A 279,685-nucleotide genomic window follows, 5' to 3' on the forward strand; every position below is an offset into this window, starting at 1 on the left:
TGGCCCTTCCCCTCAGGCTATGAACCTCTTGCCTTCAAGGACAACACAGAGATAAGGCAGCTATGCCCAAGAGAATAAATGACAGTTCTATGAGGGTCTCATTTCTTTTTATTTTTAATTTTAATTAATTAATTTATTTTTGAATTTTACAATTTTTCCCCCTAATCTCACTTCCCCCCCCAACCCCATAGAAGACAGTCTGATAGTCTTTATATTGTTTCCATGCTATACATTGATCTAAATTGAATGTGTTGAGAGAGAAATCATATCCTTAAGGAAAAAAATAAAGTATAAGAGATAGCAAAATTACATAATAAGATAACTTTTTTTAAAATTAGAGGCAATAGTCTTTGGTCTTTGTTCAAACTCCACAATTCTTTCTCTAGATACAGATGGTATTCTCCATGCAGATACCCCAAAATTGTTGCACTGATGGAATGAGCAAGTCCATTAAGATTGATCATCAGCCCCATGTTTCTGTAATGGTGTACAATGTTCTGGTTCTTCCCATCTCACTCAGCATCAGTTCATGTAAATCCTTCCAGGCTTCTCTGAATTTCCATCCCTCATGGTTTCTAATAGAACAATAGTGTTCCATCACATACATATACCACAATTTGTTCAGCCATTCCCCAACTGATGGACATTCATTCAATTTCCAATTCATGGCTACCACAAACAGGGCTGCTATGAATATTTTTGTATAAGTGATGTTTTTACCCTTTTTCATGATCTCTTCAGGGTATAGACCTGTAGCCACTGGCTACTTGAGTTCGGTTCTGCCTATGAGGAATCATTATTCAGACTCAGAAAAGCAAGGGTGAAAATAAAACAAAAATTTGTTAAAAATGTTACAAGACATAGGAAGGAAGGGCTATGGGGAGAGAGAGAGAGAGAGAGAGAGAGAGAGAGAGAGAGAGAGAGAGAGAGAGAACAGTCAAGCAGTGTTGACTGAGTCACATGTTGGTAGAGAAGACTGTGGCCCTGAGTTGGAGTCCAGCTCAGGTTTTTATGTCTTGCCTCTCATTCAGAGGGCAAAAGGTAAACTCCCTTTCTTTTATTAGACCAGGAATTGAGTAAAGCCTAAGGAGATCAGGCTATAAATTTTACATTAAACAATGAATCAATGATACATCAAGAATGGGGGGAGGCGTCTCCACCCAAGCAGCTTTTAAATTTACAATTATCTTTGTCATAATAATAATTCTCTACTTCTAGTCAATTTTCATCTCAAGAGTAAGGTCTTAAGTCAATTTACATCTCCACTCAGTTTTCTTTGTTACATTCACAATTCTCTTTGTTTCCCCTGAAACAGACCCAGTTGGTGGTATTGTTAGATCAAAGGGTAGGCACATTTTTATTGCCCTTTCTGCATGATTCCAAATTGCTCTGCAGAAAGGTTGGATGAGTTCACAGCTCCAGAGGGTCTCATTTCATCCCCCAAAATGAACGTGGATACTCGACTTTCTATACTATTGGATCTGAATGACCTTGAAAAATAGGGGAATGATAATGAGGTAGGTTATCCCAAAGTGGTTTCCTTCTTCTGAGAAATAATTCTATTCTCTCAAACTCTGTCATGGGAGAGTGGATAAGAGGATAAACAGCCTGTGGACATCCAGCAACTTGAATTTCGTATAAATAATGTTCAGTCTCTTGAAGTTATCAAAAGTTGCAAATTATAGCTGATGAATTTTCATAATTTTGTATCTGGGAGTAGCAAAGATCCCTGGGTTCACAAATTGTTAGACTGGGGTCTTCCAGCCTGGTCATTTAAGTCTCCTCAGTTTACTTTTGCACTAGATTGAATTTTGTTTTCTCTAGAAGAAAACCATCCCCAACTCTCATCCACCACACCTACTACCCCACCCTACATGCTAATTTTTGCTGGGCTCAGTTGGCTTAGTGTCAAAAATGATTAACAACTATAAAGGAAGAGCCTCATCAAAGCTTTAAACAAGTTATTTACTATATATCTTGGATACCTTCAGGTCCAGGTAATTTTAAAGGAAAAGCTTTTTGTTTTTCTAAAGCCTATGGCCAAAGTTGTGAGTGGGGAAAGTTTTGCTTATAAATGACTTTTTGGAAAAGTAAATAGAGTTAGAATAGAGTAAGGGTGGAACAGAGTTTCCTCTGTTCTTTTCCTAAAATTAAGATTTAGAAAAAATACTGCATAAAACTTTTGTTCCATCATAGACTCTTGTAGTTTTTGTTTTTTCTTCCTCCTTCCTGGTTTGAAGATCAGAATTTCCTGGGACTAAATTGTCTACTATTGTCAAACAGAGAATATTTGTATAAGACTATGGTTGAGTATAGTCCTAGTTTGAACTGGATCTCAAATATTGATTTTAGCACACACACACACACACACACACACACACACACATTTTGCAGGGGAACTGTTTGCAGGCTATTTTACAGAAGAATTATGGGTAGTGGCTTTGAATTGTTTATTTGAATACTGATCTGGTGGCAGGTTTAAGATCCATAGGGGGAGAAGTAGAAATTGTATGAATTGTGAATAATGATAATTGGAAGAGTCATTTCCCAAGGATATCAATTGTCTGTTTTTTTTTTTACTGAAGAAATCCAAGCTTCAACATATATGCATATATTAAGATGATGACAAAAAATTACTATGAATTGTAATATAATGTTATCTGTCACTCCCTCTTAATGATTCTAGTAATATCAGAATTCCGGTACTGTCCTTGACTTTCTACTACTCTCCATAAAGTTGAACTGAGCCGCATCCTTGCAAACAAAATTAGTTTGAATCAGATTAATTTCTAAGAAACCCTACTTCAGTTTGGGATTCTTGGCATGTAGAGCAAAAGAGTCAGAAGTGGTTTTCCTTGATGTGATTGCCCAGGGCAGCTGGCATCTCACGACCAGGCCTTGCTACCTAATGTGATTTCCCCTCCCTCTTTTCTCTTGAAAGGACATCTCCTAGAATGGCAGGTTTGCTCCTCTGTTATCTTAATTAAAGACACTTGTTCCGCACTTATGAGTTTATTTTAGGATTTGATTCTCTCTACATATTTTTGTAAACGTTTCTTTTTTGTGGTAACAAAGACCTGAAAACAAAGTGATATAGAAATAAATAAACAAACAAACAAATAAATAATAAAAAAGATGGGTTCAGATAAATCCTGAAAAATTTGTCTGAATTGATGTAGAGTGAAATGAGCAAAACCAAGAAAAATTAGGGACAGTTGCAAGGTGGTTGCAACTGGGCTGAATCAGCAATCAGTACAAAATAACGCCAGATTTATATAGGGAATCCTGGCAAGCATACATATTGGGAAAGGGAGATATTAAGGAGGTGGTAGGGAGAGACTGAGAGGGCCTTATTGGGGGGGGAGGGAGGCACCTTCTGAAGCTGTGGGAAAGATACACCAGATGGGCATTTCCAGTCCCCTCTGTAGTAACAATGGGATGGGAGTACAGGCTTCAAGTATCTGAAAGATAGCTTTGAGTTTTGATAGTTTTAAACAATGGGATAGGAGTGGGTCAGTATAGGTGGGTTTTGAGTAGTTTCCATAACTTAGATAGTTTAGATAATGGGATGGGGTTCAGTGTTAACATAAGGCCAGTACAAAAAGATTAATTATTTAACATAAACATAGAACAAGTTATTTATAATATTTGTCATTTTTCTCTGCTATATATTTCCTCTATATCAGGAGGAAAGATTTGGGTAAGGGAAATGCACAGAAGGGAACAGCAGGAAGATTTTAATGAAAAAGACAAGTTTTGAAAGCAACATGGATTTCATTATTTTTTTTTTCAAAAAAGCAAACTGCATGTAATAGAGGTTTGTGATTTTGTGGAAAATCTTTTTTGATTCTATTTTGTATAAAGAAATGTTCCCTTTTGGGAGGTATTTACTAATTGCAGAATTTAAATTTTAAAAAAAGGATGATTGATTCCATTTTCCTTACTTCTTTGCAAAGGGTGCCTTGACCAGGTCAATTGCATATCTATTTTGCATACCCCTTGGATTGTGTGAGTTTGTTGGTTATTGATTTGGCTATTTTGGATCCATACATAACAGAATTACAGGATATTAAGCTCAATATGATTAACTCTCTGTAGGTGTTGCCAGAAAATTGCATCAGCTGAAAAAGTGTAATAACAATAACAATAATTACTATAGGTTTTTATAACTATATTCCTGGTCAAAGGTTGATTTTTCTTAGCTATTAAGAGGAATGGAATGTGTCTTCCTTTAGACTTTGAAAGGAAGACTTGTCCTGCCCTCCTTAATTCAGGAAGGAATTGTGTCCTCCTTTAGACATGGAAAAGAACATTTGCCCTGCTCTCCTAGTACTTAAACATTAAAAAAAAATGTTGGTTCCCTCAGGCAAGATAGCATGGTAGAAGGATGGTTCTCTTTGAAATCAAATAAAAGAATAATCTCCAGGCAAATTTAAGGTTTTTGTCTACTCTTGTTATATATATTTTGTTTCCCTCTCTTTGCTTTTTTAAATTTTCTGATCCTCCTCAGCTTGAGAAGGTCATTACTAGAACAGCCTCTACCTATAAGCTAAAGGTAAATTCCAGAGAATAAAACTTCATGTCTAATCTATATTTTCTGTCATTTTTAAGATTTTTAGGATTTTGTTTTAAAATTAACACGGCTAAAGATTTCAAGGGTTTTGGGCCAAGTAGCTAGCACAGTAGATAGAGCACCTGCCCTGGAGTCAGAAGAACCTGAGTTCAAATTTGACACGTAATAATCACCTAGCTGTGTGACCTTGGGCAAGTCACTTAACACCATTGCCTTGTAAAAATAAAAGATTTCAAAGTTTGAGAAAACATGAAATTATGCACTTAAAAGATAGTCTCTGACCTACAAGAATTTAGGAGCAAAAAGTTTATTTAAGTGTTTATTAATTAAATATTAAGAGAAATTAAGTATTTCTCTTAGCAGAAGCAATGCACAGCAACAGCCTCCATGAGAAAATAAGCAGTAAGGGAAAGTATAATTACATGAGAGTGTTTATCTGAGAATCATGCTCCCCAAGAGCAGGCTAACTTCCCAAAGGAAGATGAGCAACTCAACTGAGGAATAAGCATTAAAAGGGGCAGGAAATTGTGGTAATTTAGATAGGGGCTGGAAAACAGAGATGAGGTCATTAGGAATATAAATAAGGAATCTTAGTTCAAAGACTTAATCCTTGCTGGTTAGGGCTAGGATCCATTGTTTTCTTGATAGGGGCTTTTTCTATGCCTGATTCAGGGATTTACTAAGTCCTTGCCAGTAAGGGGCAAGGTACTAAAAAGTTCTTTGATCTCATCTCAATAACTTGAACAACAGAATGGAATTGAGAGTCAATGTTAAAAGTATGTACATGGTCAATGCAGAGAAAAGATTAAATAAAGAATATATTTCTCTTAACATTTCCTCTACTTCATTCTGGAACCTGTAATAGCCTCCAAGGAAAAATAAACATGCAGTCTTCAGTTAAGGAATGTCTGGAGGTAGCCCCAACAGAAAAGGCAAACCAAGGCAGATATATTATGTGAGAGTAGCCCCATTTTGGGAATCAGTCTTAGTGATATCATTAAATGTAATTTTTTGACTGTCTCTACTAGTAAGAGAAACATTAATGAATGGTGGATAGAAGGGTAGCTCTCAAATGTTTATCCTCTATCCATTCCTTTCACAGTCTTAAGGGAAATTTCTGTTCAGTTATTTCAGTTGTGTCCAACTCTGCATGACCCCATTTGAGGTTTTCTTGGCAAAGATACTGGAGTGGTTTGCCTTCTCCCTTTCCAGCTCATTTTATAGATGAGGAAATTGAGGCAACTTGCTCAGGGTCCCACAGCTAGTAAGAGCCTGAGGCTCAATTTGAACTCAGAAAGATGAGGCTTCCTGACTTCAGGCCTAGTACTTTATTCATTGTTACACCTAGTTGCCCCCTTAATGGACGTGTAGTGATCCTTTCTGAACAGCAGGTATTAGGAGTTATATGCTCCGGAGATATGGAAAATCTGAATAAAAATTTTGACCCTCCCTTTGTATCAGAGAAGCCTGAATGTTATGGTATTAAGAAGATAAACTATGTGACATTATATGATAAAGGAAATATTGGACAGAGAAATATAGTCTATAATTAATCTGTTCCCTCTGCACTAATTATGTCAAATAATTATCCTGTGAGTGGTCTTACATTAACACTGACCCCTTTCCCATTGACTAAGCTATGGAGATGAGGTCAATGCACTTTTTAGTAAAGTATCTGCCCCAAGGCACAAGACAAGCCCCTATCAACAAAGCAAAGAATCCCTGCCCTAGCCTGAAAGGATTAAGTCTTTGAGCTACTTACTGCCCCTCATCTGCATGTCCATACTTACCTCATCTTTGCTCTTTGAGCTATACCCTCACCTAAACATCCTTCTTTACTCCATCTCTACTTTCTGAACTGTTACCCTCTCATCTAGGAATCCTTTATTACCTCATTTTCCTATCCCTTTAAAAGCTCACCCCTCCTCAGTTGAATTGCTTCTCTTTCTTTGGGAGATTGGCCTTTCTCAGGGAGCATGATCTCCTAGGTAACTGCTCCTGTTCCTATACCTTTCCTTACTGCTTATTCTCTCATGGAGGTTGCTGTTGCTAATGTTTCTTTCCCTTAACTTCTGCTAATTACAGGAATACATAATAAACTTTTTTTTTTGTTATCTCTACATTCTTCTAGGTCAGAATTGATCTTTTAAGTGAATTCTTTCTTGAACCCCTGAAACCATTAGCTGGCCATATTTTTCCAGCAACAAATACATAATAGTGTGTATATATATATATATATATATATATATATATATATATATATATATATGTATATATATATATATATATATTTATGTATTTCTGAATTTCAAAACAATTTCTGTCATCTGCAGGCCTTCTTGAATTGTCTGCAGCTTCTACAAAACTCCCCCAAAATTCTCATTTAATTTCTTATGCCAACCTGCCATCCATCTAAACCCTAATGGGATAAGTCATGATGTGGAATAAATAAACTTTATATGGTTTATAACCTCAGAAGCATACTTGAATTATGATTCTTTCACTGAAATTTGTTTTCTGAGCTAAGTATTTTTGAGTTTAAACTCTTGAGCCAGTTTTATACAGTTGGCCCTAATCCTATATTGTATATGTAATCATCAGTCTGTTGACATCTACTGGACTTGATGAATTTGGGATTGTTTAAAAATACCTAAAGTATTTGGATTTTTACATATGGCTTTGGTAACTGTCATAAAGTCTTTGTTTTGACTCTTTGGTTTAAGCACATGGGAAGTCAAATGAAGTCATGATTAGTCTTCCTCAATACCAAAAGATAACTTTCTGGAATGAACTTTATAAAGATTGGGTTTCCTTATACAAACTCCTGGCTGCATTGATGATTGAGCAACCTTATATTTTCCCCTCAAGTCTCTCTATGAGTACCCTTGAGGGCATGAGTGTTATCTTTGTCTAATGCCACCAGCTCAAATTCCCATTCCACTTTATTCTCCCAAAAGTTAGTGTCCCATATCATTTAAGTAATATCAATTAACTCTCAGGAATATTTACTGAGAAGATAGATATATTAATAACAACTATAGATCCCCCCCCATATTGATGAGCACAGTTTCCCTTACACAATTTAATCCCTGGGGACAGTGGGTCCAAAGTTAAAGCCATTTCTATATAATATTTACCCCACCAAGCAAAAATGACTTACTATTCATCTTTTGTGATCTTTTGTGTAACCACATTTTATGGGAAGGAGTTAAGCACACATAGGAGAAAAATACCATTTTGCTCTCTGGGAAGAAGCCCCTGAGAATCAAGGAGGAAGAGGAGAGAAGAACAATTAGCGAGAAGGTATAGAAAAGGAGTGATCCACAATGATTCAGTTTTAAACAACTGTAAATCTCTACCTATAAATTAAACCATTAGAGGGTCTGGCTTTGTGTGTATATATAATGATCAGTATGTTACCACTTGCAGACAAATTCTGAGTAAAGGTTTTTGTTGATTATCTGAGACCAAAATGAAAAGCCTAACCCTCTCAATTTTCTTTACATGTTTTGCCTTTTTTTTGTATCCTTGGTATTTAGTTTGATGCTTAATAAAAGTTTATTAATTGACTGATGGATGGATGGATAATATAAGGGAAAGAATATAAAAATGAAATCAGAAGAAATTTCATATTTCTGTTACTTTGTTGTCTGAAAGAAAGTACTGAGCTTTCAGGGACCTCCATTTTCTCATTTATAAAATGAAAGTAACAACACTTGTACTGGCAAATTACCAAGGATGTGAAAGCTTTGTAAACTTGTAATGCAACAATGAAAAAAATGTTATTATTTCTATTTTATTGATATTTGGTTGATTCTCAACAAATTTTTTCCTGCATCTACCAGTGTCATTTGGAAAGTATGATTCAATCAATAAGAATAAGATTAGTAATTGCTGATATTTATACAGGGCTTTAAAGTTTGCCTCTCTCCTCTATAAGTAGCTGGGGTCCAGAATTCTATCTATTCCTCTTTACTCTAAATCAGTCAAGTCCAATGATAACTTAGTCATCAGTCCTTTCTCCTTGGTGTCATCCCTTTCTATCTTCTTATTGTTTAGGGTGTGACAATCCACAGTCCTGTTTATTACCAGAAGTGTCCTAGAACCAACTCCAGCTGAAGCATGAAAGTTGTCCCAAAGTACAAGCCTTACCCTCAGTGAAGGGAGGGGTGGAATTGCTGAGGACAGAGTTTCAGTTGTCAGCTACTTTCCTTGGAGAGTCAACTTTGTAACAAACGCAAATGGTCAACGATGTAGTCTCTGTTTGAAGACCTGAATCACTTGTTGAGGAAGCGGGTACCATTTTTGTTACTGTTGTTCTGATGGTTTTTTCTTTTTTTTAAATTTATTTTTATTAAAGATATTATTTGAGTTTTATAATTTTCCCCCATCTTACTTCCCTCCCCCACCCCACCCACTGAAAGCAATCTGTCAGTCTTTACTTTGTTTCCATGTTGTACATTGATCCAAATTCCTTAAGGAAGATACAAAAAGGTCTAAGAAAAAACAAGATCCGACAATAAGATATCTGTTTTTTTCCCTAAATTAAAGGGAATAGTCCTTGAACTTTGTTCAAACTCCACAGCTCCTTATCTGGATACAGATGGCACTCTCCTTTGTAGACAGCCCAAAATTGTTCCCAATTGTGGCAATGATGGAATGAGCGAGTCCTTCAAGGTTGAACATCACTCCCATGTTGCTGTTAGGGTGTACTGTGTTTTTCTGGTTCTGCTCATCTCACTCAGCATTAGTTCATGCAAATCCCTCCAGGCTTCCCTGAATTCCCATCCCTCCTGGTTTCTAATGTTCCATGACATATATATACCACAGTTTGCTAAGCCATTCCCCAATTGAAGGACATTTACTTGATTTCCAATTCTTTGCCACCACAAACAGGACTGCTACAAATATTTTTGTACAAGTGGTGTTTTTAACCTTTTTTCATGATCTCTTCAGGGTATAGACCCATTAGTGGTATTGCTGGGTCAAAGGGTATGCTTATTTTTATTGCCCTTTGGGCATAGTTCCAAATTTCTCTCCATAAAGGTTGGATGAGTTAACAGCTCCACCAACAGTGCAATAATGTCCCAGATTTCTCACAACCCTTCCAACAATGATCGTTATCCTTTCTGGTCATATTGCCCAGTCTGAGGGGTGTGAGATGGTACCTCAGAGAAGCTTTAATTTGCATTTCTCTAATAATTGATGATTTAGAGCAATTTTTTATATATGGTTATGGATTCTTTTGATCTCCTCATCTGTAAATTGTCTTTGCATATCCTTTGACCATTTGTCAATTGGGGAATGGCTTTTTGTTTTAAAAATATGACTCAGTTCTCTGTATATTTTAGAAATGAGTCCTTTGTCAGAATCATTAGTTGTAAAGATTGTTTCCCAATTTACTACATTTCTTTTGATCTTGGTTACAGTGGTTTTATCTGTGCAAAACCTTTTTAATTTAAAGTAATCGAAATCATCTAGTTGGTTTTTGGTGATGTTCTACAACTCTTCCTTAGTCATAAACTGCTCCCCTTTCCATAGATCTGACAGGTAAACTAGTCCTTGATCTTCTAATTTGCTTATAGTATTGTTTTTTATGCCTAAATCCTGTAACCATTTGGATCTTATCTTGGTAAAGGGTGTTAGGTGTTGTTCTAAATCTAAGTTTCTTCCATACTAACTTCCAATTTTCCCAGCAGTTTTTATCAAAGAGAGAGTTTTTATCCCAATAGTTGGACTCTTTGGGTTTATCAAACAGCAGATTACTATAATTATCTCCTGCTTTTGCACCTAGTCTATTCCACTGGTCCACCACTCTGTTTCTTAGCCAATACCAAACAGTTATGATGACTGATGCTTTATAATATAATTTTAGATCAGGTAGGGCTAAGCCCCATTCTTTTGCACTTTTTTTCATTAAGTTCCTGCAAATCATTATTTTTTTTAGGATTTTGCAAGGCATATGGGGTTAAGTGGCTTGCCCAAGGCCACACAACTAGGTAATTAAGTGTCTGAGACCAGATTTAAACCCAGGTACTCCTGACTCCAGGGCTGATGCTTTATCCACTGCTCCACATAGCCACCCCTTGTTCCTGGAAATTCTTGACTTTTTATTTCTCCATATGAATTTACTTACAATTTTTTCTAACTCATTAAAGTAATTTTTTGGAATTTTGATTGGCAGGGCACTAAACAGGTAGTTTAGTTTTGGTAGAATTGTCATTTTTATTATATTAGCTCTACCTATCCATGAGCATTTGATATTTGCCCAGTTATTTAAATCTGATTTAATTTGTGTGAGAAGTGTTTTATAATTGTTTTCAAAAAAAGTTTCTGAGTCTGTCTTGGCAAATAGACTCCCAAGTATTTTATATTGTCTGAGGTTACTTTGAATGGGATTTCTCTTTCTAGCTCTTCCTGCTGTATCTTGCTAGACATATATAGAAAAGCTGAGGATTTATAAGGGTTTATTTTATAACCTTCAACTTTGCTAAAATTGCTAATTGTTTCCAGTAGTTTTTTTGGATGATTTCTTGGGATTCTCTAGGTAGACCATCATGTCATGCTCAGATGTTTCTTGGCAGAGATACTGGAGTGGTTTGCTATTTTCTTTTCCAGTTAATTTTGCAGATGAGGAAACTGAGGCAGACAGTTAAGTGACTTGCCCAGGGTCACAAAGCTGGTAAGTGTCTGAGGTCACATTTGAACTCAGGAAGATGAACCTTCTTGACTCCAGGTCCAGAATGCTATGCACTATGGAGCCACTTAGCATCCACATCACTCTTGGTCAGCTTTAATTGCTAGAAAGTTTTTTGAATTTCTAATCTATGTTAGTGCCATTAGTCGATAAGCATTTATTTATGTCCTAAGTGCTGGAAATACAAAAAAAGGCAAAAGACAGTCCCTGCTCTAAAGGGTTTCATAATTGAATTCCTCCTTTATCTAACTCAACCCTCTCCCTTTCCATTGAATTCCATTCTGTGATTTGGAACCCCCCATGTCCTTCATATTAGATTTGTGACCCTCTCCCCATTTCCTTTAAACATGTTTTGTAGGGACGGCTAGGTGGCATAGTGGATAAAGCACCGGCCTTGGAGTCAGGAGTACCTGGGTTCAAATCCAGTCTCAGACATTTAATAATTACCTAGCTGTGTGGCCTTGGGCAAGCCACTTAACCCTGTTTGCCTTGCAAAAACCTAAAAAAAAAAAAAACAAAAAAAATATGTTTTGTATTTAATTTTCTATTGACATATTGTCTTCTCATATTAAAATGTAAGCTCATTGAGGTCAGGAAATAATTTTTGTCTTTAATACAAACTAGCCCCAGCCCAGTACATGATGAATTGTAGAAACTTAGTAAATGTTTGTTAAATTAAATCCTTTAGAACCTCTGGCCCAAAGCACAATTCAAGAGAACAGTCCAGTAGGTATGAGGACAAATCCATTTACTAAAGTGTGGACTGACTGCCCTCTGGTGAGTGTTGGGAGATATTTAAGCCACTGGGAAAGCTGCTAAATTCCCCATTTCTAACCCTGTAGGTAGTAGATAGAGGAACTGGAAGACTTGAATTCAAATTCAGCTATAGACACTGGCTGTGGGGGGTGGTATTCAGAAACAAAGTACTGGGAAATATGGATAAGGGGGGAGAAAGGGGGAAAAATACAAATGGAGGGAAGATAGCACAGAGGGCAATAAAGAATTAGTAATCATAACTTTGAATGTAAATGGGATGAACTCTCCCTTAAAACGTAAGCAAATAGCAGAGTGGATTAAAAACCAGAATCCTACAATATGCTGCTTACAAGAAACTCATTTGAAGCAGAGAGATACATATAGAGTAAAGGTAAAAGGCTGGAGCAAAATATATTTTGCTTCAGCTGAAGTAAAAAAAGCAGAGGTAGCAATCCTTATTTCAGAAAAAAAGCAGCAGCAAAAATAGCGTTAAAAGAGATAAAGACAAGATGGCGACAAGAAGGGATAGAGTCTTAGGGGCTCCGATAAAACTTGAAACTAAGGACTCTAACTAAACTTTCAAGAGACAGAACCCACAAAGGGACCCAGTGAGGCAGTTCAACTACTCAGGGTAACCTGGAAAAGAGCAAAAAGGCTCTGCTCCCAGGGGTTGGAGGGGTGGCCCGCCAGAGGGGTGGCTTGCCAGAGCAAAAGAACTTCAGCCTCCCGGAGGCAGCCCCAGGGCGCTGGGAGCTGCAGCTCACAGCAGAGGGGGAGTCACCTGAGCTGCACCCCGGGGAGCACCAGGCACAAAGTGGGGGAACTGCGGGGACCTCTGCCAGAGCACGTGGAGCCCAGCCCTCAGGGCACACAGCAAGCAGCATCCTCTTTCCCCAGCCCTGATCCAGGAAACAGAAGCAGGAGGAGCTGGTAAGCAGGAGCCCCCAGGACATGAACCCATTGAGCTGAGGGAGGGGAGTGAAGAGAGACTGCAGAGCTCTGTCCTCTGCCCCTGGAACAGGACTCTGGGGCTCTGACCACATTCAGATCCTGATCGCAGTCTAGGCCCCACCATAGAACAGCAGGGCCCCCCCCCCACCTCAGCCCCATGGCAGAGGGGGGTGTATATGGTCATTCACAGACCAGGAGGGAGGACAGAGCCTCACACACTGAGACCCTTGTGGGAGTGTCCCAAAAGCTCAGCAAGCACCACCAAACCAGGCCCAGGCTGGGAAAATGAGCAAGCAGAAAAATAAGAGGAAGACCATTGAGAAATATTTTGCATATGAGCCTAAGAAGGATCAAAATACTCAGTCTGAAGATAAGGAAGCACAAGCTCCTGCATCTAAAGATTCCAAGAAAAACAGAAATTGGGCTCAGGCTATGACAGAGCTCAAAAAAGACTTTGAAAATTAAATGGGGGAGTTGGAAGAAAAACTGGGAAAAGAAAGGAGAGAGATGCAGTAAAAACATGAAAATGAAGTCAGCAGCTTAGTCAAGGAAATCCAAAAAAATGCTGAAGAAAATAGCATGCTAAAAACCAGCTTAGGTCAAATGTATAAAACAGTTCAAAAAGTTATTGAGGAGAAGAATGTCTTAAAAAGCAAAATTGGCCAGATGGAAAAAGAGATAAGAAAACTCTCTGAGGAGAACAAATCCTTCAGACAAAGAATAGAATTCAGGGAGATTGATGAATTTACCAGAAATCAGGAATCAATACTTCAAAACCAAAAAAAAAATGAAAAATTAGAAGAAAATGTGAAATATCTCATTGAAAAAAAAACAACTGATATGGAAAACAGACTTAGGAAAGATAATTTAAAAATTATTGGAATACCTGAAAGTCATGATCAGGAAAAGAGCCTTGACATCATTTTCAAAGAACTACTACAGGAAAATTGCCCTGATATTCTAGAAGCAGAGGGCAAAATAGAAATGGAGAGAATCCACCGATCCCCCATAGAAAGAGATACCAAAAAACCAACCCCTAGGAGTATTATAGCCAAGTTCCAGAACTCCCAAGTCAAAGAGAAAATATTACAAGCAGCCAGAAGGACACAGTTCAAATATCGTGGAACTGCAGTCAGGATCACACAGGACTTAGCAGCAACTACATTGGAAGCTCGTAGTCTTGGAATATAATATACAGGAAGGCAAAAGAGCTTAGAATGCAGCCAAGAGGGGTGGCTAGGTGGCGTAGTGGATAAAGCACTGGCCTTGGAGTCAGGAGTACCTGGTTTCAAATCAGGTCTCAGACACTTAATAATTATCTAGCTGTGTGGCCTTGGGCAAGCCACTTAACCCCATTTGCCTTGCAAAAAAACCTAAAAAAAAAAAGAATGAAGGTAGAATGCAGCCAAGAATGTACTACCCAGCATGTCTGAATGTCCTCTTCCAGGGAAAAAGATGGACTTTCAATGAACCAGGGGAATTTCAAATGTTCCTTTTGGAATGGCCAGAGCTGAACAGAAGGTTTGATCTTCAGATACAGGACTCAGGTGAAGGGGGAAAATATGAGGGACTTAATGATGATGAACTGCATGTATTCCTGCATAGAAAAATGACACTGATGATACTCATATGAACCTTCTCAGTTAATAGAGCAGGTAGAGGGAGCTTTTATAGTTGAAGCACAGGAGAAAGCTGAATTTGAAGATAAAATATGGTGTTAAAATGGAGTCAATAGAAAAAAAGGGAAATGTAATGGGAGAAAGAAAAAGGAGAGGGGGAATAGGCCAAGATATTTCATATAATAAGATTTTTTTTGTATTATAATGAGTTATTGCAATGATATGGAAGGGGGGAGGCAAGGGGGAATGAGGGAACCTTTGCTCTCATCAGAGGTGGCTAGGAGAGGAAGCAGCTTATATATTCAATGGGGTATAAGCCTCTGGAGTAAGAAGGAGGGGGGAGCAGGGGGAAGGGGTGGGGATGTGAATAAAGGAGGAGAGGATGGACCATGGGGGGAGAGTGGTCAGATATAACACATTTTCTTTTTTACTTCTTGCAAGGGGCTGGGATTGGAAGGCCTGTCCAGGACCATGGGGCCAGGTGGATTCTGGGCCTAAGGGGTGGTATGGGGGGTCAGGGCTTCTTGGCCCCAGGACCAAGGATCTGTCTGCTGCACCACTCAGCGACCCTACAGCAGAGTCAGAGTGAAAGGAGAGAGAAAATATAGTACATGGTAGTGGAGAAGTACGAAAGGAGGGAGTTACGATCAGCAATGGCAACGTTGGAAAAATATGGAAGTAACTTTTGCGATGGACTTACCATAAAGAATGCGATCCACCCATGGCAGAGTTGTTGGTGTTGGAACAAAGACTGAAGCACATTTTTTATTATTATTATTATTATTTGGGGGAGGGTGCAGGGCAAATGGGGCTGGGTGGCCTGCCTGGGGCCACATAGCAGGGTGATCTTTGGGTGTCTGAGGCCGGATTTGGACCCGGGTGCTCCTGGCTCAAGGGCCAATGCTCTGTCTGCCACCCAGCCACCCCTACTATGACTACTATTTTATTTTATTTTGGGTCTTATTTTTTCTTCTTTTTGGTTTTTGCAGGGCAGTGGGGAATGGGTGGCTTGCATGTCACACGGCTGGGTGATTGTTGGGTGTACGGGGCTGGATGTGGGCTCAGGTGCTCTTGGCTCCAGGGCTGGTGCTTCATCCATTGTGCCACCTGGCCATACCTACAATTATTACTATTATTTTTTTTAATTTTAATTTTTTTTCTCTCCCCTTTACTTTATTGGCCAAGCAAGTCTATATTCATGGTGAGGAGGGGTATTTTCTTTACTCTTAAACAAGAATATTTTATTAATGTAAAAAAACATTTGTACAAAATGAGAATAAAAAAATAAAATAAAGTAAAGATAAAAAAAGAGATATGGAAGGAAACTTTATCCTCCTAAAAGGTACCATAGACAATAAAGTTGTTTCAATATTGAATATATATGCACCCAGTGGGACAGCACCTAAATTCTTAGAGGAGAAGCTGAAAGAACTACAGGAAGACATAGACTGCAAAACTCTAGACACTGGCTGTGTGATCTTATGTAAATCATTTAAATTTTCTACCTCAGTTTCCTCAGCTGTAAAATGGGGGAAATATTAGCGAGATAAGGCTAAATCTCCTAATGATACTAATGGATAATTTCTATTTAGGAATATATATGCACCCAGTGGGACGGCACCCAAATTCTTAGAGGAGAAGCTGAAAGAACTACAGGAAGACATAGACAGCAAAACTCTACTAGTGGGAGACCTCAACCTCTTGCTATCAGATCTAGATAAATCAAATCATAAAATAAACAAGAAAGAAGTTAAGGAGGTAAATGGATTGTTAGAAAAATTAGATATGGTAGACTTATGGAGGAAACTGAACGGGGATAGAAAGGAATATACCTTTTTCTCTGCAGTACATGGGACTTATACAAAAATTGACCATGTACTAGGACATCAAAACCTAATGATCAGCTGCAGAAAGGCAGAAATAGTGAATACATCTTTCTCAGATCACAATGCAATAAAAGTCATATGTAATATTGGGCCAAGGAGATATAGACCCAGAACAATTGGAAACTGAATAACCTCATTTTAAAAAATGAGTGGACCAAAAAAGAAATTATAGAAAAATTAACCATTTTATCCTAGAAAATGATAATAATGAAACAACATACCAAAACCTATGGGATTCATTCAAAGCGACTCTCAGGGGATATATTATAGCTCTAAATGCTTACATGAATAAATTGGAGAAAGAGGAAATCAATGAACTAAACATACAACTAAAAAAATTAGAGAAAGAACAAATGAAAACTCCCCAATTAAATACCAAATTAGAAATTCTAAAAATTAAAGGAGAAATTAATACAATTGAAAGCAAAAAAAACTATTGAATTAATAAAGCCAAAAGTTGGTATTATGAAAAAAACCAATAAAATTGATAAACCTCTGGTCAATTTGATTAAACAAAAAGAAAGAAGAAAACCAAATTGCTAGTATCATAAATGAAAAAGGTGAACTCACCACCAATGAGGAGGAAATTAAAGTAATAATTCAAAATTATTTTGTCCAACTCTATGCCGATAATTTCTATTTAGGTTCAGAGTTGTTGGGAGGATCAAGTAAGATCTTGTATATAAAGCATGTAGAACAGTCTCTGAGACAGAGGAGGTACTGTACTATATAAATGCTAGCTGTGATTGTTATTATTATTATCTAGTTCTGGGATTTACTAGGAAACAGGAGCAATAGCCAGATATAGATGAATATTGCTAGCAATATGAAGGATTTTCCTAAAAACCCATACCACTGGGCACTGTAAATAATTCAACTAAATCAGGAATGATAGTCCTTCAGAAGTTGAGATTAGAGGGGTGACACGATTTGTGCCCAAATTATACTCAGGATCTGAACTAGACTCTCAGACTTCTATTCTACCACATACCCTGTTGGTTTGTTTAATTTAATTGAAGGAGATAGTGGCCAGAAGGCTGCCACCAGAGGAAATTGTTTTAGTCAAAGTACCAGGAAGTTTGCTTGATACATAAAAATAATGATTTTTAGTGGCCTATGATTTCACTGATATAGGGTAAGGAAACTCCATCAATAAAGATAGTTTTAGGGAGGTCACCTTAGGGAACAATTACAGAAGTTCAGACAGTCATGTCAGAGGCAAGTCTCAAAACAGTGTTCTTTTTTGTTTTGGCTTGTTTTGGTCTTTTACACTTTATTTTATTTTATATTTCAATTGTATGCAAAGGTATTTTTCAACATTTAACCAATTGCAAGTTTATGAGTTTTACGTTTTTCTTCCATTTTCCCTTCATCCCCTTTGTCTCCCTCCTCATGGCAGCAAACAATGGTATAAGTTGTACATGCATAATCCTGTCTAACATATTTCCATATTAGTCATGTTATGAAAGAGGAATTAGAACTAAGGGCAAGGGGCAGCTAGGTGGTGAAAGGATAGAACACCAGCCCTGGAGTCAGGAGTACCTGAGTTCAAATCCGGCCTCAGACACTTAATAATCACCTAGCTGTGTGGCCTCGGGCAAGCCACTTAACCCCATTTGCCTTGCAAAAAAAAAAAACCTAAAAAAAAAGAACTAAGGGCAGAAAAAAATAAGAGCTTTTAAAAATGAATGTATACTTTGCTCTGCATTCAGACTATAGTTTTGGTGGTTTTCTGGATGTGGATGTCATTTTCCATAACATGTCTCTCAGGATTGTCTGATAATATCTACTGAGAGGAACTATATATCATAATTGATCCTTTTCACAATTTATTTATTAATTTACAATTTTAATTCACAAATTTATTAATGAATAAACAATGTTCTCCTGATTCTGCTCACTTTACTCAACATCAGTTCATGCAAGTCTTTCCAGGCTTTTCTAAAATCAACCATTCATAATTTTTTACAGAACAATAGTACTCTATCACATTCATGTGCCATAGATTGTTCAGCCATTCCCAAATTGATGGGGATCCCCTCAATTTCCAGTTCTTTTCCACTACAAAAAGAGCTGCTATAAATATTTCTATCCATGTTTTCCCTTTTTTATGATCACTTTGGAATATAGATCTAGCAGTGGTATTGCTGGATCAAAGCATTCTATTCTTTAGTTCAATAGCAGACATTTATTTATATGGAACTTTCTGGTCAACAAGAAATTAAAGCCAGAATTTAAGCCTACTTCTTTTCCCTGGTTCTCTTCACCGTATCAAGCTTCTTTTGTTTTACTTTACCATATTTATGTATACATTTGCCTCAATTATATATACTGTGCCTTTCTTACTGTTTCCTTTCTTTTTTTGGGGGGGAGGTGGCAATGGGGTTAAGTGACTTACACAAGGTCACACAGCTAGGATCTGGAATCAGGTGGACCCTGGAGTCCAAATCTTATCTCAGACACTTACTGTGTGATTCTGGGCAAGTCCCCTCCTCAAAAGAATACCTTAAAGACTGTACAAACAGGAATTTTCATTGGTTTTTTTTTCCTGTAAGTATGAGGAGATTCTTGAGACCAGCTTTTTATGGGAAGTAGGAGGAAATGGAATGAAATAGATATTTATATAGCCATGAAATGTGTTTAAGTGCATCCTCACCTTGTGCATGGATGTATTATTATCTTTATTTTACATTTAGGAAATTGAGACAACCAGGTGACTTTCCCAGGATCACACAGCTCCTAAAGTATCTGAAGCTGAATTTGAACTCAGATCTTCCTGACTCTAGGAGCAACATTCTATGCACTGTCTGAAAATCCTGGATGGGCAAAGATGAGCCATGATGGCTTTTAATAAGCAAGTTTGGGGGTGGGGGAGGAGGTAGCTAGGTGGTGCAGTGGATAGAGCACTGGCCCTGGAGTCAAGAGGACCTGAGTTCAAATCTGACCTCAGACACATAATTACCTAGCTGTGTGACCTTGGCCAAGTCACTTAACCCCATTGCCTTGCAAAAACAGAAAAAGAAAAGAAGCAAGTCCAACTGTTCCAGAGACATTCAACTCTCGGGATGTGTCTATTGGCAGCAGAGGAGAGAACAAATTATGGAAGAACTATGCTATTGCTCTTTTCCTTTTTGCCTCTTATGGGGCACTTCAGTTCTACTTACCTACCCACTTATTGCTTTCTCCTCATTTATGTTCATTAGGTTAGGGAAACTCCCTGTATTGACCTTGGTTAACACCTCTTCTTTAATTTATGGTCTTCAAAGCTGCCTAGGAGTGTGTAAAAATACACACACACACACACACACACACAAACACGCAGTTAAGGGACAGCTAGGAATACTAGGCCTGGAATCAGGCCTCAGTCACATCAGATGTAAAATGAGCTGGAAAAGGAAATGGCAAAATACTTCAGTATCTTTGCCAACATCCTTATCCAACCTCATGATTTTAGATATGATTGGAAATGACTAACAGATTTCACATATTACACTACAAGAAAGGTATTGATCTTTTGTTTGTTTTTGTTGTTGTTGTAAGGTAAGGTCAAGTGACTTGCCTCAGATCAGTCAGTATCAAGTGTCGGAAACTGGATTTGAACTCACATTTTCCTGATTCCCGGGTTAGTGCTTTATCCACTATGCTATATAGCTGCCCCAGCATTTTGAAGTAGTTATAGATTTATTTAGGTAGACCAGGCTGGTGGTCTTCAACCATCTCAGACCAGGTGTCCTTCCAGATCTCACCCTTTTGACAAAAGTTCTTCAAAAAATTCTAAAGGACTTGTGATGGAAATGCCCTCCACATCCAGAGAAAAAACTATGGAGTCTGAATGCAGACCAAAGCATACTATTTTCACTTTCTCCAAACGTTTTTCTTTCTCATTTTCACTTTTTGACCTGTTTAATTTTTAATTGATATTTTATTTTTCCAATTACATGTTATGAAAGTTTTTCAACTTGGATGTTCATGTTACACCACCTTTTTTTTCCCCACCCCTTCCCCCCCCAGAGGCACAGTCTAGTAAAAGTTGTACATATTCATTTGTGTTTAACATGTTTATATATTGTCATTTGTGTATGAGAAATTAGAACAAAGAGAAACCATGGAATATGAAGGAAAAAAACACAAACTTTTAAAAAAGTGAAGTGTCCATTTAGAGGGTTTTTTTCTTGTTTAATTTTTTTTCCTTGTGAATGGTATGGCCCATTAACAGGTCTCCCAGGACTGTCCTAGATCTCTGAACTGGTGAGAGGAGTTGCATCCATCATAGTTGGTCAACTCACAATGTTGTTAATGTGTACAATGTTCTCATGGTTCTTCTCATTTCATTCTGCATCAGGTCAAGTAATTTTTTCCATTCTCCTCTAAAGTCTGACCACTCATGGTTTCCTTATATAGCAGTAGTACTCTAACATTTATATACCATAACTTGTTCAGCCATTTCCCAATTGATGGGAATTCCAATTCTTTGTCACTACAAAGAGTTGCTATAAATATTTTTGAACATGTGAAACTTTTCTATTTTTTTATTTCTTTTGAATAAAGGTTTAAATATTTGACCTGTTTCTTCTTTCACAATTTAACATGGAAATGTTCAACATGATTGTACATATATAACATCAGATTATTCACTGACATGGGAAAGGGGGAGAAAAATGTGGGACCTTACAATCTTACAAAAAATGATTAAAATTATCTTTATATGTAATTTTTTTTAGAAAGTGACTGTCCTTAAGGACAATGACTCAAGGAGTTACCCCAATCACATTTTTCCAAACGTTTTACATAATAGTTTTGTCCCAGATAGGCCAAGGCCACTCCTTATTCATTCCCCCACTCTAATAATACACTAATTTATATAGCATTTTACAGCTCACAAAGGCTTTTACATCCAAGATCTCATTTGATCTTCCCCAACAACTCTGAATCTAAATAGAAATTATTATCCACTAACATTATGAGATCTGGCATCTAGCATTATTTTGTTATTACTCAAGTGTTCTGGGCTGGCTGCTCTGGTATGACTCAGGCTAGTCCCTCAGTAATTTAGGTTCAACATTAGGACTAAAAAAGACTGTCATAGGTCAGTCATCAGTTAAGGTTAAGGACCCACTTCTGAAATTCCCAATCTAAGTCAAGAATGTTAGGAATTTGAAGGGGGGAACAAGAGTATAGAATTTAGAGATATCACCTAGAGGCAACATGCTAGAAAGTAGTGACTTTAGAGTCAAGAGGAGCTAGGTTCAAATGGGCAAGTCACAATTTCTCTGGGTCTCAGTCTCACCTTAAAATGGGGTGTAGGGAGGTAAGACTTAATGTCTTAAATTCCGTTCCAGATCTATGAGCATCTTATAGTAGCTCAATACCTTAATTTCATAAATGAGAAAATGGAGGCCCAAGGGCTGAGCCAACTTGCCCAAGGTTTTCTGATTTCTAGACCAATATTCAGATTCATATTCCAATGGGTCTTTCCTTTCCCAAGTCCTGGGACAAGCTCTACTTGATGATGTACATTTTGAGAAAATGGGACTGGAGGGTCTGCCATCTTCTTATTAGGACCAGTTTGATGTTTCATAAGTTCTACAGCATAAGAAATATTTCATGAGTCACCTTGGTTAAGTGGGACCTCTGAATGGAAATAACATATGTAAAGTCCAAGGAGAGTCACGGAATCTCTTAAGAGAGTTATCCTCCCTCCACACTACTCTCTGTTCACTAGACCAAAGTTTCTGGAAGAGGCCAAACAATTCAGGGTTTTTCACTGACTCTATAATTACCTAACTGTGTGGCCTTGGGCAATCCATTTAACCCCGTTTGCCTTACAAAAACCTAAAAATATATATATATATAGTGGCTTGGTTTTTATGCATGTTTTACGCAGTTTCCAAATATTCCACCAACCCTTACAGATTCTTCCCTTGTACAAAAAAAAAAATGTTAAGCAAAACCGATCATCACATAGATGTCATGTAAGCAACATCCCACACCTCTCAACTGATAAGAGGGAAACGTGTCATCATCTAACCTCAGGGAACAAGATCAGTTGTCATATTTAATCTCAGTTCAGCTGCTAGTGTTTTCACAAACATTATTGTATTCTCCAACTACTTACTGCCTTCCATGATACAAGTTGGAAGAGACCTTGGAGAGCTCCCTCTCCCCTATACCTCCCATACCCAGCCAGACAGCAGAGAATTCCAAAGGGTTTTCCCTGGGGTTAGAAAGACACCTTGTAAGGGGGCAGATGGCTCACTTGGGAACTTCTACCCAGAGATGAATGAGGACTGGGGAGAGGAAACCACAAAGGCAGACAAAATAGAGAATGCCTCCTCCCAACCAGGGCAAGGATGTATGAAGACAGACACACAGACTTAATGATAATAAACATTCTAGTCCTTTATTCCAAAAAGAACAGGCCACAGTGTTTAGACAAGGTTTGTTCTGTTTTAAAACAGTTACATGAAAAGAGTCTCTCCCTAGGGGGTTTAGGGGAAAAGACCCTATGCTCTCAGCCCTTAGGGGGTCCCAGCTCCCTCAGGAACTCAGTTGACAGTACGTTTCTAAAAAAATCTATATTCATTTAATGTGAAACCCTACAGGGTTTTTTTTTTTAAAGTACCAAATAAATCATTGGGTCAGTCCAGCAAAGAGGTAATAAGGTATTTATTAAAAACTTTTTCACCCAGAGGCATTTAAAATTTATAATTTAAAACTCATCCCACTACAAAAAGAGGGGGGGGAGAGGGAAGAGAATAAAAACTGTGCAAACATTGACAAAAGGGGAAAAAGACAGACAAGGAGCAGGGGAAGGGGTCTTCTTGTCCATTGAGGATGTCTCTGGATTCCAGCCATACCCCTTACCAAAGGGGGTGGGGGAGGGGTTAGGGGTTGTTGGAGAGGCTGGAGAAGCAGCAGAGGTGAAGGCCAGGTGGGGTTCTTCTATCCAACCCTGGATAGGCCCCACCCAGACCTCCAACAGGGTCAGCACCCTCCATGGTAGGACCTTCAGTAGTGTTGTGGCACTTAAGTCTGCAAGGCAGCCTCTGTATCTGCAACCATCACTCTACTGGAGAGAAAAAAAGAATGGTCAACATGGGCATCTCATAAGAGTAGTTCTCAAAGAGTGTCTAAGTCAAAGGCTTCCAGAGGGACTGAGGTGGTGGGGATGAGGTGGGAAGGAGAGAGATAGATAGAAAAACATCTAAGTGTTCACAGCTCCCCTCAGTGATGGGAGTTCATTTATTATAGAACAAGCCCTGAGCTCCAGGCATTTCTGAAAGCAGCCTTGGCATAAGAAAACAAGAGCTGTATGTGTGGGATGTATGTTTTCACCTGTCCCTCCTGGGGTTTTTATGGGTGGAGTTTTCCATGAGCAGAGCACAAAAGAAGATGGAACAGAGGAATCCCTGTTCTCTGGGGCCTTGGGAACTCCCCTCAATACCACCCAGGATGCCAATCTGGGGTGGGGTCCCTTATGATTACTCTTAGGGATTCCCAGAAAAAACCAGTAAATATGGATAGCCCATGTTGGGAGAGAGAGTGGAGGAACCCTGCCCAGGGCCTTCCAAAGTCACCTACCTCCACCATTATTGTGTCTACGTCCCACTGCAACATGCTGGGAATACCACTCCCCATAACTCCTGCAAAGAGAAAACTGTCACTGCCAAACCTAGTGAGGTTAAGTAGCAGTCCACTCAATTAAATAATTATCTGCACAGAGGAGGACTATATACTAGACACATGATATAAAAATGGCATCTTGTAGAATACTGAAAAAAATACCTAGGCTCACCAGGAGAATGTCTTCTCTGGCTTTAGGGGAGTCACTGCTGAGTGATTCCTGGTAATTTCTTTTTTTTTTTAAGGGGATAGAAGGAGGAACAAGGGAGCATACTCACCCTCTGTCACCTTCCAAAGTGCTCTGGATCTCCTTCAGGACTCCTACAAAGAGAATCAATTCACAAGCATTTATATATTCAGAGATACTATGCAGCTGTTGGGAACACAAAGATAAAGAATATAACTCCCTACCAAGTACTATCTGTATTATAGGTTTCAAGCTACTAAAGCTTAAATATAATAATATGCAACTATAAATTAAGTCTTTGTATCAGCATATAAAAAATAAATACAAAGCAATGAGTTACAAGACAGTTGGGAGGGAGGGCAGGACAGTTGTGTGGTGGTGGTGGCAGGAGGAAGAAAATCAGGAATAGAAAATGGGATGTGAGCTGTGTTATCAAAGAAAAGAGGGGTGCTTTGAGGAAGACACTCCCCCCACAACCTAGAGGTCAGAGAGGAGTTAAGATACCTGATATCCAAATATTTTACAAATGGTGATAGTCACACTTTATGTATATTGTGGGATGGGAATGGGTAGCTTCTCCTGCCAATGATCTCAGGATATTGCCCATAAGGTGAGTGGATTCCCAGAACAAGTCTTTTTTTAATGGCAGGGGAATCATTCCCTCAGTCTCATCTCTCATCTCTCTTCTCAGGTTTCTTGTTAGGATGAGGTGTAATACTCATCTCCATTTCTTGCCCAGTTCAGATCCTCTCAAATTTCCCACTTACTCTCATCACTGAGTAGGGCCCGTTCCATCAATGGTTCCTGACTCCTCCCTGCAAGGAAGAGGAGTCCACAGACCCACTGAATCTTGACCCTGGCACCTCTGGACCTTTTCCCCCATCTTATCCCAACCCGGGTACCAGGGGAGTAATCTAAGGCAAAGTGTGGTCTGGGGATTCTTGTAGGGTCCTCAAAGTCAAAACCCGCTTTTGTAATACACTAGGACATTTAAATTAAAAAGTACTTAGAAGAGCTTTGGGTCAGCTGGTATCACTCTCCAATCTGGCCAATTGGGAAGTATTTAACAAAATAAATAAATCCAATAGAAAACAGATGTTATAGTCAACATGCAGCCTAGAGGGTTCACTGCCTCCACCCCATTCTGATTCCTTTTCACTCCCAGCCCAGAGAGGCATGAAAGGCACCTCCTATCCCTTCATCCAAGACTCACTTGAAGCAACAAACATTTATAAAGGGAGCAAGTTTAGACTCCAGCTCTACTTGGACTCAAAATTTCCTCTTTATTCTAATTCCCATAAAGTCTCCTCCAACATACCCACAGTCTACATGTAGGTTTACTCACCGCCTCCATCTCCTAGGTTCTCCGAATTCCTGCAGGGAGTGGACAAGGTTTTTTTCTAAGAGCCAAGAAGTAACTTTTGCTTAAGTTGGTCAACCCAGCCCCCCAGCCTCCCAATTCTTGCTCCTTCCTGGCTACTGGGGTTGAGTCATTAAAAAAAGGGGGAATTCTTCCATCTGCTTGCAGACCCCCAGCTCCCCTCCTGAACCAGCTCTTCTTACGTACCTGCCTTTGCTTGGAACCCTCTTGACACCTGACCCATTGCGGTGGTTCTTGATGTCGACTGCATCCACTGAACACCGAGGCTCAACCAGCCATTTTGTGGAGAGAGAGAACCTCTCAAACTCGGAGGGTGAGATCAGGTAGAAGCCTGCAGTTAAGTGAAGGGGCAAAGAAACAAGGTGTGAATCTAATGTGAATTCAAGGAGCAAAGGGAGCAGCACCCTGAGCCCCCAGGTCTCAACCTCTATTTATTAGCCTTAGGTTTATAACCCTTGGATCAGCAATCAGTAGCCACAACAATGTTTTAGGAAAAATAGTCTTCTGCTCCCACCCCTACCCAAAGGACAAGACAGGTATAGGGTACAAGGGCATGGGAATGATAGGGAAAACCTGTGTGGTCTGGGAATGGGACCCTAAGGTCACTGTACCTTGACCATATTTGGTGAAGACACAGGAAGCAATACCACTGACGTCTTCCTTGCGGATGCAGCCGTATCGCACCTGGGGCTTGAGGAAGGGCAGGGAGACTACCTGGACATCACCCAGATTTGTGAGGACAGTTAGGTGGTGTTCTCCATAGTCCTCTGTCTTGCAGCTGCCAAAGTGGGCCACGTTGACCCGCCGTACCCTTGAGCCTTCCAATGCAGTGAGTTTTAGTTTCAGCTTTGCACTAACCTTGGGCAAAGTGAATACCTATGGGGGGCAGGGAGAGAAAATGGGGAAAACAACATTATTTATCACCTGAGTTGCCCTCTCTGAGAGCCTAGTCTCTCCAAGGTTATCACTCACAAATCTCTCAGTTGAGACTTTAGACAAACAGGAATTTTCATCTCTCCCTTATGTACAGGCTTGTACACATGCCAATCACATCTCTCAGAAGGATTTCTTCCTCATTCCTCTCTACTGAAGCCTATCACTTCCTTCATCTAGATTCTGCAGAGAAGTTAACTCCTTTAAGAAGCCTTTGTGATTTAACTGTCATCACTCTTCTATCCTAACACTCCTCACTATCATCTACTCTATCTTTCCTTGGGATCTTCCTTCTAGATACCCAGGATCGCGCCTACAGAGCCTACATGATGACCTACTGCTGACGGACTGCCATCCCATCCCCCGAAAGACTTGGGTCCATTTCCAAAGCCCCAGTCTGAGACTACCGTACATAGTAGGGGGCCTGGTCATCTTCTAGATTATGTTAATGGAAGTTGGTAGCAGCTTCTATGCCCAGAAACACTCAGTCCATAATTATTTATTAAGTACTTTTTATTTGCCAGGTCCTTTGCTAAGTGCTAGAGGTACAAAGACAGACACAAGAACTAGCAGAGAAGGCTTGTTTCCATTACTACCTTGAACTGCTCCTCAGACACAACAAGAAGCTGGTGGCTGCCCTGCATGTCCGGGCTCTTTGAGAGGTCATGGGCTGCCTCCAGGGGCTCAGGGAGGGGCATGCCTCGCCCATCTAGGACTAGGATGCTGATCACAGGGGCACGGTGCATCAGTTGGATCTCCTTGGCTATGAGAGAAAGTGAACACTAGTGAGGAGGGGATATACCCCCGATGGATTTCAAGGATTTCCTGTTGTATACAAGGGGAGAGGGTCTGGTCTCCCCCTCCCCTTTCCTCCAACCCCCCACCCCCACCAAGGTCAGGCCCTCCTATCCACCACTCACCCTGTTCAGCTCTGATAGGTTCCTCCATTCTCCTATCTGGAGGTGGTACACGCAAGGAAAAGGCGTAGACTGTGCCACCATTGGTGCCTACCCACAGGGAAGGGCAGTGGCAAGAATCTGTGAAGATACAAAGAGTCCTGAGCCACCCATCTCCCTGGAGGAGGGGTAGATTATTGCAGTACATCTACTTTATAGGTAGCCTAAAAGACAGAAGATTAACCTAGATAGAACAGCAAATCATTGTGGACACGAGATCAATTCTATGGGGTCGTTTCCCCTTTCCCCATCTCACATATACAAGGTTCACATTCTCTATCCTAGAAAGTTCACTGCCCACTATTTTCTTATACTTAATTATTATACTTAATAAGTAGAAAAATGCAGACTCAAAGCTAGTTCTCTGATTCTATGCATCCTGAACATGACAGGAGGCCAAGGGACAGTTCTGAATTCTCAATGGTTCTCTCTCTCTCTCTCTCCATATATTATATCTATCTATCTATCTATCTATCTATCTATCTATCTATCTATCTATCTATCTATCTATTGCCCATCAGAATAGAAATAATGTTAAGCCAGTCAGTGGTTATTCCCCCTTTGACCCACATTCCCCACTCCTTTCCCCAGCCCAAGTGGATCAAACAGAGGCTGCTCACTGTCCCGAATGTAGGTATCAGCAAAGTAGAGGGTCCGGACGAAGCCAGTGAATGAGTCCTCTGCTGACCTCGCCTCGATCTTCCTCTGCACTGGAGCCAGCTCCATATTTTGCAAACCTACTCTATCTACTCTGGCGTTCGATTCCTGCAACTAAGCCAGAGATGGGGTTAGAGAAGTGGCAGATGGGAGAGGAATAGAGTATGGTACTAGACCCAGAAAGGAAAGGGGTATGTAAAACCATAGCACTCCTGGGTTGATACCCTAAAAAGATCAAAGAGAGGAAAAGGATCCATGTGTGCAAAAATATTGATAGCAATTAGAAACTAAGGGAGTACCTACCTGTTGGGTTGGCAATGGTAAATGAATGTAATGCAAAATAATGTGCTCTAAGAAATGATAAAATGGATATATGCAGAGGAAATTTGAAAGAACTCTGAGGTTGGAGAAGGAAAATGAATAGAAAGTAAGAATACAATGTCAACAATGATACCAAGAAAAGCAACTATGAAAGATTTAAGAACTCCAATACAAATGATAAATCATGAGTGCAGAAGACTAGAGTGATAATCTGGGTGATGGGCTTAAAATACAGGAGGAGATATTTTTGGACATGGCCAACATGGGAGTTTGGTTTTCCTCATTATGTGTAGACATGCTATTTAGAGGTAGAGGAAGCAAGAGGGAGTGATGCATTTGCTCATTAGGGTCAAGGTGCCTGTTCATGGAAGGCAGATATCCTGCCTACCCTTTTGCGGATCCAAGAGCACTTCTCAGTGTGAGGTACCCCTCTCTCTGCCTAAGGCAGTCAAGGTACTGAGGGAGGGGAAAAGAAGCAGAGCCCAAAGGGAAAGGTTAAAGAATTAGCCTCTTCCCCTCTCTCTCCAGGCTTACCTCTCCTGAGTTGTTAGCCATGCGCCGCTTGCGACCAGATGCTCTACTTCGGCTCATTCTTCTGAATGATTGCCGCAAGGATTTCTTCAGAGACTTTACACGAGACAGGGGACCTTCCATAGCTAACTGATCACTGGGGTGCAGCGTACATCTAGGGATGGCCAGACAAAGGTCAGAGTCCCTTAAGTGGAGGACTGGATATCCATGTAGAAGATTGAAAGGGGGGCGGCTAGGTGGCGTAGTAGATAAAGCATCGGCCTTGGAGTCAGGAGTACCTGGGTTCAAATCTGGTCTCAGACACTTAATAATTACCCAGCCGTGTGGCCTTGGGCAAGCCACTTAACCCCATTTGCCTTGCAAGAACCTAAAAAAAAAGATTGAAAGGGAGGGAAGGAAACATATTCATCCTTCCTTCTCTTAAAGGAGGTGAGACAGAACTACTGAGGTGACAAGATATGGCCAAGAGACCTCACCACAAAATCTCTGACTTCCCTGTAAGACTCAGCTCAAATCCTACCTTCTTCAGGAAGTCTTTTCTATTCTCCTTACCTTCTAGTACCTTTTCTATGAGACTACCTTCCAATATAATTATATCTTGCATATATATATATATATATATTTACCCGTTGTCTTCTCCATTAGAATGTGTGTTCTTTGAAGGCAACAACTATTTTTTATAAAATATATTTTGTATTAATGAATCAAGACAACTCTGAAGTATTTATGATGAAAAATGCTACCCATTCCCAGAGAAAGAGCTGATAATACCTAAATCCAGACTGAAGCAAACTTTATTTTTTTTTTTTGCAAGGCAAATGGGGTTAAATGGCTTGCCCAAGGTCACACAACTAGGTAATTATTATGTGTCTGAGGCCAGATTTGAACTCAGGTACTCCTGACTCCAAGGCCAGTGCTCTAACCACTGCACCACTTAGCCGGCTCAAAACTTTATTTTTTGAAGGTTTTTTCACAACATGACTATTATGGAAATGTTTTGCATGATCACCTGTTGACCTATTTCTTTTTTTTTTTTGCAAGGTAAATGGGGTTAAGTGGCTTTCCCAAGGCCACACGGCTGGGTAATTATTAAGTGACTGAGACCGGATTTGAACCCAGGTACTCCTGACTCCAGGGCCGGTGCTTTATCCACTACGCCACCTAGCCGCCCCCAATTGATCTATTTCAAATTGTGTGATACCCAGATCCTTCCCTGACCCAATCTTTCTCCCCAAGAGAGGTGCCACTCACTTGACAAAAACCTGTCTCTTCTGCTGGTGATCAAAGAGTCCAAAGCCATGACTTGTGCCAAAGGCCACCAGTTTCCACTCCGAGTGCAAGGCCAGTGAGGTGACAACTGCTGGAGGCTGACACTGTACCAGGATGAAAGGCTGAAATCCTGGCTCAAAGCAGATGGGCCCTGGTCGAGCTCGAAGCCTCTCATGCCCCTTCCACCGATAGCCTTCCTGGTCCTGCAACAAGTTAGCTTCCACGTGGGTCACCACCTGCTCTGCCTCTTCATCGTTCAACTCTAACACAAGCACCTAGGGGGAGAGGAACTGAGAGGTCAGCTGCCTGAAAGCAGAAGGGCCCAAACCTTGGCACCTACCACATGAGCTGCAGCCCACAGACAAGAGATTGGAGGCACTGATTAATGGGAGGTAGGAGGGGCAGGGGCGCAGAACCCCCACTCTTTCCCTCATTCTTACCTGCCCTGCAGTCCCTGCCACTGCCAAGTAACCACTATATTTGCAAAGGAAGATCTTCTGAATGCCCAATCGAGGGTCATCACTGTAGGGGTCGAAGGAGCCAACCTGACGAAATTGGAAGGAAGACATGAGACCTTCCAATTCAGCCCTGAAAACACAAGTTTCCCCAATGCCCACAACCCTGCCCATTCCTAAGGGAGTACCTGCTTGGCCTTACCTTCCTCAGGGGGGGCCACTCATCCTCCCCTAGTGCGTTGAGGTTGTCATTGGGGTCAGTGTCAGTGAGGAACACACGAACTGTGCTTAGTTTATAGAGCAGGCGTAGGCAGACACCTGAGGCATCCCAGAACCTCACTGTGCCATCTTCATGCCTATGGGCAGAGTAAGCATTGATGGAGGAGAAAAGAAGGGGTGAGCTTAGGTAGGGAGACAGAGATGATGCAGTAGAGTGGGGACACACTCTGGGGAAATAAGAGAGGAGTGACCCAACACACCTGCCCTGTGTGAGATGCACTATCACAATCACTTACCCAGTGAGCAGCAGGTCCCTCTGAGGAGGATCTGGGGCCAGACTGGTGCCCCCATCGATGGGCCACACCTGAAAAATGAGACCAGACCTCAAACACTGAGCAAATAAAGACTGGAAATGCTAGAGGGGAAGGCCAGTTTTTTAAAAAAATTTATTTATTTTGAATTTTACAAATTTTCCCCTAATTTTGCTTCCCTATCCCCAATCCTCTACAGAAGGCAGTCTGTTATAATCTTTACATTGTTTCCATGGTATACACTAATGTGAGTTGAATGTGATGAGAGAAATTATATCCTTAAGTAAAAAAAAAATACAGTATAAGAGATAGCAAAATTACATAATAAGATGTTTTTTTTTTAATTAAAAGAAACAGTCTTTTGTCTCTGTTCAAACAACACAATTCTTTCTCTGGATACAGATGGTATTCTCCATTACAGATACCCTAAAATTGCATCTGATTGTTGCACTCATAGAATGAGCAAGTTCATTAAGATTCATCATCACCCCCATGTTGTATACAATGTTCTTCTGAATTTTTGTACAACTGATGTTTTTACCCATTTTTATGGTTTCTTCAGGGTATAGACCCAGTAGTGGTTTTGTTGGATCAAAGGATTTGCACATTTTTGTTGCCCTTTGGGCCAGTTTTAACATGGGTATAATCTCCCTGATATAACTATCTCGCAATTTAACTTTTAGAAAAATGTGTGAGGAAGAAGGGAGGGCCATGGGATGCAAGGACCTTCAGGCTGTAAACATACCATGGTGGAGTAGTGAGAATTCTGTTTGTTTCCAGCTGCAATGATCCTCTCCCACAATTTCAGGGAGATGCTAGAAACATGGTGGGAGCAGGTAATGGCAGAACAGTGAAGGGATGCCAGGTATGGGGCTTGGATGGCTGGCCAGCCTGGTGTCTTCAAGTCAATCACTACCAACTCCTCTTCGGCCAACACCACCATAGCATAAGGCTCATCAAAGTCTGGGGAGAAAGGATAAGATCAGATTCAGCAGTTTTAGGCTCTCTGGTAAAGCAAGAAAAAAAACACAATTTGTCCTAGCCCACCAGGAGGCAGTCTCATCTCCCCAAATCTAGGCTACCATTCCATAATCCAAATCTGAAGCCTAGCAACATTCCCTAGAAAGCTGTACACATATATGGTGGTTACCCACAACCAAAATTCCTCCACCGACAGATACTGTTGACCATGATAGGTAACCCAGGGCCTGCTGCAGCAAAGCAAGGACTCTTATGTTGGCTAAGTTCTAAAAGCAGGAAAATCAGATCACAGAAATGCCCTCTACCCATTCTTACATTAGGCTCTCTCTGGGGGCAGAACCATATTAGTCCCCACCCCTGGCTCCCTGTAACCTACTGAAAGTAACTAATTTCCATCTAGTTTTATTAAAATAATATTTTTGTCATTTCCGTAGGAGTCCCCAGCCTTGGCTTTGCTGACTATATCCACACTTACTGATCCCTCCTATTCAAACTCGGATTTGGGAATCTTTCCCGGAAGATACACCCTTACTCCCACATATCAGGTCACTTGACTGAGTGTGTGTGTGTGTAGGAAGTAGGGATAAGCTCCCAGGACAGGTGACAGGAAAGGAACAGGCCCACCTTCAAAAACCCCACTGGTTATAAATAGCTCGTTGGGTTCAATCAGTGCCTTGCACACCCTTTAGGACAAGATTGTTACAAGGTTGAACTCATTTCAGAGACAGAACTCTGTGATCCTTCCCAGGGGAATCCCAACAGAATGAAAGTCTTGTCTTTTCTTATCCACTTAACCTACCACACTAGAAAACGAAAAGACTATTGACCTCCCAGTCCTTCAGCCCCCCAGTTTCACCTCCTAATTTTGGCAATCCTAGTCCCCAGTCCCTGAAGCTCCCAATCTTTTTATAAAACTTCTGTATTTAGGAAAGATCTGTGATTTTGTTAACATACAGAATTTCCAGGAATGCTGCCTCCATAATTAACAAAGCTCCAAGTCTGCATTGTTTAAGCCCTGAGTTGCCAAAAGCAAAAATCAATTAAATAATTTAAGTAATGTGAAAAAGCTAATAACTAATAATGCTTTTATCTTAAGAGGGTAGGTGCTATAATTATTTCCATTTTTCAGATGAGAAAAATGACTTGCCCAGGCTAGTAAAAGTTTAAAGTAGAATTTGAACTTAGACCTTTATGATATCTAGCCCTCAAGTCATTGTACCACTTAGCTTATTATAGGTCAAGATTTTTGGCCAAGAAACCACAGATTGAAAATAATTTTCATAGATGAGAACAAGCCAATATGAAAATGACACAGCTAGTACATTTTCTAATTGGTAAAAATGACAACAATCTAAATTAAATCCCAGCAAGGTAGTAAAAAAAACCAAATCAAACAAAATTTTATCAAGATTATTCCAAATAATTATTTGATATCTCTATCATTATGAACGTTGCCCTAAGTATACATTGTGCCTTGAGATACTAATGACCGTATGAAATCAGTCCAATTAGCAAGAGTTAAAAACTTGAACTTTTGTGGTTTGAAAATGATGCGTGTCACCTACACAAGCACTCATATTTGCCTATAAACTAGGAAAGGGAATTATAAAATCTGTTTAGAAATTTACCAAGTGAAGAGTTTCAGGAGTTTAAATTTATTAAGGTTTTTTTTTTTAAATAATGCATTTTCTTTCCAATTAGTTAACAAAAACTAATGACATCAGGGAAGATGGACACATGGAAATCATATTTCAATAAAACACCACCTTTATATTATAGTGGATTAAATGAGTATCATAATTTAGTAACAAATCCAATCAACAATCCTCTTCTTCCCCTCTACAATTTTGAATAGTTCTGCCGTAATTAAATGCAATTCACTTGAAAGTCAAGACATCACATTTATGATGTTATCAGTGCCCTTCAAGAATAAAAGATGACAACTATTTTTGTTAAGTATTTTGTTCAGCTGTGGCAGACCCTAAAACTATGAATCAAACTAAACTAAAAAGAACCTATCCACTGAATCACTGCATTACAAGATTTAAAAAATAAAACAAACCAACATGAAATTACATTGCCCTTTGCTAAAATATGAATATGTAATGATGGTCAATTAATTTTAGTGAAAGTAAAAGTTTTTCATACTATTAAAATAAAAATGACTAAAATATTTATTTCATCTTTACCTCATCTTTTAAAATTCTTACTTTTTTGGTATAGTTTTTTTTTAATAAAAGAAATATTTTATTTATTTTGAACTTTACAATTTTTCTTTTTGGTATAGGTTTTATGATGTACATACTCCTTTAGAATGCATATTCATTATGGAAAATCTGATTACCTGGGAAGAAGACAGAGAACAAAGGGGATCTCCTATTTGCTGATTATTCCTTAAGATGTTATATATGTTTTCTTTTTCTTTCCCTTTTTTGGTTTCAAAATGTTGGGATGGAGGTGGTAATAGTCAAAGATTAACCCCAAATTGGCCTGACTGTTATTTCTTGGAAGTAATCCATTTTAGCTATATCCCATCACTGAGAATTGGTAAGGGCAGGGCCTACTGTTCATTATAGGTGGAGAAAGATGGGGCAAGTGTCTTGCTCAGGGTCACAAAATCTGTATAGATGCAGAAAATAGAACACCAAAGGAACTGACCAGAATTCCCTCTAATGCATTTCTTCTTCCCAGGTAGTCTGTATCAAGAACAGGAGTTCCCTGCCTGGGGGACAAGAAGCTAATAAAGAAAGCATGGGGAATATTTAGTTAATAACTGTTCATCCTATTGAAATATTACAAGTGGCAGGGTTGGTGATAATTAATAATTTAAGGTACTAACAATTTAATCCAGTATTATGTAATGCAGGGCCACCCAACCTTACTTTTAAAAGTTTTTATTGAAATAATACACTAATATATTTTGATTTGCCATTTTAGTGAGAGCTCTGTGGTAGCTCAGCTTCATTTACTAAAGTGACTCCATGGGGGGGGTGTCACATTTTGGACAGCCCTGATACAATGGATAGATGTCTGGACTTGAGTTCACATGTCATCCTGAATGCAAAATATTTACTTGTGTGACCTTAGAGGGTTCTTCTCACTCTGGACCTAAAATTTCTAGAATCAGGATTATCAGCCCTGTTCACCAATCAGATACAAAGCAAGAAACAAAGTAGAGCCTTTACATAATTTGGAGGGTGGGGTCTCTTTTAAAAACCACCAAGAATTAAACTGCTGCTTGACAAAAATCAGAAGAGTCTCAATAATTTATTTGATTGTATTCTGATAAACATTTAACAACTTTATGATACTAATACTGAAGAAAGGATTCATTATGAAAAAATTTCTCTGTTTTATTTTTGGGGACATGTATTTTAAACTAATTTTTCTTTTTTAAAAAAAATGCATGTTTAAAATCAATGACTTAAAAAAATGATAGGCCACAGAAATACAAATGAGATTGACCTATTATAAAGAATTGTCATTTATAGAATTAAATTTTGTTTTTCAAATAGTTGAGTCTTATGAAATTTTTTTCTTCCCAATATCTTTATGAGACCCTAATCCTTTCCATCCTTACAAAGAAAAAAACTTAGGGAGGACAACAGCGCCTTCTTTATCCCCTTAGTGTTATTTTGTATTTTAGCAATTTGTGCCCTTATCTCCTTGACTACATCATTATGCCAAATCCCCTGAAGGCAGGAACCCTGTCTTACTTGTTTTTTCACCTTTAAAGCTTAGCACAGAAGGTGACAATGTCCTTAGTTAAAGTTTGTTGTTGAATTCAGTGACTTAGCAGCATTACACAGAAATCAGTGACAGGTGCAGGCACAAAGTCATTGGACTATATGATGGCCTGGGGAACAGTAACTAGGTATGCCAGGCTCTCCAGATGAGGAAGTAGAAGGAAAAATTCAAGTAGGAAAAACCTTGGTAGGCACAGGAGAATACAGAAGCAGGCAGGACCAGAGTAGGCTAGGGACTGCCCTGCCCTTTCTTCTCCAGCTCAAAAGGCCTCATTAAATTGGAATAATTAGGAGGAGGAACTCCTACTCTCTCTTTCTTCCTCCAGGTTTCAATATCAGCCCCCTTTGATCTCACCCAAGTTAGAAGACTGATTCACCCCTGTGCTATTCAATTCAGGTTGTGCCCAGTTACTGAAAGGGAAGACAAGGCTCTTAAAGCCAAACAGACTACACATTCCCCTACCCCCAACTTATTTTCCTTAACACACAGGAGATACTTAAGAGTAGATTTTTAAGCAGAAAGTCATGACCAAGAGCAATAATTACAACACATAGCTGTAATAGTACAAGAGAATTAGCATTGACATGGGGGACAAACTTTACCTCTATGTAACCTTGGGAAAAATAACTTAACTTTCCTAAAGTATAACATGAAGGGGTCCTCTAAGGTCCTTCCTTACCTGGTATGATTTTTAGTCTGGGAGAGTATGACAAATATGAGCTCCACTACCTGCTGTGCCTCAGTGTATTAAGCCAAATTAGTACTGTATAGTTTTGGGGAATTACCACAGAGTACTTTCCTCCCAACAATCCCACCAGGTGAGGCAGGTAGCTAATTATTTTACAGATGTGGAAACCACGGATCAGAAAGGTGATGCAATGTGCTCCAAGTAAGCCCCAAACTCCTCCAAACCACCTGGTAGTCTGACCTCAATTCCTTTTTTTAGGTTTTTGCAAGGCAAATGGGGTTAAGTGGCTTGCCCAAGGCCACACAGCTAGGTGATTATTAAGTGTCTGAAATCGGATTTGAACCCAGGTACTCCTGACTCCAAGGCTGGTGCTTTATCCACTATACCACCTAGCCACCCCTATCTGACCTCAATTCTAATGCTCAATTATATCAGGGCTAAGTGGTGATGGGGGTGGGGGGCAAGGAATCAGGGTTTGCCACAGGTGCAGGGAATGCACAGTTTCAGCTTTTTCCCGGTTCCTCTGTCCCTCTTTTCAATTCAAATACATATTGAGGCCTATTACAGGGAGAGAGAGACTTGAAGTCATTGAGATCCGGGTTCAAGTCTAGCTTCTGACATATATTGGCTTTATGAACCTGAGTTAAGCCAGCTTCTCAAATGTTCTAGGTTAGTAGTGTCAAAAAGAAACAAAAGCCACTGAACTGTAAGAATTCCTGCAGGTATATATTGACTTAGAAAATCCTATACCTTCACTATAGGGAAGGTATCAACTTGCATGGGCAGAAGGGAGTTTCCTCCCTTATTCCTTATATTAATGAAATCATAGATCTAGCCCCCCATCCCTTTCAAAGACAGGTAGGTGGGCCTAGATGGGAAGACCTGAGTTCAAATTAGGTCTCAGATTCTTTTTAAGACGTGTGACCCAGGGTGAGTCATTTAACCTGCGTCTGACCAAAGTCTACTGTGAAATGAAGATGATGATCAGATCTATCTCCAAGGGCTGTTTTGAAGGCAAAATGAGACACTATTTGTCAAGCATTTACTTAGTAACTGGCATATAGTAGGTGATATGTCAATGTTGATGATGATTATTATAATTATAACATTAATATATGACATATTATTAAGTTATTATTATATATATTACTACATTGGCAAAAGGGAGTTTCCTCATCTAGTAGTTCCCTATTATTAATGAAATCACAAATCGAGTTCCCATTCCTATTAGAGATAAGTAAAAGGGAAGTGGATAAAGGGCTGGACCTGCAATCAGGAAGACCTGAGTTCAAATCATACCCAAGAGTCTTTGTAGCGGTGCATCTCTGGGCAAATCACTTAACTCCTGTTTGCCTCGGTTTCTTCAAAATGTGAATTGAGGATAATTACTGGATCTATCTCCAGGGATCATTGTGAGGATTAAATATGCCTTTCCCCCTTCCCTCCTATTCCCTCTATTCCCATGTGGAGGCTTCCTTTCTCTTCACCTGCAGACCCGCATCTGAGATAAGATACCCAAAAGAAGTCCAGCCTACCAGAATCAGTCTCTGTGAGGACAGTAAAGTCAATGACTCGAGAGGTAAAGTCAAATGCTGTTTCCTGGTTCCCATGAATCACAGAGATGCTGTGCCGATCTCCATAACTGGCTCGGGGCATGCCACCCTGGAAGATGATGTAGGGCATCCTGGGGGTGGGGAAATCAAAGTAGAAGACAGAATGACCAATCTCAATCCCCTCAGGTTTGGGTTCTGCCAGGGGAAGTGGGGGCTTCTTCCTACTTTTCTGGAGAGGGTCACTAGACAAAGAGGACAATCTAAGAGACCCCATGGCTTGTCTTGGCCTAGGCAGTGTGATACAACTTGTCTTCTAGCTGGGAGATTGTGAAAAATTCTAGGGTTAAAAATAGGTCTCCCATTCATTGGAGTTGGATGGGTATGTATAAAGGATTAAAGTTTATAAATGACTCGGGTATCTTTCCCCTCCTTTCCCAGAAGAACCTAAATGATTTTACTTAGCTTTCCTTTCTTATGTCCAATTCCTATTCCCCAATGGGGGTTAGGGACTTCCACTCAAGATAAATGGTAGAATGGAAACCATCATTAATGTGTCCCTACCAAGCAGAAAAGTGTGCACTTATTTAGGGAACTCAGGTCATTTCCCTTGGGGACAAGGGTAGGGAGTAGGTGTTAGAAGAGAAAGAAAAGAAAAAAAATCCCAGAGACATACCCTTTCCTGGTCCTCAGCCAAAATATTTTAGAAATAGCTTTGCAGGGGTAAGGACCTGAAGTAAAAAGGACAAATGCAATTGGTTAGAAAACAGAGGTTCACTTCATCAAGGATAGACTCATATGTCTGAAGATTCATAGAGATCTGCTGAGAAGACCAAAGCTTGGGGTCCCTGGCTGAAACTAGGTCCACCCAGGATCACTGACCATAAGGCACTCTGCTTTGCAAGGGCTCAGGATGCTGGGCTTCACTGGATACTTTCCACTGGCAGTAGCTCCCATCATAATGACAACTGACAATGCAACCTCCATCTCGCTGCCAGCAGGCATTCTCCAATTGCTAGAGAAGGGGAGAGGTGGGAAGGATGTCAAAATTAGGTAGGCAGTTTTTTTCCATCACCTAAAACTCCCTTCCCCAGTTTAAAGACAGAGGAATAGTACCAAAGCATGATGCAATGGAAAGAGTCAGAAGACCTGCGTTTGAATACTTATTCTGCAACCTCTGAAGCCATTTTCTCATTTGTTAAATTAGGGGATTGAACTAGATGATATAAAGTCCCTCCAGTTCCATACTAGGATCCTATAGAAGCTCTTCTAAAGTGTCCAATATAGAGTTCATAGGGTATATCAAGGGGTCTATTTACGCCACCCTTGTCTTTCATCAATACCACTCATCAAAGGACACTGAACTGATGCCAAATCTACTGACTCACAGCCCCTGGGCACACTACCTACCTGGCCACACAGGAAGTGGTGGAGCACTCTTCTCTTTTGAAGGTCCCAGATGATGATAAGGCCCCTGCTATAGCCAATCAGAACTTGAGTAGGATCCTGGGGGTGTTCTTGCAATGTCTCCACCATCTCAAATGCCCGCCAGTGCTGTGCATCTTTAGGCAACCTAGACATAGGGAATTGGCAGAGAGGTTCCTGCTATGGCTCAAGACTCTGTGGTGAGGAAGGGGGGAGAGGAGAGCATGATGCTGATTGACAGCTCGGTGAGGCTAACACTAGGGGGTTGTGTTCTCCCCTCGCCCTACCTGCTACTGATTTAATATAGTCTGAGCAGGGAAAGGATTCCCAACTATCCCAGAAACGGTGAATCCTAGCAAATCTACAGATGTTCGTTTAGCATAAATTAATATGTATCCTCCAATATTCAACTAGAGGCCCAGGCTCCTTGTTGGAAGCCCAGCTGTCTTCAAAGGACATAATGTTCTCAAAGGCCCAAATATGATGGGAAGCCCCACCCCAGAAGCTGGTTATGATGAAGTCGTGCTTTGGGATCAGTCCAATAGCTTGAAAAAAGAATGGCACGTGGTATTCAATGGCTATCCCAAAATGAAGTTCAAATTTGAACATGCCTCAAATTACCCAAGTATAATCAACAAGAGGGAAAGTCTTTCCTCCCCCTGCTGAGAGCACGAGCTATCCTGAAACATATATCCAACTTGCTTTAGTCCTGAAATGGATAATTGAATAAGCTCTAAGTCTTATGTATAGTGTCACTACTGTCCTAAAAACTGACTGCCACCTTTCCTTTCTCCCAACTCACTTAGGCTTCCTGACCCCTTTCAGGTTATACCTTGCACAAAACTACTTGCTCAAGGCTAACCTTAGCCTCACTTGGCGAAGGTCTGCTGAGACCCTCAGCATGGCTCACCATTGTAAGACAGCCTCAGTACTGATAGTCTGGTCCTCCAGCATCTGGAAAGAGGGCAGCTTCTCCACAAACACATTGCCACTTTCAGTACCCAGATATAGCAGCTCTTGGGAGGAATGAGGCAGGATCACTGTGATCTGGGTGGCGCTGGGGGCAGCCCTGCAAACAGGAAAATTCACTCTTATATTCCAACTGCTGAAATCCCCAATTAAGGCAGAAAAGTTGGGTGATCATGAGGTCCAGGGAAGGTAGGAGGGGGCAGGTTGTCTCTGTCCGTGAAACCCTACTCCTAAAAAGTCAAACTCTCTCCTTCTGGACTCTCCCCACCTCCAGAGTATGCCGTGCTTTGGAAAAACAGAAATCGCCCTAAGATGATTAAACAGACCTCTGGACAGAAATACAAACATATCAGTTACTCTCCAAACCCAGACAGAGGGTTGTGAACTCTGAAATTTCAATGCTTTTAACACCATGCTGGAAAAACAAACCTGAGACTTTCAGATGCCCACTAGGTACCCTACCCATTCATTTGGGCAGCTCCCATTCCAGCTGCTCCCCTAAGTTGACTCTAGCTACAAACTGAAGCCATGATCTGGGCTCATACAAAGGTGAACCAAGCTCTCTGCTGGTACCAGGAGCAAGAAGAAGTGGGGCTAGAATTTGGACTCTTCATTAAAGTCTAGAGAGGCATCAACAACTAGGCTCTGGGACTTACCCTGGGGGGCCCCGAAGTGTGGAGAATTTCTCTTCATGCAGCTCAGATACCCCATCTCTCTGATTTAGGCTCCAGAGGTGCAGGCTGTTGTCATCCAGTAAGGTGATCAGTTGGCACTGGGTGGAGGAGGGGATGAAGGTGGATGTTGAAGGTAAGATGGGGCAAAGTAGGTTGCTTAAGCTAATTGAGCACCATATGGTGGTGAGGTTGGGGTGGGGAAAGAGAGGGCTAGTCATCTTGGACAAAAACCCAGGGATTCTCTTACTGTTATGAGTTTGGGAAATTCTTTCCATATCAGTAAATGACAAAGCTTTCATTCTTTAGTTTGTAAAAGGAGGTGGCATTTCTTATGTCCGGGACTAGCACCACTCCCAATACTTTATGGTTACTTTTTCCCTCCTTCCTCTCAGGGCAACAAGGTGGAGTGAAGGAGGATGAAGGGGAAGGAAGACTCTAGACCACGTACTTTCTGTAGGTGATGACTAGACAAGACTGAGTATCAGTTGGGAGGAAATGGGGGAGGGAAGGAAGGCTGGCAAATTTATTAATAGTCTTCACCTGGCTTTCTAATCCCTGTCCAATCTATATACCCCCATGGTTCCAGAGCTACAACTTGGGCAGCTGGGTAAAGCTGAGCCATCTCCAATGATGCCATCCTAACCCGTACCATCTTTCCCCTCTACCCTGGTTTGTGCCTGCTATCAGATCCTTATTTAATTAGTATATGACATCCTCACCTGGCCAGGGAGGAAGTGAATTTGTACCACAGCATTGTTCTCCCGGTGAAGACCCATAAACTCCACGCCAGGGGCACCGTAGCTGGAAGCTGGTTTAGGAACAAGTTTAAAAGAAGCAGCCCCAATTCATTCCACCCAACTCCTAAGAAAGCTGATGAAGGAAGCTCCTTTTCCTCCAATGGATAGAGATAGATAAGTGAAGTCTGTAAACTTCTCCAGTTCACAGACCAGGGATTGAGCATTTCCAAGAGAATGATGGCTTTGGGGCAGGGGGAAAAAAATCTGTACTTTTTGTCAGCCAAGGGCATAGTGAGGAGTTGATTCCTTGGACACTCTGTCATTGTCAAAAAGTTGTCCCATGCTGAGTGTGGGGATGGTTTTACTTCTCTGTACTGTACTCAGAAAAGTTTACAGTAACTGCTGTTTGATCAAAGGTCCTTGGGCCCCAGAGCTTCAACTAGCCTAGCATCCACATGGAGCATATGTACACAACTATAAGAACGCCATACCATTCCCGCCTCCTCACCCTAACTAAGCAGTTGCTTCCAGGGCAATCTGCTGTATCACTGGTTGGTAAGCAGGATATGCCCAGCCTTCTCAGGACTGGGTTGGTAATGATTAACCTGTCAGAGATGCAGGACTGATTCACTCTGCACCAGGCAGGGCCCCATGTCCTTCCAACTGTACCCACCCTTCCCACTCAAACTTGGTAAAACTTGCCCCATCCTGTCCTTGTTCCCATCTCCCTTCCCCCAGCTTAGGGCCCAATTCAGATCAAATTTCTACTCGAAGCAGGAAAAAAAAAATGAAGCATCTAGCCAAGTAGCCTTAGTGATCTTTGTTTGATAGTTAGATCTTAGTTCAGTCCTGGAGATGGTATATCTAACTGGAGAATGCCTACAGTACTGTGGTCCAGAGCCCTATGGGGAAGTTTGAGGATTCAATCTGAGGTCATCTCCTGAAATGATTCTGAAAGCCCTGGGGTGGGGATGGGGGTGGCAGATTAATAACCCCAATATAAATAGAAATCAATCAATGCTTTTAGACTGGCTTCCTTGGACCTAAAAACCTATGGTTAATAAGCAAAGGCCAGGAATAGGCTCTGAGATGAAACCAATATACAACCATTCCAGGCCCAAACAATCAACTAACATTAATTAAACATGTATGTTTAAATAAAGAGTCCTCCATTAGGATAAATAATGGAGCTACAAAAGACAAAAGTGGGTACCTTGTTTCAAGGACCACCTGATAAACAGGACCTTCAAAAAGGTTGTAGACAGTGGACACGATATTGCAGTGTGTCAAGGCCAGGAGCTTGTCAAAGATTCAGGATGAAGTCAATGCAAAGCACACTAGACACAGACACTTAATAGCCACATGTGATCCTTGGCAAGTCACTAACCTCCATGTACCTCCATTTGCTCCTCTAGAAGGGTCTCTAAGATGCCCCTCCAAGCTCTAAATTTACCATCCTATTCCTTTTCTTCCCAACCAGTTACTCTCCACCCCACCCCACCTCTCTACAATCAGAGACTGGGAGGAGCTAAATCCCTCAGCACTGATCATTCAGCCTTATCTTTAGCCTGGAAGTTTTCTAATGTGCTGCAAGCTCCAATTTCTAGCCAGATGTCCAGGCTGGGAGCTGGAGCTCCCCATTACAGTTTTCTTCCTCCTCCTCCTCCCCTTCCCCCATTCTCCTAAAAGTGTGATTACCCTAATAACTAAGTTCCTGGATATTTTATATTTGTGCTACCAGCAAGATGCTTTAACACTTAGTAAGGACTTCCTTTTTCATTCATATTGACCACTCCCCCAGGAGAGGTCTCAGCTTCAGGGAACAGGAGACCCAGTCTACTCCCATTCCCATGTACCCACATCTGTATCCTTTGAAAAATGTAGGATAAATGACAACTTTTGCTGGTATTTTAACTAAAGATTAAAGTACTAAGAATAGGTACAATCAACACTCACCCACCCCCACCCACATCAAAGCTCAGCAGGACAGGTTTTCATTCAAAAATCAGGTAGGGGTGGGAAGCTTAGAGCTCCAAGGGAGACAGATATAGATCAGGAGACAGAAAGTCACAGCTTCTAGGGAATGATCACCTTTCATTTATCAGGGTGGTCAGTACCCCATCTCAGATAATTGAGCCCACCCAAGACTACTGGAAAAACCTGGCTTTGGGAGGAGAGAAGGAAAGGTGTCCAAAAGCTCCATCCTTCCTCATTTGACTTTCTGGGTGTCTTCAGGAAAAAGATACAGTTTGATGGCTCCAGACCGGGTCCCAATAGCCAGGATTCGGAGGTAGGGGCTGTAGCCCAGGGCACTGGGTTGGTGGGGGAAGCCATGTTCCACAGTCTGAAAAAGAGAGAGAACCCCACAACCCCAAGTTAAGAAATGTGGAAACTGATAAAGAGAACTGCTACATTTTTCTGCTCAGGACCCAGGGCTCACCAGTAGTGGTAAGGGTTAGACAGGTAGAACTGGCTCCTTGGTTGGGAGTATTAGAAGGGGAGTTCAGAAGACCTGAGTTCCTGGGTAAGTCAACTTTCCTAAGTCTTCCTTTTATCTTTGGTAAAATGGAAACCATAATAGCATCCAACCCATTGGATAGTGGTGTGGAACAAATGATTTAACTGATAAAAAGCTTTGCAAGCCTTAAAGTGATAGGTATTACAATAGGTATTACAAACATTATAATGTGATTACATTGGATTCACTTCAATACAATACAATAGGCTGTTATGGAGACAAAAACATGAATAATAAATAATATTAATATAACTGGCATGTATAGTGTTTTAAGGTTCAGAAAATGACTTATAAATATTATTTTTTTATTTAATCTTAACAACAATCCTGGGGGGTAGATGCTATTATTATTTTCATTTTATTAGATGAGGAAATTGAGACATAAATAGAACAAATGACTTGTCCAGGATGACACTGCTAAAGTTGGATTTGAATTCAGGACTTCCTAGCTGCTTGGGATCATAATAAATAAAAAAAACCAACTCAAAAGGAAAGACAACTCCACAAATGTTTCTTCAAATACAATATTAACAAGCAAAGAACACATAAAAATCTATGAACTGATAATTGAACAAAGCTTATCTTGATCCTTCTAGGTATGTCAGGTCTTCTCATTTGTTAAGTTAGTGTCCCGTAGAGAGGTTAGGGGACTTGAGAAATAGGCTCTAAGGGGAAGCTCAGCTTCAATCTTTGGTCTCAGGGTCTGGACCATCTTATTTATGAATATAAACTCCTGGGGAAGGAAAAGAGGAAACAATATACAGAAGAAAAAAATAAATATGAAGTAAACATCAATTAAAGAGCAGATGAGTGTCCTGAATAGATAATTGGGAGGATAAAGAAAGGCCTAATTTAGGAGTGGTACTGGAGAGCCAGGGATTCCTAGAAGCAGAGGTGAGGAAGGGAGAACATTCTGGGCAGGGGTCCAGAGAGTACAAAGGTACAGAGAGTCCAGGGAGAAAATGGCACATAGAGTAGGAAAAGCAAGCTGCCAGGCTGGCTGGATCATTGAGTGTGTTAGAAGGAAAGAAAAAAATTGGTGGGGGTCAAGGTTTGGAAGAGTTTTAAATGACAAACAGATATTTTATTTAATTCTAGAGCAAAGATCTTTTTTTCTATCATGGATTCCCCTTTGGCTATCTGGTGAGTGCAATGGATCCCTTTCAGAATATTTTTAAATGCATTACAAAAATTTAGGATCACAAAGTAAACATTAAAAATTATCTATTTATCAAAACCAGGTCCTAGATTCTCAGGGTTAATGACTCTTGTTTTAGAATCAACGGGAACCATCAACATTTCTCATGCATGGATAAGACTGGATATATATGAAATGATGAGAACTGGTGGCAATTTGCTAGCTATGGAGTGGTTAGATTGAAGAGGGAGGAGGATGCAGGCAGGGAATGTTTATTTTCTTTACAAGTCCCACACTGAGCACCATGAAGAAGACCTAGAGCTGATTTTTTTTTTAGAGAAATAAGGTTTCTGGGAAATGAAATAGGTACCAATCACTCTACCTTCCAAGTACCATTCCTATCTTTACTAGCTCAGAGATCACCTATCTGTTCCACTATGTTACAAAGATGGATAAGGGTAGAGAGTCTTTGATTATAGGTGTCCTGAGAGCAGGAGACTGTATTTATTGGCACTTTTTCTCTCTTTCCAGTGTTTATTACAGCTTTTTGAGGATGATGGAGTTAAAAGAGCACTTAGGGTAAGCACACTTTAACAGTTCTGAAAGAATATTTACACTTTAGTTGGAATCCAAAGGACTTGGATTCAAGTTCTGATTGAATTGCTTCCTACTTATTTGACCTAAAAAACCTCATTTTTTTCCTGTGTCTTCATCCATAAAAGTAAGAGGGTTGGATTTCATAATTTCTCTAAGGTCCCTTCTGATTATAAATTCTATAACCTTACTATTCCCTACCCTCTCTGGGAAGAAAGGTTGCTACAGGCAATAGAACAGGGCAAATCAGTAAAATGAAAGAATCAGCATTCCATGGGTCATTTTTGTTATTCATGTAAACAGCACTTATTAAGTCATAGTCCCTACCCTCAAGGGAATTACATTCTGCAATCATTATTTCCAGACCAGAACACCTCTAGGAGTAATGAATCACACAAATTTACTGCTCATTATGTTAAAAAAAAATAAAAAAAAGAGCTCTGTATTTGTCCTAAAAACATCCCTTTGAAGTAGATTCAGAGAGAAACCAGATAGCCAGGCCTGGTGGCACAGGCTTGTAATCCTTGCTACCTGGGAAGCAGAAGGCAGCAAATCTCTGGCACTGGGGAATTCTCAGTTGTGATAGCCTAGGCCAACTGGGTGAATCTATTGATCTTGAATACAGTGAGTCTCCAAGGGCACCAGGTTGCCTAATCCCTTTTCTTCCTCCCTGCCTCAATGAACTCCAAAATCCCCTTCCAGCTTAAATGCTAGGAATACTCAAGACTATTGGGGCCAGGTGAATGATGCATGATTTCAAAATGAAACACCAACATTTAGTTTTTCCTGTTGGATTTTGATAGGTACATTTGAGGATGTAGGCTTAATCTGACTTCTTGTCATCTTTACATTTTTTTGTATCCTTAGTTCCTGGCACTGTGAATACTTAACTTTTTTCCCAACCAATTATATGTAAAGATAATATTCAACATTCATTCTGCAAATGAATCCCCACCCTAGGAGATAACAAGTAATCTGATATACGTGGCAAGCTCTGAGGTGGTTTTGCTTAAGCCCCTATGCCAGAAGTGGAGAAAGAATTCTCCATAAAGATCCAATTAGAGGTGACAGCTGAGAGAAACAATAGTAGAGGCCAACTTTAGGTGACTATAAGGACAAGACAAATGTGAAGAGAGAAGAAGTGAAGGGGGAAAGGAAGGCTGTCTACCATTTCCCCAACTCTAGTTATTTAAAAAATGCAAAGCCTGGGAAAGGCCTGATTAGATAATAAGTTTGAAGAATGTAAACATCCTCCCCCCTTTTCCACCCCATATTCAATGGGAGGGTACCCTGTACAGTCTGGGTGAGGAAGAAGGGGGAGGAAGACTGAGTCTACAGGAACTTCAATAAAGGCACACCCTGAGTGGGGGAATCACAGCCAACAGACCAAGAGAATTCCTAGGAGTCTAACCTTTCCCATTATTACCAGAAGCACAAGACAAACTCCCTAGAGATCAGAATGGCTGCAAGATAAAGTCCAAGTTTGGGGAAATGAGAAAGATCATGAGGACCTCAGTTTAAATTCTGATTCGTGGTAACCTTGAGCCAAGTATTTCTTTTTTTTTTTTGCAAGGCTATGGGATTAAGTGACTTCAAAGTCATTCTTCAAAGTCACACAACTAAGTAATTATTGAGTGTCTAGGCAGGATTTGAACTCAGGTCCTCTTGACTCCAAGGTTGGTGCTACCCCTAAGTCAATTCTTCTTTTATAAAAATAGGGTGGATGAACTAGATGCCTTTAAGGAAATGATACGGTTTTTGGTTATTTTTTGAATTTGTTCCAAGTCAAGATATTCGCCCTAACCTTAAGTCCCAGCTTTGGTCTTTACTTGGTTATATGATTTATGAGCAAGTCACCTAACCTTGCCAAGCCTAAATTTCCTTATCTGTAAAATGGGAGTAATAACAATTGTGCTCTTTGCCACACAAATTCCTTTATGAAACAAGATTACTGTTGGGTCAAGTGTTTTGTAATCTTTTAATCTCTGAGTGACATCACTGATCCAAATGGATTCCTGTAGCAATTTTAAATGTTTCCCAACCATCAGAAAACTAGACTGAGAAAAAGAATTATATTCCAGGTTCAACTTTGCTACTCCTCTATCATCTGACCTCAGAAATTTTATTTTATTATTTGTAAAATGAGAAAGGAGTTTGAGGAGGTAATATGTAAATGGACCATATAAGGGCCCTTTCTAAACCTGAAGCATTTACATAAAGCACAGGTAGAGCTCCTGACCTGGGGTCAAGAAGACCTGAGTTCAAATATGGCCTTGGACACTTATTAGCTGTGTGACCCTAAGCTTAACAAATGTTTCTTTTTAAAAAAAAATTTATTCATTCATTTTGAATTTTACAATTTCCCCCCTAATCTCACTTCCCCCCCCCCACAGAAGACAGTCTGTTAGTCTTCACATTGTTTCCATGGTATACATTGATCTGAGTTGAATATGATGAGACAGAAATCATATCCTTAAGGAAAAAAAAAATAAAGTATAAAAGATAGCAAAATTACATACCAAGAAATCGGTATTTTTTTTTTTAATTAAAGGTAACAGTTTTTTGGTCTTTGTTCAAACTCCACAATTCTTTCTCTGGATACAGATGGTATTCTCCATTGAAGATACCCCAAAACTGTCCCTGATTGTTGCACTGATGGAATGAGCAAGTCCATCAAGGTTGATCACCCCCCCCCATGTTGCTGTTAGGATGTTTTTCTGGTTCTGCTCATCTCGCTCAGAATCAGTTCATGCAAATTCTTCAGGCTTCTCTGAATTCCTGTCCCTCCTGGGTTCTAATAGAACAATAGTGTTCCATGACATACATATACCACAGTTTGTTAAGCCATTCCCCAAATGAAGGACTTTCACTCTATTTCCAATTCTTTGTCACCACAAGCAGGGCCACTATAAATATTTTTGTACAAGTGCTATAAATGTTTTTGTACCCTTTTTCATGATCTCTTCAGGGTTAAGAGCCAGTCAAATGCTTATTCTTTACAATATCTTATTTTCTTCTCAATTACATATAGAAACAATTTTTTAAACATTTGTTTTAAAATTGTGCATTCCAAATTCTTTCCCTTGTTCCTTCCTCTCCTCACTTTGAGAAGGCAAGTAATTTTATATATGTACAGTCATGCAAAATATAGTTCCAAGTTAGTCATGTTTTGAAAGCAGACCAAAAAAAAAAACCCCAAATAAAAAACCCAATAACACCTAAAGCCAAGAAAAATAATAAAGAAAAAGTGTGCTTAGATGTGCATTCAGAATCCATCAATTTTTCCTAGAGGTGGTGAGCATTTTACATCAAAAGTACTTCAGAGGGACGGCTAGGTGGTGCAGTGGATAAAGCACCGGCCCTGGAGTCAGGAGTTCAAATGTGGTCTCAGACACTTAATAATTACCTAGCTGTGTGGCCTTGGGCAAGCCATTTAACCCCATTTGCCTTGCAAAAACCTAAAAAATACAAAAACAAAACAAAAAAAAAAGAAAAAAAGAAAAAGTACTTCAGAGCTGTGTTGGATCATTGTATTGATGAGAATCACAAATATATCATATAATATGATTCTGCTCATCCCACTTTGTATCAGTTTATGTCTTTCCAGGTTTTTTTTTTGACAGCAGCCTGCTCTTCAACAAGTGTTTATCTTTTAAAAAAATGTATTAATGATCTAATACTCTTGTTCCAAACGTCAATACCATCAGCCTCTCACAGGGTCTATTTTCCAAACCTGGGGAAAATTTAGCTGAAGTAGAAAGATAATCACTCCTACACAAAGCAGAGGTAGACTCGAACCTGGATCAAGAGAGCAGAGAAGGTTTGAGTATTAAGAGGGCAGGGTGTTTCAAAAGAGTAAAAATTGGGTGTAGGGAAAACAATTCTTGAGTCAGATATATTGACTTTACTGAGAGTGAAAGAGGACCTGGAGAACCAAAGATAACAGTAACCAGGTATTTGGACAAGAAGGGAAAACAAATAATACCATTGTATGTAATTGGAAAATAAACAAAATATTTATATAATAAAAAAAGACAAGTCATCTATCTACCAAGCATTTAAAGAACTAATTCTAATGCTACAAAAGAACTAATTCTAATGCTACATAAAGACACTATTTAGAAAATAGGTCAAGGAGTCCTACCAAATTTCTTCTCTGACACAAAAATGGTGAAACCTAAATGAAAAATAGAGAAAGAAAACTAGAGCCCAAATTCCCAAATGAATATTGATGCAAAAATTCAAAATATAAATGTTATTTCATTTGATCCTCACAACTCTAGGGGGCAAGTGCTATTATTATTCCCATTTTACAGATGAGCAAATTTAAGCAAACAAAGGTTAAGTGACTTGCTCAGGATCATATGGCTGTGGTGTTGAGTGTCTGAAGTTGGATATGAACTTAGGTCTTTAACTTTAGGTCAGGCAGTTTATCCATTATGCAATCAGCCACCTCCACGGGATGGAGTGAATCTCATAGAAGAAGGGGATACGAGTGGCAGAAACAAAGGAAGGCTCTGAAAATGGCAGTGGGGAAGAAGCCCCAAAAATCAGGGAGCAAAAGAGAGAGATCAGCCAGGCTTAGAAAATTAGGTTTCATGGTACACAAAAACAGGGAAGGATCTTTGAAGACTAGAGCCAGGACCCTAGGTTCAAAGTAGAAGGGACCTTTGAGGTCATGATATCCAATCCTTTTCATTTTATAAAGGAAACAGGGGCACCCAAAGGTGATGTGACCAAGTCAAAGGTTATACAAGGAGAAAAGAGTGGAGATAGTATCTAAAATGAGATTCTCTGATTTTAAGGTCAGCAATCTTTCCACTGTTCTTGGAGAGTATGGTGGAAAAGGAGAGAAGAAAATGGTGAATTGGTGAATTATCTTACACAAGTTAAGTACCTGGACCAGGTAGCTTCCCAGAGGGTACAACAGTATGGTCTTCCCTTTTCCAGTGGGAGATGGACTAGGAGATACTATCAATTTCTGGGGCATAGCCTTGGCATCCCCATACTAGTCTAGTCTTGGCTATCTTTAATGTGTAAATATTTTGAATTTTTGAGTGATACTAATGTTAAGGAAAATGATGTCCATTCTGTAGATAGAACATCCTTAGTTGAGCAAAAATATAGAACTATAGAACTATAATAGCAAAAGGGTGCTTATTGGGGTGAAAAATCCTCCAATCCTCCCTGGTGAGTTTCTCTCCTCAAGACCCATTTGAGGAAGGATTGTTCTTCAGCCATGTCTGACTCTTTGTGACCCTTATTTCTTGGCAAGGGATATGGGAGTGGTATGCCATTTCCTTCTCCAATTCATTTAATAGATGAGGAAACCAAGGCAAATAGAGTTAAATAACTTGTCCAGGGTCACACAGCTTCTGAACATCTGAAGTTAAATTTGAACTCAGGTCTTCCTGAGTGATTCCACTCTACATGCTCTATCCATTTGTCCTAAACTTAATTTAAGGAAGTACCTCACTTCTAATATAAACTCACTTTCTTACTCTAGGGGTACTTTTCTACCTTTTCTCTCCCCACAAATTTCAGCTCCTTTTTATGTAGTCTTCTTCTATTAGAATGTAAACTCCTTGAGGGCAGGAATTGTCTTTATTTTTGCAGTATTTTCATACCCAGTCCAGAAAAATGGTGCTTTATCTAATTTTAAAAAGGAGAAAAATCTATAATAGGCTCCTACCCAGTTAGAGTAAAATAGCTGAAAGAACACTGGATTTTAAATCCACAGCTGTGGATTTGTGACCTTGATCATGTTACTTCCTTTTTCGGGGCTTAGTTTATCTTTAAAATGTGGTTGGGGAGGGGCTAGATTAGATGATCCCAAAGGTCTCTTCCAACTATGAATTTTATTATCCTCTCCATTCTTCTCCCCAGCAAGGATTCCTTCATATAGCTAAAAAAAATTATTAATTACTATGATATTTGTATATATAAAATTATCATAATTGTTATAAACAGAGTCAATAGCAATACTCCCCCTTCTTAATTTATTATTCAATTACTGTTGTATATGTTTTTTTGGAGGTTTGTCAGAAGATCATTTGGTCATTGTAGCCAACTTAGTTCCATTTGGATGAAAAACTAGATTTGTTGCAATTTTAAATTGCTTATAGCAAAGTCCTCTCAAATTGGACTATTGCAACAATACACCCATGACCCCCCCCCCCCCAAGATTCTATTGGAGATACTTAATAATTACCTAGCTGTGTGGCTTTGGGCAAGACACTTAACCCCATTTGCCTTGCAAAAACATAAAAAAATAAAATAAAAAAGACAAATCACTGCCCTCAAGGAGCTTACATTCTGCTAGGGAGGTAAGATTTAAGGTGATAAAGTTATATATAAAATTAGGAAAGGCCTGACCTACAAAGTAATGCTTGTGCTAAAAGACCAAGGATTCTAAGAGGTGAAGGTGAGGAAAGAGCATATTCCAGACAGGAGAGGCAGCCAAGGCAGAGGTCTGGAGGGGGGAGACAGAAAAGGCCAGTTTGACTGGACTGAGGAGAGAGTAAATGGGAGAAATATGAAATAAGGAGAAAAGGGAGGATGAGATCAGGTTGTCAAGGGCTTGAAATGACAAGTGGAAGAGGCAGCAACCTATGAAGAAGAGATGAATAAATGGGGTAATTATTTCAAAAGAATGGTTGTCACTAAAATAAAAGTAGGAAATCACCAAGGGGAACAGATTTCAGTATTGTTTAGTTCTACATATAGTTTCAGGTTTGCAGAAGGAAATAAAAAACTGGACTATGAAGGAAACTTCCTGTTCTAAACAGATTTCATTCCTTTATACTGACTGTGAGTCACTTAGTCTAAGCCCTTCAAGAACAGTCCATCATCCTAACAAAATGTAGCTGCTAAAATTAAAACTATAAAGTATTTATTACCTCACACCTATCAGATTGGCTAAGATGACAAAAAGGGAAAATGATCAAGGTTGGAGAGAATGGGGGGGGAATTGGATATTAATACACTATTGGTGGAGTTGTGAACTGATCCAACCATTCTGGAGTGCAATCTGGAATTATATCCAAAAAGCAATAAAACTGATCATATCCTTTGACCTAACAATACCAATACTAGGCCAATATCCAAAAGAAATCATGAAAAATGGGAAAGGCCTCATATGTTCAAAAATCTTCATAGCAGCTCTTTTTGTAGTGGCAAAGAATTGGAAACTGAGGGGTTGCCCATCAATTGGCGAATGGTGAACAAGTTATGGTATATGAATGTTATGGAGTACTAACTACTGTTCTAGAAGAAATGATGAGTGGTCAGGCTTTAGAGAAGCATGGAGCGAATTACATGAACTGATGCTGAGTGAAGGGGGCAGAAGCAAGAACATTGCACACATTAACAACTACATTGTAAGTTGAGTAATTATGATGGATACACCTCTTCTCAGTAGTTCAGAGCTAGGACAACTGTGGGAGATCTGTTTAAAGACAATGCCTACATGTCCAGAGGAAAAAAACCACAGAATCTGAATGGATACTATGTTCACTTTTAAAAACTCCTCTTATGTTTTTCCTTTCCATTCTCATGGTTTTTTTTTCTTTTCCCTAAGTTCTAATTCCTTTTTAACACTTTAACCAGACTGTTCACCACCATGGAGAGGGGTGAGAGAAGAGGATGGTAGAAAAATTTGGACTCATAAATTTGCAAATGGCTGAATACTGAAAAACTACCATTGCATATAATTGGGAAAAATAAAATAAAATTTCAGTTAAAAAAAATGTAGCTGCCAAGTTCTACATCACCCCATCCTCTCAATCCCTTCCAGATGAAACCAAAGAAAATAAAAGGCATACAGCAGGTAATTAATAAATATAGGTTGATTAACAAAAGCAAGGTATGATTGGTGCATTTGGAAATATTCAGTCTTAGACATGTGTTAACTATGTGACCCTGGGCAAGTCACTTCCTCTGTGTTTCCTCAATTATATCATTGGAATAATAATAATAGTATCTATCTGTAAGGTTGTTGTGAGAATCAAATGAGGATATTTATAAAGCACTATATTTGCATACTGGTCATAGCCACCCCTTTCCCCTTTAATTCTAAAGTCTTTCAAAGCAAGAACAGGGTTATTTGTAAGTTGATCAATGTAAGTTAACATTGCAAGTTGAGCAATGGGTACTATTTCTAAGACTGCTTTGTACATTTTTTTTTGCTTAGGTCTAGATGTGTAATTTCATTGGTATACGGAATTCCTAGTGGACAAATTCTCTTCACTGGTGAAGAACAGCAACTTGGGGGATAACTGCTTTCTTAGATTATATGACTAATAGGCATCAGAGGTAGAGCCCAAACTCAGGCCTGCCTATCGCCAAGGTCAGCCCTCTACTACTATTCCAAAATGTTCTGCCAGCTTCTTGTATATGGTAGCTACTAAAGGCAGCTTGATGGGCTAGTAGACAAAAAGCTTACCAAGTTTATCCCTTGTTGCTTCTTCCATTCTCTTTTTTTTTTGGTCATTAGTTTCATTTATCTTGCACCATATTCTTACTTTAAAATAAATTAGAGAGGAGAGCCTCCTAGGAGCTAGTGAACTTGGATACTGTAAGACCTAGGGTAAGTCACTTAATTTTTTGTGCCTCAGTTTCCTCATCTTTAAAATGAAGGGATTGGACTCAATGGTTCTAAGGTCCTTCTCATTCTGAATTTATGGTTCTTTTTTTAAAAATTTGTTTTGTTTTTTGAATTTATGATTCTAACACTTGTACTGAGGGCAGGGGAAAGGATCCCAGTAAAGAGAAGGCAAGAAAGACTGCTCATAGGAGAATGGATCCTTAGAAATCATCTAATGCAATCACTTTATGAATGATAAGATGAGGAAGGGCTAAAAATAAGATCCAAGATGGCACAAGAGCTAATGACTATCTCTAAAGAGGGCTAAGCCAAAAGACAATATACAATTATACAAAAAAGATTATAAACTAAGATTTCTAAGACAGGAAAAAAGGAAGGGAATACTAGCTGAGTTGGAACTATGGTCCAATGAGAAATGTAACTACGTTAGGAACTATAATGGGAGTTAAAAGCTGCAATCAACAGTCCATAACTTTAGAATGGACAGCCAAAGAAAGCATCATCCCTAAAGTCAAGCCATTAGGTTCTTAAAAAATTTTTTTTTATTGATTTAAGGCAATGGGGTTAAGTGACTTGCCCAAGGTCACACAGCTAGGCAATTATTAAGTATCTGAGGCTGCATTTGAACTCAGGTCCTCCTGACTCTAGGGCTGGTGTTCTATTCACTGAGTCACCTAGCTGCCACAAGCCATTAGGTTCTGAGACTTAAAAGGAGATTAGCTGGAAGTAACACAAAGTCAAAAGGCTTTTTCCTACGCCACCACATGGCAACTTTCTTAGCAATGTCCTTTAACCTTCCTAGCCTGAAGCCGACTTCCCCTTCACCATAGTCCCCATCTCTACTGGAAGAAACTCAGAATCCCTATACACAGACCCTCAGGCTTCTCCTCAGAGTCAGGTGAGTCATTCTCCTCCAGGTTCCAGGGGATAGATAAGTTGACATACCCTAAGAACTTTTCATTCATCCTGTTACCTGATCCATTATCATCAGTTTAAGCTCCCTAAGAGCCATGATAATGTTTCCTTTCTATTGTATTTGTAGAGTTTGGCATATAGTATAAGCATTTTAAAATTTCTCATTCACTGAATACAAATCTTGGAAAGACCTGAAAGGAAGCACTGGGAAGGGCATAATGCCTCTTAAAATGGAAATTCCTAGGTCCCTTCAAAGTTTAGCTCAGAAACCATCTCCTAGCCCTATGAACTCTTTCCTCATCCTCCAAAGGGGTGATAGAAAAAATCATTCACAAAGAATTACAAAGCATTCACAACTACATTAAAGAAGGCTTCAAATCACTAGTATTTAGCAAAATGCCAATCAAAAACAATCCTGGGGTTTCATTTCACAACCTGAAAATGGGTATAAAAGACAAATGGTGAATAGGAGGGTAGGGACGATGGGCACACGAATACATGGATGGTGGAGTTGTAAACTGGTAAAACTGTTTTAAAAAGAAAATTCTAAATTGATGATGTTTATCCTTTGTTCTCAAAGAAGACTATGACATTAGAGGAAGTGATGTCATGACAAGTACATGAAATTCGTTCGAGTGAGGGGGTGTTGTGCTAAGTCACCAGCCTCACTTTCTCCTCCAGAGCCATCTGGGTCCAGTGACCAGATATGGATCAGGATGACTGGAGATGGCCCTGGATATGAGGCAATCAGGGTTAAGTGACTTGCCCAAGGTCACAAAACTATTAAGCAGTAATTGTCTGAGGCTGGATTCAAACTCTCATCCTCTTGACTCCAAGGCCAATGCTCTATCCACTGCACCACCTAGCTTTCTCAAATTCTAAATTGTGCAAATAGTGAATAAAATACCCATACTCTAACCCAAAGACTTCATAATACTGTATGATGAATACACAGAAGCATGGAAAAATCTACATGAATTGATCCAGAATGAAGAAAGCAGAGCCAGTAATGACACTGTTATGTAAACAGAAAGAACAATCACACACCGAATGTAGTAATATTATAAAGATAATTATAATGTATTATAAACTGTAATTATCAATATTATACGACAGCAACATGTTAGCGTGGAGCAAATGTTAATGATTAAATTATATATTACAAATTATAATATTATAAATCATTACACAGTATAAATACTATAGAAATTCAGTAAGACTTGAAGGCAGAAATATGACCTTAATTTGCCCTTTTATGTAAGTGGAAGATCTACAGTTTCTTATACACTGCACATGTTTCTGCATTTCTTCAATATTCTGATCAATTGTGCTGATTCCCCTCCCATCTCCCCCCGCCCCCATTACTATTTGTTTTATAGAACTGGGGAGAAAACTATGATGCAAAAAGATACTAATTTTTGTTTTAGATTTTTTTTCAAGGCAATGGGTTTAAGTGGCTTGCCCAAGGCCACACAGCTAGGTAATTATTAAGTGTCTGAGGTGGGATTTGAACCCAGGTACTCCTGACTCCAAGGCTGGTGCTCTGTTCACTGCGCCACCTAGACACCCCTAAAAAGATACTAATTTTTAAGAAAAAGTTTGCTGAATTGAGCTACGTGTACACAAATCTGAACTCGACCCACATTTGTAATTATTCAATTGTACGTGATTCATAATACCCACACTCTCTCACACTTTGGGCTAAGGTAAGGTTTGGCAGATACCTCAGCTATGTTTACTAGACTCAGAGGAGATGGACAGAGAGAGAAAAGACATTACCAGAGGAGCCCAGGGAAATGAGAGGAAAGGCTGAAATGAAGAGACATTGTCCAGGTATGATGGGAAAGAACACTAGCTTTAGACAAAGTAAATAAAATAAGATTGGAGTCTAGCTTTGAATTCCATGATCTTGTCAGTTATAGATGGGGTATTCTGTATAGGACTGCTGTTTTATGGTCTGTCAATTAATTAACATTTATTAGACACTTGCTGTGTTTGGTACTGTGTACCACTACTTTTTCCTATAGGAAATCACCACTTGAGGTACAAGTATAGCCGTAAAAGGGGTACCTGAAGGGAATAACTACTATGAAGTCATCTGAGTATCACTAAGGAGGAGAGCACAGGGACCAAGTACTTTAGGGAGAGCAAGTCCAGAGGTTCAATAGTCAATCTTTTTCAGGTTCAAGGTCTTTGAAAAAAATGCCCAAGACTAACCTACAAATTTAACAAAAGCTGGAAAATGAGCGGGCAGATAAGATATCAGAACAACTTCTCTGTGGCCACTCCAGAACAATCCCAGATCTCAGGTATCCAGGCTGAGATGGCCCGTTCGTTATCTGGCTATAACTATGACAGACAGGGCTGCCTGAGATGACACTGGCCTGGTTCTCTGGTTTCCTAACTCACCATTAAAGAGTCCATTGTTCCCTCTTCCCTCTGCCTTTCATAAAGATTACCTGTGCCAAGTAGCAGGATGGGGGTTGCTCTCAGCTGCTGGGAGATGTCAATGATGCCACTCTTAAGGGAAGCGGCTACTCCATGAAAAATGAACAGCTGACTGTGAAGGAGGGCATGGCATGCCGAAGACAGGATAAAATAGAGTATAGCACTCCCATTTCATAGCTACAAATAGACCCCAGCCCGCTCCTTGGCAAAGGTAACCTTTAGGGAAAGCAGAGGAAAGAGAGAACAATGGACTCTTTAATAGAGGGTTAGGAAACCAGAGATCTGATCCATAGCAGGAGTCAGACTAAAATAACACCCCGTTTCTAGAGAAAGTACTGTTTCATTCTGCTCCTTAGGACCTACCATGGCCTCCAGAATCCATTTCAGCTTACCTGGAACCAGAAATGTTCCATCCTATTAAAATGGCTTTACCTCCCAACCAGTCCCCAACCTTCCGAGGGGACCAGGCACAAGAGAACAACCCAGTGGAAGCAATGAGGTTTGGAGCCAGACAAACATCCCTGTCTTAGCTTCATTACCTGCTAGCTGAGTGACTATAGGCAAGTTACTTTCTGTGTTTAAAGTCTTATACATATGCTATTGCATTTGGTCCTCATAAAAATCTTTTGTGAGGTGGGTGCTACCATTATCTGAGGAATCTAAGGCAGACAAGTTAGTTACGTGACTTTGCCCAGGGTCACACAGCTGGTTAGTCCTAAGTTCAAGTCCCAACCCCTATCCAATGTGTTACCTAGATAACTCTTCAGGATTATGAAGGATTTTTTTTTGGCAAGGTAATGGGGTTAAGTGACTTTCCCAAGGTCATAAAGCTAGGTAATTATTAAGTATCTGAGGCTGAATTTGAACTCAGGTCCTCCTGACTCCAGGACACTGTGCCACCTCGCTGCCCTCTATGAAGGATTTTAAAGGGCAGAGGCGTTTTGTATTTCATTCTAGAGGCATGAGGGAATTAATGAAGTTTCTGAGCAGAGGAATGATGTAGCATGACCTGTGTATTTAGGATTACTGATCTACTAGCCTTGGAGGAGATGGGGGGGGGGAGAAGAGAGGCAGGGAAACCAATTGGTCCATGCACTGTGCCAATACTTACAATACCTCCCAAGGTGTATGCTCTGTAACTGTGACGTACTGGGCAAAATATGAGTATTATGATTTGAGAGCTTCTTTTCAGAGTTTGGAAGGGAGCAGCAAGCAGGAGCCTGAAACCCAGCCCAGGGGCCTGGCCTCCTGGGGATGAGCCTGGTTTGGAGAGCCAAGTTTCTTTCTCCTGTCCTGGGTGTGGTTCAGATCAGGTTCCCAGTTGACTGCAACCTGGCTCCTAGTTTCTCCTGTTGTAACTCCCACTCATCAATAAAGAGTAGAGAGGTCCCTCCACAAAGAAACTGAAGCCCCTTGGAAACAGGGACAGCCCCATTCTCCTTCTGGGCTTTTGCCCCAAAGCAAGGAAAAAAAAGTCCAAAAGCCTAGGAATAATAATACAGGTCCCTTCTCAGGAACCCAGGGCTGTATGACAAGCAGGTTCACCTGTCGGCTTATCACCTGCAGCCTGTCCAGACATGCTTTCAGTTTCACCAAGGGAGTTAGGCAGACACAGGAGGAGACTCAGAGAGGCGGTTCTGACTTTAGAGGGTGACCCAGAACAAATTCCTCTCTATATTCACCGGCTCCTAGATGGCTCTCCACCCACTTTATTTCCAAAGTAAGAGGATGATGCAAATATATCAAACCAGTAAAGAAACGGAAGATGGAAGAAGCAATACAGGACAACCACCAATAGGTACTTAATCAATACTTTTTGTCTAAATGATAGTGATTCTTTCTTGGACTAGAGAAACAGTAAAATAAAAACTTGGATCTTAAATATCAAATTCCAATTTATAAGTGGTTAAGATCAGAAAACTGGGGAGAGGAGGTTGGCTCTGATCCTATGACTTCAAAACCAGCAATAACTTTACATTGAGTGTTTTATTTTAGCAAACATTTCCCACACATTCTCCAATTTGATTTTCTCAACAACTTTGAAAGGTAGGTAGGCCATTTTAGAGCTGGGAACACCAAGGTTTTTCAAGATTAAATGATTTGTCCACAATCATACTCCTGAATCCAATGCTTGTAACAAAATAGCTTGACTGACCAAATAAACCTGTGATTTGATTTTATCCACAGGACAATAGAGGGGAGTCTATTTGGATTATGAGTGTAGAACAACTTCTCTAGAATGGGAGGAATGCCATTGTTTTGGGCAGTGTGGGGAATAGTAGAGATGGCAATCAGGAGACCTAGGTTCAAATCCTGATTTTGACAATAACAATCTCTGAAAAGATATTTCATTCTCAGTTTCCTAGTTTGAAAAATAGGAATACTTTAACAACCACAGCTCATGGGGCTGTTGTAAGGAAAACATTTGATTTAGTCTTATAGTGTTCAAAAAGTTCAGTGGACCCCCTATATGGATATTTTGGAAAATATGAACCAGTTAGATACAGCTAGACTGTCTAATGGAAAGAGCACCTTATCAATGAGATCATAGATCTATTAGAATATTATTATGAACAATAAAAACAGGAGCTATTCAGAAGACCTGGTGGGGAGAGGGGTGGGAAGGAGGACTTTCCTTGTGGGAAGAATGGGGAGAGAAGAGAGCAATTTGAGTCATTACAGTTAAGAAAGCAGACAACTTTATACTCCAAGAAGAAAAAGGCTAAGGGAATATGGTTTGGCCTATAAAATGACCAACTTATGACTACATGCAGATATATTTAATAAATGCTTTGTGATGAAATGAGGAAACTAGAAGTCTTTGGTGGGGTGATGCATTGAACTTGGAATTAGAAGACTTGTATTACCTTGGGGAAATCACTCATTTCTATGCACCTCCATTTTCTCATCTGTAAAAAGGGAATAATAATACCCATCCTGCCAACCTCACGGGGTTTTGGTAAGGATCAAATGATATAATGGATGTGAAAATGTTGTAAAGTATAAGTCCACAAGGAAATAAAACTTATTATTAAGGGACGAGGTAGAAGCTAAACCCATGATTTAATTCATTGGCAGAGGGGAACTCCTAGGGGCAAGGAAATTCCTTCAGCCAAAGCAGGTCAGCAACTTCCCTGCAATTTCTAGTCGTCTTAGTCACCTAGAGCCTGAAGGTTAAATGATTTTCTAAGGGTCATACAGCTGGTTATGGCTTGCAAGGTCTTCCTGGCTCTAATCTATTTCATCACCTGCCACTCAAATTATTGTTATACTATCTATGCAATTATAACATAAAGATAACACATCTACACTGTATATATCATATTGTTATAATATATGGATATAAGATCTACATCATCAATATATGATATCTATATCATTATGTCTATACAAAATTCCTCTGCTGCCACAAAGTCATAGGAAACAGAGTTCAGTTACTAATAATAACTGAAATAACTTATTAGAAGGTTTTAAAGGTTTGCCGAAGTTTTTCTTCACTCCTATAACCCAGTCAGGTCCTAAGACTCCACTCATCCCTGCATTGATCTGAATTGGACAAAATTGGTTGTGTTTCTCTGCCCCTGGAGACCCTTATCCCCCCCTTCATAGCAGCAATCTACTGCCCTAAAGCTCTATGGACTACTCCATACCCTCCCGTGTCAGTCTTTTCTTTAACACTTAATTCTAACCTTATTTCATACATACTCTCTGCAATTCTTACACTACTGTAACTGACCTCTTTGTCCTTTTACAAAAATTCCTTCCTATGTTTTGTACCTGGTCAATTTTGTGTGGTATCCCCTCCTTTCCATGAAAACTAAAGTTTCCTCAAGGCAGAAGCTGCTTCATCTGCTCTCTTCACTCCAGTCCATACTTCTAATCAGCTTCCAAATTGATTATCCTATATAAACATGTCTGTCTTTATCATTCTTCTTTTCAATAAATTCCATCACCTCCAGAATCAAATATAAAATCCTCTGTTGCCTTTTGAAAGTCTTCATAACCTGGCTCCTTCCTACCTTTCTAACCTGCCCTTATTCACTTCCATAGTCTGTGGCCTCCGGCCTGGTCATCACAAGACATTCCATTTCCACATTATACATTTCCTCTGGTTGTTTCCCATGCTGGGAAAGCTCTCCCCCCTCATCCATGCCTCCCAACTTACCTGGTTTCTTTTCCAAGTCCCATCCCAGTTCTACAAGATGCTTTTCCCAACCTCCCTTAATACTGAGCATAGAATATATGCTTAATAAATCCTTGCTGAATTGAACTGAATTTAAATCTGGCCTTAGACACATACTGTGTGACCCTAAGGAAATCACTTCACCCTGTTTGCTTCAGTTTTCTCATCTGTAAAATGAACTGGAGAAGGAAAGAAGGAAATGGCAAACCACTCCTGTATCTCTGCCAATAAAACCCCAAATGAGTTCAGAAAGAGTAGGACATGACTGAATGACAAGACAGATGAGACTGGTATGGTTATTTGGGTTATCTCAACAAAAAGACATCCCTACCACTCAACAAGAAGAGCCAAAGTGGAAGAGACAAGAAAATTTAGAGGCTCTCTACCACACCTGGCTGCTTTCAAGAGCACCTAGTCCTGGTCTTCAGAGAGACTGGGGGATGGAGAACCTCCCTATGCTACAGAAAGTGCGTGGCTCATGTTGCTCTGCTAGCAGTTCTGTTCTCGGTGCTTGGGGCTAGAATGTCCTATTCTTTAACCAAGCCCGTTTGGCTGGTTTCTATGTTTGGTTTCTCTTCTGTTTTCTGGGAGGCAGGTCATAGCTTCTTACCAGGGCAATTTAGGTATCTATAGTTACAAACTACACAATCAAGCAGTAAGCTAGTTAAAAATAAAAGAGCCCCTTGCCCTCAAGGAGTTTTCTATCAAATCCAAAGCACGTGAGCCTGCCCTTCAGGAATCTAGCCCTTTTCAAATGACTGTAATTCTCTTACAGACAGAACAGGTCTCACTCTTCTTGCAGTTCAGCCCAAAGAAGAAAGATTTAGGGGTTGGGGCAGTTCATCGTGTATTAGGGAATTAAATAAAATTTTTTAAAGTGAAAATATATTTATTTATTTTACTTAATTATTATAGGATGTTTATTTCCTCTCATATTGAATAAATTAAATAGGCCTGGCATGGGGGACAAAAAATTAAAAAGTTTGAGAATCCCAACTCTGCATTAGGGATCAGAATCCTGAGGCAAAATTACCCACCTCAAGACACAGGTAGGAAAAGTAATTGAGACAATTCTTTAATTTGGATCTCCAAATCCAATTCTTTTCTTCCTATACTAAATAGCCTCTACAGGGAAAAGGGAACTGGAGAACTCTGCCTAGGAATTGCATAGCCTAGGGGGAGAATTGTATAGTTTTCCATTAGTATTTGATTTCTGCAAATATTTTAAATTGCTTTCACTTAAACAAGGACTCCTACACAGTAGGAAGAGTTCTCAAGAACCATAATTCTTCCCTACATATTAAATATAAAGAAGTTAGGTGGAAGGGTCAGCACAGGAGTTGGGAAATACTGGGTTCTGATATTGCCTCAAATACTTGTCAACTACTAAGCTGGGAAAGAAAAGACAAAAACAAACAAACAATAACAATAACTAAAATAAGAGATTCTGCCTTCAGGAAATTTTCTCTTTGAAGAGTGAAGCAGTCACAGAAATCTGAGGGCCAGCCGCAGATTTCCTTATCAGTAAAATGGAGATAAAGATAGCCAATAGCTAAAGGCACAGTGAGGATCAAATGAAAGTAAATGAAAGTGTTTGGTAAAGACTGGCTATCTTAACAAAGGACAACAGTGAAAAAGGTTTTGGGAACTTAAAGAGAGGTTGATCCGTGGACAGGATTTATTTTCTCCACACTCATCCTAAACCAGGGGTTCTCAAACAAAGAGCCTATGGATAGGTTTCAGGTGACTAAACTTTCATGAAGAAAAAAAAGACTTCCTTTATCATCACTATCTTCTAACTAAAATTTAGGATTTCCTCCAATAACATATGAACACAGGCAACAAAAACAATTACTCTGAGAAGGGTCCACAGATTTCACCCAATCAAACTGAGAGCGGTCTCTGATATAAAAAATAGTTAAGAACTTGGTGTACTGAGGGCTTGTAAGGAATTCAAAGGTGGTTTAAAGCATAAAGTTACAAACAAAAGTCAGCTACCATAACATCACCTCAAAAGGTCAGGGGTGTCCAAATAAAGGGATTTATACCCCAAAGTGACCCTGATGATTGAATCAAGTCCCCAGATTCCCCAAAAGTTGCACTTAGAATTAGTTCACAGAATGAAAGTTCTTGAAAAGCCCAGGGCCTAGATCAAAGTGGGAGACCAGATTAATTATGCCACAACTCCCAAATTGTGGGGTGCTCACTACAGCTTATAAACTGCCTTCCTCTCATTTATGGGGAGAGGACTTTCTCTGGGTGAAGAGGACTTGGGATCCTGGTCTAGCCCAGGACTTAAGTGATAAACAGACTTTGGTTCTTGAGGAAATTAAAAGTTATTTCTATACAAAAGCCACTCCCCTCCAACCTTTCCCTCTCAATTCCACATACTTACCTTGTTAAACTTAAAGAGATCCTGTTTCAGTCGCTCCCTGGCCTGGTCATGTCCAGATCTCAAGAACCTTCTCATCCTCCTCGGCTCCTGGCTGCCCCACCAATGACCTAAAGAAAGACCCAAAAATATTCCTGATCATGGATAAGAAGCCAAGACAACAATCCCCTGGGGACTCTCAGATGGTACCACAACAGAGCCTAGATAGTGACACAGTAATAATCATTTCAGGGTTTAATGATCAAAGGAGCCCCTCTCAGGATTTTACTTTATAGAATGAATAACTCAGAATTCCAGTCTCATTCTCTTCTAACCCATATCTTAACTACTCTTCCCTTCCTCAGTCCTATCTGAGCTTTTTGATCCTTCAGGATAACAACTCTGGGGAAACAAGAGAAATACTCACAATGGCCACCTGCCTCAGATCTGGAATTCAGCTCCCAATGTTCTGTAGTGCTTCTGATAACTCACTTAACATGTAACCAAGACAGGAGCAGAAAAGGCTGGAGGAAGGAGCCATCTACCCTGACTTTATAGTCACAATTCTGCCTAACAAGATGGCCCGGCACTGCCTAAAGGTTAATTGTTAACTTGTTTTCTGAAAAACCACAAGGCTTTTAGTTTCACAGAAAGGAAGCCTTCCTATGTTTCTCACAGGAGAGACATGGGAGTGACAACCTAATAGCTTCCTTTAATTTTTTTTTCTTTAACTGGAAACAATTACCAACAAAAATATTTCAAAGAACAGAAAAAAATTATATAAGAAATGAAATTGATTAGGTATAGTGGATTTCTTTTAAATAAATACACATAATTAAGTTCAACAACAAGGCAATAAGAATAGTGCTTTCATTCCCCTTTGGTACAGTGAAGTTTTCATTTTTTTTCTATGTATATTATAGTGTACACACACACACACACACACACACAAACATGTTAAGTTAAAGCATGAAGAAGAAAAGCCCATCTCTTGCCCATATACTCCAAAGATCTGTAAATCAAGAAATCCAAAGAGGAAATAATAAATAGTGAATCCTTTCAATCAACTCAGGATTGCACAAAAGACATAAATCTCCAGGGTTGAAAAAGGGGTCTGGAGTGTCTCCTCTTTAGGATGCTATAGAAAGGCAGAAAGACCCTAGTACCCTGACTGAACACAGGAGCTGGCAAAGAGAATGTTCTTAGTACAGATACAAGGGAAGGAAAAGTCAGCAGCAGAAACAGAGGAAATCAGAGACTGGAGGATAGTCTGACCCACTCTCTTTCAAGAGTATAGAAGGGATGAATTCATGGGCAAAGCACAAAGTTCCAAACAAGAACTGAGGCCAGAGGAAAACAATACATAGAAACAGTTGGGGTCAAGAGATATCTAAGAGGTAAACACAAAAGAGAGCAGCTCCACAAAAACTATAAACAGCCTCAGGAAAAAAAAATATCTTGAAATAAAGAAAGAGGAAAAAATGAAATTATAAGTAAGGGGAAAAGCCCAGAAAAAAAGATTTTTAGAAATCTTACACAAGTATCTGATTCTCTGAAGCTTAGAATAGACAAAATATAACTATGACACTATTAGAGAGGAAATACTATAACAAAATCAGAAGACTGAAATAGAACAATGTCTTAAAAACCATGACCAAATCCATAAAAAGATAGGATACTATATTTCAAGAAAATAGATCTATTAGAGTCAGAGACAAAGAGAATACAGAAAGAATTCGATTGAAATAAACTCCAAATTGAAAATGTATAGGAATGTCAGAATCAACATTCAGTACTTTCAGGTCAAAGAAAATACCATATAAATACAATGCAAGCAACTAGAAAGAAGGAATTCAAATAGCAAGGAAAAACAGTCAGCATCAATATACACAGAGGAAAGAAAGATTGGGAGCATTATATTCCAAAAGAAGAGAAAATTTTGTAGGGACATTTCAAAAGGCCAAAGATAAAGGATTGGTTTGTAACTAAGAAAAATTTATCCTAAAGGAGGAAAAAAATATACATTTAATAGAAAAGAACAAAACATAAAGAAATTTCTGAGATGGGAATAGGACACCTTGAGCTGGTGGATTTATAAATGAATACCAACAAGTATTATATAAATTATATAAATAGGTTACAAAAAAGGGAAAGATGAGATCCAAGCTCCTCCTATAAAACAATTATGGTCTTATTACCCAAATCATAGAGATAAAGTAAAGAAAGAAAACTAGAGATCAATACTTCTAGTGACAACAGTTCTTTTTGTTATAACAAAATGGGAACCCCTCCCCCCAACAAAAACATTCAAAAATAGGATTCCTCTATGCCCAAAGGACAACAAAAATGTGCATACCCTTTGATCCAGCAATACCACTACTGGGTCTATACCCTGAAGAGATCATGAAAAAGGGCAAAAACATCACCTGTACAAAAATATTCATAGCAGCCCTGTTTGTGGTGGCAAAGAATTGGAAATCAAGTAAATGTCCTTCAATTAGGGAATGACTTAACAAACTGTGGTATATGTATGTCATGGAACACTACTGTTCTATTAGAAACCAGGAGGGATGGCCATTCAGGGAAGCCTGGAAGGATTTGTATGAACTGATGCCAAGCAAGATGAGCAGAACCAGAAGAACATTGTACACCCTAACAGTAACATGGGGGTGATGATCGACCTTGATGGATTTGCTCATTCCATCAGTGCAACAATCAAGGACAATTTTGAGCTATCTGCAATGGAGAATACTATCCAAAGAAAGAATTGTGGAGTTTGAACAAAGACCAAAGACTATTACCTTCAATTTAGGGGGGAAAAAAAACCACATTATTATGTAATTTTGTTATCTCTTATACTTTATTTTTCTTCCTTAAGATATGATTACTCTCTCATCACATTCAACTTAGATCAATGTATACCATGGAAACAATATAAAGACTAACAGACTTTCTTCTGTGGGGGGTGGGAAGCAAGAATAGGGGAAAAATTGTAAAATTCAAAATAAATGAAATCTTTCTTTTAAAAAATGGGATTTCTCAATTGAGAAATGGCTGCACAAATTAGGATATATGAATGTAACGTGATATTATCATGATGAAAGAAAAAATAAAATGTATGGCTTTAGAACATTCAAAGAAGATCTTGCAAAAAGCAATGGATAGAATTAGAAACAATTTATACAATGACAATATTGTTAAGGAAAACAAGTTTAGCTAATCATTGATCATTCTTAAATTTTTCGATCAGACCTCCAGAAGTTTGATGATAGAATCATGTTTTCTTTCTCTTGTTAGAGAAGTGATACTGAGGTACAGAATGAGACATTTTTAGAAACAGACTATATTTGTTTCTCTTAGTTTCCTCAACTGTAAAAGTGGCAATAATAATAGTAATAATAACCACTAAAGTTGTTAAGAAGATAAAATGAGATAATATCTGTAATTGTTGTTGTACATTGTTTTCAGCTATTCCTGACTTTTCTTTCATGAACCCATTTGGGGCTTTCTTGGCAAAGTACTCGAGTGGTTTGTCATTTCCTTCACCAGCTCATTTTACAGATGGAGAAACTAAGGCAAACAGGGTTAAGTGGCTTACATATCTAGTGTTTAAGGCCAGATGTGAACTCAGGAAGACGATATTTGTAAAGCATTTTGCAAACTGTAAAGCATTATGTAAATTCTGTCTATGATAATTATGTGATATATAATACTTTGTATAGTAAAGGGTTAGTTTGTTGATATTTATTAAATTCATGAGAAAAATGAGTAGTCAAGCAAATCAAAACAGTGGAGTCAATCAACTGAGAATGCATGTCTGATTCTGCATCTCAAGTTCTATGCCAAGAAGTGGGAGGTGTATTTGTTTCATCATCTGCCTTTTGAAGTCATAATCAACTCCTTTGCTACTTTGGTCAGTGTTCTGAGCTATTTCAGAATTGCCCCTTCCTCATCACTTTATTGTTTCCCCCCTCCCTGACTCCCCAGACCCAGGAAAAAAAAAAAAGAAAAGCCCAGTTGCTAAGATATGAGGAAGGGGAAGGAAAGGAAAATGCTGGTAATACTTGGAACAGTCTACCCTTCCACCCTCTCTTGGATAGTCATTTCTAACTTCAGATAAGGATATACTCGAAAATCCTGCTTAAAACAGTAAAGGGAAAGACCTGATCTCTCCAAGCCAATCAATGCCTCCAGCAACACAAGTGGAAAATAGGTTACCCTCTATCTCAAGTCATGACATCTGAGTTAAGTTATCATGGGTTAAACAGACTTTCAGAGAGATGACCTGAGACCTTAATTTCAGTGCTGACCATTATCAGGAACTTCTACATTGGTTATGAAGGTAATGGCTACTGAGGGAAAGAGAAAGCCTGGGGTTACCCACTACAAGGGCATGGTACAGCAGGACACATTGGGGTTCTAGCTCTCCCATTTGCTAGCTATGCATTCTTGGGAAAATCACTTTAATTCTCTAGGCCTAAAGAGGTTGCCCTAGCTGAACTCTCCAGCCCCTTTCCACTCTAACATTCTGGGATTCAAAGGAAAATGAAAACATTCCAACCTGATGCTTGTGACCCATGATTGGAGCCCTGGGTGCTTCTCCAACTGTGTCTGTTCCCCCCCTACCTTCCACTGGCCCCAAAGCAACTTTCTAAAATTAGCTCTTTAAGATTAGACTTGGCAGAGTTGGAATTTTGGGCGGGCTGCTTCCATCATTAGCTAGCACTTCTGAGCTGCAGCAGCCTGCTTAGTGGACATGCATTTTCCTATTAGCCCAAGTGAAACAGAAAATTGGTGGTCACTGGGTAGACTGAAAAAGTGGGCCTTCCTCAAAGCCCAGTCTACTTCTTACTCCTTGTGTGAGCCTGGACAAGTCACAAGCTTTGTGGGCTCCAGTTTTATTATTTCTGAAATCATAAAAAAACATAGGTTTATTCTATAAACCTATAAATATTATATATATATACATAATATAAAACATTGTAAATACAAATAATATTAAGACATCAAAATGCCTTGAAAAGGTAGAAACCCTAGGTTATATGGTCTTTGAGGTCCTCTTCCAGCTGAACCTATGAAATAAGAAATTCTCACTGTTCAGAAAAAGCAACTCTTAACACACAAAGCACTCCAAAGACTAATACAATTGGGGGAAAAAAGGGGGTATTGGTTATTTTTTTGGGATTATCTGTGTCATTACTTCCCTATCTTCCCCTATCATAAATATGGACATCTAAAAAGCAGCCAAAATATAGCCTTTTCAATATTCAAATTAACATTGACACCAAACCTTTAAAACTCAAATGCAAGGATCAAGAAATAGTTCCTAGAAAATTGGAACGCAAACTGAAGCTTCTATTTGCAGAGCTTATATTTGTATAGTGTTGTATGGGGTGTAAGCAGTAAAGCACTTCCCCTCCTTTCCGGATTGTAAATAGTGCCACATTTAATTTAACTAGCTAGGGGCCTGCTGGGGAGTAGGCTGGCTTAGAGTCCTAAGGTCAGTCCCCAACTTACAGATGGGCTGGATTCCAAAAGCCCATTTGCTAACTGGTTATCTGGAACCATGGAAACCATGTTACACACTGTGGTGAAGGTCTTGGCTACCTCTCCAAAGTCTCAGGACTTAACCTTAACTATGATCACTTTCTCCAATGCCAAAGCTTGGGGACAGGGTAATGCCAAGTGGCATCTCACTCTAGTAGGTCCTGCATCCAACTTAAAGCTTCAACCATGGTTTATAACAAACTGTGCATATCGTCAAAGCCACCAACCTAGCCAAGTTTTTTTTTCACAAAATGGGGGGGAGGGCAATAAGTAATACCTCAAAGACTGTCCCCTAAGGTAAAAGGGAACTATGAACTGACTTTGTGAGGGAGACTACTATTACTAATGACACCATTAATTAATCTTTTGAACTGTGGAAATAATTGAAGGGGAAGAAAAGAGGTGGAAATACTATTAATACTGGTTCTAAGTTCCAATGGAGCCTTTGAATCTCTTTGAGACCCAAGGGAGGAGAGGAATGAAATACTAATGGATAAGATGGAACAGCAGGGCAGGTAGAAATAATAGAGTAACATAGAGAGACTCAGAAGGGGCTGGAGAGAAAAGAGATTTTAGCAGTTTCTGCAATAGAATCAAAGTTCAATAAAGAAAGGTTTCAGGGAAGGAGTAGGGCAGCCCAGGACAACTGTCCAAGACAGATGCCTGAATGGGAGGCAAGACTAACCAGGTCCCACATCTACTCCAGCTAAAATCTGAAATTCACCCCAAATCAAATGATGATCAAGAAATTAAATGGGCTCATCACATTCAATTTAGATCAATGCATACTGTGGGGGGTGGGGGATGAAGCAAGATTGGGGGAAAAATTGTAAAACTCAAAATATATAAATTTTCTTAAAAAAGATACTTATAAACAACTTTCAAAGTAAATTGTTTTCCTTAGGATATAAAAAAGAAAGAAATTTAATGGGAAATTATAGGAAGCACCTGCCTCCCCCTCAAAACTGCACACTGGACAGGAGCTCCTAGGAGATAGGAAAGGGGACTGTCAGTAAACCAGGTTCAATCCAGGCAAGCACTCCTACAACCCCAATCAAAGTTATTTATGTAGGTCTCTATGTACAGAAGCAGAAAGAGTAGGGTTTTCTAAGGAAAACATAAAAATTCAGGAAAGCTGCAGTGACCAGTGTTGGGTACTTCAGGTTGTTAGAGGTCTTTTCTGAGATGCCCAAGGCAGGTAGGTTTGCTATGTGAATTCCAAAGATCCTGGTGGTCTAACCCTAATCCAAATTCATTCATTAAATGATACTAGAGATGAGTAAGAAGAAACCAACTACAAAGAAAAAGCCAACTACAAGACCAATATAAAAAATTATGGTAGCTTGACTCAATGACTATGAGAATAACTAATGTCTATGCTTTGATCTGGGTCTCTACTAGCCCGTCAACCCAACCAACAATGACCCTGAGTCTTCAACTTCATTTTGACTGGGTGAATTGTAAAGAGCTCCTTTCCTAATTCCGTTTCAATTCAAAGGAATCTGAAAGTTAGTTTCCATCTCCCAAAGCATGCTCACAATCAAGCAATGAGTACTGGTACTGGGTATGCTGGGTGGTTAAAATCAATCCAAGACACCAACTCTGTCATGGGTCATTTACAGAGCAATTGTACAGCCAAAGTTGGTGGGGGTAGGGGCTAAAGTTCTGATGGATTAGTAAATTGCTTACCATCCTGGCAGGGGATAAAACCCAGCCTGAATATATTCCAATGTGGGTGATGGTCAATATTTCTTCATGAATGAATAGAACCAGCCACGTCAGAGGTTTTCAAACCAAACAGCATGCCAGGCAACAGAGATAGGTCCCCATCATGCTGCTATCAGAAGTCATTCACGGAACAGAAAATGGTTCCCTGTCACTCAAAGCCTCTCTCCTTTCTGGAGCCTGGGAAAGAATGTGTGTCTGTGTATTTGTTGACCTGCAGCTGTAAATCAAGCCTGCATACTTAAAGGGACCTTGGAGAGCAAGGCTCAGGATAGGATCTTCCCTGAACCCCCTGAGAGGAGGAGAGTCTGGCCCCATTTCAGGGAGTCTTGAACACTCAGCAGTGAGGGATGTCCTCCTACATTCTGGGTCAAGATGCCAATTGTAGACTTCTATGGAAAGTGGTCAAGTTTCAATGTAGGATCAAAGAATTGTTGATTTAGAGCAGGGGAGTGGGGGAGGCAGTCACTTAACCTCAAAGAGCTCCAGGCACCCTTTTAAGACTATAAAATAGAACTGTTGTGGGGGGGATGGTGGTGGTGGTGGAAGAATTTTCCTCATTTAGGATTGCTCTGCAGTAATGAAATCCAGTCCCTAACATCCCAATGTTAGGGGGGAGCAAGATCCACCAACTTGTTTTCTATATAAGGACACTGAGGGCAGCCTCGATGTCCACAAGGTCACAATGCTATTACTACCTACTGAGTTGGGAGTAGGTATTTAAACTCAGGTCTTCCAGCTCCACATCTGATACTTTTTCCTCTTTAAACATGCTGCCCTTCCTTTCCAGGTAGTTCATTTGAGTGGAAATTCCCAGGAGAAGTTTAGTATAGAAACACAAGGCTTGAGAAAAATAAAAAGGAGAAACCCTGAGGCTCTTGAGATGGAAAAGAGCTCTCCAGCTCTTTCTGCTTTTCTAGATAAGCATAGAACATTTTTTTCCCACATTCCAACCAAGGGGCAGGAAATAATATTTTTTTTTTTTACTTTTTCCTTTTATGGGGATGTGTGTGGTGTATTTGTGTCCTTAATAACAGTGTTTGGTACATAGTAGGCACTTTTAAAAATCCTTATCAAGGCTTTCCGAAATAATCCTCCAGTTCAGGGTTTCATCTTACAAGCATCAGATTTACAAAGATGACAAAAAAAAGAAAAGAAAAGAAAAGAAAATGAAAAGTCTGTGGGAAGACAGACTTTGGTGGATCTGTGAAGTGGTCCAATCACTTTCAGAAGCTGTTTGGTACATGATCACAAAAGGCACTAAAGTGAACAAATACATTTTGAATCCAAAATATTTGAATGTTGGATCAAAGATAAAGACTCAGATGCACAAAAATAATAATAGCAGCACTTTTGCTGGTGTAAAGAACTGGAAAGAGTGGATGAATGTAATGGACTATTATCACTCCATAAGAAATTATGAAATTCACAGGTTTTAGAGAAACCTAAGAAACTAATCAGCATTCTGAAATCTCATATAAATGTAATGACCAGTCATAAACTCCAGAAGACTGGTAGTAATCCATACTTCCTATCTCTTGGTTGACAGACAACAGTTGTGCAGAATGAGATTTTTTTTTTCAGACCCAGATTTGTTTTCTCAACTATTTGGAGGGAAGGGAGGGATTGATACTGATGCTAATAGAGTAGAGGGAGATCAGAGCATCAGTGAAATATTTTTAAAATACAGAAGAGAGCAAAAAGCCCTTGATGAGGGAATCTAGACAAGCAATGCTAAATTTAATACAGGATTCATAGTTTCATAATAATCCTCATTTTCTTTGCATATGGAAATGTTCAGGTATGTTGGTGTTTGTCAAGTTCATAATTTAAAAAATTGCTTGCTTTCTGACTGACTACAGCTGCTACAGTGCCTCAGCAATATTGGTGGAGGAAGGGCAGGGTATCTATCAACAAGTTTTTAATAAGTTCTAGTTAGGTGCCAGATACTGCTCTAAAGGCAGGGAAGAAAAAAAAAAAGATGGGCCGCGGAACTCAACCAGCAGCCCAAAAGTCCATAGGAGATACACAAAAGTTCAACAAAAGTGCCATTTTATTCGCTAGGCCCCAACTTCCTTTAGAAGTCCTCCAGAAGAGTAGGCAAAAAAAAAACCAACAAAAACTAAAGATCCCATTTTGAGAGCTTCAGACCTTAACTTTACACTCAGTGCCTCACCTTTGTTGGGTGCTTTACAAAGTCAGATTCAATTTGAAATCGACTGGGCAAGAATCAAGAAATAAACAAATTACAAACAAATTCAAGATTCACAGAGAGTAAATGGTTTACTCATCTGAGACTTGAACCCAGGGCTGGTTCCAAAAGGTCAGTGCTATTTCCCATAGGTCAGGATGCTACAGTTGCTTCTCCACGATGCTACTGGGGGACCACTAAAAGCTGTAATAATACTGAGTGATTGCTACACATTTTAAATGAAATAACCAAAAAGTCAGCTTTCTTAGGTGTGCAAAACCTCTAACTCCTCCATATAAGGCCTTTCAAGCAGAAAGAATTCGAATTACCATATAGTAAGCTCCTAAAAAGTTACCTTTGTAAGTGCACTAAAAAGAATCAGGCTATCCTGCCCATTTATTCTGTACAGTGATTCTTTTCCTTAGGAAATGGTAATTATTTTACCTGTTGATACACTTCAGTATCCCCACCAGAGGGACTCCTATGGTTAAGTCTTTGTAGACCCAGGCTTTTCTAAATCATACCATAAAAATAATTTGTATTCTTCCCAGAGAGTGAGACAAGGCCCAAAAGCTGCTCCTAACACAAATAGATAGATGCCTGCTACTCACATTTCCAATACACTGCCAAATCACCCAGACCAGGTTTGTCCTCTGTTTCTTAAACATACCTCAAAAGCCCCAACCACAGTTTCTTTTCTGGTTATCAGTCAGAGAAAATCTAAATCCTCAGCTAGGCCCCCAAAGCCTCATCAATTGGTTTTCTAATTTCCCATTCTGCCTTCTCAGGCAGAATTGTACCTGATCCCTGTTTATCTGCTGTGTCTCTGACTGTTTCTCTCTTACTTTTCAGCCCAGCCCTCTCCCCAGTCTCTTATGCTCCCTCTGACCTCCTTTCAAGAGTAGAATGTCAGACAATGGGAGGAGGGGGAGATGAATAAGAGAGCCCCCAGAGTTTTTTGTGTAGAAGAAGACAAAGACACCTAGAACTACAGCACAACACAGAACAGGATTCTTGCCATTTGAAAAATGTTTTAAGTGTTATCACATCGGTAATAGGGGAAGGAGTAAAGAGATGGGAGATGAGGAAAGCTCCAAAGTAGAAGCAGGTGAGATAGACCCTGGAGAAGCCTGGGCAGAGTTAACAGTTAACAATTAGATTGGGAGGGAAGGGCATTGTAAGTGGAAAACGAAAGTTTGAGGGGCAGAAAAGCAACAGGTGTATTCAGAAAGGGTAGTATTCCATTTTTTTTCCTGGAACTTAAACAGCATAAAAAAATTTGACAACTAAAATCAATAGGGAAACAGGTAACTGGATAAAAGATCATTGTAGCAAGTTTTTCTGATGATTTTCATTGACAAGATATGAAAGGAATTTACATTTATTAAGAATAAGAGAAGGGGGCAGCTAGGTGGCACAGTAGATAGAGCACTGGCCTTGGGAGTCAGGAGTACCTGAATTCAAATCCAGCCTCAGACACTTAATAATTACCTAGCCGTGTGGCCTTGGGAAAGCCACTTAACCACATTGCCTTGCAAAAATCTTCAAAAAAAAAAAAAAAAAAGAATAAGAGCAAAAAATAAAAATTTAAAAATAAAAAAGAGTAAGAGGCATAGACATGGGCAACTAGGTGGTGCAGTGGATAGAACACTGGCCCTGGAGTCAGGAGTACCAAACACTAAAATAATAAATAAACAAACAAACAAACAAACAAATAAATAAAATGTGACCTTGGGCAAGTCACTTAACCCCAATGCCTAAGAAAGAAAGACCCCTAGATATTTTATGCAATTTCTGGTAAAATGTCTTTGAAAAAAAGATGTACTGTTACATAAATGTTAGGTATTAATAATATAATAAGCAAATATCAGATGACTTATATTTGTTGAATACCCCTTCTCTCTAATTCTGTATAGAGACAAGGTAAAGGATTCCAGTTATCTCCCACAAAAACCCAACCTGAAAGTAGAATAGAAAAATAATTCAGGCTAACAAATGGAGAGGTCAGGGCCAGACTAGTCATCACTACTCCCTTTGGAGCATCCTCTGAGGTCTTGTCTCTATTTCTTAAACCCTAACATCCAGGAACACTCATAAGGAAGACAAGCTAACTTGACCTTGGGAAGTGCACTGATCCAGAAGGTACATAGACCCCAAGACAAGAAGAACAAGCGCCTGAGACTACTAAGGAGTAAACAAATGTCTCCTTAGTTCTCATTTCTAAATATTCCATTTTCATTAACTTCATTCCTTATTGATCCTAACCACAAATTCTCTTTTCAGCTGAGCTTATTTTTCTCCAAATTTGCTCATTCACTGTCTTTAAACCAAAAAGAAAGTGGAGTCAGAGGAGCAGTATGGTTTAATGGGACTGGGTATTGGAATTTTAGTCAGAAATAGGGCTCAAATTCCAGTCCTGTCACCTTAGCCAAGTCATTTATTGTTTTTGGGCCTCAATTTCCTAAAGCATAAATAAATTACTGGAGTTGGGCTAAATGACTTCTAAGGTCCCTTTCAGTTCTACATCCTATGGTTGATATTCCTCAACTTGAAGCAAGAAAGGAAAAGAAAATAGAATTAAAGATACATGGAATGTGATCCAATAAGACCCCGATCTTCCAAACAAAATTAAAAACTCTTTAACAGTACGGCGGCTAGGTGGCATAGTGGATAAAGCACCGGCCCTGGAGTCAGGAGTACCTGGGTTCAAATCTGGTCTCTGACACTTAATAATTATCTAGCTGTGTGGCCTTGGGCAAGCCACTTAACCCCGTTTGCCTTGCAAAAACCTAAAAAAAAAAAAAAAAAAAGACAAATAGTAAAGAGATCAAAAAGGGCCACAGAGGAAGTAAGGTGTTAGAGATGTTATTTTTGTACATGATCATTTTTTGCTGTCCATTACCTCCCTTAGGGATATATACATTTATATGTGTGTCTCCTTTTTAGCTGTCCATAACCTATGGACAGCAAAAAAAGACACACATGTACAAAAATGTTTATAACAATAAGATGTGTGATAACAAAAAGCTGGAAACAAAAGAAACTCCTAACAACTGGGGAAGGTAAAAGTACAATGGAAGCTCCCTGAGGGCAGGGATTGTTTCACTTTTGTACTTGTATCCCTAGGATGGATTATAAAAATATGGCACACAATATATGCTTAATAAAAAGACTTGATTAATAGATATAAAGGTAATGAAATATAACTGTGCCATGAAGAATGAGGAAAATGTAGAATTTAGCTGCTGAAGTGAACCCATGATGAATTAAGACTAGAGAAACAGGAGACTTGCCTGAAGTGATGCAAAACAAAGTAGAAACAAACAGTAACAGGAAATGGCTTCAATAATGTAAATAAAGCCAATAGTGAGAAACAACAAACTAGTCAAAAACAGAGTCAATGGTAATACCACACTGTCATTATCAGTATAAGCAAGTCAGCCTGGATGAAGCAGAATGGCAGCCTGGTACATGGTACCACCACCAAACTATTGTCATATTAACCATATCTCCCTTCAGAGCCAAGCAGTTAAGTGGCACAGTAAATGGAGACCAGAGTTTGGGAGGTTCCAAAAGAAAGCACTGACTGCCAAACTGAAGGTCTACAGAACCATTGTGCTGACTTCATTGCTGTGTGCCTATGAAAACTGGACAGTCTACCAGTACCATGAATCACTTCTATTTAAATTGTCTTTGGGAGATTCTGAAGATCACCTGGCAGGAGAAACTACCAGACACTAAGGTCCTTTTTCTTGAGCTAAACTACCTAGCATTCCAACATTACTACAGAGAGTGCAACTACGATGGGTTGGACAGACACACTGCACTCACAAGAGGGTCAGAAGAAGCAAAACTGAGACAACCTGAAGGTCTCAATGAAGAACTTTAGAATTGATTGTATAACATGGGAGATTCTGGCACAGGACCTCCTAGCATGGCAGTGAGGGTGCTGCACTCTATGAGAAGGGCAGAAATGAAGCAGCACAAAGGAAATATGACATCTGTAAGTTAGAGTGCCCCCCCAAGATGTCCACATGGACTATATGTGCCTGACATGAGGTAAAGCTTTTCAAGCTTGTATTGATCTGATCAGCCAGTCAGACACAGTGTAATTGTCTCTCAAACACAGTGATGTCATTTTGGTCTTCTTCCATAACAAAGGACAAGGACTAAATGGAGGGCCAGTTCTGAAGTCAGGAAGATTCATATTCATGAGGTCAAATCTGCCTTCAGTTACTGGCTGTGTGATCTTGGGCAAGTCACTCCATATCTTTACCAAGAAAACCCCAAATGGGGTCATGAAGAGTCAAACACAACTGAAATGATGGAACAATTACTTCTGATTCTCCTTTGCCTAAACTATTCCATTCTTTCCACTTTTAACCAGTATCAGATTTTTTTTTTTGCAAGGCAAAAGGGGTTAAGTGGCTTGCCCACGGCCACACAGTTAGGTAATTATCAAGTGTCTGAGGCCGGATTTGAAGTCAGGCATTCCTGACTCCAGGGCCGGTGCTCTATTCACTGTGCTACCAAGTAGCCCCTTAGATTGTTTTTAATTTATCTTAATTCCTTTCATTTCTTTTTCATCTTTATTCCTTTCATTTCTTTTTCATCTTTTTCCCTTGCTGGCATTTCCAGTGAGGAAAATGAGCATCCTTCCTTCACTCCTACATTTACTGGCAAAATGTATCACCATTGCATATGATGCTTACTTTTGGTTTTTAATAGATACTTTTTATAATATTAAAAAAAAAAGGGTCCTTCTTAGGGTTTGTAGCATAAAGGGGCATTGTGTGTTATCAAAGCTTTTTCTGTATCTCTTAAGATGATTTTGCACACTTTGGGTTTTAATGTGTTTAGTTATATTGATTATTTTCCTAATTTTGAACTATTCTTGCATTCCACTTGGTCTTAATGAATGATTTTTTTGGATAAATCACTTTAGTAAGGATTTTAACATTTTTGAGTAACTATTCATCAATGACACTGGCTTATAGTTTTGTTTTTTTACCTGCATTTTATCTTTCCCTGGCTTAGTTTTTGGGCTGTATTTGTCTCAATTCTGGTAGTCACTTCATTTTTATTTTTTAAGAATAATTTGTATGAAATATGATGATATAGAAACTGACTGTTCTTTAAAAGTTTGATAGAATTCTCAATGCGAATCCATTGGCAACAGGTCCTCACCCCATCCCACTCCCCAATTTGGTAGTTTCTTCACAACTAGATTCCTTTGCTTTTCTGAGATTAGTTTATTTAAGATCTCTACCTGGTCTTCTGATAGTTTGATTATTTTATATTTTTGAAGGTATTTTTCTAGATTGTGTTTTTGGTTTTGTTGTCATGTTAACTATGCCTATATTCTGATTATTTTTGTTTCTTCTGGTTTTGCTAGAATTCACCTTGCTTATTCACTATCTTACAGAGTTGATTTTCTGTTTTCTTCTTTTTGTTAAGAACCCTGCCCACCAAAATACAGTAGATTCATTCCTAATTCCAAGTATCTGAGGGAAAGATATCAATAAAAGGAATAAGAGGCATCAGATTTGACCAGGAAGAGAAGCAACTACTGTAGTCATCTCCAGAGAAGGAAGGCAATATGCATTTATAGATCACCACAAGGTGACAGGTTTGGGAAAGGGGAGAGAACCAGGAAATTCTCAGATCTACTTATCAAGCATCCCTGGCCTCCTGTCTCTCAATTCCAAATGCCTATTGACATAATATCCCACTGGTCACCAGAGTCAGATGATTCTGGAGGAAAAAGTGAGGCTGGTGACTTGGCACAGCACTCCCTCACTCAAATCCAATTCATGTGCTTGTCATGGCATTACCTCCCTGATGTCACGGTCTTCTTTGAAAATGAAGGATAAAAACATTATTATTATATGGCTGATAGTACCACAAGGGAGACTATAGAGAAACGGTCAGACAGAAGGAAGAGAACTGGAAGTTTAACCAAAGTCAGGAAAAGAGAGTTGTCAGTGTCACATGCTGCAGAGAAATCAAAAAGGATAAGAAATGAGAAAAAGCCAATGGATTTAGGAGTAAAAAAATCATTGATAACCTCCAAGAAAGTCATTTGAATTGAGTAGTGAGATGGGAAGACAGATAACAAGGGCTTGAGGAGTTACTAAGAAGTTAAAAAGGATCCTATTCATCCCACAAAGGATAATTTGAGAACACTGAGGCCCCGTCTGTAAGGAATTTCATCTTCTTCCCAATTTTTATACTTCATATTCAATCAGAAGACCATTTCCATTCTCTCTATTTGCTTCAGCTTTTCCTAAACCTCAGTCTTTTTCCTAAACCTCCTATCCCCTATACTTTGTCATTTTTATCATTCTCTCTTCATTTTCTGGTTTCTTCCCTCCTGCCTACAAGCATGCCTCAATACACTCTATCCTTAAAAAAAAAAAAATCTTCACTTGACCCTGCCATCACTTCAAGATAAGGACTTTATCTCTTCTCTCTTCCACTCTCAATCATCTTTTCTTTTTTTTTATAATACTACATCATGGAAATGATTGTTTATTCCATAAATAAAATAAAAATAAAAACAAAAACATATAAAACCATAAAAAAGGTTTTTATCATCTTAGGTCCAAAATCTAAAAGTCTTTTCATTCTCCCTCACTCCATGTCCAATCAGTCACCCAATCTTGTCAATTCTACCTCCTCAATATCCTTCTCCTCACTCACATCCAAATCACTTTAGTACTGGACATCATCCTTTGCCTGGACTATTGCAATAGTCTCTGGCGATGTCTCCCTGCATCCAAACCCTCTCTTCTTTTTTTTTCTTTTAGGTTTTTGCAAGGCAAATGGGGTTAAGTGGCTTGCCCAAGGTCACACAGCTAGGTAATTATTAAGTGTCTGAGGCCGGATTTGAACTCAGGTACTCCTGACTCCAGGGCCGGTGTTCTATCCACTATACCACCAAGCCGCCCCAGACTCTCTCTTCTTCAATATATATTCATATGATTGCTAGTTTTCTTGACTAGCTAGATCTTGCCACTATACTTCAATGCCTCTGGGAGAATGAGGAAAGACTGTTCATTTTTGCCTCACTTAAATTCAATTCACTTGCAAGTTAAAACGTCACCCTTCTGAAATTATTGGTCCTTTTCAAGAATGAAGAATGAACAATTTTTCTACTCTTATAACCTATTTTTCCTTCTATAGACTCTACAAGCCAAACAAATTGGGCTACTTACTATTCCCCAAAGCAATATTTCTACTGTGCCTTTGCACAGACCTGTTCCCACAAGAATGTTCTTGGAGACCTTCTTTTCAAGCTGCACCCCTTTAAATGTCACTCTCGAAAAGAGGTCCTTGGGGGGCAGCTATGTGGATAGTGGATAGTGCACTGGCCCTGGAGTCAGGAGTACCTGAGTTCAAATCCGGCCTCAGACACTTAATAATTATCTAGCTGTGTGGCCTTGGGCAAGCCACTTAACCCCATTGCCTTGCAAAAAAACCTAAAAAAAAAAAAAAAGGAGGTCCCTCCAAATAACACATACATATGTACACACACACACACACACACACACACCTCTTCCTCTTTCCATTTCCTGTAAATATTTATATGTCCCCCACAATAGAATGAATGAAGGAAGCTTCTTGAGGGGCAGGGGTTATATCTTTTGTACTTTTATTCCTAGAACCTCCAAAATTTTCCTGGAACAGAATAAGCACTTAATAAATTTTTTTAATTTTTATTTTTTTTAGGTTTTTGCAAGGCAAATGGGGTTAAGTGGCTTGCCCAAGGCCACACAGCTAGGTAATTATTAAGTGTCTGAGGCCGGATTTGAACCCAGGTACTCCTGACTCCAGGGCTGGTGCTTTATCCACTGCGCCATCTAGTCGTCCCCTTAATAAATTTTTTTAAAAATGAAGGGGTTGATAGTCATATGAAAAATTGCTCTAAATCACTACATCTCTGAGATACCACTTCACACCTCTCAGACTGGCTAATATGACCAGAAAGGACAATGATCAATGTTGGAAGGGATGCCGGAAATCTGGGACACTAATACAAAGTTGGTGGACCTGCACTCATCCAACCTTTCTGGAGAGCAATTTGGAATTATGCGCAAAGGAAAACAAAAATGTACATACCCTTTGATCCAGCAATACCACTACTGGGTCTATACCCTGGAGAGATTATGAAAAAGGGTAAAAACATCACTTGTACAAAAATATTCATAGCAGTCCTGTTTGTGGTGGCAAAAAAATTGGAAATTAAGTGAATGTCCTTCAATTGGGGGATGGCTTAGCAAACTGTGGTATATGAATGTCATGGAACACTATTGTTCTACTAGAAACCAGGAGGGATGGGAATTCAGGGAAGCCTGGAAAGATTTGCATGAACTGATGCTGAGCAAGATAAGCAGAACCAGAAGAACACTGTACACTCTAACAGCAACATGGGGGTGATGATCAACCTTGATGGACTTGCTCATTCCTTCAGTGCAACAATCAGGGACAATTTTGTGCTATCTGCGATGGAGAATATCATTTATGGAGTTTAAAAAGAGGGGGTTGGATTAGATAATCTCTGAGATACTGCCAATTCTAAATCCATGATTCCAGGCTATGGGATCAGGGAATAGCTCAGAGAGTGAGCCAAAACTCCCTGGGATGAGGGAGTGGCGGGATGGACACAGGAAGTAGACCAGGGAGAGTGACAGGCAGTCCCTATTCTTTTTGCAAAGGAAAAGGGTCAAACTGAGACGAATCTTGCCGATATCAGACTACACCAACATGTTATTTTCAGCAAGGGGATACATAACAATTTCATAGGCTTGTTGAATGAATGAGCTTTCTAAATAAAATACACTTCCCTGATGATCAAACCCTATAGTCTAAGCCTTTAATTTAAGAAGTTGTCCTCCTCTCTAAACATCCTGTGAAGCTGTGGCTTTGGCATCTTGTCAGTCATCCTTACCATAATGCTCTCTTCCACTAAGAGCAGGGGTGGAGCCTAGTACCAAATGTCAGAAGTAATCGAAAGAAGAATCTGGCTCATGTCATTTTTTCATCACTAATAATCACCTTCAGGTTCAAACACAAAATTCTCTGTCTTTCAAAACTCTTCATAATCTGCCCCTCCTTCCACCTTCCTCTTTCCCTCACTCAACACATACTCTGGTTGAATGAATGAGCTTCCTCTAAAACACAATTTGGTGATGCTTCTCCCCTATCCAGGATCCATTTTCCTAAGCCAGGGTATTTTCACTGGTTGTCCCCCCATGACTACAACATTAACTGGATTTATCTCCACCTTCTGACTTCCCTCATTTCCTTCAAGTCCCAGATAAAATTCTATTAACAACCTCCCTTAATTCTAGTGTCTTCCCTTCCCCCCTCTTTTTTTGGGGGTGGGGGAAATTGGGATTTAATGAGTTGTCCAGGAACACACACCTAGTCTGAATTTGCATTCAGGTCTTCCAGACTCCAAGGTCAGTTTAGTGCTTTCCTTCTCTCCCATTAGACTGTGAGCTCCTTGAGAGTAAGGGCTGTCTTTTGACTTTCCTAGTGCCTGGTATATAGTAAATGTTTAATAAATGCTTATTGATTGACTGGCCTTTCTTTGTATTCCTGGTGCCTGGTTTATGTAGATGTTTAATAAATGCTAACTGATTGACTGGCTTTTTTTTAAAAAAGGATTTTATTTTTCAAATCCAAATACTAATGAAGTCTCCCAATCTCTACTGCAGTTATATTACAGAGAAAAATCATAACAGTCCCCCTTCCATCACCCAGCCTTCAGGAGAATAGAAATATTTCATTGTCTTTGTATCCCCAGTGTCTTATACAGTCTTTTAAGAAATTTTTTTTCTATGCTAGCTTTTGTGGTACCCAAGATGTCCAAGGAGGCTCAGCTGCTTAGAAATCCCACCAAGAGGGGCGGCTAGGTGGCGTAGTGGATAAAGCACCAGCCCTGGAGTCAGGAGTACCTGGGTTCAAATCCGGGTCTCAGACACTTAATAATTACCTAGCTGTGTGGCCTTGGGTAAGCCACTTAACCCCATTTGCCTTGCAAAAAAAAAACCCTAAAAAAAATTAAAAAAAAAATAATAATAATAAAAAAAGAAATCCCACCAAGATTCATGCTCCCTATACCCCAACCTGAAAGAAATGACACCTTGACTAAGAATCTGATTCCATCACCCAGGAAGGAGGGTTAGTTATGACAATGAAGGTAAGTGCTCTTAGGACAATCAAGGTGGCAATGCATTGACAGAAATGAGATTCTTCCTCCTCACCATCCCTGCTACCACATTCAATTAGATTTAATCCCTACTCAGTTCCATCTTATTAAGGAGAGCTGGTCAGGTATAAGAGAGAGAAGAACTTCTACATTCCAAAAGGTTTAGAAAGTTAGACAGGAATGACTTAAACTCTAAATTCTCTAGGTTTACAAATAATTACTCTCCTTCACATTGATCCAGACAAATCAGGATTCTTGCTATCCTTCAAGCATGACATTCTATCTCCCACCTTGGAATACTGGTTGAATCACTTCCAAGTGAATCTTCACCTCTTCAACTCACATGCCACATGCAAATAGGACCTTGCTTGCTCCCCCAAAACAGCCTTGTCTACATACACATTATCTTCCCGGATAGAATGCAAACTCCTCTGGGGAAAGGGACTACTTATTTCACTTGTGCTTTTGCATTCTCCAGGACCGAGTTCATAGAAGGGGCTTATAAAATTCCTATTATTGATAATTAAGGTTTAGCTGCCACTCTCCACCACCATTCCAGCATGGGCAGATAAAGATGTTTAGATTCCAGAGTAAAAAGCAGCAGCCAGAGCAAAAGTGACAAGAAATTCCAGAGAAACAGAGCTCAGGTTGGGAAATAAGAAATGTACAGTTCACACTCCTGGATTTCTGTCCCTTCAACTCCAAAATGTCAGTTTTCTTTTCTATTTCCACTGTGTTGTATTCCTAATAGGAGTGAGAATGAAGAGGAAATGGTCAAAACTGGGAGGCAGGCACATGTATAGGGAGGTGGGAGCAGAACAAAGAACAGGCAAGCCTCCAAGCATTTTTTTTTGGTCAAGAAAGCATGGATGATAGGGGTTGGGCCACTTGGGAGCATCACTCAGATACTGGTTCTATTTTCAACCTTCTTTCCCTTTCTTGAGTTTTGACATGGCCACAAGAATATAAAGGGTATTTTCTTTTTTTTAAATATATTTTTATTGATATTTTCAATTTAACATTAACCAGATTTTTCTCTATATTCTTTTCCCTCCTTAAAAAAGGACATTTCTAAGAAGGTACATTTGTATGTATGTCTAGTACTTCTTTTTTAAATAAAGGGTATTTTTCAAGAAAATGGATAGGCAGGAGCACAAAGAGGGGATAGCTTAGGTAGTCCAGTGGGTTTGGAATCAGAAGACTCATCTTCATGAGTTCAAATTTAGTCTCAGACACTTACTAATAACTATGTGACTCTGGGCAAATAAGTCACTTACCCTGTCTGCCTCACCTCCTCATCTGTAAAAATACTTGTAGGAAAGAAATGACAAACCTCTCATTCCAGTATTTTTGCTAAGAAAACCCCAAATGGGATCACAAAGACTCGGACAGGAATGAAAATGACTCAATAACAACAGGGGCCCCCCTAAAAGGGTGGCCAGACAAAGATTCCTATTTTCTTCAACTGAGAAAAAGCTTGAAATAAAACTGCATCCAGGCTCATTTTCTCCAGACAGTAAAAGAACATATGCTCAGGGCCTTCTGGCTGAAGTAGGAGTCCTGACCAGTGATAACCTGAGGATTTGTCTAAACTGCTTTAAGGGGATTATCTGGCCCTGCTGCAGGCCTGGGCCCCAGAGTAGCCAAGTACCCAGTCTCATTCCCAGGATGTCCACCTATTCTCTAAACTCTGGGATCATTGGGACGGTGGTCTCTAAATTCCTGAGTACCATAGTTAGAAAGAGCAGAATTCAATTTCACTGAATTTCAATTCAATCCACTGAAATGGGAAGAAGTACTGGGATGAATCCCCAGAATGCCAGCTTAATCTTCCACCAATCCAGGGTTTGGGTCATAGTAAGTGCTTACTTGACCTTGGAACCACATGCCCCAGGGCCCTGGGCTACTATCAAAGGACCACTAGACTCTTAACTTTTTAACTCTCCTTTACTTATGCATTATTTTGTCTATTAGAATGTAAGGTCAGCAGCTCAGTGGCATGAGCCCTGGGGTCAGGAGGGCCTGGGTTCAAATGTGGCCTCAGACACTTAATAATTATCTAACTGTGTGACCTTGGGCAAGCCACTTAACCCCACTGCCTTGCTCCCTTTCAAAAAAAAGAATCTAAACTCCTAGAGGGAAGTGATGGTCTAGTTTGTTTGCTTGACAGATAAGTGTTTTTTCATTCATTCATTAGACTGCTAGGCCCAGAGGAAGATTTCCTTCAAAGCAGGCAGGCCAAATCACCAGTGAAGGCCACTATTGAGCATGGAGAGGATAATCTCTAAATAAAAGTCCTAATCATAGCCCTACAGACTAGATCAGGGCTGATCAATCTTATTTAAAAGTTTTTATTGTAATAATAAGCAATGTTTTGATTTGCCATTTTAGTGTCCACTTTGTTTACTAAAACATTTTAGTAAACCCACAAGCTTATGGCATACAATTGCAATGCTAGTCACATTTTGGACAGCCTTGGACTAGGTGTGACTACCACCTTTTTTGCAAGGTGATGGGGTTAAGTGACTTGCCCAAGGCCACACAGCTAGGTAATTGGATTTGAACTCTAGTCCTCCGGGACTCCGGGGCTGGTGCTCTATCTACTGGGCCACCTAGCTTTCCAGCTGTAGTCATTCTCTCCTCATTTATTTTTATCTGGGCACTTAAATCTCCCTTAGTTACTCAGAATGAGTATCAAGTGAAGTCATCAAGAAGGATAAATTCCTTTGCTTATGCCAGAGAGGGGATCTAAGAGGTGAGAACTTTTTTTGCTCAAACAAATTTCCTAAGCAGCTAATGAAGAGCCTTCCTCCACAGTCCTTTGAGAGGTCATAAGTCATCAGGTCTAGGTTGGAAAGCTAAAGTTGTTTAGTCAAGCCCCAAGGTTCTACTCATGGGAAGAACATTCAAACTCCAGAAACACTGGGAGTTGTAGTAGCTTCCCCTAGTTCAGGGATTCTTAATCTAGTCTCTATAAATGTTTTTAGTTTTCATTTTAAATATCTGATAATATAATTGGTTGCCTTTTAATGATGTATTTTATTTTATGTAATTATAAATATCATCCTGAGGAGAGGTCCATAGGCTTCAGAGAGCCAAAGGGGATCCAAGACACAAATAAAGATCAACAAACCCTACAGTGGCCTGTCATTTTTGGCCCAGGCCCTAGAAACTCCATGAACAAACATATAAATGTTACCATTTTGAAAGGCAGCTCATCAATAAGGCAACCAGGGCAACCTAGAAATAGAATAGGGATGTCTACCACAAATAATCAGAGGTCCGGTGACCAGATACCTCCAAAAGTTAAGGAGCCAAAGCTAAATGTTGAGACCCAAAAAATGATGGGTCTCAGGTAGCACTTTTCCAATGTGGGAAGAGCTTCAGGACTAAGATCTCCACAAAGTCCTGACTGTAGAATTGGAGGTTCCCCCAGAAGGCAATAAGAGTTAACAACTTTGCCCAAGTTCCTGGAAAACCCTGGGAATTTGTACACCCTGCTTGTTGGAGGAACTGAAAACTGTGAGTCTAAAAGAATGAACACAGACATAGAGACTGAGATGCCCCCCCACCCCCACTCCAATACTTGTCATAGTCTAAACTCTGAGCAATGGTCACTCCCTCTTACTCAAGCCAGTCTCTCTTCTCCCGTCAGTCTCAGAAAGGTCTGATCTTCCACTCCCTAATTCTTTTATGAAACATAATTTAAAAAAAAAAAACAACACACACAACAAGTCATTTAACTGAAAAGAGCTCAACTAGGTTCTGTCCTTGATTCAAAAATATGCCAAATGAAATGCCATCCTTATAACTACAACTCCCCCCCACAGACCCCCAAAATGAAAAAACCTAAGTCAATACTCAAAGGATGCTGAAGAAAACAAAGGTTTAAAGGTTTTCTCCAGTCACTGTTAAGGGGGACATAATGTAATACAAAGAGAATTCCACTTAAAAGTCAAGAACACCCGATCCCCACCAATTTGTACTAGCAACTCTGGGCAAATTCACTTTGCCTCTCTGCCTCAGTGCCATCTGTAAAAAGGGGATATTTAGCACTTAGTTCACTGGGATTCCATGAGGATAAAATGAGATAATACTTTAAAGTACTATCAACCTCAAAGTGTTATATAATGATTATTTTATTATGGTCATTTCACATTCTATGCCACACCATCACCTAAAAAGATTAGACATTTCTCCCAATTTGGGAGAGGGGAAGGGACATCATGCCCCACGAATTCTTGAAATTCTGTCTAGTGGTATCAAAATTATTTGACCAACCTGCTTCAGACATGCTATAAATAATGGCAAGGAGGTGCTGCAGCAGTGGACAGAGTGCTGACTTGGGAGTCCAGGAGACTAAGATTCAAATCCTGTACGCTCATTTTGTCTGTTTCCACATTTATGAAACAGGGACTATAATTTGTAAAGGGCTTTGCAAGTCTTTTAGGACCACAAAATGCAAGCTGTTAATAATTGTGTTAATTTGGTGTAAAGGACACAGATAAGGGACAGTGAGGGATGATCCAATCCCCGGCTTATGACCCTAGGTAAATTATTTCATTTTATTTCTCAGCCTCATCATAGCTATCAGGAAATGGAGTGTCTGAATATTCATCAGCCTTAGTAAAATGGAAAGTGGACAGGATTGGAAGGGATAGGACTGATTTTGACTTGTAATTGCTACCTATAAGATCATGGATAAAAAATCCCTTTCCTTTTTTACAGTTTCCTTATCTGTAAAATGAACAGGTTGGACTAGATTATTGCTAAGGCTCCTTCAAACCAGTGATCCTATGATTAGCCAACCTCTACATTTCTATCATTATCCAAACCCCTTTCTGAAATCTTCTTTTGGACCATTTGTTGAGTCTGTGATCTAATGAGGTAACCTGTAAAAGCTTATAGCAACTTAGCCCTGTTCCTTTAGACTCTGAGCTCCCTGACAGCAAGGGTCTGTCTCTGGCCTTTCTTTGGATTCTTTGGCGGGGTACAGCTCTCCGTCCATCCTCACCTCTTTCTCACCCCTTCTGCCTTCTCTCTCCTTGTGGCCCACAGCCCAGCCAGGTCTAGGACCCTCTCAGCCTTTGGATACTTTGTAGATGAGCTGTATCCCCTCCCCAACAAGAGACATTTTCCTCAACTCCCGTTTCCCGGCAGCCCGGGGGCAGCCCCCGGCCCATAAAGCGCACGCAACTCGGCCGCAGCCCCTCCATCGGAGGCAGGTGCTGAGGCCGCGGGGAAGTGCCAAGCCGGTTCCCTGGTTTTTAAAAGTCGACTCAGTGGTTACCTTGGCAAAGGCGCTGCCCCGCTCGGGCCCCTGCCGGGATCAGACGGCGAAAGTGGGGGGAGGACGAGCAGGTGGCGCGGCGGACGGAGTCGGGGGGCCCGAGTTCAAGTGCGGCCAGAGAGAGAGGAGGGGCCCCCAAGACCCGCGTGCGCCCCGGGGAGCCCCGGGGTCCTCCCTTCCTCCCCCCGAGCCGCGGCCCGGGAGGGGCAGGGCGCGCGCGGGCCTCGGCGCTCCTGGGGCGGCCCCTGCCCCGGCCGGGCACCCGGCCCCCGAGGCCCCGGGCGCGGGGGTGCAAACTCCAAAGCCAACTTCCAGCGCCGGGCCGGGCCGCCTCCTGCAGGTGCCCTCCGCACGCGCCCCCGGCCCCGCGCCCCCCTCACCTGCGGAGCTCCCGGCGCGGGCCCACGGGCTGCGAGCAGCCGTCTCCTTCCTGGTCACCTCCGCCGCCCCGAGCCGGGGAGGGGGCGGAGCACGCCCGGCTATTTGCATAAGGAGCGGGGAGGGGCCCCGGGCCTCGCCCACCGCGCCAGGCCCCGCCCGCCCCGCCCGGCCCCCTCGGGACCGCGGGGACAAAAGTTGGAGGAAGTGGGCGAGGGCGGCCGGAGCCGGGCGGCGGGGGCGGGCCCGGGAGCCCCACGAGGAGGGCCCCCGGCGCCTACCTGCGCCTACCTGCGCGCCCGCCCCGCCCCGCCCCGCCCCGGGACGCGGGAAGTAGTTCTCCCGAGGCTGCCCTCTAGTCCTCCCACGGGCCCCAGGCCAGGCCGGCCCCAGGCCAGGCCGGCCCCTGCGGCCTCCTTCTGCTCCGGAGCCAGCTCCGCCCCGCACTCATAAAGCACCGCTCGGGCAAAACGTCCGGGGCTGGGACCGAAGGGGCAAAAGTAAAAAAGGGATCGTTGGGGCAGCTAGGTGGCGCAGCGGCTAGAGCACCCGCCCTGGAGTCAAGAGTTCAAGTCCCGCCTCAGACACTTCGGCTGTGGGGCCTCGGGCAAGCCACTTAACCCCACTGCCTTGCAAAAAAAACAAGTGGCCAAAGTTTTCTTTGGGGCTAGCAGACTGGAGTCTCTGGCAGGCGGCTGGGTGTATGCCCGGACTTGATGTGAAGAGGAAGCATCACCGGCATCTGATTAAGTTGTAGGTGGTCGGGCAGAAATTCTCTTACTTTCTGATGTCCTCACTACCCAAACCACGCAACCCTTCAGGACTTCAGAGAGGCTTTGGGGCTTGCCTCTAGCAGCAAAAGTAATGCAAGGGAGCTGGTGAATGTGGGAGCCGGGAAGGCAGGGGACACATGGGGATACCGTGATATGTCCCACAGAACAGCTGTTCCCCCATGGAATAATGCAGAGCCGCTGCCTTGTCACAGCTCAGGGGCTGGCTTTCTGTATACCCATCCTCTTTACCCAGGAGCCTTCAAAGCTGGCAGAAGGAGCAACTATTTTGCAATAGAAACCAACCTCCTATTTCTGATATGGAAGGGGTAGGATCAGGAAGAGGACCAAGGTAGGACCAAGAAGAAGTTGCCTGAGGAAGAGAGTGGAAAAGTTCGGTTTTACACTATTCTCCTTACTCAAAAACCTAAAAATAGAGGAAAATGCTTTAGAACCAAGTGATGCCAGGCTGCCTACTCATACAATGTGAGGCATATAACATTGTCTCCCATTCCCATAACTCAGAAATGAGTCTAGATGAAGGAATAAAAGTGAATGACACAGGTCTTTAACCTCTAGGGAAGATCACAAAGTGGAAATGAGGATAGAGTTGATCATTGCTTCCAGGTATAGGAATTTCATGATAAGATTTGACAAAGTATCCTAAAATACATAGTCACAGCAAACAAAAGAAAGTGGTTTAATGATTTTAACCTCATCTAAGTTTTCCCAGATGCATCCAACCTTTCAAACAGGAACAAGATTCCTCCCATCTGACTTGTAGGAAGAAAGGTACTAGGTCCTAAGGACGTCATTGAACAATCAGAACAAACATGAGGAATAGTCTCCAATTAAGGCAATACAATTTGCCCGACATTTTTTCAAGCCTCCTCTCCTGTGGATGTGGCTTTGGCTGAGATGAACATCAGTAAAAGTATCAGACAAAAGGGTGAAGACTCCAATATAGAAGACAGTGGAGAACTGGGGGTCTGCGTGGTAAGTCATTCCTGAGAGCAAAAGCTGCCAAACCAAAGCGATGCGTTTCCCTTTCATATCTCTGCTGGGTAGCTACCTCTGACTCAGGCCAGAGGCTAGATCTGGAGGCCAGCTAGTCAGTGTGCCAGGTCCACAGGCAGTGTGAAATCCCTGAAGCTATAGAAAGCAATGTCACCATGATCCACCAGGGCAAAGATCAAGGGAACATCCCCACTCTGGAAGGACAGTCGTTTGAGGGTACGCAGGTCTGGAACAGGTTCATCAAATCTGTAGAATTGAACGAGACATTGAAGAAGTCTACAAAAATTGGTCAAACCTCCCTAGTTTCCTCAGATTCCTTAGCCATTGTCCTGAGCCAGGAAATTAATAGTTGAGGCAAAATAATACTGGCCTCAAAGTCTCCCCAAGGCTCAAGAACACTGGCTTTGTTTGTGGATCCCTTCTCAACTTAACTGCTTTGAAGAGTGACAAAAAATATGGCAGAGATACTCAAACCCACACACATGAGTCTCAGAATATACACAGGTGATGGGACTTAGGTGGATAAAACACTGGCCATGGAATCAAAATTGACCTCAGACATTTAGAAGCACCACTTAACACCAATTGCCTCCAAAACAACAACAAAGCACCCAAAAAACAAAAAAAGAAGACATAAGTGGCAAGGCCTTCTCTTTACAAAGCCTTTCTTAGTGTAGGTAATGGAAGAAAAAGGTCTCACAAGTTAAATAAAGGCTAGGCCTGGAAAGGAATCACAGAATTGCAGGGTCAGCCAGGACCCAAAGACCCCTTCCCAGGAATTCATAACCTTTTCAATAAGAGTTCCTTTGCTAGTTTAGGCATTTTATTTTATGAATTTAAAAAAACCTGATTCTGTGAAAGGCTGTACCACACTACTAGAAAGGTCCACAGCACAAACAAGGTTAAGAACCCCTGATCTATCTATCCCTGTATAGCAATCCATTCTGTATTTCTACAGATAACCTTCACTTGAAAATTTCTAATGAGGGGAAACCCCACCACCTCTGGAAACAGCCCATTATACTTTTGGACAACTCTCGCTGTTAGGAAACTTCCTTGATTAAAGCCTACATCAATTCTCCTTGCAGATTCCTGCTCCATATAACCTCTAAATTGTTCCTAGTTCTGCCCTCTGGGGTCAAGCTGAGTATGCTTAATCTTTCCTCCATGTGATGGTCCTTAAACTTTTTGAACACAGCTACAGGTCCCCTGTTCTCCAAATTAAACATCTCCAGTTGCTTCATGCAGTCTACTCTGACATGATCTCAAGAGAAAATGGGGTGGAGGGTAGGGGTGAAAAGAGACAGCTCATCTGCTTCTAAGCCTCTACTTATTTAAGATCATACCCGCTGATGGACATCCGTGCATATGGCCTTCCTGGGTCATTTTTCCGGAAACTGGATACACTATCTGCCTGATAGATGTCAAAACTGATCTCCATGTCCCCAGACTTCTCCAGCAGCCTCCTGACAAAACAGAAAGGAGAAAATGGCATAAGGGAAGAAGCAGGGGAGGAAAGGGAACAGAACACTGAAAAAGATCCCACTATGTATGTTCCTACTCTGTGCTTATTTCATTTACTAGGGCAAAAACAAATATTCCCAGACACGTCTTCCGTTTCAATCCCCGCGTTTTGGAGAGCCCACATTTGTCCATTCATTCTAGCATCCCCACTGGATACAACAACAGTTGCTGAGCTGATCTGGTCTGGAGAACATGACGGGGTTTTTCTCCCTCCCACCCCAATCGTTTTATGCCTGAGATCAAAACCAGACACTGCAGTGATGAGAATCAAAAGCCCCTAAGGATTCTGAGGGGGCTCCAAATTCCCCAGAAACTGAAGAAATACTACTCTACAGACCTACCCATCAATTCCATCAGTGAGGTGAGTAGTCTGCAGTAAAGAGATCTGTTGTAGGACAGTGGCTGCATTGGAAAGGAAAAAAATTAGAATCTACAATAGAGTTGTCCTCTTGTGAATTAATCTGAACAATAAAAACAAATTTAAAAAAACCAACACATACATTTCTAGCCTGTACCATTTCTCAAAATAATGAGTTCCATAATTTAAATATCTATTGAGCAACAGGGTTCTGTCATATGTCCTAAATTTACCTCCCTCAAGCAATAAAGCACATCCCTCCCCTGTCCTAGTAAACAAGTCTAATTTCACCATTTCTGAACAGTTCATTTTTCATAGGCTTTGCTACCTATTCATATATTTATCAACAAATATCACTATATTTTTAGACAGACAAGTCCTATTTCCTTCCTCATTCCATTAATTCCCTTGATCATCTGAATTGTCTCTCTCTCTGGGCCTTTGTCATAGGGCGTGTTCTCCTAGCCTAGAGTCCTAAATGGCTCTTATTAGGGTCCTGAGGACAGCAGCCAGTATCACCTGTAATTTCCAAATACCTTTCCTCTTTTTTTTTTTTTGCAAGGCAATGGGGTTAAGTAGCTTGCCCAAGGCCACACAGCTAGGTAATTATTGAGTGTCTCAGGCTGGATTTGAACTCAAGTACTCCCGACTCCACTGTGCCACCTAGCCGCCCCAATACCTTTCCTCTTGAACCTGCATTGCATTCTGTAGTTTTCAAGTCCAAAGCTCCCCCACATTCTCAGTCCCTGATAAAACCATATTCCATTCCAAAGCAGTGAGATCTTCTTCTTGAAATAGTATACCAAACTGACCCACTTCTTGCAGAATTTGGTGGAGGACCTGGTGGTGGATTGGTACACACTTTTACCTGGGTTGGCTGCCTGGATGGGGTTCAGCAGGGGAGTGACTGGCTGGTCCCACAAGTTGGGGGGTTTATTCCAGGTCTTCTGTTGCCACCGCCGCTGTAGCAGCTCCTTATATGCCTGCCAGCTGGTGCAGCGCTGAATCTCGGGGTCCATATTCCAGTCACTTTGGAAGGGAGTGGTCTCCTTTGGCTGCTCCCTCTCTTTCCTGGAAAGTTTCTCTTTCCGCTGATTCAGCTGCTGGCACCAAGGGGCTGCATCAATCTCCCGTGCAGTGACATTCCCTGGGAGCAACTCTGGAGCTGGGGCAGGTAGTAGGGTGTGGGGGCAATCCCAGGCCATATTAGGGAATGCAATTTTCCCAAAGTCCCATCGGGACTTACAAGTTCTACTGGTCCCATTATCATCTGTCACTCTATCCTGGTTTCCTCCTCCTCCCTTCAGATTCCTGGCCTGATGCTCTGCCTGGCCAGGGACCTGGCCTGGGGATTCAGGAGGCTGAATGGAGTCCCCTGGATCCTTTACATGGCTTGATTCCTGGGGCTCATCCTTTAGGGATGTGTTGTACTGGCTAGGGGCAGATTGGATTGAAGTTGCCTGACTCTCATCTGTCACGTCCCCCTCTGGCAAAGAAGTCTCCAACTCCTTGGGTTTCTTATCAGTAGACCTGAAGGATAAAGTGGGAAAGAAGTATATTTGACCCCAGAGATATTACCATGACCAGAGGCAGCCCTAGAGAAGAAAAATTCCTGGCACCTTAAAAGAGATAGCCTAATTTTCAGACCAAGTGGCTGACTGTTTGGTACTGGTTGGTGTCTTCAGTGCTGCTGAGCAGGCATATACTGTTCTCATGATCACCTCCTCCCGTGAGTGCCCAGACACAGACTGCCCACTTTACAGTAAGGCAAAGCCCCATCCTACCCCCTGAGATCAGCCCTGAAGCTGTCATAACTGGGAACCAATACCGAGGACTGGAATTTCTCCTTTTCCTCTTTCCATGACACTTTTCAGAGTTCCAAAGACTGCCACTCTCCAAGTTAAGCTGCCTCTCATAGGGAGACTGGACCAAACTGTGGAAAAACAGAAAGGTTAATTTATGTGTGACCATCATGTGAGACATACCCATTTTCCTTGTCTGCATCCTCTGAGTTGCATCCCCCGAGTTGCATCCCCCAAAGCCAACTTGGACAAAAGGAAGAGCTGGTAGAGAGTAAGAAAGAATGGAAAGGAAGAGCAAGGACAAAAATACACACCCAAGAGCTAGGATTTTATGTAAATCAGATGATTACAAGGGGAGTTTCCGGGACATTTATTCTTTTTGTTTTGTTTGGTTTTTTAGGTTTTTTGCAAAGCAAATGGAGTTAAGTGGCTTGCCCAAGGCCACACAACTGGGTAATTATTAAGTGTCTGAGGCCCCATTTGAACTCAGGTACTCCTGACTCCAGGGCCAGTGCTCTATCCACTGCACCACCGAGCCACCCAAGGACATTTATTCTTGCCTGGTTCTCAATAATACAAAAAAAAAAAGACTAGCTGGGATTTGGGGTACAGAGTGTGACCACAGGTTAAACTAATTGGCCTTGACTTGGGTAAACTTAAGTTTATAATAATCATTATTATATGACATGAGAAATAATCAATAAAACACATCAATGGTGAGAACAAAATAAAGACTTTTAAGCCTAAGAATACAACATCAACTAATAGATAAAAAAAGAAACAAAATTACAAGTTCCTTGAAGGAAAGAGTACTCATTTATTGAATAATCAAGTTAAACTAAAAATGATTGTAGCCAGATACTTTATAATGACAAATGACATCCGTATAATGCTTTAAGTTTTGCAAAGTGCATGCATGCATGTATGTGTGTAGACATGTCTACACACAGGTCATCTACACACATGTATGCAGAAACACATCTGCACATGTACACATACCACATATTTCCCCTATAGAAGGGCGAAGTGAGGGAGTGTTATCACCACACACCCCCATCCTATCCCCAAGGGTAGGATTGCAATTTTTCCCAACCCATTCCCAGCTGGCAGTTTGCTCTCTGGGTTGCGGCAGGTGGCATAAGATTCTCATCCCCCAGTTTTTTGCTTCTCTTTTCATTGATTAACTTTAGACTGTGATCTTTCTAGCCACCCCCATCAGTCTGCTTGCTTTTTTCAAATCTCCTACTTGATTGAATATAGTCAAGATGGGCTTAGGGACCACAAGAGATTTAGACAATGCACCTATCCTAAACACAGGGCAGAGAGTCCCGGCTGATAGGCCCTAGACTACACAAGGAGCATCCAAGTTGCCTGGCATCCCAGCCTACAATAATTCAAAAGGCCTTACCTAGGCTGGAACCTCCGAACCACATAGCCTAGTCTCTTCAGGTGGCTGAAAACCTGAAAAAGAAAGGGAGAGGTCAGATATTCATCCAAATCTGAGAAAGAGAGGAAACTTGTAGACGATCTTCCTTCTTTTTTTTTTTAAATTAATTTATTCTTATTTTGTACAAATAATGTTTTTTTTATATACATTACTAAAATATTCTTGTTTAAGAGTAAACATAAAAGCCCCCCCCCAAAAAAAAATATAGACCTGCATGGTCGATAAAGGGGAGAGAAAAAAATTAAAAGAAAAGAAAAAGAATAACAATTGTAGGTATGGCCAGATGGCAGAGTGGACGAAGCACCCAATCCCAAATCTGACCCCAGACACACAATAATCACCCAGCTGTGTGACCCCATGCAAGCCACCCCAAACTCATTGCCATGCAAAAAACAAACAAAATATATATAAAATAGGTAATAATAATAATAATAATAATAATAATAATAATAATAATAATAATAATAATGATAGTAGGGGCGGCCGGGTGGCGGACAGAGCACTGGCCCTTGGGCCAGGAGCACCTGGGTCCAAATCTGGCCTCAGATACCCAAACAATCACCCAGCTGTGCGACCCCAGGCAGGCCACCCAGCCCCATTTGCCCTGCAACCCCCCCCAAAAAATAATAATAATAAAATTGTGCTTCAGTCTGTGTTCTAACACCACCAGCTCTGTCATGGGTGGATCTCATTCTTTATGATAAGTCCACCACAAAAGTTAATTACATATTTTTCCACCATTGCCATTGCTGATCGCAACACCCTCCTTTCATACTTCTCTACTACCATGTTCTCTCTCCTTTCACTCTGACTCTGCTGTAGGGTAGCTGAGTGGCACAGCAGACAGATCCCCAGCCCTGGAGCCAAGAGGCCCCAAGCCCACATACCACCCCTTAGGCCCAGCATCCACCTGGTCCTATGGTCCGGGACAGGCCATCCAATCCCAGCCCCTTGCAAGAAGAAAAAAGAAAATGTGTTATATCTGACCACTCTTCCCCCATGGTCCATCCTCTCCTCCATCACTCACCCCCCCCTTCCCCATCCCCCTTCTCTCCTTCTTACTCCAGATGTCTATACCGCATTGAATATATATGCTGTTTCCTCTCCTAGCCACCTCTGATAAGAGCAAAGATTCCTCATTCCTCCTTGCCTTCCCCCCTTCCCTATCATTGCAATAGCTCATTGTAATAAAGAAAAACCTTATTATATGAAATATCCTATTCCTCCTCTCCTTTTTCCTTCTCCCATTACATTTCCCTTTTTTGCCATTGACTCCATTTTTACACCACAATATATCTTCAAATTCAACTTTCTCCTGTGCTTCAACTATAAAATCTCCTTCTACCTGCTCTATTAAATGAGAAGGTTCATATGAGCATTATCAATATCATTTTTCTATGCAGGAATACGTGCAGTTCATCATCAAGTCCCTCATATTTTCCCCTTCTCCTCCACTCTCTATGCTTCACCTGAGTCCTGTATTTGAAGATCAAACCTTCTGTTCAGCTCTGGCCATTCCAACAGGAACATTTGAAATTCCCCTGGTTCATTGAAAGTCCATCTTTTTCCCCTGGAAGAGGACATTCAGTTTTGCTGGGTAGTTGATTCTTGGTTGTATTCTAAGCTCTTTTGCCTTCTGAAATATTATATTCCAAGCCCTACGAGCTTTTAATGTAGCTGCTGCTAAGTCCTGTATGATCCTGATTGCAGCTCCACAATATTTGAACTGTGTCCTTCTGGCTGCTTGTAATATTTTCTCTTTGACTTGGGAGTCCTGGAACTTCGCTATAATATTCCTGGGGGTTGGTTTTTTTGGATCTCTTTCTCAGGGAGATCAGTGGATTCTCTCCATTTCTATTTTGCCCTCTGCTTCTAGGATATCAGGGCAATTTTCCTGTGGTAATTCTTTGAAAATGATGTCAAGGCTCTTTTCCTGGTCATGACTTTCAGGTATTACAATAATTTTTAAATTATCTTTCCTAAATCTGTTTTCCATATCAGTTGTTTTTTCAATGAGATGTTTCACATTTTCTTCTAATTTTTCATTCTTTTGGTTTTGAAGTATTGTGTCCTGATTTCTCCTAAAATCAGCGACCTCCCTCAGTTCCATTCTTTGTCTTTAGGATTTATTTTCCTCAGAGAGTTTTCTTATCTCTTTTTTCCATCTGGGCAATTCTGCTTTTTAAAGCATTCTTCTCCTCAATAACTTTTTGAACTGTTTTATCCATTTGACTTATGCTGGTTTTTAGCATGTTATTTTCTTCAGCATTTTTTTGGAACTCTTTGACTAAGCTGCTGACTTCATCTTCATGTTTTTCCTGCATCTCTCATTTCTTTTCCCAATTTTTCTTCTATCTCCCTCACTTGATTTTCAGTCTTTTTTTTGTGCTCTGTCATAGCTTGGGCCCAATTTCTGTTTTTCTTGGAGTCTTTAGATGCAGGAGCTTGGACGTCCTCATCTTCAGATTGAGTGTTTTGATCCTTCTTGGGATCACAGGCAAAGTATTTCTCAATGGTGTTCCTCTTTTTTTCTCTGCTTACTCATTTCTCTAGCCTGTGCCTGGTTTTGGGGTACTTCCTGAGCTTTGAGTGTGTGAGGCTCTGTCTTCCCTCCTGGTCTGTGAATGACCACAAGCATACCCCTCTGCCACAGGGCTGAGGTGGTGGTGGTGGGGCTCAGACTTCAATCAGGATCTGAATGTGGTCAGAACTCCAGAGTCCTGTTCCAGGGGCAGAGGACAGAGCCCCGCAATCTCTCTCTCCATTCCCCTCCCTAGGCTCAGCTCTCATGCCCTGGGGGCTTCTGTTTACCAGCTCTGCCTACTTCCAGTTTCTGGATCTGGGCTACCACTGCTTCACTGCTTGCTGTGTGCCCTAAGGGCTGGGCTTCACATGCTCGCTCTGGCAGAGGTCCCCCCCATCCCCCAAGTTGCTCCTGGTGTTCCTGGGGTGTGAGTCAGGAAACTGCCCTCGCTGTGAGCAGAGGCTCCCAGCACCCTGGGACTGCCTCCAGGAGGCTGAAGTTCCTTTGTTCTGGCAGGCCACCCCTCCGACCCCGTGGAGACGAGCCTTTCTGTTCTTTTCCAGGTTACCTTCAGTTGGAGAATGGCCTCACTGCATCCCTCTGTAGATTCTGTCTCTCGAAAATTTAGTTAGAGTCCTTAGCTTATAAGTTTTGATCAAGAGCACCTAAGAGACGGTCCTCTCCTGTCGCCATCTTTGCTCTGTTGCCCCATCTTCCTTCTTGCAGAATTCCCAGCATTGGATACTCAACAATCCCTCCTATATCTTATAAGCTCTCTAAGGACAGAACTGTTTTCTCTTTCCTGCCCTGCTCCCTTATCCTTCCCTTTTCCCCTGTTCCCTCCTTCTACCAAATGCTTACAGAGCTCTATACACAAATCAAGTCAATTCAACAACCAGATGGCTCCAACCATTCATTTTAAGCTCCAGAGGAATTCTTTGATTTAAACCCTAAGGCACCCTTCTCCAAATCCCAAGGAGATAATGGGGAAGAAGACCATTCTTGGAGTACCTCAACACCAAGGCCAGTTACTGAATAAAATTCCTAATAGTGAATCTAGACATGGAGGTGACAGGACCTCTCTTCCCCTTTCTCCACTGGTATAAACCTTAGGGCAACAAAAACAACATTTCACACTTGTAGTTTTGTTGTTATTTAACCCTTTCAGTTCTACCTGATTCTTTGTGATCACCATTGGCGGGGCTTTCTTGGCATTCCTTCTCCAGCTAATTTTTCAGATGAGGAACCGAGGTAACAGAGTAAAGTGATATACCCAGGGTCACACAGCTAGTAAGTGTCTGAGGCCAGATTTGAACTCATGAAGATAAATCTTGCTGGTTCCATGCCCATCACTTGCAGCATCTAACTGCCCATTCACATTTATATAGTGCTTTACAAAGAAAACACTTTTCAAGACATCCCTGAAAACATTCTGATGGGGTAAGTCCTACCAGTAACTATTAGTTTTATTTTACAGAAGAGGAAACTGAGACTCAAAAGTTAGGTTAGAAGACTTGCTTAATTTAACTTAGCTAATTCAATAAGCACTAATAAAATGCTTATTAGGTCCCAGTCATACAATGACAAGAATGAAAAGTTCCAGCCGTTAAGGGACTTCGATTTTGAGATAATAAATGCTGGTTCTAGGAATCTAACCTGTGAGTTCATCTAACTGGATTCCATCTGGATTCCTTATTAAACAGATACATGCTGTTCTTTACTTATGTCAGTGAAGTTCACTCAATGATGCCCCTTCCCTTGCCTAAGGGTTAGGATGGGGGGATACCTGGTACTGTAGAAAGCTTTTGGTCCCCTGGGTTAATAGCATCTCATAAGCCTCTTGAATGGATAGGGGCAAGTCTTGGTAGAAAAGTTGAATGGATCCCTGGAAAAAAAGAAAACAAGAAACTCTGATTATAAGTATTCCCTCTGCCCTCAATTATCAAGAAGCATTTTTTATATGCTAGGCCCTGTGATAAAGCCTGGGCATACAAAATAAGGCAAAAATAGCCCCTCCTCTTAAGGAGATTAGATTCTAAAGATGCAAAACTTTTGTACATATATATCTGTAAATTAGAGGAAATTTATTCCTGTGTAGAGGCTTCATTTAAAGTTGTTTTAGGAAAAGCTCTGGGAACTTCTTAGCTTCACTCACCATCTTGGCTCTAGGAAATTTTTTCCTTACCTTCATTCTCCCCTTTCCCCCATCTTCCAAGGTAGAAAAGCAGGCCTAAATCTCCCAGTAATACTACATACAGAAGAAAAGTCAGCTAGTCCTCACACCTTTCAAGATAAGGAGAAGACCATGACTTCTTGAAGGTTATACCAATTTTGAGCTTGGGCCTCATGAAGGACACATGTTCAAAGACTAGATTAGCTAAATTCAAAATGGCTCACTACCATGCCAGCTTCAGGGTGATACATTTTTCAGTCATAGCAGCTCTGGAAAAACATCTAAGTTATAGGAGGGTTCCCATGGTTTGTGTTAATAAAAGGAGAGGAGTGGATAGGGAAATGTTGGGAAATGTAGATGATATTAAACAAAAGATTTTTTTAAAAATACTAATAAATGAAACAGGTGGGGTAGAGAGATGGTAATTTTGGGACTTTACTCTCATCTCGGATGAAAGACATATATATATATTCAGCTGGAAAGATGAAGAAGCCTTATGAGCATGTAGAGAGGTGAGAAAACTGAGGGATGGGGAGGGGCTTTTAGATGGCTATGTGGATTGGGAGAGGGGAGGGGGATTTTAAAGGAGTGGGTAGGATGGGAAGTGGGACAGTGGAGGGAGAAGGCAAAGTAAAAGGAATAGGGTAAAAAGAGAGGCTGAGGAAAAAATTGAGTAAAAATAAGATGGAGGGAAATTCACAAATAGTAATTATAACTTTGAACATGAATGAGATGTTTATAGCAGCTCTCTTTGTGGTGGCAAAGAATTGGAAATTGCAGGGATCCCCATCAACTGTGGAATGGCTGAACAAGTTGTGGTGTATAAATTTTATGAAATACTATTGTTCTATAAGAAACCATAAATGGTCAAACTATGGAGAAGCATGGAATAAATTACAGGGACTGATGCAAAGCGAAGGTAGAAGAACCAAGAAACTATAGCACACATTAACAACAACATTGTGAGTTGATCCATTTTGATGCAAGCAGCTTCTCTCAGCAATTCAGAGAACCAGGGCAATCCTAGGAGACCCACCATGAACAATGCTATCCCCATCCAGAGAAAGAAAAACTAAGCAAAACAAAACAAAACCAAAAAACCCTACAGAATCTGAATGAATACTACATTCACTTTTTAAAAATTTCTCTTATGTATTTCTTTACTATCTCATGGTTTTCTTTCTTTTCCCTTAATCCTAATTTCTCATACAGAAAAATGACTAATCTGGAAACATGTTAAACATCAATGTATATGAACAATGTTCACCTGACTATTCACCACTGAGGGGAGGGGGGATGGAAGGAAATTATGTAACTTAGAAATATGTACATGCATGTGGATGAAAGTTGAAAAACTTTCATAACATTTAATTGGAAAAATAAAATATCAATTAAAAAAAAGAAAGGTAATGTGGCACACTGGATAGAAAGTAACCCTTGGTAATAGAAGACTTGGATTTAAATTTCACATCTGACATATATACTGGATGTGTGACCCTGGGTAAATCACCTAAACTCTTAGTGTTATAATTCAAACATATCAAACATGAGGGTGGGGGGCTATATGCAGCCCACAATCTAAGTACTAGTTAACTAGATTAAAATGTAATTATATATCCATGACCTAGCCCAGGTACAAATGGATATAAGGAAAAGGGACTTCATTGTCTAGAGTTCTTAAAAAACAACCCAGGTAAGCTTTTTTTTTAAGTATTTGATTTGGGGGTAGCTAGGTATTGCAGCAGATAGAACAACAGTCCTAGAGTCAGGAGGACCTGAGTTCAAATTCAGTCTCAACACTTAACTTGTTTAGCTGTGTGACCTTGGGCAAAGTCACTTAACTCCATTGCCTTACCAAAAGAACAAAAAATTTGATTTGGTAGAGAAAAATGCAGTCTTGAAAGCTCTCTCCCAACAAGATTATCTCTCATTAAGATTCTGTAAATTTCCTTAATAGAGGCAAACATAAGAGATAAACTTATCTCTGATACTCTGAATAATATCAAATGAGCAGTAAAACAAAAAGATAAATGCTTGCCAAAAAGTATTTTACTAAGGCATAGATGCTGTAGTCACAGTACATGGAGTACAAACAGAAAAAGGATTCTATAGATGGTGAATTTTACAGATGATACAATATAGATTGCATCAAGTTCCAGAATATCACAGTTTCCTCAAAAGAAATCCACCACCATTCAAAAAAAAGTCCAAAACAAAGGGAAGCTAGGTGGAGCAGTGGATAGAGCACCAGTCCTGGAGTCAGGAATACCTGAGTTTAAATGTGGCCTCAGACACTTATTACCTAGCTGTGTGGCCTTGGGCAAGTCACTTAACCCCATTGCCTAGCAACAAAAACAACAACAACAACAACAAAGTCCAAAAGAATACATCAAGAGATAAGGAATGTCTATTACCCAGCAAGGAGACCAAGTGAGATGTCCATCAGTACAAATATCTTGGGCAGTGACCATAAATGGACTACAAATTGGGGCCCAGAATAGAAAAACACAAAAAGAGCAAAGCCAGATTATATTTAGGAAATTAAATAGTGTTCTGAATGATCCCAAGCTGACCCAGAGGATGAAAGTTTACTTCCATATTCCAGTATTCTTTTAGTGATGCTAGATCACTGCAAAACACAGGAAAAATAAAATTTGCAAAATCTCAGAATTACAAATCATCCCAAAGGACTACAGAGATATCTACATTTGGGACAAAGTATTCCCAACAATTTCATACAAGAAAGTAACTAAGAAATCCAAAAAAAATTAAAAGAGGAGATAGGTTGATCACATAAATCAACCAAGAAATGACTTGATTTGATTAAATTGGTCCTTAAAGAATGTTTGTTGTGTTGTTTTTTTGGGGGGGGGGGGTGCAAGACAATGGGGTTAAGAGACTTGCCTAAAGTCACACAGCTAGATAATTATTAAGTGTCTGAGACCGGATTTGAACTCAGGTCCTCCTGACTCCAGGGCCAGTGTTCTATCCAGTGAGCTACCTAGCTGCCTCCAGTCCCTGAAAAATGTTAAAGAGCTACAGAAAGCCTCCACTGCAATGGATAGGAATTAAATCACCTCACAGTAATTGAAGAGAAGACATGGATGAGAATATAGGATATGAAGGCATAAATGGGTTACCATCTCTGTTATTATGAAGAGTAAACAGGTTATCTTCAAAGTTTCAGTATACTGAGACAAAAAACATTTGAAAGATTGCTTAAAATTTTTACATATCAGGGGCAGCTAGGTGGTGCAATGGATAGAGCACTGGCCCTGGAGTCAGGAGGACCTGAGTTCAAATCCAACCTCAGACACTTAATAATTACCTAGCTGTGTGGCCTTGGGCAAGCCACTTAACCACACTACATTGCAAAAGCCTAAAAAAAAATCTCACCCTTATTTGGGGCAGCTAGGTGGTGTAGTGGATAAAGCACCAGCCTTGGAGTCAGGAGTACCTGGGTTCAAATCTGGTCTCAGACACTTAATAATTACCTAGCTGTGTGGCCTTGGGCAAGCCACTTAACCCCGTTTGCCTTGCAAAAAAACTAAAAAAAAAAAATTTTAGATATGAATTTTTCTTGTTAAATCACCATCTTATATAGTACAAGTCGATTTTGAAAAAAATCTAATGAAGATAAATCAAATGACTGAGGTAGCCAAGGCAGAGGTCCCTTCTTTACAAATCCACCCATTTGAGAAAATGTCATCCAGAAATATACATGTTTACATGCAATTCATAATGACATGAAGTGTCTTTTCTCATTACAATTAAAAATTTTAAAGGACTTATTCAAAATTTACCCACCTAGGACAGATGCACTATTGGTGGAGTTGTGAACTGATCCAACCTTTCTGGAGAACAATGTGAAATTATGCCCAAAGGGCAAAGAAATGGAAATTGAGGGGATGTCTACCAATTAGGGAATGGCTGAACAAATTGCAGCAAATGAATATGATGTAACACAAATGTTCTATAAGAAATCATGAGGGCCAGGACTTCAGAAAAGCCTGGAAAGACTTAGATGAACTGATGCTGAGTGAAAAGAACAGAATTGGAAGAATACTAACAGCAACACTATGTGATGATCAATTATGATGGACTTATTCAAAGACAATTTTAAAAAACTTGAGTTGGAAAATACGATCTATATCCTGAGAGGATACTGTGGAGTTTCAATGCAAACCAAAGCTTACTATCTTTAATTTTTAAAAGTTGTCTTATGTATTGTCGTTTTTTTCTCTCTAGTGATTTTTTCTTCCATTTGGATTTGATTTTTCTTTCACAACATGATTAATATGGACCTATGTTTACATAATTACACATGTAGAGTTTTTATCAGATTACTTTCTGTCAGGGGAGGGGAGAGGGAAGGCAGAGTGGGAAGGAGAAAAATGTAAAACTAAAAACCTTGCAAAAAAAAAAGATTAGTGAAAATTACTGATGTTGTTGGAAAAACAAATGAATAATTTTTTTTTAACAAATTCACCCACCTATAAGGATAAATGAAATTTAAATAAACTTTCAATTGATATATTTTTGGTAAGTTTGTAGCATTTATACTTCTAAAGGCTTATTAAAGCTGCACTAAGACTCTTGGATCATCTTGCATATTGTTCATTCAATTCATTCAATAAACATTTATTAATGTGCTATGTGCCAGGCTGGTAGATGGTGAAATGGATAAAGCTACAGGCCTAGAGTCAGGAAAAGTAAAGTAAAGTCAGGAAGACCTGAGTTCAAATCCAGTCTCTGACATTTTCTAGCTATCTGACTGTGAGCAAGTCACTTAACCTTATTTGCCTCAGTTTTTTCATCAGTAAAATGAGTGGGAGAAGGAAAAGGCAAACTACTTTCAGTAGTTCTATAATTAATCTGTTCCCTCTGCACTGACCATATCAAATGGCTGGCATTAAATTAACACCAAATATGTCCTATTGCTAAGCAATCCAGGCGAGGTCAACTAACTTTTAGTACAATCCAGGCGAGATCAATTAACTTTTAGTAAAGTACCTCACCTTCCATCCCTTCCCAGACAGTTCTTGCTGCTGCTAATTCCCTTAAGGAGATCAGAAGATTCCAACTGCCTCAACTGTCAATACTTTCTTCCTTAGCTTCTGCTAGCTACAATAACATAATAAACTTTTTTTGGTCCCTAAATTTTTCTGGGTTAAGAGTGGGTCTTTTAAAGTGAATCATTCCCATTCACTAGAATCCCTGAAGTCTTTAGCAGGCTACATTTTCCAATACACTCATTCCAGTGTCTTTGCCAAGAAAACCTCAAATAGGGTCACAAAGGGTAGCACATGACTGAACAACAAGGTGTTTTGTGTGTTTGTGTATGTGTGTAGATACACAGATAAAACTGAAGTGTGTATCTTAGTTTTCTAATCTTAAGTAATCAGCAAGTTCCTTTTTGATTGGACATCCCATACATAAAAACTTGCTTCAATCAAGTTAATTTCCATGGGCTCAACGGAAGACACTTTTAGAGACTGCAAAGCACTTCCCATTCAAGTCATTATCAAAACAGGTAAAGTGTTTTGAAGCATCAGGTACCCATTCTATGGCAACTTACGCATTCCAGCAAGTATAGGGCCTCTTCTGGATATAACCGCTGCTGACCCCCTTCAGAGAAGCCCATCGTTTGCCAGAATTTACCCTATATGAAAGAAAATGGAAATTATACAAGTGGGGAAGGCCAGCCTAGCGGTCAACCGGGGTAGGAGCACTCACCGCAAAGGACTTCAGAGTGACCACCCCATCCTGAGGACTCCATTCAGCCGTCACCAAGCTGCCCCTGGTGGGGTATGGAAAGGGGACAGAAAATCAGTCAGACGATCGCTATTTAATATTGTGATAACAACTAGCTGGGTCTTTCTCCTCGGAACTGTCTGAAGTTTTCATGACTTCCCCTTCCTCCTGCCTTCCCCTTCCCCAAAGCTTTGTAAATGTCCAGATAGTGCCCGCCCCCCTCAGCAGACACGGCCACAGACACGCAGACAGACCCCCCCCGTTCTCTCTCTCGGTCTCCCCCTCTTTCCACGCCGGCCCCCCACTCTCCCCACCGTCGCTCCACTCGCTCCTCTGCGAGGAGGCTCCAGAGCTCCCGCCGGCACAGCCGCAGCTGCTCCTCCTGGGCCTCCGAGCCGTCCGGGAGGAAGACCTTCTGGCCCCGCGAGCGCAGGGGCAGCTTTTGGTCCCGCGCTCGGGCTGCGAATAGCTCCTCGGGGCTGCGAAAGGGCAGACAGAGCTAAGTCCCCGAAGTTTGGGGCGGCAGGCTCGGCCTCCCCTCGGGCCGCTGGCTCACCCCCGCTTCGCCCTCTCCCCGTTCCTAACTCTGCCGCCACTTTGCCAGAACTTGCCCCCTTTGCCTCTCCAGCCGCCCTTCCTTCCCTCCTTCCTAAGACCCCCCCCACGTGGGCCGCCCGCTAACTCTTAGAGGACCTCCCGGGGAGCCTCCCCCCGAAGTCAGCGCGCTCCGCGGCCCCCTTGCGCCCAAGCTCACCTAAGCACGCGGCCCGCGGGAACCAGCACGGCCCCGGGACGCGGCTCCGGCGGCTGCGGCGGCTCCGGCGGCTCCAGGGCCGGGTCCATCAGGCAGACGTGGGCGACTCGGAGCCAGGCAGGCCCATTCTGGCTCCGCCTCCCGGCCTCCGTGCGGCCCTAGCGCCCTGCGGGTGCCAGGCCCGCCCCGGGCCCTAGCGCCCCTCGCTCTCCTTCCCGCCGGCCTGGCTGCCCCTCACGCCCCAGCGACCCTCTGTCCCGTGGAGTGGAAGAAGGCCGGGGGCCCAGGGGCAGAGGCAGGCAGGCTGACTTTGGGAAGACCCCCATCCCCACCCCACCCCACCCTATCCCTAGCCGCACGTACGAGTCTGCCTCCCGGCGCGCTCTCTGGGGCTAAAGAAGGACCGGTGGCGCCGGGAGTCCGGGGGTGGACTGGGTGGATAAAGAAATGCAGGACCTTGGGGCACCCGAAGCGTGTCCTGGGCCGCCCGCACCTTTGAGGAGCTAAAACCGCGCCGGAACCCAGGAAAGAAACTGACTCAAGCAAGGTAAGGCGGATTGCTAGATTTGAAAAATATTCGAAAAATATTCGAATTATCTTCTAAAGTAGACGCGGGAAATTCTAGCACTGAATTTTGGAGGGATCTCAATCTGCCTTCCCTTAGTCTTAACCTAGGAATATGGGGGTTGGGGGCTGTTGTTGGGGGGCGAAGAGCTGTCCGACTCAGGATAGTGCTGAAAATGAAGCTTGCACGCGTCCCCTCCCTACCAAGTGTCCTCACACTTCCACAGTTCACAGCCCCAAACCTCAAACTGTAAATGTTCTGAGGGCAAAGTTGTCTTTTCCTGAAGATTTTGTTTCTAGGGCGGGATAAGGAATGAACTAGGAGAGTGCCTTAAGCTGTCTTCTGGCTGGAAACTAGTCTTGTACCGGACTAGGACTTGCCAGCCAACTCACAAGATTATGATTTGGAGTTGGTAGGAACTTAAAAGGGCATTCATTCAATCCGAAGTCCGGAAAGGAGAAGCGATTCCTCTAGGACCGTACCGGTTAATGGAGTAGCAAAACTCGAATTCGAATACAGGGATCCCCGGCTCTGAATTCAGTCTTTTTTTCATCCCATCCCATCCCATTCCTCGAGTGAAAAGCAAAAGAAACCAGAATCTCTATCCCAGAATTCCTCCCTCGCCCCCGCCTTTCCAGAGCTATTCCTAAACACGTTTTAGGGGTTTGGGGGCAGTCCTTCAGGGCTCCCTGGTTCTTAAATCACAAAGTTTGACTGATAAAAACTACAGGACGGTCTCAGGATCTTCCGCGAGATGGAGCCATTGCCCCGACTAGACCCATGGGGCAAGACTAACTGAGTAGCCACAACTTTCTAGGGGTGCTTCTGGGCCCCGGAGGAAAAGGAAAGAGTCCCAGCACTATTTCTCTCCCATCCCATATTTTCCTGTCTTTGTGCACTTTTCTTCTGACCCTTTTGTGTCTCAGTTTGGTGCCTTCTGCTCAGGAGGTTAACACGGACCCCAGCCTCTCTCAGTCACTGGAGGAGTGGTACTGGGACTGGGGTTGATGGGGTTGGGGGGGGCGGGGGGGTAACGAAGGGAGAGGGAGAGCGGAGGGGCCGAGACGCGCCTCACCTGCGCGCATGCGTCTTGTCTGGTTCGGACTCCCAGGGTCGGGCTGGGACAGGAGCGAGGGGGCGGGGCCGACGGGCTGAGTGACAGTCGGTCGGTTTGGTCGGGAGGCCCCTGAGCTCCGGAGCTCCAAATCCGGCTGGAAGGAGAGGAGGGTGTGGGGAGGGGGATGGGCGGGATTTCCTGCTGGAGGCGCCTAGCCGGCCGCGGAGGAAGAGAAGGAACAGAAAGGAAAGGGCCGGCGGGACCTGTGCTCTGGGGGAGCCGGGGGGCTGAGGGGGGCCCCGAGGACTTGAGCCGGGCAGCTGGACCTGGGAGCGGTGAGACCGAGGCCCGGGACTGAGGGCGAGGAGAAGCGAGGCTGGAGGAGGATACAAAGTAACTTTCCCTGCGGGAGAGGCTGCTGCCCCCACCGCCCGACTGAGGCTCCCGTCCTGTGCCCTCATCCCGACTTCCCGCCCGCCCGCCGCCCGATCCTCATCCAGTCCTGGCGGCCGCCGTTTGCACTGCCCCGGGCATTGTTTCTCCTCCCGGGTAAGGGGCTCTGCAGGGGGAGCGGGGATAATGAGCCTCGCACCCAGTCGCGGGCGCCCTCTTGCTAGATAGCTGAGATTTCAGTCCTGGAAGCGGGATGGGGGTGAAGGTATCCAACCTGCTAGAGCGGTGAAGGGTGAGCCAGAGGCCTGTTTATTGGGGGTGCCCTCCCCCCAGCTTCGGGTGGGTACTGACGTTGGCATATTACCAGTTTGAGAGTTTAGAATTGGGATCCAGGTTGAAAGGTAGGGGGAGGGGAGCAGTGATAGCTTGCCTCTTCTCAGTCTCAAAAAGGAAACTTTTTTCTCCGCCCCCCCCCACTCCCCAAATACACAAGCAGGAATGGGTGAGCAACAGGTGTCCAAGCTGCTCTGTCCAATAATTCAGCGCAGCCTTCTTCCACTCACTTAGATTCTTTCGGAGGTCACAATCCTGTCCTGTGTTCTCCTCAGAGCCCAACTTTCCGAAAAGAACCCTAAAATACCTAGCTAGTGAACCCAGACCAACTAAGGAATGGGGAATCGGACGTGCCTTTAGAGAGCAGCCCAGGATGTGAATGGAGCATGGGAGTCCTTAGTTTCTGTCAGAGAAAGTCAACTCCTACCCCCTGGGACTCATGCCCAGAGCCCTAGGCCCCCTGCTTTCCACACCAAGTCTGTGGGTGTTAGGAACCCAGGGTTATGGGGAGGTGCTATACCATAGTCCCTCTCCTGCCCCAAACCTGAGATACTGCCAGATGCCCCATGGATATGTGACTCAGCCTCCCCTTCCCAGAAATCAGTGCTTCCTCCCATCAACTCAGCACCCCCACCCCTTCCCACTTTTTTTTACATCATGGTTACTTACCTCTTAACCATCTTCACAAGCTGAGTCCCCCTTCTTCATAACAAAGCAAATGCCATTCTGAGATTCCTTGAAGTTGTCCTGGGATGGCCATAATACCCAGGGGGGTGCTGAATCTCTGGCTCTTGGCCTTCCTTAGATCTGATACCTTCTCTCTTCAATTTCTTTAGGCCACAGCAGAAGATCTGAGCCTTCCTCTCCAGCAAAGAGACTGCTATTGTTGGGGACAGAGACAGACCCCATGACCTGCCAGAGGGAATGCTGGCATTTTTCAGGTTAAGCGCTGGGGATCCCGTGCCAGGCAAGGAAGGGTGGCGTGGCCAGTTCTGGCCCATCCCAGAGTTGTCAGAAGCCGCAAGCTGGTCTCAGTCCAGATCTTCACACATCCCACGCGCCCTCCAAGATTGGTTTTCCTGTTTGTGGTAGCAACTCTCTGAGCACCTGGAACCAGGACCAGTCAACTGCTGACAGCCAGCCAGCCACCCACCCAAGGGCACCACTCCTCCTTAGCTGTGGACTTCCATCCTCTGGACTTTTAACTGGATTTTTTTGTCAGACCTTCTGAGGAGCTGGGGCATGGCATCTTGAAGTCCAGGATATCCAGGGCCATCTCCCATTCTCCGTGCCCGGCCCTTCAGAAACCCAGCCTTCTAATTCAGAATGGGACGGGAGCAGGACCTGATTCTTGCTGTGAAGAATGGGGATGTAGCTGGGGTGCAGAAGCTGGTGGCCAAAATCAAGGCAGCTAAGAGCAGTGAGTTCCCCCTGTGTGACTGGAAGGCTGCCCTTTCCACAGGGTTTGGGGAGGGTAACCTTGGGTGGAAAGTCTTGTATTTGGCAAGCAGGGAGGGAGGATTGGCTGAGATACATCACTAATTGGAGAAATTTGGGAGTCATATCTTATTCTAAGTAATGCCATTGAGAGGGAAGGAGAGCTTAAACAGGGTGAGGGGAAGAGGAAGAATCCCATAGTTCTTAGAGACACTAAGCTTCCTTGTTTTGTGGCCAGGACTAATCTTAAAGAAGTCATTCCATTAGTAGTGTTATCCTTACTGTCCTGTGGTAGAGATAAGTTGGGAACAGGCCCAAGAGGATTCATGACTTTGGGAGCTTTAACTCTCAATGACCCAATCTCCTGTGTGGTAGCTCCAGACTACCTAGTGTCCAGAGCTAATACTTTAGGGGAAACCCCAAGTTGTTGTTCTGTCATTTTTCATTCTTGTCTGATTCTTTCTGACCCCATTTGAGGTTTTCTTGGTAAAGATACTGGAGACTGGTTTGCCATTTCCTTCTCCAGCTCATTTTACAGATGAGGAAACTGAGGCAGATAGCTACATGACGAGCCCAGGATCACCCAGCAAGTAACTGTCTGAGGCCAGATTTGAACTCAAGATCTGATGCTTTACCCACTTCATACCCACTAGCTGTCTCCACCTTGTTTGATCCTGAGCTTAGAGCAATGAGGTTATTGTTGGCATCAACATATTTATTTCCTTTCATGGAATGTGAGCTTCCAGAGAGGTCTGGAATGATTTTAGGAGGGTAGAGCCTTGGAGAACTTACTGGAACAGTTCTTTGGGAGTTGGGTTAACCCCAGGCCCCAACCTCCAGGAGCAGCATCTATAACAAGAGTTTTGAGTATTCTGCACATATTGCCTTTGGTTAACTTTTCTCTGAATCAATCAGCAGGAATTTACTGAGTTCATACTATTTGACAAGCAGGGGCAGCTATGTTGGCACTGTGGCTAGAACACCAGCCCTGGAGACAGGAGGACCTGAGTTCAAATTTGGTCTCAGACACTTGACACTTACTAGCTTTGTGACCCTGGGCGAGTCATTTCATATCTGGCCACTGGATCCAGATGACTCTGGAAGAGAAAGTGAGACTGGTGACTTTGCACAGCACCTTCTCACTCAAATCCAAGTCACAACAGCAACATTGGGCAAGCCTGTGCTGCATCTTTAGTTAAAAAGACCTGAGGGGTGGCTAGGTGGCGTAGTGGATAAAGCACTGGCCCTGGAGTCAGGAGTATCTGAGTTCAAATGCGGCCTCAGTCACTTAATAATTACCTAGCTGTGTGGCCTTGGGCAAGCCACTTAACCCCATTGCCTTGCAAAAACCTATAAATAAATAAACAAACAAACAAACCAAAAAATAAATAAATAAATAGATGAAAGGACCTGAGTTCAATCCTGCCTCAGACATTAGCTAGCTGTGTGACCTTGGGCAAGTTTCTTAACTTTTACCTCAGTTTCCCCACCTGCAAAATGGGATTGTTGTGAAAATAAAAAGATTATATTGTAAAATGCTTAGTACAGTATATGGCTGTTATATAAGTACTTTCTATTATTATTATTATTATTATTATTAAATATAAAAATGGTTACAATATAGGAACCAGGGAAAGAAATGTTGGTCTAAAGCTGAAGGCTGTCATGCCCTTCCCTGTTACTGTGGTATATTGATTTGATTATTTTCTCTGAGGAAGAGTGAAAAGCTTGAGGGAAGGGTGGGCGCTTGAAGACTAGGCTTGTTCACTGTGGGACAGGGAAGAACAAGTCAGGGGAAGTCCAGAGATAACCACATACTTTTAGGCTTAAGTCTTGCTGAGCTCTTGGGGTCTGCAGACTGTGTGAAAGGGTGCCGCTCTGCCCTACAACCTAACCCTCTTTGCCCGTGCACTTATTTTTTTTCCTCCTCTGTTGTTTTTGGCCTCCTGCCCAGCCTGGCCTTGATTGAGCTGCCTCTGTCCTTTCGGTGTGTAAGAGTACAAAGTGAGATGGGGGGGCGGGGGTAGGCACCCTTCCCCCTCCACATGATTATTTATTTTAACTGCCTGTTGGGTTAAGCTGGATCTAGGGTTGGTGTGGAAGGGTCATCAGTGAATCTGGGGACTCCACTGTCACCTTACTTAGGCCAGGCCCTAACTGGGCATGGTGGTAGGTAGCCTGGCTACCTACCCTCTTTTCCCACTGCTGGCCTGGATTCCAGATGGACGAGTGAGAGAGGTCTATCTCAGGCTTCATAGGGGTATATCCTAGCCTCTTCTAGGACAGTGTGCCAGACCCTATGATAAAGGCTAGGGTTACAAAGAAAGGCAAAAACAGCTCCTGCCCCTCAAAGACGTTACATTCTACAGAGGGAGACAGGATTCAAACTATTTTGGCCTTGATTGGGATGTGTGTGTGCATGTGAATGTAAATGGAAAGTCAGTAAATAAGCATTTATTAATTAATTACTATGTTCCAGGCACTATGCTAATGGTTGAATATATAAAGAAAAGCCCAAAACAATCCCTGCTCACAAGGAGTTTATAATCTAATGGAGGAAACATCATGTAAATAGCATACAAGCTTTATTTATTTATTTATTTTCCCAATTATATGTTGAGATAATTTTCAACATTCATTTTTGTAAAGTTTTTCCCTCCTGCCATTCCCTCTCCCAACCTTGATATAAGGTTATACACCTATAATCATGTTATACAAATTTCCATATTTGTCACACTGTAAAAGGAGAACAAAAAGGGAAAAACCAGGAGAAGGGAAAAGCAAAAAACAAAATTAAAAAGGTGAAGATGGTAGGTTTGGATCTACATTCAGATTCCATAGTTTTTTTTCTGGATGTGGCTGTCCTTTTAGGAACAAACAAGTCATGGATATACAGAGTAGACAGAATGTAACCTGGGTCGCAAGGCATTAATGCAGCTAGGCAGGACTGAAGTGGGTAGAAGTGAGGAAAGTTGGGGCTTTCTTTAGTTTTATGCCCTGGAGTTTGGGGTTGAGAGGGAACCATGAAAGGAAGGCAAGAAGACCTGATCTCTTCCTCCTGGGGCCAGAATTTCCCAGCTACCTGAGGTGGCCAAAAGGAAGGCTCTCCTACAGGAACAATGCCAGTTGCCAGGATGCCGAGTGAGGGCTTGACCTCATTCTGAAGAAGTAGAGTGAATGAGGCCTCTGCTCCCTCCCCTGCTGGGGATTTATTTGGTCCTTGTTGGTCCTATCCTCCTTAACCCCATCTTCTCCTCTAGTTACCTTTACTCAAATGGAGTACTCTTGGGGTGACAATATAAGTGCCCCCCCTCCATCCTGCCTGAAAATGGGGGAAAGGAGCAGGTGGCCCAGAGGAGAGGGGTGGGGTGGCCTGACCTTGCCCCTGTCCCTCCACTTATTCCTCCCCACCTACACCCCTTCTATGAACTCTTTCCTTTTTTAATCAGAGGAAGGGGAAAAGCATTTCCTGGTTCCTGGAGCCAGGATGGGGTTTGGGGAAGAAGCACTGAGCTCATATCCTGTCTTCCCAGGCTAGTCTAACGCTCCACACCCTGTGTCACCAAGGGTCCTGAGACCCCTAAGGGGAAGAGGGATTTGGGCAGGGCTACCCCGGGGAACATCATTCCTTCCTTGGTACTCTCCTTGTGGTACTCCACCCCCACATGGTAACAGTTTCTCCTCTACACCTTTCCGGTCATTGTTCTGGCCTGGCTGGAGCAATCCAGCATGACCTGGCCCTTGTTCCTGTTCCCAACCATAAGTCTGAATTTTTTTGCCATTCCCCAGAGGGCAAGTGTTTGGTTTCTCTCTATGTGCCAGTAAGGAGCTGAGGAAAGTCTCCTGTCTCTCCTGGCAGCTTCTGCTCAATGGGAGTCATAACCTCTAAGCCCTAACCTTCACCGCTACCACCCTGGTGACTGGGGTTTAGCACTGACCAGTGATGAGCTGGAGATACTCTCTTATTTGTTTCCTATGAAGTTGTCAGAAGAGGAAACTGAGGACTAGAGGGACAATTCCACACAGTCCAATTTAGCTTTTTTCCTCTTTTCAAATATATTAATTATCAAACAACCTCCCTTAAATTCTCCCCGGTCTGACTCTCATGTCTGCAAAGCCTCTTTGGGGAAGTCTACCTTACTTCCAGAGATAGGGAGCCCAGGGGAGAAACTATGCTGCCTCTTCCCCACATTACCCTATGCCACTCCCCAGTTGACTTGGCTCATCACTAGTGGAATGACAACCTGTCCTGCCTAGGCTGCAGGGGCAGTTAGGGGGCCCAGCTGGGACCTAGGGGCAGGCCTAGACCAGTGTGCTTGGCTCCTTGCCTAGGCCTGGGGTGGGCCAAGCTTCCTCCCTGGTAGAGAGGGAGAGCTGGTAGGAGAAGGGGCCTTCTAGGTACTCAGATCTCTGATAGATCCCTCTTTGGTGGTCTGCACAGTGCTCCTTTTCCCCCTTCTCTCCCAGGTCAAGTCACACACAGACGACACAATTACACCTCTCATCTCTTTCTAGTTCCTTTAAGAACTGGGATGCGCCAATAGATTGTAAGCCACTTGATAGAAGGACATATGTATTTGCAAGACCTTCCTCAGTGTCTTGCACATAGTAGTTAACTAATAAAATATTTGCTTGAAATGAACTTCCAGCCCAGCCCCAACATGTGACCAAGCTGGGGGGCATCTCAGTAATTATGGCAACCAAAGAGAGTTCCCAGGGCTGAATGGCATTTAACCCTATGGCTAGAGATTGTTGCTGGGGCCTAGGATGCCCTAAAGCATGAATGGCATTGCCCTTCCATTGCTAAGCCTTAGAACTATCATTATAGACCTAGCGTTTTTAAACTTTTCTTGTAACATGGTCTCTTTTTTTGACATTCTGGTGAAACCTCAATTCTATTGAAACATTTGTTACAGTATTAAAAAAAAAACACTTCATGGACCTTTTTGACCTTCTGATGAAACCTATGGACTAGAACCCCATACCCAAGGTTTCTTTCCCCCTCTTCTTTGCCAGTTTCAGCAAGAATGTCAACCATGTGCTCCATGGGCTTATTTAGCATAGGGCGCAGCTTGCTGGCAGTGCCACCTCCCCCCACACACCCCCACATACTCCATTGTCCCTATAAGAAGAAACTAGGCTTGGGGATTGTGAAAAATTGAAGTCTTGGGCTGCTCTGGTGGTTCCTTGATTTTGAAGAGCAGGGTGTCAGTGGGAAGTGGGTCGGGGGCCATGGGACTTGTGCTTTCCTGTACACCAAGAGGTCAGTGCCAATCTTTGCAGGACTGGCAGGGTAAAGAGAAGTCAGCCTAGAGGAGCGGGGGGGGGGGGGGGGAGAGAGAGAGAGAGAGAGAGAGAGAGTGTGTGTGTGTGTGTGTGTGTGTGTGTGTTTGTTTTGGGGCAGGGAATGGCAGGGTGTACGGTGGGCTGTGGAAGGGCTCAGGCCCTGACCTAACTTTGTCCCCTTCCCTCAGAGCTCCTCGGCTCCACTAAGAAGCTCAATGTAAACTACCAGGATACAGATGGGTGAGTGAGCACAGTTGCTTTCCCCAGGGAGTATGTAGTTGGAAAACTGAGGCAGTGGGTAATGGGAATTAGGAGACCCTAAGGGGCCATAGCTTTAGATTGCCTAGATTTCTGGGATCTGAGGAAGACTGGGGTGGGAAGAAGGGTATCTGAGTGGGTGGGATAGGGTCATACAGACCCACAGAGCTTGAAGGGATGTGACTGGGTGGTCAAGGGGCGGAGCTTTTCATTCTCTAAGAGGGTATTCCTTCAGGTCGGATTCCTGCTGGGCCCCCTTTTCTCCCTTCCTAGGGTAGAAATCCTCAGGCTCCGGCTCCCACGGCCCCCTCCTCTGGGCCCACTGAGAAGGGGGGAGGGAGATGGCCAGACAAACAGGCCTCTCAGCCCAGACAGTGAGCCCTTTCATTCAGCCGGCCTCTCACTGCGCTCCCACGGTGGGGGGGAGGGTGTAAGGGGGGGGAAGAGAAGGGTGAGGAGGGGAACAGAGATAGTCCAGCCCTCCCCTACCACCCCATTCCCTGGGTGGTTCTGGGGCCCTGTGAATGGATTGGAAGAGGCCTAGGTTTGGTGGTGGGGTATATGCTAAATTTTGGACCCCCTCTGCTCTCTCAGCTTCTCGGCTCTGCACCATGCAGCCTTGGGGGGCAGCCTGGAACTGATGGCATTACTACTAGAGGCTCAAGCCACAGTGGATATCAAAGACAGCAATGGTAAAAACTTGAAACTTCCCATCCTTCCTGAGTACCCTAGCCTGGGCACACTAGATTCAGTAGGCAGCTGTGGTGAGGTTTAGTGGAGAGTGCACTGGACTTGAAGTCAGGGAAGACCCGAGTTCAAATCAGCCTCATTTTCCTCAATCTATAAAGTGGGGACAGTTATAGGAATGTTCTTGTGAGAATGCAATTAAACCACATAGTTTATGCTATCATTATAGACCTAGTGTTTTTATGCCTTTCTTGTAACATGGCCTCCTTTTTGACATTCTGGTGAAACCTGAATTCTATTGAGACAGTTGTCACAATATTAAAAAAATATCTCATAGACCCTTTTGACCTTCTGGTGAAACCTATGGATTTCCTCTCAGAATAAATTTTTAAAAAAATCATGAAATAAAATACATAGGATTACAAAGCAAAACTATTATTGAAATATAGTTATCATAGGATTTTTTTAAAAGCCAATTTCATGGACCCCAAGATAAGAACTCCTGTTCTAGGCTGATTCCCACCAAGCCACTATTTTTCAGTCTCAGACACTTCTCTCTAAACCCTGTGTCTATGAGGGTGTTGAACCCAGATAATCTCAATAAATTGTGCCCCTGCCAGTCTGAGAAGTCAGCTTTGGTCTGCCCTTCTCCTTGCAGGTATGCGTCCCTTGCATTATGCAGCCTGGCAGGGCCGGCTGGAACCTGTGCGCCTGCTCCTCAGAGCAGCTGCTGCCGTCAACACCGCTTCCCTGGATGGGCAGATTCCACTACACCTGGCGGCCCAGTATGGGCATTATGAAGTGGTGAGTGAGTTCAGGAGATGGAAGTTTTCAGAAGTAGACACCATATCTAGGATAGAGTGGGAAAGACCAGGACTAAGTGTTCACTCTGTAATCCTTCTTCAGTCAGAAATGCTTCTGCAGCACCAATCTAACCCCTGCCTGGTCAACAAGGCAAAGAAGACCCCACTGGATTTGGCCTGTGAGTTTGGACGACTCAAGGTGAGGCATCCCTACTGCCCCCCCCCCCCACTATATCCCAGGTGAGGCATCCCCACCCCCTCACTGTATCCCAGGTGAGGCATCCCCACCCCCTCACTGTATCCCAGGTGAGGCATCCCCACCCCCTGCCCTCAACTGTATCCCAGGTGAGGCATCCCCACCCCCCTGCCCTCACTGTATCCCAGGTGAGGCGCCCCCACCCCCCTGCCCTCACTGTATCCCAGGTGAGGCATCCCCACTCCTCTGTCCTCACTGTACCCCAGATGGTGCTCTGGATATATTGTGGGAGGGTAGAATTTAAATGATCTTGGGGGCAGATATTTCTGAGACCTAAAGGGAAAGGTCCCTGACCTAGGCATGGTACCCACAGGTAACCCAACTACTTCTAAATAGCCACCTGTGTGTGGCTTTGTTGGAGGGTGAGGCCAAAGATCCAAGTGACCCCAACTACACAACTCCACTGCACCTGGCTGCCAAGAATGGGCACAAGGAGGTCATCAGGTAGCTCTGGCATGGCCCCTCTGCTTCCTCACTTGCCCCCTCCTGTGCTGCCTTCCTCTGTCTCCAACTCTTCCCTCGCCCCCACCCCCCCCACAATCCTTCGCCTCTCCTTCTGCAGGCAGCTGCTGAGAGCCGGGATCGAGATCAACCGCCAGACGAAGACCGGTACCGCCCTGCATGAGGCGGCGCTCTATGGGAAGACTGAGGTGGTGCGCCTGCTGCTGGAGGTAGGCATGTGAGCCAAGAGAAGGATGCCCTGAGACACACAAGCGGGCGAGGGCATTCCTTCATTCAGCAAATGATGATTGAGCAATTGTGTTTCAAGGACTGAGGAGGCGGTGGCGTGGCGTGGTGGGTCAGGGAGCAGTGAACTTGGGTTCAGAGCCTGCTCCCAGATGCTCACTTACCTCCATGACCTTGTGCAAACCAGCTAACTGCCCCTGGCCTCCATTTGGGTCATGGCCCCAAGTCCCTCCCAGCGTTTGACCTGCCAACATCATAGCCAAATGAGGAGGGTGGAGATAGGGGAGAGTTGTGATTTCAAAAGGTATTGATGCACAGTGGTCATCACAGGGTGGGGTGGACGTGAACATCAGGAATACATATAACCAGACAGCCCTGGACATCGTCAACCAGTTCACCACTTCCCAGGCCAGCCGAGAAATCAAGCAGTTACTCCGGGGTGAGTGGGAATGAGGTGATGAGAAAGTGGGAGCTCAAGCTGATTCCAGACCTTAGATGGGGTGAGAAGTCAGCATGGTTAGGATTTGGGGGTATCAAGTCCCTGAAGCAGAGATCCCTGGGAGGATTTCACTTTCGGCTTTAGTTTGGAGCTTGGGAAGGAAGATTGAAGCTTGTAGTAGACTGGGAAGGGGAAGGAGGGCCTAAGTGGGGAGATGACCCCAGTAATGTCGTCCATCATCTCTGTTCTCTCAGAAGCATCAGGGATCCTGAAGGTCCGGGCTCTCAAGGATTTCTGGAACCTCCATGACCCTACTGCCCTCAATATCCGGGCTGGAGACATCATCACGGTGAGGGACAACCCACAGTGTGGGATGGAGGTTGAACTAGATGGCTGTCAAGGTCTGTACAATAACTCACAGCATTATTGTAAGGATCAAGTGAGATAATTTATATAAAAGTACTTTTTTACAAACCCTGAGGTTTTATGATTCTTTAGAGAAGGGTCAGAAAGGCTATAGGACATCAGAGGTGTTAAGGAAGATAGAGATCTGGAAAGGAGGGGGTCTGTGAACCTTGTGTGATCCCCAAGTGCTGCTGAACCACTTCTCCATGCATGTCTGCAGGTTCTTGAACAACATCCTGATGGACGATGGAAGGGTCACATACATGAGAGCCAACTGGGCACTGACCGGGTGGGATACTTCCCACCAGGCATTGTTGAAGTAGTCAGCAAGCGGGCTGGAATCACCATACCTCGGCCCTCAACTGGCACTGTACCCCTGCGCCCAAATTTTGCGAGGACTCCTCAGCTGCCAGCTGATGACCCTTTGCACCCTCTCACCTATAGTCAACTTCCTCGGGTTGGCATTAGCCCAGATAGCCCAGGTAAGTCTTCTGTTTGAGGGCTTGAAAACTGGTTCTAACCCATTCCTTCTAGAATCCTTTTGAGGTAGCATGGTATATTGGGGGTAGGGAGATCTGAATTCAAATCCCAATATTCTATGTGACATTGAAAAAGTCAGCTAATCTCTCTGAGCTGTAGTCCCTTCATCTGTCAAATGAAAATAATAACAGCTCCCAACTCACAGCATTATTGTGAGGGTCAAGTGAGATTAGTTATATCAAGTACTTATTACAAACCCTGAAGTTCTCTATAAATTTCACCTCTTCAAAGTTGCCAATAGTGCCAACTGAGATTCTCATTCTTTTCCTCCTCTTCCCAGCAGCCAGTGACAGAAACAGTGTGGGCAGTGAAGGGAGTGTGGGCAGCATCCGCAGCGCAGGTAGTGGTCAAAGTTCAGAGGGCACAAATGGACACAACACTGGCCTCCTCATCGAGAATACTCAGGTATGGGGCTGAGTCCTTGGGCAAGGGGGTCCTTAGCAGCAAGTACCTACTCTCAGCATTTTATATATAACAGAAAGGGTACTGAATTGGAATTCTTGACCCAGCTTTGGTTCTTGGACTAGATCCAAGTTCCTTCCAGCTATAAATCTGTTCCCATACCTATCCCCATAGCTCCTGACTTTTGCTGTCCCCTTACAGCCCCTGACCCCTACTGGAGAGGACCTGTCTCTACCTGGTCTGCATCCCACATCCCTGCCAGGTGAGGAAGGTTGGGGTCAGGGAACCCTAGAACTGGCAGGAGGCTGAGGTGGTCGGGGCTGCACTCATCGTACTATTATCTCACTTGCCTCCCCCAGAAAGTTTGAGCCACTGGTCTCTGACAAACCAGCGCCCCAGGGAACAAATCTTCAACCAGGATGTGAGACCAGAACAGCTGCTGGAGGGGAAGGTATGACCCTATTTGGGAAGGTATCCTTTACCTCTTAGACCTTGGAATTAGAAGAGGGTGGATGCATCTAGGTAAAGACTTTTCTCTGAGTTGTAATCAGAGTTAGGTTCCTGGATAAGGACATAATGAGGATTTTGCCAGGGTGTGCTTCATCCTCTGGGTTCTCCAGGTAGCTCAGAGCCCTTGACTTGAACAGAGGCAAGAACCAAGGCATCCAATCCATGGGCTCAGTTTAGATACCACCTGGTTCTAACAATGATGATTGCACTACTCTCTTCTGGTTTTCCTCCTACCTCTCCAACTATTCCTTCTCAGTCTTCTGAATCTCCACTCCATGCCCACTAACTGTGGGTGTACCTCAAGGCTCTGTCCCTGGACCCTCTTTTCATCCAATTCTATATCTTCCATTACCATCTTTGTGAAGATGACTTCTTGACCCACAGTAGTGCGCAGATGAACTGAGGCAAAGTAAAATCATTAAAAATTATTGACATACAATAAACCTTGTAACTTTTTACATTGTTCAAAAATTTTGAAGGTTCCCTATGTCCTCTTTTTGCTGCAGTCACCTATTTTCCATGATTTGGCAGTGTATTCACAGGATTTTAACCCACATCTGCAATTCATCACGAAGCCACACATTTATTACCATTGGATATTAAGTGTTCCTTTGACAATTTCCCAAATCTATCCTTGATTATTGCCCATAAGTTTTCTTTGGTTCTTAAATCTAGCAATCTCCCAGACAACTGAAACATGTTCTATCCATTAACCTTTCATGATATGGGACCCTAAATGAAAGTAAATTTCATTAGTAAATCACCTCCATTTTTTGTATTGTCTTATTCATAACATTTTAGTATTTTTTAACTGCTCTTTTTCTGTTTCTCCAACATCAAAAAGCTTACATTGAACTATACAGGAATTAATAATAACCTCTTTGGCCGCCAGGTCCCTCTGAAGGTTTTCACTTATTTTTCTTAGGTGTTTGGCAATAGTAGTTTGTCAGTACTTGGCACTGTTTTTACATTTTCTGCTGCAGTTTCCTTTCCTTTCTACTATGATGTAAAAATCCTGTTTTGAAAGATTTTTGAAATACTTGACATCAATAATCATTGCAATATTTCTAATTATCACTGAAGTGTGCTCTTTAAAAGCTACAACTTTAGCACATTTCCTTGGAAAAATCACAGAATTAAAAACACAACAAATAATGAAACATGTATGGCAGGCATGCCCATCAGGCATCTGACAAGAGAAATAATGTTTGAATGGTATTTGGTCAAGGTTAGTGTTGGGAGAGGCACACACACACCTGACTATGGCCATCAGAAAAGAAAGCATCAAGAAAACCGAACAAATTATTTGTCTCATAATTTGCCCTCCATCATATATTTCTGGCCTGAGTCTCTCTCCTAAACACCATATTACTAATTTGCCTATTGGACAACTCCAAATGAATGTCCAGTAGGCACCTCATCTCCTAAATAGAGTCCCTATCTTCCATTCTAAAAACTTCAACCCTCTTCCAAACTTCCTTGTTAATTTTAAGTCCACCTACATTCCACAGTCACCCAATTTAATTACCTTGGCATCATCCTCAATTCCTTATTCACATCCTACATATCAAATTAATTACAATATCTTGAAATTTATTTTTTCCCTAATATCTCTTGAATACTTTGCTTCTTCTCCATTCATAAGGCTAGTTCTTTCATGACTCAAACCTTCACTATGTTTGACCTAGAATATTAGATCTCCTGTCTCCCTTACTCAAGCCTTTTCCTACTCCAATCTATCCTTCACATAGTTTCTAAAGTAATTTTCTTATCACAAAAGTCATACATCCCTCTGCTCAAAAAATTCCAATTTCTCTCTGGGACCTCAAGAATAAACTTTGACATTTAAATCTCTTCAATACCTGACCTGGTCCTACCTTCTCAGTCTTTAAGTCCCTTCTCAAATTCTTTCATTCAGTCATATTGCACACACTGCTCCATCTACTTCCTCCTTATCTTTGACCATCTTCCCTTCCTAGAGTGCAATCCAACCTCCCCTTGATCTCTTGTAATGTCTGATTTTCCTTTGAGATTCAGCTTAATTGCTACCTTCGGTGAAGCCTGTCTTATACCCAAACCCATCTCATATTCACTTTATCTATATTATTTATCTGTTTATATGTGTACATGTTGTCTCTCCCATTAAAATAAACTCATTGAAGACAAGGACAGTTTCAATTTTATCTTTGTAGATGCAGCATTTAGCACAGTGCCTAAGTATAAATGCTTGTAGATTAATTGATTGACTGGGTATAGGACAGAACTAGCCTTGGGCTGCTAGGGGAGAGAATCAAGGCACAGAGCCTCTGAGTTATCTCCCTTCCTTTCCCTTCCCTTTTCCCTCCCTCCTCAGGATGCTCAGGCTATTCATAACTGGCTGAGCGAGTTCCAGTTGGAAAGCTATACCACTCACTTCCTGCAGGCTGGTTACGACGTGCCAACCATCAGCCGAATGACGCCAGAGGTCAGTGCTGGTGGGGAAGGGGAAGGGGAAGGGATAGAGAAGAGCCAAGGTAGGGAGGTGCCAAGTAAAGAAGTTAATGAACATTGCTCCAACTCCTAGGACCTGACAGCCATAGGGGTGACAAAGCCTGGGCACCGGAAGAAGATAGCTAATGAGATCACCCAGCTTAATATTGCAGAATGGCTCCCTAATTACATCCCGGTGAGTGGTTAGTTAGGGTCTTCTGGGTATTGAGTCCACTTGGCCTCATGCTTCATGGAGAAGCACAGTCCCTGCCCCCTTCCATCATCGGCACTACCCTCACCAGGACAGATCAGACACTGGTGGTCACATACCCAGGGCTGGATAGTAACCCCACTCCTGGACTCTGGAGTAGGTTCCTGTTCTGAAACCTGGAGCTGATGGTCACTGTTGCAGGCGGACCTCCTGGAGTGGCTGGGGGCACTGGGGCTGCCTCAGTATCACAAACAACTGGTGAGCAGTGGCTATGATTCCATGGGACTGGTGGCCGACCTCACCTGGGAGGAGCTGCAGGAAATTGGAGTCAATAAACTTGGTAAGCATGGTGAACCACCACTTCTAACTCCTAGCCACCCCAGGGACCTCCATCCAACCTGCCACCTTCTCTGATGAGTCTGTCATATTGCTTTGTGTCTCTCTGGAAGCAGCTGGGGGAGGGGAGCAATCAGGGCAATCACTCTTCCCTGGTGGAGTTCTGGACTTGGAGTCAAAATATCTGGGTTCAGGTGATACTCTACCACCTTATTAAGGTATATGATCTTGGGCTAGAACATCTTCATCTGTGAAATGGAGATTAAAAACACCTGCCCTGGCTCTGACCTCACAACAGTTAGCATTAATGAAATCAAATACACATGACAGTGCTTTGGAAGTCATAAAACACTAAACACACAGTAGGGGTTCTTATTTATTTGAGTGACTAGATTGGGAGGGAGGGACCCTGCGATCCTCTCAGCTTGACTTCCTCTGTCTTCCTCTTCAGGTCACCAGAAGAAGCTGATGCTGGGAGTGAAACGTCTGGCAGAACTTCGACGGAGCTTGCTTCAGGGAGAGGGCCTGGGGGTGGGTGGGAGGCGAGTGGCTGGGGGTCCAGAAGTAATGGCTATTGAGGGGTTGGAGAATGGTGATGGTCCTGCTGGACCCCGGCTGGTCACCTTCCAAGCCAGTGAACTCAGTCCTGAGCTACAAGCAGCCATGGCCAGGGGTACCCCGGAGCCTCTGACCTTGCCCCCAACCCGTTCTCCTAGCCAAGAGAGCATTGGGGCACGTTCTAGGGGTTCTGGGCACTCTCAGGAACAGCCTATCCCTAGATCCAATACTGGGCATCCCAGTCCCCCACCAGAGAGGAATCTGCCAGAGGGTAATGAACAACCTTCTAGCAAGGATACACCCTCCTATATGCTTATGCATCCCCACAGTTCACCCCCAAGTCCAGCTCCTATGCCACCTTCTAGTGCCCCCCGGGGCTTCTCCTACCTGTCTGCTTCCCCTTCAACTCCTCCTGACCCACCCCGACCCAAACGCCGTTCTCACAGCTTGAGCCGCCCAGGATTGACAGAAGGGGAGACTGAAGGACAAGTAGGTAGTGCCTTGGACAGCTATGCTACCCTGACCCGGCGCCCTGGTCGAAGCACCCTGACCCAGGTCAGCCCTGGCTCTGCTCTGACCAGGGGAGCTCCCCGTAGCCAATCCTTTGCCTTACGGGCTCGCCGAAAAGGGCCCCCACCTCCCCCTCCCAAACGCCTCAGCTCTGTCTCTGGTACTACGCCAGACTCTCTTCTGTCTGGTGGGAGCCCAGGGCCTGAAGAAGAAGCCGGAGCAACCCGGAGACGCACACTGAGCGAACCAACTGGTCCTTCAGATCCACCCAGCTCTCCTGCACCTTCAGACACAGAAGAGGAACGGGGTTCTGAAGGGACATCCCGATCCCGAGGCAGCTCTGGTGAGGGACTGCCCTTTGCTGAAGAAGGCAACCTGACTATTAAACAGCGACCCAAGCCCACTGGGCCTTCAAACCGTGAGGTCCCTATTCCCCCTGGACTTGACTTCAACCTTACAGAATCAGACACTGTCAAGAGAAGGCCCAAATGTCGGGAGAGAGAGCCACTGCAGACAGCACTTCTGGCTTTTGGAGCTGCCAGTCCTGCCCCAATCCTCTCAGCCCCACCACCGTCACAGCCCACCACTGATTGCTCAGCAGCTCCCCTACCTGACTCCTTGACTCCCACCCCTTCAGTTCCTGGCACTAACAACTCACTGACTCTTAATAGCACTACATCTCCCCTTTCCACCAATACCTTGACTCAGATTCCTGGTCCCCAGTTACCTGGGTCTAGCTTGGAGGACTCAGTGGCCACCCAACAAAAGGTGGAGATGAAATCCCCAGCTCCCGCCTCAGCCCTCATCAAAGTGCCAGTAGGAGGTAAGAGACTGCCTGCCTAGGGGTGAAAGGGAGGGTTGTTGGGGGTTTGTGAGGCCCTCTTATTCCTATTGTAATCCAATTACAAACCGGCTTTTCCTTCTTAGGTACATCTCCCAAACCTGTGTCAGTGGCTTGTACACAACTTGCATTCTCAGGGCCAAAGCTGGCTCCCAAACTTGGGCCTCGCCCTACCCCCCCACCAAAACCTGAGAGTGCGGGAGCACCCGTTGGTGCTCATGCCCAGCAGAGGCTAGAGCAGACCAGCTCCTCCCTGGCAGCTGCCCTCAGGGCAGCTGAAAAGAGCATCAGTACCGAGGACCGAGAAGGGTGAGACATAGGGGAGAGGAAGGGATCGGAGTAGGGACAGTGGCTAGAATAATTAAATATTAGAAGCAGCTACCCACCCCCACTCCTTGAACCATCTGGAGAAGCAGGGTGACAAATTCTACAGGATACAAATGAGGTTTGTCACGACAATGACCCTGTCCTCTCCCCTTCCACCAGCCTTTCTCAACCCGGCAACTCCAAGCATATCTTGGATGATATCAGCACCATGTTTGATGCCTTAGCTGACCAACTGGATGCTATGCTGGATTGAACTGAAGCACGGATCTCCGTGAAAATGGAGTGCAAGGTGTCTTGGCAGGAACACTTCTACTCCAGCAAGGAAGAAGTTAACCATCCACAGGGAAGGGCTGTGGCCTCGAGAAGCAGGAGCAGAATTGGAGTGCTTCTTCCACGCTGCTCTTCTTGTAAGCTAATACCTGTCAGTACCACAGCTCCACCCCTGAACAACCCCCAGCCGGAGGGGCAAAGCAAACTTGTTGGAGCCTGACAGGCTCCGAGGCCCCAGCTCCTGCACCTGGCCTTGTGTAATCTGACCTGATAGCCCTGCCCCCTTGGACACCGCCTCTGGTAAAAGCTTCCTCTCCAGCTTGTCAGGGACAAAGGCCTTGTGGTATTTTGTTCCTGCTTATTGCTATCATCATTCCCAGCCATGGTATCCTGGGAGGGTGCGGAGACTTTTTCTCAGAGAACAACTTGGGCATATGGATGACTGGAAGGGGGATGAGAAGAAGAGATGACTGGGAGTCAAGTTCAACTTCTAACCTATCTAGGATGAGTTTTCCTGGCTATCCCAATGCCCGCTCCCAGCCAGACCTGTGTGTGTGTGTGTGTGTGTGTGTGTGTGTGTGTGTGTGTGTTGTGTAGGATATGTAAATAGGCTGCCCTGGGTATTTCAACGGGGCATGGAACCTAGAAACTATGAAGAAACAACCAGGTGCCCATCAGCCTCCTTCCTGCTCTCCCCTTACCCCTACTGCTCTGACAAAGCTGCTGTGATGTAGGGTGGGATGCCCAGCCTATCACGGGCCTGGTGTTACAGGCCAACTTGTGTGTAATTCCAGATTTTTAAGCAGAGAGAAAGGTTTATATTTTAAATGAAATTTTCTCTATTAACAGGCAGGGAGGGGTCATTGCTGCCTTAGACTGAGAAGTGCTCTCCTTAGGTCAGTGGCCCCCTCTGACCATTAACCCCTTCCCAACACTAACTTCAATGAAAGACTCATTCCACTTGATGCAGTTGTACGTTTTCAATCTTTCTTTGCCTCTACAGCTACAGTTTCTCCTCGATATGCACTCCTCTTCCTGGTGTCACCTATGAGCATATTCTCTACCAGGCACCTCTCTATCCCCCCCTTAGAGACCAGTCAATGACAGCAATTTACAAGTTTTAATACAAATGGAGTTTTTACATTCATCTCCAAAAGGCTCATTTCTGATAGAAAATATACACCAGTAAAAACACTCTCACAAAGGAAAGACATTGAAGGAAGGGCCAGGAACCCTGCCTGCAATGGCATCCAGCTGTTAGGGGTGTGGCCAGGGCTACTCTCCATCATCAGTCCCAGGGAAAGGAAGCCCCCTACTGCAGGCTCCTCTGTGAAAGTTTGGGGAGGGCTGGAGGAAGGCTCAGAAGCCATGCCCCAGCCCTAGGAAGACAAGGTTAAGGGAGGGGGCTGTGGCTACTATCCTCTGTGGAGTCAGGACCAGAAAATGAGACCCAAATTCTCCCATATTCAATATCACCACCTAAGGGGAGCTGAGGGTGATTGCTTAGGTGAGACAGAAGGCCCTTACTGTCTGGATCTGGGCCATATGGCTCAGCAGAGGGGTCCTTTCTGCAAAAGTGCATTTCATTCAAGCTGAGCCCCTACTGGGCTCTAGGACTCTTTCAAAAGCATGTGGTAAAGGGAGACATGGAAGACACTAGGGTCTAGCAGGAATAGGTAGGAAGGCTTGGCCATGGGCCCTGATTGCTCCGCCCAAGGATCATCTCTCCAGTAGTTGCAACCTGAATCTTCAAGCATACAGGTGGTAGGGGGCTGGAGGGGACAGGTAGAAGGTCCCTAGGAAGGCCAGAGGAACATGAATGATTGTGTCCAGCAGCTCAAAATGGGGAGTTCATGCCAAGTTTAGTTTCAAACTGTAGTTTCTGCCTCTTCTGGTATCGAACCCGGACCCTGATGGCACCAAGATAAACAGAAGGTCAGCACACAGAAGGAGGGCATGAAAGAAGGTGGATCAAGTGACAAGTAGAGAAAGACTTGGGTGTTCCATCATGAGTTAGGAACAGAGGGGGCTTGACCTGGCTTGCTCCTTACCGGATTTCATGCAACTTGACGATTTCATTAGTGACCACCACAAGAATGAGGGAAAGGCAGCCCAGTAGCCAGGTTATCAGGGGCACATCTGCCAAGCCAAAGTTAATCCTGCTGTCCCTGTTTGTCCAGAGCTGCAAGTCCACAGCTGTCTGCATGAGTTGCCCCAGAAGCCTGACAAAGGTAGGACCAAAGATGTAGAACTTGTGAGGTACAATCCTCACCAGCATCAATATCTTTCAATGGGTAAGAGTATCATACTTGTGTAACCCCAGCTGATCCAGAACCCAATTCTCAACTTCTAACAAAAACCCTCCAGGACCCCTCCACCAAATCACCTGCCCCGTACTCACACCACAGGCACCGTTATGGTCCACCAGAGGTTGGAGAAGGGGCTCTTTCTCCACAAGGGCTTGGTACGATGCACATGGGTGATGGAAATGAACACTGTTGAAAAAGGGTGACAAAAAGAGCCTCAGAAGCCCCTACTAGTCCCCAGGGGACTCAGTCAAGGAGACTCCTGTCAGTCCTCTGGCAATACTGGAGGGACCAGGCCAGAAACTCTCAGGGGTCAGGGACACTCACCAGTATGGAGGACGATCAGGGCAGCAGTGAGTTTCTGGGCCAGCAGAAGCCCATTGGCAAATTCATCAAACCAATTTGGAGCTGTCTGACTTTTTCTGTCAAATAAGAAGGAAGCACAGCTACAAACCAGGGCAAAGGAGGTAGATGGTAAGAAGGCAAAAAGAGAGTCCTCTTAAAGTAAATGGACAGGGTGTCCCCTTACAGAAAGGATTACCAGCCATGTAGGGGGTGAGTGCTGCAGCCTACCTGCTCAGCATGATAGAGAAACATTCAGTACAGTTTCGTTCCCGGGCACGCTCACAGAATGTCTGCAGGATGAGACCAAAGCAGATGAGGCCTGAGCAAATGGTCAGGCTAAACTTGAGCAAGAAGCAGAGGAGAAAGTAGTGCTGGGTCTGTGGAAAAAGAGAGGACCACTCCAATCAGCCAATCCCACCCTTTCCTGCCCAGCCCTGAGCCAACCTAAGCCAAAGAACAGTCTGCCAAGTACATGATAAGTATCTTCTATGATGGCTGAATGATGAGTAAGAGCATCCAATGTCCATTCCCCCCACATTAGACATTTGTTGATCCAGGGAGACGGTTAGGTACTGACCAAAAGAGGGATTCCACCCCCACCACACCAAAGATCTTATCTCCAGATGCTTCCATGTTTGTCCAATCTACTCTACATCAGCACCTGTGAGGGCTATGGAAACCTAGGAGTCTATTGAAACCAAGTGGAAAGGAGATATTGCCTCACCTACCTTTTTGGGAATGGAGAGAAGATTCTTTCCAGTAGCTACAGACATGACAGAGCTGTGTGGAGGCTTTCCTAGTAGGGAGACACTGTAAAGCAGAAAGCAGGGTCAGGGAGCTCCCTGGAGCTATGCTTCCCTGATTCATCCTGAGGGATGATAAGAGATAGAGACCAGGCCAAAACCTCCAGGAGAACAGGGACACTCACCATCCCACCTGTTCAAAGGCATCCCACAAGGGGAAGGACATGAGTCAGTAGGAAGATGGAATGAGAAAATGGGGAAAAAAGTTCCCAAAAGATGCCTCAGAGGAACTGCCCACTGTAAGTGGTTCTTTCTGGATCCCATGCTTCCTGGAGCATATTTAGCCCCATTTTGGGATGCCACATGATTTCTTACCTTAGAAGGGGATAGCAGAAACAGGACAGCCACAGGATGTCAGTGGTGCCCAGGAGTGGTGGCAATTGAACCAGGCAAGAAAGGAACTAGATGGAGGAAAATTATCCAGAAGGAAGGATTAAAGAAATAAGAAAGGGGTCAAACTTTCAGGATTTGCAGCACTACCCCAACATAATTTGGCCCAGCTGCTCTAATTTGCTGTAAAGAGAGGCTCAAAAAGGTTTGGGAGGGAGGTAACAGGGGAAATGAAAGTACTTGGCCAGGCATCCACAACTATAACTGTCCTTACTCAGCCCTCTATTTTTCTCTAAGGGATCAGAGGGGCAAGGTCTATTGCCTTGCCCCATCCTCACCTGGATAACCACCAGAGTCAGCTGGCATTGCAGCAAAAAGAGGAAGCACTTGCGGATGCCATAGGTAGCATGCCGAGCCTGCAGAGATAATCAGATCAGACACCTCAGTGGGAAGGAGAACTGACAGGTGCAGGAATCAATCATTATTTCAGCTGTTCCTTGGTTCCTTGGCTTGTCCTAGGCTCCTCTGGGCACATGGTGGAAAATGTGAATGAGAGCCAAGATGACAATTGCCCCGAACAACAACATCATTCAACAAAAACTTGATAAACATTGCTACACCCTGATGGCACAAGATGAACAGAGTGGTTAGCACATAAGAGGGCATGAAAGAAAGTGGATCAAGTGGCAAGTAGAGAAAGTCACTTAACCCCATTGCCTTAAGTAAAGAAAGATGAAAATTAATGAGGACTCCTGTGCTGTCCTGAATCCTCACCTGCTCAATTAGACGGATGATACTGATGCTCTCTTCCTGTCGAAAGGCCATTGAGCATGCCAAGCTGTTGAGCTGCCCTGAGAGCTGTAGCGGGGAGAGGCCATCTGAGGCCTGGGCCATGCTAGTGCTGGTGGCATAGCCAAAGGTCTCCCAGGAACAGCGGGATGGATATAGGGGATCCAGAGCAATGCTGCTTAGTTAAAGAGAGAAAGAAGACATTAGGAACTAGCCTACAAAGATTTGCTGTTTCCTAGCAAGATTTTGGGTCTAGATCTTTACTTTAATTCTCTGGCCACTTAAAGTACTGGAAAACACAATCCAAGAACAGCCACAAGACATGAAATGGGTCAACATAGACACATTCCTCTCCTTTCTAAGACTTCCCCTCATTGCCATAACCAACAACCCAAACTACCAGTAGTCTCTGTGGGAGACAGGGGCCAACCCTTGGGATCATGTCCCAGAGCTTTGATTCATCCGGACCTGATATCACTCTGCAAGAAGAGGCAGCTATTGCGCAGGTTGGCAGAACTACCCAAGCAACATGTCACCTCTCCATATTCTTGCATGATCTTAATCATCTCACACATGGCTGGGGGAAAAAAAAAGGTAGGAAGAAACAGTCAAAAATAGACCTGGAATACTTTTTCACAAAATCCAGCACTGGATACTATGACATTCATTCAAAACATACTCTTCTATCCCAGGTCAGAAAGTCTAGGAGGAAGGGAGCAAGTAACCCATAGCTCTCCTGGAACCAGGCATACATACTTACTGTATATACCCCTCCTTATCATATTACTATATTTGCTCTCTAACTCACAGCATTCCAAGTTGTAATGTCCCAAATCTACCAAAACATCCTCCCACCTCTGCAAGCTGATCACAAGATGACCTGGAGTCTAGGGGTCATTTAAAAACTGCATTCAAGTGGTCAAATGTATCACAAAGAAGGGGGGAGTAGCTAGGTGGCACAGGTAATAGACTCTGACCTTGGAGTCGGGAAGACCTGAGTTCAAATTTGGCCTCAGATACTTAATTGCTTAGCTGTATGACTTTGGCAAGTCACTTAACCCCATTGCCTTAAGTAAACTTTTAAAAAAAAGAAAAGGGAGGAAAACTAAGTAAAATTAAAAATGAACAAGATGAAGTCACAACAAATAAAAATTACCAGAAGCCTACTATACATAGATGACAGTAAAACTAAGGATTAGCAACAAAAATTAGCAAATCAAATAGAAATCTTGAACAGTTCAAATTCCAAAAAAAAAAAAAAAAAAAAAAATTGAACTAGTTATAAGGAATCTACTAAAAAAAAAAAGGAGGAGAGAGACCTTGATCCAGAGAGATTTCTATCACACCTCAAAGAACAATTAATATTTATACTATGGAAAATATTCTCAAAAGTGAAAAAGAAAACATTCTAACCTAATTCCTTTGATGAAACAAATGTAGTACTAATATGAGATCAGATATGCTTTGATTCTTTTTTTTTCATGTATATGTCCAAGAAAGTGGGCAGATGAAGAAGCTTTAGAACTTCTCTGCAGCTTGAGATTTAACCTCATTTGAATTGTTACTTTAATGGGGAAAATTGCTTTAGCAAACCTGCAAGAGGAAGAATGTCTGGTGGGTTTGGGAGTTGGGGGTGGGTGGGGAATGAGGCTGATCTGCTTCCTTTCCTTAGCTAACCTACTGAGGAGGGAGAAAGGAGGGTCCTTTCATCCTACAACAAAAACATTGTTGAGGGCAGCTAGGTGGTACAGTGGATAGAGAGCATGGACCTTGGAGTCAGGAGGACCTGAGTGCAAATCCAACCTCAGACACTCAACAACTGCCTAGCTGTGTGACCTTGGGCAAATCACTTTAACCCCATTGCCTTAAAAAATAAGTAAAATTGGAGGAAAAAAAAAACACTGTTGGGGAAACCACAGCAGTGTGGGGAAATGAAATTAGCTCTCTTTAGTGAAAAGGGGGTCCCCTTTCTCCAATGTTTAAAATAGACTTCAGTGGAGAAAATTTCTTTTTTTGGGTGGGGGGACAAGAAAGAGATTGCCCCATCACTCCAGATGTGGCAGCAGGTGTGTATCCTGTTCAATGGGTGTGGGACCAGGAAGCCTATAGGATGTGAATATGGCACAATGGCCAAAGGCACTTGTATGAGCTCAATGCATCTGCTGGTGAGCTGAGACAATGACAATGAGACAAGTGGAAGGACACGGAAGGAAATTTGATTTCCCCCACTTCTCTGTGGCTGATCAGGCTTTGCCTCTAGCCCAAGTTGGAAACCCCAGATCTAATTACTGACTCAACCAAGGGATGCAGAGGGAGGTACAGTCAAACGTCTTCCTCAGACCCTCTAAGTGACCCTTCCGTGTTTCCCTCAGATGTAAAACTTGTTCAATACCTGCCAAATCCAATAAGAATTCCAACGAGGCAACCTCATCTTTTACTATCTGATCAATAGTCAAAAAAAATTACAAGTAGCCTAGCTCCCCTAGCCTAGTCCCAAAAGTGACTGAGCACTGCCCTAGCTTTCTCCAAATCCTTAAAAGAAAAGCTACAATCCCAGAAGAATTTAGGATGAGGGGTCTGAGGGAGACAGCTTGAGGTGCTCTAGCAATGAGACTCACTTTCAGGGGTGCAGTCAGTAAAGAGGGGCACCAACAGAGGAACATTATCGATATTCTGTAAGTGTGGCCGTACTTGGTGGATACCCCGAGGCAGCTTGGCCTGCAAGGTAAAGAAATATAAATAGGCCTAGGTAGGGGCATGAATAAATGAATGAGATTCCTCCAAGTTTATCTGTCCCCCCCAAGATCCAGGACTCTCCCCACACCTCAGCTCCCTTCATATTATTAATGCAATTTATGGTGGCCTGGAAGTATGCTCACATCAATTATTTGGAGAGATTATGGGATATGGGAGGCAAAGTGTGGCCTCTTCTAGTACAGGGCAGTTCACAAGGAACCAGGCTAGCTACTATACCCGGTTGCAGTCTTCTAAGAAGCTAGGGATGTCACTGTCAGTAGGTTGGAAGCTGATGAGGTCAGAGTGACCCTCCTCCTCCATAAGTAGGAGTCCTTCAGCATCATCTTGGGACACTAAAAGAATAGAACCAAATCATCATAAGTTGAAAGCTATAGTTTTCTTGTATCCTTTTTTCCCCCACATTGTTTATGATGAGTGCTTCCTGCAAGAGGGTCAGAACATCCAGGTTCAGAACTTTATACCTGAAAGTCTCCTCTTTCCTTTCTCTGAGGGCAGCTTTTATCTGAGGATAAAAATCATAGCCACTTTAACAGGAGGAAACACTTTTCAATAGGTGATTATAGGGGCTACTCCAGCAGCAGTTACCTCAAGAAGAAAAGATCTCTGAATCCCTACCCCTCCTCTGTCCCTCCCTTTCTAACCATCCTCCTACCACAAACCTCACCCTGATTCAGGTCATCATGCAAGGAACCGGCATGACTAGGGCTAGAAGGTGGAATCTCAGAGCCTGGAACATCACCATTTGGTGTGAGAGAGATGTGGCAATTCCAGCCTGTCTCAAGGCCCATCTTTTCTGCAAACACCTGAGGAAAAGCCAACAGAAATGAATAAAGAGACAAAGAAAAAGCTCCCCTCTGGTGGTTGAAGGAGAGGAAAACTGGTCTCACCTTGCTTTTGAGCTCATCCTCCAGGGAGAAGTAAACAAAGCGAATGCAGGCATTGACCAGCCCATCAATGAGGCGCACAATGTCCAGGCGGGCTTGGTACTGGGAGGACACCATGCCCATGAAGATCTGGCCACTCAGAGCTTGCATGCAATCCTCCTTCTCCATTGCTTCGCCAATCCCTTCTTCAAACAGGGCAACCAATGCATGCAGCCACAATAGCCAAATATCACAAAACCCAGATGGAAATCATACACATGGAAATGCCACACATTTCCAGGCATCATATGTGTAGCAAATTGCCCAGGCATAAGTCAACATCAGCACACACACACACACACACACACACACACACACACACACACAAACACAGAAACAGACATACAAGATAGATGGAAAAAGACAATAAAAGACACCCATCAATCAGCTGAAGATTGTGTAGAAAAGTTGTGTGGACATAGGTGTGTCTACGGGACCAATACTCTTTCCCCTAGTCAATTTTATACATCCAGATTGCTTAATTCTCAAGCTCATGGGTACAAGACACAATATGAGTAACTAGTCAAGGAGGAAGAGACTATTAGTCCTTGGAGAAGGTCTGGTCAGGCAGGGATAGAAAACTGGCCCTTCTATATCCAGAGCTAAAAGGGAAATTGGTCCAGCCTCTTAATTTACAGATTAGGATACAGAGCATCAGCCAGGTGAAGAATCTGTCCACTCACACCAGCAGAAAAAGGGTTTGACCCCCAAATCTGTTATGCCACACTAACAGAAGGAGGGTAGACTGGCAACAGAATCCCTTCTGAGCCCACCCCCACCCCCCGAGGAGAGAAGGCTGCCTGATACCGTCAGAGCTCCAGCTGTTACGGCGGGCATTCTGCTTGATGGGCACAGTACCAGGAAGCTCGCAGGAGGTACAGATGGTGCTGTGGCCAGGAGCCTGCAGAAGTTCAATGCACTTGCCATTGAGCTGAGAGGACAGGGCGCAGTGCATGGGCTTGTAGGCAAAGGCAGAGCAGTAGCCTGAGAGGCATGCTCGCTGGTAGAAATCCAGCACTTTTTTTCTGTCAGGGAAAGAGAAGAGCTGAGAATGAGCCCACTGGCACAGCGGACAACTGGCTGCTCCTGGCCCCTGGGGCCACAGATGCCCACCTGTCTGAGCCGGAGAGCGGGTAGATGTCTGCTCCATCCCAGAAGTCTGTGCAGGCCTCCAGGACCACGTCTGCCGTGCCATGGGACATCATCTGCTCGGTGCCTGTGATACATGGGGTCCAGACTTAAAAACAAGTTTCAAACTCTTCAACAAATACCTCGGACACCTTAGGCCCAACCTTCTGAGACTTCTACCACAAGCTGTCCTGTTAAAGATGGGCTGTGCTCCCCAGGGTCAAGAAGCCAGAGGGCCAAGTAGCGGCCAAGCAGCAACATCATCCAAAAACCATTCGGAAGCTCCTGGTTTCAGGTAACTTGTCTACATCCAAGATAATCCTACATCAGGCAGTGACCATTAGTTACCCCCTCCCCCTGAAGGTGTCACATTCTCCATGAAGTGAAAAAGTCTGAAAGCCACTATTCAGGTAAGGGTTAGAAAACTCATCCCCATCCCTTCCTCCACGCTGAGCTTTAAGGCAAATTACTCCCCAAACCCTCTTTTCATCTCCTCCAGGAAAGCTCCCTCAAAACCACGGCGCTGTCTTAGTGAAAACTACCAGCTGGGACTATTTCTCTGGGGGGTACTACAAGGGGTTGTCTTCTGGATTTCCAAGGCTATCTTGAGCTCTTGGAGTAGATGTCTACCTTGCTCCATGAAGCTCTAGTAAGCTGAGCTTCCTGGCTAATCCCAAAGCCTACCCAATTTTTGCCAAAGACTGATCCTGGGGAATCCTTCTCTTCCTAGAAACAGTCTACAATGGTCAGAGCTTCTTCTTCACAGGCTGCTTAGGTAATCAGGAGCAGTAAGAAAGGCAGCTGGCCACTAGGGAGGGCTCTCATCTCCCTTATGCTGTTTGATGTGTGTGGACCCCACATCCCACCTCAAGGATGACTTGGCTTAGGGACATAATGTGACAGGGAAGGCTTACTGGTGGTTGTGTCCTTGATAAAGAGGCTGATCATATGGCTCAGTGGTGGACGCCGCTTGGTAACACGGGACAGTTTTCCCAAAGCTGTCTCCTTCACCATCTCAGCACTGGGAAGGCGATAGAGTGCTAAGTGGTTTTCCTGTTTGAAGAGCTCTTTGGCACCAGGAGTGAAGCCTGCAGTACATTAACAGAAGAAGGAAAAGAGGCTCAGCGCCTCCAAAAGGGGAATTCAGGTTTACTTTTCTCCTCAAAGTCTGTTTGGATCAAATCAACATAATAACATATCAGGGACAACTTGAACACAAAGGAGCAGAAGTAAGGTCAATTTCGGTTCATTTTGTCACACAAATGAGACCCAAATAGTGCCTGTTATTACAAGGGTTAGTTTTGTAATCAATAGCACTGGGTTTTTTTGAGACAAGCAGCAAGACCCTCATTATTCAGGCATGCTCAGTTTCTGCTAGCAAAGTGGGCAGTCTCTGTACCTATAAGTCTGGCAAGCTCGCAGAGCCCCCAGGGCACATGTACAGGAAGCACAGCGCTGTGGCTCTCCTGGAGAGCAATGTTACAGAGGTGGTCAGAGAAGCGGCAGAGGCGATCAGTGACACTGGCATTGCACAGGTTCAGCAACACATTGAGGCCCAGAGGCTTGAGGGAGGTAAGGTGCAGCTGCCAATTTGAGTCATCAAACTGGATGCAGGAGGGGTTCTGCTGGTCCTGAGACAGGCTCAGCATCTCCAGATGGTAGTCACATACAAAGTCCTCTGCTTCACAGGCATCCCCTTCACTCACAGCCTGGGTTGAGCAATTGAGGCAGGAGAGGAGGGAGGGAGGGAAAGATGGGAAGCATATCCATCAGTCCAGGAGAGACAAAGAAGAGACTATTCCAGGCCCTGCCCTCCTCCTCCTAAGTTTGAAGTAAATAGAATCTCAAGACTATCAAAGAAGTCAGTCAAAACTGAAAGCCCCCTGATCAAAAGGCAGCCTGAAGAACCAAAGAGATTTCATGGATTTTCCTCCCTCAATTATCCCCTCCATGTTTCACTCTGCTTTTCCAGTCCTGTCCTCTGAATCTCAAGGAGGACATAAAGAACCATTAGGGAAAAAAAAAGGAGAGAGAAAGGTATGAAGTGACCTAAGGAGGGAGGAGGAGAGATAAGGAAAGGTTAAAAGATGATATTTCACTTGGAAAAAGGCTTTAAGGGAATCCATTGGCTTCTGTGAGGATGGCAGCGAGCTCCAACTATCTCCAATAAGGACCAAAGAAGAGGAAAAGCACTTAAATTACAAAAGAATAACAAAAAGGAGATCTGATTCTTCAGGTTTGAGAAACAGTAATTCTATTGGGTTTTCTTTCTTTCTTTCTTTCTTTCTTTCTTTCTTTCTTTCTTTCTTTCTTTCTTTCTTTCTTTTTGCAGATATTTTAGAAACCCTGAAATCTTTCTGGGATGCCAAAGGGACAAGTGAAAGGACAGAATTACCCTATCTTTTTTCCTCCCCTCACCTTAAATGGCTCCTCTTCCCCACCCTCAATATCCTTGCTGAAGCTGACATTGGAGCCAGAAGGATGTTTATGGCGCCCATGCAGCTTTCGGTGAGGATGAGCTTCAGGTGGTTTGGGGCCATCTCCAGGCCAGTCACCCCTCTCCTGCTCATTGGAGAGGTGCAAGGTGTCTCTCAAGGGACCAGACAGCAAAGCATCTCGCTCATGGGGCTAAAGAGAATGTGAAGGAGGTCTGAGAGAGCGAGCCTGCAGGGACTCCCTTCTCCCGTCCCATTAAGTGGAAAAGAGGGCTGTTCCCTCTAGTGCTTTTACTCTCCTTGACCCTCCTGCAGGCCTACCCTCTTTTCCTCCAGTCACTTTCCACCCTCCCTGAGGCCAGTGGCCAGGCTCCAGGGCCTAAACAGCCTGGCCCAAATTTGGGCCTAAAGGAGCCGGCCCTACCTCCTCCTCTACCTCAGGGTGGCAGAAGGAGCGGGTAGACAGATCATCAGTAAGATCTTCATGGCTGCTATGAGGTGGTTCCATCTTCCCACTGAAGAATAGGACAGTCTCAGGGCTTGGATTGGGCCAGGACAGGATTCCTTGCTTGTCCACACAGCATAGCACCTGTGGCAGGAAGGGATATTATAAGGTAAGTGTCTGAGGCTACCCTTGCCTTTGCATGGGCACTCTGTATAGCAGAAAATAAGGAAAAACATTTTCCTGCATTTGGGCACAAGCTGGCCTGGAGGCCACAGAGAAGGGAAGGCATCCTGCAAGTCTTGGTAATTCTAGAGTCCAAAGGAGAATTCCAAAGGAGAGAAGGAATAAAAAGTATCAGTCTAAAGCAAAGTTTCTCTGATCTAGGGCAGAAAACAAGTGGTGCAATTGTTGGAGTATTAGACCTAATGTCAAGGAGATTCAAGTTCAAATCCTGCTTCAGACACTTCCTAGCTATGTGAATCTGGGCAAATCAATTAACCTCTGCCTGCCTGTTTCCTCATCTATAAAATGGGGATAATGAAAGCATCTGCCTTCCAGGGTTGTTGTGAGAATCAAATGAGATCATATTTGTAAAGTACTCTGCAATGCTAACTCTTATTATTAGAAGACAGGAGCTTTTCTTTCAAGGTGTAGAGTTCATATAATACCCTACCCTCCCTCCAGCTCTTCAGGGGCTCTCTTTCAGATAGGGAGGATCCTCACCGTTACAGAGCCCAAGCTGTGCAGCAAGCTAGAGCTGTAGCTCAGTGTAGATGACTTTCCCTGGATCACCCTAAGGAAGTGGCCCCAGATGCAGCGGAGCATTTCCTAGTGTGAAGAGAAGACATTGGAAGGATATGAGGATTTGGAGCCTCAGATTTGGAGGGATCAAACCTAGAATAAAGAGAGAATTCCAGGGGAGAGGAGGGATGGAAAACTATCAGTTTAAAAGGAAAGCTTCTCTGGTTCAGGGGTAGAAAACTAAGGAAAAGGGCTCAGATTGAGTCCACACAGGAAAGGGATATTAGGCCACAGAAACCCAAGGAAAGGAGTCAAAGTCAGGAAGAGGAGAATAAGTTCCCAAGATTCAGGGGAGGGAATAGCACAAGATAATAAAAATTTGAAGGAAAGAGATCACCATTCTAGCTGGCAGACCTGAGAGGAGACCACTTCTGTATAGCTGCTGAGAGTATCTTCTGAAAACTTGGCCAACTATATCAAGAAATGAGAGCTCTTATCAGTGAAACAGAAAGGATATGGTCAAGCAGTCGTTAAGTGCTGGCCTTAACAAGAGCCCTGCCATAAGCTAGGATCTTAAGTTCCTTTGGAAGGAGATACTTCAGTAGACATTGGGGTCACCGTATGGAGGAGGACTTGGGGATGGGGGTGGGGGGAGGATTACCAATGGAATAGAATCTCATGTTAATATCCTTCTAAGCTAGCTAACCAACTACACCCAACACAGAAGTCTGATCCTAGCATGTAAGCCAGAATCTGGAGAATAAGATACATCTCTGGGGCAGGTAGCCAGATCCCTTCTTCTCTTCCTGAGTCTTCACCTCAGAAACTGTAAGGCTCAAAACTTAGAAGACCTACCAGGGAACTAGGTGAGGCTTTGCTCATCTGGGCCAGGACTCGGGCCTCCCCACAGGCTGTGGCCAATACCCAGAGTACTGGAAATAACAGTGGGAGGATTGGCAAGACCCCATTCACCTGGAGAAAGAAAAACTTAGGCTCAGTATACTCTAAAGACCTATTGTATTGACTCATGAATGGAAGGGAAGGAAGGATTTTTCTGGTGATGTGGTCAGTTCATAGTAATAAAGCATCCCAGTAGTCTGGAATAAAAGGCAAGTTCCATCATGAGGAATATTTTTGATTATGGAAATAGTACAACTCAGGTATGAGCTTAGGTTCAGACTGGATTCACATCACATCTGCAAGATGACCTTGGTTATTTAAAAGACAATCACATTTTGCTTCTTCCCATCCCACAAGAAAAAAAAAATCTAGCATCAGATTAGTTCAATGGGGAAGATCCTCACACAACTAGATAAATATGAGCAAAGGCTGCTTTCTGGGTAAGGGATATATCTGACGACCAGGAGGAAATCAAAGACAGCAGTAACCTCAAAGAAAAGAATCCCATACCTGTAGCTGGAGTAAGGTATACTGCCAAGAAGTGATCCCTGGAGCTTTTAATACAAAGCGCAGGGCATTAGTGATAAGGAAGCTGACCTGTTGGAAAAAGGATAGAGCATCAAATACTTTCCAGCTTCCTTAGGCACCAGGAGCAAAGCCCACACTCTTGCCATTCATTTCTCCCAAAATTTGCCTGCTCATCACTCAGCACCCCTGGCAACCTTGCCACCCATCCCCATCAAGCCCTGGAAACTCAAGCACTGATAGTTTCTGCCCAATTTGACATGCCCTTGGTTCCTTCATCTGATCAACCCTCCCCTCTTCCCCACTCACCAGGACCACAGGTACTGCATATCGCAGCATCACTGACTGCACTGTGAACCTCTCATTGTCTAGAGCAGTCACTGGTCGAGCCAGGGCCATGTCCAAGCACCATCTGAGGGAAAGAGCAGCCTCAGTCCCAGGCTTCATCCAGACAGACAAGAAATGTCCTATGAACATGTCACTAGTCCCCCACCAGACCCATTAGACCACAAAATTTCCAGTCCTTAATCCCAACCCTGCCCAGCACAGAACCCCCAAACCCTCTCTGCACAGGGGTTCAATGCAATTACCAAAGTCTCCAAAAAGTTCACATTAAAAAGAGCCAGAGTGCTTGAGCTACTAACAAATTTCCCTCAGGATGAGTAAGAAAGAGGGTAAGTTGCTGAGAGAAGAGCAGCATCCCTCTCACCTAATGTTGTCCAATACAGGGGTCTTAAGAACCCGGAAGAGTCGGTGCTGTTGGGGGTTCTGTGGTCCCTTCTTCACTTCCCCTCGAGGAGAGGGAGGAGGAGAAAAGGGGGGAAACAGGTCACCTGGCTCCAAGACAATGTGCTCATCATCCTGTCAGCAGCATGGGGCAAGATGGAGTAGACAAAAATGTTAGTGCCCAGTCAGCCCTATAGCATATTAACTTACAACCATAGATCCATTATGATCCCTGATAATTGGGAGATGATTGGGGTGATAGGGTTAGCAGGAAACAAACAGGCAGTTGGGATAGGGCCCTTTAAGATTTTTGGCAGTTTAACGACAGCAGAAAGGAGAGGGTAGGGATAAGAAAGTATGTAATAAATAGTAGACCATGCCCTATCCTGCCCAAAGACCCTGCTGAGAAACTAATTATGGTCTTGAAGATTCAGGAATAAAATCTGATATCCTCCCACGACCCCCACAATATTCCCCAGGAAGGGGAAGAAAAACCCTGAGTTACCTTGATCCCCCTCAGGGAAGCAAAGGATTCCTGACCTGGCCTCAGGGCAATGACATCTCCCTCCACCAGAAGGCTGACTGGCAGATTTACCAGGTGTCCATCTCGGTAGGCCCAATGCAGAGACCAGGATGGGGCAAAGGGCATATGAAGATCAGGGTACATCGCACTGGGCCACCTGACCTCCTTACCATCCCTGAGAGTATCTGGAGAGAATAGGAGGAAGAGAGCAAAGCAATCTTCAAAAACTCCCCAGAATAAGCTCTCCAGTTTAATCAGTCCAATTTCTTCACTTTCCCCAAATCCAACAAGCTCATTCTCATTTCTCTAACTTTACTCATCCTTGCTTGCTTATCTCTGGAAATGTTCTCCTCACAACTCAACATATACTCAAATCTGAATCTTCCTTCAAGGTCCAGCCTAAATCCCTACCATCTGAACTAATCAAGTGGCATTTTTTTTAAGGGTTTGGTTTTTTTTGGCAAGGAAAATGGGGTTAAGTGACTTACCCAAGGTCACACAGCTAGGTAATTATTAAGTGTCTGAGGCCAGATTTGAACTCAGGCACTCCTGACTCCAGGGCTGGTACTTTATCCACTGCACCACCTAGCCACCCCCTGTGCCACCTAGCTGCCCCCTGCACCACCTAGCCACCCCATCAAGTGGCATTTTATCATATACAGGCTTTACAGGGAGCCTGGTTCTAGAGCTGGATCTAGTACTTTCTAGCTCTCTGAGAATTACACCAGGGTAGGGACAAGCTCCAAAGCAAATCTGTTGTCAGCCTAGGTGGTCAAAGGTCCAGATGGCAGTAAGAGAGGAAAAAGCCAATATTCTGCTCTCCCAGGACATCCTCCCCAGCCCCATGAAGGACTAGTCCTTGTCTTTACCACTTATTTGATCAATGATCCCTCGAAGCCTTCTTTCTACCTCATGTCGCTTCAGTCGCTCCTGCCTCCCAATGAGGATGAGGTTCAGAAGCAGCAGCAGGAGAAGAGCTGTAGCATTCACCAACTCTACCCCATGGCTGGGTGGAGAGAGCCAGATGGCTGAGTTGTCTTGAGCAGAGCCTCCAACCCAGTCCACCCCCAGGGCTCCAAAGACTTTCCTTCTTCCTGTCCTGACTTCACTCCCTGCCTCCCCCCCCCCCCCCATCCCTCTAGAGGAGGTTGTTTCATTCTTGCCTGACAAGAACTTGGCCTTCTGGCACAGGTCTTGGGCACATAAAAAGATTTCCATACAGCTCAGAGCCCTGGTCAAGCGGTAACTCATGGCCATCAGTCTTTGTCCCCCATTAGGATTATGGATGGGAAAGTAGAAGCTTTCTTTTAGGATTAGGAAGGGGAAGAAGCAGGTGGAGAACCACCTCTTTCTGTAGCCACCAGGGCACTTTGTTTACCTCCCAGCTGGCTGATTCCCATAGCAGCCTAGCAGCAGCAGAACTGCCAACAGCATCAGGGAGGCACCCGGCCAATGAAAACAGGAACAGCGGTTACCATGGTGCAGGAAGCTACTTTTCCATATCTCCTAAGGAATGGATAGAGATGTTGCAAATCAGCAGCAGGCTTCAGGTGCCAGAATGGGGTACCACAAAGCAATTCCTACAGAAGCATCTCACACACACTTGCCCCTGATCTGCTTGTCATCTTCAAAGTTATGATCTAAGCAGGAGACCAACCTGTTGTTACTGGAGCATGGGTTCAATATTGAAGAAGATCAGGATCTAGAGAACCACTAAAAGGAAACCCTTACCCTTAGGCTTTCAATGATGGCACTCAGTGAAAATGTCCAGATTTATAAACTTCATAAACTTGGAAGAAAAGGGTGGCCAACCCTTAAGCTTCTACAGAATTTTCTTTGCACCCTATACTCCTCATGGCAATTAAGTTTCCCAAGTATCTTCTACTCAATTGGCTAGGCCAGGATCAAAGGATTTAGAGCTAGGGAAGATCTTTGAAATAATTTAGCGCAATTCCCTCATTTTGCAGCATGGGAAATAAGGATCAAAGGAGTTAAGGAATTGGCCCAAGGTCATACTAATAGCAAATCACAGAGCTTGGGTTTGAATGAAGATATTTTCTTCCACTACCCACTACTATTGCCTAACCCTGGAGGGGAGAAAGGGGCAATGGCAGCATCTGGGCTGGCAGTCCTGATACAGAAAGGAGGAGAGAATCTTACCTTCCATGTTAAGCTTTTCTTCTGCTCCTTTAGGTGCCCCTCTAGTACTGCCTCCAGCTGCTCCTTCAGTATACTTAGGGCCTTACCTGTGGATAGGCCCAGGGCCAGTGGAGTATCGCCCTAAAGAAGAAAACACAAAGCACTATAACCATCTTGTGGAAACCCTTCAGGTCACTATCTGAAGCTGTTTGTGCTTGAATTCCCCTAAATCCAATATTGTAAGAATAGACTCTGAGAGACGGGAGGTATCCAGAAAATTCTAGCTTTATCCCATGTCCCTGGTTGTTAAAGTAGCAAGAAAAAAAAATCTCATCCTATTTCCAGACCAGGGGGAAATGAGGTCTCAACAGTTTTGAGAAGGCCCTCAAGATACGAGAATATAAGTGATGAGGAAGAGGACTACCAAATGCCAGCTAAAGAGCATCAATGTAGAATGCACACATTTGACTACAACAGTTCAAATAAAATTAACTTGGAGAGTCTCTGTTCAAATACAATAGCCAATGCTAGTACCATGCTAATACTGTCAGAGATAAAGGATCTGTCAAACTTATCTGTTTTAAGGGAAAAGATACTTTATAAGGGGGTTTGTCTGGGCATTTGTTGGGAAATGTCTATTGTCCCAAAACAAAATATGTCAGAATTAAGTTTAAAGAAAAAAAATGGACGTCTTGATAAAGGAATTCCTAAGTCAGAAAAGATGGCTTATGTAGAGAGGGGGACCCTTGATTCTACACAGCAAATACAAATGAGATCCAAGATTTTCTGTGAAGGGTTAGAATCAGAGGATCACTAGGGTGACCTATCATCTCAATCAAACCCTTCTTTATACTGAGAAGCCAGTGACTTATGTTACCCTTTGCCTAAAGATCCTATATAACTAAGATGCCTATATTATTTTGCCATTTTATCCCTCCCATTTCCTTCCTTCCAGCTTATATTCTTTCCTCTTCAAAACAAATGATTTGACAAATATTCATTAGTGATGGGTGGGAAAATTCACACAACTTTTAATCTGGGCAAAGGAGGCCAAACAGAAAAATACCCTCTCAGATATAGAAGAGAAGAAGGGAGGACTTTCAGCAGCTACATTGCTTCCCACCAATAAAAATGTCCAAACTACATCCTAGCTCATCAAAGTGGCTTTAGGGGATTATGTAGAAAGGGTCTGCATAAAAGGGGATTAAACATATTAGTTTATGGAGAAATAACCACTTTATTTACCTAATTTTAGAAACCATACTTTGTGAAGAATTCAAATCAGAGTATGTATGAGGACTGAACCAAAATTCTCAATTTAAAAGAAGAAATGGCCATTGGTATAGGGAGTTCACATTCAAGGCATCTATCCATTACCCTAGTAGGGGATCCTGGAGATTATGCAGACAGGGGTTTAGCTTCAGCCTCACGGGTAAATACCAACTGAGATCAAGGCTCATCTCACCATCCCCTTTTTTGCCAAGCTTAAAAGTAGAGAAACATCAACAAAGGATGAGTATCAATAAAGAAGGACACCAAGGGAAAGGATGACCACAAAACTCCTTTTTGAAAAAAATGTGATTTTTTTTCCTTATTTCCTTCCAACATAAAGAAAATTTTCAACACTCATATTTTTGGAAGATTTTGAGTTCCACATTTTTCTCCCTCCCCCTGCTTTGACAATGAATAATCCAATATAGCTTCTACATGTACAACTATGTTAAACATTTTTTATATTAGACCTGTTGTGAAAGAAGAATCAGAACAAAAGGGGGAAAGCCACAAGAGGGAGAAAAATATAAGACATAAAACAAATTTAAAAACCTGAAAATTGCACACTTTGGTCTGCATTCAGACTCTACAATTCTTTATCTGAATGTAGATGGTATTTTCCATCCACAAGTCTTTTAGAATTGTCTTTGATTATTGTACTGCTAAAATGAACAATGTTGCTGTTAAAGGTGTACAATGTTCTCCTAGTTCTGCTCACTTCTTTCAACAACAGTTCCAAGTTTCTCTGAACTCTGCCCATTTGTGTTTTCTTACAAAATAATAGTACTTCATCACATTCATTAAACATAATTTGTTCAACCATTTCGCAGTTGATGAGTTTTTCCTCCATTTGCAGCTTTTTGCCATTACAAAAAAAGCTGCTAGGAATATTCTTGAACATGTGAGTCTTTTTCCCTTTTTTGTGATCTTTTTGGGATACAAACCTAGTAGTGGTTTAATGAATCAAAGGGTATGTATAGTTTTATTGCCTTTTGGGAAGAGTTCCAAATTGCTCTCTAGAATGATCAGTTCAACAACTCCACCAACAAAGCATTAATGTTCCAGTTTTCCCACATCCTCTCCAACATAGATCATTTTCCTTTTTTTTGTCATTTTAGCCAGTCTGATAAGTGTGTGGTAGTATCTCAAAGCTGTTTTAATTTGCATTTCCCTAAATCAATAATGGTTACAGGCATTTTTTCATATGACTGGGTAGTTTTAATTTCTCCATCTGAAAACTGCCTGCTTATATCCTTTGACCATTTATCAACTGGGGAATGACTTGAATTCTTAGATATTTGATTCAATTCTCAATATGTTTTAGAAATGAAGTCTTTATCAGAAATGCTAGCTGTAAAAATTATTTACCAAGTTTCTGCATTCCTACTAATCTTGGTTGAATTGGTTTTATTTGTGCAAAACTTTTTCAACTCAATGTAATCAAAATTACCCATTTTTCATTTTAAAATGTTCATTATCTCTTCTTTGGTCATAAACTACTCCTCTTTCCATAGCTCTGACAGATATACTATTCCTTGTTCTCATAATTGGCTTATGGTCTGTCTAAATCAGGTACCCATTTCAATCTTGGTAACAAGGTGTGAAATGCTAGTCTAGCCTAGTTTCTGCCATACTATTTTCCCAGTAGTTTTTGTTAAATAGTGAGTTCTTATTTCAGAAGCTGGAGTTTTTAGGTTTATCAGGCAGAAGATTACTAAAATCACTTACTACTGTTCCTGTTGTACTTAATCTATTCCACTGATCCACCACTCTATTTCTTTTTTTTTTAGGTTTTTGCAAGGCAATGGAGTTAAGTGACTTGCCCAAGGTCACACAGCTAGGTAATTATTAAGTGTCTAAGGCCAGGTTTTGAACTCAGGTGCTTTATCATGATGCCACCTAGCTTCCCCCTACTCTATTTCTTAGCCAGTACCAAACAATTTTTGAGGATTCTGTTTTATAATACATAGTTTTACATCTGGTACAGCTAGGTCACATTCCTCTGCAATTTTTTTCATTAATTCCCTTGATATTCTTGACCTTTTATTCCTCCAGATGAATTATGTTACTATTTTTTTTTCTAGCTCTATAAAACAATTTTTGGTAGTTTGATTGAACAAGTAATTTAATTTGGGTAGAATTGTCATTTTTATATTAGCTTGGCCTACCTGTGAACAACTAACCTTTTCCCTAATTGTTTAGATCTGACTTTATTTGTGTGAAAAGTGTTTTGTAATTGTGTTTTCTGGGTTTGTCTTGGCAGGTAGACTCTAAAGTATTTTATAATTTCTACAGTTACTTTAAATGAAATTTCTCTATCTCTTACTGTTGGGCTTTGTTGGTAATATATAATTTTATATAGGTTTATTTTATATCTCACAACTTTGCTGAAGTTGTTAATTTTTTCAAGTAGCAACTCTTTTAATGGTGGCAAAGAATCGAAATTGAGGGAATCTATCAATTGAGGAATAGTTGAACAAGTTATTATATACTTGTAATGGAATACTATTGTGCTATAAGAAATGATGAACAGGATGCTCTCAGAAAAACCTGGAAAGACTTATATGAACTGAAGCAAAGTGAAATAAGCAGAACCAGGGGTGGCTAGGTGGCGCAATGGATAAAGCATCGACCGTCCCTGGAGTCAGGAGTACTTGGGTTCAAATCCGGTCTTAGACACTTAATAATTACCTAGTTGTGTGGCCTTGGGCAAGCCACTTCACCCCATTTGCCTTGCAAAAAAAAAAAAAAACTAAACTAAAAATAAATAAATAAATAAGAACCATGAGAATATGATGATCAACTGTTAATGACTTAGCTATTCTCAGCAATACAATGATCCCAGACAATTATAAAGGACTTATGATGAAAATTGCTATCCATTCCCAGAGAAAGAAATGATGGAACTTGGTGCCCTGGGGTGGGGGAGGGAGAAAAATTTGAAACTTAAAATCTTATAAAAATTAATGCTGAAAACTAACTTTTCATGCAATTGGAAAAAAATAAATGCTATTAACTAAAAAAGAAAAAAGAACTGATAGAGTCTGGAAGACTAAAGCATACTTTTTTTAAATTTTATTTTTCTTGGGTGGTTTGTCTATGTTTTCTTTTACATGATTAAAATGAAATATATTTTGCATGACTGTACATAACATAATTGCTTATCTTCTCAAGGAAGGGGGAAGGGAGGGAGAGAAAGAATTTGGAAATCAGTTTAAAAAAATGTTTAGGGGGGTGGCTAGGTGGCGCAGTGGATAAAGCACCAGCCCTGGAGTCAGGAGTACCTGGGTTCAAATCCGGTCTCAGACACTTAATAATTACCTAGCTGTGTGGCCTTGGGCAAGCCACTTAAGCCTATTGCCTTACCAAAAAAAAAAAAAAATATATATATATATATATATATATATATATATATTTTACATGTAATTGGAAAAAAATAAAATACTAAATTTAAAAAAAAAGTGAAGGATGGAGAGGGGAGAGCTAAGCCAGAGAGAATAATCAGGAGGCTATAGTAATAACCCTAGAAAGGTTACAGAATGAGGAATTAGGCTACAAAGAGATAACAGAAAAGAAACAAAAGATGTGGAGACATAAATAGTAAGACTTGTCAACTGATTGGGTATGTAGAGTGAGGAAGAGGAGGGTACCAAAGATAACATCAATGTTAAGAACTTAGATGGACTGGAAGGACAATGGAGCCCTCATCAGGTATACAAAAGTACAGAAGAAAGTGGGCTTCAGAAGAAGGCAAACATTCTGATTCAGACATTCTGGGTCTAAAATGTTTATGGGATATTCAGTATGAAATATCTGAGAGGTAGTTGTAGATGACAGAATGGAAATCAGGAAAGTGGCTAGGGTTGGATAGACTTGGTGGTCAGGTGCAGAAATTCTCATGACACATGAGATGGCAGGTGATGAAGTCACTGGGTGAGAGAACATAGTCAAAAGACAGAAGAGAAACCACAATAGACCTTCAGAGAATATTCACAGGTAAGGGGTATGGTATGAATGATGAGCCACTAAAGGAGACTGAGAAGCAATGGTCAGACAGGTAGGTAGAGTATCAGGAGAAAGAAGTGTTATGAAAACCTAAAGACAAGAAAGTATCCTTGTGGAGAGGGGAACCAGAAATATCAAGTGCAGAGAGGTGGAGAAACAGAAGATCTGAGAAAAGACCATCAAATTTATCATCAGAGATCACTGTGTACTTAAGTGAAAGAAGTTTACAGATTGTAAAGGGCTAAGAAATAAGTGAAAGGAGGGCAAATAGAACAGACAACTTATTCTAGGAGTTTAGTGTGAAAAAGAAGAGAGGTATTAAACAAGAGTTTGAGGGGAAGGTCATTAAATGAAGTTTGTTTGTTTTTTTCAGTATAGAGATGTGGGCATATTTGAAGGTAGCAGGGAAGGAGCCAGTAGATTGGAAGAGTTCAAAGATTAGAAAGAGGATGAGATCAAGGCCACTCATACTGGAGTTGGCCCTTAGCTAGAAAAAAGGTTACCTCTTCATCTTCAATAAAGGAGAAAATGAGAGAATGTCAAGGGAGTTTGAGATGAAAAGAAGAGGAGATATTATAGATGATCTATTTTCTATTTAAAGTAGAAAGCAAGGTACTCTGTTGAGAGGAAGGTAAAGGAGATTTTGTGGGATATTTGAAGAGAAAAGTGAAGATCTAAATAGCCTCTACAGGAAGAGGGTATAGGGAATAAATTAGTGAGAAGTAATTAGATCATATTGCTGCTGTGAGGGCCCATCTGAGCTGAAATAACATAAGTTTATCATGGACTCAATCAGCAAGACTTCATCTAGCTGCATGTTCAGCAGCATATGAGTAGGAATGAGGGATAGATGATGAGAATAATCTAGAATTAGAACTTGCTGAGGCATGAAGGATAAGGGAACAAGGCCTTCAAGAATAGAAGATAGCTTTAAGGTTGGAGTAGGGTAATGGTCTAGGATCATACTGAAGGATGGAGAAATTGAAGGGTCAAATGAGGAAGAATAGATGCAGGATGATAGGAGGTTATAATAATGTTTGTTCTTCATTTTCCTTTTTTTTTTAATTTATTTAAAGCACTGGGATTAAGTAACTCACCCAAGGTCACACAATTAGGCAATTATTAAGTGTCTGAGGCCGCATTTGAACTCAGGTCCTCCTGACTCCAGGGCTGGTGCTCTGTCCACTGTGCCACCTAGCTGCCCCCTTTATTTTCCTTTTCTTTCTTCTTTTTTTTATTTTTAGATTTTTCAAGGCAATGGGGTTAAGTGGTTTGCCTAAGGCCACATGGCTAGGTAATTATTAAGTGTCTAAGGTCAGATTTGAACCCAGGTACTCCTGACTCCAGGGCCGGTGCTTTATCCACTACGCCACCTAGCTGCCCCTGCCCCCTTCATTTTCAAAGAAGACCACAACATTAGGGAGGTGATGCTATGACAAACACATGAATTAGATTGGAGTTAAGGGGGGTGCTGTGCCAAATCATCAGCCTCACTTACTCCTCCAGAGTTACCTGGGTCCAGTGGCCAGATATGAATCAGGACGACTAGAGATGAACCTGAATGCGAGGTAGCTAGTAAGACTCAAGTATCTGAGATCAGATTCAAACTCCTATCCCGACTTCAAGGCCAGTGCTTTATCCACTGTGCCACCTAGCTGCCCTAGGAGATTATAACCTAATTAAGGAATTAGGTTTTGATTAGTGAAATGGAAGTCCTTTTGAGATATCAAGAGTACTGTGGGCTAAGGAAACATTGAAAAGTCATGGGAGTTGAGGAAGTTCAGGAATTGCAAAGTTGAATCACGGATGTTCTCTAGCATAAGGGCAGGAATTAAGAGATTGTGAGTCAGGTAATAAACTCCTTGAGAAGGGGGGGGGGAAGATTTGGGGGTTGACAGATAAGTGGTAGAGTCTGAATTAGGCAGAAAATTTGAATTGAGGAAGTCTTAAAGGAACAAAGATTACTGAGTGATGACAGCAAAGTAGAGGCAAGCAAAGACTGTTCTGATTTTCTCTCCAGGATCATTATGTCAGGGTTGAGAAAAAGTATGGCCAATGATAGAGAAGGTGGCCAGTGTGACAGTATCATATAGGGGAAGTCACCAACAATCAGTAATAGGAAAACTTGACAAAGACAGGAGAAATGAACTGGAAGAAAGGGAGAGAAGAGAACATTCATGTCCTACAGAGCTAAAATTTTACTGGAGAACCCCTAAGTTAAAGCTAAAGGATTTCAAGTAGAGTAGGAAAAGAAAGCAACAAATAGCAAACAAAAATCAAAGTCCATACAAGCAGGGCTGCTAGCATGCAGTCACTTATCTGACTAGCTAGTTGTATCTCTTTAGGGACCATAGAACTGTGATCCTCCCTCTAATTCCTTCCCAGCATTGAAAATCTGTAGGTCAAGCTTATCTCCTGTTTTCAAAAAAAAAAACAAAAAACCCCAGATAAACAAAAAACAAAAGCAAGGACTAAAGCCTCATCTTCAGTTTAAAAAAAAAACCTCTAACCCCTCAGAAACCTTGCTTTGCCCTCTGTTTTAGGTGTGGTGGGCTGACACAATCCCAATCCCTAGATTGGCCAGTCAGCCTTCAGCAGAAAGCAGAGAAAGTATCTGTGAAAGTTTGCTCCATGCCCCTACCTGCTCCTGTTGTGTCTAGCCTGAGGCACTAATCTCTAGACTGGCTATTAAGAAAAACACAGCAAAGGAAAAACAAGGCACACTATAATTACATGCCTTCCCAAGAAAATGCCCACATGCACAAGCTGGTGGTAAGGAGAAAACACAGCTTTCTGTGCTCAATTACTCTCCACAGATCTCATTTTACTCTCCTATCAGCATAGTCAAGCTCATCTAACTGCGGGTATCTCACAAATAGTTAAGTGGCAATATCTCACCCCATCTTCAGCAGGCATTTCCATTGTTACAAGTCAACTCGTCACTTCCTCTTATTTTTGCCTGTTTCTCCTTCTAATGTATCACATGCATAGTACTAGTCTCAGGGCTGAGATTAAACTAAACTTGTCACTTGTGACCAAATGGCCAGAGTAAGGTCCAGGGACAGCAGAGAACCTGGGACAGCAGAGAATGCCAATCTGCTAACAGACAGGCAAGTTCTACTGATATTTCTAAGAGCAGAGTGTGAGTCTGGGCTCCTGAGAGTTTCAAGTTGCCTCTGGAGAGACCACAGCAAGGGAGTGACTATGATTTGTTTTGAAAATAAGAACCTGGGTCTGCAAGCTCAACCTAAGGTTCAACACATTCCCAGGGTTACCATTCTTATTTATAGAGGCCAATGGCCAAGTGATTTGGGAACAGAAAAATATGCCCTAGTTTTAAGTACTCAATTTGGACAAGATCTTCTCCATGCAGTCCACCTTGGTCACCAGTTCCAAAGAAACCTCAAATCCTCTGTTCAGCCCCTTAGAAACAGTATTGGAGAAAATGGATGATTGGAAAGGAGGATCTATGAACTAACTGTTCTACCACAATTGCTCTAATCACACTGACACTTTTCAGTTTAAACCAACTTCCTCTCTCCCCAATCTTCTGTTGTATCATTTGTGCTCAAATGGAAAAAAATCAAGAGATTTAGATGAGGCTCTGCTTGAGAGAATCCAGCTGCAGTGAAGAGAGACAATGACATGAGAGAGGCTCTCAAGAGATTCCCTGGTTCAGAATCCTCTCCATCTCAGCCCTGTGTCCAGGAGGTGGACTCTGGTGGGTCTTGGGGATCAAGAGGAGCAGAATGGTCAGTTATAGCTGGTATAATGTATGAACCAAAAGACAAGTTTCTGGAACAGCAGCCCATGTTTCAGGGCTGAAGTAACCCAGGGGCAGCATCATTGCTCCCAGCAGAAATAGAACTGCCAGGCATGTTAATTCTCTCAGGAAATAAATAATTCCCTTTCCTAGGACCCTTAAACATATTCATGGCCCCCATGGTCAACATCACGATTGCTATCTCTGAAAGAGTTAGAGCAGGACAGCCTGGCTCAGTGACAGAACAGAAACAACCAAGAATCTCCAAGCTCCCTAGCCTTCCACCTGCTGCTTGAGATGAGAATGACAAGTTGAAGACTTCGTTTGGCCTTACAAATCCCCTCTCCACCAGGCAGATCACCTCCTAATTGGAATTGTTCAGGGCCTGAACCCTACTGGTCCAGAAGAGGAGAAGCAGAGAGATCCAGATATAGAGATCTCAGATCTCAGATACAAACCTTCCTAAAGCATAGGTCACTGAATAGGCAGGCCAGTCTAGCTGTGGACTCCTCATTGTACTGGGAGACAAAGAAGGAGATAGGTCCAGCATGGGGGGGAAGGATGGAGGCAGGAATGGGTGATACACAGAAAGTCTAAGATCCACATGATCTTCAATATCTCACTGGGGTCTATGAGGGCTACCCCAGAGGCTGAAAACAATTCCTGACTGAGAAATATAAAAACAAGAAGATAAGTTTGCTGGAGAAATATAAGTTTGGGACACATTGAGCTTAAGAGGTCTCCATTTTAAGAGACATTTAGTTCAAAATGTTCAATAGGCAGTTGGAGATGAAAAAACAGAATAGAGTGAAAAGACAGGGGGGGAAAAAGGGTAAATAAAAGGTACCCTCTATCAAACACAACAGACCCTGAAAATAGGTAAAAGAAACGTAAGAATTCGGGGCGGCTAGGTGGCGTAGTGGATAAAGCACCGGCCTTGGAGTCAGGAGTACCTGGGTTCAAATCCGGTCTCAGACACTTAATAATTACCTAGCTGTGTGGCCTTGGGCAAGCCACTTAACCCCATTGCCTTGCAAAAAAAAATATAAGAATTATAGCCTCTGAAAACCAAAATAGAACAAAAAAAAAAAACCTGAATGTATTCAAAAAAATCATAAAAAGAAAATTGCCTAGATTCATTATTAGTAGAAGGCAAAGTGAAAATAGGAAGAATCTACCTGCTGAGAGATACCCCAAATGTCAGTAAACTAAGCATACTCTTTGACTCAACAATTCCACTATCCCATAAAGATCAAAAAAAGGAAAAAGTACAAAAATATTTTGAAGAAAAATATATATCAGTACAAAAATATTTAGTTCCTTTTGTGGTAGCTGGAAACAAAGGCGATAACAATCAATTGGAGGGATAGATAAAGAAATTACGCCATATGAATTTAATGGAATATTATTTTGCTGAAAGAAATGAAGAATGGTCTAGAACTAAACCAAAAAACAATAAAACTGATCATACCCTTTGATCCAGAAACACTAGGCCTATAACCAATAAAAAAAAATGGAAAAAGTCCCACATGTTCAAAAATATTTATAGCAGCTTTTTTAAATGGGGCAAAGAATTGGAAATTGAGTGAATGTCCATCAATTGGGGAATGGCTGAACAAGTTATGATATATGAATGCTATAGAGTTCTACTGTTCTATAAGAAATCATGCATGGTCAGATTTTAGAGAAGCATGGAAAGAATTACATGAACTGATGCTGAGCGAAGGAAGCAGAACCAAGAGAACATTGTACACCTTAAAACAATCACATTGTGAGAAAAATACTGTACACCCTAACAGCAACATGGGGGTGATGATCAACCTTGATGGACTTACTCATTTCATCAGTGCAACAATCAGGGACAATTTGGGGCTGTCTGCCATGGAGAATACCATCTGTATCCAGATAAAGAACTATGGAGTTTGAACAAAGTCCAAGGACTGTTTCCTTTTTAGAAAAAAAAAACTGATATCTTATTGTCTGATCTTGTTATCTCTTATATTTTATGTTTCTTCCTTAGGGATATGATTTCTTTCTCAATCTGGATCAATGTACAACATGGAAGCAATGTAAAGACTGAGAAATTGCTTTCTGCGGGGGTGGGGGGAGGGAAGTAAGATTAGGGGAAAAATTGTAAAACTCAAAATAAATAAAATATTTAATAATAAAAAAACCAACCACATTGTGAGTTGATCAACTATGATGGATGCAGTAGTTCAGAGATTTAGGACAACCCTGGGAGTTTTCTTATAGATATTGCTATCTACTTCCAAAGGAAAACAAACAAACAAGCAAAAACCATAGAATCTAAATGTATACTATGTTCACTTTTTAAAAACTTCTCTTATATTTTTCCTTCCTATTTCATGGTTTTCTTTTCCTTAGTTCTAATTCCTCTTACATAAAAGGATGAATATATAAATATGTTAAAAAAATGCACATGAACAACTTTTATCAGACTGTTCTCTGCCAAGGAGAGGGGGAGGGAAGGGAGGGTGGTAGAAAAATGTATTAACTTATAAACTTGCAAATGGATGAATGTTAAAAAAAAAACAAAACTCCCATAGCATGTAAATGGAAAAATAAAATAAAATATCAATTAAAAATAAATGATGAATAGGTCGGTTTGGGAAAAACCTGGGAAAAGAACCAAGAAAACAATTTATATAGAAAAAACATCATAAAAAAACCAATAACTTTGAAAGACTTAAGAGTTCTGGTCTATGCAATGACCAAACAAGACTCAAGCACAGTTAGGCATACTATAGGCCAAGGACCAAAACAATAAAAATTTGATTTTCAAAGATAAAAATCATTCTTTGTTCAAGGCTGTACAATATGGCAGGGCCACAGTTTGCCTTCCAAATCCTGCTCTAGAATACTGACCAAAGAATGCTATGTATCTCCTCTCAGAATTGTGATGGACTTAAGGTGCAATTTAAAACTCTATGATATGGGGGCAGCTAGGTGGCATAGTGAATAAAGCACCATCCCTGAAGTCAGGAGGACTTGAGTTCAAATCTGAACTCAGACACTTGATATTTAATATTTATTAGCTATCTGACCTTGGGCAAGTCATTTAACACCACTGATCCACAAGAATTAAAAGACAAAACAAAACAAAAAACTACAACAAAAGAGACAAAAAAGTAAAATGTTGATTATTGGAGGAGTTGTAAGAAAATGAGCACATTAAAAAAAAAAGGAGGGTGGCTAGGTGGCGCAGTGGATAGAGCACTGGCCCTGGAGTCAGGAGTACCTGAGTTCAAATCCGACCTCAGACACTTAATAATTACCTAGCTGTGTGGCCTTGGGCAAGCCACTTAAACCCATTGCCTTGCAAAAACCTAAAAAAAAAAAAATGAGCACACGAATGAATTCTTGGTGGAAAAATGAATTGAATTCTGGAAAGCAATTTGGAACTATACCCTGAAAGTCACTAAGCTGTGTATGTCCTTTGTCCCAGTAATACCACAATTAGATGTTAAATACATGATAAAAATATAAGGAAAAGATCCACATGTACTAAAATTATCATAGCAATACTTTGTTATAGTAAAGACCTAGAAAAGTAGATGTCCATTAATTAGGAAATAAGTGAACAAATTATGATTTATGAATATAATATTATGTAACAAAAAATGGAAAAAAGGAATGGATTCTGTATGAACTGTATGCAGATTAAGTTGAACCAGGAGAACTAATTATGAAATAATCAAAATTTGTAAAGTAATGTTGAAAATCAAGATCCCTGTGAAATGATCATTCATGATTCCAGAAGACTTAAAATGATACAAGCTTTCCACTATTTGGTGGAGAGGTAATGGGTTATAGGTGCAGAAGGAAACCTACATTTTCAGACATGACCAATTCAATGCATATTTATTTTGTTAGTTCACAATTATTTGTTAAAAAAAAAAAGAAGGGCTTTTATAAGGTAAGAAGAGAGAGGAGACAAAAATGAAAGAAAAAAATTATCAATGAAACATTTTTAAAATAAAGGACACTGATAAGTAGAACAATATTAGTACTGTCACATTAAATTTACATATGTGTATATTTTAAAGCTGTACATAAGAAATTAATGGTTTTATATACAATCTTTTTCTGGCCTTTACATACTTCAACACCCACATTTGCTGATTATTTCCTAATTCAAAATACTTTTTTAGAAACAGTTATGACAAACAAAAAAAAAAATCTTCTGGTTTTTAGCAACTTACAAATAAACTCCATCTAAAGCTAAAAGTAGGGGAACAGCACTGAGTCTACAGTTCTCTTCTCTCTCAATCCTTTCTTATCCTAAATCTAGCATTTTCTCTCATCTCTTTCCTTCTATTTTCCAGAGCCTACAAAGTACAGGAAGACATGAGGATATCCCTACATCCTACATTATCTATCTCTCTATGCCCTTGGCCATAAGGAGGTCTGTACTTGATGCCTCCTGAATTTCCCTGGTGCTGTCTCCCTTCAAAGAGACATCACTCAGGTAGGCTAGAGTGGATGTTGTCCAGATTTTCGCTATTCTTGGGGTTGGGTCATTTAGACTTTCCTCTATCTCCTCCAATCAGCTCATGAACACACCAGCAGTTTCTGTCTGGGAAGCCCTAGTACGTTGCTAAAGGCCTCAATGGCCTCTGGACCACCTGAAACTATTCTAGATAAGACTCTCAGGACCCTTGAAATATTCCCAGACCTTAAGATGATCAGAAAACAGGGGACAAGTCATTTTCAACAGAAATATAAAAACCAATGTGGCATACTCACTTTGCTGGACTTGCCCTGATGGGGCATCCATAGATCTGCCTGTTTAAAGAGCATCGAGGATAAGGCCTGAGTAATCAAGAGTTAAATAAAACAATTTCCAATACTGTCCTTAAAGAGAGACAGAAAAAGAGTTAGAGGACAGAGAAAAGGAGAGGAGGAAAAGGGGGAAAGGGAGAGAGACAAGAGGAATAGAGAGACAAGAGAGGGAGAAGGATGAAGGAGAGGAGAGAAAAATGAGATGGGGGGAGAGAGAGAGATGAAGGAGGGAAGAGGAAAGAAGGGGGAAGAAAGAAGGAGAGAGGAAGAGGGGAGAGACAGACAGATAGACCCACCGACCAAGAACGCCAGAGAAAATATGATCAAGAAGCCCAGGGCTGCAGAGAATCAGGAGCTGCTCCAATCTGCTGATTAATTCAGCCTATTTCCAGTCACGCTGAAGATTCTGGGAGGGAGGAGGCAGCAGCAGCAACAGCAGCAGCGGTAAGAGGGAGGGTGGGAGGCAGAATAGAGAGGAAAAGGAGGGAGGAGATTGAGAATAGTGAGGATAAAGTTTATACAGTGTTCAGCCAGATAATAAGGAGCTTGGCCCATTTGTCTTATGAAACCACTAGAATTGAGCCACCTATCTCAGGAGAGGGGAAAGTATATGGTCAGAAGATGATATGGCTCGAGAAAGGAGTTAACAAACAAGCACCACAGAAACTGAGATCAAGAAAAACAGCCCTGCTGGATGCTACAAGAGCCAGATTCTGTCTCCAGTTCCCCAAGGGGTAGCTTTCTGGACCATTTATTCCATTACCTCTGAGGCATTTGGAAAGGTAAGAAAAAAGGGGGAGGCAGTGGGAACTTCCCATAGAAGACTGCTCTAGTGACTTTCCTATTGCCAGAACTGGAGCAAGGAAGAGACAATGGCAATGCAGAATTTTAATAGCAACACTTCCAGTAAAAAGAAAAAGAAGATTGGAGTGGGGAGGGAGGATAGCTATAGGCTATCCTCAACCAGAAATGATTTGGACAGTGGAAGTTGAAAAACAGAACTTTAGGCCTAGATGAGTCAAGAAACTAAATGATGTAAGCACACCACAAAGAAGGGGAAAGTCAAAATTCCAGCTTAGATGAAAGTCCTCTTGGCACTCCACACTAGGTTGTTTCCCTTCTCCCATACTTTCCTTCCAGGTGGTAATCATCACAACTCACATTTATAGTGTTTTAAATACATAAAGAACTTCCTCTCAACAACCAGTGAAACTGGTAGTACAAGTATTGTTATTCTCATTTTATAGATGAGGAAACCGAAGCTTTGAATGATATGCCTTGGGACATACAGCTCAGGTAGAAGTAGTGACTGTCTTTATGCTGAGCCAAGCTTAAAGGAAAGAACCTGATAGCAAATCTAAAATGCAGAATGAGGCAAGCTTGGAGGGTCACTGCTAGATATAGGGGACTCTCCTAAAGGATAACCAGACTCTTTTACCTCCAGACTCACACTGATCAGCTAACTGAATTAAACAAATCATTTCCTAAGATCTAGAAGCTTTCTGAGCCCTGGTTTTATGAAAGTGATCATTCTTGCAGCACACAACAAATAAACACACATACATTATAAACATATATAGACATCTATCAAAGAGTGACCCTAGAACAACACACATCTGTTGCAAGCTCATAATTGTTGGGTGTAAAATATTGCATATTACCAACAAACATAGTATTGGTTGGTTTTATAAAACCAACTTGTCTTTTTTTTTCTCTTTTTTTTAAAATCTATGTTACAAGAAATGAGTTGTTGAGTGGGAGATAAGGATATATTCAGAAATGAATGTGATATTAAAAAAAGCTTTAATTCAGGGAGAGGGAGGAAGGAGATGTAGGGGAAGAAGAGATGAAAAGGATATATCATAGGAAGAGGTGGTCCCAGATGCCTTTTTCAGGTAATATCTCAGAAAACAGAGAGAACTGATAGATAAAAGAACCTAAAGCTTCATCAGAATGGCCTCAATTGAAAAGGGGAGACAGACAGAAGAGTGAAAGAAAATGAGCCTGAGCATCTTTCTCTAGGGCACTCCGTTTCCTAGACGACACTGTTTCATACCACAGGAGGGAAGAAAGAATCTTGTTATAACTCAAGCTGGTCTCTCCCCTCCCCCTTCTGAACATAGCTCCAGGTAGGGCCTCAGGCAAACCCACTGGCCTAATGAGCCATGTGAAGCCTAGTGAGGTTCCAACCCTCCCCACTCAGAGGGCAAAGGGAAGGGCAGGAACAGCTCCCTATTCAGATAACTTCTGTTTATGCAATCTGGCAGCAGTTGAAGGAGCCAGCCCACAGGAGGCCTGTCTGATACTCCCAAACCACGAAGCCCAAATTCGTCTGCTGCTGAGGCTGACCACATAGTGGTATTACTCATTTAAAGAGACACAGCTGTAGAGATGGCCAGTTAAACCCTCGGTACTATGTGATGTTACCCAAGAAGGAAACCTCTCTAGTCCTAGGCTCGACCAGTGATACAGCATCGTGTCATGCATGGCAAGCCATACCCTCCATTTCTGAGCAGTTGAAATCTGGCACTAATTCTAAGAGGCAGGAGTTTAGACTGCCCCTATTACAGGATTCAGACTGTGGGCTTCAGAAAAGGGAATCGGATACAGGGAGACACGACTAGAGATTGGGTATAAGCTAGAGAAATAAGGAGGAAAGTCAGGGGTCAGGAAATCAGCCTGTTATCAACCAAGCTGATCTTTGGTTCTATAGCCAGCAGAAAAGCTACCCAACTACTAATCACAATCAGGCCAGTCTCCTGAATTTCCAACACCACAGAGGCTGAAGAAGATTGATTTCCCACTCTGTGCTCAGAAGTCCGGATCTGGCCCCAGCAAATATAAATTATAATTTTCCAGCCAGAAGAGGAAGAGAACAGAAAAATTCCATCATCAGCCATTTAAAGGCCAAACTCCTTAGTTTGGTCTCCACAATTTGGCTATTACCCACCTCTCTAAATGTATTTCCCACTACTTCCCTACACAAATCTTCTGCTTTTTTTTTTTTAGGTTTGTTTTTTTTTTTGCAAGGCAAATGGGGTTAAGTGGCTTGCCCAAGGCCACACAGCTAGGTAATTATTAAGTGTCTGAGACTGGATTTGAACCCAGGTACTCCTAACTCCAAGGCCAGTGCTTTATCCACTACACCACCTAGCCGCCCCTCAAATCTTCTGCTTTAATCCAACTGGTTTACTAATTTTTATCCAAACATGGGACAATCTTATCTCTATAATTCTGCTCATGCCACCTTCTGAAATGTCCTCTCTTCCATCCCCCACATACTCATACCCAATCCAGGCTCATAAATCTAGCCTGTTTTTCAAGGCCCAGGCTCAAGTCCTGCCCTTTCCATGAAAAATCCCTTTTATGAATTCTCTCTGATTTTTTCATTCCTTTATTTAGCACATGCTAACTTGAACAAGTATTGTTATTGGTCTGTTTCTGTATTTTCCCTGGATCCTCGACTAGACTTTAAGTTCCTCTGACTGCTCAGTGATAGCACAGTGTCTCAAATAGAGCATACACTCAATAAGTTGAGTGGCTAATGATTCAGGTACTGTGTCCTAATAATACCCACCCAGACCTCAATAGCTCAGGAAGGGAAGGAGGAGGACAGGAAACATGAGTAAAGAACTTCCCAGAGATGAGCCCTCAAATTCTTCTTGGACTTGGACAGTGGATCTCAGAACTTTGATCCCCATTACAACAGGAAATGGTGTTTCATCATCAGGGTCAAGCCAGAAGGCAGTATTTTCTTCTCACATCAGAGTCAGGGATGGGCTATAGATCTATAAAAGTATATATACTTCTATAGATGAGATGACCTAGCAGTCAGCTAGAATACTACTGGCACAGAAAATGGGCAGACATATATCTCCTCCCCCACTGAGCAGACTTTACTGCCTATTAGCATCAGCCCTGTAACTCAAATAACTAGGTCCCTTTTTTAACTCTCTTAGTCCATGATGTCCTAGTTTTCACCTGCCTTTCTGTTGCTTAAACATGTACCAGACCAAAAAAAAAAAAAAAAACAAGTAGAAAACTGGTTGTGTTTTACTCTCATTGGGAGAAACTGAACAGTACACTTTATCAAGACATAAGTTCATTGACTGAGCAATATCACTACTATGTCTGTATTCCAAAAAAGATAAAAAAAGGAAAAAACCCTATACATACAAAAAATATATCAGCTCTTTTAGTGGTGGCAGAGAATTGGAAATTGAAAGAATGCCCATCAGTCAGGGAATGGATGAACAAGCTATGGAATACGACTGTTATTGGAATACTATTGTGCTATAAGAAATGATGAGCAGGATGCTTTCAGAAAAATGTAGACTTACATGAACTGATAGAACATGAAGTGAGCAGAAACAAGAGAATACTGTACACAGTAAAGGCAATATTGTACAATATAGTTCAATTGTGAATAACTTAGTCATTCTCAAGCAATGCAATAATCCAAGATAATTCTGAAGGACTATAATGAGAAATACTGTATATCTTCAGAGAAAAAAACTAATAGAATCTGAATACATAGCAAAAGAGCTATTTTTTACTTTATTTTTATTTGGGTTTTTTGTCTGTTTTTTTCACAACATGAGTAATGTGGAAATATGTTTTGCATGACTGCACATCAAATTGCTTGACTTCTCAATGAAAGCGAGGAGAATAAGGGAGAGAATTTGGAACTCAAAATTTTAAAAAGCAAATGTTTTTACATGTAATTGGAAAAAATAAAATATTAAGAAAACAAAAACAAAAGAATACCAAGATTAAATTAAGTTTGGCAACTGACTAGATTAAAAAAAAGACAGAGAGAGACAGGTTCAGAGCAACACCCTTGAGAGGAAATTCCTGGTTCTGGAATCCCCTTCCTGACAAAGAGAACAAAGAATCTCTAGGAGCTATTCACAAATAGCCCTCCATCCATCATTATTGTCAATGGCATAAACAAGATTATTCTAAAGTGGGCATAAAATGAAACACTACATTGAAAATCCTTGCCACCAGCCAGGCTGATTTTTACCAGTTAACAAAGTTACAAACTGAATTTGAATGGTGCCCTGCATTATCCCTATCTTTATATGATTATTCTCTCTACAAAGAGAGGTGCCACATGTGGAGGTCAACCAAACTCATATGAATCAAATGACAAGGCCCTAGTAAAGATCAAAACAATCCAAATTGCTAACCCAAGCAAGAGCTATAAGTAGTTTCTCTGAGCTCTAATCAGAATCATAATCAGAAACCCTAGCACACCTTTATGCATCCTGTCAACTAATTCCACCTCATTTATCTATCTCCACCTCTCTTCTTTCCAACCATGTAATATAACATCCCACCACTGCTCCCCAACACAATCATCATATAATAATCATGTTATAAGTATAAGAACCTTCTCTATTCCTTACAAATTAAGGATTCAAGTCCTAAAATGTAAAATAAATAGAAGTCAACTTGAAGGATTAAGGGGAGGCAGTGATCCACAGAGGCAAAGAAAGAACTTCAAGGCAATGAAGGCCTACCTGGTGTTTCTTCAGGTCCATGGCTCCAAAGTGCAGCAGGCATGCCCAGAAGAATGTGGTAAGGACCCAGCGAGAGGGTCCTCTTTCACATGTACAAGCCCTAATGACTATATCTCAGTCATCTCACCTGGGAAAATATAAAGGGAGTGGGGGGGGGGGGGGAAGAGGAAGAAATCATATAAAATAGATTTAGAGCCAGAAGTGAGCTTTGAAGTTATTTAGAATAAATCTTCCCATTGTGCAACTGAGGAAACTGAGGCATATAGTAAGGGTAAATGATTTTCCCAAAGTCACAAAGGATAGCAAATGGCAAAATCTGTGTCTCCTGACTACAAATCCAACAAGCTTTCCACTATCCCCAGCTGCTTCCATGATACATTCAGTTTTCTGGGTTAAGAAGTCAATAAGTAACATGAGGTTAACTTGTACATGGTTCCCACACACCCAGATAGGAACAGAGAGGTCAGTGAGACAGACTGTTCCTGATTAGTACAGTGCCTTCATTCCAGTTCCTTTCCTAGTAACCTGTCTTGAAACAGTTAGTCCTACACTAAGTTCCTTGAGGCAAGGAATGGGATCGACATCTGTGGCATAGGGGCTGATATCTAGATGGAATATGAAAGATCAGGGAAAAGGAGAGGGTGGAGTAGAGGTCTAAGTACTCAAGGGGTGATGATGTGAACTTTTACTTATTCTTATATCATTAGATTCTGCCAACTCATCTCCCACAAAGCCCCAGTTTGCTGGAAAACATATACTATCACAGTTAACTCTTCCCTCAATTTGGTAGTTTGGTAGACAGCATTCAATAAAGACTTAACAAAAATAGGTTAGAGAGCTATAGGATAGCCAAGGACCCAGAAGTTTTTGCTGACAGATTTGATCTGACACTACCAATTACCTGGTAAAGTAGACTGGTATTATGTGAAAATGAAGAGTACTCACCACCCTTACCCCTAGATATTTCTGAGCCTCTTCCTCCAATCAACTGAGCTTTAACATCAGCAAGTCACACCAGGATGTGCTTATCCTAATTGAGGGGAGTGGGGAAATCTGGCTTGATAGCAAGTCATCCTTAGTTTGAAGAACTTTGAAGACTCTCAGGGGGACCTAGTACAGGACTCAAAATAAATTCATATGCTTTGGTCTACTTGAGGATTTTGCCATTCCCATTTAATTGTTCTCTGGAGTCTACAATGTCAAGGATGGACAGTTCCTAGAGCAGTTGTTTTTCAGTCAGTTTGATTATTTGTGCCCTGATTGCCAAAAATACTGGAGTGGCTTGCAATTTTCCTTATAGATGAGGAAATTGAGGCAAACTGAATAAACTGATTTGACTAGAGTCCTATAGCTAGTAGGTATCTGAGGTGAGATTTGACCTCAAGTCTTCCAACTCTAGGCCCTATGCTCTCTATCCACTGTGCCACCTAGCTACCCAGGCTGTCCTGTGGCAGACTGTTCAGGAATTAACAAAATACCTTACCTACATGATTCTCATGCAGCACACACACGCAGCATGGAAACCCCTATGCTGCAGGGCTTTAGAAATTACTTACTCCTTTCCACAAAAGAGAACTGTTTTTTCAGCCTGTATATATTGATGGCTTTGTATACAACAGTTTTACTCTGGGTTTCCCTGTGAGGTGCCCCCGGGTAGTACTGTTTCTCCCACCTGACCAGACCTCAGCATTTACTAGCTGCTAAGGAGATTAGGCAACAGCAGAACAATAGAATCCACCATGCCTGTCACCAACTAAATGTCACTGATCAGAGAGGAAGCTGAAGGAGAGAATGATGTAATATTGTCTTCAGGGCTCAATGTGGGTTGAGGACTAAAGGGAGCAAAAAGTCCTCATTTCAATTGTTCCTAGTGTTTGATTGAGACACCATAGTTTATGAAGACAAATAGACCAGAGAAGTCCCTAGTAAAGCAGAATTCTCTTTGACACAAAGTGAGGGGAGGTTAATTTCAAACAACAAAGAGAATAATTGGGTATAGAATGATACCTTTTCCTAAGGAACCTTTCAACAGAATTAAAGTATATACAAAATATTCCCAATCAACCTGCTCAGAACAGATGCAGACACCAAGGCACAGAAAGAGACCCTGATGATACTCTGAATATTGATGGCAAATTCAGAAAGGGACCTGGGAATTCAGACTCTGTTCTGGGTCTCAAAACCTGGACTCCCCTGGGGAAAGCTGCCAATTGGAAAGCTACCTCTTAAGCTAGCAGCATCAGGGCCTCTTTAAAGAGGGGACAGCCAAAAAACCTCAGAGGAACTGGCTCAAAAGGGACTGTCAAGAAACACAAAAGCCCTGTCCCAAGGACCTTAGCAGGGAGGCCCAACACTCTGAAGCAGCCAGCTCCTCAGAAACTTTCATTCAGATTCCTGTTAGGCCAACCTCAGTGTTGTTGACGGAACAGTACAGACATAAGAACTTGCCAGCTCTTTTCCAACCCCACCCCCATTCTCTTCTCATCTCCAAACAATGATCCGAAAACAGTGCTAATTCAAGAGGGTCATGGAGGGAGAAAAGAGACAGTGAAATGTGCAGTGACATTTTTACTTAGGCAACCCGATGAAATGGGCTACTGAAAGGGCTCCTCCACACAGCTATTTTCCACACTCAATTGATCTTGAGGTGTGTTTTTTGTGTATAGTACTAAGGTCCCCATAGACTAACCCAGGATTTTTCAGATGTAGAATGTTCTTATAAATTCCTTCCACTATCATCCAATGAAGAGCCCTAAAAGGTTATAAAGCAGTAACGCTGCTAATTTAAAGATGGATAAGAACAAGGATGAAGTTCTCCAATCATTTCATACAGTTGTCTAATAACAGAACTTGGGGTTATTTTCTTTAAGTCTAATCTGATACCAGAACAGAGGTTAAGGCTTTAAAGGCTAGTTCCATTCTTTTTTTGGAGGGGAATGGATGTTGTAAGGCAATGGGGTTAAGTGACTTGTCCAAGGTCACATAGCTAGTGAGTATCAAGTATCTGAAGTTCAAATCCATTTGAACTCAGGTCCTCCTGACTCCAGAGCCAATACTTTATCCAATGTACTATTATCTAGCTGCCCCAAATTCCACTCTTGAATGAGAGACAGTTCTAGCTAAGAAGCTCTGAAAAGGTTTTATGAAAGAGATGGGACTTAGTACCTGGAAGAGTATATAGGATTTAGATCAAGAGAGAGAAAAATTCCAGAAAAAAAGAAAAGGCACGCAAAGAGGTAAAGACATGAATGTCCATGGCTTATCTGAAGACTATTCTGGAATTCAGGGTTTCCTTAGGGAGTAGAAAGTAAGGTTGAAGAGCTCAAATTATGAAAAGCTTCTAAAGTCAAGAAGTATGAACTTTATTCTGCAGGCAAGTGCTGGAAGCAAGTTTTTGTTTTTCTTTAATTCTTTTTACAAGGCAATGGGGTTAAGTAGCCACACAGCTAGGTAATTATTAAGTGTCTCAGGCCAGATTTGAACTCAGGTACTCCTGACTCCAAGGCCAGTGCTCTATCCACTGTGCTACCTAGCCACCCTAGCAAGATTTTTAATGCATGGCATACTCTGATTTTAGGAAGCTTAATCTGACATTGGTAGAATCCTGAGCAAGGAGACCAGTTAGAAGACTACTTATTATAGTAGCCTGGCTTGGGATGATGAAGGTTTTAGACTAGTCTGATGGAATTTGAAATAGAAAAAAGGAAAGACTTCAGGAGGCAGGTAGCCCAATTCCCATATACCTACTCCAGCAAAAACCTAAAATAGCAAAGACCAAATAATGACCAAGAAATTCAATGAAAATCTACAGTAAGTGACTTTGTCTATCCCAGAATTGCTATTTAAAAAAAAAAAAGTCAGTCAGAAGCCTATAAAAGCAACAGGAAAGGAGACTTGACAGAAAAGTCAGACCCCAAAACAAGATAGAAGTCTCCCAATACAACCAAAGATTTACATAGCCTGTAAAATTCTGTATCCAAAGAGCAAGACTACATAAGTGGTTGGAAATTCAAAATTCAAAATTAAGCAGGGTTGACCAGTCTATTCAAAGGCAAAACAGGAAGCAAAGCCTGGCCCTGGTACAAAGACCCAATTCTGGAACTGTGGCTGAAAATATGAGTTAAAAAAAGGCACTAATAACAGTAAAGAATACAGATCCAAATATTCAAAAAGATACTCTAGGAAAGAATAACTCAATAGCTGCAATGATTAAAAGGAAAAAAATGGATTACCTAGAAGGAATGAAACAAAAGAAAAAGTGAAATAAAAGCTCAAAAGAAATGTTAAATGAATTAAGTAACTTAGAAAAGAAAGTAGTAAACCTCACTGAAGAAATAGAATCCCTGAAAACTAGAAAAGACCAAACAAATCAATAACTTCATGAAAACTAAGAAATATTAGAACAAAGTCAAAAGATTGAAAAAAAGAGAAAAAAATGAAAGATACCTAATATTAAAAACAATGCATTTTTTAAATGCACATAAAACAGAAGTTGTACAGAAGGAAGTTCAGAAGAAGAACTCTAAGAGTAATTTATTGAATTTTTAAAATTGTCACAAAAAATTGAACTTAAAAAAATGTTAAGGAGAATCACTAGGGATCATTAAGAATGCCTAAAACAATTTTTTAAAAGCCAACACTATTTTTCAATAAATCATAAATGAAAAATCTCCAGGATCCCTTCAAATCTAGAACTAAAAGGCAAAAGAAAAATATAGAGAGAATCCTCCAATCCTCTCTTAACTCTCAAAGACAAAGTCTCAAAAATGTCAGTAAAAATCCAGAGCTACCAAATTTGAAAAAAAAATACTTCAAGAATCCAGAAAGGAAGAGTTCAAGTACCAAGGCACTGTCAGGATCACACAAGACCTACCAAAGCTTCTACTGAAAACCTGAGATCTTGGAATACAAAATCACAAAAGACAAAAATTTTAGGCTCATAACTAAGAATAATTTGTCCTAAAACATTGAGTATAAGTCTACTGGGGGAAAAACTGGATCTTTAATGAAGCACAAGTATTTCAAGCACTTTTTTTAATTTTAATTTTTTATTTCAAGCACTAATGAAAAGACTACACATGAAGAGGAACTCTGAAATACATGGGTTAAGAGAAACCTAGAAAGGCAAATTTAGATGAGCAATTGGAAGAGATTATAATCTGATGAATACAACCATGAAAGACTAACATTCCAAGAGGAGGAGAAGAAATAAGAATCCATTCAGAATATCTTCAAAAGAGGGCTGGAGGAAAAACATTAATGTAAAAAGGAGGAAGGAGGTAGAATTATTATTTTTTATTAATGTTAACTTAAGAGGAAGTAAGGGGAAATCAAATAAACTTCACTCTTAAATGAAACTGTCAAAAGAAAGATGAACACATATGCATTTACCCATACATAGAATTAGGTGTAGAAAAGTGAGGATGAGGGGAGGGGTATTGCAGGGGAAGATGTAGAGAGATTAAGAGGAGGATATTACCAGGGAGGGAAAAGTCACAAACAAAATAAACTTCAGATCTGAATACTAAGGGTAGTGGCACAATGTATAGAGCACTGGTGCTGGAGTCAGGAAGACCTGAGTTCAAATTTGACCTCAGACACTTAATTGCCTAGCTGTGTGACCTTGGGCAAGTCACTTAAGCCCATTGCCTTAAATAAAATTTTAAAAAAAGAAAAAAAGATCTGAATGCCAAAAAGTGGGGTGGAAGTAGATAAGGAAACAAAGGAACTGCAGAGCAAATTATGGTATCATAATATAATGGAATTATTATTGAGCAGTAAGAAAAGAGGAAAGAGATGACTGATGAAAATCATGGGAAGACTTGTACGAATTGATGCATGGGGAAATAAACAGACCAAGAGAAGAATTTATTTAAAGACACTGTAAAGGAAAACAATTTTGAAAAGCTTAAGAACTCAGGCCAAAGCAATGACTAAACACATCTCCAGAGAGCCTTTAATGAAGCAGGTTACTGACCTTTAGACAGAGGTGGTAGAGTCAAGGTGCAGAAGGTGACACATCATGGTCAGGGTATGGATATGTTTTTCTTGACTAAGTTTATTTATTACAAAAGCTGTTCCTCCTTTCTTCTAGTTCTTAATGGAGGGGCAATTTGGGGGAAAAAAGCAATAGTGAAGCCCCCCTCCAAAAAAAAAAACAAGAAAAGGGAAAAGATATGCATTTTTTAAATGCACATACAACAGAAGTTGTACAGAAGGAAGTTCAGAAGAAGAGCTGTAAGAGTAATTTATTGAATTTTTAAAATTGTCACAAAAAATTGAACTTAAAAAAATAAATAATATGGAATAGATTCATTATTTCATATAACCTCATATTCTACATTTTTTAATTTCTTAAAGTCAGGATTTCTTAAAGGTCATAAAAACCCCAGAAGGAAGAGAGATGTTTTCTGTGGCTTTGAATAGGAGTAGGACCTTATGTTAATCCTCCAGAAAGCAATTTGAAGCAACAAACAACTAAAGGACTCCCAAGTAAGTATTTGGGATGAAAAGGAGTTGATTAATCCAGTTTTTTATACTCCTTTTAACAAAACCTCAGTGAGGACACCACTGATAGCCAGGAGACCTTGCATCAAAACATGGGCAACTTCCAACTCCTATTTAGGCTGAGCCTTCTCACTCTGTTTCTTGGCAACAAACCCTTTGGCTTTAGGGTCAGGGCCTCAAAATCTATTTAAAACAGTGTGGTCTGTGGAGAGAATACAAAACTTGAAGCCAGCCTGGGTTCAAGACTCAGCCAAGTCATTCCATCTGAGACTCAGTTTCCCTTTCTACAAAACGGAAACGATATTTGGATTTTTGTGAGACAGCAGCTTTCTAAGTGTGAGATGCTATAATAATTGTATGACCTTCCATTATGTCTCTAGTACTTATTCTTCCCTATATCCCTTTTTCAACATCATTCTTCCTACTCAGGAAGGTTGATATCATTAACTCCACTTATAGAAAATGGTGAGGTTAAGTGGCTCGGACTGTCATGTGGCTCCCACAGAAGCTTCCTCCACTGGGCTGATCCAAGGGCACTTCAGACACAGTTTTCTACCTTGAGTGGAAACCCAAATGTGTCCCTTATCCTTGTCACACCAGGTAACTAGCACTGTTTACTACTATCCTCAGCAGTTAATCTACAGTCTTTAAAGGGCTCTGATGGGAAAAATCATACACAATGGCTTCAGCTTGAGGAAAAACACATTTCTATTTCAATCACAGCCTACCCTGCTTCTCAGAAAGATGGCTGGCTGCTTTCGCCTGCTTATTGTCCATCACTAACAAGAGTTGTAAAGTTGGAAGCAAAAATGCATCACTGGCAACAGCCTCATTCTTCCAGGGTACACTGCTGGACTCAAAACACTGGGTTAAATAAAGCCTTCAATTTGCAGAACCTTTACTTTAATGTTCCCTTCTTTCCCCACACAAATTCTTTCCTAAGTTGGCCTCTAGGGAGGGGCCAGTGGGGGGAAATGTGGACTGCCATTTTCACTCATCATTAACTATGCAGGAGTTAGGCTTTCCAGAAGAGTGATTCTCAGCACCCAAGGCCAGCACTCCTCAGAAACTGCTCAAAATAGAAATGTAAAGTGCTTTTTCCTTTCTCTCCTTCTATTGCCTGACCCTTGTTTTCTAGATCTAATTCTCCCCTTATCCAAGCACCTACAAAGAAAGATGAACTCAAACTCAATCAGCTCTTATTCAGGGGTTGTAAGTGATTGGGGAATAGGGAATACTTTATTTCCTCATTAACAACTCTCAATTTTCCTGCTCCTGGTTCTGGAGGAAGGTGTAATGGGAAAATCAAAAGTAGATATGTGATTTTTGGATCCTGGGTTCAAATTCTGCCTCTAACACATCCTGGCTGTATGGTGTTCATGGACACATTATTTAAACTCCTAGTGTCCCCAGAAATTTCAAGTTGATGGGATTTCTTCACTGAGGGCTCCCCATACCACTGAAATCCCAAGTTAGAAACCCCCCCAAAAGGTACCCTTCTCCACCCAGTAATAAAATTCACAGTTAGAGGGGACCTTAGGAATCATTTAGTTCAATGGTATCAATTCAAATAGAAATAGGGACCACTAAACAGTACATAAGGATCCTTTCAGGCCACAAGTTGACTTACATTTTAAATGTAATGTCTATATTTGATTATATTTTCTTTATTTTGTCAAATATTTACCCATTACATTTCTAACCTGGTTTGGGTCTCACTTAGGAGTGTTGCCCCACATATGTAGGATCAAATGAGTCATCTCTCATTTAGTACCATCCCTTCATTTTACAGATAAAATAGGCCCAGATAAATGAAATAATTTGCTTGATTTGATCAAAGTCACATAGATAGCAAGGGACAGAAGTAGGATTCACACTTTCTTATCCCAGAGTATATCCTCTCCATAACTAGGTATTACCTAAAGAGTGTAAGTGATGGGCTGCTGGAGTTAGGAAAAGCTGAGGCCAAATCTCCTTCAGATTCTTATTAGTTCTATGACCCTAAACAAGTTAAAATTTCTGATTAACTCAGAGTTTCATTTATCCACAAAGGGGAATAATAACACTTGATAGCATTTCACAGAGTTATTGTGAGAATCAGATGAACAAAAATTGTTTCATAAACCTTAGTGTGATCTATAAAATATCAAGCATTACTATTTCAATAGACAGACTAGCACAATGGATTAGAGGGTCAGCATGTTCCAACCTCAGGAAGCATCTCTTGAATCTGTCAATTGAGTCAGTCAATACACAAGCATCAATTAAAAAATTTACTATATGTTTGGCCCAAAGGCAAACATCAGAAATACAAAAAAATAAAACAATCCCTGCTCCCAAGGATATATATTTTTTAAAATTTTATTTATTTAAGGCAATGGGGTTAAGTGACTTGCCCAAGATCACAACAGCTAGGTAGGTATTATGTGTCTGAGGCTTCATTTGAACTCAAGTCCTCCTGACTCAAGGGCCAGTGCTCTATTTACTGCACCACCTAGCTGCCCCTCTCAAGGATATTTTATCACATGTACATATCTAAGTAGATGTGGAATAAATACAAAATAAATAGATATAGTATTAAATACAAGGTAAACAGGAAGGGAAGGTACCAGGAGCTGGGGGAATCAAGAAGTCCTGCCATCTTTTCTCTCTCCTTACAGATGACCACTACCCTAATTCAGGTCCTCCTGACCTCTAACTGCCAAGCTGAATTGACTGCTCTATCACTAGCATCTCCACATTCTAATCAATCCTCCTCCCCGCTGCTGCCAAAAGGCTGTCCTAACACAGAGTCAATAAACTCCAATGGCTCCCTACTGCCTCTTCTGGGCCTCACCTACCTTTCAAACCTTATTACACATTACTCTCTTTCCAGTGCTATACAGTTAGCCACATTGGCCTTCTTACTGTCCCCTGTCTAGGACACTCCATCTCCAGAGAGGGGACTGTCTGTCTGTCTCCTCCATAACTGGCACATGCTCCTTCCTTTCCCTCTTCACTCCTCCCAACCCCGCAGCTGTTAGTGCCTCTCTTCAAAAAAATTACCTTGTAATTATTTTGTTTTATACAAAGAATCCCCTGTGGCCACATAAATTCAAATTCACACAGTTCAAAATTATAATTATGCAAACTATGGTAATTGGTTCCAGCCCAACATGCAGTGCCAATTTGAATAATGTAACAACTTCAGGGGATTCATCACTTGTACTCAACAGAACCTAGCTATGCATACATATACTTATCATTACATATACACACATATATGCAGCTTCCTATTAACTTCTTTTGTCATCTACTGTCATCCATCATGAAACAGTCAGGATGCCAACTAGAAAGAGTCAATAGAATGTAAGGTTCAAAAGGACAACATCTATTCAAAAAATGAAACAGATATTTTAGTATTTTGCAGATGAAACTGAAGCAGAGATATCTCAAGAGTCATATATGAACTCTAGAAAAAAATTCAAAATTATCAAAATTACCTATAGCATATATAAATCCTGATTGAAATGACTGGGTTCATATATTTATTCTGCTACACATTACAAACCATTCTTGCTTTCTGTAAATTCACATTATACAAATTCAATTTCATGTAAATTATTCTGAAAGAAATCTGCATTCCAAAAAAAAAATACAGAAATTCCTTATGTAAAGCAGATGCTGTACTCCAGTACAATAAGATTCTGTATGATTCGGGCAGCATAGTGGTGAAAAGCTGAGAAGCATATCTAAGTCAGTTCCAGCATATCTGCAGACATCGATTGATACTATGCCTCTCTCTGTGCTCAACAGTAATCTTCATATTTTTCACCATGGCTGGTGGCAAACATGCTCATGAGGGGCAAAGCAAACCATCTTGTAAGCATAAATCAATAGACTTGGAAATTAAAAATAATCAGGAAGTATAGAAGAGGAAGAAAATTGTCATCAATAGCATATGAACTTATTCTCATGGTATTGACTATGAATATCATAAGTGAAGGATGCTGCCCAGGATAAAGGAATAGGCAAAAGGCAGTGTTTGCATAAAATCTACATCATCTGTCAAAACAAAAAGAAGATGCTGTTCCAGAGATGAAGATACTATTAACTATGTGGATGAAAACCAGACTCAGAAGAATATTCCTTTACACTTAAGGACAATTCAAGCCAAGGCTGAAAGCCTCTTTGAAGATTTAAAGAAAAGCAGACTGATATTTACATTTATAGATATTTACAGCAAGCAGTGTGATTTTAAACTTGCAAGATTTTAAAATCATGCAGGATTTCATAATGTGCAAGCAGCAAGGAGAGGCTGCTAGTGCAGATACTGAAGCAGCAAAGAAGGTTCCAGAGTTCCTGCAAAAAAAATAATAGAGGAGGCTCCTTAATTGCCAGAGCAAATCTTTAATGTAGACAAAACCAACCTATTTAATCAAAGAATACTGTCTTGAACCTACATTTCAGTAGAGGAAAAAACTATGCTGGGGCATAAGGCTTCAAAAATAATTACTCTTCTGCTTGGAAGGAACACATCTAGGATTTACAAATTAAAACCTATTCTTATGCACCACTCAGAAAATCTCAGAACATTGAAAGGAAACAGTAAGGCTACACTTACCTGTATATTATTTCACTATTTCCAAGGCATATAATAAGGCCTTTGAACAATAATAAGGCCTTTCCTTTCAAGATTTTGTTTATTTTGGATAATGCCTCAGGTCACCCTCCCCATCTGCATGGTTTTAAAGAAACAGTAAAAATGGTCTACTTTCTCCAAAACCACCTCAATAATACTACCTACTAAAGGGTGGCTAGGTGGCACAGTAGATGGAGTACTGGCCCTGGAGTCAGGAGTACCTGAGTTCAAATCCAGCCTCAGACACTTAATAATTACCTAGCTGTGTGGTCTTGGGCAAGCCACTTTAACCCCATTGCCTTGCCAAAAAAAAAACAAAACCTAAAAAGGCCAATTAAAGTAAATAGGTAGGAATAAATTTGCATTATGTAAAAAATGAATTAGAGGTGTTCAGATGGTTCACTTAAAGAACTGTGAGTAACTGTGTGACCACAAGCTAGTCCCTAAACTGCTCTGTCCCTCAGGAAACTTTCTGAAAACTCATAGACAAGTTGCTCATCAGTTTTGCAGAACAATAATGTTAGTTCTTCATTTTTTTAAAGTTTTTTTTGCAAGACAAACGGGGTTAAGTGGCTTGCCGAAGGCCACACAGCTAGGTAATTATTAAGTGTCTGAGGCCGGATTTGAACTCAAGTATTCCTGACTCCAGGGCTAGTGCTCTGTCCACTGCACCACCTAGTTGCCCAATCTATTTTTGTTACAGGGTATCCAACCCAAAGAAATCACAGGTAAAGAACAAATGTTGAGGGACTTAATCTGTTTCAGACCAGGAATTATTTCATTATGGTAAAAGATCACCAGTCCTACTTGCTTTCCATTAAAAAATATATATATAAAACACTTCACCAGAATTAATGGTAATTGATCCTGGTTTTTTTTTTAATTAGTCAAGCCATTAATTCAGCCACAAGGGCTCTGAAAACTATTCATTCTTTCCAAAAATTGCAATGTAGACCTATCATGTTATAGATATTACTAGAAAACAACTATGGACCACCTAGAAGATCCTTAAGGACCATCACACTATTCTTTGAAAACCACTGTTCTAGTGGAGAAATCCAAAAGTTTGGATTCTATTTCAGATTGTGAATTCATGAGCCTAGAAAAGTTCCTTTACATCACTTATGTGCAAAATGCTAGAAAATCTATTTCTCTTAGGAGTCTAAAAGAGAGAAATTCAATTTAAGTCTTTAAAACTGAATTTCTTGTATAAAGGTATAAAAGATCTGCCAGGTGATCATTTCCTCTTCTGGACAAAGAAATAGAGAAGGAAAATGCAATTGATGTGGTTCTTTCTTTTCTGGACAAGTCTATAACTAGAGGGGAGGAAAGGAAAACAGAAGAATATGACAGACCAATTAAAAAGTATGGTGAAGTCAAGGCCAAATGAGATATACAAGGCAATGGAAAGAGTGTTGGATTTAGAGTAAAATTTTTACCCTGCTAGGTAGTGTATATATATCAAGTGCTTTGCCAACTTTAGAAAACTATGTAAATAGGAGCTTATTGTTTAATACTTGTGTGATAATTATGTGTCTTTGGCAAGTCACAACCTCTCTGGACCTCAGCTTCCTTATCTACGAAAATGACAGAGATAAACTAGAGGGTTTCTAAAGGATCTTCCAGCTCTGACTACACAGCTAGAAGCAGAATGTTCTTCTACTCCCTGCCCTACTAGAAGTGGCTGAACTAGGGGAGTTGCTCAAGTAGATTCCTAACAGTGTTATAGGATAAGAATGGGTGAACCACACACACATATGAATTGCAAAGAAAAATTCAAATCCCTTTTGGTTTTACTAGATGGTAAATCTAGTTCAAATCTTTTTCTGAGGAGAAAGTGGGGGAGCTACCATTACTCCTATCTTTCAGCCAAGACCAGTCCCATCCATGCCTGGAACTCTTTTCTTCTTCATCTCTGCCTCCAGCTTCCCTAATACCTCAGTCAAAATCAGCTTCTGCAAGAAGTTTAGTGCCTTCCCTCTGAGATGATCACCTCCAATTTATAGGGTATGTGGTTTGTATAGAGTTGTTTTGCATGTTGTCTTCCCCCATTAGACAGTGAGCTGCTGGATAGAGACTTTTTTTTCTTTCTTAGTATCTGCAAAGCCTTAGCATAGACTGATAGATGTCACTAAACTTCCAAACAAGAGTAAATTAAGTTTATGAAAGAAGTCCAGGGAACAAAGTCGAGTGGCTCAGCGGCTCCCAGGGAAACAAGGCAGGTGCAGGACCTTTTTTTTGTTGGGGGGGGGCTGGGCATTAGGGCTGAAGTCTTGCTCCCAGGCAACAGCTGGGCTGGTGGGGGGGCAGGGGGAGAGGAAGGAGTGGACTGAGATTTGGCTTAGCCTTGGGACTCCCCCAGGAACTATAAATATATATTACATCATAGCTGAAAAGCTCAGGGTCAAAGCCCATGCATGGCTAACCTGAGACCCTGGATCAGGAATCCCACCAGGGCCCACCCTTTGTGTATGTGAATGGGGGGAGGGGGCAGGAGGTTTCCTAGCCAGCTGGACAGCCACCAAGAAGGAAGCCTGGGGCTGGGGTCCTGAAGTTAGGGAATAATCAAGGAGAGGGAAAGGAGAAGAGAGGCAGTGGTCAGCCCCCTCCATTCACTCCTTCTCTCCCGGGGTGACCTCCAGGCGAGATCCAATCTCCCAAATGCAGACCCCAGACTCCCCAGGTCTTGGGCAGCAGGCCAGAGGAGGGGAGTAGAGAGGGGTCAGCTCTGACTCAAACTGCTCCTTCCCGTAGGCCGGTGTCTGGCTTTCTTGTACTTACCAGGCCCTCGAGGGTCCTGTCCTCCTCTCGCCAGGGTCCTCGCCCCCTCCCCTTCCCCCCTTCCTCACTTCACCTCCCCTCCACCAAGGGCCGCCGCCATCTACGTTCCTGGCAACACTAAGAGGGAAACCCGTTCTCCTCTCCTCTCCGATGACGGAGATGCCGGCTGACTGAGAAGCGTTCCGTGATTCTATTGGTCACAAGCTAGTGTGGCGGCAGTTTCCCAATAGCTGATTGGTTTGGGCATAAGACGGGCTGAAGTTACTTCCGCCCTTCGAGGCAGGAGCCAGGGCAGAGCTCTGGGAGTGAAGTGATACCTGAGGGAGCGCTTCCTGCCGCGGGCCTGGCAGAGGGCGCGGTGCCGGCCTGGGCACCTCGCCCGAGCTCCTCGGCCCAAGGTCGGAGAGGACAAGCGTCCCCTCCACCGGGCCCTGCCCTCACAGGAGAAAAGCGTCGTCTCCTGACCCTGAGAAACCGCACCCCGCCATCCCGGGCTTAGCGCCTCCCTCCCCTGCCCCACACTCGTCTGTTGTGCGCGGCCCATGCCACGGTGCAAGGCTCAGGCCCGGAGAACGTTCCAGACCCGCCCCGGGGGCACAGCGGGGCCACGCGGGGCTGCCAGAGGCCGAAGGACCCAACGGGGGCAAGGGGCAGAAACACGGGCTTTCACGGCCGGACGCGGCCTGGAGGGAGGCCCGGAGCAGGGGGGCCCGGAGCAGGGGGACCCGGAGCAGGGAGGCCCGGCGGAGGGGGGACCCGGAGCAGGGAGGCCCGGCGGAGGGGGGCCCGGGCCCGGGCCCGGAGCAGGGAGGCCCGGCGGAGGGAGGCCCGGGCCCGGAGCAGGGAGGCCCAGGCCCGGAGCAGGGAGGCCCGGCGGAGGGGGGCCCGGGCCCGGGCCCGGAGCAGGGAGGCCCGGCAGAGGGAGGCCCGGGCCCGGGCCCGGAGCAGGGAGGCCCAGGCCCGGGCCCGGAGCAGGGAGGCCCGGGGGAGGGAGGCCCGGAGCAGGGAGGCCCGGGCCCGGAGCAGGGAGGCCCGGGCCCGGAGCAGGGAGGCCCGGGCCCGGAGCAGGGAGGCCCGGCGCAGCCGGCGGCCACCGAATGGAAGCAGAAGCCTTCCCCGAACGCTGCCGGTCGCGCTCCCCGCGCCTCCCCCGGGCTGATAACAAGGGGATGCTGCTTCGGGCTGAGGAGCCACCCTCTCCCCACTACACAGAGCATTGCCATTGAATAAATGGCTATTAAGAATCCACTGAGGAGGGGGCAGCTAGGTGGCACAGTGCATAGAGCACCGGCCCTGGAGTCAGGGGGACCTGAGCTCAAATATGACCTCAGACACATGATAATTACCTAGCTGTGTGGCCTTGGGCAAGCCACTGAACCCCAGTGCCCTGCAAAAAAAAAAAAAAGAATCCACTAAGTGACTGGCATTTCTGCTAGGTGCAGAGGACACACAAAAGTGGTAGACTCCCCGCCTACATGGTGTTTACACTGTCATGGGAGGATTCCGTACATATAAGGAGCAGAGGGGGCTTTTCTAGGGGAAAGGCTTTTGTGTTGGATTAGCAGTGGAACCATAGGACAGATGATTCTTATGTTCTTTCAATCAATAATAGTAGTTTTGATTTAATTACTATTCCCTAGGGTTAGGCCAAGAACAAGAGAAGCCAGAGAATAGACTGGGGGTGGGTCTGAGGGGAAAGTGAGGAGATAGGAAACAGAGGGCAAGATAGGCTCTGATTTCCAGATGGATGGTCATATGGGTTGTGAAGCATGAACCGGGGCTCCATAGATCTAGGGACAAATTTTCATCTGTCCACTCACACTTGGTACAATGCCAACGCTACGGATTAATGGGGAGGGGAGGTGGAGGTTCTTTGAGTTGCTGTTCCTGGTGGTGGGACAAAGGAAGCAGCAGCCAGATAGAAACCAGCCCTGGGTAGAACCGGAACAGTAACATTCATAATACTAAATTTATGTAGTAGAGCTTTACCATTAGATAAGAATGACTTTGGACTTTTCTTCCATATCCTCAACCTGGTGGTTATTCAGTCATTTTGTTCTTTTCTGATTATTCATAACCCCATTTGGGATTTTCTTGGCAAAGATACTGGAGTGGGGCTTAATAAATATTTATTGATTGACTTATTGACTATCTCATCTGTTCCCAAGTAGCAGGATCTCATGTCTGGACTGTACAGTTTTCCCTTAAGTACAGCAAAGGAAATCTGAATTGTTAGAGGAATTACCTAGTAGGAATCTCTAGCCTAATAAAATAATACTGTCAGCCTCTGAAAACCCAGTAATCCTTGTGTCTCTGTATTCCCAGGGATGCCAGTCTGAAATCTTGAAAAAGCCTCTTACCACTTATATTAGAATAGCAAGATGGGAAATTTGTAATAAATTTCAACCTTCTTTGATTTTTCAAGGCAATGGGGTTAAGTGGCTTTCCCAAGGCCACACAGCTAGGTGATTATTAAGTGTCTGAGGCCAAATTTGAACTCAGGTACTCCTGACTCCACGGCCAGTGCCCTATCCACTGTGACACCTAGCCACCCCATCAACCTTTGAAATAAGACAGCTTGGGTATGATCCTTGTTGCTCTCACCTACTAGCTTCTAGGCAATGGTGAGAGAAGTCCTCAATCCAATTTTTTTAAAGTATTTATTTATGGCAATGGGGTTAAGGTACTTGCCCAAGGTCACACAACTAGGCAGTTATTAAGTGCCTGAGACCAAATTTGAACTCAGGTCCGCCTGACTCCAGGGTTCATGCTCTATCCACTATACCACCTAACTGCCCCCTCAATTCAAATCTAATTTTAGATACTTAATAGATGTGTGACTCTAGGCAAATTACTAACCTGCTTCAGTTTCCTTCCATAAAATGGGGATAATAGCACCCATCTCACAGTACTGTTTTAAGGATCAAATGAGATATTAAATCTCTCTTGATATTTGTAACTAATTCAAATATTATTTATAACAAATATATACACATATCAAATGAGTAATATTGGGAGATAATATTATATGCATCATAGATGTTTAATAATACTTATATCCTTCTTGCCCTTTCCCTTCCGTTTTACTTTGAGGGATAAAAGATTTTTGCTTGGAGTCAAAGAAACTCACTTGAATTCTAGTTCTACTATTTACAGTCTGTGACTTTGAGTAAGTCACTTTATCTGCCTTATCCTCAGTTTCTTCCTTTGTAAAATGAGGGTTAGAATATAAGGTCCATCTCTAAGATCCCTTCTAGGTATAAAATACTATTCCTTCAACCCTTGACTAATGAATTTCAATACTCAATCTCATAAGTGATTGAATTGCTATGGAGTTGTCTATACAAAAAGAACAAATTAAAAATTAGACCAAAATTGATTAAGTACCTGTTTTATGCCAAGGGCATTAAGATTAAATGGCTTGCCTAACTTTCAAACTTAGGTGAATATTAATGTAATTTACAAAAATGGGGAAGTCATAAAGAGCAATATCTTTTGGGAGAACATATAAATTTCTGGAAAATGGTCTGACTGAAATTGGGTTGAGACCATATACTAAAATAAGCTCCAGATGAAAATGTAAGAGATATGAAAGATCACATAATAAAAAATTAGAGGATCTAAGAAGGAAATAACTTCCATAGTTATAAATTGGGGAAGAATTCATAAACAAGGGATAGAGATAATCACGAGATAAAAATTTTTATTCAAATGTTTTTGAATAAATCAATGTAGTTATAATTAGAGAGGAAAATGAAAACTAGTAATAAATCTCCACAGTGAGTTTCTATGATAAAGTTTGCATATCCAATACATATAAGGACCTGATTCAAATATATAAGAACCAATAATTAAATGGTCAAAAGATATGAACAGGCTATCTATTCAAACAATCTATAGCCATATGGAGAAAAATATGGTCCAAACCACTCATAATTAGGGAAATGTAAATTAAAATAACCTTGAAGTTTCAGTATATGCCCACCAGATTATCAAAGATTACCAAAAAAAAGAAAGAAAGAAAATGACAGTTGCTTTCTGGGCTGCAGGAAGCCATACTAACCAAAACGCTGTTGGTGGAGAGAAAGTCTAAGTGCAGCAATAATAGGTCCCTTTATTAAAAATATATTCTAATGTCTCCAAGTAAAACAGTACCCAAAGTGATGCAGAAGCATCTGATTGAAAGAAAAGAGCTATTAAAAGTCCCCTGAAAGGTTAAAAGCAAAATAAAAAAATAAAAAAACAAGAAAGTTAGTGACCTTACATGTTCATTTCCAGTTGGATTTCAAATCACTCTACCTAAGGAAAAAGTTAATTCAAACTTTGCCAGATTTGCTCCATAGCTCCCTAGTCCACAAGAGAATTGGTTAGCATTATGAGTGTGAGGGAGGTGAACTTTAACTCAGACTTCCATAAGTAGCCTGGTATACAACAGAATGTTCCTTGGTCCAAACATTTTAGAAAGTAATTTAAAAATATACTCCCTTTAAATCACTACTAAACTGTATATTGTTTTTTACCTCAAAATCCACTACTAGACTGATGCTCCAAAGAGATCAAAGAATGAAGAAAAGGGCTCACATCTCCTAAAGTCTCTAATCCTTATTCTTGTTGATAGGACCTTGCCTACTATTTTACTGAGAAGATCAAGGTTATCTACCTTTATTTCATTTCAAAATGTTGTCTGAGTCTATTCCAATCTTCTAAGCTTCGAGGAAAAGATGTCCTTCCTCTTCCAAAGTTAATTTAATTCTATCTCCTTGAAACTCCTCTGGGAGTCCTAGTATCCTTCATTATCACTTTTCTCCTTATCCTCTTTAATCTCTTTCTTTTCTTTGGACCCTTTCTTCTTGCCCATAAAACATCAAAGGTCTCTCCAATCTTGAAAAATGATTTTATGTGACTCATTTCATTACCAAACCAGTGGTCTCCATTTCATCATTACCTACTCCTTAACCCCCTGTAATCTGGCTTCTATCCCCAAAAGTCTATTGAAATTACACTCTTGGAGATCAGCAGTGATCTAAACACCAAATCTTTATCTGAGGCCTCATCCTTGACATCTATGGAGTATTTGACATTCTTTTTTTGGGGGGGGGGGTTCCAAATAGGAAATTTATTTAAACAGATCAAATAAAACTTGTGCCTCCTTGCCTCTGCACTTAGAAGAATGTGTTGGGCCTCTTGATAGTAAAGCATGGTTTGTGCTGGCGACGCAGAACTCTGTGGGGCAGAGGGAACTTGATTTTGCAGTCATGAAACTGCTTGACTGCTGGTCAGCGGCACTTGCTGGCAGGAATTTCTTCCACTTTCATGATCTGGATGGTGTGGGCTCGGGCTCAGTGACAGGCCCCCATATCTCAGTAGCACTGAGTGACGGCACCAGCAGTGGTCAGGTCTCTGTACTCCCTGTACATGTTGTGGGTTCCACTCCTGGAATCGTAACGCAGCCAGATGCCAAAATGTTTCACCCTAAGAGGGGACTTTTCAAAGACCTATCCGCAGTATACGATCTCTCTAGAAGACTTCTTCATCTTTTTCAGCTGGGACACAAAGTACCAGAATCAGGACTTTGCTACGACATGGTTAGGAGCAAAGATCCGCATGCGATAAAGAGGTGGCACTGGACTCTTGGGAGTAGGCAGGCATCTTCCAACTACCTTGTACTCTCTCAGGGTGCCCAAGGCCTTCATGGTGCTGCTGCCTCACTCCCCACCAACCCGTAAAAGCAGTATTTGACATTCTCTATCAATTCTCTCCTACTTTACACTGTCTCTCTATAGCACTAGAGTGATGGAGACTTCCCCTATGTATGCCCTTGGCAGGTATCCCAGGTGACGACTGGAGTGCTTCAGTAATAGTAGCAGAAAATTTATTTGCTATTTGACACTATCTCATGCTTTGCCTTCTGAAAGCCTACATAACTCTTAAGGTGTCACTTTACCAAGGGAATGTAGTTTATAATTTCACCAAGTGACTTACATTGGAATACACTAATGCAATGATCCCATTAACATTCCTTTGATCCATGTTCTAAATATTCTATATCCATGTCCTAGAAGTCAATGAGGACATTAGCTGCAAAAGGCCTGATAGGAAAGAAATCCTTCCTGAACCTGGGTTCTGAACAAGTTCAGTATTATTAAAATAAAGAAACCTCTGGTTCTAGTCTTCACTTTACCTCTGAGATTTTGATGCTTTGTATTGAATTTCAGAGATGATCAGACACTTAAACCAAATAGTTGATTTAGAATAGCAAAACTGCAAAAAAATTATTGTTCTCCCCTCTCACAAAGACACATTCCATCCAATTATCCTCCCAAACATCCTGCTTCAACCAAAGGTCATGGAAAGGAAATGATAAGTAGAGGAGGAGCAATGCTGCTGCAGAGTGCCCAGGTCCAGGTCCTGGACCCAAAACTATAAAAGCAGAAACCACAGGGAATGCTTGTGGTTAGAATGGTCTCCCTGACTTCCCATCATCTGACAGATTTGTGGTAGCTTCCAATGCTTTACCTCTGTATTTAGCTCCAAACTCACTGTCACTGAAGCACTAATTTCTGGGTTGTGTTCCAGCTTTCCCCTCCTCCACCTGGGCTGAAGGGGAATAGGGCAAGAACCAGGAATATTTCTCTTCATTCACCATGTTACAAAAATAACAACCAACTGTTACCAATATGGAGAAGATAAAGGGGAAAAAATAGTCTGGATCTCAAGGATACTCATATGGGAACAAGAAAAAAAGAATCACATAGAGTTAGCCTATTGGCTTTTTTAGGGTTCTAATCTTTCATGTAACTTGCCCTAGAGCAATTATTTACACCCCTAGCATTCCACAAGTGTGGGTTGGGAAAATCAGTCCAGAGTCTTTCCATGATGGATTGAAAAAGAGAAGACAGGAAAGACAGACCTCAATAATGTTCCATACTGTCCCTCCCTCTGTTCTCAACTTTCTGGTTTTCCCATGGGATACATGACAATCCAAAAGAGGTAAAAGAGTTTCCCATGGGCACCAACTATATTAATTTCTGTGGATAATAGTTATATTAACTATATCAACAAAAACTCTCAGACCACTCTTCTGTTCTAATTCCTCTTCTTCCTCCTATTCCATTAATAAACTACACACTGTTATAGAATGTTATTCTTACTATAATTGAGTAAGATGCTCTCAGAAAAATCTGGAAAGACTTGCATGTGTTGATGCAAAGTGAAATGTCCTGTGTACAAAGTAACTGCAATACTGTAGGATGAGCAACTGTGAATGAATTAGCTTTTCTCAGCAATACAGTGTACCAAGACAGCTCTGAAGGACTTATTTTGTTTTGTTTTTGCAAGGCAATGGGGTTAACTGACTTGCTTGAGCAAGTGACCTTAGGGTCACACAGCTAGGTAATTAGTAGGGTCTGAGGTCTCTATTTGAACACAGGCCCTCCTGACTGCAGGGCCGGTGCTCTATTCACTGCGCCACCTAGCTGCCTCTGATAAAGAATGCTATCCATCCCCAGAGAAAAAGGGGATGGTGTCTGAATACAGATTGAAGCATACTTTTTTCCTACTTTATTTTTCTTAAAGTTTCTTTTTTTTGGGGGGTACTCTATGTTTTCTTTCACAACATTGACTATTATGGAAATGTCTTGCATTACGACACATTTTATAACCTATCTCAAATTGATTGCTTTCTCCGTGGGAGGTAGGGAGAAAACAAGGCAGGAGGAAGAAATAGAATTTGGTACTCAAAGTTTTAAAAACAGATTTTAATAGTTGTTTTCAAATGTATCTGGAGAAAAACAAAATGTTAGATAAAAAATAAAAAATAACTTCAGCTAATGTGCTAACTCAATGAAATTGACTGCTAAATCATGGAAGACAACCTTGACTATATCCAAACTAATCTTTAAACATTGCTTTCATCACTTTGCTCCAAAACCTTATGTTGCAAGGATGATTTGTTTTCCTACTTCTAAGGTAATTCAAGGATGTGTTCATTAATTAATACAACTTCAATATAGTTCTCAATCAACTAAGCTCAGAGCTCCTGCCAGTTCATTAAATATTAATTTAACAACCTGGAGAAACTTATTTTCCAATTACAGTTACTCATGTGTATTTATATCTTAAATCCCTTAATCTCCTATTATAAATAAATATGTAGTAAGCATGCTGGCCTCAATCTCTCATGGTGAGTTTAGCTATATCTTTTCCTTGTATTTCTAGGAATACTCCTAAAGGGTTGGAATATATCTCCTCTAATCCTACTGGATCAAGATCTCATTCTGGTGTGATCACCCCACTACTAGCCCCAGTTACTCAAATAGCTTTTATCAAGTGTTATTTACTTTGAAGAGAAAACAAGAACAGAGGTAGAACATTTCCTTCCCCAATATTTTGGGAATATATTCTCCCTCATGCTATCTCAATCCTTGGGGAGAGTGACTATAAACTTAATGCAGTTTCTACATAGCACTGGTCCCACCAAGTTTATGTCCAAACATAACTTAGTAGATGAGCCCTATCTCAGTTACCAGTAGCCTTTGCTATTACTCAGAAGCCTCAAAACTGGGTTAACTGGCTGAAAATCTAGCATAGATTCCATTCTTGAACTTCCTGGTGGGGCTTTCAAAACTCATAAGGGCATAACTCCAATCTCCTTCATCTAAAACACACACACACACACACACACACACACACACAGGACCAAGTCCATAATCATGGGCCATATGTTGACCTCAGATGGAGAGAGCTCAAGCCTTCATTCCTAATAGCATTATCTCTCTTCTTTCTCTAGAATGCTACCAAGTAGTAAGAATATAGACTGAAAGAGAGGAGTAAATTCTGGTAGACTAGTGCTTTTGCAGTGATTGCCAGTTCCAGCTACACATCCTCAGTCAAAAAGGTTCCTTTTCACTACATAGTTAAGAGTACTAGAACTAGTTACATAATGTCCATACCCTGTTACAAAGTGTACAAGAGGATTGCATCAGATGAGCACTCTGCAGATTCCTAAGGTCTGTAATTTATTACAAGTAGGGAGGGGGGGAGAGAGAGAGAGAGAGAGAGAGAGAGAGAGAGAGAGAGAGAGAGAGAGAGAGAGAGAAAGGGAGAGACAGAGACTCAGGCAAGACACACAGAGAAAGCAATTCCTATGTACCAGGGATACAAATATAAGCATACAAGACAGTCCCTGTCCTCAAGAAGCTTGCATTCTAATGAAGGAAGAAAATACATAAAGGGAAATGGGAAAATAAAAGGGGAGGAATTATGGCAGCATAGTTTGGAGATGGCTGAGAATTTGGAAGCCTGAGTTTCAATAAGATAAGGAAATTCCTAAAAGAACTGAGGGACTCAAGAACAGAGTTTAAGTTTCTCATAGGGAGAAGAGAGAGGTGACAGTCTGAGTAGAGAAAGCATAGGATTAAATAAACATTAAAGTTTCTGAACAATGATTTCTAATAAAATAGAGAGATAATTATTTTCTATGTTGGCTGTGATAATAATCACAAAGTCACCTCTTACCTATGCAGATGACTTCTCTTTCCTTCTGAGAATACAGTACCACACTATTTAGTTCATTCAGAATAGTAAAGTCTCTTCATAAGAATATTCTTGGTTCTGTTCTCAAAATTAAGGTTAAAAGCAATTCCATCAAGAAAGATCACTTCATCTTCTTTCTCTCTTTCTTCTTTGACTTCTCTCTAGCCATAACCAGAAAACAGAATCTTCAACCTCTCTCAAGCTCAAGCTAATTCAAAATGATGAGTCTCTCCAGAATCTATCTTAAAATTCCCTCTATTATATGTCTTTGTAAATATAAAGAATAGTTCCAAGAGAGAAAATTTCAATTTATTTCTATTTCCTATAGTTTCTCCTATAGATCCTTATAGGTCCAAGTTAAATTTATATACATTCTCTTTGACTTTACATAGAAAAGCAACTCATAGAATGAATGATAGTTACAATTTTAATAACAAACTGTCCTTTCCATAACATTCCATTTTAGTCTTAAAAATATAGTTACAATGTCTGTAGTATCTATGAGAATTCAGTGAAACAGGTGAAGAAGTGTTCTAACATCCACATCTAATAGATTTCTCACTGTGCCACAACAATCCACCAAACAGTCTTGGAGTAAGGGAGGCAAAGGAGCAGCACCAAAATGGGACCCTAACCACCACATTCTCTCTAGGAATAAACAAGCAAGATGAAGAATATCAATATAGAATATCTAGCATCTAGGCAGTTCTTACCTTTCCACTTCATTCAAACTTAAGGCATCCCTAGAAACCCTAACCACATTTGGTAATCTTAAGTTACCCAAATTCTTGTATTTAGATTTGAAAGAAAACTGGAATAAGTCATCCTATAGTAAATAGTGAAGTTCTACCAAGGCATGGATCATGCCTGGAAAGAGAAATGTTGCCAAATATGAGGGATGTTAGAAACTAGCAACCAGTTTACTATCGTACTAGGTCCATTTTGTTCTTGTTTGGTAGTTTTTCAGTTGTGCCCAACTCTTCATGACTCAGTTTGTGATTTTTTTTTGTCAAAGATACTGAAATGTTTTGCCATTTCCTTTTCTAGTTCATTTTAGAGATGAGGAAGCTGAGGCAAATAGGGTTAAGTGACTTGCCAAGAGTCACACAGCTAGTAAGTGTTTACAGCTGGACTTGAACTCAAGTCCTCCTGACTCCAGGGTCAGGGCTGTATCCACTGAGCCCCCTAGCTGCCCTCTTTAAGTTACCCCATTAAGGCACTCTAAGGCAGGCCAAGGTCATCTTTGCTTAAATGGAGGTCAATAGAAGACCTCTTCTAGGTTGAGTTGTGGTACTCACACTGAAATTAATGTATTTAGTGAATAGACATCAGGAACTCTTGGGAGTTGGCACTTTTGTGGACACTTTTGGCAACCTCTGTATTGGAACTGAGAAGACCTCTCCACAAACCAACTAACTGATTGGAAGAGAGGTGTTATTTTGTTGATTAGATGGAGAAAGAAATGTTGGAATAGCCGCTCTAAATTTATTGATAGATAAATTGTGTCATTTTCCAGGATTATTGCTCTGTGGTGCCATCTATAGTTTAAGAGAGAGAAAATAGCAAGGACTTTGGCTTTATCTAATCTCCAAGATTTTTCTCACAGTAAAGTACAGCTAGTTAATAGCAAAACAGATACAAAGTCTTTATTTTCCTCTCTTTTATTCCCCCTCAAACCAAAAAGCAGTTGAGGTCAACATAGACAACCTGAGAAGCTTCTTTGACTATCTTTTCTCAGCTAATTCTCCTAGTTCTGACTATATCTAGCTATCCTTTTCCTAACCAGTTTTTTTTTTTGGTTTTTGCAAGGCAGTGGGACTAAGTGACTTGCCCAAGGTCATACAGCCAGGTAATTATTATGTGTCTGAGGTTGAATTTGAACTCAGGTCCTCCTGCTACCTATCCTTTTCAAATATTCTTATGGTCTTTTCTTTCTATATGTCTGAAATAGGTTTCTGGTGGTCCGTAATTATCTTTACCTTATGAAATAAAACTCAAGAAATCCACTTTTCAGTGAGGTATGAGTTCCACAGTCCTTATATGATCTTTCCAAAGACCCTGGTCTAAACAGTTATTTTTAAAATTCTAAAGAGTTATGTACACATGAACCAGTGAATCGGAATACCCTGCCACCAGCCTCACTTTAATTCTTGCTTTTCTTTTTCTCCCTTTATCTTCCAACCAATATCCTATTTGTTCCCCCAGAACAATCTGTCTCTCAAGCAGTTTTTATTAGTATTTCCTATATATGGATGTATCTTCAGTAACAAAACTATTCACATACAAAAGAAGGAGTTATTTTAAACTGGTACAACATTTCTTTGCACAGTTCTACCTCCTACCATATGTTGACATTTCAAAGGAAATGCGACATATAAGTTTAGAGTAAGCACCTAGGTGTTCACATGGACTATTTTGTACCCAACCTATGGTAGAGAATTCCAAGCTTATATTGATCTAATCAGCCACAGTTGGACACACGTAACAAAGTCAAATATAGTGATGCCATTTAGGTCTTCTTTGATAAGGAAGGACAAGAACCAACTCTTGCAGACAGTCTTCTACAGGCAATTGAGGCAAAGAAAATGAAATTGAAAAAAATTCAAATATGTAGTTGTCATGCTATCTGGGGTAGAAGTCCCATCCAAGTTCTAAGCAACATTTCAAATCACACAAAATGTTTTTGTAGCCCAGATCTTTGCATAGATTTGTGGTTCAATCCAGTCACATCTGTGGACAATAGCATATATGCCAGATCGTCTAAGGGATTTTTTTGGCAAAGATCCTAGAGTAGTCTGCCATTTCCTCTTCCGGTAGATTATATCAACAGGTTAAGTGATTTGCCAAGGGTCACACAGCCAGTAAGTGTCTAAGTCTGGATTTTAATTCCTATCTTCCGGACTCTAGCCTCAGGACTCTATTCACTGAGACACCTAGCTGCTATACACACACACACACATACATACACACAAAACATATATGTACATAGGTATATAATACATCTTTTAATATCATCACGACTTTCATTGTTATGTATCTATATTAGTCATGTATCTGTATTATATATCTGTATTAGTCATTATTAGCCTGTGTATATGTTGAATTCATAGCTGTCTATTTCCTCTACCCACCACAGACATGCAACATCCAACTTGGCATTGTCAAAATATGTCAGTGAATTATTTTCATCCCACACTTAGAATTTTATTCCATATACATAAACTTTGAACTTTTCAGTGACTACCCACTTCAAAGTCAAGAACTTCAGTTTATGAATGGAATATTGAATCTCATTGTTAGTCTTTTGCTAGTGAATGAAATTGGTTTCTGGGTATCACTACTGTCTTGGTGTGGAACTTCTTCTCATTCTTCCAGAATGGAATTTGTGTGTGGGACCAAAAACTTGCTTGAATCTGCATAGGTTAACATATTTAAGACAGTTGTCCAAGTCATTGAAAACTTTGTGTTTTAGAGAAATTTGTCTTTTTTTTGTCCTTCTGCTTTTGGGTCTCTTTAATCATGTATGTACAATAGCACAGTTCCTAATAAATCCTACAAATCTTGACTCTTGAAGATTCTGTGAATGTGATCAATTCAGAAGCACTTCTAGTTTCTCTGGATCAGCACTCATGTTTTTTGAGATTCATAATATGTGAGTGACTTACATATTTAAGAGAAGCAACAAAATTGGCACTTGTCAAATGACAACTTCAAAACAAAGACCACACAACACTCCATACCAGATTAAAATGTAACTGGGAAATATTTAACAAAATTAAAATACAATGTTTTAAAATTAAATCAATATGCAGCCTGAAGAGATCCTTATGTTAAGGATTAGTGGTCTGGTTTCTTTTTGAGTTTGACACCACTGCTCTAGAGTTTGACACCAGTGCTTCCAGATAATAAATGTCTCTAACTATTCTCTTTTTTCTTTTTCTTTTTATCCAAGTAGTATTTTATTCCCCTGTTCAATTATATGTCAAGACAATTTTTAGTATTCATTTTCTAAAAATTGAATTAAGTGCAGGGAAGCTATTTATGCTATCTAGTTTAAAACACATATTTTACTTGTACATATATAAATTATATCAAATTACTTGATGTCATAGGGTAAGCAAGGGAGGGAGATAGAAAAATGTGGAGCTCAAAAGCTTACAAAAAGGGCAATTAGGGGGCAGCTAGGTGGCATAGGGGGTGGCTAGGTGGTGCAGTGAATAGAGCAAAGGCCTTGGAGTTCAAATGCGACCTCAGACACTTAATAATTACCTAGCCGTGTGGCCTTGGGCAAGCCACTTAACCCCATTGCCTTGAAAAACCTTAAAAAAAACAAAAGGGCAACTAGGTGGTACAGTAGATAGAGCACCAGCCCCGGAGTCAAGAGGACCTGAGTTCAAATGAGAACTCAGACACTTAATAGTTGCCTAGCCGTGTGATCTTGGGCAAATCACTTAACCCCATTGCCTTAAATAAAAAATTTTTAAAAAATTAAAAATAAACTTATGAAAAGATGACTGTTGCAAACTCCTCCTTGCACATAATTGGAAAAAACAAAATAAAATAACATGAAAAAAAAGACATGCATACTTGCAGGAAAATATAGAAGAACTGAACAGAGCTTGACAAGGCAAATGGGGTTAAGTGGCTTGCCCAAGGTCACATGGCTAGGTAATTATTAAGTGTCTGAGACCAGATTTGAACCCAGGTACTCCTGACTCCAGGGCCAGTGCTTTATCCACTATACCACCTAGCCACCCCCCTATTATATTTTCTTGCGAGGTTGACAGTTAAAACATTAAAGCAATGATTTGCCAGATTCCTGAATGGATATCACTTTCCCCTTGACTCTTAACATAGAGTAAATTCAGCCAATGTCCCTCTCTTCTGGGAACCCAGGGCATGACTAGGCTCCTTTTGTGGCAGTGGTTATCTTCTACTCAAAGAACTGTGGGTGAAGAAATATTCCTCTTGTTCCCAATCACTTCTCCCCCTTGGGTCCAGTCACCCCAGCCTGACATATCCATCTTAGGACTGCTCTTCATCCTCTGTGCTCAGGGAAAGTATCACAAAACTGAAGAGCATCCAGGCCTCACCTCAGACTGGATAAATGCATATTCCATTAGCATTCATTTTTAATGTTTTGGAATTTTTCTCCCTCCTTACCTTCTCCTCACCTCTTCCTAAAAGGGTAGGTAGTTTGATATAATTATACATGTGCTATCACATGTATAGGAAGAAACAGATCAAAAGAAAAACCATGATAAAGAATAAGGTGAAAAAAGTTTGCTTCAATCTGCATTCAAAGTCCATTTGTTCTTTTTTTCTGGATGTGGATAGCATCTTCCTTTGTGAGTCCTTTGTATCTGTCTTGTATTGTGCTTTTTTATTTATTTTTTTAAATTTATTTTTATTAAAGATATTATTTGAGTTTTACAATTTCCCCCCCAATCTTACTTCCCTCCCCCCACTCCTCCACGGAAAGCAATCTGTCAGTCTTTACTTTGTCTCCATGTTGTACCTTGATCCAAATTGGGTGTGATGAGAGAGAAATCATATCCTTAAAGAAGAGACAAGAAGTCTAAGAGGTAACAAGATCAGACAATAAGATATCTATTTTTTCTAAATTAAAGGGAATAGTCCTTGAACTTTGTTCAAACTCTGCATCTCCTTATCTGGATACAGATGGCACTCTCCTTTGCAGACAGCCAAAAATTGTTCCCAATTGTTGCACTGATAGAATGAGCAAGTCCTTCAAGGTTGATCATCACTCCCATGTTGCTGTTAGCGTATACAGTGTTTTTCTGGTTCTGCTCTTCTTACTCAGCATCAGTTCATGCAAATCCCTCCAGGCTTCCCTGAAATCCTGTCCCTCCTGGTTTCTAATAGAATAATAGTGTTCCATAACATACATATACCACAGTTTGCTAAACCATTCCCCAATTGAAGGATATTTACTTGATTTCCAATTCTTTGACACCACAAACAGGGCTGCTATAAATATTTTTGTACAAGTGATGTTTTTACCCTTTTTCATCATCTCTTCAGGATATAGACCCAGTAGTGGTATTGCTGGGTCAAAGGGTATGCACATTTTTGTTGCCCTTTGGGCATAGTTCCAAATAGTTCTCCAGAAGGGTTGGATGAGTTCACAGCTCCACCAACAGTGTAATAGTGTCCCAGATTTCCCACAACCCTTCCAACAAGTATAATTGTGCTTTTGAGAAGAGCTGAGTCCATCATAGCTGATCATTATATAATATTGCAGATAGTGTGTACAGTGTTTTCCTGGTTCTGTTCATTTCACTTTATCAATTCATAAAAATCTTTCCAGGCTTTTCTAAAATTTGCCTGTTATTTCTTTTTTTTTACATTTAATTCATTTATTTTCATATTACTGCAATAATCTTGTAAAAGTAACAATAATCACAATAATCCCCCTCTCCCTGCAAAGAAAAAGAAACCTCAAGAAAAATAAAGTGAGAAAAAAAGAAAAAAATGTACTTCAGTCTGTGTTCAGATAGCATCAGTTCTGTCTCTGGAATAGATCACACTATCATAAGTCCATCAGAGAAGCTGCTTTAATATTTTTTCCCCACAATTGCTTTTGCTAACTGAATTTCCCTTAATTCTATTCCTCTGCACTCCCATTTATTCCACTTTCTCTCTCCTTTCACCTTGTCCCTCCTTAAAAGTGTGTTGTATCCAGCTACCTACTCCCACAATCTTCCCTATCTCCTATCACCTACATCCCCCCTCCCCTCCCCTCCCATTGTCCCTTTTCTCCCATTACTTTCCTCTAGGGTAAGATAGATTTCTATATCCTATTGAATATGTATGTTATTTCTTCTCTGAGCCACTTTTGATAAGAATGAAGGTTTACTCATTGCCCCCTCACCTTACCCCATTACACTCCAATGCAAAAACTTTTTCTTCACTCTTTTGCGTCAAATATCTTAGCTCATTCTACCTCTCCTTTCCCTTTCATCCAGTACATTTCTCTTTCACCCTTTTGACTTCATATTAATAATATATTATATTCAGCTTCCTCCTGTGTTCTCTCTCTCTCTGCATATATATATATATATTATATATATGTATATATAATATATATATATTCTCTAACTGTTTTAATAAATGAGAAGGTTCATAAGAGTTATCAGTTTCATTTTACCATGCAGGAATACAAGCAGTTTAATATCATTAAATATCTCATAATTTGTCATTCCCATTCGCCTTCTCTATGCTTCCCCTGAGTTCTATAATTGAAGATCAAACTTTCTGTTCAAATCTGATTGTTTCAATAGGAAAGTCTGAAGGTCCACTATTTCATTGAATATCCATCTTTTCCCCGAAAGAGGATGTTCAGTTTTTCTGGATAGTTGATTCCTTTCCTTGTTGTAGTCCAAGCTCTTTTGCCTTCCAGAATATCAGATTCTAAGCCCTATGAGCCCTTAATGTACACACTACTAAATCCTGTGAAATCCTGACTGTTGTGCCACAATATTAGAATTATTTTGTTTTTGGCTGCTTGGAATATTTTCACTTTGACTTGGGAGTTCTGGAATTTGGTTATAATATTCCTGGAAGTTTTTGGGGGGAATCTCTTTCAGGAGAGAATCAGTGGATTTTTTCAATTTCTATTTTACCTTCTGGTACTAGGATATCAGGGAAATTATCCTAGAGAATCTATTTTAAAATGAAGTCTAAACTCTTTTCCTGGTCATGAATTTCAGGTAGCCCAGTACTTTTAAAATTATCTCTTCTGTATCTGTTTTCAAGGTCAGTTGTTCACATTTTCTTTTAGTTTTTTCATTCTTTCAGTCTTGTTTTTAATTGTTTCTTGATTTCTCACAAAGTCATCAGCTTCCCTTAGCTCCATTCTACATTTGAAGGCATTATTTTCTTCAGAGAGTTTTTTTTATCTCCTTTTCCATCTGGCCAGTTTTGCTTTTTAAGGCATTCTTCTCCTCATTGACCTTTTGAACTGCTTTTTCCATTTGATCTAAACTGATATTTTCTTTGGTTATTTTTGGATCTCCTTCATCAAGCTGCTGACTTGGTTGTCATGATTTTCCTGCATCACTCTCATTTCTCTGCCCAATTTTTCCTCCCTTACTTGATTTTCAAAATCTTTTTTTGAGTATTTCCATAGCCTGAGACCAATTCCTATTTTTCTTGGAGGCTTTGGAGGCAGAAGAATTGACATTGCCATCTTTTGAGTGTGTGTTTTGATCCTCCATGGGGCTAAAGTAATTGTCTATGGTTAGATTCTTTTTCTTCTGTTGTTTACTCATTTCTGCAGCCTAGGATCTGATTTAACAACTCTTCCCAAGTTTTTGAGTAGTTTTGGGACACCTCCCCAGGGACTTTAATTCCTTCAAGGTCTTTAGAGGCTCTGATTGTTCTCCTGGCCTGTACTGTGATCTGTGGATAATCATAAGCATTCCCTTCTGCCCTGGAGCTGTGAGGAGGGTCCCTGCTCCACCCTGGCCCAGACTGTGACCTGGATCTGAGCTTGGGCAGGGCAACAGAATCCTGTCCAAGGAAGAGCAGAGAGACCTCTACAGTCTCCCCCAACCCCCTTACTGTTTATGGATTGAGCACTATGGAAGCAGCTGCTGGGTGGCTCTACAGGCCTGCTTCCAGTTCCTGGGACAAGTCTGCATTGAGACCTGAGCTGCACTGAACTCTGCCCTCACTCTTGTGCACAAAGTTTTCACACTGACCTTCCTAGGATGACAGTTCTGGAAACCTCCCCCACTGCCACAAACTCAGGCACCCCCAGGGACCCAAGCTGTTCCTGGAAGGCTGGAGCTGGTTCACTTTGGTGAGGTGTAGCCCAGGCTACACCAGTGGAATAGACCTTTCCCTGTGGATCTTCAAGTTGTCTTGGACCAGAAAATTGTTTCACTCAGTCGTTCTGTGGGTTCTGCTACTCTAGAATTTGGTTAGAGTCATCATTTTGAGGCATTTGGAGTGTTCTGGAGGAGAATTGAAAATTCTTGCCTCCACACTGCTATGTTGGCACCATTCCCTCCTGTTTATCATTTCTTATTGCAAGCTAATATTCCATTACATTCATATACCCCAACTTGTTTAGCTATTCCTAATTGATGGGCATCCCCACAATTTCCAATATTTTGCCACTACTAAAAAGAGCTGCTATAAATATTTTTGCAATGTAGATTCTTTTCCCTTTTTAATGATTTCTTTGGGATATAGATCTAGTAATGATATTGCTGGATCAAAGGATATGCACAGTTTTACAGCCCCTTAGGCATAGTTCCAAATCACTTTCCAGAATATTTGGATCAGTTCACAACTCTACCAACAGGACATTAGTGTTCCAATTTTCTCAACATTTTTCAACATTTATCCTTTTTTTTGGTCCTATAAACCAGTCTGATAGATGTGAGATGGTACCTCAGACTTGTTTTAATTTGCATTTATCAAAAGTGATTTTAGAGCACTTCTTCATAAACCTATCAATGGTTTTGGTTTCTTCATCTGAATTCTGCCTGTTCAAATCCTTTGATCATTTATCAATTGGCATGTATTCTTATAAATTTGATTCAGTTCTCTATGTATTTAAGAAATGAGCCTCTACCAAAGACAATTACTGGAAGGACTGTTTCCCAGTTTTCTGTTTTCCTTCTAATCTTTTTTTTTCCTGAGCACAGAGCCTTGACATTTATTTTCAACCAAAAGATCTACCAAGGCCCCAAAATCCAGGGAATGGTGGTACTAAATTCTATTAGTCTTCCTTCCTTTCTTTTTTTTTTAAAGATTTTATTTGAGTTTTGAGTTTTACAATTTTTCTCCCCCCCCCCAATCTTACTCCCCCTCCCCATGGAAAGCAATGTCAGTCTTTATTTTGCTTCCATGTTGTACATTAATCCAAATTGAGTGTGATGAGAGAGAAATCAAATCCTTAAGGAAGAAACATAAAGTATAAGAGATAACAAGATCAGATAAGATATTTTTTTTTCTAAATTAAAGGGAATAGTCCTTGAAATTTGTTCAAACTCCACGGTTCTTTATCTGGATACAGATGGTATTCTCCATTGCAGACAGCCTAAAATTGTCTCTGGTTGTTGCGCTGATGGAACAAGCAAGTCCATCAAGGTTGAACATCACCCACATGTTGCTGATAGGGTATACAGTGTTTTTCTGGTTCTGTTCATCTCACTCAGCATCAGTTCATGCAAATACCTCAAGGCTTCCCTGAAATCCCGTCCCTCCTGGTTTCTAATAGAACAGTAGTCTTCCATGACATACATATACCACAGTTTGCTAAGCCATTCCCCAATTGAAGGATATTTACTTGATTTCCAATTCTTTGACACCATAAACAGGGTTGCTATGAATATTTTTGTACAAGTGATGTTTTTAACCTTTTTTCATCATCTCTTCAGGGTATAGACACAGTAGTGGTATTGCTGGGTCAAAGGGTATGCTCATTTTTGTTGCCCTTTGGGCATAGTTCCAAATTTCTCTCCAGAAAGGTTGGATGAGTTCACATCTCCACCAACAGTGTAATAGTGTTTCCTTCTAATCTTGATTGCATTGGTTTTGTTTGTGAAAATACTTCTTAATTTAATATAATCAAAATAATATATTTTACATTTTTTAATGCTCTGTATCTCTTTTTTGGTTATGAATTCTTCCCTTCTCCATAGATGTGGCAGGTAAACTCTTTGTAGCTCTAATTTGCTTATGGGATCACCTTTTATGTCTAAATTATGTATCCATTTTGACCTTTTGGTGTGAAATGTTGGTTTATACTTACTGCTTTCCAGTTTTCTTGTAGTTTTTGTCAAATATGAATTCTTATTCCAAAGGTTGAGATCTTTGGGTTTATCAAACACCAGGGTGCAATGGTCATTTACTACTGTGCCTTGTGTAGCTAATCTATTCTACTGATCCACCACTCTATTTCTTAGCCATTACCAGATAGTTTTGATGATAACTGCTTTATAATATAGTTTGAGATCTGGTATTGCTAGGCCACCTTCTTTTATTTTTTTAAAATTAATTCCCTTGATATTATTGAACTTTTATTCTTCCAGATAAATTTTGTTATTTTTTATAGCTTTATAAAATAATTTTTTCTTTTTTTTTTTAGGTTTTTGCAAGGCAAATGGGGTTAAGTGGCTTGCCCAAGGCCACACAGCTAGGTAATTATTAAGTCTCTGAGACCAGATTTGAACCCAGGTACTCCTGACTCCAGGGCCGGTGCTTTATCCACTACGCCACCCAGCCGCCCCTATAAAATAATTTTTTCATAGTTTGATTGGTATAGCACAGAAGAAGTAAATCAATTTAAGTAGAATTTTGTTTTTACTATATTGGCTCAGCTTACCAATGAGCATTTGATATTTTTCCAATTATTTATATCTGACTTTGTGTGAAAAATGTTCTGTAACTGTGTTCATATAGTTACTGGGATTGTCTTGACAGGTAGACTCCCAAGGAATTTATGCTCCACAATTATTTTATTTGAAATTTTTCTTTCTATCTCTTGCTGTAGGACTTTTTTGGTCATTTAAAGAATTGCTGATGATTTATGTGGATTTATCTTATCTTGCAACTTAATTTTTTCATTTTTTTTAGTTGATTCTCTAGGGTTCTCTAAGCATACCATCATATCATCTGCAAAGAGTGATAGTTTTGTTTCCTCATTGCCTATTCTAACTCCTTCAATTTCTTTTTCTTCTCTAATCACTATAGCTAATATTTCTAGTACTATGTTGAATAATAGTGATGATAATGGGCATCCTTGCTTCATCCCTCACCTTAATGAAAAGGCTTCTAAATTATTCCCATTATAAATAAGGTTTGCTGATGGGTTTAGATAGATACTCCCTATCATTTTTAGGAACAAACTCTTTATTACTATGCTCTCTAGTGTTTTTAATAGAAATGGGTGCTATATTTTGTAGAAAGTTTTTTCAGCATCTATTGAAATAATCATATGATTTCTGTTGGTTTTGTTATTGATAAGGTCAATCTTTTGACAGTTTTCCTAATATTAAACCAAGCCTGCATTCCTGGTAAAAAATCCAACCTGGTTATGGTATGTAATTCTTATAACATATTTCTATAATCGCCTTGCTAGTATTTTGTTAAAAATTTTTAAACCAATAGTTATTAGAGAATTTGGACTATAATTTTCTTTATTTTAGCTATTCCTGATTAGGTGCCAACACAATATTTCTGTAATAAAAGGAGTCTTCTTCACTTATTTTTTCAAATATGAGAATTTATATATTTATATAGTATTGGAATTAATCATTCTTTAAATGTTTGGTAGAATTCACTAATTAACCTGTCTGGCCCTGGAGATTTGTTCCTTAGGGAATTCATTAATGGCATGCTCAATTTTTTTTTCTAAAATGAGGTTATTTAGGCATTCTATTTCATGATTTGTTAATCAAATAATTTGCATAAATATTCAACAATTTTACTCAGATGTCATAAAATCGAGCAAAATATTTCTTAATGGTTGCTTTAATTTTTTTTCATTAGTTTTTATTTCATCTTAATTTTTGATTCTGAATATTTGGTCTTCTTTCTTTTTTTAGTCAAATTAATCAATGGCTAATCTATCTTATTGGGTGTTTTCAATTAAACCATCTCCTAGTTTTATTTATTAACTCAATAGCTTTTTTTTTCATTTCAATTTGATTAATCTTACCTTTGATTTTTAGAATTTCTAATTTGGTGCTCAATTGAAGATTTTTAATTTGTTTTTTTCTAGTTTTTTCTAGTTGCATGCTAAATTAACTGAATTGCTCTTACCTTATTTTGTTCTGTTTTGTTTTTAATTTTATTTATTTAAGGCAATAGGGTTAAGTGACTTGCCCAAGGCGACACAGCTAGGCAATTATTAAGTGCCTGAAGTTAGATTTGAACTCAGGTCCTCCTGACTCCAGGGCCAGTGCTTTATCCACTGCACCACCTAGCTGCCCCTTTATCTTATTTTGTTGATGGAAGAATTTAGAGGAAAAAAAATTTGCCCTGAGTATGATTTTTCTCTGTGTTCCATAAATTTTGGGTTATTGTCTCAGTATTGTCATTCTTTAGTGAAATTATTGTTTCTATGATTTGTTCTTTGACTATTCTTTAGGATTAGAATATTTAGTTTCTAATTAATTTTTAATCTATCTTTCCATTACCCTATATTGAATGTAATTTTTAATTGCATTATGATCCAAAAATATATTTAATATTTCTGCCTTCCTACATTTGATTTTAAGGATTTTATGCCCTAATATATGGTCATTTTTTATATTGGTGCCAAGTGCTGCTGAAGAAAAAAGTATTCCCTTTTCTGTTCTCCTCAGTTTTCTCCAAAGGTCTGTCATATCTATCTTTTCTAATATACTATTTTCCTGCTTTCTTTCTTATTTTTTGTTTAGATTTGTCAAGTTCTGATAGTTGAGATCCACCATAAGTATAGTTTTGCTATTTCTTCCTGTAACTCATTTAACTTCTCCTTTAAGAATCTAAATGTACCACTTGGTACCTACCTATATGTTTGGTATTGATATTACTTCATTGTCTATGGTATCTTTTAGCAAGATGTAGTTTCCTTCCTTACCTATTTAATTTTTGCTTTTTTTAAATCCATTTATTTTTGCTTTTGCTTTGTCTAAATTCAGGATTGATATCCCTGCTTTTTTTTTACTTCACAAGCACAGTAGATAGTGTTCCTTTTTTTTTTGCAATGTGGTGGGATTAAGTGACTTGCCCAAGGTCACACAATCTAAGTAATTATTAAGTGCTTGAGGTCACATTTGAACTCAGGTCCTCTGACTCCAGGGCTGGTATCCACTGCATCACCTACCAGTCCCTGTATCTCCCTACTTCAAGGGTGTTTCTTGTTGTTTCAATAACATATTGTAAGATTCCAGTTTTTGATCCACTCAATTTTCCTCTTTCATTTTATGGAAGAGTTCTTTCCATTCTTTCTAATCACTCCAAATTATGATTACTGTATTTCCTACATCCTATTTTTCCTCTTGTTTGTTCTGTTTCTCTCCTTTCACCCTTTCCCTCCTTGACAATATTTTGCTTCTATCACCTTTGCCCTCTCTTCTGTTAGATCTCTCCTTTCCCTCTCTTATAAATCTCTTCCTTTCCTACTTTCCTGTTGGGTAAGATGGATTTCTGTATTCCCTCCTTTTTTTTTTTAAGGTTTTTGCAAGGCAAATGGGGTTAAGTAGCTTGCTCAAGGCCACACAGCTAGGTAATTATTAAGTTTCTGAGGCAGGATTTGAACTCAGATACTCCTGACTCCAGGGCTAGTGCTCTAACAACTGCACCACCTAGGCACCCCTATATTCCCCTCTTTAAGGCAATACTTAAGAGAATAAGGTTCAAGCAATGCCTATTACCCATCCTTCACTTTAATAGTCAGTACCAGGTAATCTGCCAGACTCCTAAGGCCTTCAACAGTACCAGTCACCTTCCACCTCACCCTCTCAGCTTAGCACCAGCCATGAGAATTTCTCCTGGGCTTTAGGGAATTTCCCTCCCCGTAATAGAAACCAGTCTCTTCATATGAAATAATTTATGCCATTATAACTCTCCCTTCCTTTTGTACCCAATGTACTCCTCTTTCTCATCCTTTAATATTTTTATGTCATTCCCTCAAATTTATCTTATACCCATACCTTCTGCCTATTTTTTCCTCTTTTTTTTTAGAGTTTTGGTTTACTTATTTTATATTACTACAATAATCTTGTTGTGAAAGTAAACATAAACTCTCCCACCCTCCAAAAAAAATAGAGAAACCTCAAGAATAGAGAGAGAAAAAAAAAGTTTAATGCATTCTGTGTTCAGATTCCAATGGCTCTGTCTTCAGGATGAGTTGCCTTCTTTATCATAAGTCCACCAGAGAAGTTGCTTCAGTATCATTTCCTACAGTCACTGTTACTAGCTGTATTTCCCTCCACTCTATTCTTCCCCACTCTCATTTATTCTATTCTTTCTCCTTTCACCCTGTCCCTGCTCAGAGGTCTATTGTATCTGAATACCTTATCCCATGATCTTCCCTCTCTTCTATCACCCATACCTCCCTCCCCTCCCTGCATCCCCCTTATCCCATTCTTTCCCTTTCATTTTTCTCTAGGGTAGGATAGATTTCTATACCCTATTAAGTATGCGTGTGATTTCCTCTCTGAGCCATTTCTGATGAGAATAAAGGATCACTCATTCCCACTTGCCTTCCCTCCTTTCACTCCATTACAAAAGTTTTTCTTGACTCATAAATTAAATATCTTAGCCCATTCTTCCTCTCCTTTCTATTCCTCCCATTGCTTTCCTTTTATTGACTCCATCTTTATACCATATTATACTATTATATTTAACTCCCTCCTATGTCATATCTATATATGCTCCTTCTGTTTTTATAAATGAGAAGGTTCATATGAGTTATCAATATCTCTTTCCCCTGAGGGAATACAAACAGTTCAACATCATTAAGTTCCTCATAATTAGTCCTTCTGATTCACCCTCTCTATGCTTCACCTGACTCCTCTACTTGCAGATCAAACTTTCTGTTCAGCTCTGGTTGTTTCAATAGGAAAATTTGAAATTCCCCTGTTTCATTGAAAGTCCATCTTTTCCCCTGAAAGAGGATGTTCAGTTTTGCTGAGTAGTTGATTCTCAGTTGTAAACCAAATTCTTTGGCCTTCAAGAATATCATATTCCAAGCCCTACAAATCCTTAATGTAGACACTGCCAAATCCTGTGTAATCCTGACTATAGAGCCTTGGTAGTTTAATTGTTTGTTTCTAGTAGCTTTTAGTATTTTCTCTTTGACTTGGGAGTTTTGGTATTTGGCTATAATATTCCTGGGAGTTTTTCTTTTGAGATTTCTTTCAGGAGGTGATCAGTGACTTCCCCCAATTTCTATTTTTCCCTCTGCTTCTAGGATCTCATAGCAATTTTGCTGCATTATTTCTTGAAAAATGAAGTCTAAGCTCTTTTCCTGGTCATCCTTTTCAAGTAGCCCAATAATTTTTAAACTATCTCTTCTAGATCTGTTTTCAAGTTCAGTTGTTTTTCCAATGAGATATTTCACATTTTCTTCCAATTTTTGGTTCTTTTAGTATTGCTTTATTGTTTCTTGATTTCTAACAAAGTCATCAGCTTCCTTTAGTTCCATTCTATATTTGAAGGATTTATTTTCTTCAGAGAGCTTTTTTATCTCCTTTTCCATGTGGCCAATTCTGCTTTTTAAGGTATTCTTCTCCTCATTTACCTTATGAGCTTTTTCCATTTGGCCTAAACTGATTTTTAACATGTTATTTTCTTCACCATTTTTTGTATTTCTTTCACCAGGCTACTGACTTGGTTTTCATGATTTATCTGCATCACTCTCATATCTCCTTCCAATTTTTCCTCTAACTCCCTTAATTGTTTTTCAAAGTCTTTTTTGGAACTCTTCTATTTTCTGAGCCATTTTCTATTTCTCTTGGAGGCTTTGTATACAGAAGCTTCAACTTTGTCATCTTCTGAGTGTGTATTTTGATCCTCCATGGGACCAAAGTAATTTTTCTATTGTCAGATTCTTTTTTTTTCTGTTGTTTAGTCATTTCCTCAGTCTATGACCAATTTACTGTACTTCCAAAGGCTTTGGGGGGGGCATTTTTGGGACACTCACAGGGACCTTAATTCCTCCAAGGTCTTATGAGAGACTCTGACTGCTCTCTTACTTGTGCTCTGGTATGTGAATGACCACAGGCCCTCCCCTCTGTCTTGAAGTGGTGAGGAGGATCACTGCCTGGCTGTGGTAGTATGGGGGCCCAGACTGCAACCTGGATCTGAGTATGGGCAAACAGCAGAGCCCTGCCCCAGGGAGGGCAGAGAGATTTATGCAGTCTTCCCTGACCCCTTTACTGTCTGTGGGCTGGGTGCTCTGGAAGTACTGGATGGCTCCACCAATTCCTGCTGCAGATTCTTACCATGGAGCTGCTCTCAGGCTCTATCTCCATGATCACTCTGGTGTGGCAGAGTTCTCTCACTGCCCCTTCAAGCTGTCCTTGGTGAACCCTGGGCCAAGTGGTCTGAAAACCACCTCCTCTGCCACAGACCCAGGTGCCCCCAGGGACCCAGGTGTCCCACTGGTTCTTCCTGGAAGGCTGGAACTGGTTTGTTCCCACCCAGCTACACTGTGGTTCTTTCCAACCTGGTGAAACAGACCTTTTCTGTGGAACTTCTAAGTTGTCTTGGACTAGGAAATTATGTCATTCAGTCTTTCTATAGGTCTGCCCCTCTAAATTTTGGCAGAGTCAAAACTTGACGGCTTTTAGAGTTTTGGGGGAAATGAGTTTCCAGGAATTCCTGCCTTCACCCTGCCATCTTGGCTCTGCCCCCCCCCAAAATCTCTGTATATCTTTCTATCAGTACTATTAATGGTACAGTTTTTAAGAATTACAAGTATTATCTTGCAGTGTAGGAATGTAAAGAGTTCAGCTCCACTAAACCTGTTATATGATCTTCTCCCTTTTTCCTTTTTCAGGGTCATTCAGTTTTGGTCTTCTCCATCTGAATGCTTGAAATTTGGCTATAATGTTCCTTAGAGTTTTTATTTGGGAATCTTTTTTTTGAGGTGACCTTAGGATTCTCTCAATATCTACTCCACCCTTTGGTTCTATGATATCAAGGCAGTTTTTCTTGATAATTTCTTGAAAAATACTGTTCACTTCCTCCTTTTAATTATGACTTTCAGAATCGGTGATTCTGATATTATCTTTCTTAAATCTGTTTTCCAAGTCAATTGGTTTTTCAATAAAGTATTTTACATTTTCTTCTGTTTTTTCATCATTTTGAATTTGATTGTTTCTTGATGTCTTATAGAATCATTCATTTCTGACTGCCCAATTCTAACTTTTAAGGAGTGTTTGAACTTCTTTTCCATTTGACAACTCTTTAAAGAGTTGTTTTCTTCAGTGGATTTTTTCTCCATTTCTGCTTGGCCAATTCTGCTTTTTAAGCATGTTTTCCTTTTCCAAGCTGTTGACTTTTTTCCCCATAATTATCTTACATTATTGTCATTTTTCCCCAATTTTTTATATTGTTTTTTAGCTCCCTTTTAAGCCTTCCATGGGCTCTTTCTGGGTTTGTACTGTTTCCCATTTTTGACATTGTTGTCTTCTTCTGAGTCTGTATCTTGATTTTTCCTGTCACCATAATAAATTTATATGGTCAAATTCTTTTTGTTGTTTTTTACTTATCTTTTAAAATTTTTAAAAATTTTTAAAAATTTTATTTTTTTAGATTTTTGCAAGACAAATGGGGTTAAATGGCTTGCCCAAGGCCACACAGCTAAGTAGTTATTAAGTGTCTGAGGCCAGATTTGAACTTAGGTACTTCAGGGCTGGTACTCTATCCACTATGTCACCTAGCCACCCCAACATTTTTTTTGCTTATCTTTTTTTACCTTTTTTCCTTTCTTTTAAATCTGAGCTCTATTCTCAGATGAAAGAGTTACTGTCTCAGACTTCTTGTGCCGGGGCTGCAGGCTGTGACTTTTCATCTGGTCCTACATTGATGGGGTCCTGAAGCCCATGGCAAAACGTTCATGTCTGGTGCTAAGCTGAGGGGGTGAGGTGGAAGGTGACTAGGATTGTTGAAGGCCTTAGGAGTCTGGCAGCTTACCTGGTGCTGAGCTGGGGTCCACGTGATAGTGTTTGGTGTGTGCTAAGATCAGTGGGATGTTTCTGCTTTTCCCTGGGGCTGTGCTGAAGCATGTAGAGGTCTTGCCCCTGGAGGTTGCTTATTTGCCCATGGGTACCCTGAAGCACATGACAGTTTTTGGAGCAAGAATCTTCCTGTTTCCCTGGCTATGCTAAGACATATCTGGTGCAGGGGAGGGAGGGTGTTGGGGGGAGATAGTGGATTTACCTATTTTATCTCACTGGGCCTCAGGATTCCCCCCTAGTTTGCTAAGGTAAAGTTTGTTGCTGTCTTACTCTAGGATGATTACAACCCTGGATTTTGTTTCCTTTTTACCTGAGTGAGACAGATTTTTTCCCTGCCAATCTTTCAAGTTTCTTCCTGTTTTTTGCTAGTTCTGCTGTCCCATGATTTGTTTTGGAGTATTAATTTATATTGTTTAGAGGTGACTGTGAGAGAATTATGGCAATTTATTGTTTAGTCCACCATTCTGGCTCCTGGAAGTCCCCTCCAAGTATTTTCTCCATCTGTCACAATCTCTGCTGGAAAATGACTATCTGAAATGCACTGAATTCCTCAGAAAAATGAAAAGATTGGACTCGGTAGTCTCAAAGATTCTAGGTTCTCCCTTAAATTTTCTATTTACAGACAAATTCATACTGTGATTTTATGTTTAATATGGAAATGCTTTCAAACTGAGATATAATTATAATTCACTTGTCCTAAATCAGGAGATGGAGTAGGGAAATCTGTATTTAATAATATTTATGTCTGAAAAATGTATGATTCATACAGTCTGTGTTGTTCAGAGATGTTTAAAATTTGATCTTATTTTTTAAAAGATTATAAAAGCACTTGCCCCATTGTAAATATATAGCATGTAAAATATATACAGTATACAAAATAAGTAAAGTCAGAAAAAAAGATTCTAGATTCTGGAGTCTAAGATTCTAGGATCAAATAAATCCAATTGAAATTTATCTTCCTGTTATGAGAACTATGCTCAGAGTTGTTTGTTCTTCCTTGTTCTGGTGGCCCACAAGGGAATTTTGGATCCTGATTCCAGCCATGTAAGTACCCAGTACTGAAAGAACTTAGTGAATTGGTATGGTATGACATGGAACCCCCTGAAAGATCCTTTCACTGCCCTTTGATATGGCATATGAGAACAAAGGGCAGTGATGTACCACTTAAAAGAAGAGACAGCTTCTGGCTCAGTCTTTATGCTCTCTTGAGGGGATATCATGTAAATTTGGCACTTACAGTGAAAATGAAGGTTGCCTTCTCTTCATTCCTGCACCCTAGGGACCATGGTCATATGGCAACTAGCAAAGGAAACCTCAAATAGGTGAGTTTGCACCTGGATCCCTGGATGCCTTTTCTACTTTGTTTCTTCTCTTGAGTAAGTGATTGAACATCTCTTGAAGATTCTTCAAGATTGAGGTGCTCAAAGACATGGATCTACGACATTAGAAGATAATTGGGGGGGCAGCTAGGTGACGCAGTGGATAGAGCACCAGCCCTGGAGTCAGGAGTACCTGAGTTCAAATCCAGTCTTGGACACTTAATAAATTACTTAGCTGTGTGGCCTTAGGCAAGCCACTTAACCCCATTGCCCAGCAAAAAAAAAAAAAAAAAAAAAAAAAAAAACCTAAAAAAATAAAAAAAAGAAGATAATTGGGGCAACTGTAGAATTATGGCAGAGGTCAGGGCAGAATCAGTGAAAGAAAATTAATATGAATTTCAGAGGTTCAACTTTAGAGGTTCAAGTTATTTAGGGAACAGCTTGCTCTGGTCTGTACATACCTTTTGATCACTGTGAGTTAGAACATTATGTACCACAATAGTATAGCACAGGGGTGAAATGTAAAATGTCTAATTAGCAATCTTGTGAACTGCTTTATGTTCTGATGAAGTTTAAAGTACCAAATTCCAGCAGATTGTAATGACAATTACAAGTTAGACACTGAATACTGTTTTTAAAGGGTTTTTTTTTAATCAAATGCCTGCTTATAAATATCCTGTGTTTAGAATCATTTAGTGTATAGGAATAAATTACCTGTTCCATACCTAGTATATATTATACATTAAATACCTTTTCTTACTCACCAGAGGTAGCTGTTAGCAGACAGGTAGAGTTCTAAACTTGGAATCAAGAAGATCTGAATTCAGATCTCACTTCAGATACTTAGTAGCTGTGTAACCCTGGGCAAGTCATTTAACCTCTGTTTTTCTCATTTTCCTCTACTGTAGAATGACAATAATAATTGTATCTCTCTCACTTTTCTCCTTTCTCCCTTTGTGAGGTTCAAATGAGATAATATTTGTAAAAAGCATTTGGAACCTATTAGGAATTACACAAACACTTATTTCTACTTCCTTTTTGGTGGGGAAGTCTTAAATATAAAAAATAATTTAAAATATCCCCATGGAATTAATTGAAGGGACTTAAGTGACCAAAGAATGTAAGAACAGAGAAAAATTAATGTTGAGAGAAGAGAGAGTAGGTAATGTTTTGATAAAGAAAGAAAGAGAATAATGTTCCTCTACATTTTGCAAAAAGCATTTGAGACAGTGCTGGATGGAAAATCATACACTGAGAAATGGATTTGCACTGCAGCAGCCAAATATCTCAATTATGGTCAAAGTCAAGGGTTCTTAACCTTTTTTTTTTGTCATAGGTTTATTTAGCATTCTGGTGGAGTCCTAGCCCCTTCTCACAATTATGTTTTTAAAACAAAACATATAGGATTACCAAAGAAACCAATTATACTGTAATAGTTATCAAGCTATTAAAAAATTCATAGTTAAATTTACAAAGTTAAGAACTCTTTTATAAGGTATGCTCCTCCAGGACTAAATCTGATCTGATCAATATGCCTGAGCCTGGAACGTTTGGAGCAAAGTGCTCTAGTCCCTTGGGCTCCTGGGAGGGTCCCCAGAGTTAATTTTTTTTTTTGTTAAGAAACCAATGTTTATTTTCCATCCGCATTTTTCCAACACTATTAGAGCATCTGGGTAAAAGTTAGGACCACTCTGTGGTAGTTCCTACCCATTCAGTGGCCTGAGCAGTAGGAGCTGCAGACCAGTCCTCAGTAGTCGGCTGAGCACTCCAATCTTCAGTAGGGAACTGCTGAATGGGAACAGATGGCACCTGGATGCCCTCAGACCAATCAGCCACCTCTGGCTGAGCAGCAGTGAACTCTGGGGCAGGTGCAGTCCATTCACCCTGAAATTCCTCCTTTGTCACTGCCTTCTCAGCTGCGGCCTGCTCTTCCTTTTCAATCTCCTCTGGATCTCTGTAGAAGTAAAGATCAGGCATGACCTCCCATGGGTGCTCACGGGAGATTGTACCACGCATCCGCAGGCCTTCTCGAGCCAGCATCCACCACATCAGACCCACTGAGTGAGCTCCCCGGTTGTTACATGGAATGGCAACGTCCACATAGCAAAGTGGGGAGTCTGTGTTGCACAGTGCAATGGTTGGAAGGTTAACATGTGATGCTTCAGTCAAAGGCTGATGATCTGCACGAGGATCAGTGACCACCAAGAGGTGAGGCTCCCTGAAAGCTGCCTGGATCTGGTTAGTGAAGGTGCCCAGGGTGAAGCGTCCAGCAATAGGTATGGCCCTAGTGGCAGCAGCAAATTTCAGAACAGCTCTCTGGCCATTGTTCTGGATGAGATGACACTAATATCAGCTGGATTTTCAATGGCAACAATGGCACAAGCTGCCAGCAGAAGCTTTTCCCAAGTTCTCTTCAAATTAATGATATAGATGCCGTCACTCTTCCTTTTGTAGATATATTGTTCCATCTGGAAGTCCAAATTGGTGCCACCCAAATGGGTGCCCGCAGCAAGGAATTTGAGGACATCCTCCTCCTTCATCTGCAAGACATCCAGGGCTCTGGACATTGTGAAAGTTTCCCTTGAAAGTTACCACGGAAACCGTGAACAACGCCGTATGGACCCCTCTTCTGGGCAGCGCGGAAAGGGCCAGAGTTAAATTAATATTTTGTTTCTTTTCCTTTCTGTGCTCAAAAATATTTGCCAAGTACCTTATCTGTGTATGATGTATATACATCAAAAATGAATATTGGTAGAGGTAAGTGGATGGATATTTATAATTCACAGGTTTGTAAAAAGGAGAGATGAAGACTTCCTTAATCCCAAGACTTTTGGAGTAGCTGGAAGACACTTCCTGTGGATTTTCCTACAATTGTATTTTGTTTTTCAAGATGCTGTGTTCCTGTCTCACTAATTCCCAGGTGCTAAGGCACTTGAGCATGAAAAAAGTTTAGGTGCTTATCACCTAAGTGGTGCTTAATAAATGCTTGTTAATTGATTTATTGGTTGATTCTAAACTGTCTCCACCAGGTGGTGATATGATACACAAGATATATTTGGCAAGACAAGGATCCATTTATCAACATCCCATCTAACTCCCTTCAAGGCTCAGCTCTGGTGATATCTCCAACATGAAATTTTCTTTATTTGTCTAGCTACTAGATTCCAACCCCTACCAATATAAACATTATAACATATCATCACATAGATGTACACAGGAGAGACAAGAGAAATAAAAGTAAAACTCCTTGGAACTCCATTTTAAAAAATGAATTCTGATGAAAATCTAATGAATTCCATATCAGACAGAAAAACTTAACTATATTCTTGATATATTTTCCCTAAACTATTGATTAGTAGTTTCTCAAAATTATGCTCTTTGGGGAATGTATAAGTCAAAGTAGCATCATGAATTCAGAAATTGATTTGGAGTTGGGATCATATGTCTTTGAATCTAGAGACTTATTAGCTATGTTACCCTGGGAAAATCACTGAAAATCTCTCTAAGCCTCAGTTTCTTCATCTGCAAAAAGGGAATGCCAACCTACCTTACAGGATTATTGTGAGGGTTAAATGAAATTGTTCATGTAAAGTTTTTTGGTAAACCTTTTCCTTATGTTGAGTCTTTTTTCAGTTGTGCCCAAACCTTCATGATTCCATTTGTGATTTTCTTGGTAAAATTACTGCAGTGGTTTGCAGTATCTTCTCCAGTTCATTTGATAGCTGGGGAAACAGGCAAATAGGGTTAAGTTCAGGGTCACACAGCTAATAACTGGGGGGAGTAGATTTGAACTTAGAGGAGTCCTCCTCAATCTAGCCTTGGGGCTCTATCCACTGCACCCCAAGCTGTAAACTGCAGTACTTATATAAATGTTAACTGTCATTACCAAAACCATAGTGTATTGTATTGAGAAAGGGTTTATGATATTACTCAGCTTATATGTTAAAATTATAATTCATTCTGTCCAAATTCATGTAAATGGAAAGGAGAAACCTATATATAAAATTAAGAAGTAGCTTGAGAAAATTAGTTATTTATATTCAATTAGAACATGCTTCTAAAAGTGGTCATGAGTGATGATTAATGTCCTTTGGAGAATTATCTTTGATTTGTTTATAGAAAGAAGGATTTTTTTTTAACATTCAAATAGCATCTATCTCAACTCCTTATCTTGAGCAATTGAAAGAGACAAAAAAGGTTAATTGAAATACAAAAAAATCAATAATCCTAAAATATGAGTTATATGTAAATATTATGTTATAATATAATTATTTCTACGTGTATGTATATTAAGTACATAAAGTGCTGTTCCAGGCAGGCAGTGGAGAGAAGACTCAAGCCCTTTCACTGAAGAACTTGTCCTGATATGGTCTGGGGATGGAGTGTGGTTAGCTGGTTACTGAATTCCAGACAGATTTTGTAACTCTCCTCCCATTAACTTTGGAACTGAAGCTTAGCTCTGTTTGTAGTTTCAGTGATCTTGGGCTGTTTTTCCAAATTCCCCCCCCCTTTCTCCCAAAATATCTCAGGGAGGTTGGTAGCAATAAAGTATTATTAGCCTCATACTTGATAGAAATAAACTCATTATAAGATGCAAAAAGGTTATTTTGTTCAAGATCACACAGTGAATCAGTTATACATTGAGGATTAGGATCTATTCCAAATCTCTTTCCTTACAGTCTTTCAAGAAGCATAAAATATGCCACTTCCCCCTGCTTTCTCTGAGTCTGCAGTGGGAGACATTATTTAGAGAACAGCCTGCTCTTTCTACACATGCTTCTCCATCATTGTTGGCTGGAATGTGCTGCTGCAAAACTCCCAGAACAGAAGTGAGATTTTGAGCTTAATTTAAATTACGTGGCACATGTAATGCCAAGTCTTGCTTTCCTTTATCCTTGGCAAACTACTAATTACTGAGCATTAGAATGAAAGATTCTACTTATGAACCACAGATTTTTAAATATTTTATTCATTATTAACATTAATATCCTGTAATTAATACTAATTTAGGCATCAATATTAATATGGGATAGCTAGGTGATGCAATGGATAGAATACCAGGGTTAGGATCATTCTTCCTTCATTCAAATCCAGCCTCAGACTCTTACTAGCTGTTTGACCCTTGGCAAATCACTTAACCCTGTTTGTCTCAGTATAAACTGGAGAAGAAAATGGTAGATTAGTCTAGTATCTTTGCCAAGAAAACCCCAAATGTGGTTATGAAGAGCTAGATATGACTGGAAATGACTAACAAGAACAAAAGTCTGAAATGTCCAGTTGTCCTAAGTTCTTATCCCCTACATTCCCTGCCATGTCCCTCCCTATTTAAGGGGTAGCTAGGAGGTTCAGTGGATGGAGTGCTGGGTATTGAGTCAGGAAGAATTGAGTTCAAATTGGCTTTAGATACACACTAGCTGTGTGATCCTGGATAAGTCACTTAACTTATTTGTCTCAGTTTCCTCATTTGTATAATCCAGATATATAATACCTACCTTTCAGGGTTTCTGGGAAGATAAATGAAGTAATTGTAAAGCACATATAAACATTTCTATCTATCTATCATCTATCTATCTATCTATCATGTTAACTATTATTATTACTTTTCTTCCTAAGGAATTATGCCTTGTAACAAAAAAGAAAAGAAAAGGAAAAAAATTTCAGTAAAGCTAAGTCCAACATTGTCAAAGCATAGATTTTTAATCCTGTGACAAAATAATTTAAATGGGTCAAAATGTAGTGTTGGAAGAAATCATTACTTGTTCCTCATTATCACCAGCAACAACTGCTAACCCATTACTACCAATAAGAACACAGAAATAGAAATGCTGGAGTGACAGCATCCCCAGACCACTGGTATTGCTTCTGATCTATTATCCTCAGCCCTCATCCTTGCAAGGATACCTGTGAGAGGGCAGCGAAATGGATAGAGCATTGGTCTTGGATTCAGGAGGATGGGAGTTCTAATCTGACCTCAGATACTTGCCATTTACTAGCTGTATGACCTTGGGCAAATCACTTCACCCTGATTGCCTCACATCCAGGACCATCTCCAGTTGTCCTGATTCATATCTGGTCACTGGACCCAGATGGCTCTGGAGGAGAAAGTGAGTCTGGTAACTTAGCACAGCACCCCCCACTATCTAATTCATATGCTTGTCATGGCATCACCTCCCTGCTGTCGTGATCTTCTTCGAAAATGAGGAAAAACATTATTACTTCTTCTTGCGAGGAAATATGGCAACTGGCTGGCACTTTTATTGAAGCCTCAGAAAAGAAAGTTCTTGCCACCAAATTCCTTGGCATTGTTAAATAGTGCACCATCAGAAACAGATATGATTTTATCATTGGAAAGGACTTTAAAGAAGAAGCATTCCCATCTGTTTTGCTAACAAGCTAAGGCTCATGGGACCTTTCCATCTGGATTACAGCTGAAACTTTTCCTATATGTTCTCTCCCCTATCAGAATGTGAGAACCTTGAGATCAGGGATAGCCTACTTTTATATCCCTAATGCTTAGCACACGGGAAGTGCTTAATAAATGCTTTATTTATTCATCAGAAATGTGTTTTTTACTGTATAACTCTTTGTACTTTTATTGCACTTCAAAATTTGCATTGTAGGATAATGACATAATGACTTGTGTATATGTCATATCTCTATGAGTCTGTAAACTCCATAAATGCAGAGAACAAAGCTTACTCTTTATTAAGCATGGTGCCTTTGCACATGCTATGACCCCATTCCCTTCAAATAAATGAATTCTGTTTAAGTATTTGAATGTTGGTTGGCAAACAGAATCTATTTTCCACATTATTCAAGGTAAGAGAGTAGTGTGTGGATAGTCATTTAGGGAGAAGAGAAAATAATATTCCTTTAAAAATGCAAGCATTATCTATTCAAGATAGGCTTAATGAAAGAAAGAGTTATTGATGTCTTCTAAGCTAAATCATCAATTTCAATTTTTGAAAACCGCTTCATTATCTATGGGGGAGAGGGAGGCACATTTTCAAGATCCAGACTATTGAACTGATGGCAAGTGACCATTATTTACAAATTTGATTTGTATCTGGCTGGAGAAAAATAGTTGAACAAGGGCTCTTAATACTGAAACTGAAAAGCAATTATGTGTAAGTACATCCCTAATCCTCCTCTCCCATACTTAACATTCTCTATATTTTGTTTCTTTTCCCCCTTTCTCTTCTCTCTACTTTTTGTATTACCTTACTTTTTATTACAGGGAAGTGCATCATAAAAAATAAAAAAATAATGATAAAATAAAATAAATATTAATACTTGGTTACTGATCTGTATTATAGATTTAATTTCTGTATGATTCTAGTCATGTTCATAGACAAAAACAGCTTAATTTGCATATTTTAGCCTCAGATCCCTAGAAAGACACAAGGTGAGGTAGTGGTGAGCTGTGCCTCACCTCATATTGCACTCTTCCTAGCAAACTATGGCGAATGTGTCCATAAGCATGAGCCTGTGGCTATTTCTCTGTATGACACCAGTGTATATTTCTAGATCCTTTTATTACTGATACTATTTTCCATAGTCTAGATGATGCATTTCACATAAGATATTTATTATTGCTGATCTTGATTTTAACTGACCAAAAAACCACCAGGTGAGGCATTCAGTACATCCGCCTTACTGAAGGTGACGTGCTTACACCCACCTCAGGTTTCTGCTCTAACTGGTGCCTACTTGAGTTCAGCTCTGCCTATGAGGAATCATTATTCAGACTCAAGAAAGCAAGGGTGGAAATAACACAATAATTTAGGAGATCAGGATATAAATTTTACATTAAACAATCAATCAATGGTACATCAAGAATGGGGGGGGTCTCCACCCAAGCATCCTTTAAGATTATAATTGTTTCTGTTGTAATCATAATTCTCTACTTCTAGTTAATTTATATCTCAAGAGTAGATCTTAGTTTACTTCTCCACCCAATTCTCTTTGTTACATTCAAAATTCTCTTCGTCTTTCCCCTGCATCACTGCCTGCTCTGTGGTTCTCCTTTTTCTAAGAAAAGACAGTAAGGGGCAGGTCCAAACTAAAGAGTCAAATGCACTGCCACAGCATGTGTGATCATCACCATGGAGACCAAGCGACTCTTAAAACTAAAAAGAGATAAAGAAGACTTCTACAACAAAATCACAGAGGTTTTTTTGTCCCAAAAGATAGGCAAATGGACTTCATTTACAGATAAAGGTAAGATCATCATGCATACCCTGAAACTGATATTTTCATTCATTCATCCTCTCTCTCTCTCTCTCTCTCTGTGTGTATGTATCTCTCACTCATCTCAAGCTGCTATATATTTAATGTTCTATATTAGCTGAAGACTTATTTGTGTGAGTGTAAAGAACACGGATATAATATGTGAAATATATGGTGGCTAAACCAGGAAGGTGAGCCTGCCAGTTAGCATAGAACATATATATCATATACTGCTACATCTTACACACATAGTTAATAGAAAAAGCAGTGAATTTAAGCTACTTCTATTAGACTCTTACAATACAAATCCTGATTCTGATACTGTGCATGGCTCCCCCAGTGGACCCACCACATGGCACTGCTTCTCAACCACCACAGTTTATCCTGGTAGGAGTAGTTTTCACCTTTTCTTAGTTTCGAGATGTGAGAAGAGCATCATGAGACAGCTAGGAGTCAACCCTCTTGGGTTCTGCTCTTAAAGTTGATACTAAGAGTTATTATGATCTTGGGTATATATCTTTTATTGCTTAATATTGAGTAAATGTCAAGTTATCTTCTGATGGTCCAAACATCCCTATATTATTGTTCTTGACATTCAGGGTATAGATTCAAAAGCTGTCTACCATGTACACCAAAGTGAGATTTCTTTGTGAAGTTTTTTTTTTAAGTATGGAATTTTTTCTTTATTTGTAACTTTTCTGTAAATGAAATAGGGCCTATCTTCTTCCTAGCACAGTGTTTTTTGCATATAAGTACTTTGTCTTCTGAGATAATGAAGGAAGGAATGGGAGACTGGGAGGGGAGGAAGAAAAAAGAGAAAGGGAAGAAAGGAGGGAGGAAGAAAGAAAGGGGGAGAAAGGAAGGAAAGAAGAAAGAAGGGAGGAAAAAAGAAAAAGGGAGAGATAAAGGGAAAAAGAAAGGAAGGAGGGAGGAAGGGAGGAAGGAAAGACTTTGACAGAAGGATTAGAAAAAGCTAAGGTCTTCACCCAGATCCTCTTGGTTCTAGTGTAGTTAACTTTTCTAAAGAAAGATTTTTAAAGAGGATTAATCTCTTTGCTTCTTCTTCCTTAATTAAAAGCTAGAGCAAATGAAGATGCTGCAAAGGACTTTGCTTTGTCCTCTACAAAATAAAGGACAACAAAGAGACTGTTTTTTTTTTCCCTAGCAGTCCCGTTCTTTATTCTGGTGTCTGCTGAAAGGCAGAGACTTGACTTTTCTTAGGTCCTTTTAGATTCTTTTGACTTCATTGTAAGATAAAGAAGATTTATTTATTTTCCCTTTTATAGGGAACTTGGTTTGAGGTATTCTATCCTAAATTGAAGTAAAGAGGCTCCCTTTCAATCTGAAATGAAATGGCCCACTAAGTTGCTTTTTTAATCTGTAAAAGCAGATATGTTATATTTGAATGGAATGCCTATTCTGTCATTTTATAGTTGACAGATATACTCACCCACAAAAATAAACTTATGCAGGAGACATAGAAGGATTTCAGAGTATGAGTACTGTAAATGTAACCTAATACAAAACAAAACAAACAAAACAAAAAACTTAAAAACTTGTGTGTTTTAGACCTCTAGGATCTGGTGTTCATTCATAAAGCGTTATGGAAGGGACTCCTAGAGTGTTTGCCACAAGCTTGAAGTTCGATTCTCTGAGCCCCTTGGTGTTTGTTCTAGGCTATGCCTGACTCAGGCCAATGTGCTAATAGTTTAGGTCCAATATTGGAATAAAATGAGATGCTTGTAGAAAAAGGATAATCAACAAGGATAGGCATTGAGGTCACCTTGAATTGAATAAATTGATTGGAGCTCTATTGCCTGAGTTCCTCACTAGGACCCACCAGCGAAATTTTAAAGCCCCCTTGGAGTTCCTCATGGTTGTTTTGTACTCAGGGAAAAGGCAGTAATATCAATAATCTGAGCTTTTAGTCCTCTGAGTCAACCAAATCTAGATGAGGTTTTCAGTGCCTTTTAAGGAAAAAAACTGGCCTAACTTTCATGGGAAGATAGGTTAAGATATTACTCCTACCACAATATTGGACAGTGAGATAGGTAACGAAGAGAGTAGGAGCATTATCTATTCAAGAGTCCCTACCATGTAGGCTTGTGTAAGCCTTGGCTAGTTTTCCCCTGAAAGACAAGGAAGTTATCCTCTGGACTGCTTGATCCAGAGCCTAGAATGCAAACTACTGGCTTCCCAATTACCAGAATTTAAAAAGTTCCACCCTCAAGGGGTCAGTGCCCCTCATACTTGACTGATCTGAGTCAACCCTGCTATATGAGTCAACTGACAGTTTTCTGTTCAGAAGTATTTCCATATGGAGATCAGGCAAGCTGCATCTACCTGAACTGGTGCTGGTACCTTACTGAGTGTCCTTTCCATGTTACTCTTCAGTTGGTTTCTTTTTTGTTAAGTGTTGACTGAAAGTGTCTCATTTTGTTCCAGTATCTCTCCTTCCAGTTCAGGGTTTCATGGTAGTACAGTTTGATTGATGTCTTCCCCACCCTGAGCTCTGTGAGTTACTGAGCTTCTTGGAAAGTTGGTGAGGGAGGATGTAGGGATACCTATGTAGGCATTTTCCCTAAACTAAAGACTTTATCTGCCATGGGACAGACAAGATCATAACTTATTTTTTTAATGTTTTTCTACAAAAATTTAAAAAGATATGTGAACACCAAAAACAATCTAACCAAAAACCCAGCAGATCATCCTGAGTTAAGCCTGGACCAGAACAACAGTTTAAGATAGATTTCATTGGGCAAATAAAATTCTACAGGTATTTATAAAATCTTGCCAATAAAGTAAGTATTTATTGAATACTATGTATTAGCAGTTAATACAGTGCAATAGAATAGATAAAGTGCTGGGCTTAGAATTAAGATCTGCTGTTTTCTAGTTTTGTGACCCTAGGCAAGTCATTTATATTCTATGTGCTTTGGATTCCACTTTACATCCTGGTTTGTGGTTTTCTATTATTTTTAAGAAAACTATTCTTATACCTAAGGTGACGTAGAGTTTTTCTTTTTTCACTGCATGTGCAAGGTACTGCACTAAGTATTCAACAAAAAAATAATTGTTTACTCTCAAAAGAGCTTATATTTAATGTATAATGCACTTCTTAATGCTACTAAGAAAAATAGATTTGAAAATAGTGCTTGTTTCAGGTAGTTTCAAAAATATAAGGAGGCAATTTGGTAATAAAAACAGCTGTATATGCATTCCTGAATTGTGGCTTCTCCCTCACAGCCACTTTTTGGTGATCTAGTATCAACATCATGAGATGGATTTAATATGGCATCTCTAAGCTATAATAAGATACGTGTGTTCACTTGAAGAAAAAAAAGCAAAGTGATTCAGAGGCAGCAATCAAATAATCCCAAAGCAGAGGAACTTTTAAATGGGGAGCTCCCTTCTTAGTCTAAATAGATTTATTTTCATCCTTAAACTAGCTAGGGTAAATGTCAGGGCAGGGTGAGGCAGAGCTGTGATATGCCATTAGAAACCTAGTGCTGTGGCTCATTCCCATCATTCCCTACTCACCAAGCCCACATTTTCTACATTCCCCTGGGGCCTATGCCCATTTTCTCCTCTTTCCCTAGGGATGGAGAGGTGCTTAGGATCACATAGCTTTATCCTCAGCTGCTGGAGTGGCCAGCAAAAAAACAGTGATCAGAGGCTGCCTAGAGCCAGACATCCCCTTCAGCATTCTCTACCATGTCTTGCTGGAGTGCAGTTTGAGTTCTGTTAAATGTAAGGCTCTTGCTATTTCCTAGGATTTATTTGGTAAATTTAAACATGCTTAAATCTAAAAATATACCTGTTCACTGGATAAATTGTGCTTCTTGTCTCTACACAGTTAAACCATGTGTGTATATAACCATGGAGTTAGAAGAAATCTTATGTCTACTCCTTGTCTCCTGATTTTAATCTATTTAAAATAGGTTCATCTTTTTTGTTTAAGTGTGATAAACTTGGTGAAAGATGAGTATTCACTGGGAAGGTATTAAAGATAATATTACATCATGCTTTTACAGATGGCTGGGGAAGAAGATTATCATTGATCCAGGTTTGATATAGATCTAAGGGTAATATAGAATGTGACTCAGTATATTAAAATATGGAAAATATAGAAATCCTAGTGGTTTACTACATCCTTACCTTAAAGTCTATAGAATAAGGTTTGTCTGATGGTCTAGAAAACCCAAGTAATCAACCCCAAGTGCTTAATCCTTTTTGGCAGCCTTGTATTTGCTCAGGGTTTACCTAATCTCATTTTCTTTCTTCTCAAACTGAACCTGGGTCCTGTGTTGAGTAAGGATGAAATTTTGTTAGAATTGCCTTTGCAGTGTCAGAGACCCATTGCGGAATTTTACAATGTCATGTGGAAATATCTGGATATCTTGTCTGGGTCTCTGGTTGGATCCCTTATGCATTTCAGTAATCCATGGAGAGCATTTGAGTGCCTTGTACTGTTGCAGGAACCCAGAAGAAATGAGTTGAGTGGGGCAGCTAGGTGGTGCAATAGATAGAGCACCAGCCCTGGAGTCAGGAGGAACTGAGTTCAAATGTGACTTCAGACACTTAATAATTGCCTAGCTGTGTGACCTTGGGCAAGTCACTCATTGCCTTAAATAAAAATTTTTGTTTTTGTTTTTGCTTTGCAGGGCAATGGGGGTTAAGTTAAACCCAGGTCCTCCTGACTCCAGGGCCAGTGCTCTTTCTACTGCACCACCTAGCCACCCCTTAAATAAATAAAAAAAAAATTTTTAAAAGAAAGAAATGGGTTGAGAAAGGCCAATTTGAGCACCAAAAGAGACCCTTGTTAGAGACTATGAAAGTAATAATTTCTGATACACTTTGTAAAATAGTCTTTTTTGAGTCTTCATATCTCTGTATTGAAGAATGGGGTGAGGTGAATATGATTTCTACCTATCCATGTGTATGAGATTGTGCCATATTGACCATTTTAAAAACTCTTTCCTGAATGGCATTGAAGCAGTACTTTTCCTGGAGCCTCCAAGGACTTTTCTGGAATGCTGATGGAGACAATATGCTAAAAATTAATCACAACTGATTCTGTAAGGAGAAAAATTCTTAAGTTGGGAGGAAAGAGAAAAGTGTATTGGGTAGAATGACTAATGACCTTCCAGTTCTTTTTTTTTTTTTGAGACAATCAAGATTAAGTGACTTGTTCAGAGTCACAAGGTAGTAAGTGTCTAAGGCCAAATTTGAACTCAGGTACTCCTGTTTTCAAGAACAGTGCTATATCCACTGTCCCACTTAGACCCTAACATTCTAGTTCTGAAGATGTAGGAAAAGAAATATTCACAAATGGAATATCTGGGGGCAGCTAGGTAGCATGTATGCTCTTCCCTATATCAATCAACATGGAGACTTGGTGATTCTGGTTCCAGAAATACAGGATATAATGAAAGAACCCTTTCTTTCCTCAGTTCAGAAGATAATACTTGCATATATAGGTATCCTGACTGTTTCCTGCTAGACTATCGAATGGTTAAATTAAAGAAATGGAAAACCATGCTAGTTTTTGTTTTTGTTTTTTCCTGACTGTTAAGGTGGAACTAAAAAGGCATATGAAAGACTCAAATGGAAGAAGGGTAACCTCTTCCCTTTTGAATGAGGAGAAGAATAACACTTTTCTTTAAACACAAGTTGCATATACTTAGCTTTTTGCGACATCTGCTGCCATCTTGGACCAGGAATGCACAGTTGTAATATGAGGCAGGAAAGTAAATGCCTCTGGATTCAGTCCCACTGTCCTGTCTGAACCAAGGTCTTCTTCTTTCCTTATAACCATGCTAAACATAGATCTATATTGGTCATATTATAAAAAAAGAATCAAATCCAAATGGAAAAAATTAGAAAGAAAAAATGACAGTACATAAAATAAGTTTTAAAAATTAAGATAAAAAAACTTTGGTCTTCATTTAAACTCTACAGTTCCTTCTTTGGAGATGGATGGTATTTTCCATCAAAAGTCTTTTATAATTATCTTTGATTATTGTACTGCTGAAATGAACAGTTCGAGTCCATCATAGTTGATCATCGCCCCATATTGTTGTTAATGTCTATAACATTCTTCTGAACTAGAGTCTTCTTTAGCCAAAGTCCAGATTGATGGGTTATAGTACACAATCTTTTTCATTAAAGACATCATCTTCTCAATTATTATCTGTCTGAATCTGATCCATAGTCATATGAAAAATTGATATAAATCATTACTTATTAGAGAAATGCACATTAAATCTTCTCTAAGGTACCATCTCACACCTCTCAGACTGGTCAATATGATCAGAAAGGATAATGATCATTGTTGGAAGGGTTGTGGGAAATCTGGGACACTATTACATTGTTGGTGGAGCTATGAACTCATCTAACCTTACTGGAGAGAAATTTGGAACTATGCCCAAAGGACAACAAAAATGTATATACCCTTTGATCCAGCAATACCACTACTGGGTCTATACCCTGAAGAGATGATGAAAAAAGGTAAAAGCATCATTTGTACAAAAATATTAATAGCAGCCCTGTTTGTGGTGGCAAAGAATTGGAAATTAAGTAAATGTCCTCCAATTGGGGAATGGCTTAACAAACTGTGGTATATGGAATATTATTGTTCTATTAGAAACCAAGAGGGATGGGAATTCAGGGAAGCCTGGAAGGATCTGCATGAACTGATGCTGAGTGAGATGAGCAGAGCCAGAAAAACACTGTACATCCTAACAGCAACTTGGGGGTGATGATCAACCTTGATGGACTTGCTCTTTCCATCAGTGCAACAATCAGGGACAATTTGGGGCTGTCTGCAATGGAGAATACCATCTTGTATCCAGAGAAACAACTGTAAAGTTTGAACAAAGACAAGGTCTATTACCTTTAATTTAGAAAAAAAACCTGATATCTTACTGTCTGATCTTGCTATCTTTTTTTTTTCAGTTTTTTGCAAGGCAATGGGGTTAAGTGGCTTGCCTAAGGCCACACAGCTAGGTAATTATTAAATGTCTGAGGCCGGATCTGAACTCCTGACTCCAGGGCCAGTGCTCTATCCACTGTGCCACCTAGCTGCCCTGATCTTGCTATCTCTTATTCTTTATGTTTCTTCCTTAAGGATATGATTTCTCTCTCATCACACTCAATTTGGATCAAGGTGTACCATGGAAATAATGTAAAGACTGACAAATTGCCTTCTGTGGGGGGTAGGGGGGAGGGAAGTAAGATTAGGGGGAAAATTGTAAAACTCAAAATAAATAAAATCTTTAATTAAAAAAAAGAGGGCAGGCTTTGTTTTCAAAACCTATCCATGAACCAATATGATTATAAAGCCTTTGTCATCAGTCTCAGTAGAGTTTTGTACATGTATGAGAAATGCCACAAATTGACTAGAATGAGAATTTAGTATTCCTAATATGTTAATAAATTTTTTTTATCTATGCATACCTGGTGAAGAAGTCAATCATTAGTAAGATATGACATACATTCTTACTCCAAAGATTTTTTGTGGTTATATTCTAGAAATATAATGTATTCATTAGTAACATTTTTCTTTGAACACATCATATACTGGTCCCATATTTTGTGATAGTTAATATCTTGAGACAATAAAAATCATTTCTTTAGGTTTATTTCTAGACCCATTTGTCCCTTGGGACACAGTATGAGTTGGTGGTGTCCAACAGCCTATTGTATTTTATTTGTGATCTTCTCTCCTTTCTAGTTTTCTTAAGCATATGGCCTTTAGGCCTTCATGGTCCTATACAAACTTGGGGATAACTTTGGTCTTCCCCCAGAAGGATTTATTTCAGAAGCCCAACAAGATTGGAAACAGAGACTTAGGAGACTTGGAACTGCTGAGATGCTTAAGCAGGGAAGAAAGGCCCTTGTTTCCCTGGTGTCAGATGTCATGTTATAGTTTTTCTTTTAATTTTAAAATTTTTTTTCCAATTACATGCAAAGATAGTTTTCAACATTCATCTTTTGTAAGGTTTTAAGTTCCACATTTTTCTGCCTCCCTCCCTTCCCTCCCCACTCCTCATGGCAACAAATAAACTAAAATAGATTGCATATGTACAATCATGTTTAATAAATTTCCATATTAGTCATGTTGTAAAAGAAGATTAGAGTTAAAGAAAAAAACATGAAAAAGAAAGAAAAAATAAAAGAAGTTTTAAGAAGTGAACATACTATGTCATGATATAATTTTTCTGGCACGTCCATAGACTAGCGATGAATTGTAGTCTAACTAATTCTAATTGTATTCTAACTAATCTCATGTTTCAAGAGCCATACCTCAAAAGTTCCCTGAAGAAGAGATTTTTATCACCCTTTGCCCACCAAGCTGGCCAACGTTTTATCTTGGTGTGGTGTGGTATAGCTAAAGTTTGATGCCAGCTAGGTGGGGTTCTACCCTGAAAGCAAGATTTAATTTCTTTTCACTCAGGTTGATCCTAGGTTAAGGCAGGGGTGGGGAACCTCTTTTTCTGCCAAGGACCTATTGGACATTTGTAGCATCATTCCTTGGTCAAACAAAATTATCAACTTAAAAATTAGCCTGCTATATTTGGTCAAACATTTAATTAATTCACCCATAAACAAGCTGCTAGATTTATTGAATTTTGGGTCCTGCCTGCAGTTCTCTAGGCAACACCAGACCAAATGTTTTCTAGGACCATAGGTCAGATGTTCCCCATGTCTGGACTAAGGAATTCTGAAGTAACCTAGATCCATTCTATTAACCCTTTTTTTTAGGAATGTTATTTCTCTGGTTGCTGATTTATGTTCAGCTCCCCATTTTAGCCACATAAAATGGGATGAAGGATGGTCCCCATCTACAACTAAATATAACTCATTGGTTTTGCAAAAATCTTATGCAAGCTCCTCAAGCCAATGACACTGTGGCAGAAAAGAGATCTACACTGGCCCCTTTAAATCATGCCCTCATTCTTATTGTTATGTATCAAGTTATTTAAATTCCTGCATACTCCCAAGTTCTTTTATGGCAAAAATTCACTTGTCCTTGTGGAAGAAATTACCTCCTACTGGAGATAATAAAATAATCCCAGGGCATTTTTTTTTTACTATTGGGGCAAGTTCCCAGCTTTCATCAGCTTTCTTGTTCTATTCTCTTTCCTTCTAGCCCTGATTTTAAAAGGTTCACCACATTTCCTAATGTTATAAATGACTTATGAATATTTAGTCCAGAATGATTAAAATGGTTTTAATTAAGATATCTTAATAAAAAGGCACACCTCTCTCAAACCCCCCAAGTACTAGATGTTAAATGCACTTTCAAAGGCTTGATTCCCACCCCTTCAAGCCAATCATAAGCAGGGTCATAAATCTAATTGATACATTTTTGTGCCCCCTCCATACATTTTCCCTACTTTGCTCATTATACTAATGAGCAAGAACAGCTACTTCCCTCTCCAGGGGCAAGGGACAATAGTCCAGACTCCTGCATTCAACCTATGCAAAGTTATTTAATCTTTTCCTTTTGTCTTAACTCTGTCCTTTCTGTAAACAGGTTGGCATCTCTTGAGTTGCCACAAAGACCAGGCATCCTGGTTTTTGTAATGTATTATCCTCATCTGTGAGATTCTGGCAATACCCTTTCTCACCCTTGTGAAAGCAAAACACTTGATTCTTTCCTACACTAGTAAGACCTCTGGGTTGGAGAATACTCTTACCCCCAGAGGACTGTCAGTCCCCAGATTGTCTCTTGACTGTCCCTAAATTTAGGAGCTTCTCTGCCTCATGGACATAGTCCTTAAAAGCCAAAACCAAAACTTTCTAGTGAGTGTATAAGAATGGCTTATTTTCTCTTTCCTTAGGCCTTAGCCAACTTTTTAGGACCATTAGTAAGAAAAAGGAAATACTACTCCTTAACTATACCTTTATTATTCCTGTCAATCTCCATAATCAACAATTAGACTAATCTTGCCCATGGAGAAGACTCACCATAGGCAGCCAAAGCAAGTTACCAGTCTCCAAATCCTGTCATTTAGTTATTAAAGGCCCCCCTGTCTCAGATACCTATTAGCTGTATGACCATGGGTAAGTCATTTAACCTCTGTCTGCCTTCCTTTCTTTATCTATCTGTAAAAAGGAGCATAATAATGACATCTATCCCAGTCCAAGTCCTCTATAGCTCCTTGTTGAGGTTCTGATGGCTTAGAAAGACTGTGTAAATAGCAATTGTTTTCTGTTTAGGTCAGAAACCCTGTGGGTCTTCTTCTTCCAGACTATTATTTTTGTGATAGTAAAATCGGCCATCTTTTATTTCAATTCTTACCCAGCCCTAAGTCATTAAATGGGACTCAGACAAATTGAGACCAGAGAAAGACCAGAATTTAGAAAGACCCTACCCCTACCCCCACCCCCCAAGCTCACTCACTACATCCTGGCCCTGACCAGTCATTGTGACCTGTGTCTTACCACTGGACTATGATTTGACTCTGGAGGAGAAAGTAAGGCTTTGGGCATCTCTGCTTCACTCAAATCTCATTCATTGGAAAGTCAAGACAGCCCCCTAATGATATCATCTGTAGTCTTCCAAGTGGAGGAATAACACCACTAGTACCTAGCTCACAGAATTGTTGTGAGCATCAAATAACTAACATCTGTAAAGTGCTGTGAACCTTAAAACACTAATCCTGGTTATCATGATCATTGTTATCATCCTATCACCTTTAGAGGTAGCTGGTAGAGGCTAGTGCTAGGCTAACATCAGGAAAATGATTTCAAACCCAGCCTCAGGAACATTCTAACTGGGTGAGCCTGGGCAAGTCACTCCCATCTTTGTCTCGGTTTCTTCAACTGTAAATTGGGAATTATAATAGCTACTGCTTTGAAGTATTGCTGTATCAACTGGGATAATATTTATTAGGAAAAAAACCCACTTCTCACAGCCCCTGGAATGCAGCAGGCACTATGTAAATGCTCTGTTTCAGTCATAAGATCTTCTATAAGTGCATTCTGATCCAATTCCCGCAGCTCTGGCAAGGGCTCAGGCCAGTCTGGAAGCTTAGACTTGAGACTGGCATAAAACAAGGCAAACCCAGACTGACTTAAAGGGACAAAAAAAACGCTGGCCTGACAACAGTAAGGAAAGGCCCTTCAGCAAAGACATGGCAGTGAATCCATAAGATGCAGTTCAGAGGTAAATCTGCTTAAAATGGGGTCTTGATTCATAGGGCAGCAAGGGTGGTGAAAAGAAACTTGAACTTCTCTTGAACAGCTTATCATACCTTCAACCAAAGAGAAACAATGTCAGTGATTTGAGCCTTAGTGCCCTGGGGCAATTAGGTTTTAATGTGCTATTTGCCTTTTTTAGGGTAAATTAACCTGGACTACATGGCTGTATTTGTTATAAAATTAGCTGAGCATATTTGGAATTGATATTGCTTTTATGCTTTTACTATGTAATATGAAAGTCTGACTCAGGACACTATTTGGGTTTTCTTAGCAACGGATACTGGAGTCATTTGCCAGTTCCTTCTCCAGATGAGGAAACTGAGGTATATAGGGTTAAGTGACTTGCCCAGGGTAATACTGTCAATAAGGCCACATTTAAACTCAGGAAGATGAATCTTGCTGACTCCAGGCCCCACATTCTATCCACTTTTAACCCCAAACTGCCCTTGTAATATGAATAAGTAAACAATATACAGTAAACAATACCAGTCAGGACATTGTACAACTTACAATAACATCATTTAAAAGCATTCACAAACCCAATGCTATTGTAATCCTATAAAATATAGTGGGTCCATACAAAAGAAGAAATTTCCAAAGGATGGGAAAGCTTAAAAAAAAAGGTCAGAAATTGAATTGGAAAAAATACTAGCAAAAAAAAAAAACCCAAAACATTTTGAAACTGGAATCTGGAATAAGAAAAAAACTTTCAACAAAAATTCAGGAAAACAAATTAAAATTGGATAAAAATGGATAAAACACCGGTCCTGGAGTCAGGAGTACCTGGGTTCAAATCCAGTCTCAGACACTTAATAATTACATAGCTGTGTGGCCTTGGGCAAGCCACTTAACCCCATTTGCCTTGCAAAATCCTAAAAAAAAAAATAATAATAATAATAATAATTCAAAATAACCTAAATGAGTTCCCCATCCCAACCCCTCTGTCCCCAATCCCTACCATGTGACATACTTGGTATAGAATAAATGTGTATTGGGCAGATAACACCTGAAGTTTTATGATAGCAGTTTAGGCCCTACACTTTGTAATTCTATAGAAAATCAGATTGTCAGTTAACTACTGAGCAAGACATCCCAGCTCCCAGCACTAGAGGGACCTCAGGTCATCTAGCAACTCTGTCCATTCACATTACCTGATAAGCATCATAAGGTTGTAATTCTCCAGTATTGTCCAACTCTTTGTGACCTCATTGAGAGTTTTCTTGTCAGGGATGCTGGAGATTTTTCATCCCTTTCATCCCTTCTCCAGCTCATTTTCCAAATAGGAAACTGAGACAAACAGGGTTAGGTGACTTGCCCAGGGCTCCACAGTAAGTATCTAAGGTCAAATTTGAATTTGGGAAAGATGAGTTTTCCTGCTTCCAGCTTTTTGTCCTTTAGGGTCAACTTGCTGCCTCTAGAATCCTCAACTTAACATTGTATAGTATGTTAAGTTTTATATCTATTATCTCATTTCTTTCTTAATAATAGCAGCATCAATTATATATTGCTTTAAGGCCTGCAAAATACTTTACAAATACTATTATATCCTCTTGACAACCCTAGGAAGTAGGTGCTATTATTATCCAGATTCAGGGGTTAAATGACTTGCTCAAAGTCATACAGCTAGTGTCTGAGCCTGGATTTGAACTCAGATTTTCCTCAGTCCAGTTTGTTCCTATTATTATTCCCATAGGGTAGCTAGGTGGCATAATGGATAGAGCATTGACCATGGAGTCAGGAGGCCCAAGTTTGAATTTGACCTCGGACACTTGACATTGACTAACTTGAGCAAGTCATTTAAGCCTGATTGCCCCCACATCCAGCGTCATCTCCAGTCATCCTGATTTATATCTGGCTCCTGGATCTAAATGGCTCTGGAGGAGGAAGTGAGGCTGGTGACTTGGCACAACACCCCCTCACACAAATCTAATTCATATACTTGTCATGGCATCATCTCCCTGATGTTATGATCTTCTTCAAGAACAAAGTACAAACATCATCAACATCTCATTATTATTCCCATTTTACACACATCAAATCAACAACATTTATCAATACCCATTGTATTTGATGCACAATATCAGATACTCTGAGTAGAGTGCTGAGATCCCCCAATAGGCAAAATTAAACAAACAAAATCAATCCTTGCTCCTGAGTCTTTTTTCTTTTCTTTTTTTGAATTCATTTATTTTGAATTTTATAATTTTCCCCCAATCTCACTTCCCTCCCCCCACCCCCCACAGAAGGCAGTCTGTTAGTCTTTACATTGTTTCCATGGTATACATTGATCTAAGTTGAATGTGATGAGAGAGAAATCATATTCTTCAGGAAGAAAAATAAAGCATAAAAGATAGCAAAATTACATAATAAGATAACCATTTCTTTTTTTGTTTGTGTTTTTGTGGGGTTTTTTTTGCAAGTCAACGGGATTAAGTGGCTTGCCCAAGGCCACACAACTAAGGTAATTATTAAGTGTTTGAGGTCAAATTTGAATTCAGGTCCCAGGGCCTGTGCTCCTATTCACTGCACCCCCTAGCAGCCCCAAGATAACCATTTCTTAAGGAGTCTTAAGAGGGGAACAAATGTGAGTAAGATATACATGCAGGAAAAATTGTAGATAATCACCAAAAAGAGGATATTAAAGTAAAGAAGACAGGGAAAGTCTTGTTTTACCGTGTGGAACCTTTGCTGAGACTTGAAAGAAACTAGGACAGCCATAGAAATTAGGCAGAGAGTTCTAGGCAAGAGACTTGTTTATTGTCAGTCATGTTCAACTTTTTGTGACCCCATTTTGGATTTTCTCAACAATAATATTGGAGTGGTTTGCCATTTCCTTCTCTAGTTCATTTTGTAGATGAAAAAACTGAGGCATATAGGGTTAAGCGACTTGCCTGGGGTTAGACAGCTAGTAAGGCCACATTTAAACTCAGGAAGATGAGTCTGCCTGACTCCAGGCTTGGCACTCTATCCACTTTGCTGCTCTATGACAAGGGGCAAGACCATGAATGGATGTATCTTGTTCCAGGACAAGTAGTACTTTGTTAGTCATCATATTTTTCATAAATGTCTGATACAGGATTAAAACTCCTGTCTTCGTCATAATCGTATTCAAAGTTCTAACCACTAAACCTCTTCCTTAGCCTTCAATAGGGGTCTAATAGCAATAGGAAATGTGACTCAGTATTATTAACATATGGAAATCTATGACTCAACACAGCCATATCCCATATCTGGGAAATTTCCTGCTAGTTGTCAAGCAACTTTCACATCCATAAGATAGAAGCAAATGACATTCCATATAGCCATATGGTTTATTAAACACTGTAAGATTGCATAGAAACTATTGTTTCTATGTGAGTATGTGGTTTATGCTGGGCTGGGGAACAGAATTGTCAAAGCTGTTAATCACTCCCTCTTACTTGCCCTGCCATGCTTGTATAGATGATGCTACTTCTCCCTGGCCCATTCTTTGTCTTTGCCCCTCTCTAGTAGTGGTTTTTCCCTTTGAAATTAGGCCAAAGGAAACTATAAAGGAAAGTAAGTAGTGAAGGCCCCACCTTTAATACCAGCCCAATTAGTCATAGCCCCACCAACCAAACTGCTGATTCATTCATTGCCTAAAGAGAGGTCCCAGAACAAGTATTCCTTCTGCCTTTGGAAACTGTAAAAAATTCCAAACAACTGCTCTGGCAAAATACTGTGATTCTAAATCTGTCTCTTTCTCCTTCCTGAGAGGTGGTTCTCTTAGCATTCTTCTCTGATACATTGGAGCAAAGGTTGGGAATACAATGGTTAATCATGTTTATATTTATCATACTAAAGAGACAACTGAAAAAAACTTTGAAAGGTTAAGTACAAATCCCAAAGAGAATTTCCTCCCTCTTTAATGCCTTGATTCTCTTACTCCTATACTAAGTGATAGGAACTTGGGGGGATGAAGTCTTAGAGAAGAAGCATAAATGCATATATGGACAAGTTTGTGCCAAGTCTCATCTTCTCCCTATCACTCCTTCATGTGGAGATATTAAATGGTACAATCTATGAAGCATCTAACTTTTCATAATCAACAAACAAAACAAAATGGACAAGTTTGTGCCAAGTCTCATCTTCTCCCTATCACTCCTTCATGTGGAGATATTAAATGGTATAATCTATGAAGCATCTAACTTTTCATAATCAACAAACAAAACAAAAAACCCAAATGGGGTTTTTTCTTCTTTGTTGTTTTTTTTTGTTGTTGTTTTTTCTTCTTTCATTAAATTGTATGAAAGTAAAGATTTGGTCTACTATTAAGAATTATTTGAAAAAGCATACCTTTTCCTTACTCTTCAGAGATGCCTTTATATATGAAAAGCTGGTTTTCATAAAGTCTCAAAAAGATAGTTTAGGAAGAACAAAAGATTGGTAATTTTTTATTGTTGCCTTGCTCTGCTATTAGTAAGGTCAATTTTTTTTAATGTCTTTCATATCTTCTCCTTTGTGAATTGATACTGTAAGACCTTAACAAATATAGTCAATCTTCAGTGGTGCATATGATAATAAACTGAATTTATAAGAAATAGGGGTTAGGTTTCCATGACCACCAAAACTGTAATCTTTTGCTAGAGATTGCTGAAATATGTTTTTCTTCATACAATTCTTTGTAAACAAAACATCAATTCTGATAATATTCACTTCCTAATAGAGTAACCTTTACACAAGCCATAAAATGCAAAATAAAATTGGTAACATGTAAACATTTTTCTTGATAATTATCCCTAGAATTCTATTACCTTTTTGGCTAATATCTCAAAAAAAAAACTAGAGAAGTTACTTTTACACTTTAAGAATGGATTAACTAATTTTTTCACAAATACTTTTCCTCTTTAATTTGTCAACACCAAACTTACAGCCACAAGACATTGATTGCAAACAATCAGGCATGAAGTTTATCTAACAACTTTATTTTCTCACTAGGTCATATCACTGACTTTTACAGTTTGGATTTACAATCCAAAAAACTTACACAAGCTTTTAGGGTTTTGGGGGTTTTAACACAAAACTTGAGTTTTAAAAGTAATCAATGAAAAGATGCAATAAATACATATCTTTTATTTTATTTTTCCTGATTACACATAAAAACAAGTTTCAACATTAACTTTAAAAACCTTGAGTTCTGAATTCTCTCACTCCTCCCTCCCCACCCCCCCTCATTGGGAAAGCAAGTTATTTGATATATGTTAATAATATGTATCATCTACTGAGTCTAATCCCTGAAGAGATCATGAAAAAAGGTAAATACATCATTTGTACAAAAATAGAGCAGCTCTGTTTGTAGTAGTAAAGTACTGGAAATTGAGTGAATGTACATTGGTTGGGGAATGGATGAACAAACTATGGTATATGTATGTTAAGGAACATTATTGTTCTATTAGAAACCAAAAGAGATGGGAATTCAGGAAGCCTGGAAAGACTTTCATGAACTGATGCTGAGTGAGATAAGCAGAACCAGAAGAACACTGTACACCATAACAGCAACACAGGGGTGATGATGAAAATTCATTTCATCAATGCAATAATTAGGGAGAATTTCAGGGTATCTTTGATGGAGAATGCCATCTGTATCCAGAGAAAGAAGGGTTGAGTTAAAACAAAAACCAAAGACTACTTACTACCTTCACTTTAAAAAAAAAATTGTCTTATGTACTACATAATTTTGCTATCTCTAATATTTTATTTTTTCCTCAAGGATATGTTTTTTTCCTCTAAAAATACTCAATTTTGATCAATGTATAGCATGGGAATAATGTAAAGATTATCAGACTGCCTTCTGTAGGGGAGTGGGGGAGGGAAGGGAGAGTGGGGGGAAAATTGTAAAATTCAAAAACTTACCAAGAAATGGTAAGTATATACTATTGTATATAATTGGAAAACAAAATATTAAAAAAAAGAAATGTATATAATGAAAAACATTACCACAAATTAGGTTGTAAGAGTAAAAATAACTCCCTGCGCCAAGAAAAGAGAAACCTTAAGAAAAATATGGTACAGGGGGTGGAGCCAAGATGGCCACAAGAAGGGATCGAGTCTTAGGAGCTCTCTGATAAAATTCATCAGCTAAGGACTCTAACTAAACTTTCGAGAGACAGAACCCACAAAGGGACCCAGTGAGGCAGTTCTCCTACTCAAGGTAACCTGGAAAAGAGCAGAAAGGCTCTGCTCCCTGAGGTGGGAGAGGCAGCCCGCCAGAGGGGTGGCCCACCAGAGCCAAAGAACCTCAGCCTCCTGGAGGCAGCCCCAGGGCGCTGGGGGTCTCAGCTCACAGCAGCGGGGGAGTCTCCTGAGCTGCACCCCAAGGAGCACCGGCACAAAGTGGGGGAACAGCGGGGACCTCTGCCAGAGCACATGGAGCCCAGCCCTCAGGGCACACAGCAAGCAGCATCCTCTTTCCCCAGCCCTGATCCAGGAAACAGAAGCAGGAGGAGCTGGTAAGCAGGAGCCCCCAGGGCATGAGCCCATTGAGCTGAGGGAGGGGAGTGAAGAGAGACTGCCTAGCTCTGTCCTCTACCCCTGAAACAGGACTCTGGGGCTCTGACCACATTCAGATCCTGACCACAGTCTAGGTGCCCCCATAGAACAGCACCCCCCACACACGTCAGCCCCTTGGCAGAGGGGGCGCTTATGGTCATTCACAGACCAGGAGGGAGGACAGAACCTCGCACACTGAGACCCTAGTGGGAGTGTCCCAAAAGCTCAAGAAACACCCCAAACCAGGCCCAGGCTTGGAAAATGAGCAAGCAGAGAAACAAAAGGAAGGCTATTGAGAAATATTTTGCAAATGAGCCTGAGAAGGACCAAAATACTCAGTCTGAAGATGAGGAAGCACAAGCTCCTGCATCTAAAGACTCCAAGAAAAACAGAAATTGGGCTCAGGCTATGATAGAGCTCAAAAAAAGATTTTGAAAATCAAATGAGGGAGTTGGAAGAAAAACCTGGGAAAAGAAAGGAGAGAGATGCAGGAAAAACATGAAAATGAAGTCAGAAGCTTAGTCAAGGAAATCCAAAAAAAAATGCTGAAGAAAATAGCATGCTAAAAACCAGCCTAGGTCAAATGGATAGAACAGTTCAAAAAGTTACTGAGGAGAAGAATGCTTTAAAAAGCAAAATTGGCCAGATGGAAAAAGAGATAAGAAAACTCTCTGAGGAGAACAAATCCTTCAGACAAAGAATAGAATTCAGGGAGATTGATGAATTTACCAGAAATCAGGAATCGATACTTCAAAACCAAAAAAATGAAAAATTAGAAGAAAATGTGAAATATCTCATTGAAAAAACAACTGATATGGAAAACAGACTTAGGAAAGATAATTTAAAAATTATTGGAATACCTGAAAGTCATGATCAGGAAAAGAGCCTTGACATCATTTTCAAAGAATTACTACAGGAAAATTGCGCTGAAATTCTAGAAGCAGAGGGCAAAATAGAAATGGAGAGAATCTACCGATCCCCCAGAGAAAGAGATCCCAAAAAACCAACCCCTAGGAATATTATAGCCAAGTTCCAGAACTCCCAAGTCAAAGAGAAAATATTACAAGCAGCCAGAAGGACACAGTTCAAATATCGTGGACCTGCAGTCAGGATCACACAGGACTTAGCAGCAGCTACATTGGAAGCTCGTAGGGCTTGGAATACAATATACCAGAAGGCAAGAGAGCTTAGAATGCAGCCAAGAATGAACTACCCAGCAAGGCTGAATGTCCTCTTCCAGGGAAAAAGATGGACTTTCAATGAACCAGGGGAATTTCAAAGGTTCCTTTTGGAATGGCCAGAGCTGAACAGAAGGTTTGATCTTCAGATACAGGACTCAGGTGAAGCATGGAGATTGGAGGAGGGGGGGGAAATATGAGGGACTTAATGAGGATGAACTGCATGTATTCCTGCATAGAAAAATGACATTGATAATACTTATATGAACCTTCTCACTTAATAGAGCAGGTAGAGAGAGCTTTTATAGTTGAAGCACAGGAGAAAGCTGAATTTGAAGATAAAATATGGTGTAAAAATGGAGTCAATAGAAAAGTGAAATGGAATGGGAGAAAGAAAAAGGAGAGGGGGAATAGTCCAAGATATTTCACATAAGATTTTTTTTATTACAATGAGCTATTGCAATGATATGGAAGGGGGGAGGCAAGGGGGAATGAGGGAAACTTTGCTCTCATCAGAGATGGCTAGGAGAGGAAACAGCAAATATACTCAATGGGGTATAGACATCTGGAGTAAGAAGGAGGGGGGAGCAGGGGGAAGGGGTGGGGATGTGAATAAAGGAGGAGAGGATGAACCATGGGGGGAGAGTGGCCAGATATAACACATTTTCTTTCTTACTTCTTGCAAGGGGCTGGGAATGGAAGGCCTGCCCAAGACCACAGGGCCAGGTGGATTCTGGGCCTAAGGGGTGGTATGGGGGCTCAGGGCTTCTTGGCCCTGGGACCAGGGATCTGTCTACTGCTCCACTCAGCGACCCTACAGCAGAGTCATAGTGAAAGGAGAGAGAAAATAGAGTACATGGTAGTGGAGAAATAAGAAAGGAGGGAGTTGTGATCAGCAATGGCAATGGTGGGAAAATATGGAAATAACTTTTGTGATGGACTTATCATAAATAATGAGATCCACCCATGACAGAGTTGTTGGTGTTGGAACAAAGACTCAAGCACATTTTTTGTTATGATTATTTGGGGGAGGGTGCAGGGCAAGTAGGGCTTGGTGGCCTGCCTGGGGCCACATAGCGGGGTGATCTTTGGGTGTCTGGGGCCGGATTTGGACCCAGGTGCTCCTGGCTCAAGGGCCAATGCTCTGTCTGCCACCCAGCCACCCCTACTATTATTACTATTTTATTTTATTTTGGGTCTTTTTTTTCTTTCTTTCTTTTTTGGTTTTTGCAGGGCAGTGGGGATCGGGTGGCTTGCATGTCACAGGGCTGGGTGATTGTTGGGTTTACGAGGCTGGATGTGGACTCGGGTGCTCATGGCTACAGGGCTGTTGCTTCGTCCATTGCGCCACCTGGCCATACCTACAATTATTACTATTATTATTTTTTTATTTTAATTTGTTTCCTCTCCCCTTTACTTTTTTCGCCCAAACAAGTCTATCTATATTCATGGGGGAGGAGGAGGGGTATTTTGTTTACTTGTAAACAAGAATATTTTATTAATGTAAAAAAAAACATTTGTACAAAATGAGAATAAAAAAATAAATTAAAAAAAAGAAAGAAAAATATGGTACAAAAAAAAGTCACCCAAACAAGTCTATCTATATTCATGGGGGAGGAGGAGGGGTATTTTGTTTACTTGTAAACAAGAATATTTTATTAATGTAAAAAAAAACATTTGTACAAAATGAGAATAAAAAAATAAATTAAAAAAAGAAAGAAAAATATGGTACAAAAAAAAGTATGCATCAATCTATATTCAGGCACCATCAGCTCTGTCTTTAGGATGTATAATATTCTTTACTATAAAGTCTTTAAGAGTTGTTTTGGGACACAACATTGCTGAGAAAAGGTAAGTCAAAGAATGCATTACTTTTAATGATGCCAGATCAGCTGGGTTGGGGACATCTGAGAAAGCTGTGGTTCATTTTGGGAGATAAAATCACCAGACTCTTTGACTCAGGAGAGTAAGTTATAGACTTTAATTTTCACAGGTTGCTGCAAAAATTCACAGGTTACTACAAAAATTTCACAAGTTACTATAAAAAGTTCATGCTTAAGTTCTTTAACAAGGTAAAGAAAATGAGTTTTTAAGAAAATACTAAGTTTAAGCAAAGAAAAGACTAGCTTGGATGGGGGGGGCAGGGATAGCAAAGACAGTTAAAGGGAAATAGCCTGGAGATGGTGGCTGGGGTGACCGAACCTAGATCATCCTGGATCCAGTCTCATGGAGCTTAGACCACATGTGTCCAGCAGCATGGAGAAGAGAGTGGGAGAGTTTGAGAGATCACACTGCTCAGAGTAGACTGCCCTCCTGAAGAAGATGTATCATCAGCATATTAAGAGTAAAGTAGGGCCTAAGCGCAGGGATCACACTCCCCCCGGAATGGGTTAGCTTCATAGGAAGACAAGTAGTCAGGGGAAGTAGTAGAGAAGAGCAAAGGGTCATTTGGGGGAATGACACTTCCCTATAGTTGGCTAGCTTCCCATAGGAACACAAGCAAGCAGGATATAAGTAATAAAGAAGAGCAAAGGGGCAGGGAAACATGCTCCCTGAGAGTATCCTAGCTTCAGGGTAGATAAACAACTCAACTGAGGAGTGAGTTGAGCTTTTAAGGAGGCAGGAAAATGAGGTAATTTAGGGATAAATTGGTAGGGTAATAATTCAAAGAGCAGAGATGAGAAAATTAGGGATATAGAGGAGAGGTAGAATGCCAAAGGCTTGATTCTTTTAGGCTAAGGCAGGATCCATTGTTTTGTTGTTAGGGGTCTGTTTTGTGCCTGGGGCAGGGATTTACAGAGTCCTAGTCAGGGAAGGACTAAAAGATCATTGACCTCTTGGACAATGAGATGTGGGGGAGAGGAGTCAGTGTTAATGTAAGGTAGATGGACAGTGCAGAGGGAACAGATTAATAACTATGAAGCAAATTTCTCCATCCAACATTTCCCCTACTTCAAAATCAGTCACTCATCTAAAAGAATGATGATGATGTTTGTCCTTCATTCTAGAAAAAGACCATGACATCAGGGAGGTAGTGCCATGACAAGCACATGAATTGGATTTGAGTGAGGGAGTGCTGTGCTAAGTCACCAGCTTTACATTCTCCTCCAGAGCCATTTGTATCCACTGACCAGATATGAATCAGGATGACTGGAGATGGTCCTGAATGCAAGGAGGCAATCAGGGTTAAGTGACCTGTCCAAAGTTACACAGCTAGTTAGCATCAAGTGTCTGAGTTTGGATTTGACCTCCTGTCCTCCTGACTCCAAGGACAATGTACTATCCACTGCACCACCTAGCTGCCATTGTATTAGGATACTAGCTGCTCCACAAACTTGTATACGTTGTGCTTCTCATTTTTTTCTATATTGTGCCAAATGTATTGCTGAAACAAAAATTAACATGAGGTTACAATAAAATCAGCAAATGTTTGAAGTAAAGAAATTTAAAAGCCTGAATGCTGAGAATTGACTGTATGTCACTTCTTGCACAGATCTCCCTTGTGCATACTTGGTCTAATCCAAATGCTTTTCCCTTCTTTATGCTCTTTAGAGCCATTTCTAAGTCTTTCATAAGCATATTTTTCTTTTTTTGGTTTTTGCAAGGCAATAGGTTTAAGTGACTTGCCCAGGGTCACACAGGAAATTATTAAGTGCCTGAGGCCAGATTCATAAACGTATCTTGGACTGTGAAGGTATGTCCAAGAATGGAATTCTCCTTTATTCTCCTTACTGGCACAAAAAAGTTTTAAAAAAATCTATTTTCAATGGGATGACTACTGTGAACTGATGAAGAGTGGAAATAAGCAGATACAGGAAAACATAGTCCCAAAGACTACAACAATGTAAACAGTGACTAAAACCTCCACAACTGAGCAACTCAAATTATAAAGACCATGAAGCTTAGCCCTAGAGCATAGATGAGAAAATTCATCTTCTTTTTTTTGCATACCTTTGCAATCTGACTGACAGCCTCATCAGTTAACTGAAACTGCTTGTTCCAAAATAACTAATGACCTCTTAATAGCCAGATCTAGTGTTTTTTTGCTCAGTCCTTATACTTTTGACCTATCTGCTGCATTTGTCACTGCTGACCACTCTCTTCTTCTAGATTTGCTCTTCTTCCTGAGTTTTTGTGATATTCTTTCTTGATTATCCTCTTAGCTGACTAAGTGTTACTTCTTGGTCTCCTCAGTTGGCTCATCCATATCATGCTCCCTATCTGTAAAGGTTACCTATGACTCTGTCCTAGGATCTCTCTTCTCCTCTAAATTTCCTCTATTGATAACTTCATTTGTTCTCATAGGTTTAATTTTTTTTTTTGCATTGGACACTCCTAGGTCTATATATTCAGTCTAATCTCCCTCAAGTTTTAGTCCCACATGACCATTTATCTATTAAATATTTTACCTTGAATGTCTTAGAGATATCTCATACTCAACATTCCAAAATTGAATTCACCTTTTCCTCCAACTCCTCTCATAAACTTCCCAATTTCTGTCAAAAGTACTGGCATTCTTACAGTTTCCCAGGTTTCTAATCTCTGCATGGTCCTAGATTCTTTACTCTTCCTCACTCCATAGTAAAATCCTAGACTAAATCAAAGCCATGTGTTGAGGAAAAAATTACTTTAATTGAGATACTGGTAGCAAAACTGCCATCCTGGGAAATATCCCATGACCAAAGAGTACAATGTATTTTCCAACTCTAAAATCTATGCAAAAATTTATAGGAAAGGGGAGAACATGGTATAATGTACAAGATCAAGGGGTGGCTAGGTAGCACAGTGGATAGAGTACAGGCCCTGGAGTCAGGAGTACCTGAGTTCAAATGTGGCCTCAGACACTTAATAATTACCTAGCTGTGTGACCTTGGGCAAGTCACTTAATCCCCATTGCCTAGCAAAAAAAAAAGTAAAGTACAAAATCTAGTCATGAGACCCCAGTGGCCCCTGGAAATTCATGCAAGTAAAGCCACTTCTTTCTGACTGTTTTGCCCTTTAGGCTGTGGTAGAAGAAATAATAGACGCAGATATATGTTCTATAATTAAGCTGTTCCTTTTGCATTGATCATTGACTATTGACCATTAACAGTAACCACCATTCCATTGTCCTAGTTAACAAGAGGTCAATGAACTTTTTAGTAAAGTACTTTGCCCCTCCCAGGCAAACATTTGGTAAATCCTTGCCCCTAAGGACAAGATAAACACCTCTAACAAAACCCAAGCCTTAAAGAATTGTCTTTGAATTACCACCCCCTTATCTAAATATCCCTCATTACCTTATCTCTACTCTCTGACTACCTCCATAAATGTATACCTAATTACTTTTTTTCTTCTGAGCCACAGCCCTCTATCTACATATCCTTAATTACCTCCTCTTCCTGCCCCTTTAAAAGCTCACTTCTCTCTGGAGTCCTTCTACCTTTGGGAAATTAGCCCACTCCTAGGGAGCATGATTCCCCAAGTAAGCTCTTGTGCCCTATACCCTTCTTTATTGTTTATTCCCTGCTCACTCGTAGGGAATGTAATCTGCCAAATAAACTCTCATGCCCTATATCCTTCCTTATTACTTATTCCCTGGTGGCAGTGGCTGCTGCTAATCTCTCCCTTAGCTTCTGCTAACCACAATAATAAACTTTTTTGTCCCTAAATTCTTCTGGGTCAGGGTTGATCTTATAAGAGAATTCTTTCATGTTTTCTAGAGCCCCTGAAACCTTTAGCTGTCCACATTTTCCCGAGCAACAATACCATGAATCCTAACGGAAGGAGGCAGGGACATTAGGAGCTAAGGTTCAGCTTATGCTGGGTTCCTTCATAAGGTAAAATCTGAGCTGGGGTGGGGATGGTTTAGGTTGTGATTCAGCTCAACCTAAAGGAGCATATATCCTAAGAGTAGGGATGTAAGACATTACTAAAATTCTGAGGGCAAATGAAGTTACCAATAGAGAAAATTAAGAGGAGAAGAAGAGACCCCCTAGGACAGAGACATAGGTAATCCCTACAGATAGGGAACATGATATGGATAAGTCAACCAAGGAGACCGAGAAGGAACAGTTAGTCAGCTAAGAGATTGGCAGGTAACATTTGGTATTAACAATTTTCTGTCATTATATATAACACTGTTGTCATCATACATCTATCAGTTGTGCCATCATGTTTTTACTGTTTGGTTTTTTTTTTTTAGATTTTTCAAGGCAATGGGGTTAAGTGGCTTGCCCAAGGCCACACGGCTAGGTAATTATCAAATGTCTGAGGTCGGATTTGAACCCAGGTACTCCTGACTCCAAGGCCGGTGCTCTATTCACTGCACTACCTAGTCGCACCTATGTTTTTACTTTCACAGCATCTCTCATGTACTATTTTTTTCTTTCCACTTAACTACCATATTAGTTCAGGCCCTCATCTACTCTCTGCTACATTATTGCAACAACTTCCTAATTAGCCTCCCAACTTCAAGTCCAACCACTCAAGTCCATGCTACATACTGCAGCCAAAATAATTTTCTTAAAGGCAGATCCAACCACATGATACAATGATTCCATCAACTTGGGTGACTCCCCTTTTCTTCTGCTTTTAAAGCCCTAAACAATCTGGCCCCACCCTATCTTTCCAGTCTCATTAGAAATTACCTCCTATACTCTCAAATCTAGTGAAATTGGCCATTATTATTCATGCAAATATTCCATCTTCTGTCTCTGCTCCTTTTTATTGACCATCTCACATGTCTGGAATTCACACTCTCCCATCCATCTCATAGAGTTCCTCTCTTCCCTCAGGATGCAGTGCAAATGCCATCTTCTCTATTGCCAGATTTGATAGGCACTGACTTGGCTGAACTGCTTTTCTCTCTGTCTTTTTAAAAAATTCCTTATTACAGCTATGACACTCTGGGATAGGGTATATATTTGAAAAGAAAGGTGACTTAAAAAACAAAAAATATCAATAAAATTTTAAGAAATCATTGAAGAACCCCCACCCCTTTTTTTTGTTTTTTCTATTTTCATCCTTAAGTGCTCTAGGATTAACTTTGCTTCCTTGGATCTCTTGTCAAGCTTTCTTTTACCTGATAAATGAGATATAACAACTGGGAATGGCCAAAAAGGGCAAGTCCTTAGAGCATGAGCAATATGGTGGTCTTTGTTTCTACTCAGGAGGAGACTGTGAATCTGCTTCCAGAAATATGTGATGACATGTAATAGAGGGGCTTCAGAGTATATTTAGGTATTTTCAGCTTCCAGGTGGCTTACTTGATGGTGAAGGAAGAAAAATGTTTTTTAATTGACTAATAATCCAGAACTGAACATGCCTATTTAATCTGTAAACAGATTAAATCGTCCTCTGAGACAAGAAGCTGCAAGCTTTCTGGAAAGAAGTAACAGGTGTTGCTAACAATTTATCCTCTCACTTTGGTCTCTCTTATGACCCCTGGAGCCTATGGACACCTTTGTCTCATCTGTTTTTGGTGCTTTTTCTTTCCTAATCTTAGGTAAATAAGTATTGGAGATAGAATGGACCGGTTTATGACCTTGTGAGCTTCAAAAGGTCAAAGGAGTCACAGGAGGTTCAGCAACCAGTGTTAGCAGAAGAGTTTGCCTGTAATCAAAAGAGCTGAACTTGATGAGGAGCCAGCCCTAAGAGACCAACTGCTTGACCCAATCCAGCAGTGAATCAACCTGACACCTGAGACACTGTGCCCTAAAAGTTAGGGAGCTATTCTTCCACTGGCTTTGACACATCCAGAAACAAACTTTGTGGGAAGAAGACTTTGTAGCATACACTTTAAGTTTCAACTCATTTCCCCCAAGGACCAAGGATACATAGAAGGAAAGTGTGCCCTAGTTTTTTTTGGGGGGGGAGGGGATGATATAAAGGGATATCCAGAATATCCCTTTATAAAAGCTAATTGATAGGGGTGGCTAGGTGGCACAGTGTATAGAGCACCAGCCCTGGAGTCAGTAGTACCTGAGTTCAAATCCGAACCTTAGACACTTAATAATGACCTACCTGTGTGGCCTTGGGCAAGCCACTTAACCCCATTTGCCTTGCAAAAAGCTAATTGATCTTATTTGTTAATAGTGTTACACTTGAATTACTCTTCACTGTTTCTCTGTTTTATGAAATTCAGAATTTTTCAATTATCTTCTCAATAAGTTTTACAAACAAATTTATATTTTATTTTATTTTTTATTAAAGATTTTATTTAGAGTTTTACAATTTTTCCCCCATTCTTGTTTCCTCCCCCCCATAGAAGGTAGTCTATTAAGTCTTTACATTGTTTCCATGGTATACATTGATCTAAGTTGAATGTGTGGGAGAGAAATCATGTTCTTTTTGTATTTCTTTCACTAAGCTGTTGATTTGGTTTTCATAATTTTTCTGCATTGCTCTCATTTCTCCTCCCAATTTTTCCTCCACCTCCCTTAATTGCTTTTCAAAGTCTGTTTTGAGCTCATCCATAGTCTGAGCCCATTTTCTGTTTCTCTTGGAGGTTTTGGATACAGAAGCTTCAATTTTGTCATCATCTGAATGTGTGTTTTGATCTTCCATGGGACCAAAGTAATTCTCTATAGTCAAATTCTTCTTTTTCTGTTGTTTATTCATTTCCTCAGCCTAAGAGCAATCCACAGTACTTCCAAGGCCTTGGGTTTTTTTGGGGGGGAAGTCCCACTGGGACCTTTATTCCTCCAAGGTCTTATGCTCTTTTGCCTGTGCTTTGATATGAAGATGATCCCTGTACTTCCCTCTGCCCCAGAGCTGTAAGGAGGAGTCCTACTTGACTATCTTAGTATGGAAGCCCAAACTGCAACCCGGATCTGAGTGTAGAGCCCTACCCTGAGGGAGAGCAGAGAAATTTCTGCAGTCTTCCCTGACCCCCTTACTGTCTCTGGGGGTGCAGGCTGCTTTCTCCAGATTCTCACTGCAGGTTCTGCTGCCAATGCTCCCTCACTCCACACTCATTCTAGTCTTGAGAAACCATATTCTTAAGGAAGAAAAATAAAGTATAAGAGCAAAATTACATAATAAGATAATTTTTTCCCCCTTAAATTGAAGGTAATAGTCTTTGGTCTTTGTTCAAAGTCCACAATTCTTTCTCTGGATACAGATGGTATTCTCCATGGCAGATAGCCCAAAATTGTCCCTGATTGTTGCATTGATGGAATGAGCAAATCCATCAAGGTTGATCATCACCTCCATGCTGCTGTTAGGGTGAACAATGTTTTTCTGGTTCTGTTCATCTCGCTCAGCATCAGTTTATGCAAATTCTTCCATGCTTCCTTGAATTTCCATCATTCTTGGTTTCTAATAGAACAATAGTGTTCCATGACATACACATACCACAAGTTTATATTTTAAATTGCCTTTGACTCCCATATTTCTTTGGTTGGCAAATAATTCCAGTATTTAGTCTTTAAGATATTTTTTCAGCTCTTTTGCATTTTCTTTTTTTTTCCCAGGAGAAAATAACTTTATTTGAATTATTAACCATAACTTAAGATGCTCTTTCTGTTAAGAGTTTACATTACAATCATTCACTTTGATGAGACCACACAAGCATTTGCCTCATCCCAACATTTAATATCATCTCATGTTCTTTAGTGGGAATATTCTGCTCCCCCAAGGCTATTCTGAAATGAAAGGATATTAGAGACAAATAGACAAAGAAACAAAGTACTGGTAGTCTCAGCTTTTTTCTTTTTATCATTTCACTACCAGTTATGAATCATGCTAAATTAGAATGATCTTCAGAAATGATTTTTCCATTTCTTCCTTTTGAAGGTCTCAATTTAGGATAATCCATTTGCAAACCGGCATTGCTTCAGCACCTCACCAAAGCCCTCATACAGCTTGAGGTCACCCTGGTTCTGGGTGCACTCTAAGAATTGCTTCATCTTGTAGTGGCAGGGGCTGAACTGCTGCTGCTGCTGCTGCTGCTGGTATCCTGGCTGGGCTCCCTGAGCCTCCTGGTAGGTGATGTCAGGCCTTGCGAGCTTGGCATTACCCCCGCCGCCGAAACCCCTGGTGATGGCATGACCAATAGTGTGCCCGACTGCCGAGCCCACTGCTACTCCAGCCATGGTGGTGGCCATCCGGGTCATCAAACCCGGCTGCTTGGGGGCGGCGGTAGGCATCTGAACTTCAGCTGGCCAGGTCGGGGCTGGCGTTTGAGTGGCTGGTGCTGGTGCCGCTTTCATCGGGGGTGCCTGGCTGGCCGGGGGCGCCACCCAGGAGGTCCGACTCCTGCTTCCCCATGGCATGGTCAACTACTAGGGTTAGCCATCCTGGGGAGAAATGAGGAGGGAGAAGCTGCAGTGGTTCTTTGGGATGGGGGCCCCTCTTTTGCATTTTCTTATGGCAATTGATTTGCATTGGTTAATCTTATTGTGAAATTACTTTATTCAATGTCTTGTTTTTTTCTTCTAATCATTACCTATTTTTCATTTCCAATAGACTGATTAAATAGGTCAGGATTGAGTGTTTTCAAATAAATACCTTTAGAAGAAGCTTTTGTTAATATATTTTATAACATTTAAGTTTCCTCTATATCAGTCCTCCTCTTACTCCATACCTTATAAAAAAAAAGGATTTTTTAAAAGAAAAAAATGATAACTTACTATTCAATATAGTTTTAGAAATGTTAACTCTAGCAATATGAGAAAAAAAGAAATTGAAGGAATCAGAATTGGCAATTAGGAAGTAAAGTTTTCACTCTTTACAGATGATATGATGGTTTACTTAGAGAATGAGAGTAAATCATCTAAAAAACTCCTTGAAACAATTAACAAATTCAGCAAAGTAGCAGGATATAAAATCAACCAATATAAATCATCAACAATTCTATATATGAACAACAAAGCCCAAGAGCAAGAGATAGAAATCCTAATTAAAGTAACTGTAGACTATATTAAATACTTGGAAATCTACCTTCTAAGACAAACCCAGAAACTCTATGAACACAATTATAAAGCACTTCTCTGGCGGCTAGGTGGCGTAGTGGATAAAGCACCAGCCCTGGAGTCAGGAGTACCTGGGTTCAAATCCGGTCTCAGACACTTAATAATGACCTAGCTGTGTGGCCTTGGGCAAGCCACTTAACCCCATTTGCCTTGCAAAAACCTAAAAAAAAAAAGAAAAAAAAAGTGAAGGACAAATATTATGGGGCGGTTAGGTGGCGTAGTGGATAAAGTACCGGCCTCGGAGTCAGGAGTACCTGGGTTCAAATCCAGTCTCAGACACTTAAAAAAAAAAATTACCTAGCTGTGTGGCCTTGGGCAAGCCACTTAACCCCATTTGCCTTGCAAAAACCTAATAAATAAATAAACAAATAAATAAATAAATAAAGCACTTCTCATCTAAATAAAGATAAATAATTGGAAAAATGTCATTTGCTTCTGGTTAGGTGGAGCTAATATAATAAAAATGACAATTCTACTCAAATTAAATTGCTTATTCAGTACCATATCAATCAAAAAGTTATTTTACTGAGCTAAGAAAAATAGTAACAAAATTCATCTGGAGCAACAAAAGGTCAAGGGAGGGGCAGCTAGGTGGCACTGTAGATAGAGCACTGGCCCTGGAGTCAGGAATACTTGAGTTCAAATCTAGCCTCAGATACTTAATAATTACCTGTGTGGCCTTGGGCAAGCCACTTAACCCCATTGCCTTGCAAAAACCTAAAAAAAGGAAAAAAAAAAAGAATAGCAAGGGAACTGATGAAAAAAAAATGTAAAGGAAGGTGGCCTAGCTCTACCAGATATAAAACTATACTATAAAGCAGCAGTCATCAAAACTGCCTGGTACTGGTTAAGAAATAAAAGTAATGGTAGATTCAAAGGAAACAGCAGTAAATGACAACAGCACTCTACTGTTTGACAAACCCAAAGACTAATATTAGCTTCTGGGATAAGGACTCACTATTTGACAAAATTGTTGGGAAAAATGGAAAATAGTATGGCAAAAATTAGACATAGACCCACATTTTACATCCTATATCAAAATAAGGTCAAGATGGGTACAGAATTTATAATTTATTTTATTTTTTATTCAAAGTAACAAATTTTTATTATAGAAGTGGTCATATAAACATTATGAAGGACCATTACAATTACATGGTGCATTTAAATTATATAAATTAGAAACCTCATTTATGCACTAGTAAAAGGGGAATATTACCACTTGTAAGTTTGGGTTTTTTCCCCTCAAGTAAAATGAAAATTATTAGACTGAAAGATTATTGATGACTCTTGGGAATCAAGAGAACTGGATCCAAATTCCAGTTCTGTCCTTAACCATCAATAGATGCTAGTCATTTATACTGGTTATTTCATTCCTTTTGGCCTCATTTCTCAGCTGTAAAAGGGAGAGGATGGACTAAGAACAACAGAGTGCAGAGGTTCTTGGGGCAGAGGGCCTCATTCACAGACTTTATTGCTAAATCACAGCTTCCTCCCTTATACAACAGGCTAGTTGAACTAGGTGATTGAGCATGGAGGTCTCTTCCAGCATGAGATCTATGATTCTACTTTATAGTCTTTGTCCAGTGTTCTGTGGAAAACTGATCACGTGTCCTTTTGGCTTTGTTCTGTTTATATGAAGACTGTTGTCTTGAAAAAGTTGTGACCAGAACCATCCTTTCCATGCATCCATTGGCCTAAAAATCTAGTCTCTACTTCTTTCTGCCTCCTTCCCATGGGGTTCCTGTTGTCTGCATCCAAGTTAAGCATCCCACCCTCACAATAACTGTGGTGTGTCAAGCTGCAGCTGATTAGGCCTTTGGTTGGTTTTCAAAACTACCCTGCACATATAATGCTGTGCCAAGTTGTATCCCTACCATCTCTTTAATTTGTATTGCTTATAGTGAATCCATCTGATCAGTATGGGGACAAGCAGATCGGTACAGAATTTAGACATAAAGAGCTACACCATAGATAAATTAATAAACTGGGAAATACTTTACCTATCTGATCTATGAAAAGGGGGCAAATTTATGACTAAACAAGAAAAAGAATATATTATAAACTGCAAAAAAGAACGATTTTGACTATATTAATTTAAAAAGTTTTTGCACGAATAATATCAATGCTGCCAAAATTAGAAGGAAAGCAAAAAACTGGGGGAAAAATCTTCATAACTAGGAGTTCTGATAAAGGTCCCATTTCTAAAATATATAGAACTGCATCAAATATGTAAGTTGCAAGTCATTCCCCAATTGATAAATGGTCAAAAGATATGAATAGACAGTTTTTCAAATGAAGAAATTAAAACTATATATATAATCATATGAAAAAGTGCTCCAAATCATTATTGATTAGAGAAATGCAAATTAAAACAACTATGAGGTATTACCTCACACCTATCAGATTGGCTAAGATGACAAAAAGGGAAACTGATCAATGTTGCAGAGGTTGTGGGAAGATTGGGACATTGATGCATTGCTGGTAAAGTTGTTAAGAGATTCAGCCATTATGGAGAACAATATGGAACTATGTCCAAAGAGCAATAAAAATGTTTATTCCCTTTGACCCAGCAATTCCAATTCCAGAAGAAATCATAAAAAAAAATGGGAAAAATCCCACATATTCCAAAATATTCATAGCATTCTTTTTTGTAGTGGCAAAGAATTGGAAATTGAGGGTATGCCCATCAATTGGAGAATAGTTAAGGTACATGAATATTAATGTTCTATAAGAAAGCCTAAATGGTCAAACTCTAGAGAAGCATGGAAGGAATTCCAGGATCTGATGCTAAGCAAAGAGAGCAGAACCAAGAGAATAATATATACATTAACCTATACATTAACAACCCTATTAGACCAGCTATGGACAATGCTATCCCCACCCAGAGGAATTAAAACAAAATAAAACCAAAATATAATCCTTAAGAATCTAAGGAACATTACATTCACTTTTTTTAAAAAAAAATATCACTTGTGTATTTCTTTCCCTTAATCCTAATTCCTTATACCGAAAATGGCTAACCTGTAAACATGCTTAACACAAATGTATAAATACAATATTAACTGCTTAACACAAATGTATAAATACAATATTAACCTGTTCGCAGCTGAGGGGGAGGTGGGAAGGGAGGGTGGAAGGAAATTTTGTAACTTAGAAAAATACATAGGCATATGGATGAATGTTTTTTTTAAAAAAACTTTCATTATCTGTATTTGGAAAGTAAAACCAATAAAAAAGAAAAACTTAAAAAAAGAAAAAATGAGGAAAAAAGTCAGCAAAACTAATCATCATATTGAAAAAAATCTGACATTAAATGCATCATTTACATTCCTTCTCATTTTCTCATTTTTATTTTTCTTTATACTAATTTTTATCTTTGTGCTAATGTTACTAGTCTATTGTACTGAAACATGATTCAGGAACAAGTCCCTTCCTATCTTTGGAGATAGAATAAATTTCATTTTTGGGATATTATTTGGTACTTGCCATGTCTAATGTCAAAGAAATTATTTATATTCCATAGGCTTCCATGTCAACTACAAGCCTTTGGCTTCTCATTTCTTATTTCTGACTAAAGTTTTCCAGTTTAATGTTCACTATCCTCATCCATTTTCACTTTTTCATTAAAGTTGCCAAGTATCAAAGAATATATTGATTTAATTTGGATGATGTCAAATTTTTCACAGATTTTTCTCCTCTTTATCCTTTGCAACAGGTGGTCAGGCATAAACTACACTTTTTTCATGACAGATAGTTTATAAAAACTTTTTGTGCGCACTGCAATGGGAGATGACAAAATGACCTATGAAATATCTCCTTTTGATTTTGAGGGCACAATGAAACCAATTCTACCAGTTGTTTGTCTTCTCAAGAAGATACTGTGAGACTTTCTTCCTTAAGGTGCAAGATCTCTCCTTTTTTGGTTTCATTTTTAGCGAGAATGTCAAAACTGATAGAATTAAGTTCTCCCAACCATATAATGATTCACCAGTCATTAATCCCATGGTTTCACATTTATAGTCAAGTTAAAGTATAGATAGTCTAAAAGCTCTGTGATTCTTAGCATCTCCTGCTTTCATTTCTGCTACTCTGCCTCCATCACTGCAAAAGGGAAAGAGGCTACACAGATCTGAGGGATGTCTTTATTCCTTGGGTTTCCATGAACAAAGAATTCATTACCAGGTGGCCACCCTAATAGTGATCAGCCTCTGTGAACTTAACTCTAGTCCTCAAAATGCAGTCTTCAGGAGACAACCAGGTAGCATAGTGGATAGTGCACCAGCCTTGGAGTCAGGAGAACCTGAGTTCAAATTCAGCCTCAGGCACTTAATTACCTGTGTTGACATCTAACAAGTCTTTTTGTTAAAGATTTTATTTATTTTGAGTTTTACAATTTTTTCCCCATTCTTGCTTCCCTCCCCCACCCCCCACAGAAGACATTCTGTTAGTGTTTATATTGGTTCCATGTCTAACAAGTCTTTTAACCCCATTGTCTTGCAAAAAAAAAAAATGAAGTCTTCATCTGTTGTCTGTACTGCCCTTGAAGCCTTTTCAACTTGAGAGAAAGTGCCAGAAATTGACTTCCACTGGCACAGCCTTTGGGAAGCCAGGGGCACTGCTTACCCTGATATGGCATTGGAGAAGGACTCTATGAGAGTTTAACATCTTTTTCTATTTATACAGCCCTTGTATTAAACATACATTCTCAGCATGGCCTGACTCATTTCCAGTATGTGGGTTTCTTAGCATTTTATAGCACAACTATATAAAGTAAAAATTATTCACTCTTTCTCACATATTTAAATATTCAGCATGTGCCATATAGACTCTAGTCCAGTCACTTACTAGTTGTGTAACTTTAGGCAATGCACTTAACCCTGTTTGCCAATGTCCTTATCTATAAAATGGAGAAGGAAATGGAAAGCCACTGTAGGATCTTTGCCTAGAAAATCCCAAATAGGATCACAAAAATTTCTATAGGACTGAAAGACTCAACATCAACAATAACCAATGATGCCAACCTCAATTAGAAATGGGGCCATTGAACTATGTATAATAATAAGTATCCCTACCACTGTGTATTTACTCTGAAATTTATTAACTTACTGACTACTTACATTTACTAACATTATTTTGTTAAATATTTCCCAATTACATTTTACTCTGGTTTGGGCTGTACTCTGGAAATGTTGACTGTGGGTGTTTGACACCTCTGCTTTACTCATCGGTTTCTGGGCAATACTGGCAGAATAGTCACTTTGGACTCAGAGTGTTTGTAGAGGCTCAGTTGATATATAGAAAGCTCCAGGGAATTACTTGGGAGGAGAGAGATGTAGTTTCCTGATTTAAGCCACAACTCAGTTTAAGTCTCCCTGGGAGACTTGGAGCAAGTTCCTTCATTTCTTCAAGGCTTGGATTTCCATTTAAAGGTTAGAAAAGAAAATGACTTTGCAATGTCTTCATGACCTAAGCTATTTAACAATAAGGTTCAAAGGGCTGGTTCAAAGGGCTTGGCACATTGTGTCCACTCCTTTTCTAACTAGGACAGGTATTCTTTTTTTTAAGGTGTTTTTTTTTTTTTGCAAGGCAACCAGGGTTAAGTGGCTTGCCCAAGGCTACACAGCTAGGTAATCATCAAGTGTCTGAGATCGGATTTGAACCCAGGTATTCCTGACTCCAGGGCCGGTGCTCCATCCACTGCGCCACCTAGCTGCCCCAGAACAGGTATCCTTAACCTTTTTTCTGTGTTATAGATTCCTTTGCAACCTGGTGAGACCTAGGAACTCCCTCTTTTATTTTTTAAATAAATTTATTCACTTATTTTTCCAATTATATGTAAAGATAATTTTCAACATTCATTTTAACATTTTCTCCCTTCCCTCATACTAGGATAGCAAGTAATGTGATATAGGTTATACATGTGCAATCATGTTACACATATTTTCATATTAGTCACATTATTAAAAAAGAATCAAAACAAAAAGGGAAAATCACAAGAAGGAAAAAGCAAAAAACAAATTTTAAAAAGTGCAAATTACATACTTTGATCTGCATTCATATTCCATATTTCTTTCTCTAGATGTGGGTGGCATTTTGCATGGCAGGTCTTTCAGAATTGTCTTTGAACACTGTAACTAAGAGCCAAGTCTATCATAATTGATAATTATACAATATTGGTAAGGTGTACAATGTTCTCCTGTTTCTCCTCATTTGGCTTCACATCCATTCAATTAGGTCTTTCCAGGTTTTTTTCCCTGAAATTAGCCTGCTTATCATTTTTTACAGCAAAATAATATTCTATTACATTCATATGCCATAGTGTCTTCAGCCATTTCCCAATTGATGTCCGTTCTCTTGATTTCCAATTCTTTTCCATTACAAATAGAGTTGGAATAAATATTCTTGTACATGTGTGTATATTTTTCCATTTTGTGTGATCTCTTTTTTTTTTAAGATTTTTTTCAAGGCAATGGGGTTAAGTGGCTTGCCCAAGGCCACACGGCTAGGTAATTATTAAGTGTCTGAGGTGGTATTTGAACCCAGGTACTCCTGACTCCAAGGCCGGTGCTCTATTCACTGTGCCACCTAGCGGCCCTTGTGTGATCTCTTTAGGATTCAGTGTTAGTAGTGGCATTGCTGGATCAAAGGGCATGCACAGACCCTAGCAGTAACATGGGGATGATGACCAACCTTGATGGACTTGTTCATCACATTCAACTTAGATCAATGTATACCATGGAAACAATGTAAAGACTAACAGACTGCCTTCTGTGGAGCGGGAGACGGGAGGAAGCAAGATTAGGGGAAAAATTGTAAAAAAATTCAAAATTAAAAAAGGTGGATGTGCACAGTTTTATTGCCCTTTAGGCATCGTTCCAAACTGCTCTCCAGAATAGTTGGATAAGTTTACAGCTCCACCAATGGTGCATTCGTAAGCCAGTTTTCCTACATACCCTCAATATTAATCATTTAGGAATTCCTTCTTAGAAGAACAGAAGAATGTTTTTCAGTGCATAAAATAGAACACATAGGATATCAAAGGGAGCCAATTATATGGAAATGTAGTAATCAAAATGTATTTTTCTAAAATTAAATTCACAGATCCAGGTTAAGAACCATAGATCAAGGGATCTCTCTCTGCTTTGTATACAGGCACATTGTTCAGATCATACTCAGTCCTGGCGGGGGGTTGACTTCTAATTAAAAGGGTTAGATTTCTTTTCTCTTACTTTTTAGTTCATTAAATTCATCCTCCCCTACCCTGTGGAAATTTATTTAAAACATATCTATGGTGTCCCTAAAGGGAGTGGAAAAAAAGAAAGGTACTCAATATATAATAAGAATCAGATATAGGATCGTTATTTCTTTTCAACATAGGAAAGAAATACTAACCATATTGACAAAAAGACTTTCCATAGAATTCGGTAGCTTAATTTATAACTTCTGTTATAATCCTTAGGAAACTGAAACTTAAATCTCAACAAAACACAAAAGCAATCTGTGGAACTGATAAATGGACATTATTAACATTTATTCTGACTTTGCATGATCTCCTTAAAATTCATATTTTCTAGCCAACTAGACTAAGCTATTCCTCACGTCAGTTTTCATCTTTTCCCATACCAAAATGAGATAATATATGTAAAGTGCTTACCACAGAGCCTGGTACATACTAGACACTGAATAAATGCCCATTTCCTTTCTTTCACCCTGTCAGCTCTGACCCAGAACCTCTGGTCCCCTTGAATTCACAAGACCATCTCCAAGCTGGGACATAGTTAGCTCAGAGTTGATGTTCAGTAATCTGTACTCAGGAATAAAAATAAATACAGAAAAGGAAACTAGACCTCTGAGATCTAGTCTCAGCCAGTTGAGGTGGGACAAAAAAGGCAATCTCTCTTTATGGAAAGAGGTTCAAAGGTACTTCCTGTGATATGTAGATGGTAAGAGAGGAGCAGCAGAATAATGATCACTCTTTTTTAAAGGGTGTTTAACTTTCCTCTGGATAGTGTTTCATAAGGAGAGTGTTTCATTATCCTGAAAGCAATTTTAATTGCAGCTAGGTGACCTGACTTCAATTCTAGCCTTAGACATTTATACCTACATAACCCTAGGCAAAAATCATTTCTCCTCTCAATATCAGTTTCCTCATAAATGTAAAATGAGACAGCTGTTTTACATCTCTTCTACAATTCTTTTTACTTCTATATCTATTTTTTCTAAATGAGACCAATATTATATTTCTTCTTTTCATGTTCAAACTCTAGGTGTTAGATTGTAACCTAAGACTTAAACTGGTAAGGACTCAAGAAAACTTCTAGTCTAATATTCTCTCATTTTACAGATGAGGAATCTATGATATATATATATAATCCTTTATGTCTGAATCATGAACCCATTTTGACATAAAGTGTAAGATGTTGGTCTGTACCAAGTTTCTGCCATAGTTTTCCATTTTTTCCAGTAAGCTTTAGCAAATAGTGATTTCTTATCTCAGAAGCTGGGGCAGATGAAGAATCTAAGACCTAAGACTTCTCTAATATAGTAACTTGCAAAGCTAGGATTTGGACCCATGACCACTCAAACCCAGATTCTGCCATTTGAAATCCAGGTTACTATTATCCTTTTTTGTTTGTTTTTTTAGGTTTGGTTTTTTTTTTGGCAAGGCAATGGGGTTAAGTGGCTTGCCCAAGGTCACACAGCTAGGTAATTATCAAGTGTCTGAGGTTGGATTTGAACTCAGGGCCTCCTGATTCCAGGGCCAGTGCCCTATCCACTTTGCCACCTAGCTGCCCCAAGTAACTATTGTCTTAACTGAATCTGAGATCTTCCTTAAGCCTTGGGAAGTTTTCATTCCAACCAATGAATTCTATTCAATTCAGTAGACATTTATTAAACTACTAAAGACATCCACTAAAGTCTTTTTCTGATGCTTTATTGTGGTGTAGAGTGAGTGGTTCTAGCAAACCAAAAAGGTATCTGGAAATGGATCATATATCTGTCATTCAAGGACCCATCTATGTTCAAAGAGTTTCATTGTCAAGTTGATTTTAGGAAGATGAACTTTTTTTAAACCATTTTAATTATCAAAGACCACCTAGTATATTATAGAATAGTTATGTACTGCCCAGAAAGTACTCAGACCAATAAAATTATCAAACTTTCAAGTCTTGACAACATATAAGTAAGGGACTTTTCTAGATCTTTCCAATACAAAGATGGAAGACGACACAATCCCTACTCAGAAACCTTTACAATCCAGTAAGGAGGATAAGACATGCAACAAGGCAGAATATGATCTCATTAATTCACAATTATCCCACTTTAATGTTTATCAAGCTAAACAAAAAAACAGATTGAAATTGCTGAACTTACATTCAGGAGAGATTGACCCCAAACCTGCCTTTGGCACTTACTGCCTGTGTTATCATGGGAAAAATCCCTTTTTGAGTTTCAGTTTCTATATCTATAAAATAGGGTTAATAATACCCTTGATTACTTACCTTGCAGGGTTGTTGTAACAATTCTAGTGGATAGCCTATGGAAAACACTTTATAAATATCAAAGCCCCATATGAATTAACATCAACTTTCCTTATAACTGGAGTTCTGTTCTTTTCACTATATTATACTGCGTCTCTGTGCAAAGGAGAAGTACATAGCATGTTCTGGGAGAAATGTGAGACTGGGACGATCTCTTGCAATTGGAAGGGGGAAAGGATAGACTTCCTGGAGGGAAGGAAATACTTGAGCTGAAATATGAAGGAAGATTTCTTTTAATTCTTTTTTTAAAGGATTTCTTTTAATTCTGACCTTAACAAGCATAAAAGGAAAAGTGGATTTCTGTATACATTGTAGAACAGAAGGGGATTGTATGTGAATCTTTAAATCGCAGTTAGGTAGAGCTTGTTTTTCATTTAAAATATATGCTCATTGTTTAGCTTTCATAATTGTCCTGATTGTCTTTCTACTATTCTTTCTGTTTTCTTCTAATTTATTTATTTAGGTTTTTTTTTTTTTTTTTAGGTTTTGGCAAGGCAAATGGGGTTAAGTGGCTTGCCCAAGGCCACACAGCTAGGTAATTATTAAGTGTCTGAGACCGGATTTGAACCCAGGTACCCCTGACTCCAAGGCCGGTGCTTTATCCACTACGCCACCTAGCTGCCCCTGTTTTCTTCTAATTTTAAAAAAAAAAAGGAAAAGAAACAAAACAAAATCCAACCCTAATCCTAGTTCTCTTTATCTTTTCTATTCCATCCTTCACTGAAAAGAAAAGAAAAACTCTTTTAACAAATATGCACACAGAAGCAAAATTCATTTCCATATTGAACTTGTCCGGGGAAGGGAAAGAAAATAAGCATTTAATAGAGCACCTACTTCTACTTAAAATAGTACCAGGTACTGTGCGCAGCACTTTACAAATATGATATCCTTCCGACTTTGCAACAGCCCTGGAAGGGAGAGTTTTTGTTTTTTTTACAATTGAGGAAACTCAGGCAAAGGTTAAGTAACAGATCCAGGGTCACCCAGCTAACAATTGCAAGTGTCTTTGTATGTGAACTCAAGCCTTCCTGCCTCCAGGAGCAGCCCTCTACCCACAGCATCACTCTGAGTCCAATACCTCTCTATCAGGGAGTATTTTTTATGGATCCTCTAGAATTGTGATTGGTCATTAATCAGTGTTCTTAAATCTTTTAAAGTTGTCTGCTTTACAATGCTATTACTATATAAATTGCTCTCCTGGTAATGTTCTGTTATGCTGTATCAGTTCCTGTCTTCCTCAGTTTCTCTAAAATTGTCCCCTTCATCATTTATAATCTTGCATTCAAATACCATAATTTGTTTAGCTATTCCCCTTAGCCATTTCCAAGTTCATTTGTAGCACAAAACACTTGCTACACATGGAAACAATGTAAAGACTATCAGACTGCCTTCTGTGGGGGGTGGGGAAAGGGAAACAAGCTTGGGGGAGGAAATTGTAAAATTCGAAAAAACAATAAAAAAAACTTCCTACCCTAGAAAAAGTTTTGTCAGTAACCCTACCCCCCAAATAAAACTCACCTGCTATAAAATTTTTGAACATATTGGATCCTTTTTTTTATTTCTTTGGTCACAAGGCCAAGTAGAAGTTATCACAGTATCATGAAATATATATATATATATATATAAATATATATATATATATATATATATATATATATATTATAGTCATGTTTTGGACATAGTGCCCAATTGCTTTCTGGCATGATATGAACAATTTCTAGTTCTACCAACAGTACATTAATGTGTCTATTTTGTCTAAGACCCTTCAACACTTATTTTTCTTTTTTGCTGTCTTTTCTAATATCTTAGATATGAAATCAAACCTCAGATTTGTTTTATTTTGTCTCTCTCCAATTATTAGTTATTTTGAACATTTTTCTATATATGTCCATAGTTAGATTGGATTTCTTCAATTGAAAACTTCTTCATATCTTTTCAATGATCCACTGGGGAATAAATATTGTTTTTACAAATTTAAATCAATTCCTTATGCATTTTGGACAGAAGATTTTTATCAGGAAAAACTTTCTGCAAAGATTTTTTTCAGTTAATTGTTTTCCTTCTAATTTTAACTATATCAATCTTGTTTTTGCAAAAAAAAATTGTTCATTTTATCTTCTGTAATTCTATCTATTCCTTATTTGGTCATTGACTTTTCCTCTATCTTTAGACCTGATAAGTTGTCTCAAAAGAAGAATTTCAGTAGATAGAGATGGGGCAGAAATCTATTCAGTCATATGGGATAGTGTGAACAAAAGCACTAAGACCCATGAGGGCAGGATGAGACAAGGAGGCAGTGACCAGTTCAGTAAATTTGGAAGGGAGTAACTGAAAGAAAAGGCTAGACATATTGGTTGCTACCAGAATGTGAACAGCCTTGAATGTCAGGAGAAGACATTAATATTTTATTACATAAGTGTTAGGAAGCCACTGAATTCCCTGAATTTGATCCTGAGAAATAATATTTCCACAATATATGATGCAACTGGATACTTCCTACATATTCCAGACCGCCTGGCACAGAACTTTTCCTGTCATCCTGAGAGAATAGTCCAACTATGGTGATAATAACTAGTGTGTTTTTGGAGAACAGAACCATAGCATTCCTCTATTATTTTAAACTCTTTCCTGGGGAAGTTTTTGTGTCTACACTGACACCTAAAGGTAAAAAGGAGAATTACTCCATTTTCTAGCTTCTGTAATTCATAAAATTATGGAATGTTGAAGCTAGAAGGGACCTTAAAGATCATTTAATCCAACACTCAGTTTTACAGAAGAAACTGAGACCAAGAAGAAGTAGACAGTTTTCTAGAGGTTGCATCACTAGTTAGTAGCAAAACCAGATGAAAATTCAAATTTCCTGACTCCAAATCCAATGTTTTTTCTTAAGTCAAAACTTTCATTTTTTCCTTTTTTTCAAGGCAAACAGGGTTAAGTGGCTTGCCGAAGGCCACACAGCTAGGTAATTATTAAGTGTATGAGACCAGATTTGAACCCAGGTACTCCTGACTCCAGGGCCAGTGCTTTATCCACTACACCACCTAGCCACCCCGTTTTTTCCTTTTTAAAAAGAGATTGTTATCACTGTTCTGTGTCCTTTCAGTGCCACTTCTTGCAAATACATACACAATTTGCTAAACTATATAGTAGATAACAAGGAGATAGAAATTGTTTGATTGTAGATTAAAGCTCTTGGCCATATTTTTCATCCATACAAAACAAAAAGCTTATACATATTGAACCAGATAGAAAGGAAATAGGGAAGGAAGGAAGGAAGGAAGGAAGGAAGGAAGGAAGGAAGGAAGGAAGGAAGGAAAACTCTCACAACAACCCTGTGAGATTGCTGCTATTATTAAGTCCATTTTATAGTTTGTTGGAACTGAGGCAAACAGTAATTTTTTCATTAATATTTTATTTGTTTCCCAATTATATACAATAGTAGTTTCTACCTATTTTTGTAAGGTTTTGAAATTTACAATTTTCCTCCACTAATCCCCTTCCCTCCCCCATCCCCCCCAAAGAAGGCAGTCTGATCATCTTTATGTTGGCAAATAGTAATTTCTTTACCAAATCCTTTAGCTTCAACAATATCAGAGTACAGGACTTATAAGGAAAACTGACTTTTATTTATATGGGAGGATGCTTTCCAACTCTGCTGCTACTTCTACTACTATTCCTACTTCAGGTTTTAAGGTATATCTCTTAGGGACCACGCTTCTAAAACTATATCTCATGAGCCCCCAACAAATGTTGTTCTGGTTAATGGACAGTAAGAAGACAAATGGTACTCAACAAAAGCATAATACTGGAATGGCAAAGTTGGTAGCTATAAATATTCTTCCCATAAATGGGAAAAATGGTTAGAAATGGGGGCAGCTAGGAATAGAGCACCGGCCCTGGAGTCAGCAGGACCTCAGTTCAAATCCATCCTCAGACACTTAATAATTACCTAGCTGTGTGGCCTTGGGAAAGCCATTTTGCCTTGGGAAAACCCCATTGCCTTGCAAAAAAGCTAAAAAAAAGAAAAAGAAAAATGGTCAGAAGTAGACTAAAATGGTTACAAGCTACACATGAAGGGAATATAGCCAAAGTAATTCATTACTCTAGAGTGCTTTAGAACTACGAAATTCAGTATCCTTGATTTTCTGTTGTAATCCTCAGAAACTCTCCTCTGGGTGTATGGTTTCTGCTGGGAGGATTGTTCATCTGGATTTCTAGTGTCTTGCTTCTTTCTAAATCTCCACTCCTGATTGCCAGGGTTTGTACTCTCTTAGTCTGAAGCTAGCTCCCTTCTTTCTGGCCAGTGGGCTTTTTCATTGAAGTTATTTCCTGCTTTGAGGACTTGCCTCTGTATCTATATCTGTTTTTGCAAGGCAATGGGGTTAAGTGACTTGCCCAAGGTCACACAGCTAGACCACATTTGAACTCAGGTCCTCCTGACTTCTGGGCTGGTGCTGTATCCCATCTAGCTGCCCCCTGTATCTATATCTCCAAGAAAATTTTATCTTTGCTTCCCTGACTCCATTTCCAAATTGCTGGAGTAGATTCTCTAGTTGCTGGATAAGGTCTCTCCTACTGAGGAGTATAAACACAATGAATTTGCTGATAAAAAAATTAATTAAAATAGAAAACTTTAAAATATAAGTGTAATAGTTGTTGGGGGGAGGAAAGGGAAATTCCCTTTTCCTCCTTTAGATGAAGAACTAGAGTCTACCTGAGTGGTGACTTCTACCTCAACTGTCTAACTGCCTGAACTCTCTTTTAAGGATTACTAGAGGGTATTTCCAGTCATTATCTTCACTGCCTTCTGAATCATTCAATTGACTTGGTCAAACCTCATCAAGAGATTTTGTGCTTGGCTGCATTTTTAGTTAGTTTAATATCTCCTTATCAGATCCTTTTCTGTTTTTAAGAGCCAACTCCTTTATACCAATATGTCACATAGTTCTGAACAACCTTTTACTCAGGTATTTCTACATTCTGTTAGAATAAGATATGAACATATTGATGAGATCAAATAAATAAAATGTTAGCAAATTGCTCTGAGATTCCCTAGGTAGCCAGAAGGAAAAGGGGGAAAGTTAATGGAAGATAGAAATGTTATAAATTTTAAATGGCAGTGGAAATTATCTTAATAGGAATTTTTATGACTAGAGGTCAAACCAAGAAGGAAGATTAAAGTTCATCAAATCTAATCCTTTCATTTTATGTTACATGTAAACCATGTTGTCATGGATAGACTACTGGATTTGTAATTAGGAAAACATGGGTTCAAATTCTGCCTTTGATACTTACTAGCAGTGTGATCTTAGACGCACATTTAATGACCCTAGGCCTCAGCTTCCTTATAGATAAAATGAGGGAATTTTTAATGATTTTTAGGTTCCCTTTCAGCTCTAAATCTATGATCCTCTGAAGTCTATAGAGTAAAATAGGTTACCCAACATCAAAAGAGTAGAAAGTAATATATCCAAGAGTCAAACCCAGTTCACTCAACTTCAAATACAAGGGTCTTTCTAAAAGGACTCAAATCAGCAAAGGGGAATTTAAGTCACCTTAGTTGTGTCATCCCTATGCTTTCAGTCCCCTTTGCTCACATGAGTTTCTATCCATTCTATTGTCTATTGAATCTTCTTTGTATAATTCAAATACCATGTTTTCCATGCAATCTTCCCAATCCTATCATCTTTGGTCAGTAATAATCCTTCTCCCTTATATGTCTCACAAAGTACAGTATTTTCCCATGTATAAGATGAATCCTTTTTTGAAAAATTTGGGAGTCTAAAAACTGGGAACAATCCTATACAATGGCTTTAGATTTTTTTACTTACATTTCCTGTCTTTTCACACTTAGCTTTGCCCTCAGTTTTGCATTTGTTACCTGCATATTAGGTCATGTTTTGCCATGTTCTGTCAAGAAATGGCTCAGATTTTGTACAGTGCTGAATTCAAGTTCAAAGTGATCCAGTTTGCAAAAAATAAATGGAAATCATGCTGCTGAGCATCAGTTTGATCCTCCTCCAATTGAGAAAACAATCCGAGACTGGCTACAAGAATAAGAAACCCTGCTGAAAAGAAGACCTTGAGAGGCAAGTCAGCCAAGTGGCCTGATCTAGAGGGGGATTGAAGAGATGGATTGAAAAGCAGAGGGCCATTGGAATTCCTGTGTCCACAAAGATGGTTCAGAATGAGGCAAGGAAAAATTGCTTATGAAAAAGCAGTGACTGATTTCAAAGGAGGACACCATTGGTGCTTCAGGTTCATGAAACAGAATGGACTAAGCATGCATATACACACCAGAGTTGTCCAGGGAGAGCTTGTGGTCAACCACAGACCAGAGCACAAATAGGAGACCAGGTAGAGCCTCTCCTAAGACAGTGATTCATCATCAAACATAGTTGAGGACAAGCTAATGGATGGGAGTTTTGACAGTGATGAGTTGTATGAGTTTTACAATGAATAAAACTTGAGTTCAATAATTTTATGTAATAATTTTTTTTTTCAGATTTCAGGCCAGGCCCAAAATTAATACATGGGGAAATACAGTATTTTGTTCTACGTTTCTCTGCAGCCAAGAGTGGGTTGTTAGGGGCAACTAGGTGGTGGAGTGAATGGAAAGAGCACTGGCCCTGGAGTCAAGAGGACCTGAAATCAAATCCAGCCTCTGATACTTAATACTCACCTAGATGTATGACTTTGGACAAGTCACCTAACCCTATTACCTTACAAAAACAAAAAGAGTGGGTTGTTATTTGTGGTCCACAGAGAAACAAAATGGGCTTTGGACTCTACACTACATGTCTAATGCATTCATTATGCATTATTGTATAGTATAAATATCTTTGTATGTATCATATCCCTGTATATAAGTAGTCCATGAGTCAGTTAGTCAATAAGCCTTTATGAAATGCCTACCTTGTGGCAGACACTGTGCTAAATGATGGCGATACAAAGACAAAAGACTGTCCCTCCACCCTCAAGGAGCACATAATCTAATGAGAAAGATATATAGATACGAAATATATAAGAAATTTTCCCCAGAAGAAAGGTATGAGAATTAAAACAGATTGGAAAAATGCTTATAATAGAATGTTGAACTTTAGCTGGGACTTCAAAGTAGGAGATAGAAGTTGACAGCTAAGTGGTGCAGTAGATAAAACACTGGCCTTAGAGTCAGGAAGATGGGAATTTGAGTTTCAGACACTTGCCACTTATTAGCTATGTGACTTTGGGAAAGTCACAATCTTGATTGCCTCGTTACATCCAGGACTACATCCTGTTGTCCTGATTCAGATCTGACCACTGGCCACTGGATCTGGAGGAGAAAGTGAGGCTGGAGCTTTAGCATAGCTCCTCCTCACTCAAATCCAATTCATGTGCTTTAGTCTTAGGGCCCCCTTTACATTATTTTGTTTTATTTATTGATTTATTTTGGTTTTAGCAAGGCAATGGGGTTAAATGACTTGCCCAAGTTCACACAGGCGAGGCCAGGTTTGAACTCAGGTATTCCTGTCTTCAGGACTGGTGCTTTATCCTCTGTGCCATCTAGCTGCCCCCTCCCCCCTTTACATTTTTCATGATGAATCATCAAGGAACCTAAAAATCTTTTGTTTATTTTATAGCTATCAACATTAGCTATATTAGAGATTGTAAAAGATAAAATTTAAAATCTTTATTCATTCATAAAACAATAATAAATCCATTACATATTAACATGAACAACAATTTTAGGAAAATAACCATAATCATATCTTCCAAAATAAAAATAATTAGTGAGAAGAGTGGCATTGTTTTACAAATATTTTGAGAATTTCTTTAATGTATGGCTTAATAAAAAGCAGGTGGATATCTGTTTCAGGGAAAAGTTTGGGGTCATCATAAGCACCAAGAAATTCCTTAAATGCAATCCATCCCACTACTCTCCTCCTGTTCAATTTTGAGGCCAGTTCATTGTCCTGCAGTATCTGTGCAATGTACTGGATGAGCCAGTTTTATGAACTAACAACAGTTCTTCTCAAATATCTATATTCAATTTGTAGCAATATATTGTTTTGGTTGAAGTTTATGCCAACCTCACATAGATAGGTGGTTGAAAAAGAGAGAATAGGGAAATAACAGCATTATTTTGAAAATCGTTTTAACCTCATAGATTCCCTGAAAGGGTCTCAGGATCCCAGGCGGCTTTGGAAAGACCTTCAGAGACTATCCATTCAGAAACCAGACATTATTCACAGAGGCAGCTAGATGGCGCAGGGATTAGAACATTGGACTTGGAGGAAGAATTTTTTTCAAATTGAGTCATTCTGGGCAAATCCCTTATTCTCTCTAAATCTCATTTTCTTTATAACATGAGAAGGTTCTGCTTTTATTTTCCTAATGTGATTTTAAAACTGAAGCCTGTTGTAAAATTAAAAATTTTATTCAGGAGACTAAGAAAAGTATACTGAAAGAAATATATAGAAGAAATATAAAAACTATTAACTCACATGCCTACCACCCCAAGTCTACAAAATCTTTTTCTTTTTTCTTTTTTTTTTTAGGTTTCTGCAAGGCAAATGGGGTTAAGTGGCTTGCCCAAGGCCACACAGCTAGGTAATTATTAAGTGTCTGAGACTGGATTTGAACACAGGTACTCCTGACTCCAAGGCTGGTGCTTTATCCACTATGCCACCTAGCCACCCCCAAAATCTTTTTTCTAACTAAATATTTTGTCATAAACTACATTAAATGTAAATATAAATATAAACTAAATAGTATATTTTAAATTTTTTATTTTTTTAACAAAATTTTATTTTTTCTTTCTTCTACAATTCTTCTCCATTAGGGGAAAAAACCTCATGTGACAAGCAAACTAATTTCCACATTAACCATATTCAAAAAATGTGTTGATTTGCATCTTGAGTCCATTATTTCTCTGTCCAAAGTGGGTGGCATGTTTCATCATGGATACTCTGAAATTGTGTTTGATCATTGCATTGGTCATTGTACCCAAGTCTTTAAAGTTGTTTGGTTTTACAGTATTGTTTCCATAGAAATTTTTCTTCTCTCTGTTCACTTAATATTTCACTGGTTCACACAAGTCTTCCTAGGTTTCTCTGAAACTGGCCCCTTCATCTTTTTGTATAACGCAATAGTTTCTATTATATTCATATGCTATAATTTTTCAACTATTCCCCAATTGATGGACCCCCATTTAATTTCCAATTCATTAACACCACAAAAATGCCTACTTAAATTTTTATATATATGGATCCTTTTCCTCTTTAATTTCTTTGAAGAATAGACATTGTAGGTATATCACTGAGTCAATGGATATTCACAATTTAGTAACTGTGGGGGCATAGTTCCCAAATTACTTTCCAGAATGACTGGATCCACCAATAGTGTATTAATGTATCTGGTTTTCCACACTTCTTCCAGTATTTGCCATTTTGTCTTTTCTTAATGATAGAATGAAGAAACTGAGTAAATATATACAAGCAATGATTTATGTTAATGCATGTGGTTGAAAAATAAGGACCCCAAAGGTTGGTTTCTCACAGTTAATATTCAATTTGGAGGGAGTAAAAAACAGAAAATACAGAATTATAGAAATACAAATATCCGTTTTCTTATTGGGAGTGGGGGGATGGCTGAGATGAAAGGGAGAGGAGTATTTTTTTAATATTCTTTAAAATGGGGAGTGAAAGTGGGGAGGGGGAATATATACTTGTGAAACCTTCTAAATAAAGTGACTTACAGGTAGTTGAAATTTAACTTCACAAAATGATAGATAAAAGCAAAATGAAATCATTAATGCTAATTTTGAAATAACATTTATGGGATGAAGATGGCAGGGCCCAGTGCGGCCGGGATGATCCAGCAGGTACGCTGCTTCACCACTTCAGTGGGCAGACCATTCACTAAACTTGTCAGACCTCCAATTCGAGTGTATGGTCTAGAAGGTCGATATGCCACTGCCCTTTTTTCTGCTGCATCTAAGCAGAATAAACTGGATGTGGTACAAAAGGAATTACTCAGAGTAACAACCCTTTTGAAGGATCCCAAAATGGTTGGCTCTATTATGAATGCTCATATAAAACATTCTGTTAAGATAAAAACCGTAAGTGAAATCATAGCAAAAGAAAAGTTTTCCCCCATCACAACTAACCTCATGAAATTGCTTGCTGAAAATGGTCGCTTAAACAGTACCCCAGGAGTCATTTCAGCATTTTCTACCATGATGAGTGTGCATCGTGGAGAAGTACAGTGCTCAGTTACTACTGCATCTACTTTAGATGATGCAACTCTTTCAGAATTAAAAACAGTCCTGAACAGCTTCCTGAGTAAAGGTCAGGTTCTGAAAATGGAAGTTAAGACTGACCCTTCAATCATGGGAGGAATGATTGTTCGTATAGGAGAGAAATATGTTGATATGTCTGCAAGAACCAAGATCCAGAAGCTAAGCAGGATTATGAAGGAAGCTATTTAAAAGTAACATTTTTCCACAGTTCATCAATGAAACTTCCAAAAATTGTGGAAACAATAAAGTATTTGGAAATTAAAAAAAAAAGAAATAACATTTACCCCTCCCCTTTGATCCTGGGGTTCTTAACACCCAGGATCACTTATTTAAGCACTTTATCTATTAAGAATTTCTAGACAGAATGATACCAAAGGATGGGGAGAGTAGAAATAGAGTTATAATTTGAGAGGGGAGATTTACATGTCACCAAAGTAACCAAAAACACTCAGCAAACATAACCATCATTAAACATAAGGCCAAAGTAACATAAAAATTATAAGTAACTGTCAAGTGTCATTGTAACCTGGCAACCTACTCATAGTGTCCATTTAAATCAGCACATTTCCTCCTGAGTCCCAGGTAGATTTCCCAAATAGTTGTCTGGTCCCTAGAAACATCTTTTCTTGGACATTTTGGAATAGATTTCATTTTCAGGGCAACTCTGAAGGGAATAGATCTGCTTCCTTGATTCCAAGTCATTTGCAGAGATTCTTACATAAGTCCACCCATAACAAGAGTCAATACAATTTAGTACAATGTCCTAAATTTGATTTCCCAATAACTAATTCACAGGACTAAAAACCAACTGAAGAATTAATCTTATAGTGTTTTTTTTTTAAATAAGGCAATGGGGTTAAGTGACTTGTCCAACATCACAGCACTAGGTAATTACTAAGTGTCTGAGGTCACATTTGAGCTCAGGTCCTCCTGATTCCAAGGCTGGTGCTCTATCAACTGCACCACCTAGCTGCCTCTGAAGAATGAACCTTTATTTTTTTTATCTTTTTTTTAGATTTTTGCAAGGCAATGAAGCTAAGTGGCTTACCCAAGGCCACACAGCTAGGTGATTATTATTAAGTGTCTGAGGCCGGATTTGAACTCAGGTACTCCTGACTCCAGGGCTGGTGCTCCATCCACTGCATCACCTAGCCGCCCCAAGAATGAACCTTTAAAAAAAAAACTCCATGAGGGTCTGACTTGAAAAATGAGCCCTTCTTCTTTAAATTATCAGTCAGAGGCTTCAAAATAGAAAAATAATTTCACTTTCTTTACAATTATCAATGCAATTTTATATGTAAAATGCTTAATCCAATAGGGACAGTTTGTTACTAAAACATATTCAAAAGCCTGCATATTCCATTAGAAACACTTGAAAACTAAGTGTGTTTTTGTGTTTGTGTGTGTGTGTGTGTGTGTGTGTGTGTGTGTCTGTGTGTCTGTGTGTCTGTGTCTGTGTGTGCGCTAGTGAATTACCCCACGGGCAATTAGCTGACACAGTGGATAGAGCATAGAACATGAAGTCAGGAGAACCTGAATTCAAATTTGACCTCAGATATTTACTAGTTGTGTGACTTTGACCAAGTCGCTTACTCTGATTGCCTTGCAGTCTGGGCTATTTCCAGTTGTCCTAATCCAACCACTGGACCCAGATGACTCTGAAGGAGAAAGTGAGGCTGGTGACTTAGCACAGAACCTCCCCTCAAATCCAGTTCATAGGCCTGTCATGGCATCAACCTCCCTGATGTCATGATCTTCTTAGAGAATGAAGGACAGAGATAATTTACAGATGAGGAAATCAAAGCTATCTACAGTCATATGAAAAATTGCTCTAAATCATTACTAATTAGAAGAATGCAAATTATAGCATTACTGAGGTACCACCATACACCTCTGAGATTGGCCAATATGATCAGAAAGGACAATGGAAGGGATGTGGGAAATCTGGGACACTAACGCATTGTTGGTGGAGCTGATCCAACCTTTCTGAAGAGCAATTTGGAATTATGCCCAAAGGGCAACAAAAATGTACATACCCTTTGATTCATCAATACCACTACTAGTTCTATATCCTGAAGAGATCATGAAAAAGGGTAAAAACATCACTTGTACAAAAATATTCATAGCAGCCCTATTTGTTGTGGCAAAGAATTAGAAATTAAGTGGATGTCCATCAATTGGGAAATAGCTAAACAAATTATGGTGTATGTATGTGATGGAACACTATTTTTCTATCAGAAATCAGGAGTGATGAGATTTCAGAGAAGCTTGAAAAACTTGCATAAACTGATGCTGAGTGAGATGTGCAGAACCAGAAGAACATTGTATACCCTGACAGCAACATAGGGGTGATGATCAACCTTAATGGACTTGCTCACTTCATCAGTGCAATAATCTGAGATAATTTTAGAATATCTGTGATGGAGAATACCATCTGTATCCAGAGAAAGAACTGTGGAGACAAAGACCAAAGATTAATATCTTCAATTTTTAAAAAGTTGTCTTAAGTACTACATAATTTTTCTATCTCTAGTATTTTATTTCTTCCTCAAGGATATGTTTTTTCTCTCGACACATTCTTTTTTTTTTTTTTTAGGTTTTTGCAAAGCAATGGGGTTAAGTGGCTTGCCCAAGGCTACACAGCTAGGTAATTATTAAGTGTCTGAGGCCAGATTTGAACTCAGGTACTCCTGACTCCAGGGCTGGTGCTCTGTCCACTGTGACACCTAGCTACCCCCAACACATTCAATTTTAATTAATACATATCATGGAAACAATATAAAGATTATCAGATTGCCTTCTGTTGGGAGGAGAACAATTGTAAAATTCAAACCCTTACAAAAAATGATTGGTAAAAACTACTATTGTATATAATTGGAAATCAAATAAAATATAACAATCATCATATGTCCTTATTCTTAGAGAAAACAGGAAGATTCTATTGCTTTCTCAAAATTTACTGTTACTTTTAATTAGAAAACTTTTATACCTCTGTCTTATTCCCCTCTTTTGAGGATGTTATCCCCATAACATTTTGAAAGAATGAGATATTCCAAGGATCTATGTTATACATGGATATATAACTAGTAACAAGAGGATAGTAAAGCTAATAACTCCTTTACCTAGTTACATAGGATATGAAACTGACTACAAATTCAGATTGAAAATGGTAAAGATCTTCCTCAATTTATTTGTTAATAGTAACTCAGAGATGTTTTAGTATAGTCTATTAATTAATGAAATTAATATTGCCACAACAAAAACTTTTACAATTCAACTGACCTTACTTATAGAAATTTTTATGAAAGAAAAAGAAAGGACATGGTTATAATGATAACAAGCTTGTCCCCTCAAGGGCACAGACTGAACCGACATAAGCCATTAACAGGAAGAAAACTCCCTTAGCCCTGTTTGATTTCAGCCTTGAGATATAGAGTTAACAAGCAATCATGCAAAAAAAATGCTCTACATCATTCACAGGGTTTTTAGAAAGAAAATAGTACAATGGTATTTTCTTTAACTATGCCAAGGTCATCCCCTCAATTTCTACCAGATCCGTAAACATCTATAGCAGTTCCCAGACTGCATTACATTTGGGTATTTCTATTGAATGATGGATCATTGGCTTCATGACAGTTCAGACAACCATACCTGAAATCAAAACTTAGAATAAGAATCAAATTATAGTGCCTAGAGATTTTTACCTCCAATAGCAAAATTTCACTGATCACAGTTAAGGGTTATGTTGTTATTATTTTTCTCATGTTGCAACAACAGTTAACAATGAGCACATGTAAGGACATCTTATTTACTTTTGATTTATAATTTAAGACTAATTTCACCCATACAGTATACATTTGATAGCTGACTCTAAACCCTAGAAAAAATGATGACGATTGTAAAACTCTGAACCGTATTTCCTGATCATCCCTAAGACAATATTAAAATCTTAAAATCTAAGGGTTATTGTTACACTAATTTGGTTCAGAAATGTAACTTCAAAACAAACTATTCATTTTTTTTTTAGTTTTTGCAAGACAATGGGGTTAAGTGACTTGCTCAAGGTCACACAGCTAGGTAATTAAGTATCTGAGGTCAAATTTGAACTCCTGAATCCAAGGTCATTGTGCCACCTAGCTGCCCCCAAACTATTTTTTTTTTTAGGTTTTGCAAGGCAAATGGGGTTAAGTGGCTTGCCCGAGGCCACACAGCTAGGTAATTATTAAGTGTCTGAGACCAGATTTGAACCCAGGTACTACTGACTCCAGGGCCAGTGCTTTATCCACTGTGCCCACCTAGCTGCCCCAAACTATTTCTTAACAGGTATAATTTTGCAGTTTTCATAAATGATATCCAAATAATCTATGAGATAAAAATCAACTCTTTACTATAGGAGAACTAGTAAGTTTTCCATATTTGACTGGGTGTGGTCCCTATTTCCCAAATTTTAGTACTTTAGAATGTTCAATGTAGGATTGCCATGTAGAAAGTCTGAAGGAACCTCACAGATTAGAACAACTTAAAGAAAATTTTGCTACCTTTTTTCTCCTTATGGTAAACTATTGCTTTAAAGCAAATATATATTTCTTTAAATATATTAAATAAAAATACACTTTAAAGCAAATATGCTTCATTAAATATTTAAGTTTTCCTTTTTACCCTTTTTTATTGTTTTTTGAATTTTACAATTTCCCCCCATTCTCGTTTCCTTTCCCTCTGCCCCCAAAGAAGGCAGTCTGATAGTCTTTATCTTGTTTCCATGCCATACATTGATCAAAATTGAATATGTTGAGAGAGAAATCATATCCTTAAGGAAAAATAAAATGAGATAGCAAAATTATATAATAACTTTTTTTTAGGTTTGTTTGCAAGGCAAATGGGGTTAAATGGCTTGCCCAAAGCCACACAGCTAGGTAATTATTAAGTGTCTGAGACTGGATTTGAACCCAGGTACTCCTGACTCCAAGACCGGTGCTTTATCCACTACGCCACTTAGCAGCCCCCCTATATAATAACTTTTTAAAAATGAAAAGTAATAGTCTTTGGTCTTTGTTTAAACTCCACAATTCTTTCTTTGTTACAGACGGTATTCTCCATTGCAGATACCTTAGTTTTAATAGTTCATTGTATAATCTCACTGCATCTAGGGGCAGCTAGATGGTGTAGTAGATAGAACACAGGTGCTGGAGTCAAAAGGACCTAAGTTCAAATCCAGCCTCAAACATTTAATAATTGCCTAGCTGTGTGATCTTGGGCAAGTTATTTAATCCTTAAATAAGAATAAAATAAAAAACCTTACTTCATCCAGATTAAAAAAAAGAAGTTACTTTTTAACAGCCTTTCTGATAAAATGTTTTTACAAACTTTACAATATAATAAAAAATGTTACAAACACAATAACCTAAATATAATATCAAGTGTTTAAAACATGAAACAAAACATTATCAGTCAGTTGAATGCAATTCCAGATTAGTTTACCTAAAAAAATCATTTATTTTTATCACTTTTGGCATTCTATATTAATCACCTCTAAAGTCCAAATCCTGAATGGAATAATCATATTGAATGAAAAAAATTAATATAATAATTAGCTAATATTTTATAGAGTTTACCATATGCCCCTGTGTTAAACACTTCATAATTATATAATCCTCACAACAAATTTGAGAAGTGGGAGCACAAATCAGTACAAACAGTCCTGGGCTGTCCTAGCCACAGCCAAGATCAGCAATTGAGGCCATGGAACTGACTCAGCAAGTCAGGCACAGGAAACCAACTATAAGGTCATCAGCCCCAGGGTAACAGATGAATTGGCAGCTCCAGAATCTCTGGTACAATATGTGTGATGGGGCTGGACAAGTCCAGTGCAGTGGGTAAACCAGCAGTACCTCCCTGAACTCTGGCACATCAGGCAAGCCACTAGTCCCAAAGGCTCTGGCACAGAAAGTCAGTAGCCAATTCCCTGACCCTGGAGCCAGGGACAGACCCCCCAGTAACCCAGAAACAGAGTTCAACTTTAAAAGTGACCAATTGGACTGAAAAATGAGAAAAAACAAAACATAAGAAACCCTGACCATAGAAAGCTACTATGGTGATAGGGAAGATCAAAATATAAACTCAGAAGAGGACAAGTGTCAAAATGTCTACATGCAAAACCTCAAAGAGAACTACAAATTGGTCTCAAATCCACAAAATTCTCCTGAAAGAGCTTTAAAAAGATTTTAAAAAATCAAATAAGAAATGAATAAAAACTAGGAAAAAAATGAAAGTGATGCAATAAAATTGTGAAAAAAAGAGTAGATATCTTAGAAAAAGAGATTCAAAAACTGAAGAAAATAATTCCTTAAAAATTAAAATTGATCAAGTGGAAGCTAATGAATCTATGAAACATCAAAGATTAATCAAACAAAATCAAAACAATGGAAAAAATAGAAGAAAATGTATGATACCTTATTGGACAAACAACTTACCTGGAAAATAGATCCAGGAGAGATAATTTACAAGTCTCTCAATCTCGGTCCCTGCATAGTCACCAAAACTTTTATGGTGGAATAAAGAAACTGAGTAATTATATCTGGCAATGATTTATTTGATAATGCATGTGATTGAAAAACACCTGGAAGTTTGGTTTCTCACAGTTAATATACAATTTGGAGGAAGTGATAAACTAGAAACACAAGGATTATAGAGAAAGAGATATCTGAATTCTTATTGGTGGAAAAAAGTTGGGAGACACTGAGATGAGAAGGAAAGGGATATTCTTATGACTTTAAGTCAAGAGAAAGGAGGGAGGGAAAAGACTCTTGTGAAAGCTCCTTAAAGAAATAAAAAACAACTTACATAGTTGGAGTAATATTCAGTGTCTGTAGTTGGGTTGTACCAATAAAAGAAAAATGCCAACATGCCAAAATTTAATTTGGTTTAATGTTATGTTAATCAAATTATCAAAGTACTTTATGAAACTTAATAAAGTAATAAAATGTATCTGGAAAAAATTATATAGAATATCAAGGAAAATAACAAAAAGAGAGAAATTAATGGAGAATATCTTCTAAATGTCGTTATATTATAAAGGAACAGTCAAAACCATCTAGCACTGCTTAAAAACTAGAAAAGCAGTTCATTGGAACAAACTATACAAGAAGTAATCAGAAAAAATGGAACTTAATAATAGAGTTCAATAAATACAAGTACAAATAAACAAGAAAACAAATTATTTAGACTGCAATTCTCCATTTTATTATAAAGCTAAAGAAGCCAGAAAACATTTTGGCAGAAATTTGGCTTAGACTAACACCTTATCTGAGTTTGCTTACAAATGGAGTAACTTCTAAATAGAGTAACTTAATACTAAATATCATACTGTCAACAATTAGAATATATTCTAAATAGATATATAAACATAATATTAAAATCATATTACCAAAATTAGCAGAGAAGTAGATCATATATCTTTCACAGCTGTGGCTAAGAAATTTATTATTAACCAAAAAAGGGGCAAAAGACAATTTATAACTGATAAAATAGATAACTTTGATTACATAAAATTTTAAAACTTCTATGCAAGCAAAATTAATATACCTAAGATAAGGAGGGAAGTAGTCAAATGGGGATTTCTTACAAACAATGCATATAATCTCATTGTTTTGGTCATGCATACATACACATGCATGTGTTGCTACAGTTATATATACATGTATATATAATGTATATATGTGTACATATAAAATCCCTAATGTAAAAAGTACACATATACACACACACACTCTCACCTCTACTATTACCCTATTAATTCAAATTTATTTCTGTGCTCAACTAAATGTGTATTCTTCCCTCTTTTGACCAGTTTGGATGAAAAGTGAGATACCCCAGTTTCTTTATTTGTATAATCTTATGTGAGATTTTTTCCTCTAGTGGATTTCTTTGCCCTTTTCTTCCCTTTGCTCTTTTAAGTCATCAAAGCATAACAAGATCACTTTCAGTCACTCTGTCTTGTTTGACCTGATGAAATTCAAGCTCTCCCAAAATCCCTTGCACTCTCCTAAATTTCTCCTCCAAACAACTTTAAAACAAACACCTCGGGGCAGCTAGGTGGTGCAGTGGATAAAGCCTGGAGTCAGGAGTACTTGGGTTCAAATCCAGTCTCAAACACTTAATAATTACCTAGGTATATGGCCTTGGGCAAGCCACTTAACCCCATTTGCCTTGCAAAATCCTAAAAAAAAAAAAACCCTCAAAAAAAATTCTGGATTGGCAGAACCCACAAAAGGATGGGATGAAACAAATCACCTCCAACATTTCTCATTTTTCTTCTTCCCTCATATTAATCAATTTGATAGGTGTGAGTTGTTTTAATTTGCATTTATTTATCTAATCAATAGTGATTTTCAACATTTTTATATGATTATGGATAGCTTTGATTCCTTCTGAAATCTGCTTGTTCAAATCTTTGACCATTTATCAATTAAGAAGCTTCATTCTGTTCCAATATTTCCCCCCAAACTCTATTTACTTATATAACTCTTTATTTTTTTTTTTTGCTATCTCCAGTTTTTTTATTCTTTTTTTTGGATTTGAAAATTTTATTTCTTTTGAGCTTTACAATTTTCCCCCTAATCTTACTTCCCTCCCCCCACCCCCCACAGAAGGCAATTTGCCAGTCTTTACATTGTTTCCATGCTATACATTGATCCAAATTGAATGTGATGAGAGAGAAATCATTTCCTTAAGGAAGAAACATAAAGTATAAGAGATAGCAAGATCAGACAGTAAGATATCAGTTTTTTTTTTCTAAATTAAAAGTAATAGTTCTTGGTCTTTATTCAAACTCCATAGTTCTTTCTCTGGATACAGATGATATTCTCCATTGCAGACAACCCCAAATTGTCCCTGATTGTTGCACTGATGGAATGAGCAAGTCCATCAGGGTTGATCATCACCCCCATGTTACTGTTAGGGTGTACAATGTTTTTCTAGTTCTGCTCATCTCACTCAGCATCAGTTCATGCAAATCCCTCCAGGCTTCCCTGAATTCCCATCCCTCCTGGTTTCTAATAGAACAATAGTGTTCCATGACATACATATACCACAGTTTGCTAAGCCATTCCCCAGTTGAAGGACATTTACTTGATTTCCAATTCCTTGCCACCACAAACAGGGCTGCTATGAATATTTTTGTACAAGTGATGGTTTTACCCTTTTTCATCATCTCTTCAGGGGATAGACCCAGTAGTGGTATTACTGGAAACCTCCTACTTCATCTCTGGAATTATAATTGAACTTGTGTCCAAGATGTTTCTTAATTTGAGGTTTTACTTAAAGATATTTTGGAGACATTCTTTTCTTCTGAATTTATGTTTTTCATGTCCCTGGCCCCATTAATAGCTTTTTTATTTTCTCATACTTTTGGACTTCAGACTTTGCCAGGAACAGGCTCAGTATGCTCTGAGTGTCTGGGTTGATTTTAGTGTCCTTTAGGTTTCTACTGCTGGTCTCTTGGGAGTATTTGCTTTATTAGTCTAGGCTCTCAGAGGCATGTTTAAAGTTCCCCAAATGGAGGGCAGCTAGGTGGCACAATGAATAGACCACTGGCCCTGGAATCAGGAGGACCTGAGTTCAAATATAACCTCAGACACTAAATAATTGCCTAGCTGTGCGTCATTGGGCGAGTCACTTAACCCCATTGCCTTAATTAAAAAAAAGAAAGAAAGAAAATAAATAAAGTTCCCCAAATGGTCTGATCCGGGGCAAAGTTTGAACAGTACCTTACTGGCATGAGCTCTGCAAGTTTCTGACCTGAGTTTGAGTCTGGGCAACACATCTATGGCTTTACCTCACTTGACATTTCAGTAGACTATTTTTGGACTCAGATACTATTGGTTAGCTTGGATGCTGTTGATTAATATGAAAAGAACTGCAGACTCCCTTTTAGTCTAAGATTCTAACTTTGGTTATTCTACTTTAGGCTTCATACTGAGTGGAAGTTAGAACTGAGATCCTAGGGTCAGAGTCAGACAGCTTTTGTTTGCTTCTGAATTTGCTCCTTGCTCAGTACATAGTCTGTAATGTTGTTCTTCATCTTAGAATGTTACCTGTAGATACTGGATCCTTCCTCAGTCAGCCCTAGATCCATGATCTGGAATAAGGTGGTCTCTGATAGAAAATCCTGTTGGAATCTATTTATGAATACTGCAAGGGTAGGTCCCTTTTTGCTAGATTTGGAATCTCTTCCTACCCTGATGCATTAGAATGTTCTACATAGGCATTCCTGGCTAGGTACCATTTCCATTAAAAAAATAACCTCTTGGGGTGGCTAGGTGGCAAAGTGGATAGAGCACCAGCCCTGGAGTCAGGAGCACCTGAGTTCAAATGTGACCTCAGACACTTAATAATTACCTAGCTGTGTGGTCTTGGGCAAGCCACTTAACCCCATTTGCCTTACAAAAAAAAAAAACCTAAAAAAAATGACCTCTTTCTCTCTCCCTCTCTATTCCAACCTGTGTTGGAAAAATGACTTGTGGTTTTTTTTTCTTGGATTTTCCAATCATATCTCAGTTCAGTGTATTTCCTGGGTCAGTTTAGAGAGTTGTTATGGAGTAAAGCTTGACTCTACTTTTTCTTCTATTCTTCCATCTCGTTTCTTCCACTTTATTTCTACATTATAATCTATGTGTGTATACAATCTTCCTACAAGTTCAAATGAGTTAGGTTCATGAACTGTCCATTTCCCCATCCCTTTTTCCATATTTGTTTTTCTTCTAATACACACCAATTATGAGGAATAAGTTTCTCTCTCTTCCTTATTTCTACCATAACATACTCCTTTTTCTTTATTCTCTTAAACCAAGCAAAACAGTACAAAAGTCCAGGCCCTGAAATTGTCTTTCTTTGTTCTCTTTTTGGCTCTTAGGCTTTTTCCAAGGGTTAAATATTGTCTTGCCCTCTTATAGGGTATAAACACATTATCATTTAATCTCTTCAAATTACTTTAAAAATTGTATCTCCCAAAGTTTTCCTTATATTTTATTTTGCACTGAAAAGTATCTACCCAGTTCTGGTTCTCCCAGCAGGAATGCTTAATGTATTCTATTCTTTTATTCTATTATTTAATTTCTCATCTATAGGAATTATACAGGAAATTATACAGTAATTATATATAGAATTATACAGGAAAAAATATTTTGAATTGTAAAGCTTTTTCTTTTGCCCTTTGGTATATTATAATCCAAGATTTCCTTTCTTTTGAAATAGTTGCTGCTAAATCTTGCATGATCTTAATTAAGGAACTAAGATTCCTTAATTAATGAGAGTTTTTAATCATGTTACTTGTAATTTTTTTAATTTAATCTAAAAACTCTGAATTTTGGCTATGATATTTTGTAGTGTGTCCGATTTGGGATTTCTTTAAGGATACAATTGGTGTTTTTTTTCTGAATTTAATTCAAATCTAATAGTTCTGGGCAGTTTTCTTTTAGAAACTGATTTGGTCTATGGTATCCAACTTGTTCCAACTATTTTGTCATTTTAAAAATCTTTTTGGAGGGTGGCTAGGTGGTGCAGTGGAGTCAGGAGTACCTGGGTTCTCTTTGGCCTTGGGCAAGCCACTTAACTCCATTTGCCTTGCCAAAAAAAAAAATCTTTTTTGGTTCTTTATTTTGTATATTCTTGAAGAACTTGTGATCCAACTAAGGTTCCCCCCCAAAAAAAAACTCTGTGGTTTTCTCCTTCTAATGATTTATTTATATTTTATCATAGTAATTTTTTTATTATAAGAGGGTTCTTCCCTTTGTTTTCTCATATAGATATTAAATTAGATGATTTTTTTTTACTACAACCATGCTCTCCCTCTTCTTGCAATGTTAGGTGAATTAAACTACTCAAATCCTAACTTTCACTGAAGTCTTAGTGCTAGACAATATTATACACTCCTCTGCTATGTTATAGAGGGCGCTGCTCTCTGCTCTATTAGTACAAGAATGCCTGAAGCCAGGTTCCAACTTCTACAATTCTGTTCTGTTGTTATCCTGGCCCAGAGACAGGAGATAGATTAGTAGCATACTCACTCTGACTTCTGGATTTTACACAATTATTCATGCTGACTTGGTCAACTTCTTTGGGCAGTTACCTACTAGAAATCTGTGGCTTCAGGATTCAAACCCATTGGTGGCCTGACCCAGATTAGTGGGCTTCAGCCTGGGCCCTCCCCTTGGAGACCCAGGACCCTTAGGTATGCTAGTACCCATGGTTTCCTTGTTTAGTTATGAACTCATAGTTGTGAGGTTTCAGACTCTGGCCTGCATCTTAGCAACTGGAGTGGTCCCACCAGTATTACTGGCTTCCCAAATACCAGGAGCTTTCTTCTCTTACAGGCCTTCTTTAGGTCTTGTGTCCTTCTCTTGTGCTTTATGGGTTGGAAGATATCAGTGGGGCTTTTTTTTGGTTTTAAAATTCCATTTAGAATTTGGTATTTGTTGTTAATAGGTGTTTCTAAAGGGTGATGGGCCAATTTATATCTCTTTGAGAGGCCATCTTAACCAGAAGTTTAATTTTTGCATATTTCAAAGCACTTCCATAACATTTTCTCATATGATTTTTATAGTAGTGCAAGCAGGTAAATAGAATGGCTGTTAATATCTCTATCTCACCAAGGAAGAAAATGACAATAAGGATAAGTGACAATCAAGGTATTTATCCAGTTGGTGGCTAAGAGTAGCCTAGAGGATATATCTTCTACCTCCAGGGTTCTTTTTGCTTCCTCACTTTGCTTTTCCTAGTTATATTCTACCAGCACATGAATGCAAAGCTCTATTTTTTTTTCCTATGTACTTTTCCTATAGATGAAATGAATTTGAGCTATGTATAAAATTGCTGTCCCTATATTGTATAGATTTACATATATATGCGCATATATATTTTTTAAGTAAAGTCGTTTATTGAATACAATGAGATGGGGGGGTGGTGGAGGACACTTTCAGAATGAAGAGAAGCCTCCGGATGGGCGGTGGAGTTGGCGTGGGAAGAAACAGAGTTAGCCACCCGGTTAGAGATGAGGCAGAACTGTGGCAGGTCAATCGCCTAAAACTATATTCGAGAAAGTAAGAGTTCTGTGCTGGGGTCATATACGCCTAATGATGCCCTTGGACACCAGGAGGATGATCACAACGATCAGCAGAATAGTTAAAGCCACTGCGAAGACGTTGAGACAC

The 279,685-nt window shown here is 40.3% G+C and overlaps 5 protein-coding genes, 1 long non-coding RNA gene and 3 pseudogenes across 19 annotated transcripts; 2 read left to right on the forward strand and 7 right to left on the reverse strand.

Moving 5' to 3' along the window:
• Positions 1-23,320: 23,320 nt before the first annotated feature.
• On the reverse strand, positions 23,321-90,280 carry LLGL2 (LLGL scribble cell polarity complex component 2). Of its 6 annotated transcripts, none has more exons than XM_074224572.1 (26): positions 90,218-90,280; positions 64,893-64,999; positions 44,343-44,440; positions 42,079-42,160; positions 41,342-41,457; positions 40,627-40,785; positions 39,702-39,864; positions 39,174-39,306; positions 38,968-39,022; positions 38,277-38,425; positions 32,071-32,288; positions 31,311-31,378; positions 30,998-31,151; positions 30,781-30,885; positions 30,323-30,615; positions 29,075-29,225; positions 28,183-28,333; positions 27,527-27,643; positions 27,203-27,369; positions 26,285-26,549; positions 25,860-26,004; positions 25,638-25,666; positions 25,060-25,107; positions 24,384-24,426; positions 24,064-24,125; positions 23,321-23,551 (listed from the first exon to the last, which is right to left on the reverse strand). In XM_074224572.1, exons 2-26 carry the CDS (start codon positions 64,965-64,967, stop codon positions 23,544-23,546), a joined length of 3,054 nt encoding a protein of 1,017 aa, XP_074080673.1. In that variant the 5' UTR covers positions 64,968-64,999; positions 90,218-90,280; the 3' UTR covers positions 23,321-23,543. The 6 variants fall into 6 exon arrangements, with proteins under 6 accessions (XP_074080673.1, XP_074080677.1, XP_074080674.1 ...); XM_074224576.1 differs by lacking the exon at positions 90,218-90,280 and adding an exon at positions 89,838-89,940; XM_074224573.1 differs by lacking the exon at positions 90,218-90,280 and adding an exon at positions 69,430-69,860.
• Positions 90,281-91,661: 1,381 nt separating this feature from the next.
• TSEN54 (tRNA splicing endonuclease subunit 54) lies at positions 91,662-108,637 on the reverse strand. The gene is made up of 11 exons (XM_074224588.1): positions 108,339-108,637; positions 107,899-108,063; positions 107,567-107,630; positions 107,409-107,492; positions 101,444-101,542; positions 97,095-97,147; positions 95,713-95,817; positions 94,753-95,414; positions 93,868-93,928; positions 93,349-93,468; positions 91,662-92,248 (listed from the first exon to the last, which is right to left on the reverse strand). The coding sequence occupies exons 1-11, from the start codon at positions 108,425-108,427 to the stop codon at positions 92,098-92,100; spliced, it is 1,653 nt and encodes a 550-aa protein (XP_074080689.1). The 5' UTR covers positions 108,428-108,637; the 3' UTR covers positions 91,662-92,097.
• A 33-nt stretch (positions 108,638-108,670) lies between these two features.
• Positions 108,671-112,296, reverse strand: LOC141514093 (uncharacterized). Its single transcript, XR_012475946.1, has 3 exons — positions 111,356-112,296; positions 109,979-110,114; positions 108,671-109,473 (listed from the first exon to the last, which is right to left on the reverse strand). It is a non-coding gene; the product is annotated as an uncharacterized LOC141514093 (long non-coding RNA).
• Positions 110,176-129,065, forward strand: CASKIN2 (CASK interacting protein 2). Of its 2 annotated transcripts, none has more exons than XM_074224586.1 (20): positions 110,176-110,509; positions 111,523-112,106; positions 117,598-117,649; positions 118,262-118,359; positions 119,013-119,158; positions 119,261-119,356; positions 119,727-119,857; positions 119,976-120,084; positions 120,431-120,539; positions 120,794-120,888; positions 121,165-121,426; positions 121,765-121,889; positions 122,088-122,148; positions 122,246-122,337; positions 124,750-124,860; positions 124,960-125,061; positions 125,278-125,416; positions 125,864-127,303; positions 127,408-127,630; positions 127,808-129,065. In XM_074224586.1, exons 2-20 carry the CDS (start codon positions 112,013-112,015, stop codon positions 127,899-127,901), a joined length of 3,579 nt encoding a protein of 1,192 aa, XP_074080687.1. In that variant the 5' UTR covers positions 110,176-110,509; positions 111,523-112,012; the 3' UTR covers positions 127,902-129,065. The 2 variants fall into 2 exon arrangements, with proteins under 2 accessions (XP_074080687.1, XP_074080688.1); XM_074224587.1 differs by having other exon boundaries at positions 121,768-121,889.
• TMEM94 (transmembrane protein 94) lies at positions 129,025-179,094 on the reverse strand. Of its 8 annotated transcripts, none has more exons than XM_074224584.1 (32): positions 179,011-179,094; positions 165,102-165,228; positions 145,755-145,874; positions 144,973-145,100; positions 144,464-144,600; positions 143,577-143,779; positions 143,055-143,206; positions 142,655-142,757; positions 142,331-142,417; positions 141,776-141,892; positions 141,335-141,391; positions 140,903-141,007; positions 140,159-140,323; positions 139,718-139,927; positions 138,699-139,008; positions 138,214-138,387; positions 137,285-137,387; positions 136,979-137,196; positions 136,136-136,317; positions 135,913-136,051; positions 135,465-135,580; positions 135,110-135,209; positions 132,960-133,068; positions 132,477-132,666; positions 132,041-132,118; positions 131,688-131,773; positions 131,298-131,379; positions 130,798-130,946; positions 130,552-130,646; positions 130,320-130,413; positions 129,970-130,140; positions 129,025-129,828 (listed from the first exon to the last, which is right to left on the reverse strand). In XM_074224584.1, exons 2-32 carry the CDS (start codon positions 165,120-165,122, stop codon positions 129,756-129,758), a joined length of 4,074 nt encoding a protein of 1,357 aa, XP_074080685.1. In that variant the 5' UTR covers positions 165,123-165,228; positions 179,011-179,094; the 3' UTR covers positions 129,025-129,755. The 8 variants fall into 8 exon arrangements, with proteins under 8 accessions (XP_074080685.1, XP_074080682.1, XP_074080680.1 ...); XM_074224581.1 differs by lacking the exons at positions 165,102-165,228; positions 179,011-179,094 and adding exons at positions 159,541-159,606; positions 159,873-160,085 and having other exon boundaries at positions 136,136-136,314; XM_074224579.1 differs by lacking the exons at positions 165,102-165,228; positions 179,011-179,094 and adding exons at positions 159,541-159,606; positions 159,877-159,992.
• Positions 179,095-184,120: 5,026 nt separating this feature from the next.
• On the reverse strand, positions 184,121-184,718 carry LOC141511407 (large ribosomal subunit protein eL20 pseudogene; annotated as a pseudogene).
• Positions 184,719-209,947: 25,229 nt separating this feature from the next.
• LOC141514094 (small ribosomal subunit protein uS2 pseudogene) lies at positions 209,948-212,545 on the reverse strand (annotated as a pseudogene).
• Positions 212,546-244,416: 31,871 nt separating this feature from the next.
• On the reverse strand, positions 244,417-245,957 carry LOC141511408 (coiled-coil-helix-coiled-coil-helix domain-containing protein 2 pseudogene; annotated as a pseudogene).
• A 20,070-nt stretch (positions 245,958-266,027) lies between these two features.
• LOC141511409 (ATP synthase peripheral stalk subunit OSCP, mitochondrial-like) lies at positions 266,028-266,744 on the forward strand. Its single transcript, XM_074220612.1, has one exon. The coding sequence runs from the start codon at positions 266,028-266,030 to the stop codon at positions 266,667-266,669; it is 642 nt and encodes a 213-aa protein (XP_074076713.1). The 3' UTR covers positions 266,670-266,744.
• Positions 266,745-279,685: the final 12,941 nt, after the last annotated feature.

Source organism: Macrotis lagotis, chromosome 2 (genome assembly GCF_037893015.1).
Source record: "Macrotis lagotis isolate mMagLag1 chromosome 2, bilby.v1.9.chrom.fasta, whole genome shotgun sequence".
Classification (NCBI taxonomy): Eukaryota; Metazoa; Chordata; class Mammalia; order Peramelemorphia; family Peramelidae; genus Macrotis; species Macrotis lagotis.

Coding starts and splice junctions, on each gene's coding strand:
- LOC141511409 (XM_074220612.1), top strand. CDS start 266,028: ATGGCAGGGCCCAGTGCGGCCGGGATGATCCAGCAGGTACGCTGCTTC.
- TMEM94 (XM_074224579.1), bottom strand. CDS start 159,594: ATGCTCTTTAAACAGGCAGATCTATGGATGCCCCATCAGGGCAAGTCC. Junction 141,008..141,334: donor CAGAAGTGGTCTCCTCTCAG/GTCTGCCAGCTA, acceptor TCTTCACACTAG/GAAATGCTCCGCTGCATCTG. Junction 135,210..135,464: donor TCTTAGAAGACTGCAACCGG/GTATAGTAGCTA, acceptor TTTACCTTGCAG/GCCAAGCTGCCTCGGGGTAT.
- TSEN54 (XM_074224588.1), bottom strand. CDS start 108,427: ATGGACCCGGCCCTGGAGCCGCCGGAGCCGCCGCAGCCGCCGGAGCCG. Junction 101,543..107,408: donor CCCTATACTTGCTGGAATGC/GTAAGTTGCCAT, acceptor CTTTTTTTCCAG/GGATCCATTCAACTTTTCTA. Junction 93,469..93,867: donor CTCACTGATGGAATTGATGG/GTAGGTCTGTAG, acceptor CTGTTTTGTCAG/GAGGCTGCTGGAGAAGTCTG.
- CASKIN2 (XM_074224586.1), top strand. CDS start 112,013: ATGGGACGGGAGCAGGACCTGATTCTTGCTGTGAAGAATGGGGATGTA. Junction 120,085..120,430: donor TGGTGCGCCTGCTGCTGGAG/GTAGGCATGTGA, acceptor TGGTCATCACAG/GGTGGGGTGGACGTGAACAT. Junction 120,889..121,164: donor GGGCTGGAGACATCATCACG/GTGAGGGACAAC, acceptor GCATGTCTGCAG/GTTCTTGAACAACATCCTGA.
- LLGL2 (XM_074224572.1), bottom strand. CDS start 64,967: ATGAGAAGGTTCTTGAGATCTGGACATGACCAGGCCAGGGAGCGACTG. Junction 25,667..25,859: donor AGGGTTCCAAGCAAAGGCAG/GTACGTAAGAAG, acceptor CACTCCCTGCAG/GAATTCGGAGAACCTAGGAG. Junction 24,126..24,383: donor ACTTTGGAAGGTGACAGAGG/GTGAGTATGCTC, acceptor TTCTCTTTGCAG/GAGTTATGGGGAGTGGTATT.